Source organism: Megascapheus bottae, chromosome 16 (assembly GCF_031878675.1).
Source record: "Megascapheus bottae isolate mThoBot1 chromosome 16, mThoBot2.hap1, whole genome shotgun sequence".
Lineage (NCBI taxonomy): Eukaryota > Metazoa > Chordata > Mammalia > Rodentia > Geomyidae > Megascapheus > Megascapheus bottae.
Window position 1 is genome coordinate 13,401,932 of NC_143524.1, and position 284,773 is coordinate 13,686,704.

At 44.8% G+C, this 284,773-nt stretch overlaps 7 protein-coding genes, 1 long non-coding RNA gene and 1 other non-coding gene across 20 annotated transcripts; 3 read left to right on the forward strand and 6 right to left on the reverse strand.

Annotated features, from left to right (window-relative positions):
- Positions 1 to 4,589: 4,589 nt before the first annotated feature.
- Positions 4,590 to 162,631, forward strand: Phf21a (PHD finger protein 21A). 6 transcript variants are annotated; one of them, XM_090347834.1, is made up of 16 exons: positions 4,590 to 4,663; positions 8,860 to 8,892; positions 12,171 to 12,236; positions 113,230 to 113,427; positions 122,285 to 122,536; positions 124,230 to 124,319; positions 129,173 to 129,466; positions 139,390 to 139,488; positions 143,877 to 143,928; positions 144,623 to 144,702; positions 145,132 to 145,192; positions 147,851 to 147,873; positions 154,650 to 154,805; positions 156,332 to 156,407; positions 156,981 to 157,084; positions 158,124 to 162,631. In XM_090347834.1, exons 1-16 carry the CDS (start codon positions 4,610 to 4,612, stop codon positions 158,379 to 158,381), a joined length of 1,896 nt encoding a protein of 631 aa, XP_090203960.1. In that variant the 5' UTR covers positions 4,590 to 4,609; the 3' UTR covers positions 158,382 to 162,631. The 6 variants fall into 6 exon arrangements, with proteins under 6 accessions (XP_090203960.1, XP_090203957.1, XP_090203962.1 ...); XM_090347831.1 differs by lacking the exon at positions 147,851 to 147,873 and adding an exon at positions 147,945 to 148,108; XM_090347836.1 differs by having other exon boundaries at positions 124,233 to 124,319.
- LOC150052909 (uncharacterized) lies at positions 23,997 to 29,934 on the reverse strand. The gene is made up of 3 exons (XR_016538038.1): positions 29,883 to 29,934; positions 24,789 to 24,837; positions 23,997 to 24,147 (listed from the first exon to the last, which is right to left on the reverse strand). It is a non-coding gene; the product is annotated as an uncharacterized LOC150052909 (long non-coding RNA).
- LOC150052910 (U6 spliceosomal RNA) lies at positions 66,231 to 66,337 on the reverse strand. The gene has a single exon (XR_016538189.1). It is a non-coding gene; the product is annotated as a U6 spliceosomal RNA (small nuclear RNA).
- A 402-nt stretch (positions 162,632 to 163,033) lies between the features above and the next one.
- Large2 (LARGE xylosyl- and glucuronyltransferase 2) lies at positions 163,034 to 169,233 on the reverse strand. Its single transcript, XM_090348909.1, has 13 exons — positions 168,979 to 169,233; positions 168,606 to 168,688; positions 168,322 to 168,445; positions 167,971 to 168,142; positions 167,742 to 167,846; positions 166,479 to 166,591; positions 166,283 to 166,408; positions 166,054 to 166,209; positions 165,760 to 165,920; positions 164,783 to 165,061; positions 163,817 to 163,966; positions 163,523 to 163,718; positions 163,034 to 163,369 (listed from the first exon to the last, which is right to left on the reverse strand). Exons 1-13 carry the CDS (start codon positions 169,231 to 169,233, stop codon positions 163,160 to 163,162), a joined length of 2,130 nt encoding a protein of 709 aa, XP_090205035.1. The 3' UTR covers positions 163,034 to 163,159.
- A 4,102-nt stretch (positions 169,234 to 173,335) lies between these two features.
- On the forward strand, positions 173,336 to 179,973 carry Pex16 (peroxisomal biogenesis factor 16). Of its 2 annotated transcripts, none has more exons than XM_090347837.1 (11): positions 173,336 to 174,029; positions 174,198 to 174,233; positions 174,817 to 174,893; positions 175,155 to 175,288; positions 175,421 to 175,521; positions 176,351 to 176,431; positions 176,560 to 176,712; positions 176,820 to 176,892; positions 177,062 to 177,181; positions 179,404 to 179,468; positions 179,789 to 179,973. In XM_090347837.1, exons 1-11 carry the CDS (start codon positions 173,918 to 173,920, stop codon positions 179,845 to 179,847), a joined length of 1,011 nt encoding a protein of 336 aa, XP_090203963.1. In that variant the 5' UTR covers positions 173,336 to 173,917; the 3' UTR covers positions 179,848 to 179,973. The 2 variants fall into 2 exon arrangements, with proteins under 2 accessions (XP_090203963.1, XP_090203964.1); XM_090347838.1 differs by having other exon boundaries at positions 173,339 to 173,955.
- Positions 179,974 to 183,120: 3,147 nt separating this feature from the next.
- Positions 183,121 to 183,811, forward strand: Frey1 (Frey regulator of sperm-oocyte fusion 1). The gene is made up of 3 exons (XM_090347844.1): positions 183,121 to 183,258; positions 183,414 to 183,487; positions 183,660 to 183,811. The coding sequence occupies exons 1-3, from the start codon at positions 183,155 to 183,157 to the stop codon at positions 183,779 to 183,781; spliced, it is 300 nt and encodes a 99-aa protein (XP_090203970.1). The 5' UTR covers positions 183,121 to 183,154; the 3' UTR covers positions 183,782 to 183,811.
- Positions 183,812 to 183,883: 72 nt separating this feature from the next.
- Mapk8ip1 (mitogen-activated protein kinase 8 interacting protein 1) lies at positions 183,884 to 202,347 on the reverse strand. Of its 4 annotated transcripts, none has more exons than XM_090347840.1 (12): positions 202,192 to 202,347; positions 192,479 to 192,584; positions 190,569 to 190,871; positions 188,969 to 189,050; positions 187,783 to 188,595; positions 187,586 to 187,679; positions 187,033 to 187,205; positions 185,557 to 185,666; positions 185,261 to 185,377; positions 185,028 to 185,098; positions 184,850 to 184,948; positions 183,884 to 184,575 (listed from the first exon to the last, which is right to left on the reverse strand). In XM_090347840.1, exons 1-12 carry the CDS (start codon positions 202,290 to 202,292, stop codon positions 184,503 to 184,505), a joined length of 2,142 nt encoding a protein of 713 aa, XP_090203966.1. In that variant the 5' UTR covers positions 202,293 to 202,347; the 3' UTR covers positions 183,884 to 184,502. The 4 variants fall into 4 exon arrangements, with proteins under 4 accessions (XP_090203966.1, XP_090203967.1, XP_090203968.1 ...); XM_090347841.1 differs by having other exon boundaries at positions 187,586 to 187,661; positions 202,192 to 202,346; XM_090347842.1 differs by lacking the exon at positions 202,192 to 202,347 and adding an exon at positions 193,880 to 193,973.
- Positions 202,348 to 204,227: 1,880 nt separating this feature from the next.
- On the reverse strand, positions 204,228 to 235,723 carry Cry2 (cryptochrome circadian regulator 2). Of its 2 annotated transcripts, none has more exons than XM_090347845.1 (12): positions 235,515 to 235,723; positions 225,708 to 225,816; positions 223,867 to 224,009; positions 221,918 to 222,102; positions 221,256 to 221,344; positions 216,254 to 216,394; positions 215,187 to 215,498; positions 214,836 to 214,987; positions 214,513 to 214,715; positions 214,139 to 214,231; positions 213,649 to 213,790; positions 204,228 to 206,336 (listed from the first exon to the last, which is right to left on the reverse strand). In XM_090347845.1, exons 1-11 carry the CDS (start codon positions 235,721 to 235,723, stop codon positions 213,651 to 213,653), a joined length of 1,776 nt encoding a protein of 591 aa, XP_090203971.1. In that variant the 3' UTR covers positions 204,228 to 206,336; positions 213,649 to 213,650. The 2 variants fall into 2 exon arrangements, with proteins under 2 accessions (XP_090203971.1, XP_090203972.1); XM_090347846.1 differs by having other exon boundaries at positions 213,611 to 213,790.
- A 10,047-nt stretch (positions 235,724 to 245,770) lies between these two features.
- On the reverse strand, positions 245,771 to 252,687 carry Slc35c1 (solute carrier family 35 member C1). Of its 2 annotated transcripts, XM_090347849.1 has the most exons (3): positions 252,545 to 252,687; positions 250,418 to 250,944; positions 245,771 to 247,220 (listed from the first exon to the last, which is right to left on the reverse strand). In XM_090347849.1, exons 2-3 carry the CDS (start codon positions 250,911 to 250,913, stop codon positions 246,661 to 246,663), a joined length of 1,056 nt encoding a protein of 351 aa, XP_090203975.1. In that variant the 5' UTR covers positions 250,914 to 250,944; positions 252,545 to 252,687; the 3' UTR covers positions 245,771 to 246,660. The 2 variants fall into 2 exon arrangements, with proteins under 2 accessions (XP_090203975.1, XP_090203973.1); XM_090347847.1 differs by lacking the exon at positions 252,545 to 252,687 and having other exon boundaries at positions 250,418 to 251,024.
- Positions 252,688 to 284,773: the final 32,086 nt, after the last annotated feature.

Below are 284,773 nucleotides of genomic sequence, written 5' to 3' on the forward strand. Positions count from 1 at the left end.
TATTGTAAATTTTCTGCTTGCTTGTTAAGCCCTATATAAGCCCACCCCCAAATCCAATCCCTCACACAACTTCCTAACCTACTGACAGTAAAGTTCAGCCTATTCCCTTTCAGTTCTCCTCCATTTTTCTAACCCGCAGAGTAGCTCCAGAAGCTAAGGAAGCTGAGGTTAACTGCATGTTGAGATTAGGCTTGAGTGAGGCAGAAGGACAATGCCCTGCCACAACCCCAGAAGCAACTGTCCAGGTCTAAACACCACAAAGCCCCTGGCTCAGTGCTGCGAGTCCTGTATGTATTCCTTTCATAAAAAATGAGAATGTGTTCTCTTCCTCCCAAACCACACAAATATACAAGGGAAAGATAGACTGAATAAACAAGAAACATCATCTAATGATTATGAAACAGCATGACTATTTAACTGAATACTTTAGAAAAGATCTAACCAACTCTGGTGACTTTTAAAAATATTATTATCATAAAGATGCTGTACAGAGGGGTTACAGTTGCATAAGTCAAGTCAAGAGTACATTTCTGTTTAGAAAGTATCACCCCTTCCCTTGTGTTTCCCAGTTTTCCCCTCCTGTCTCCACCTACAAGTTGTATAGTTCATTTTCAACATAGTGTCTAGTGAGTACCACTGCTCTCTGGTGACTTTTGTTAATAACTGTCACCCTAGGCATTGAGCATAGCAACTGTGAAGATTGAATAGATGGTTAGCACTGTTCTCTGCAGAACAGTTCCCACTGGCCGGTGGAGAGTCACCAAAGAAATTCCACCCTACAAGGAAATCAGGATGTTGAAAACTTGTTAAATGATAAGAAAACACCATTAACTTTTAATGTCAGTTTTGATATTAATAATGGTTTCAATTAATACTGTTAAAATAATTTTATTATTTTTAGCATCCATGGTAATTTTTAGCACTTAATTAATAATCAAATATATTTTATCTTGCTTTATGTTAGATAGTAAGAAATTGAAATCTGGTATTACCCATGGGACAAGATATAAGAATATATGAATTGATTCTGACTACTTTTTCCTATTTAAAGTATTAAACCTTCTTTAGCTGAATTTGGCCTGAATCTTCTCTATTCAGGAGGATGAGAAATGGAAAATCAAGGTTTCAAGGCCAGCCCAGGGAGAAAAGTTCACCAGACTCTTGTCTCCAAAATAACCAGCAAAAACTCAGAGCTGGATGTGGGGCTTAAGTGGTAGAATGCTAACCTAGCAAGCTTGGAGCCCTGAGTTCAAAATCCACCTCCCACCTCCCTGTATTGCCTACATACATAAATAAAAAGCAGAGAATTTTTTCACCAAATACATTTATGATATACAGAACTGAATAATGTCAATTTCTAGGGACAATCTGTGAATGCATTGTCGTGGGCTTACTTCTAAAGTAACTGTTGATTGATCAGTCATATTTTTATTGGAAAAGGGTTTGTATTAGTTTGGTAACAGCAAAACATTTCTTAGTAAAATCAGAGTTACAGCTTTCTTATACATTTTTTGAAATTATAACAAAAGACTTAGAAGTCACATATGTCCAAGTAAAACTACTTGGAAAAATAGAAACTCTTTTCTTAGAAAATGTATGAATAGAAATATATCATATATATTATGTTGAGAAATATTTGGTTTTTGAGGATGTTTGTTTATATATGTTTTGTTATTTGAAGGTGAGAAGCCACTGGATACCCCAGTGGTTTGGTGTGTACAGCCTTGAATTGAAGACTGTGAACTTTGGCATGTTGTTGCAGACAAGTGCCCTCACTGATGGTAGCTTTTAGATGATAGAAGGCATTGTACTTGAAATGACTATTTTGTCAGTTTATATTCACCTTGCAGTCATGAATTGATTGTCTTTAACTTATCAGGATTGTTCAAAATATAATAAATCATCTTTTACAAATAAAAAATATTTTTATCCCATAAGTTGCCCCCAAATTTCATGCAGATAATGGCTAAGTTAAGATTCTCCAAGTTCCCCCCCTCCTACCCCATTTGTTTTGTTTTTGTTACTGCTACTAGGCCTTGAACTTAGGGTCTAGGCACTGTCTTTTGTCTTTTTAGTAATTAATTAAACGTAAGAGCCTTAAGGCCTTTTCTACTCAGGCTGGCTTTGAACTAGGATCCTCAGATCTCAGCCTTCTGAGTAGCTAGTATTATAGGCATGAGCCACTGACATCTGGTACTCCCGAGTTTGTTTGTTTGTTTGTTTTTAAGTATTTAGCATGTGTTTGTCTTGTCTTTGAAACTATAAATGTATGTTTATAATTTCTTCCTTTAATTAGATACTAGTCTCTTAAAATTCTTAACCAAAAAGAGACTTTTCTGAGAAATGGATTTTGAATGAATGAATCAAAGTTTTTCTGTATCATTTTAATCTTTCAATTTTATTTTGAAATAAACTGGGTAATTGGCATTTAAAGTCCCATGCCAAATAAAACTTCCTGTCTTTGTATATCTCTGATAAGCAGACAATAATCTGATGGGGAAGTAAAAGCTGTCAGCTCCTCAGGTTAAACTCTGGCTTTGCCTTTTCTTTTTGTAAGCATTTCTTAAGCATTTTTAGTATCAGCATTTTCTAATGCCTTATCAATTAAAAGGCATATATTTTTATGGAAAAGTTTCATGGAAAATAGATATCCCACAAAGAAGAAAGTAAGTAACCCGTAATGTTTTTAAAATTAATTTATTTTGGCACTCAGGGCATGGGTGCTGCCCCTGAGCTATGTTGCTCAAAGCTGACCCTTTGTCACAGTAGTGACAGCTACTGTTTGTAATCTGCAAGTAGTTTCTAGAATTCATGTGAGTTCTGTGAGCTATGGTATTATGTGTTACCATGAAAAAAATAAAATAGGCTTTTCTGCTTTTGAAAATATTCTGCTTTTGAAAGTATTCTTTCAAGACAGGTACTAGGGGCTCACTTCTATAATCCTAGCTACTCAGGAAGCTGAGATCTAAGGATCATGGTTTGAAGCTAGCATGCATAGGAAAGTCCAGGAGACTCTTTATCTCTAATCAACCACCCCAAGTCTCCCAACCAAACAAAAAACAAAAATGCTGGAAGTGGAGCCATGTGTTATCCATTTTGTTAAATGACAATGCAGTAATGATGGGCAAAGGGTAGGAAGGTGACACTGTGTTGTCACATTTATGGTCACAAATTTAGGCTTTTTATGTGATCCCATGTGAAATTGTACATAGTTTCAAAGAGATGTCTCAGCAAGTTTGAAAAGAAGATGATATTCATGGTACAGATGAAAGCAAATTTTATTATTAGACCACCTTAAATGTACTCAGTAGATATATTCTTTAATATCTGTCAGAACTCTGTAGCTCACACACTGACATAGTATTTGTTTTAAATACTGTATACTTACTGGGCCGGAAGTGTAGCCTAGTAGTAAGAGTGCTTGTCTAGCATTCATGAAGTCCTGAATTCTATTCCTTGGTACCACATACACAGAAAAAGCTGCAAGTGGTGCTGTGGCTCAAGTGGTAAAACACTATCCTTGGGAAAGCTCAAGTTCAGGCCCTGAGTTCAAGCCCCAGGACCAACAAAAAATAATAATAATTAGATACTATACTTACATAGTATTTGTGTTAAATATTAACTTGTTAAATGTAAACTTTTTTGTGTGTGCTGGTCCAGGCCCTGTCCCTGACTTTTTTGCTCAAGGCTAGGGCTCTACTAGTTAAGCTACATCTTCACTTCTGGCTTTTTGGTGGTTAGTGGTAAGAGTGACATTGACCTCATCTATCAAGGGTTGCTTCAAATCCTGATCTTCAAATCTCAGCCTTCTGAATAGCTAGCCCTCGCTAAAGTTTAAGCATGTAAATCATATCAGTGTTCCCCCTTGTTTTGGTTTATTTTAAAAACAGAGTAAAATGAAAGTCTTCAGATGATTTCTAACTTTTGAGAGGCCCTAAACTCTTGTATACTGTGGGATTTAAACAATGAACGCTTTATTATGTTGTTTTGTATGTCTTTCCTAAGTGCAGCATGTTCAGGATGCTGACAGTCTCTCTGCCTTCTAGTGCTTGTTCACGCTGTCCTCAACATGTAGAATGTAACAACAGTGCCCAGCACACAGTGGCTGTCTGGATGTTTTCATGACTGTGCCTTTTTGCTTTTGTTTCTGTTTTTTCATTTATTTAAAGTGTTCTATGCAGGGATGCTCGAAGAATAAAACACTGAGAGTAGTGATATGGTGGGGGGAATAGGGGAGAATGAAGGAAGGGGTGACATTGACCACGAACATTGTCCTTATAACCTGACGTATAGAATTGTAACCCCCTTCTACAACTACTTATGAATAATAATATTAATAATAATAATAATGACTCAAGAATTTTTGGTAGTGAATTTTGTGTGTGTGGGAGGAAGCTTTTTAGGGATTTGGAGTTATTTTGTTCTGTGTTAGAAACTTTAATTTTTTTAACTTATTTTATTTAGCATGTATTTTCTTTATTTTCAGCATAATGATCTCCAACATTTTTTGGTCTCCACAGCTGCAGCGACAAGAGGAGCTTGTTATTTTAAACAGAGGCTGAAGAAACTATAGAACTAGCAGACATAGAGAAAGTGGAGAAAGTAGAGGATGGAGTTGCAGACTCTACAGGAGGCTCTTAAAGTGGAAATTCAGGTTCACCAGGTATGCTGAATTACTGGCAAAGATTAGTAAACAGGCTCATTTCTGGTTTCCAGTCCAGTTTTGAAATCATCTTTAGCCATTTATTCAAGAGCACTGTCATTTTCCTGTTATCACTAGTCAATGAATGCACTGTTACTATTTTCCAGAACATCAGCTGGTGAGCTGGTGGCTCACTCCTGTAACCCTAGCTACTTAGGAGGCTGACATCTGAGGATGGAAGTTCAAAGCTAGCCGGTCATTAAAGTTTGAGAGACTATTATCTCCAATGAACCATCAGAAAACCAGAAGTGGTGCTGTGGCTCAAAGTGGTAGAGTGCCAGTCTTGAGCTGAAGAGCTCAGGGACAACGCCCAGGCCCAGAGTTTAAGCCAGTGATCAACAACAAACAAAAACAACAAAAAGAAACTTTAATAAATAAAATATTCTTGATTTTCTTTTCAGAGAAGAGATAAAAATACAATTTTTTTTTCATATCCTCAAGTGATAGGAAAACAACAACTCTTTTCTTTATATTTGAAGGATGTTGTTGATGTGATATAACTTGATTTTTAAAAATAATGAAACACATTTAACTGAACTACTACAGATATTTTTATATTTTTACTCATCACATGACTCAGCTTTATGAGTTAATTCCAATCTTTGGTAAAGAAAATCTGACTGCCAAGTAGTTTGTTTGCATACATGAAAACTGAATAGTATTAACTGTTAAAATTGTTTACAAAGGGGGAGAATAAAGGAGAACAGCAGAGGGATTGAGATCAATTAGAATACATGTATGCATATACAGAAATGTCACAGTGAAACTCTTCCTGGTACACTTAATGCATGCTAACAACAACAAAAAGACAAATCTGATTGTTTTCTTAGATGTTGGTCATGGGACTTGAACTCATGGCCTAGGAGCTATCCCTGAGCTTTTTGGTTCAAGGCTAGTGGACTACTACTTTGAACCACAGGGTCACTTCCAGTTTTCTGGTGGTTAATTGGAGATAAGAGTTTCATAAACTTAGCTGCCCAGGCTGGGAGATTTCAGTGGTGTGAGCCACTGGTGCTGGACTTCTGCTCTGCTTTTTATGGATAAACCAGCCACAGAAGAGTACATTATAAAACAGGTAGTGGGGCTGGGAGTTTTGCCTGTGGTAGAGTGCTTGCCTAGCATGCACAAAGGCCAGGGTTCGATTCCTTGGTACCACATACATAGAAAAAAGCCGGAAATGGTACTGAGGCTCAAGTGGTAGAGCGCTAGCCTTGAGAAAGTCCAAGGACCGTGCTCAGGTCCTGAGCTCAAGCCTAGGACTGGCAAAACCCGCCCCTGCAAAAATGGGTAGTGGACTGGATTTTGCCTATTGGCTGTTGGTTGCTTATGTTTGACAAAAAGTTTGCCATGAGAAATTGCTATGGTCTTGTAGTAGAAAGTAACTTGGGGAAAACCATGTTAGCCTGAAATCTCTAGAAATTTTTATCGTCTTATAGGTAGGTTTCCATCTTGTCATGTCTTTTCTATTCCTGAATATATAAAATGTTACTTATGTATAAAAGTTGCTTTATGGCCGGGAGTTTGGCCTAGTGGTTGAGTGCTTGCCTAGCATGCACGAAGACCCAGGTTCGATTCCTCGGTACCACATACATAGAAAAAAGCCGGAAGTGGTGCTGAAGCTCAAGTGGTAGAGCTCTAGCCTTGAGAAAGTCCAAGGACAGTGCTCAGGCCCTGACCTCAAGCCTAGGACTGGCCAAAAAAAAAAGTTGCTTTATTTACTTCTGCTAGAGGAGAAAGTGAGTGTGATTCTGAGTAAGTTCTTAAAATCCAGTGTCAGAAGAAAAGCCTTTTCAGCTTCAAAATATTAATCTTAGTGAGTAGACAGTTTTCTGGTAATCATATCACAAAGTACAATTAGGCTTATGTAAAGTATGGCTAGATTTGAAAATATATATATAAAAAAACCTTCCATGGAACTCTTGGATTAAGTTTGATTACACTTTTTTTTTTTTTGCCAGTCCTGGGCTTGAGCTCAGGGCCTAAACACTGTCCTTGGATTTTTCTCAAGGCTAGAACTCTATCACTTGAGCCTCTCACTACTTCTGGCTTTTTCTAAGTATGTGGTACCAAGGAATCTAACCCAGGTCTTCGAGCATGCTAGGCAAGCATTCTACCACTAGGCCAAACTCCCGGCCCTAAGTTTGATTATACTTATACAGATTAAGAGTAGGCCATTGTAGATCCTTCACTGTCAAATGTGAAGTAAAATTTACTGATACACACTTTATGTATTTGGAGGTCATCTGAATGTGTGTTAGCTCCAGGTAGAAGGGCTTTTTTCCAGTTAGAATAAATGTCAGAAGTCATTCTCTATAGATAATATATTTTATTCAAGAGAGATTTCTTATATTATTACAACATATTCACTCATCTTCACATTAGTTTCATATCACATGGTGTATCAAAAACACCAAATTTGAGTTGAGGTTTTTCAGGACTGTTAGAGAATGCATGGTAATAACAAGCTTTGTTAGCCAACTGCTTCTACTAAGTTGTATAGACAAAAGTAAATTGAAGACACAAGCATTTGGTAAAGCATAGCAATTATGGGCCTTTTATTGTTTGTGGCATAGTATTTTAATTGATAGCATATCTCTTAAGGAGCAATAACAACTTGAGACTTTTTAAATTTAATAAATTAAAAAAGATGAACACATTATATTTTATTATATATTTTAGAAATATTTTATAGCTAAATAATTTAAGAATATCTTGACACGCAAAGAGAGTAACAGATGTTTTCATGAGTGGAAATTTTTTACTACCATGTTGTTTGTATTTCTTTATCCTTCCAATTATTTCATCCATGGTTATTGTTTTTACCCATTAGGCTAGGTCAAATTACATTCATTTTTATTATTTGTTGGGCCTCTGGTTTCTTTTTGTATGTATACGGGTGCTGGTCTAGGGGCTTGAATTCTGAGTGTAATCCCTGAGGTTGTTTGTGCTCAAGGCTAGTGCTCTACCACTTTGAGCCGCAATGCTATTCCTGACTTTTTAGCAGTTAAGTGGAGATAAGAGTCTCATGGACTTTCCTGCCTGGGCTGCATTGAGCCTCAGACCTTAGCCTCCTGAGAAGCAAAAATTTCAGGCATGAGCTATTGGCACCTCACAGGGCTTCTGATTTCTTTGTAAAGTATTTCTCATTGGGAATTGTGATACACTTTTCTTTCCTGGAGAAATACAGTTTTGCACTGTTTCTCCACTTTCTTGTTCTCAAACACTATCTGTGGTCCACCAAACATATCCTTCCTTGTGTCCCTGCTGCCCTGAGAATGAACAAACTAACATCTGATACTTGACTCCACCAAACCAACATGCTTACCAAGTCTTGACTGTGTGGCGATGCAACTTTGTTCCATGTCTTGTTTGGGACTTTAGATGTGACAGGACTTAAAATGGATTTTTGGTTTTTGGTTCATATAACTTACTTTAATTGCTTTTCAAAAGTCACTATTTCCTATCCTGTCTCTGCATTTAAAAGTCAGGTTCTTCTTTATTTCAAATACGAAATAATAGTTTGATTATTTTATTTATGAAAAGGAACACTTAGAGGCTAGGAATTTGGCCTAGTGGTAGGGTGCTTGCCTAGCATGCACAAAGCCCTGGGTTCGATTTCTCAGTAACACATATACAGAAAAGGCTGGAAGTGGTGCTGTGGCTCAAGTGGTAGAGTGTTAGCCTTGGGAAAGCCCAAGGATATTTCCCAGGCCCTGAGTTCAAGCCCCAGAACTAGGGGGATGGGAAGTTGGGCTCAGAGGCTCATACCTATATCCATAGCTAGTCAGAAGGCTGAGATCTGAGAATCGATGGTCAAAGCCAACCCTGGTACTAAAAAGTACATGAGACTCTTATCTCCAATTAACACCAGAAAACTGGATGTGGCACTGTGCTCAAGGGGTAGCCTTGAGCTGAAGAGCTCGTGGACAGCACCCAGGCCCAGAGTTCAGGTCCCATGATTGATCAAAAAAAAAAAAAGTGCTTCATTAGCTTTATAATGCAGAAACTTTGTTCCAATTTGATTATGGTGGTTTATTTTATTTTATTTTTTGGGGGGGTAGGGAATCTAAAATCCTAAATTTGGGGATTCGAGTCTGATTAGTTATATGGAGTTAGTATGTGAGACTGATGGTTCTTTTTTTCTCTTTTATTACCAGAAACTGGTTGCTCAAATGAAGCAGGATCCACAGGTAAAACACTGTTCCTATTTACTTCATTTTTCAATTAAGATATGATGTTAAAATACAGATGGTATTTAAATTTCAAAAACTATTTTTCCCTAATAGCAAATATTTTTAGCACATTGGTGTTTATGTTTCATGGAATTAGGAAATCCAGTGTTCTCTTACAAGAAAGCTATCATTTCATCTTTGGTTACTATTATTTTACTTTCATGTTACTTGCTTTGAAAAAATTCAGAGTTAATAGTTTTAATGTAGTTTAAAATTCATTTCTGTAAATGCTGTTACTCAAAAATCAGAGTTTGTAAGTTTTAAATTTATTGAAAATGGCCCCAAACCATTACTAATCACTTGGAGTTTATAGAACTTTTACTATGTTTAGGGTTAGTGCAAGAGCTTGAACTCAGGCTTCTTGCTTGGTTTTCTAGCTCACAGATGCTGCTGTATGACTTTAGCCATGCCTCTACTCTGGCATTTTTGGTAGTTAATTAGAGATGGAGTCTGTCAGATTCTCAGTCTGGGCTGGTTTTTAATCAAGATCATCCAGGTCTCAGGCTTCTCAGTAGCCAAGATTGCAGCTGTGAGCCACCCTCAACTGGCTTAGAATAATTTTTTTTTTTTTTTTGCCAGTCCTGGAGCTTGAACTCAGGGCCTGAGCACTGTCCTTGGGTTTTCTCAAGGCTAGAGCTCTGCCACTTGAGCCACAGCACCACTTCCAAATTTTTCTATGTACGTAGTACTGAGGAATCAAACCTGGGTCTGCATGCATGCTAGGCAAGCACTCTACCATTAGGCCAAATAATTTTTATTTTATGTAGAATAATCCATAAAATGTTAGGTTTAATTTTTTTCATAGGAATTTTAGACACTGGCATATTAGACTCTATTTTTAGAGGGAAATTCTTAAAAGTGACCTTACCTGCCAGAGATTTGTATTTATTATTCAGGCAATATCTCTTTTACAAGTTTTATATACATATATATATATGTATATATATATATATATATATATATATATATATATATATATATGCTCTACCACTTTGAGCCACAGTGTCACTTCTAATTTTCTGGTTAATTAGAGATAAGAGGCTCACGGACTTTTGTGCCCAGGCTGGCTTTGAACTGAGATCCTTAGATCTCAGCCTCCTGAGTAGCTAGGATTACAGGCATGAGCCACTGGTGCCCCCTGGCAGACATATCATTTCATAAAGTGAAATAAATTCCTAAAATATGGTACCAAGGTAGGTTGTCTTTTGGAAGTGGGAGATTACAAATTTAGGGCTTAGTAGTCTAGTGTGTGTGTGTGTGTGTGTGTGTGTGTGTGTGTGTGTGTGTGTGTATGTATGTGTGTGTGTATGTTAACACTATTCATTGATTCTGAGAGCTAACACTTGTAGCACACATTTATTCTTGTTTGACAGTCCCAACTTCCAGAAGAAACTTTTTTCTTTTTATAACATATTTACAATTTATAGTGAAGTTAGGGCAGTTAACTCCCTTCCTTGTTAAACTAATGTATGCTAATAAAAATTGAGTTTATGGAACTGAGAGGTGAGAGACCTTACATTAATAGATTCCATCCTATCTAATGTAACCTCCGTTATCAACAGCTGGAGTAATCCTAGATATAGTTGGAAATCATGTAAGACCACAAATTTAACTAGAAAGATCTGAGGGTAGTAACTTGTTAGACAGCATTATAGATGATCTCAGGGATGCCTGTGCCAAATACACATACACACAAAGCCAAAATGGAGGAAATCTGAAACTTAAAGAAGAGGGAACTGGGTGCCAGTAGCTCATACTTGTAATCCTAGCTTCTCAGGAGGCTGAGATCTGAGGATGATGGATCAACGCCAGCCCAGGCAGCAGAGTCCGTGAGACTCATCTCCATTTGACTAAAAGCTAGAAATTACCTAAGTCAAAAAGCTGGAAATGGCAGATGGCTCAGATGATGGAGTATTAAGTAAGCTTTGTGCACAAAGTGTCTCAGAGACAGAGCCCAGGCCCGAGTTCAAGTCCCAAGACTGGCCAAAGGAAAAAAAAAAGAGGAGGATGTGTGACCTAATTTAATAGAAGACCAGGCAGGGTAAATTAAAGGAATCATGTATGAATGGGAAAAAAAGCAAAGCAGTCTGTCATGAACTGGTGTTGGTAATTAGGTAGTAGGCTTTCATCCTATCGCAAGCACTTTAAAACTTTGCACTGTTCTCCTAGAGTAAAAACAAGCATGTTCAATGTGTCTCATCTAAAACAGTTCTTATATTCTTTTTGATTCCTAGAATTAGAGAACTGAGAGAGGATCCTGTAGTCAGTTTGTTAAAAGGCAGCTACAGTACTGACAGCTTTTCAAATCTAGGCTAAAATAATACACGTGCTTTACTAAATAAGGGCGAGGACAGTAGAGGAAAACCTCTTACCTTCGTTGATAATGCTGCCCAGGACACTCCATGGGCTTACTTACATCCTCCGTTTTCCTGTTTTGGTCTGATTAAGCGGAGCTTTAGGTTTTCTGTCAACTGATAATTTATATCAAGTAACAGTACTTTACTGAAAAGGTACTATTAGAGTACAAAGTTTTAAAATATAAACTTCCTGTGGTTTAAAATAGTTACAAAAAGCCAGGCATTGGTGGCTCATGCTTGTAATCCTAGGTATCCAGGAGCAGATATCTGAGAATCATGGTTCAAAGCCAGCCTGGTCAGTGAGACACTTACCTCCAGTTAGCCTGAAAAAAAAAAAAGCCTAAAGTCTAGGGGTGGTTCAAGTGCCAGCCTCAGGCCCTGCGGTCAAGCCCAGAACTAGTATGGGTATCTGTGTGGGCATGTTCTCTCGTGTGCACGCATGCACACATACATGCACATACAAACACACAAAATAGTTGCAAAGGGGCCGGGAGTTTGGCCTAGTGGTAGAGTGCTTGCCTTGGATGCACCAAGATCTGGGTTTGATTCCTTGGTACCACATACATAGAAAATCCGGAAGTGGTGCTGATGTGGCTCAAGTGGCAGAGTGCTAGCCTTGAGGAAAAAGGCCAAGGACAGTGCTCAGACCCTGAAACCCCAGGACTGGCAAACAAACAAACAAACAACGCCCCCCTCTATTCTGTGCTAGGATTTATTGCTCTAGGAGGAGATATGATTTCAATTTAATGCATGACAAAATTGATTGGCTGAACACTTATGATTGCTTCATCATTTGTAATACAGTATACATGTTCTTCTTGCTACTATTCTGTTAACAAATGAATATCTTTCTCACAGATATTTTTTCTTTCTAATCAGAATGCTGACTTAAAGAAACAGCTTCATGAACTCCAAGCCAAAATCACAGCTTTGAGTGAGAAACAGGTAGGGAAAGAGTGGGGGGAGCATATTTTTAACATTGTGTTCTAAAGATATGTCTGCTTGAGGCTTCTAAGAGAACTGCTATTTTTCCTCATGTGTGAAAATAAGTGTGGGCAGCCAGACTCAGTTTTAATTTTGCTTGAGCTCTGTTTATCTATTTTTATTTTTGGTTGAAATCAGTCTCTAGAGTATCCCATGAGTGTATGTTACAGGCAGATACCTAAAAGCAATGTGGCAGGCTGCTGTTAACTGTGTTAATTAAACTCTGTAGTTTACCCTTAGGGGAAAGGGGTAAGAAAGTTAGTGGGGAATACGTGGTAGAGAATCCTAGCTGCTGTATGTGTCTTGTTACCTGTTTTAAAGGCTTCAGCTGACATGTGGACAGACTCGGTGTTAAGTAGATCTTTAAATGTGGGACTCTCATTCTAAGTGTTGTAATTCTCTTGTATTAATCTTTAGTAGATATTAACTTATTATTTGAAAAATAAACTTGGATGAAAACTTGTTGCACATACGCTATTAAGGCAAGAGAAGAGCACCTAACTTTTTTCCAAGGGCACTTGGAAAGTATAATTGGAGGTTTTTGTTTGTTTGTTTTATGATGACTTCTATGTCAGTTCAGGCTGTTCCTGCCACCAGGTGGAGTTTAGCAATTGTTAGAGCTAGCTCTGTCCATGGTAATCTAATAAAACATTTGTTCTCTTGTTCTTCTCTACCAACTTTCCTCTAGTAAAAATGCATGTTTTGTAGGCTATGCATTGAATTCTCCCCTCTTCTCCTCCTCATTTGTCTATGGGTGAGAATGTTGAAGGGACACTGATTAAGATGCATTGTATTCATAAATAGTTTTGTTAAATGGCAGCTCCTTTGTACAACTAAAGATAAATAATAAAAAAGAATATTTTTTGCTAAGTAAACCAAAAGGACAAAGTGATTTTTAGTTACTGCTCCTGCTAATAAAACATCTTATTGAAGATTTTTGGTGAAATAGTCCTCAACAACTGATCCTATGTTGTTTTTAAAACTTGTGTTTAGTGAAATATTAGCTCATTAACTCATTATCAGCTAAACTAAGTTTGATTTTAGTGGACTGGAATAGTGATTTCTGATTGTGTCTGGATTGTGTGGTCATTTAAGAACTTTGTAGAATAGATAAATTATTTAGTTAATCTTCCTCCTAGCTGAATGGGCAAGTCTTATTAACTCCCTCCTCTTTCTTATTCCATCCTATCTTGTTTTTACTACAGACTGGAGGAATTTTAAACTAGGAATTGCCAGAATGAAAATTAGAGGAGATAGGATGGTGGAGAATGATTTGTGGGGAAAATGTAAACAGAGCTGTGTTAGTATGTGTGGCCCTGAGTGAAATTCAGTTCTCAACAATTCAAGTGATGTGTGTTAGGGAAAGTGTTTTAGCTTTAGAGTTCTGTTAGCACTAAGCCTCCTTATAGTTGCAGGATTAGTTTGACAAGATGCCAATGAATGAGTCACTTTTGCTGAAAAATTCACGTGTTCTAGCTGGGAAAGAAGTTAAGAGCTGATTAGTGGAAAGGGGTGGGAGATGCTGTCACAAAGTTAAAACAACTAAAGCCTACACTTGGGGGAAATGGGACAGCAGTTAAGGAGAACTAGTTCATTTCAAATGTTTTGTGCGAAAAGTAATGTAAAATTTTGGTTTATTTAATACCAAAATTGGAATCACTTTAACTCATGACCAATTTTTTAATTTAACTTTGTATTGTGAGAAAAGTTTTAATTATAAAAGAATGAAGAATAATGCCATTTCAGAATGCAAAACTATGAACTCTGTCATATGCGCTTCCATTCTTTTTCTGGGTACAGTACATTTTTCTATATCCATTTGAAAACTTAAATAGTAATTTGTATAAATATCACTGCGCTTTATTTAAGAAAAGTTACAGGAAGTTGAGCTATATGTCAAAGTGGTAGGGCGCTAGCCTTGAGTGAAAACACTCAGGGACATTTCCAAAGCCTTAAGTTTAAGTCCTACAAACTCAGCACACACACACACACACACACGCACGCACGCACGCACGCACGCACGCACGCACGCACGCAAATGCAGATAGTCACTAATTGTTACAGTAGACATTTTTAGTTTCTAGTCATTATTTCTGCCCCAGTCTGGCATTCCATCTCTTCCTTAAAACTAAGTAACTAGGTTGTAGACATAATTCAGTGTTTGAGAGTTAGCCTGTCATGCTTGAGGCCCTGGGCTCAATCCTTAGCAATACTGGTGGAGAGGAGAGCGGAGGTGGGAGTGGAGAGAGGGAGAGAAGACTATTTATGTAATGATGCTCCTTGTTTGGGAAAATATGGCCCTGGGGAAGCACCCTTATGGCTAAAATGTAGTGAATTTCATTCTGTTCTTTATCGAAAAACTCACATGCTTTCAAATCATAACTTGAGATTTCCAAATAGAAACTCTAGGGCAGATTTTTTTTTTTTTTGCCAGTCCTAGGGCTTGAACTCAAGACCTGGGCACTGTCCTTGAGCATTCTCAAGGCTAGCGCTCTACTACTTGAACCACAGCACCATTTCTAGCCTTTTCTGTATATGTGGTACCAAGGAATTGAACCCAGAGCTTTGTTCACGCTAAGGCAAGCTCTCTACTATGAGGCCAAACTCCCAGCCCCAGGGCAGCTTTTTTTTTTTTTTTTTTTTTTTTTGCCAGTCCTGGGCTTGAGCTCAGGGCCTGAGCACTGTCCTTGGAGTTTCTCAAGGCTAGAGCTCTACCACTTGAGCCTCAGCACCACTTCCAGCTTTTTTGTATGTATGTGGTACCAAGGAATCGAACCCGGGTCTTCGTGCATGCTAGGCAAGCACTTTAACCACTAGGCCAAACTCCCGGCCCCAGGGCAGCTTTTGAGGGCAGCTTCTTGACTTACAGGGCTTTGGTTTGTGATCGACAAAAAATCCTGAGATTTGATTGAATAAACTAATCGTATGTATTAAAACCAATGTTTAGTGACATAGAAATGTTCTCCTGATACTGTAAAGGCATACATACCTTCCCATATTATAATTCTGTTTTGGTTTTGATTTATGTATGTATATTTCCATATAGACATATACATGTGTATAAAATATAAAAGATTAGATGGTGATGATTTTATATGTAGTTTAATTTTTGTTATTTTTTTCTTTGTTCTGTATTTTCTGAATTTTTCAGTCTTTTTGTTTTTAAAATCATAAATAAGAAACATTACTAAAAAGAATTTAACAACAACCTCTTGTCTGTGCCAGCGATGGTTAACATGATGTTAACATGATATATGAACTATTCTAATCAAGAAATTCAAATGTAATAGGATAGGGAAGGGGGGAAAAACAAGATGAGAGGAGAGGGTGGAGGAGGGAAGTGGGGACAAAAACATGAAAAGGGGTATCAATGTTTGTGAAGTAATGCACCTTCTATCTGGCGAATATAATGTAACCCTTCTATTAATCAAAGTTAAAAAAAAAGAAATTCAACTGTTTAAACAGTAGTAATAGTAAAGGGCAGAAGTAACTATTAATTTCCTTTATAGAAATCATTATCATTCTGCACTTCCCCATTCCTTATATTTGGCAGACATATGTGTATGTGTGCTTTTCTTGTCAGAATGGAGATATTCTGATATTGGAGCCAAAATGCTTAGTTGATTTAGTGCTCTGTTTTGATTCTGAATTCTGGTAGGGGCAGTCTCTGTCCCTCTCCCTACAAATGTACTAGGTAGGAATGGGCTTCAGGGCCTTGAGCATGCTGGGCAAGTGCTGTAGAACTGCACTGGCCCATGAGGCAATTGAACATCTCAAAGTTTATTCCTTGTCCCTTAGGGGATTCAGGCCTAAGACACTGAAGTTGCATCTTTAGTTTTCCCCACCTAGTTTTCCATCCTCTTTGGCTTCACTGGGCAGGCTTTATTCACTGCTCAATTTTGTTACTTCCTCCAAGAAAGCCTCTCTGAAACTCTTCTCCAGTGAAGGTAATGTTCCATTTTCCTCCAGAGTTATGCCATTTAAGATTAGGTTTATCTGTGGCTACCTGAAAAACTCCAAATAAACATAGCTTCACCAAGGTGAAATTTCCCTCCTTTCTCTTCTGCAAACTCTGGATGTAGACTTGGGCTGATGAGAGTGGTTCCACAGTGTCAGTGATCCTGGACACCTCCTATTCTGTTGCTTTGCCATTCTCAGCATGACGCTTGCAGATCATAGTCTAAAATAGCCGCTCCATCTGGTAAGAAGAAAAAGCAACAAAGACTGAACCTTTCATTTTACTGGAAGTTGTTATGTGCCACTTCCAGTTAAATTCCCTTGGTTTGAACTTGGTTATATGATCTCAACTAGGAGAAACGAAGGCTGGGAAATGTGGTTTATTAATTAGTGGCACGGCCACCAATGGGACATAATGTTAATAATTAGTAGTTTCTGCTACAGTAGCATATCACAGGTTGCAGTTTAATATCCATATATTACTACTTTAAACTATGTGTTCCTTATTAGACTGTTAGTCTTAGGAAGCAGTGAACATGTTTATTTACTCCTTCATTCCTAATATAACATTTAGGACAATATTTAACAGGAAAATATTTAGCATGGGAGGATGTCTTAAATGATTTTATCTAATGGTCCTTTTTCTCTGCTTAGAGGTAACTCTTAGGCTGGGGTATGGTGGAAGTAAGAAAGCGTCTGCCTAGCAAGTAGGGAGTCCCTTGGTTAAACCTCAGTACCACTACTACTACTACCACTAAAAACAAACAAATGAGCAAAACCTGTCAGTATGTTCTTTCTTAAAAAAATATTTAAAAATACATCTTGCATACGTAATATGTTATGAACATTTTTTTTTTTTTTTTGCCAATCCTGGTGCTTGAACTCAGGGCCAGCCTGCACATTGTCCTTGGGCTTTCTCAAGGCTAAAGCTTTACCACTTGAGCCACAGCACCGTTTCCCCCTTTTTTCTATGTATGTGGTACCCAGGTCTTCGTGCATTCTAGGCAAGCACTCTACCACTAGGCCAAACTCCTAACCCTGTTATGAACATTTTTGAGTGCTCTTTGAAACATGGTTTTTAAAAACATCTTCAAATATTTGTCTGGTTGTATCTTAATTTTTAAAATGACTCCTTCGTATGGGATGGTAGTTTTTTTTTCAGGTTATTGCAGTTATAAATATTACTGTGATTAATATTCTTCTCTAAATGTTCCCTTTTCCTGATTGTCTTGGGATAAATTCTTAGGAGATTAGTAGGCACCTTTTTCAACCATTATCTTAACAAACCACTTTTGCAGAGTGGCTTACAATAATGACTATTTATTTTTCACACTTGTCTGTAGGTCACTTGAGGTTTTCTTGATCTAGGCTGGGACCCATCTGCTTCAGTTGTGGCTTGGCCAAGCTTGCCCTTAGGCTGTAGGTTTAGTTAGATTTACCCTAAATGTGTTCATTCTTGAGGCCTAGCATGAAGGGACAGAAGCTACCTGGGGCATACTCATTTCATGGTTTATCACTAGAGCATAAGATGTAGGCCAGATTACCAAGACATATTTTAAAATTCTACTAGCATCGGACTATTAACATCTCATTAGCCAAAAAAAGTCATGTGGCCATGCTTTGCAAAGCTACCTGATAAAGAGAAACCTGTAAAACAGAAACATTGAGAACAGTAATCTTCTGCTCACATTTGATCAAAAGGTGTAAATAAGACTTTTCCCTTATTAAAAATAAACATCAATCCCTTTTACTACATATTTCCAAATAGCTTTCAGAAAAGTCAGTTTCAGATTAATAGAATATATATGAGTGCCTAATTTTCTCCAAGAACACTTGGGGCAGGGATACTTTTTTTTTAATTTAGAAGATGAATTAATGTGGATTTGATGCTATTTGTTCATGGTATACATAGTTCATAATATTCCATGAAACTGCCTTTTGATTTTCTTTCACTCTTTTTTTTCTGATTCCTTTTTAGTGAGATAGACCCCTTTATATATTTTTGGATGTTTTCCTGTAAGTTTTCTTTTTGATGCTATGTTTAAGAATTACAGTCTTGGGGCTGGGAGTTTGGCCTAGTGGTAACAGTGCTTGCCTAGCATGCATGAAGACGCGGATTCGATTCCTCAGCACCCCACATACATAGAAAAAGCAAGAAGTGGTGCTGTGGCTCAAGTGGTAGGGTGCTAGCCTTGAGAAAGCCCAAGGACAATGCTCAGGCCCTGAGCTCAAGCCACAGGACTGGCAAAAAAAAAAAAAAAAAAGACTTGATTAAAAAAAAAAAATTACAGGGACCAGGAGTTTGGCCTAGTGGTTAAAGTGCGTGCCTAGCATGCATGAAGACCCGGGTTCGATTCCTCGGTACCACATACATAGAAAAAAGCCGGAAGTGGTGCTGAGGCTCAAGTGGTAGAGCTCTAGCCTTGAGAAAGTCCAAGGACAGTGCTCAGGCCCTGAGCTCAAGCCCAGGACTGGAAAAAAAAAATTACAGTCTTCCTGGGCACCAGTGGCTCATGCTTGTAGTCCTAACTGCTCTGGAGACTGAGATCTGAGGGTTGTGATTTGAAGCCAGCTTGGGCAGGAAAGTCTATGAGACTTATCTCCAATAAACTGCCCAAAAACCCAGAAATGGAGCTGTGGCTCAAATAGTAGAGCACTAACCTTGAGCAGAAGCACTCTATGACAGATAACACCCTGAGTTCAAGCCTCAGGACCAGCACCAAAAAAAAAAAAATATATAGTCTTTTTTTCTTACAGATTATTTTAACCTGAGTTAAATAAATACTTGGTTTAATAAATCTTGCCATTTGTAGAACCATTCCCAAATTTGAACATATTTAGTAAAATAGTGCTGAAGTCCTTGGGAGAGGTTTTTGTCCCTATGTAGAATAACATCATTTAAGCTATGTAGGTATATTAGTGAGCTTTGTATTACCATAGCAAAATACCTAAGGCAATTAACTTTATAAAGGAAAAAGACTTAGTTCAGTTATGGAGGTTTGAGTTCCAGAGCAAGTACTCTCCATGCTTTGGGCCTGTGGTAAGGGTAGCATACCATGGCATGACAGAGTTCACTGTTCACATCACCAACAGGAAGTGGAGAAAGAACACACACACACACACACACACACACACACACACACACAGTGCTCTTCTACAGAGTATCACCTAAATACCTCCATAGGCCCTTCCTCCTAAAGACCCATAGTATCTCCTAATAGGGCAACCCAAAACCCAGGCTTTTAATATAAAGGCCTCCGAGGAACATTATTCATTTTCACATCTAAGATTGAAGTTGTTACTTCCATATAGGGTGCCAGAAAATTAATCCCATAAACAGAGTTGTTTGGTTAAGTTTTCAGGTATTAAGTAATATAATATGCTGCCTTACTTATGGAATGTTTAGAAGTTAGTGAGTATGTATCATATACATCCAATTTGGGGGTAGTGATAGTTGTGCTGTATTTAAATGGACATTTATGTCGACCCATGCCTTTACTGGTTGTATTGACTTTGTTTTTTTCATATATTTTTATTGTAATTAATAGAAGGGTTACATTATATTTGCCAGATAGAAGGTGCATTACTTCACATACATTGATACCCTTTCTCATTTGTTTTATATATGACATGTATCTTCCATATAAAGTAATACTTTCCTAAGGAGCCAGAGTATTTCACATATAACTTATGGATTGCATCGTAAGAATTCAGCTGAAGTATAGACTTTGCATTGTAGCTGTGATTATGTCATTAATCAGACCAGAATTCAGGAATAGAATGAATCCAAATGACTATGAATTGTTCCTCAGACATGTATTATATAGTTGTGTTTTTTGTTTTTGGTTGGTCATGGGGCTTGACCTTGGTCATGGACGCTGTCCCTGAGCTTTTCTGCTCAAGGCTAGAGTTCTCTACTGTTCTAAGCCACAGCTCCACTTCTGGTTTTCTGGTAGTTAATTGGAGAGTCTCATGAACTTTTCTGCTTGGGCTGGTTTTGAACTATGGTCTTTAGATCTCAATGTCCTGAGTAGCCAGGATTACAGGAATGAGCCACCAGTGTGCAGCAAAATAATTACATTACCTTTAGCCTCATTGCCTTGGTGTATTCTAATATTCCAAACATGATGTACAACTGTGTAGACTATCCACAGCTTCGACCAGTAATCAGAATGTTATCTTCCTTGTTCACAGCCAAGTTGGTGTGATTTACTAGTGTGCCAGGAACTATGAGTATCTCTTATTTTCTCACAGGTCCTTTTTATTATGGGACATCTATTTTCCAATTGATCCAAATCTGAAGAGTTCCTCCTTCTGTATAATATTTATATGAAACCACTGTCCTTTTGTTGGTCCAGGTTACTGTCACTCATATGCATAGAACACCAGCTCCTTTTTCTTTGTATCAGAATATAGAAAACGAGGGATTTCAGATTTCTTCAGGGGAAATCTTGCTGGTTCTCTTTGGCCTGGAGAAGATGGAGGAAGGGCTCAGATGATATGGTTGTTGTTCCCAGTATTTGACTTTTGTCCTTGTTTTGGAGTATGATTATCTCTCTTGCCAAGTTATACTTAATTGGCCAAATATTTGATTATCTCTTTAAGGAAGAAAAGCTTGGTGAAGTAACTTACACCTCAGTAATGTTGTGCTGTGTAATTGTAGGGCATTCTACCTGAGTGTGGTGGAAGAAATCAAGTGTAGCAGCCTGCTTGCTGAAGTCTTGTGAGTTCATGATAATCATTTATTTGTTTGTAGTATTGGCAGATGGAATTCCATTTGAAATTCTTAACCCTCAACATTTAGCATTACAGGTCTCAGGACAACACTACTGGAATCTACTGTAGGTTTTTTTTTCCTTCTTTGCTCATCTCTTTTTTAGGTGAGAGTAGTTGCTTTAAGCTGTGAAAATCAGACCAGCACCCAAGCTGGTATAAGTTTTTTGTTTTTTGTTTTTTCTTCAAGCCTTGGTATCTGTCTTGATTGTTATATCGAATATGTCTGTATTTCAAAATGTTTAGGGGACTCTAGCACTTCAGAGAGCTTTAGTTTAATTTTTGGCTAATAGCTGCTATGTACAGCAGATGCTTTTTCTGAGCTGGTTTCCATTTGTAAATAAGCCATTATCTCTATTTTTTTTTAGAATCTTTTTCTTTTTTTCTAGGATCTTTGCTTTTTGAAGCTCTTTATTATTACCACAGTATGACTCCTGTTTATTTCACATACATTTATTAAGAGTGTAGCATCACCTATAATCATAGCTACTCAGGAGTCTGAGATCTGAGGATCGCAGTTCAAAGCCAGCCTGGACACTAAAGAACTTGAGACTCTTATCTCCAATTAACCACCACTGTGGCTTAAAGGGTAGGATGGTAGCCTTGTGCTGAAGAGCTCAGGAACAGCGCCCAGGCCCAGAGTTCATGCCCCACAACTGACAAAAAAGAGTGTTGCATGGTAGAAGACCTGGTACCGGGTCCAAGTACCTGGCCATTGCCTATGACTCACTCAAGCACATCAACACTGACACTTTTAGCAATTTATACCTCCTTTCTTTTGCATCCTTCTTTATCTTACCTACCCCATAAGTTCCTTGATGTCATCTAGGCTCTCTGGGCACACCATGCATAATCACCACCTTTGGAATTTTCCTGTTTGCTTGGTTCATTTTTTATTTTCCCTTTGAAGGCCCCTCTTGAGTAAGGTCTTCCAGAAAGTTTTCCTTAATTTCTTTCTACCCTCTAGGCAAAATTGGAGAGCCCTCTTATATATTCTGTATACCTGTGGTATAGATGCCTACTTGTTTGGCATAAATTGGTGCTTATTCCTATCACATTATGCTGAAATAATTTGTACAATACCAAAAGACAAGGACTGATGTTTTGTTCACACTTGAACTCATCAAGTCCAGCATAGTAAATAAGTAGAAGCATGTTCAGAATTAATTGATAATGCATTCAGAAAGCATTTTGGAGCCAAGGGTGTCCATACCTAAGGCATACGTTCATAGTCCAAGCCCTCTCCTTTGGTAAAGAGATCTCAATATTGTTTCCTGCTTCATTATTTTAAGGTGATTTAGTGAGGATTTAGTTTCAGAAAAGGAAAATGTGTGAGAAATAAAGTAAATGAGTTTGGGCCAGCAGCCTGGAAACTTTGTACATCTAGAAACTTGGTATTTCTCCAGCATTGCTGTATGACTTAATTCAGAAATCCCTTTACTGAAAAGGGAGGGGAGAGACATAAGAAAGAGTAACAGAGGGATGAATATGATCAAAATGCATTATATGCATGTATAGAAGAATTAATGAAAACCTTTATGATAATTAATATGCTAACTAAAACACCCAGTGGCTTCCATTATTCTGCCTCATGCCCATCTATGCTGAATGCATTCATATTTCATCTGCATTCATTACATAGTTTCTTGGTAATGTTCTATTATTTCTTCAACTTGGGGTGTTTTTCATCCTTAGTGTATACCTAGAGTCACCTTCTACCTTTCTGCCAGCAAAAGGTTCATTAGCAGGAAAGTATAGTACAAAATAGCCAAAAAATAAAATTTGAGAAAGTCATGTTGCATTAATAAATAGATACATAATAGGTGGATACATACATACGTACCTACATACATACACACATACATGCATACATACATACATAGATTATGGATTAGCATGTGGCTTATTTCTTTTTCTTCAATATCTTTTCCAAAGAACAAGAAAAACTCCAATTAGAAACCCTTATAGACTTTACATCTCATTCACCACAGTTCTGTTAACATGCCAGCATTTAGTTGTGGCAGGATGAGTGTGTTCAAGACTTGACTAATCAGAAAGCTGGAGCTCACATCTCAAGCAATTGTTGTTAGCAAGGAAACAGAAGGATAGGAAATAATGGATAGTGAAAAAAAGCAATCAATACTGTCTTTGTAATTTACTATATTAATATAAATTCAGTGTAGTATATAGCTGAAGATGACTGTGTGCTAAACATAACAAAGTTTTAATAATCATTAATGCTTGTTGATGGTGGATTTCTTCAAAAGTCTCTCTCTTTGCTACTCTAGCTAGCATCCTCTTTTTAAGGCAAGGAAAGTATAATTTACTGTTCTAAAAGCAACACATTGTTAGAAAGGCAGCCGGAAGTGGTGCTGAGGCTCAAGTGGTAGAGTTCTAGCCTTGAGAAAGTCCAAGGACAGTGCTCAGGCCCTGAGCTCAAGCCTAGGACTGGCAAAAAAAAAAATAAAATAAAATAGAAAGGCAAAAATATTACAGGCAATAATGTAATTTCAAATGTGAACTACACATTATTTTTGTTTACTTTTGTCTATAGTCTCTCATTATTGTTAGCATTGATAGGCCATTTGTTAATATTACTTTTTTCCTCTGTTTTTTAGGAGTGTCTTAGACTAGGACTTGAACCCAGTACTTGATGCTTTTGCTCATTGGCTTTATCAACTGAACCAGGCCTCCAGCCCCAAGAGTTGATTATCTCCTCTTCTCTTCTCTTCTCTTCTCTTCTCTTCTCTTCTCTTCTCTTCTCTTCTCTTCTCCCTTTCTCTCCTTTCCCCTCCCCTCCTCTCTCCTCTCCTCCCCTTTCAAAAAATAATACCTTTATATCTACATTTTCAAGAAACCCATAGTTTATCCAAACCCACATAGTTATTTTCAGATTTCTGTATTTTTAAATGCTGAACACTGTAACTAGCCAAATCATATCTTTTATTTATTTATTTCTTCCCAGCAGGTAGAAAGTAGTTTGCTCTTTAGTGTCTTTTGGTAGCTGGTTAGATGAGAGGCTGTTCTACGAAATTATCTTTTCAGAGGAAATGTTCCCCGGAGATGATTCGCGTCTTTCTCAGGAAGCCAGTGTTTGCGTGCATCAGTAGGGTTTAGGTAGCCTTCCTCAAACTAGCTCTGTCTGTAAGACAGCAATTATTAGTTTCTGTCAGTTAAGCTCCAAAACATGAAGCCCTAGAAATCTTCAACTAAAATGTATTTAGTTTGTCATCCTTTCATTCCCCCCTTCCCCTCTGGTCTCTGTCTCTGTCTCTGTCTCTGTCTCTGTCTCTGTCTCTGTCTCTGTCTCTGTCTCTGTCTCTCTCTCTGTCTCTGTCTCTGTCTCTCTCTCTCTCTCTCTCTCTCTCTCTCTCTCTCTCTCTCTCTCTCTCTCTCTCTCTCTCTCTCTCTCTCTCTCTCTCTCTCTCTCTCTCTCTCTCTCTCTCTCTCTCTCTCTCTCTCTCTCTCTCTCCTCTCCCCCCCCCCCCACTCCTGGAGCCTCAGCACCACTTTTGGCCTTTTTTTTTCCTATGTATGTGGTACCAAGGAATTGAACCCAGGTCTTTGTGCATGCTAGTCAAGCACTCTACCCCGAGGCCAAACTCCTGGCCCCCCTCTCTCTCTTTTACCATAACAGATTATATTGTTTTGACCAAGAAGGATACTAAAGCAACTAATCCTGAACTTACTTCTTGTAAACTTTGTGTGGTAATTACTAACCTGACTTTAGTACTTCTATAGCCTGTGGTAGCTATTGGGGAAAAAAAGTTAGCAGCATCTTACCTATGGAGCCAAGAAGCATGGAAGAACTAATTCTGAAAAGTTATAATACCTGAAAGAAAAGAATGTAGTGAAATTGGAGTTGTGTTAGCTGACAGGATTCAAAATTTGTTTTTCTGCCTGTGACATCTCATTTATTTGAATGTAGAAGTTTGTCATGTATTTGAGACAAGTTCCCTTAAGATTTTCAGCTAATCCATAGTTGGCTTTAATTAGGAATGAAATCACAGGTTTACTTTAGAAAAATCAATGCAACTTTTCCATGGAATGTTTATTTGATTAAAAAAAAAAAAACCTGGACTCAGCCAAGAGTGATGCCCACTTCTGTAATCCAGGCATTTGGGAGCTAGGGGCAGGAAGAGCTTGAGTTAGAGGTGAGTTTCACCTGTATTACAACCCTCTGTCTTAAAAGAGAGAAGATAAAGAGGAGGGGGAGGAAAGGGAGGCGAAGAGGGAGGAAGAGAAGAAGGAAGGAGAGAGGAGTAAGGAAAGAAGAAAAAGAGGAGGAGAAGGAGGAGGACGAGGAGGAAACATTGAAAAATCTGGAGCAAAATCACTTCCCAAATAAAAGTCTTAAATACAAGACCTAAAACTGCCAAATAAAGTCCAGGTAATAAAAAGTAACAGTTGGAAACCATGTATAAACATCTATCATAAAAACTTCCAAAGACAACACACTTGCTTCCTTCTTTCTATTTGTTCTGAGATAGGAGCTCATCAAATGAAATAGAGGTGCAGGTTATTAGAAGTACTGCTGTGGAGCTCATCTCTACTAACAGCAGGTACAGTCAAATAGACTACTTTATACTTCTGGTCACCCTTTCGCAACTTTCTTCCTCTAATCTTTACTTGGTTAATTGTCTTCTTTAGGTAGAAACTATTTTTCACTTGAGTGTGTCCTTCTGAAGACAAATGGATTCTTTTTCCAAAGATGGAAAGACTGCTATGCCTCTGGAAACAGGGCTCGGCAAACTGTGATCTGGCTTGTTACTTTTATAAATGAAGTTGTTGGAACACAGTCATACTTCATTTACACATAATCTCTAGCTGCTTTGTTGTGCTACAATGGTAGAGTTAACTAGTTTTAACAAAGACTTGTAAATACAGCTTTATAGTATTTCCTGATCCTTTTTAATGAAGTTTGCCAACCTTACTCTAGAGAGGTTTAACCAGAGGGGCATTCACCTCAGAGATATCAGGCACAGTGTAACAGTGGAAGGCATCAGTAAAGGCCTCCCAGAAAATGCCGTACTGGATATGGAAGAACCCCTTAGATCCATGCCAGACCCCCAGTTTTCAATTTATTTCTTAGTGCCTTATTTTTAAATTTCTAGCTTTTGTGTGTGTGTGTGTGTGTGTGTGTGTGTGTGTGTGGTGGGGGGGGGGCTTGAACTCTGGGCCAAGGCACTATCCCTGAGGTTTTCAGCTCAAGGCTAGTGCTCTTCAGCTCAAGGCTAGCTAGCACTCTACCACTTTAAATCACAGTGCCACTTCCTGTTTTCTGGTGGTTAATTGGAGATGAGTTTCACAGACTTCTGTGCCTGTGCTAGCTTTGAACCTCAGAGCTCATCCTCCTGAGTAGCTAGGATTATAGGCATGAGCCACCAGCACCCAGCTTTAGACATTTTTATTCTGGGTTTTCTATATTCCTCCTTTTAAAAACCTTCTGTACTTTTTAATGTAAAATAAATAGTATATTACAGGGGCGTTTAAGTTTTGGTAGTATAAAATCATTGTTATAATCAAATAATAAACACAGCTGTCATCTCTGAAACTTTTCTTGCATTCTTTGGTAATCTCTTTTTTTTCCTTTCTCCTAACCATGTCCCCAGGCAAACACTAATCTGCCTCTTATCAGTATAAATTACTGCACTTGTAGAATTTAACAAATGGACTTATTCAGGACGACTTGTTCTTTGGACTGTTTCCAGATTTTAGCTGTTTTAAGTAAAGCTACTGTAAATACTTATGCACAAGTTTTTTGTTTGGAAACATGCTTTTATTTCATAGGTCAGTACCTCATTATAGGTGGGTTGTATTGTAGGTATACTAACTTTTGAATAAAATTCAGGTCATGGTAGTGCATACCAGAATAATGAGATCAAGAGAATGAGATATGAGTATCATGTGCAACATTTGTATATGTAGCCTTATACAAGTATGAGCCAGGGTAGTTTAAGCACTTGAGAAGTAGAGGTGGGAAGATAGTGAGTTCTAGGCTAGCACTGGCTACCTAGTAAGACCTTGTCTTAGAGAGGGGGGGGAGAGAGGGGGAGAGAGAGAGAGGGAGAGACACAGAGAGAGACACAGAGAGACAGAGAGACACAGAGAGACACAGAGAGACAGAGCGAGAGCGCGATTGAGGTTGGGAGTGTGGCCTAGTGGTAGTGGTAGAGTACTTGCCTAGCATGCATGAAGCTCTGGGTTCAATTCCTCAGTACTACATACACAGAAAAAGCCAGAAGTAGTGCTGTGGCTCAAGTGGTAGTGCACTAGCTTTTAGAAAGCCCAAGGGCAGTGCCTAGGCCCTGAGTTCAAGCCCCAGGACTAGGAAGAGGGGGAGAGGCAGAGGGGTGGGGGGACAAAGCTGTCAAAATGTTTTCTAAAAGGGATTGTATCTTTTTACATCCACAGCAAGCATGTAAGAGGTATAATTGCTCCATATCCTTAGCACATCCTTCTTAAATATGAAAATAGCTGACAAAAAGCACAAGATATTAAATACATACCACTAACATGACATTCGGCTTTAACACAGACTTGGGAAGGACATGTAAAAATATAAATGAGCTGTGGGCTCATGTCTGTCATCCTGGCTTCTCAGGAGGCTTAGATCTGAGGATTGCAGTTTGAAGCCAGCTCAGGCAGAAAAGTCCATGAGACTCATCTCCAATAAACTACTCAGAAAAAGCCAGAAATGGTGCTGTGGCTCAAGTGGTAGAGCACTAAGCCTTGAGCATAAAGAGGCTCAAGGATGGCTCCCAGGCCCTGAGTTCAAGTCCCAGGACTAGCAAAACACAAACAAACATGCAGAACTATAAATGTAAATCCTCATGCCAGTATGAGAAGTTATTGCATCTATGGAATAAGTACATGATGTTAGAATTAAAAGAACAATGATAGAAGAATTCTTGGCTTAAAAAGAAAAATAGACTCATCTCAATAAATGGATGAAAGAGACAAGACAATGAATGGAAGAGAGAAAAAGTTTAAATGGATCCACCCTCAAGCTCCCATGCTTAGATTAATAGAAGTTCTGAGACAAGATAACACAGAGAATGGAGATGAGAAAATCATCCAATAACTAATGTACATAATTTTCCCACAGCTGGAGAACATATAATTCTAGAATCACTTTGAATGTACCATGAATGAAAAACACCCCATTTCAAGGGACCATCATTGTGAAACCTCACTTTCTGAGGTGGAGTGGGGATCAGACTTCTTAGCAACACAGGAAACTAGAAGTGATGGGAAACACCAGGTGCCAGTGGTTCACATCTGTAATCTTTGCTACTGAGGAGGTTTCCAACTCAGTCTGGACCAAAAAATCTGTGAAATTCCATCTCCAGAATAACCAACAAAAAGCTAAGCTGAAGGTATGGCTCAAGTGGTTAAAGTGTCAGGCTTAGTAAACAAGCTGAACAAGCCTGTACTGGCCCAAACCAAACCAAATCACCAACCAAACAAAAAAAAATCCCCACTTTGATAACTACTGATTTCCAAAATAAAATTATACCTCAACTATCTCTGGATTAAGCTTAGCGGTAGGAGAATATTTTTAGACACAGAAGTCACAAAACTTGCTTCCTATACACAGTTTTTTTTTTTTGAGGAAGCTGTTGAGAATTGCTGCATCAAAACAAATAGTAAAACAATAAAGAAGAAAAATGAGGAATCCAATATAAATCAAGTGATGATGAGAATTTGTTTGATGAGTCCAAAACCCAGATGACTGTTATACAAAAAGTTTAGCAAACAACTGGATGGGTTGGATAGGGGAATGGAAGAACTTAGTAAATATGGAGCAAAGAAGGGAAAAAAAGACTAATAAGTAGATTATATGTGATTTAAGCCATTATTACTGTATAGATTCTTTGGAGAGTATGGGGACAAATTAATGATAGGAACATAGAAAATGAAATGATGACAAAGCAAGGCAATTTTTAGTTACAGGAATAACAAAATGTGCAAAAGGATCAATGCAACTTGTAGTTGTCTTACCAATTAATGTTATTTATATAATTGTAATAATATAGGCTTTAAATATGAATTTAACAAAAATTGTGGTAAGGCTAATGGGATCAGTGGATAGGAGGAGAAACTGAAGAAATAAATTATACTTTTCTTTATTTTTGTGTCAGTACTAGGAATAACTCAGGGCCTTGTGCTATAACAGCCTTTTCCCTCAAGGTTGATGCTCACCACTTGAGCCAGTTTCCCTTCCGGCTTTTGCTGATTAATTGGAGATCAGAGTTTTGGGGTTTTTTTTGTCTAGTCTGGCTTCAAATCATGATCCCTGAATTGTAGCCTTCTGAGTAACTAGGATTACAGGTTTGAGCCCACAGGTACTTGGAAAATTTTCAGTTTTCTATAATAGAAATTCAGTAGCTAATGATTAAAATTTTCAAAATCACATGTATGTGTTCTATGTAATACATTATATATGAATTACATATGAATATATAACAATTCATAATACATGTGTATTACATATAATACATGTGAATTTATATATATTGTAAACATAGGAAATTATATATAGAAAATATTCTGTAATAGAAATTGAGTTGGTAATAATTAAAGTTTTAAAAGCCACATATGTGTATTATAATTACATATAATATAACTACATATATGTATGTACTATACATGTGTGATTATATAATAAACATACAGATGTATATATATGTACAAACATATAGATGAATATACACACACATGCCAGTTTAAGGTACCAAGCCCCCAAACTGAAAACCCCATGAGGTCAAGGATTTTGCCTGTGTAGTTCATTGAGATACTAAAGTACACTCTGAATTTTTTCAGTTCTAGTTAAGTATATAGAGTTCATTCTTTCCTAGGAATATGGGCACTTACATAATTACTGTAAATCTGAAGTCTGTCTGTGGTGCCTAGGCAAGAGATTGTCCTAGTAGGACAGTGTTAGGGAAGCTGTCACAAAAGAGCTGATGTGCAAGCTGCTGTTGCTTTATGACTAAGGAATAGCTCTAGGGCAGGAAGGGGTCAGGCAGCTGGGAGGCCTTGCAGACAGACAGAGCAGCACATACAGAGGCCAAGGAACAGGAAGTAGCAAGGCATACTCAGAGACTACAGGGAGTTAGATGATAGGACAGAGACTTTGTCACTTGAGATCAGTGAAACAGTTTGTGCAGTTGGGAAACAAAGCTGTTTGTATTATTGCTTTGATTATTTTTTTAATTCCAAATATTACATATTAGTCATAACAACAGTTCTATAGCACTTACTATTTATCAGGCAGGTACTTGTCTACCTGCTTTAAATTCATTTCTAGTAACCTAGGAGATAGGTTCTATTTATCCCATTTTGTGGATGACAAATTTAGTCAATTACCCAAGGTTGTAGGAGCCCGTAAGTTGTAGAGCAAGACACGAATCCATGCTTAGTATGGTTTCACATTGTTTTGAATTTCAAATAGCAGTGAAAAATACAAAATGTGCGTTTATCTAAAAGGATTAGTGGGTTTTAACTGGTTGAAAAGCAGTTTATTAGATTGCCAAGTAGGAGGGAGCAAGAGGAAGATCAGATGGCAGATTTAGGATAGGACTAAGCTCTGTCATAGGAACCTTTGAGAGCCATCTTCTTGATTACTAATGGACTTGAACTCAGGGCCTTAGAGTCAGCTTCTGTGCTCACAGCTGGTACTCTACCACTTGTACCATGCCTCCAACCCACTAATTTGCTCTTTTAACTTATATTTATGAAGTTCAATTACCATGAATCACTATAAATATTGGCCAAAAAGTCTTTCCACCTCCATAGATTGGCCTCCTTTGTTTCTTATCAATAGGTTAACTTCCAGATTAAAAACTATAGTATAGCCAAATGTGGTGGCTCAGGCCTGTAATCCTAGCTACTCAGGAGGCTGAGATTTGAGGATCGCAGTTCAAAGCCAGCAAGGGCACTAAAGTCCATGAGAGTCTTTATCTCCAGTTAACCAGCAGAAAACCAGAAGTGGCTCTGTGACTCAAGGGGTAGAACAGTAGCCTTGAGCTGAAGAGTCAGCCCCTAGGCCCAGAGTTCAAGTCCCATGACCGGAAATAAAAATATATAGTATAATGCAATTTTAATATGAATATAAGCTGGGCTGAAGGTATTTGTTCTACATTGTTGTTACTTGTGTGTTAGTCAGATGTTTTCATTGCTGTGACAAAATGACCTGACAAAATAATGTAAGGGAGAGGTTATTTGGTTCATAGTTTCAGAGGCTTCATTCCAAGCTCATATGATTCTGTTGTTTCTGGGCCTTTGATGAGACAGAAGGAACATCATAGGGGATGCATATAGCAGAAAAAAGCTGTACATCTCACAAGAGCAAAGAAGCAAATACAGGAGAAAGGACAAAATATATCTTTTCAGGACATGCTTCCTCCAACTAGGCCCCACCTCCCATTTCATCACTACCTCCCAATGATCCATCGTAGTATCTGTGAATTCCTCAAGGGACCCATCATTAGTTGTGTCAATGCTCTCACAATCTACTCACTTTCCAAGTCAATACCTGGCACCCGAGCCCCCAGTGCAAGCCTGAGAGGGAGAGTTCACATCCAAACAGAGTAGTTGATTTCCTCCTCTTTTTGTTTGTAGCTGTTGGAACTATTGGTAGTAATGGGACAGTCAATTCTTTCTTTTTATATACTTTCTGATTATAAAAGTCAGGCGTATGCATTTGGAAAATTCAACAAAGACAAAATTCAAATTTAGCTGCGATTTTCTATGTTTTAGATCCCCTGTATTCATATGTTTGGACATAAGAATTTGTACATAAATTTGATAATTCCCTAGAAGTTGTTGGATAAGAAGTAATTGCCTCTTCCATAATTTTGTGAAGCCTTGTTTGGTATGAATGGCTGAGTCTAACTACAGCTTTTGCATTTGTGGGTATTTGCTATCTTAGAGTATCTGAGAATGAAAGGATCATCTTTAGAGACTGGACTGGAACTTCTGTCTCTGTCTCTCTCTCTCTCTGCTCTCTCTCTCTGTCTCTCTCTTTCTCTGTCTCTCTCTGTCTTTCTCTCTCTCTGTCTGTCTCTCTGTCTGTCTCTCTGTCTGTCTCTCTGTCTCTCTCTCTCTGTCTCTCTCTCTGTCTCTCTCTCTCTCTCTCTCTCTCTGTCTCTGTCTCTCTCTCTCTCTCTCTCTCTCTCTCTCTCTCTCTCTCTCTCTCTCTCTCTCTCTCTCTCTCTCTCTGTGTGTATCTCTCTCTCTGTCTCTCTCTGTCTCTCTGTCTCTCTCTCTCTCTTTCTACACCTGCTTCACAGATGGGCCTTCTTTGTTCACATATCTAGCCACTGTAAATGTCCTGTTTGTAACTTCTATGTTCTAAAGACCATCTCAGACTCACTTGTTTATTCTCATCCTAGGTTTTGGAAAGAATATAATGGGCCTGGTTTGAACTTGGTGTCTTAAGCTTGTTCAGTCCACGTTGGGCAGGGGACCACTTCACTTACAGATATGTTTAGAAAATACCTATCAAAAAGTTATGACATAAGCAAATGTCTCAAATTTTCAAAAACCTTCTGTGTTATCTGATTACTTTCAAGAAAGATTGTGTCAACTTTTGGGACCAGTTATTTTGTTAAAGTCATATTATTTAATTGCTGAATGTAATGCTTACATTGAACCAAACGAGAAGCTTTAGTGATCAGTTCACTTGGCAAGTCTATATTGAGTACCACCTGGGTACCAGATGCCCTTCTCAATGCTGAGGACACGTCCTCTGTGTATGATGAAGGCCTTGCTCCTTGTACACTTCAGACTGACTTTCAAAACATGTTTAGTCTTAGATTTCATTTTACTCACAGTATAACACAATTAAGCTAAGCCATTATATAAAGGAAATTCCAGTAACATTTCCATTCTCTTGGATACTTTTTTTAATTTTCTTTTTTTACCTTTCCTTCCTTCCTTCCTTCCTTCCCTCCCTCCCTCCCTCCCTCCTTTCTCTCTCTCTCTCTCTCTCTCTCTCTCTCTCTCTCTCTCTCTCTCTCTCTCTCTCTCTCTCTCTCTCTCTCTCTCTTTCTTTTTTTTTGTGCTGGTCCTGGGTCTTGAACTCAGGGCCTGGGTTCTGTACTAAGATTTGTGTTCAGTGCTAAGATTTGTGTTCAGTGCTAAGATTTGTGTTCAGTGCTAATGTTCTCCTACTCGAGCTACTGTTTCATTATCATCTTTTCTGGTGGTTAATTGGAGATAACAGCCCCACAGGCTTTTCTATCCAGGCTGGCTTTGAATTGAGATCCTCAGACCTCAGCCTCCTGAGTAGCTAGGATTACAGATGGCATCCAGCCTCATTTTTTCCCCAAGTAAGTGACTAAGTCATGAGCCTATTGACAGTGAAACTTCCTTCCTCCTTAACCGTGTGTAGGGCAGAGGAAAACTGTAGGGCGGCATTCTGACTATGGCCCTCCCTTCACCTATAACAAGACTGTTATAGGTAAGATGTTAGGGGACTTGGACTGGGAGTGTGACCTAGTGTTAGAGTGCTTGCCTAGTATGCACAAAACCCTGGTACCACATACACAGGAAAAACAAAAAAGCTGGAAGTGATTCTGTGGCTCAAGTGGTAGAGCACTAGCATTGAGAAAGCCCAAGGGTAGTACTCAGGCCCTGAGTTCAAGCCCCAGGACTGGGGGGAAAAAAAGATGTTAAAGTTTTGAATCAGCTCAAGAAGCTTATAAAGCAAAACCTGGATATATAAGGCCATATAGTATGACGCTAAATGAAAGGACCTCCAGGATATAGAAACAAAAGCCATATAATGAGTGATTGTTGTCCTTAATGTACTATGTTATCTGTCATCTCTTTACTGTCCCTTGGCTATCTCATATTGTTACAGTATTTCACCTTGTTATCTGATATAGTGTATATATGCTTATTTGGTTATTTGAAATACGATAGGGAATGAGGGGGGGAACAAGATGAGGGGCAGGGTGGAGGGAGGGAAATGGGGACCAAGACATGAGAATCAATGTTTGTGAAGTCATGCACCTTCTATCTTATGAATATAATGTAACCCTTCTATTAATTACAATAAAACATATATGAAAAAAGATGTTAGTGGGTTCTCATACTCTCTAAGTTGGAAAAGTAACTGAGGAAAAGTCTTTGTGAAGTAAGAAAGAGCTATGTTTTCAATTCCCATCAAAAATAGATGAAGATATTGCAACCCTAGCTACTTAGAGGGCTGAGATCTGAGGATTGCAGCTCAAAGCCAGCTCATGAGACCCTTATCTTATTTTCTCCAATAAACTTCCAAAGAGTTGGAAGTGAAGCTAGTGGTAGTGTTAACTTCAAGTACAAAAGCTTAGAGACAGCACTGACAGACAATTCCCAAGCCCCTTCAAGCCTTGCACTGGTACACATGCATGTGTGCGCGCGCACACACACACACACACACACACACACACACACACACACAAACACACACACGATTAAGACTTCTTTCCTGCTAGAGCTTATTAACTGTTGGGTGGTTAGGTTAGCAGTTATAAGTTAACCACAACTTGGATATGTGTTAATGCAAGATTGAAATTTTAGAGGAGAAAAAATCCCTTATTGTTTTTACACTTTTTCTCCTCTTGATTCTACTGTCGTCTAGAAAGTCTGTGATGTATTTAAATTAAATGAGTGGGTAGTGCCTTCTTATGAGTCCTGATCTCAGTTTGGTAGATCCCCTTTTAGGTGAGCTGAGATTCCATCTAGAGCAGCCTACTGCCTGTTGGCACTTGTGAGATCCCTTGCTGTTCTTGGAGTTAGGGTTTTACTTACCTCAGCCTGAGTCATATTATGGATAGCAGTTAAGAGGTACCAATTCTCTGCCCCAACTCTGCCCCTCTTCAGAAGGTGAAACATAAAGGACAGATTTTCCTATGTAATGTTAAGAAATTCCATTGTGCTTTGCAATTCAAACTCAACCAAGATTCATTGGGAAAAATTAAACCCTGATGCTCTTGGCATCCATTATATGTATTGAATTAACATTCCTGTGCATCTAGAATGATAACTGAGACAAGTCACCAAAGTAAGTTTTTGTGTTCCGTAATTCAGTGAAAAATCCTGATTGAGAAAAGCTGGTAGGAAACTTTTCCCCAAAAAAACTAGGTACCCAGAGATGGTAGTGTGCATTGATATGGTAACTGCCAGTATGCTGTGGAGGGAAATAATAATGTCTGGGGCACAAAGAGCTCACTGGACAGCATCCAGTATAGGAAACTGTTCTGCTGTTTGTTTCCTTTAATATAGATACAATATGAATGGGAGAAACCACTCACTTTTCAGTTACACCCCCAACCCTTTGGGTTTTTATACATTATATTTAGAAAAAATAAAATTATTTATTTTTATAAGTCATGACATTTAATTCATTCTTAAGATGGATAAAAAAGCAACAATCTTCTCAATCTTATTTTTAACTTGTAAATAACATACCTGTTGTGTGGAACTGAACCCTAAGGAAGAAGACAGCACATAATTTATAAAAAATGTTATGATTTTTTTTTTTTTTGCCAGTTCTGGGCTTGAGCTCAGGGCCTGAGCACTGTCCTTGGACTTTCTCAAGGCTAGAACTCTACCACTTGAGCCTCAGCACCACTTCTGGCTTTTTCTATGTATGTGGTACCGAGGAATTGAACCCAGGTCTTTGTACATGCTAGGCAAGCACTCCACCACTAGGCCAAACTCCTGGCCCCAGTGCTGGAATTTTTTTAAAGCAGTACTGTGATTTGAACTCAAGGCTTGACATTTGCTATGTTGGCACTCACTTGAACCTCACCTCCAGCCTTACTTTTTGCTGGCAAACTTTTCTGCTTGAGCTAGCCTTGAAATTGTTATCCTCTATATCTCAGTCTCCTGAGAAACTAGGATTGCTGGCATATGCCACTGGCACATGCCTTTGATGCATAATTTCTTAAATTTTTTTTTCTTTAGGTAGGACAGAATTCTAAATATGAGGCACTAAATAGGGTATGTCTAGTTACTTAGGGTAAGGAGGAAAGCTACAAATTTATTTTAGAAAAATAATTTGCCAGGATGCAAATATAATAATAAAAATAATTTGCCAGGCCTTTGTGCATGCTAGGCACAAAGGAGTTTGATTCCTTGGTACCACATCCATAAAATATGCTGGAAGTGGTGCTGCAGCTCAAATGGTAGAGCTGTAGCCTTGAGAAAGCCCAAGGACAATGCGCAGACCCTGAGTTCAAGCCCCAGGACTGGCAAAATAAATTTTTAAAAAATGATAACTTACATGGAAACTTGTGTTATTGAGATGGCATCACATAAACTGTAAAGAAACAATCTTTTAAATTTCAAGGCTTTGTGTAAGAGCTGCGTTGTAGAGCCTCCTGGTGGCTGTGGTTCTTTGTCTCTAGTGTCCTCATCTGAAACACCTTCAGAATGGGAGCTGATGCCTAATTAGAAAACAAAACAAAACAAAACTATTTTTCTATTTGTCTGCATCTTTTTGAGGTATTTTCTATAGAAAATGTAAGTAAAATAATATGTTGAGCAGTTATATTTGGAATGGGTATGATAATTCACTTGTAAATGCCTCACAAGTAAATTAGGAAATCTAGACATCAGTTATTGGAGTGTTTTGTATTAAGACATTCCTTGTCTCCTGCTGTGTCTATACCCAGCAGTCTTGTGGCATTATAACAGATAGGTCTGTTGATGAATTATTGGGTCTCAGTGCACAGGACCTAGTGGTCAAGTGATAAACTGACTGCACTAGGGATTTGGAAAGTCAGTGGAAGGAAGATCAGTGGCTAGAATTTGTGTAATAGGAAAAGCAACATGGTCATTCGTTTTCTTTAGAATGTATTAATTGTACAAAGGGGTTTTACTGTGGCATTTCACATGTATACACAGTTGTGACTGACTGACTGGTTTACCTGTCACTCCCTCTGAACTTCACTTGTGCCCTGAATGTTGCTGTCTAAGGAGCTCACACACTTTTCCTGTCAGCTGCATAATAGTGCTATAGAGTGAACTGTTTGTTCCCAAACCCATTTATGTTGTTTGTTCTTGTTGTAATTACATAATGTCATTAGCTATTACTAAACCAGTGACCTAGCCAAAAAAAAAAGTTGTTTCTGTGAAAATAAGTCTAATGCTCTGGAAATAACTGATTTTTTATTAAAGAATTTATTAACGTTGATTTTTACATCATATTTTAAATGACAAGTTTGACAAATAAGTGTTCAAGGAGGGAATCTCTATTTACAATCACTAGGACTTAGTATTTAGAACTTAATCAAAATTATGCTAAGGGTTTGTATGTCATAGAAACATTAATTTATGATATAAAACTATATCTATAGAGTCATAGGTTTTTATGTCTATATAGTTATGTTTATAATTCCATTACCATTTCCATAGCATTGGGTATGCAGATATTGAGTCCTCGCTCTTGTACTCTTTGGATTTAATAGCCACATATTAAGGATACTATGTGCCTTTTGTTCCTTAGGTCTTGACTTGTCTCACTCAACATGATTCGCTCTAGATTCATCCACTTCCCTGTGAATGCCATTATTTTATCTTGTCTGTTGGCTATGTAGAATTCCATTGTGTTTATATACCACATTTTCTGTATCCATTCATCTGCAGTAGGGCATCTGGATTGTTTCCATCACCTGGCTATTGTGAGTAGTGCACAGATGAACCTCGCTGAGCAGGTGTCCTTATCATATCTTGGGTTATGATGTTCAGGATAGATGCCCAGAAGTGGCAAAAAAGTACTGCTTAGTTACATTTAGGTAAGACAACCATTAACAGGGCAGTATAAATTATTATCCAAAGGATTCTACATTCATAGTATCTCAAGGTGTCTTTAAATTCTTCCCATGTAGAGGGAGATTATCTGGCAAGAAAGGAATGAGCAAGTATGCAGGAATAGGTTTAAAGTACATTATATGCAGGCCCAAAGTTTTAATTATACTGATGTAGGAAAATGTTATAATGAGGCCCACTATTTTATACAATTATTATATATTAGCAGTTTTGTATCAGTTACAGGGGGAGTTCATTTTTGTATATCCAATCACATTTGCACTGTATTTCAATCAGTTTTACTCCCTCTGTCACACTCCTTTACCCTTCCCCAGTCTATAACATGCTAACATTTTTTAAGTTCTCATCATAATTGAAAAGTCAAAAATGGAAATGATAGAGAATGTATAATAGCTGTAAGCATAAGGCCTGATCATTTATACCACAAGGTTAGCAAGTAAAGGTTCACTTAAAGTAAAATGAAATGCTAATCAAAAATTTTTTTTTGTATGACTTTCTTATCTGGTTAAATACTGGTCCTAATCATTAATGATGAAGAGAGCTCCTGTTGAATTGCTTCAAGCTACTAAAACTGAAGTGTTGTGTTTCAGCATTTAAGTCATTGATTCAAACATATCCTAGATATTTATGTATTGTGTAATGTATGAGAACATTCCGCTCAACCTCCATGATAAACACAATTGACAGGGCATTTCTTCTTAAGGAGCTTAGCAGCTAAGGGCATGCTTGTAAAACAATTGTGACTTGAATCATAATATTTTAGCAGTAGTTGAGTAGTTAACCAATATAAAGTCTTTGTAACTCGACCAAAGAAAGGCATATTATCTATAATCTATTGGTTCTTAACCCTACTTTATATCCTAGAAAACACTGAAAAGCCTTTGAAAAAGGATGTATCTGGGCTGACGGTGTTTTAGACCAATCAAATCAGAGTTTGTAGAAGTAGGGCCCAAGTCTGTATACATGTAAGAATAGACAAAGCAGTTTTAGTTCAACTTGTTGGATATTACCCAAACTATAATCAATTTAACATCACATTTTTATTCCTGAATTATCTGGGGACAAATCAGTATAGTGTTAGTTTGTCAAAGTTAATGATTTATTTGATTTTTTGATAGAGGAGAAAAGATATAATTTATATGATCAATATCACATTAGTCTGGATTTTAGCTTTTCCTTTCAGAAAAATTTTTTAAGAATAATGAGTTAAATGAAATGTTTTTTAACTTTATAGTTAGAAGTGTGTTGACTATATCCTCACTCCTCTAGCAGGGTCAGAGATATTTTTGTGGGTCAGAAATCTTAAGAAAAACCTTTATGTATTCTGTTTGGTATATCAGTGTTTGGCTTATATGAAATACTGATTAAGGCTGGGAAATACTGAGCCATGGGATTCTTTTTACCAGTCATAGCATGTGGTTATCATTTTATAAATAATGAAAAATGACTGTTTAATGTCAAAGGTATTGACAACATCTTGAAGAAAAATCTCTGAAGGATGATTTCATTTGAACTTAGGCCTAGCAACTTTGAAGTTGAAAATGCAGCACATTCTCCACTTTCCCTCCTACCTCTCAAAAACTATAGTTGTGCTTTTCTTGCTCATTTATGTTTGCACATTACAGAAAAGAGAAGTTAATTTTTTAGCTTTATTTTTTATTAAAGAATTTATTATCATTGATTTTTACATCATATTTCAAATGTAATTTTGTTTTTAATGTATAGTCCTCATTGATATTTTGTAGATCAGGTTTATATACTATAGAAAAGTGTTTGAATGTCCATCAGAGATGTGACCTCTAGTGCTCTATGAAGTCAAGCATTTATTAGATCCATATAAAGTAGGGGCTTTGCCCAGCAGTCTACTGCTTGAACCTTACTTTCAGCTCTACAATATAATCTTAATTAGTTTAGTTTTGTTCTTAGAATAATTATGCTTTGGGATACATTATTTGAGGCATCTTGTACAGGAGTAGCTGCTTTTTATCCATAAGTTGCCTTCTTTCTTTTTGGTCTGTTGTGGGGCTTGAAGTCAGGGCCTGGATACTGTCCCTGAGCATTCACTCAAGGCTAGCATTCTACCACTTTGAGCCATAAGGTACCACTTCCAGGTTTCTGGTCATTAGTTGGAGAAAATAGTCTTACAGATTTTCCTGCCTGCACTGGCTTGGGACCATGATCCTCAAATCTCAGCCTCCTGAGTAGCTAGGATTATAAGTGTGAGGCACCAATGCCAGCTTGTGATTTGCCTTCATGCAAGAATCATTCCTTTGCTTCAAGTTCTAGCACCTGTACATGCATGCACTCCTGTACATTTTTGAAGAAAGAATTATTAAGTTTTATTTCCATAATCCCTTTGCTTATCCATCAAGGTAAAACTGGTAAGATGGATTATGGAGAAATGTCCAGGAATGTGGACAAGCATTATTACTGAAAGTAAAGGCAAACTGCTTAAAAATTTACTAGAGGATTAACTGCTTCGATAAAGATTTCAGAGACCTCACTGGGGCAAATGATGGGAAAACTGTGGAATGTTATCTTATCAGCATTAGCTGCTCTGAGCAATTTAGCCCCATGCATATCTTATTTCTTCTAGGTCTACCTTCTGTTTAGGTGGAATATCAATACCTCCTGTGTAGTGCTTAGCAGTTTTCAATTTTATAAAGTAAACAATCATGGCTCTTCCTTCTCCCTCCTCCTACCCCCAAGAGTTTAGAAAACTGATAATGTGATGCTGACTGGCTAGTGCAACTTTTCTGTTTTTCCAGTAATTCAAATTCAGGTCCAAGTTGTTGAAGCAAAAGGAATTTATTGGCTTATATAACTAGTAAGTTTATGGACCTCATCTCTAGCATGAATGGATTTAAATTACATTAGAAGATACTTTCTCCTTTTGGCCTTATTTGCATGTAGGTAATATCCTGTGCTGGCAGAGGTTGCTTCTGGCAGTTAGTCTTATAAGTTGCCATTTAAAAAAAATTGCCAGTCCTGGGCTTAACCTCAAGGCCTGATCACTGTCCTTGGGCTTTCTCAATGATAGAGCTCTGCCACTTGAGTCACAGCACCACTTTCAACTTTTTCTATGTATGTGGTACCAAGGAATCAAACCCAGAGCTTTGTGCATATTAGACAAGCACAAACTAGGCCAAACTCCCAGCCCATGAGTTGCCATTTTATCAACTCCGGTGAAAAGTAGAGGCCCATAAGGGCCTGCGTTTCCAGTTCATTCTGGAGCAAGATTTCCTTCTCTGTGGTAGAGAGCTAGAGTCCCGTCATGGGCAAGGCATTGACTGTTATGAATAACATATTATCCATTGCTGTTATCATAGGAGCCATCTTTAAAGATTACATTAGCTTTGGAGTTATACTAATAGTTTCAAATAGCTATGTGTAAAAAGATGTTCCATAGAAAATCTATTGTTGGATTGTTTTACATGTTCCGGTATTACAAGATGACCCTGATTTCTGGTTTTTATCCCATTTCATCCTCTCTTCCCTTGAATGCTTCTCCACTGTTCAGCTTCTTTCCTTCCTGAATCTTGGCCTAGGTCCATTGCTTTTTCTGGTCCTGCTTTTGTTTTGTTTTGTTTTTTTCCAGTCCTGGAGCTTGAACTCAGGGCCTGAGAGCTGTCTTTGGGCTTTCTCAAGGCTAGAGCTCTACCACTTGAGCCACAGCACCACTTCTGGCCTTTTCTGTGTATATGGTACTGAGGAATCGAACCCAGATATTCATGCATGCTAGGCAAACACTACCACTAGGCCAAATTCCCGGCCCCTCCTTTTGTAAAAATTGTTTCTTCCAGTATAGCAAAGCTTCTCAACAGTTCACTTCCTTCCTCATGCTGAAACATAGAGATCATTCTCTTCCTTCTGGGAAGGACTGCACAGTGAAAGTACATAGTGGAATGCTTGAGCATATCCAGTTTACAAGAATTCAGTTTTCCTTGTGTGAACAAGGGGCTTATATTTCTGAAGACCCAAGTCAGAGAGTACCCTGTCTCAGATTCCTTTGGGTAACTTCAACTTAAGTGTCTCTGGAGGCCTGACAAGCAGCGTAGACACTAGACGTGGAGGCTTGGGGCTTCCTGTAAACTCTTTTGTGTCCAAGATGCTAGGAGAATGGAGGCAGGAGGTGGTAGTAAATGCTCTGGTTTTCATTCTAACTGTCACCAGAATAAAAATGACCTAACTGTGTTTTGGGCCTCCAGGCAGCACTGAAATGACATGCCACCTGCTGACCTAATCCATTTCATTTCTGGTAGTAGGATAGTCAGAGAGCAATTTGCTCAATTTGCAATTGACTATTTACTCTTTAAAGCAGCAATGATTAGATCTAGTGTAAGAAATCATACACTTTATTTATCATGAATTAAAACTTCAAAGGTGGAAAAGTTATCCTTTTTGAAAAAGAAGTCACTTAGATGTGGTATATTTTACCTAGGATACTAAGGATGCTTTTAAAAAGCTACTTTCTGCTGCTCTTCTCTAGGAAGGAGTACAATCTGCTGATGAAATTTGAGATAACAGAAGTGTTTTTCTGCAGCAGCTGAATGAAGCAGAGAACTAGGAGATGGCTATATTTATCTTTAGGTAAATTTTGCAATTTACCAGGGAAAAAAACCTGTATAGCATACAAGCAGATTAACTCCTGTTAATCCAGCAGCTGCCTGTCTGGCAAACAGAGAGAGGATGTGTACAGCTGCAGTCCTGTGCCTGTACCCTGTGCTGGCTGTACTTCCTTTGTCTCAAACTCTTCCAAGGTCCACATATGCTCCGGGGTTCCTGCCTCTTCCTTCGTGTGTGTGTGTGTGTGTGTGTGTGTGTGTGTGTGTGTGTGTGTGTAATATATATGAATATATGAATAATTCCCATTCTTTCTCTTCTTCATCAGAATGAAGTACTGTAATTAAAGCTTGGGAATTGTTTCAGGAGCTTGGACTCTGGTCTTGAACATTGTGTTTAATAGCTATAGATAGACTATAGTTGATGAATTAGATTTATAGAAGCAACTGCCTTATTCTCCTCCAAGGTCCTTATATCAATAAGTAACATGCTGGCAGAATTAAGGTGTCCACTTCTAGTTCTGCCTTCTTATTTCTCCTTGCTTGCGTCCTGCGCTTTGGCAGCTATGGAATTTACCTCCCTGCATGGGCTGCACAGAAGTCAGCTCTCCTGCTCTCCCCAACATGCTCACAGTCAGCAGAACAGGGAAATCACACTGATCAGCACACCACTCAGTTGATCAAAGGAAGCCAGCCACTTTCCTTCAACAAGACCCAGCGGTATCAGTCACTAGGCCTTCTCCTGCCGGGAGCAAGGCTGCTGGAACACTGCTGGCAACATTAGTCTGTGTGTAAGAAGCTGCATGTTCACTTAGACTTGCCCTTGGCCTAGGCCAAAACAAGAGGTGATGGGGAGAAAAATGTCCCAATAGGCAGTGTCTTTCCTTTCTAAATCTGGTGTGAAACACTTTTTTCCCTAATGGCAGTTCCTAACTCTGCTGGGGAAAAGACGACAATTTTCTTTTAATTGCATAAGAGCAGAGCCCCTCAGCAAATTGAACATGTGGTAACTACATGAAATATATGACAGAATATGGTACTACTTTGATTGAGTTAATCACAGGTCTATAATTATTACCTGATCTCTTGATTTAGTTGCTCCTTACTGTAGTTGTTTTGTAGTGAACTTCCAGGTCTCAATGCTAATTTGCCCGTTAGAGGCAGCAGTTTGCCATTCATGGCTCTTTTGAGTTTGCAAATCCCTTCCTTGTAAGCAGTTGGCATTTCAGTACAGTTTGCAATATGGAACATAGAAGGGACCCCCTGAGTAGGACAGTGGCTGCTCTTTGTCACTTGCAGCTGTGTTTGCAAGGGAGCATGCTGGCAGCCAGGAAGGAGAATGCTGTGACAGGTGGGGAGAGCAGAAGCAGAAATGTGCTTTCCTTTCTCTTACCCTCTTCTCCCCCCCAACTCTTCCCCACCCCACCCCTTTCTACCTGACCTTCTGTTTTTCTTCTCTTCCCCTTTTAGAAGCCATCTGTTTCTCTCTACCCGTTCTATCTGGCTTGCAGATGTCACAGCACAGGAATACTCTGTGTTACTAGCCTGCCTTTGACCTGTACTCAAAGTAGGTGTTTCAACTGGTCTCAGCCTGATGCACTAAAGGGAAAGATGAAGACTACACATAGAAAATTTTATGAATTTGATATAGTAGTTCTAGAGATTCAAGAGGACACGTGTCTTACTCCCTGGGCCTGAGAAATGAATGGTAAGAGACACTTAAAAGGCTCGACAAATTCCCTGTTATTTTCTGGTAGACACAGGCGCACAATGTAAAAAGCTGTTTACATTCTCTTGTGCTAGGGTTGGGTTTAAGCAAGGTGGTAGAAGAGGAGGAAAATGCTCTGCGAGTAACTTCCTTTCTAAAACTTGATGTAGTAGTGAGTATAGAAGTATAAATGTCACTGACACGGGCTGTCACTCTGCAGAACCAGTCCAGTTATTCACCAGGCAGCACCCCGCTAAGGATTTTCCTTCTGTGGTCTTCTTTCAGTTATCTTCCTAGACATTGCTGGTAGGAATGTAACATGACATAGCCATTTGGAAAACAGTCTGGCAATTTCTTAAAATGTTAAACATAGAATTACCATGATTTACTTTGGGGTATGTACCAAAGAGAAATGAAAACGTGTGTTCAACCCAAAACACCTACGTGTATTATTTATGGTGGCACAGAAAGAAAACAACCTCATTAACCAATGAATGGTTAAATAAAATGTGGCATATCTAAGCATTGGAATATATTATTTGGTAATTTTAAAATATGAAGTTGTTAAGCCACCCAGCTCATGCCTGAAAATCCTAGCTACTCAGGAGGCTATGATCTGAGGATCATGGTTCAAAGCCAGCCTGAGTACTAAAGTCTGTGAGACTCTTATCTCCAATTAACCACCAGAAAACCAGAAGTGGTGCTGTGACTCAAGGGGTAAGGTGGTAGCCTTGAGCTGAAGAGCTCAGGGACAGTGCCCAGGCCCAGAGTTCAAGTCCGATGACAGACAAAAAAAAAATCATAGCGATAAAAAGTTGATTTAATGGCTGTCTAGGGTTGGGGAACTTGTGTAAGTGTAGGAGTGAATGCTAATATGCTTACATTTGGGGGATGATGAAAATATTCGAAAATTAACTATTGATATGATTGCACAACTGCAAATATTCTAAAACCTGTTGAATTATATACTTAAAATGGGCGAATTGTATCTCAGTAATGGTATTTCAGAAATACTACTTGATCTTTCATTTAATCTGCGAGCACTGACTCTCTTTTCTAAGGGAGCAGTGATGAGAACTGGATACTCAAGAAGAACACCGAACGCATGGGATAATAACTCACTTGTAGTGTGCCATCGTTTACCCAGCTTCACATGCTTGATCTAACTGTGTAGAAAACAACACACTTGGGGAGGGGGGAAGAGAATTCTCAAGATTGCAAGCCAAATGACACAAACACTGATTGCTAGCCATTGCCCTCTGGTATGGTTACCTGAGTGGTTCTCTCATTTCCTGACTATGGCAAGGAGAGTCACTCAGTTTTTTTGTTTTTTCCTGTTGCTTCTTTATCTAGAAAGTGGGGAGAACAATAGTCACCTCAAAAGTCATTTACCTTGGGGCCGGGAGTTTGGCCTAGAGGTAGAGTGCTTGCCTAGCATGCACGAAGATCTAGGTTTGATTCCTCGGTACCACGTATACAGAAAAAAGCCGGAAGTGGTGCTGAGGCTCAAGTGGTAGAGCTCTAACCTTGAGAAAGTCCAAGGACAGTGCTCAGACCCTGAGTTGAAGGCCCAGAACACTCAAAAAAAAAAAAAAAGTCATGTACCTTTTTTGTTTGTTTTTTTATGGTGTGTTTTTGTTTTTGTTTTGCCAATCCTAGGCTTGAACTCAGGGCCTGAGCAGTGTCCTTGGGCTTTCTCAAGGCTAGAGCTCTACCACTTGAGCCTCAGCACAATTACCGGCTTTTTTCTATGTTTGTAGTACCGAAGAACTGAACCCAGGTCTTCGTGCATGGTAGGCAAGCCCTCTACCACTAGGCCAAACTCCCGGCCCCTTACCTTCTTTTTTGTACGTGTTCAAAATGTGTCCCATCTCAGGAGCACAGAATAAGGACTAATAAAAGACAGTTATAAAAAACACCTTGCCACATTGTAAGAATGCTTCACAAGAAACCATCAAGAATTGTTTTTCTTTCTACTCTGTGGTTCAGCCCTACAGCCTCAGCAGGTTGTAATAATCTACTTCTATCATCTTTCTCTGAAGAGTGCAGAGCACTTTAACAAACATTAACAAATTAATTCTCCCTACATCCCTGAGAGATATGTAAGGAACTGGTAGCATAGGAGTGACTCACCTGCTGCTTTTAACTTAATCTGTACTAAAATACCAGGTCCTCATTTACTCATTTCCAGAGATATTTAACTGATCAATTACATCTATTATCTATGAGTTTATCACTTGCTAAACATGGGGAAGAGGCTGAGCTAGTACTTCCTAGCCACTTTAGTCTAAACTTTATCAAGGGGGAAAGCTGTTTACTTTGACCTGGCCATTTCATCTTTATCAATGCTAGAAAATACTTTGAAACTCCTGAATATGCACTTTTGACTGGAACATTCCCTCTGGGGAGCAGTGCCAACTATGGGGCCTGCTGTGTAGAGAGAAGATATCTGTGATGAGTGTTCAGAATCGACTCTCTTTTGTCCAGACACTCCTCTGAGTGAAGGCAGACTTCCTTCCAAGCCACTGGGTTTTACGGTGTGTGTGCATGTAGCAGCTCGTTGACCATCTGGATTGTAGCCTAGATCTTCACACCACCCTCATCACTTAATATTACTTTTGTCCTGTGGCCTAGCCCTATTACCAACCCTTTGATAGAGAATATCAATAAGAAGGACAGATAAAATGATTAGAGGCCTAAGATTAGAACTCCTACTATCCCACTAGAAAGCAGATGAAGCCAGAGTTAAACACCAGCAGGTATGAAACGCTTGTCTGGTTTAAAAACAAAAACAAAAGGCCACGCTGGTTTCTTGCTGTGGCTATTCTAGCATGTGTATTTGTTTGTTTGTTTATTTATTGCTTTGGGTTTATTTTCGTTTTGCTGTTTGTCTTTTGCCATTTTGCTCTCATCTCCAGAAGTGGGTTTCCCTCTCATATTGGTCTCGTGTGCTACCCCATAGGCGAGAGGGCCCAAGTGCCATTGGCACTGTCCTGTGTACAGTTAATTAAACCGCCTGCTGTGGCCCTGGATTGCTGCTGCTGCTGTGCACTGATGTGTGTGAATTGAGGGAAAGCACATGGACAGAAGCTCAGGCACACTCCCGGAAACAAACCCTGAAAATAGCAAAAGATGGAGTTGGGGTAAAGCCTTCAGCTTTTAAATAAGCTTGGTAATCTAGCTAGCTGAATGCCAGAGCTCACAAAGCTGAGAATTGCATTTCTGAAGATAAGACAGCGCTTTTTGTGTTTTTATCTTTTCCTTCCCAAATGTATGGAGTTTTAATATGGTGTTTTATCTCTGTAAGCAAGCAAACAGAGCCAGTGGTGAACTCATGGGCTGCTGGGTCCAAATTTTCTCCTTATTTCTCTGGTGACCACATCCCAAGCAGCTCACACCTGTTCCAGAGTCGTCTTCAACTAAGACATATGGCTGCACTTTACTTTGCACACGGTGCTGAGGGCTGGGAGTACATACAGGACAAGTCAAGTCATTTATATGGTCTAGAGGGTAGTATGACCCTTTTTCATTTATCTATATGCTTTGTAATACTTCAGATCTGCGTAATTCTGTTTACTAGGATTAACCCCCCGCCTCCCAAAAAAATGCTTATTCAAGAGACTGAATTTAAAAAAAAAAAATGCTGCTTGCCTTCTTGGGTAAAAGAGAGCAAGTAATTAGGCTGGAGTAATGGTGGAATTGTTCAAACATACCAGCTGGTGAATCAGACAAGCACTCTGTTCTTCCTCTGTCTACCCCAACTGCCTACAGCCAGTCTGGACCATGTATTTTCATGTAAAACCCATCAGCCAGGAAGTAGCTTTTTCAGCCCCTCTTTTGTGCTAGTATCTATTTCAGTGACATGCGCTCACGTTTGTGATCTTTAGTAGGGAGAAAGAAACGCGTAGCAGGACAGGATACTGCATAATAAGAGTTAGAATGTGGTGGAGGTGATGAGAAGAAAGTCTTGAAAATCCATTTCTAGAAACTGTACTTAGCCAAAATATTGGAGGAACTTTTTTTTAATTTAAATTTTATTTATTATTATTATTTTATTTTTTTCTTTTTACCAGTCCTGGGGCTCAAATTCAGGGCCTCTACACTGTCCTTGGATACCTTTTGCTCAAGGCTCTGCCCCAGTGCCACTTCCTGCTTTTTCTATGTATGTGGTACTGAGGAATTGAACCCAGAGCTTCATGCTTGGTAGGTGAGCACTCTACCACTAGGCTATACTCCTGGCCCTGATTGGAGGAACTTCAAGTCAAGGATGACCTGAGTTGAGACAGGGGTGAGAATGGATATGATATTAAGCACAGAAACCTTGGTGTATGCTTGAATTTTTCATGAATGCCTTGGTAAACAAGTGCCTGGTTTGGCTGCATATGTTTATAATCTTAGCAACCTGGGAGATGGAGATAGGAGGATCGACATTCAAGGTGAACCTGGAGAAGAGTTAATGGGACCCTATATCAGAAAATGATCTGAGCAGGTATACTAGTTCACACTGTAATCCCAGATATTCAGGAAGAAGTGATTGGAGAAATTGTAGTTTGAGACATCTCAGCAAACAAGTTGGGTATGGTGGGATGCCTGTATAATTCCAGCTTCTTAGGAGGTTAGCCCTGGCAAAAAAGCACATGTGACCCTACCTGAGAAAGAACTAAAAGCGCAAAAAAAAAAAAAAAAAGGCCTAGAACCTGGCTCAAGTGATAGAGCTCCTTTTTATCAAGTACAATTGCAAGTTCAGACCCAGTATAATCCCCCACTCAAATATATATATCGTATGTATATAATATATATTATATAGAGAACCCTGTAACAAACTGGGTGCATTGACACATGACTACAATTCCAGCTACTCTTGTAGAGATAGAAGGATTGATGGCATCTAAGGCTTATGGCAAATGTGTAAGATCCTATCTGGAAGGGAAAAGGACAAGGGCAATGGCTTAAATGGCTCATCTAGGAAACTGAAGCCCTGAGTACCTTCAAAAAGAAAAATAAAAGATAAAAAATGGTAAATAAGAATAGATTTTATAGTTAGGTCAGAGAGGCATGCTTTTACATATCACTACACTATCCCTGTCCGCAACTAGAGCTCTATCATTTGGATGGAATTCTTTTGAAGAGAGGAGTGTCATTGGCCTATTTTTTGTTGTTACTGTTCTTTTTGAAGGGACAGCTTGGGGATGTAATTTCAGGAACTTTTCTGCCCAGGGTGGCTTCAGGTCTCAAGGTCTCAGCCTCCTGAGTAGCTAGGATTACAGACATGAGCCCCTGGGGGAGGTACCATATATATATATAATATTTAATTTTTTTAAGTTTATTTTTGCCAGTCCTGAGGCTTGTACTCAGGGCCTGACCACTGTCCTTGGGCTTTCTCAAGACTAGAGCTCCACCACTTGAGCACAGCACCATTTCCAGCTTTTTCTATGTATATGGTACTAAGGAATTGAACATAAATCTTTGTGCATGCTAGGCAAGCACTCTACCATTAGGCCAAATTCTCATCCCCCTTATATTCTTTTTAATGCAAAGAATTATGTCAATAATCTTACAGTTAAGAGATGTCGGGAATGTAGTTAAGGAAGGAAAGAGCATTTTCCATAAATGAAGTCTTGTCTAATTATGAAATCTTCAATTTACTTAAAAGTAAACATATTGAGGAGTAAGCAGGTTTTTTTTTTTTTTTTTTTTTTTTTTGCCAGTCCTGGGCTTGAGCTCAGGGCCTGAGCACTGTCCTTGGACTTTCTCAAGGCTAGAACTCTACCACTTGAGCCTCAGCACCACTTCCGGCTTTTTTCCTATATGTGGTACCAAGGAATCGAACCCGGGTCTTCATGCATGCTAGGCAAGCACTTTAACCACTAGGCCAAACTCCTGGCTCCAGTAAGCAGTTTTAATATCAAAAAATTTGAATAGCTATTGTAGAAGCAACATTGACTTATAACTTGCTTCCTAATCTGGAGTCATTTGGGAGGATGAGAATAATCCTACATTTACTTCTGTTGAAGTTGTACACACCGTGTCTTAGAAAAGCTGTTTGTGCAGGGCGCAGTGGCTCACACCTGTAATCCTAGCTACTCTGGGGGCTGAGATCTGAGGATCAAGGTTCAAAGCCAGCCCAGGCACAAAAGAACCTGAGACTCTTATCTCCAATTAACTTCTAGAAAATGAGGGGTGGGGCTTGGCTCAAGGTAGGGTGGTATCCTTAAGCTGTTCAAGATCAAGTTAAGCTGTTAAGATCAAGTTCAAGCCCCATGACTACCAAAAAAAGGAAAAAAAAAATCTGTTTGTTTGGACAATAAAATATGAGAGGTTCTAGGGAGGATAAGGAGAGGAGAGGACAGGTCAGAGGCCAAATGTTCTTTGTCATGTAAATATTGGAATTTCTGTTTAAAGTTAAAATTATAGATTAGAGTATGATCAGATGTACCTAAAATTAATGAATTTTACCACAATAGAAATTATCTAAAATTTCTTATGCTTTTAAGGAATGGTTTGGCTTAATAATGTATTCTCAGTCAAACCTAAAGGTGTCATTACTGAATTGTAGTTTGTTTTCCAGTATCTTGGGTTGTGTTTCTGTTAGCTGTCTCATTTACACAATAGTGCTTAGACTGAAACTTGATTCTGCTCAGTTCTACTCATTATGATGGGATTACTGTATTCTCATGTGTAGTACACCTCTAATGCATTGATCAGATGATGAGGGTAAAATCTTAGTTTCTGCCCAATATAAGTCCCCAAGAGTGTAATTTAAAGCAGGCACTGTGGTCCCCTTGTACCCCTTCTCCCCTCGCATCCACATGTGGGCCTCCAAAGCTGAAAAGCAGCCAGGCAGTTGGGAGGCTGCTCTCCTGAGAAAGCCAGCCTCCTTTCTGCGCTGCTGTGTGACAGCATTGCTGGCCAGCCCTGCGTCAAGACGCGCATGCTGCAGCCAGGGTGAAATGTTTGCTCCTTGACTTCTGTGCCTGATTTAAATATTCAAACTTCACCAGAAGAGAAAAAGCTGCTGACTTCTAAAATTGGGTCAGTTTTTTCTTTTCTTTTTTTTTTTAAATAATGGCCCTTTTGGCACTTTGTAATGTGTTAATACTGCCTTAGAGAGAGGAATCGTTTGGCAGAGTTCATCTTTATCACTTTAGAGCCAAAGCTCTACTAGGCCGGTGGAAGGAGAGAGCACTGCAGATGATAATAACTCATAGACTAGGATATGGACTTTAGTTAAGCCTTTCTGTTTCTGCATATAGAGCATTGTGTTAACCATAAAGGACTAGTTTCATGTGTACACGGTGGAGCTCAGATGCATGGCATTTCATGATGGACTCTACATTTGCATAAATGTGTTTAGTTTTTTTTTCTGTTTGGACATACTTTCAGAAGCAGCCTTTGAGAAGAATAAAGTCATTGTTTAGTTTTGAATCTTATTCCCACACCCTTCATGTCAGCTTGGTGACCTCTTTAAAAGTACTCTACATGATAGGATTTCTTACATCTGCCTAAAGAACCTCAGAGACATATAAACATGACCTGCCATTTAAAAAAAAATTTCCTCCAGAATTACATTTGTATACTTTTTCAGAAAGGAAGAACAGGAGAGGTGAGGAAAAAAAGAGGATGATTGTAATAATTAGGAGATAGAAGGTGGAGGAAGACCTGGAGGTCTAGTTACCCTGAGTCTTATCAGGCTCCCACAACGAAGCACCTTACACTGGGTAGTTCATAAAGGAAGAAAGTCACTGCTTGAAACTGTGAGTCCTGTTCTCTAGGGTCACAGAGTGTGAAATTTTAAGGAATTCTGGATCCTATCTTCATTATAAGACACAGAATCCTCCTGTAAGAAAACTATCTACTAATGAACTATTTATGGATTAGATATTATCTTATTGACTACATTTGGATGGTTCATGGGAGAAAAAAAAAGGCATGATGGCTCAGGGGAAGGCTGTATAGGTAAACTGATTCATCAAAGGAATTATGACACTATTCTTTGAACTTTTCAAAACCTTTTATAATAGACTTATACAAATGAGAGTGGGGCTGGGAGTTTGGCTTAGTGATAGAGTGCTTGCATAGCATGCAGGAAGACCGGCGTTCAGTTCCTTGGTAGCACATACATAGAAAAAGCTGGAAGTGGTGCTGTGGCTCAAGTGGTAGAGCTCTAGCTTTGGGAAAAAAACCCAAGGACAGTGCTCCGGCCCTGAGTTCATGCCCCGGGACTGGCCAAAAAGAAAAGAGAATGCCTCCTACTTTATTGTAAATGAGTCTTCATATATCAGGTATTCTCATAAATCAAAAACTTGAGCAGGACCTGTACCGTTGGGATCATGGTATCCATTCTTCCCGTAAAGAGATCATGATAACCTGGGAAAGAAGCAAGTAGTATTGCCCGGCCTAGCTGTAATTAGAACTGAAGTAAAGAAACTTCTGGCTTTCAGATTAACCCCTTGGTTCCTAATCCCAACATAAATTTAGACCAGGAGGCTGAAAAAAAATCAATTTTTTTCATTGGGTTGTTTACTGTGCAACAAACTACTTGAGAGAAATAACCACCACGGCACTCAAATCATTGGTGACAGGAATTTCATTGCATGTTGCAAAAATATTTCTGTCTCATTTATTAATGTCTCTTGACTTTCTTTTCTAGACACATTACTGTGTATTCTAAAAAGTATTTGTGTATATTGAGATAATTCGGTTTTTAAAAAGTTTTGCTTGTATATTTGAAACTCAGGGATGCTAAGGGAAGGATGGTATGTTAGACTTTTGTAGCTTCTTTTTTTAGAACAAAAAAGCAGTACACATATTTCCTGTGCTTGCTATATTATCATCCATGAAATGTCAGTGAGGGAGATCTACTGATTGTACTGGCATATCCATATCTGAGCCTTATGCCAACCTCAGAGCTACTCTAGCTAGATCAGAACCATTAATAGTGTGTGTGTGTGTGTGTGTGTGTGTGTGTGTGTCTGTGTGTCTGTCTGTCTGTCTGTCTGTGTGTCTGTGTGTCTGTGTGCACTCTCCTATTCTGAGCTCTCAGGGTGTAGTTCTAAGAGTAAAGAGAATGGGAGGGGGTTGCTGTTCCTGGATATTTGCTATTTAAATAATCAATGCATGAAAATCAGAGCTAGAAGGAAAAGATTACAATTTAACCATATACAGAGTCATCTGCTCTCCAACAGAATATGCAGTATGCAATTTTGTGTAAGGTACTAAACATTGAACCATGAGAAATGTTTATTACCAGCAGACCTCTTAATATAGTCCTTGAGCGCATACATTATTCTCAATATGCTAGACTATTATTTGCTACCCTAGTTTTCTAGAACATCATTATTTTCCTCTGTCATTTTAGATTGTTCATACCCTTACCCATTTCCTCCTTCTTGAAAGCACTATGTAGATACTGTATCTTCTACTTATCATTAGGTTGCTAAACTACTCTGTAATTAATGAATTCTTTTAAAAAAAGATTATTATGGATATTCACTATATTTTCCTTTCCTTTTTCCTTTTTTTTTTTTTTTTTAAATACTACCAATAGGCCAGGAGTTTGGCCTAGTGGTAGAGTGCTTGCCTAGTATGCATGAAGACCCGGGTTCAGTTTCTTGGTATCACATACATAGAAAAAGCTGGAAGTGGTGCCATGGCTCAAGTAGTAGAGCTCTAGCTCCACTACTCTATCCGCTGAGGATAGTGTTCAGGCCCTGAGTTCAAGCCCCACAGCTAGAAAAAAAAGTACCACCATTAGTATCATCACTATAGTGTAAATGTTCTTTCTAATTTTCTTCCATTTTCCCCTGAGCTAGGACCACTGTGTTTAATGAAACTCTACTTCCTATGTGACTCATGTCTCATTCTATCTCTAAAATATGGAAGTATCCAGGTGGTGGTAGCTCACCCCTAAAATCCTAACTACTCAGAAGGCTGAGATCTGAGGATGGCAATTCAAAGCCAGATCTGGCAGGAAAGTCTGTGAGATTCTTTTGTGTGTGTGTGTGTGTGTGTGTGTGTGTGTGTGTGTGTGTGTGTGTGCGCCAGTCCTGGGCTTGAGCTCAGGGCCTGAGCACTGTCCTTGGACTTTCTCAAGGCTAGAGCTCTACCACTTGAACCTCAGCACCACTTCTGGCTTTTTTTCTATGTATGTGGTACTGAAGATTTGAACCCTAGTCTTCGTGCATACTAGGCAAGACTCTACCACTAGGCCAAACTCCCAGCCCAAGTCTGCGAGATTCTTATCTCCAGTTTAACCACAAACAAGCTGGAAGTAGAGCTGTGACTCAAGTGGTAGAGTGCTAGTCTTAAGCAAAAAAAAAAAAAAAAAAAAGCTGAGGGACAGTTCCTGTGCCCTGAATTCCAGCCTCAGGACTGGTACTCACCCCATCCCCCCAAAAAACCCCGCAACAAAGTAGAATGAAAAACACTTGGGATTACTGCCAAAGGTTGTGCAGAAGAAAGCACACCTTGTAACCTGGCAAGTGACAGGGTTTTTGTTTTTTTAGAAGCTAGCACAAAGAGATGTGGAAGGTTATAAGAGGACCAATCTCTTCCCCTAGTCCAGATACTATATGTATCAAATAGAGAAAATTCATTTAATGTTTTATTTCGTGGATGTGTTGCTTGGATGTCTTGGTAAGATGCAAAAAACTAAAAGATTGTTAAGCATTCAGTTTTTTTCATGCAGATATTTTTAATCATAGGAAAATTTCTGTTTACTTCCTCTGACTTTAGTCAAGGACTCTGGAAAGCTGCAGATCATGCAGTTTTGACTCAGATTCTGATAGTGATCTGTACTTTGAGTTTGCTCTTTATAATATTGACCTTTTGTTTTTACAACTCAGAAAGGTGAAGTGAAAGACTGAATTAAGTTCAGATCCATAACTGAGCCTGTGCATCTCCTGATTTTTTATGCTCTTGCTGATTGGTATGAAGAACATGAGTGTACAGGGTAAAGAACTCTAGGTTTATGTTAGACTTCCCCTGCACTGACACCTGCAAGCTTCCTGAGCATTAATATTATGATAAAGATGGCAGTGCACTGCCTTACTGTACTTAACACCTCTTCTCTGACTTCCCAGTACATTGACTATGTCAGATCAAAACTTTCTGAACTGCTATGCCTCATTTACATTTGACTTTGCTAAATCTTTATTTGTAACTATAAGCAGATAAGAAAAAATAACTAAGCTATATGAAAAGATTCAGCATATTGAACATGAGCCATAAAGCTAAATAATTAAAACCTATTACCAATCAATCTTCTATTAAAACAGCTAATGCAAGAAAACAGGAGATAACTTTTTAAGTTGTGAAACAAGGTCTTGCTTTATAGCCTAGGCTAGCCTTAAACTCAGAATTTTCCTGTTTCAGCCTCCTCAGTGCTGGAATTATAGTGATATGCCACCACCTCCAATTTTAATGTTTTTATTATTATTATGGGAGATTTGACTTCCATAAAACAAAAGCAGGCTATTCTCATTAGCCTAAGAAGGCCTATTATTCCCTATAGAGCTTCCCCATCTTTATTTCTGGTGGTCCAATAGCCACTTTGTGTTCCTTGCTGTTGCTTGAACATGTCAGACCTGCTCCCACTTAGGTTTTTGTAACGCTGTTCTCTCTACCTGGAAAGTCCATGATCCTAACTAAGCTCTGTTAAGAGCCTAGAACAGTATCTGGCACATGATAGATACTTAACCAAAAAATTGTTTTGCTGGGAGGTTGAGGGGGAGGGAGCTGAGAAGCAGAATTCAGTGGTAGAACACTGGTTTCTTGTGTGGAAAGCCCTGGGTTATAGCCTCAGCATTCCCCTCGTCCTCCTCTCCTCCCCAAAAAAGACAGAAAAAAGTAAGGTAAAATAGTATGAATATGGCCAAATGTGATGATACATGTCTGTAGTTCCAGTTGATAAGCAGTAGAAGTAGGAGACCATGGTTTAAGGACAGCCAGGACAAAATCACAAGATTCTGTCTGACACACCAAAAGGTCTGGGACTATATCTTAAGTGGTAGAGCATTTTGCTTAGCAGATATGAGGGTCTGAGTTCAATCTCCAGTGCTGCCCCCACCAAAACTAAAAAAGGATATACACACACACACACACACACACACACACACACACACACACACACACTCATTAGAGGGGGGTAGATAACTGAATGAACTTAACAAGAAAGTGAGTTAATAAATTAGAAGAAACTTAAGAAATTCTCCTGTGGTAGCAAGAAGAAAATAAATGTCAGATTAGAATGAAGAGCTTTACTGTCTATATAATAAGAGATTCAAAAGAAAAGTGAAAAGGAAGTTACAGAAGGAAAAATTCAGAGCTCAAAAAAAACCCCTCAGATCTTGAGATAAAGCTCTTATATGTGTCACGCAGGATTATTTTGGGGAAACGAGACTTATGGCTAAAAATTTTAAGTCTCAAGAGAAAATCCCATAAAATATCACTAGTCAATAACAACTAAAGCAATTTGCTTATGAAAAACATGGAGAATCAGATTGTTACTGTATTTCTCACCATTAACTCCTAATGGTTAAAGATAATGGAACTTTGTATAATCTGAAGATACAAGATTGTGGCACTATGGATTTAAGAAGGAATCATTTTGGGGTGAGGATAAATGAAACACTTTTTTTTTTTTTTTTTTTTGCCAGTCCTGGGCTTGAGCTCAGGGCCTGAGCACTGTCCTTGGACTTTCTCAAGGTTAGAGCTCTACCACTTGAGCCTCAGCACCACTTCCGGCTTTCTTCTATGTATGTGGTACTGAGGAATAGAACCTAGGTCTTCATGCATGCTAGGCAAGCACTCTACTACTAGGCCAAACTCTCAGCCCATCAAAAGTCAATTTTTTGAAAAGATCAAAAAACTTAATATACTAACCAAGAGAAGATTATTCTGGATAGTTCAACTAGTGCACATCACATGGCAAGGACATGAAAAAAGAAACGACAAAAATCATAGATGTATGTAGTCCATGTTTGCAGTGAGAAGGTTATATACTTGCAAAAGCCAGGAAATCAATGCATATTATTACAACCGATGATGGCCAGGTAGCATACAAGGTTTCCTTTAATGAGCAGTAGCCTGTGAGGAAAGAGTAGCTGTAAAGGAATGTCCAGTCACTGGGACAAGACATGGAGCTCAGTGGTAAAGCAATTGTTTTCCAGGTTCCTGTCTCAGCAAGGAAGTTTCCTGGGCAAAGAAAGAATAGTCCCATCACAAAAGCTGGAAATAAACCTAGGATGTGTGTGCTACCTGCAACTTCACCTTGTGAGTGAGGGTGGGGGGTGTGTGGAGACAGACACGCACACATGCATGCATGCATGCACACCATTCCTAGCTCTTGAACTCAAGCTTGAGTATTGTGACAGGGTTTTGTTTTTGGGTTGTTTTTTTTTTTTTTTTCCGTACGGCTTAGCACTTAAGCCATAGCTTGAATTCTGGCTTTTTTCTTTCCTTCCTTTATTCCTTCCTTCCTTTTCTTTTTTTTCTCTCTCTGTCTTTCTCTGCCTCTTCTTCCCCCCCCTCTCTTTCTTTCTTTCTGATTAATTGGAGATAAAAAGTTTCACAGAGTTTTCTGCTTGGGCTGGCTTTGAACCATGATCCTTAGATCTCAGCTTTCTGAGTAGTTAGGATGATGCTAGGCACCTGACTAGCAACTTTACCTTTTCTTAAAGACATAAAGGATTTGGAATAAATGAAGCTCTTTAACTTCTTTCTGCGAGGAAAGAGTCAACATTTAGAAGTTAATTCTTTTGAAATCTATAAATTTACTACAATTCCATCAGAATCCCAGTGGATACTTTGGGGAACTTCTTAAGTTCAGACAAATATAACCAAGAAAGGGCCAGGAGTTTAGCCTAGTGGTAGAGTACTTGCCTAGCATGCACGAGGACCAGGGTTTGATTCCTTGGTACCACATACATAGAAAAAAAAAACAGATATGGTGCTGTGGCTCAAGTGATAGAGCTCTAGCCTTGAGAAAGCCAAAGGACAGTGCACAAGCCCTGAGTGTAACCAATTAAACTTTGAAAAAGAATAAAGGGGAGCATGGTATTTCTGGCCACACTTGTAATTCAACTGCCCCAGAGCAACTTGACTTTTATGTTCCAAACACTCTTCAACTGTGTGTCCTGACAAGTGTGGACTAGAGATACAACTAAGTAGCAGAGTGCTTGCCTAATACACACAAGGCCTTGAATTCAACCTCTAGCACCACACTCACACAACACACACACACACACACACACACACACACACACACACACCTTACAAATGGATACTTACATAAGCAGTAAAATTATAGCGAACAAGCATGAAAAAAATTCAAAATAGAATTGCATTCTAGGCAGGAAAGGAATGCCCATGGAGAGAGGTAGCTCAGAGCTTTTCTAAGAAGATGTCGATGTTAGCCTACTCATTAGAGATAAATATTTGTAAATTTATAGACACAAGGACATTTATTTATATAACGTACAAGTATATTATGTATATATGCATATATTATATTTGTACATAATACAAATAGATACCCTATTTATACATAATGTACTTTTAAATAAGTCATTACCTATATTAAAATCACTAGTGACCAGTAAATATGAAGAAGTGTTCAGTTTCACTAGTCAAAGAAGGAAAGTTGGAAGAATGTTTCCTTTTGCCTATAAAAGTAATAAAAAAATATTTTAAGGTATTGATGCTGTACTTGGAAGGGGCAGTCTTCACGTTAATGATGACACAATGAAGGCTTTTGGATTTAATAAATCCTATTTATAATTTTTGCAGATTTTTTAAAATTTAATTTTGTGGAGCTAGGAGTTTGGCCTAGTGGTAGAGTGCTTGCCTAGCAAAGACCCAGGTTCTATTCCTCGGTACCACAGACATAGAAAAAGCCGGAAGTGGTGCTGAGGCTCAAGTGGTAGAACATTAGCCTTAAGAAAGCCCAAGGACAGTGCTCAGGCCCTGAGTCTAAGCCCCAAACTGGCAAAAACAAACCCCCCCAAAAAACAAAACAAAAAATTTTATTTTGTTTTAAAGTTGATATGCAGAGAGGTTACAGTTATATAAGTAAGGTAATGAATATATATTCTTGTTGAACATTGTTACCCCCTCCCAATAAATTCTTATTCTACGGAATAAGAACCTACTTTTTAATTTATTTTTGTTTGTTTGTTTATTTATTCATTTGTCAACCCTGGGGCTTATATTCAAAACCTGGGTACGTGTGTGCCTGGACAATTTTTTCTCTCAAGGCTAGAGCTCTCCCACTTTGAGCTTCAGTGCCACTTCCAGCTTTCTGGTGGTTAAATATAAGTAAGAGTCTCCTGGACTTTCCTGCTCAGGCTGGCTTTGGACTGTGATTCTCAGATCTCATCCTCTTGAGTAGCTAGGTTAAGTAGTTAGGATTACATGGGTAAGCCACCAGGGGCCAGCTACCTACTAATTCAGCAGCTTCTAGAATTTATTCTCAGAAAAGATTCTGATAAGTAAATGAAGGCATTTATAAGAATGTTCCTTGCAACCTTTTAAAAATTGTGGTGGACTGGAGAGAGTGAAGGGAGAGGTGAAATTGTCCAAAAAGAAATGTGGTTTTTACTTGACTTATATGACTGTAACCCCTCTGCATATCACCTTTATAAAAACAATTTTAAAACATTTTAAAATTACAATGGGAAATTGAAAAAAAAGCTATTGTAGCCCTTGGCTTAAAAAAAAAGTCCCATTCATGAGCATACTTAAGAAACCTAGGCAAAAAAGTTAGCAAGTCCCTGTTTCAAGAAACAAACTGAGTGTGGTAATCCCAACTACTGAAGAGGCAGTTCTTGGTCCTCGGCTGTCTCCAGGCAAAAGTGTAAGACCTTCTCTAAACTAAAATAAAATTCCTGGTGGATGGCTCAAGCAGTAGAGGAACCTCTGACTACAACCTCAGTCACACAAAAAAATGGACGAGATGGAAGAAGTGAAGGAAAGAAGGAAGAAGAGAGGAAAGAAGAGAGAAGAGGAGAAAGGGAGTGATTCATATATGGTCTGGTCATTATATAAAGTTAGAAAAACAGCTGGGCACTGGTAGCTTATAACTGTAATTTTAGATACTCAGGAGGCTGAGATCTAGGATTATGGTTCACAGCCAGCCAAAGCAGAAAAATGTGTAAGATTCTTACCTACAACTAACCACCAAACCATAAGTAGAGCTGTAACTCAAGTGGTAAGAGTGCTAGCTTTGAGGGGGGGAAAAAGAAACCTCATGGACAATACCCAAGCCTTGAGTTCAAGCCTCAGGACTGCATTCCCTTAAAAAAGAAGAAGAGGAGGAGCAGGAGAAGGAGGCGGAGGAGGAAGAGGAAGAAGGAGGAAGAAGAAAAGAAGAACAAGAAGATGAAGACAAGGAAAGAAAAATCATTACTGGGATATTTCTTATGCCTATAATGCTACTTATACCTCATGAGGCTGAAATGATTAAAAGGTGTGTAGTTTAAGTATAGCCAGGGTAGACAATTGTAGAAATCTTTTCTGGATGGAGAGCTAGATGCGGTGGCAGGAACCTGTTACCATTGCTGCAATGGGAAACCTCAAATAAGCAGATCATGGCTTAGACTCTTGCCCAGACAAGTGTGGAAACCTGTCTGCACAGCATGTGTCTCGGCAGTATAGTGCCTGCCTAGCAAGCACAAGGCCTTAGTTCAAACCCCAGTTCTGCCTTCCTTCCCCAAAGTAGAAGTACGTCAGAAAGAATAATATTAAAAGAAAAGGGCGGGGCCTGGAGTTTGGCCTAGTGGTAGAGTGCTTGCCTAGCATGCACGAAGACCTGGGTTCAATTCCTTGGTACCCCACATACATAGCAAAAAGCCGGGAGTGGTGCTGAGGCTCAAGTGGTAGAGCTCTAGCCTTGAGAAAGCCCAAGGACAGTGCTCAAGCCCTGAGCCCAAGCCCAGGACTGGCAAAAAAAAAAAAAGGGCTGGAATATGACTCATAGAATGTATGCTTAGCACATGAGATACTCTAGCAACAACAAAAAATTAAATGAAATTATATTTATAATCAAGATAATATAAGAATATTCCAGTTTCCCTTATGAAATAAGCATCATTTGGGGATTTTGTGTAGCAGAGTTGATCCTAAGAATTCTGGATGCTGCTTACTGACTTACTGAAGACTTACAGAAGTCAAGATCTATTACATCCCATTTCAAGAAATTCTTAGAGATTGGACAAATTATCTATCTATCTGGTATATACCATTTTGGCCACTCCACCATTCTCTTTTTTGTAGTAGCTATTTTCAAGATAGAATCTCTCTGTATCTCTGAGTTCTTCCTGGACTGAGATGTTCCTATTTGTGCTTCCCTACACAAATCCTGTTGGTGCCTCATTCACTGTATCTCCAGATGCCTCCAGCCATCGATTGAGATAGAGTCACAAAATTTGGTTTTTTAGAAGTTCCTGGCTACCTTTGAACTAGCATGATACTCTGATTTCCAAGTAGCTAGGAATTTCCTTCCTTTTCTTCATTTCTTCAATTCCTCCTTTCTTCTTCCTTCCTTCTTTGACGCTTTCCTTTCCTCCTTCCCTCTTCACCTCTACTCCTGCTCTTGATTCTTACTCTCTCCTACTGTCTCACATATATCTTAAGCAGATGCTGTACTGAGTGATAGTTCAGCCCTGAACAGTTCTGTTTTTATTTTTATTATGATTTTTCTAAAGGTCTAAAGACCTGAATCAAGTGGTAAAGTACATGCCTAGCGAAGTATAAGGCCCTGGTTTCAAACCCCCATGCAGTCTAATATCAGAGAGGTGCGGGGAAGAAGGGAAGTAAAAGCAGCACTTAAGATCTGGGCTATCAGTGAACAAAGTTATGTTTTTATTTGGGTGTAGAAGAGAAGAGAAAGATGTCATAGGGAGGGAATTAGGTTACTAAGTGACCCAATTTAATCTAGGACCTTGAACCTGCTGCTGGCTTTCATCAAGCATTCATGTCTTAACCCAACTTCCTAAGTCTCTGAGTGTCACATTGTTCCAGCTTTTGAATGCAGTGTTAACAAAATCTCTGCAAATCAATCCCAAACAATTTCAAATGCTATTTGGTCTTATATGCAAGACTAGAGGAAAAGCATCCTGACCACATGCTTTTCATTTGACATGCTTCAGAAGATAGAATCCACCAGGCATTGTGAACTGCATATACTTTATTATTACTGTAAACTATTCAGAAAGACAGTGACTTTATTTTGTATGTATGAATAATTATGTCAAATCCTGACAGAACCTCACCTCCTGTGGCCTGGGCCTGTCTTCAGATTTCATGCTGCAGGCTCCAGTTTCTGTTCTTCCTCTTTGTCAGCACATGGCTTTGGAGACCACCAGGTCCAGAGAAGTTCACTAAGAAAGTGATATAATCAATTAGAATTACGTTTTTTTAAACAGTAATGTATCAGTTTATGAAAAGGAGGAAATAGAGGGTAGGCATGGGGTTCCAATCATATCATTGTTGTTTAAGGGGTAAGAAAGCGATTTGTGACACAGGAAAAGAAGCAGGCACCTTGGGAAAAAGAGATTGGAATCAAGAATTATAGAAGAGTGCTGCATGCGTAGCTCACACCTGTAATCCTAGCTACTCAGGAGGCTAAGATCTGAGGATCATGGTTCAAAGCCAGCTGGGGCACAAAAGGACCTTACCTCCAATTAACCTCTAGAAAACAGGAAGTGGGGCTTGGCTCAAGGGTAGGGTGGTAACCATCAGCTGAATCCTCAGGGACAGTGCCCAGGCCCAAAGTTCAAACCCCATGACCCCCCCACACACAAAAATTATACATGAGCTTGCTGTTAGATTCAGATAGCAAACTAATGATGGAAAACAATGGAAAATTAGTGGTGGCTACCATAGGCAGAGAAAAGCAATAACCAAGCATGCAGTATGAAGAAGCAGAAAGGTATGACACACAGGCAGGGCACTGTGGCTCATGTGTATAATCCTAGTGTTCAGCAGGCTGAGGCCTGAGGATCTCACTTCAATGTCACCTTTGGCAGAAAAGTCCTTGGGACTTATCTCCAGTTAACCAGCAAAAAAGCTGAAGCAGCATTGTGGCTCAAGTGGTAGAGCCACAGTCTTGAGCAGAAAATCTCAGGGGACAGAGTCCAAGCCCTGAGTTCAGGCCACAGGACTGACACACATGTGCGCACACATGCACACACACACACACACACACACACACACACACACACACATATTGTATACCTTAAATGCACACAATGAAATTTACTTTTTAAGGCGTAAACTAAAGAAAAGTAGCTTATATATTTCATTCTGGAAAAAAGAATCCCACTTCCTGTAATGTATCTTTTCAGATTATTTGAAAAACAATGCTCATAACCTCTTTAAACCATGAACAGTTTTAACAAAATGAATACCCTGAAGCTGAAATGTGTCTTGTCTGAAGGGAGTGAGGACTAAAGGAGGGGTGCTGAAAGAAGAGGAATGGTGGGTGAATATAATCAGAATATTCTACCCACACATATGAAAAAATTGAACTAGGAAACTTTAGGAGATGGGTTGGGAAGAGAATGGTGGAGTGACATTCATTGATCAAGACACATCATATGCATAAATGGACATCTTAAATCGAAACTCCTTTGTACAACTTTGGCAATAATAGAGTATAAATTAAAAACCAAAACCAAAAAAAAAAAAACCTGATGCTAGTATTGAAATCAGGTTTCAGTGCCCATTAGTTCAGAGAACAGTTCTTGATTGTATTGTTAGACAAGTGTTAAAATCCTAAAATCATGTGGCTAGAAAAAAAAAAGATCAGGCAGCATCCTCACATAATTAAAGAAGCATTCTTGATTGGAAAGGGAAAAGCTTATAGAGGAAGAATTTTTTTAATTGTTTTGACACCCACTTAAAGAAATCAGAGAATAAAAGCCAAAAAATATATCTTGGTCAGTCTCTGGGTAGCTCTTTTCAGACTGGAATTCTAAACCTGCAGTACTTTTTAATGTGTTAGCAAGACATTCTTCAAATAAAGTCAGCAGTCTCCTCTATTGTTTAGTATTTATTCCTTGTCCCCAAACTAATGAATAGCAACCAACTGTATTACTCATGTATAGCAGGGCTTTCTTTGTACAGAAAGTAGTGAATGAACTTCCAGTTTTTAAGAATAAACTTCCATGAAAAGGACAATTATCAAATCAAATTAGAAATACCATCAAAAGAATAAATCTTTGAAAATACTTTCATAAAGAGAAGAGTATTTTATCTCCCCCATTCCCTAATTTAGGGATTCAGTTGTTTTCTTTGCCTTTGTTGCTGTTTTTACTATGTAACATCAGAATGGGTGAGGTAGAATAGCTGAATTTGTGTGTGTGTGTGTGTGTGTGTGTGTGCCACCAGTCCTGAGGCTTGAATTCAGGGCCAGGGCACTGTTCCTTTGTGTTCAAGGTTTAACATTCTACCACTTGAGCCGTTGTGCCATTTCCAGGTTTTTTTTCTTTTTTCTTTTTCTTTTTTTTCATATATTTTTATTGTAATTAATAGAAGGGTTACATTATATTTGCCAGATAGAAGGTGCATTAATTCACATACATTGATACCCTTTCTCATATCTTGGTCCCTATTTCCCTCCCCCCCATGCCCACCCCTCATCTTGTTTTCCCCCCTTCCCTATCCAATTTCAAATAACCAAATACAAATATATCTAATATATCAGATAACAAAGTGAGATACTGTAACAATCTAAGATAAACAAGGGACAGCAAAAGAGATGAGAGAGGGGCTGGGAGTTTGGTCTAGTGGTAGAGTGCTTGTCTAGCATGCACGAAGACCCGGGTTCAATTCCTTGGTACCACATACATAGCAAAAAGCCGGAACTGGTGCTGTGGCTCAAGTGGTAGAGTGCTAGCCTTGAGAAAGTCCAAGGACAGTGTTCAGGCCGTGAGCCCAAGCCCAGGACTGGCAAAAAAAAAGAGAGAGAGATGAGAGATAACACAGTACATTAAGGACAACAATCACTCATTATATGGCTTTTGTTTCTATATCCTAGAGGTCCTTTCATTTAGCATCATACTGTATGGCCTTATGTATCTAGGTTTTACTCTATTGCAAATCTCTGCCATGAGAGCCCAAGGTTTCTACTCATTAGAACAAATGAGGGAAATCATTGAGCCTATATTCCTTTGAGTCTGGCTTACTTCACTTAATATGATTTTTTCTAAATCTTTCCATTTCCTAACAACGGGGGCGACGTCATTGTTTCTGAGAATGGCGTAGAATTCCATTGTGTACAAATATCACATCTTGTTGATCCACTCATCAACTGAGGGACATCTGGGTTGGTTCCATATCTTTGCTATGGTAAATAGTGCTGCAATGAACATCATTGTGCTAGTGGATTTAGTATGTCCTTGTTTCTGGACAATTGGGTAAATGCCAAGTAGTAGAATTGCTGGGTCATAGGGGGACTCTGTGTTTAGTCTTTTGAGGAAGTGCCATACTGCTTTCCATAGTGGTTGAACGAGTTTGCACTCCTACCAATAGTGTAGTAGTGATCCCTCCTGGCCACATCCCCTCCAGCATCTGTTGTTATTAGTTTTCTTGATCCTGGCCATTCTAACTGGAGTGAGGTGGAATCTTAGAGTTCTTTTGATTTGCATTTCTTTTATGACCAGAGATGTTGGCTAGTCTTGGGGCTCGAACGCAGGGCCTGACACTGTTCTTGGCCACTTTTTCCTCAAGGCTAAGCAACCTGCCATTTGAGCCATAGTGCTGCTTTCAGCTTTTTTCTGTGTATGTTGTTCTGGGGAATGAAACCCAGGGCTTTGTACATGCTAGACAAGCATTCTACCACTAGGCTACACTCCCAGTTTTGTTGTTGTTTTGTTTTATTTTTGTTTTTAATGAGTGGTTAATTGGAGATAAGAGTCTTAAGGGGACTTTTCTGTCCAGGCTGGCTTTGAACTGTGATCCTCAGATCTTAGCTTTCTGAATAGCTAGGATTACAGTAAGGCGTGAGCCACCAGTGCCTAGCAACCAGTTGCTTTTAATTTGGGTTGACTGTTGAAAATAATGTAGAATTTAAATTTTTTTTTAATTTAATTTTATTGTAAGGGTGATGTACAGAGGGGTTACAGTTACAAAAATATGGAATGCTTCACGAATTTGTATGTCATCCTTGAGCAGGAACCATGGTAATCTTCTTTGTATCATTCCAATTTTAGTATATGTGCTGCCAAAGCGAGCACAATAATGTAGGACTTATTACTAGATTTTTTAGAATATGTAACAGTGAATACAGTTTTAAATTTTAAACTTAAACTTTAGATAAGTCTGTTTTCAGGAGAGTTACTAAGTTTGACAACTAGAGAAGGATATTTTGTTTAGGCAAAATTCGATGAGGCAAACTACAACTCAAGTAATGGTTAGTTACCCTTTGTAAATTAATCTGTGCAAGGATATATGGAAAAATTTAAACATACAAAAAAAATTGACCAAAGATTTTTGGGACAAGTCACCACTGACTGTCATAACAGCTTTGACTGTTTCACGGGTTATATTTTGTTTTGAAAAGTGAAGGTGAATTTGTGAAGCATGCTTGCCTCCATTGCTAGATCCTTGGCTCACTTGGAGACCCTCTAGGCATCACCTAACAGTCTGCAGTCACCCCTGTTCATGTCCTCCTTCCAGGTGTAGTGAGATGCAGCACAGCAAAAGAAAGTGTGAAATACCTTAGATGACAAGCTTTAAAGTGGAGAGGACTATTTTAATAGTAGGCTTTAAAATGAGAATTACAACTAAACTAGAAGGCCTTAGTGTATAAGGAGGGAAAAACAATGTGGTAGGTAGTGTAATTAATATTTTAATTATGAAAATTGTATATGTATAGTAAGGGCTTCTACCAACTCAACAAAGCAAAAAATCAGTTGTAAACTGACCACTGAACTGTTAGCATTTTGATATATAGTGTGTATTACTTTCATAGAAATTAATGTGTGATTGCTCCAAAAGATCCAAGACTTCCCCAGGACAACTGTGTGTGCATGTACTTGAAAATTGAAATAATTTTGCATTCTGACACCAAGCAAGATCTTTGGAAAGTTGAAGTTTGGAGAAAAATAAAGAATACTAATGAAGCTGGGGTGCTGGTGGCTAAGGCCTATTATCCTTACTACTCGGGAGACTGAGATCTGAGGATTGAGATTTGAAGCTAGCCTTTCCAGGAAAGTCTGGGAGACTCTTTATTTCCAATTAGCCACCAGAAAGCTAGGAGTGACACTGTGGCTCAAAGTGGTAGAGGGCTAGCTTTGAGTAAAAAGCTCAGGGACAGCGCCCTAGGTCCTGAGTTCAAACCTCACAACTGAAAAAAAAAATACTAATGAAGTTTTTGGAAAAGACAACATTTTCAGATCCATTTTTGTTGCAACTTCTTAGACTCACATTTCAAAATGTCTTAGACATTTCTGAGATTAGTTAGCTACCTGCCTGTTAAATAACTTCAGCAGTAGTAAATGTTATTCTCTTTGTATTATTGCTAACGTGAAATGCATTCTTTACTGACAAATACAGAAAAGGTTAGTTTACACTGCTTTTCCTCAGCATGATAAAGGTAGTTACATGTCTGAAATAACAAAATAAAAATGCATTTATAGGCTGGGAGTTTGGCCTAGTGGTTAAAGTGCTTGCCTAGCATGCATGAAGACCCGGGTTCGATTCCTTGGTACCACATACATACAAAAAAGCCAGAAGTGGTGCTGAGGCTCAAGTGGTAGAGCTCTAGCCTTGAGAAAGTCCAAGGACAGTGCTCAGGCCCTGAGCTCAAGCCCAGGATTGGCAAAAAAACAAAAACAAAACAAAAAAAAACACCAAAAATGCATTTATATCCCTCTCTCACTCTTTCTTTCTTTCTTTCTTTCTTTCTTTCTTTCTTTCTTTCTTTCTTTCTTTCTTTCTCAACTCAGACACTTGCTAGACGAGTATTCTATCACTTGAGCTGTGCACTCAGTTCTTTTTACATTGGTTATTTTTCATGTATGTTTTTGCATAACTGGTCTGCTTTGGACCATGATATTTCTTCCTCCACTATCTGAACAGCTAGAATTACAAATGTAAGCAATGTGCCTCCCCTCCTCTCCCACTCCCCTCTTCCTCTCCTCTTTTTCTCTCTCTGCCTCTCTTTTGTAGATGCAGTCTTGCTATATACCCCAGGCTGGCTTCAATCTCATGATTTTTCCCCTTCCTTAAGAATGCTGGGATTATAGATGTGTACCGCCACACCTAGCTTCCAAAATAAGACTTTTTAATGTAGTTATTACAAATAAGAGCAAAACGTTGGTTACTTTGCTTATGAAGCATTTTATCAGTATGAAATATATACTGAGAACTGAATGAAGAAAAGGGATCATTCTTTAAAAGTACTTCCTGAATACTGAGCTCTGGAAAAGTAGCTTTTCCATAGAGGAACAAAGGCTGTCAGTTCTCCTGTGATGAAGGGTGAATAGAGAATGTCTTTAGCACTTGAGTATTTTCAAGATCTCAAGCAGTACATTTAGTTGATTGGTTTGCTTCATTTTTGAGAAAGAGTTGTATGCATTAAAGACTTAATCAAATTGCATTGTATTTTGTGTGTTTCCTGTGCAGGCGTCTGCATTCAGGTGTAGGTATTACTGTTTTCCTAGCCCAGAAAGGGCAGGGTGCTCAGTTGCCTTTATAAAGGCAATTTCTTGGTTGACTGCGATTGAGTGTAGAATTATAATACTGAGGCTTAATTTATAACAGAAAATGCAAGAGTGCAAACCTGCTAAACCCCTTCCACATGTATAAATAAGGTAAACAATGACAGGTTAGCATGGAATATTGTTTGATGTGAATCATCTTAAAAACAGATTTTCTTGGCCTGTGCATGCTGTACCTGTTAGCTGAGAAAACTTGTAGAAATCAGCGCATCATCTTTGAAATGTAATAAAATCAGAGAGAGAGAGAGAGAAAAAAAAAGAGTGATGTGAGACAGCTGTGCTTGGATTGGCAGCCTATTTATAATCTGGGAGGCCGTAGCAAGATTGCTGGCGTGTGCCGTGCTCACACACATCAGATAGGAACGATGATTCGCCTGTGCAGTGTGCATGCGCCTGAGTCTGTGCACGTGTGTTTCTGCTCTCAGACTTTTAATTTTTCAGCCAAGGATTCCTTTTCCTGCATAGCAATGGAGCATGCTCACAAAGGCAGATTTTCTCAGTTCCAAACACTCTGCAGTCTCTCCACAGGACCTTGGGGCATTCTGGGGTGCTCAGGGAAGACCTTTGGCGGGCCAGGCATTTAAAGATGTAAGGCCTTCTCAGCATTCTCGGCAAGGCTGCCTCTACTGAGCAAGTCATGTGGGACAGAATGTCGCATTTCAGTACCTTTTGGCTATCTGTGCACGTTAGACAATAACGATTGCCAAGCCAACGTGTCTCAGGTTTTTTAATTACGGATTTAAATGCCCACAGGAGCTCTGCTCATATGTTAATTCCACTGTTTGACTTTAAAGGATTTTTTTTTTCATTTTCTAATTTAGATTATAAAAGGCAATCAGCCATTCAATATGGAGACAGTTTACCACATAAACTTGTTTCAGGGGCAAGCAGGGTAGAGAAAAGGTAGCTAAATCTCTTCCACATTTTTACTCTGACACGGGAATAAAACCTCCTCACTGCTCTCCCTTAGGTTTATTTTAAATGACCCCAAACTGGTGAGTTCATAGATATGACCTTGACACCTGTTTTCAGAGTATGGTGAAGCATGGCATTGCTGCTTTAATACCTCACATCTCACATCTCCTGTGCTGTGTCAGCTCTCAGGTACCTGATGCAAAGTATCACGTCACAGGTTGTCTGCCATTGAATTTTCCACGCTGGGCGGTCTCCCCCTAGGGCATATTTTACCACATAAACACAGCCTGTGCACTGTGCTTTGGTGATTTCAGAGCACTCTAATGGAATTTTAATTTTCAACACTGAGAATTTCAAGGCCAGATATAACACAGTTTAGAGTGTTCTGGTATTTTGGTTTATCCTTAACCTAGATTCCTCACATAAATGATGAATCAGAAAGTTAGCTTCCTCTGTTGTCCCATAAGAGACATAGAAAAAACAGGATATACTTAGATAGCTTATGAGGTATGAACTGGGATTTTCTTTTGTGTAAAAGACATTGGAAAAATATGAGTCTGATCTGTAGCTAATAGTATTGCATACTGTTGTTTTCTGATTTTTTTCCTTCAGGATTTTATTTTGAAAAATTTCAAACACATAGTAAAAGTTGCAAGAACCTAATAATGAACACCCAAATAATTGTCTAATATCTGTGCTTGCTTGTTCAAACATCTAATCACAAATCCATCTTTAGTTTAGTTTTGTTTTGTTTATTCCACTGTTGATCCTGAAGTTTAGGGTCTTTGCTCCTAACCTGCTCTTTAGAGCCCAACCACCATTTGTTTATTTGTTTACAAAAATAAGAACAAAGGGTATCTTTACTGTAACATTTCCAAATGATTAAGAGAAAAATTGTAGATGGGTGCCTGTGGCTCACCCTTTTAATCCTAGCTACTCAGAAAATCTGAGCATCTGAGGATTGCAATTCAAAGTGAATCTGGGCAGAAAAATCCACGAGACTCTTACCTCTAATTAACTACCAAAAAGCCAGAGTGGAGCTGTGTCTCAAGTGGTACAGTGCCAACTTTGAGCAGAAATGCTCAGAGCCAGTGCCCATACCCTAAGCTTTAAGACTCAAGATGGACACACACACACACACACACACACACACGCACGCACGCACGCATGCACGCACGCACGCACATACATACATACACACTCACACAAAGTTGAATGGAGGGAGGTGGGACAGAAGGGAGACTTAAATAGAGTTCATATTTGGAGAATTTAGATAAAGGTGTATAGGACATCTCTGCTGTGACACCTTTCTTTTAGCTTGAAATTAGGTCACAATCAGTTTTTTAAAATGGGAGTTTGGCCTAGTGTTATAGTGCTTGCCTAGTACGTACAAAGACCTGGGTTCGATTCCTCGTAGTACATACATAGGAAAAATCCGGAAGTGGTGCTGTGGCTCAAGTGGTAGAGCTCTAGCCTTGAGAAAGCCTAAGGACAGTGCTCAGGCCCTGAGCTCAAGCCCAGGACTGGCAAAAAAAAATGATAATAATAGAACAAAACAAATTAAAATATTTTCAGGTAGAGCATCATTCCTCAGATAAAAGGATACAAATGATTCAGTTTTTGTTATTTGTTATCTTTATAAACTTACTAGATTATTTGTGGAAGGTTAAGACTTGATGCTAGGAAAGGAAGATAGGGCAGAATCTGCATTATCAACAGCTTAGACTTTTACCTAAAATTCAATCAAAATAGTCGCCTTATTGGTCCCATCTGTTTGAATGGGACACAGTAATTGAGCAAGAACAACCTCAGTGATAAGGCATGGGAAGATGCCAATTTTTTTTCTTTTATGTTTAGTGTAATACTATACCCTGTTGTGAGATGGAGTGAGACCCTTTTTAAAATAAAATTTAGTCATGTATCCAACACAATTTTCATAATTATTTGTCTTTTAACTCCTTGTGGATAGCCAGTGAATACTTTCTTTCATAAAGTTTCAAGCACAGCATTACACAGCTGGTAAATAATGCCTTCCTCCATTTTGTGCAACTGTAATAGGATGTAATAGAAGAAATTTATGTGGCGGGTGGTTCTGGAGGCTGGGTAGTCCCAGATCAAGGGGTTTTCTGCTGAGGCCTCCTTGAGAGTATCATCTGGGAGGAGTGGAGGGGAGAAAATACAAGTATACCAGACAGAAGGAAGAGATCCAAAGGATTTTTTTTTTTTAATGAAGAACCCACTCCTGAATAAGTGCATGAATCCATTCATAACGGTAGAGCCCTGCCACACAGCCACAACAATATTAATAATAATAATAATAAACATGCCATAATACTGTTCTCAAGTAGCTTCCTACGAGAGATTATTTATTGGAAAGATGTTCACTTTTAAGAAAGATGACTTTATAAAGTAGAAAAAAGACATCATTATGGCAGAGAAAATAGAAATTAAAGAATCATCAGAAGAGAAGATTTTGGTGTAGTGAAAGACCCCAAGTCTTAAGTAATTAAAGAATAGAGGAAAAGCTAGAAAGGGATCTAAAGTAGATGGTTACATCAGAGAGAAACTTAATACTAATTGAAAAGCAATGACAAGCATTGTTTTAATGAAAGAAAAACAATATTGTTTAATAACAAGTGGCAACCAACAGAAAACACGTTTATGTTAGAAAAGAAACTACAAACAAAAAATAAAGGAAGGAAAAGAAGCAGGGCAAAAAGGAGAGAAGGTAGGAAATTTCCAATAGCCTAAGTGTGTGAGTAGGAGAATTAGGAAAACCAGAGAAAATAATAATTTAATGGGAAGTAGGTTTGTGTCTAGATAAGTCTCTGGTAATGGTAAGAAAGAGGAGAAAGCAGGCCCAGCAGCCTAGTTTTCCCAGTAGATGTAAAATCATAAAGTTTGGAGACAACTGCATACGCTGTCTTATCTTCTCCTTGCCCCCGGTCAGTTGCAACTAAGCCAACATTTCCCACAGTGTGTTTCTTTGAGCACATGTGTTATATAACATTTTATATTTAAAAAATTAACAAATGCTACATACTGTGACTTTTCAGTGATTCTTAACATGTTAGTATCCAAAGAATAAAATTCCATGGTCCACATAAGTACAATTACCTTGGTATTTGGGACTCTTAACCTCTTCTAGAACATGCCTTTTCATATCTCAAGGGGCCCCAGAATTTATGTTATAAGAAAAGTCAGACCTTTAGGCCAATTAAAAAAAAAAAAAAAAAGGGAAGAATTGTTGACAGCTATCTCTGCCTCACTTTCCCATACATGTTGTTTTCTATTCCTGTGGTGTTTTTTATTCCCCTCCAAAGTGAATTATTCTGCCTCTCATCAGGAATTCCCAACATGTGAATTGAAAGAAAATAAAGGTCTCTGTCTTTTAACTGCCTCCTGTGACACCTCTGTGACGCTTGGCCCAGTGTGAGCACTTGCACAGATTCATAATACTTGATGGAAATGGCATTGTGTACTTGTTAATAGCTTTATAATTTGGCAGTTCTTTTTAAAAGTCCATCTAGTAATCCCTTTCATATATTTGAAATGCTTAAGTAAGGTTCTTCTTTTCAACCGGACTTACGGCTTTAGCAGCACAAAACAGACCATCTAGAGGTAAATGGAACCAAAGAGGGTGATCTTTTCTATGCTAGATCATCACATAGTATTAGACAGACTCAGGGAGTAGAAAAGTAGAAATGAGGACCAGTTATGCCCAGGACCTTTCCCTGCCCCCACCGTCAATCTGTAAAAGACATGGCATGGCAGTAACACACATACATGGTTAAGGTTCCCACCACTGCCTAGGTACGAGGTGCCTTCCCCGGCACGAGGTGTCTTCCTCTGCTACTGCTTGAGGGCCTATTGAGCGGTGTCAGAGCAGGCTCTCCTGTTCCTTCATGGCAGTGCCTGTGAAAAATTGGTTTGCTTCAGGATTCTGGCAGTCACTTCTCAGAATGCTAGTATTATCCTCAAATGTATCTTGGGATCTTACTTTCTAACCCAAGAAGTGTGAATGAAATGCCATGTCTCAGAATGCAAACAGGGAACAACAACAAAAAAAGACACCATGATGCCACGAAGCTGGAACCAGATCCAAGAAAAACTAATCATACCCCTAGCCAGAGTATTTTTGAGTGGCAGGGTTGCCCATTTACTGGCTGTCAAAAACCAGGATAAATAAAATGGAGTGGTGAAATGTCTGCCTTCCTGAGAGTATCTTTGCCTTTCAGAGTTGGCCCTAAGTTCCTATCATTTAGGTCAAGTAGTCTCTTCAAAATGACAGCCAAAAGGAGGGAGTTCAAATGTGGAAAACAGTGACGTGCCCTTAACGAAACATGATTTGAGATGGTTGTGGTTATGAGAAACCTCAAAAGTCAACAAGCTCTGGCTTCCCTGCTTTTCCAGTTTGATGATCCCATCCATCCTAGGAGATAGAACAAACAAATATAGAGTGTGTCACTTGTGTATTCACTTTGTATTTCTAGAACTCCCTGCCATTTAACCCTCAAGCAGAAACTCAGAAACACAAGAGCCAGCCAAATCTTAACCAGAGACTAATGGGACTAAATTTCATCAATAAAATTGGAACAAAGTCTAATCACTTAAGTTAATACAAAAGTAGGGTTGGAGGGCCGGGAGTTTTGCCTAGTGGTTAAAGTGCTTGCCTAGCATGCATGAAGACCCGGGTTCGATTCCTCGGTACCACATATATAGAAAAAAGCCGGAAGTGGTGCTGAGGCTCAAGTGGTAGAGCTCTAGCCTTGAGAAAATCCAAGGACAGTGCTCAGGCCCTGAGCTCAAGCCCAGGACTGGCAAAAAAAAAAAAAAAAAAAAAAAAAAAAAGTAGGGTTGGAGCTTGACAAAATTTGTTGAGTGAACAATGCAATTTTTAGCATCCATAATGCTAGCCCAAGAACTTGGTCCTTATTTTGAGCAGACTTTATCTACATTGATTGTATCTATGTGCTGTACGGGCCTAGCTCAGTTCTTCTGTGTTACATTCTTGGTAAATCTAGGTCTCATATGAAAAAAAATTGCTTCATTTGATGTTATACTTATTCTGATATAACTTTGTCAGAAAAATCAGATTTTAAGTTCATCAGAGACTACCGTATTTAAAAAAATGAAATTCTGGGGCCAGGAGTTTGGCCTAGCGGTAGAGTACTGGCCTAGCTGTAGAATGCTTGCCTAGCATTCACAAAGACCTGGGTTCAATTTCTTGGTACCACAAACATAGAAGAAGCTGGAAGTGGTGCTGTGGCTCAAGTGGTAGAACTCTAACCCTGAGGAAGCCCAGGGACAGTGCTCAGGCCCAGGACTGGTAAAAAAGAAAAAGGATGAAATTATTCTCCCCTGTCTTGTGGAAAGTATTAAAAAGAAGTTTCTTCTTTTCCTCCTCAGTGGAAAAAGCAAAAACTAGTTAAATGGGAAATTATCATCCATAAAAATATAAAAATGGAGTCTGTGGAGTTTTAAAGGCCCAAATGTTTAAAAAGAAAATTTATAAAAGGAGATTAGGCTTCCAGAAGGGAAGAGGCTTATACATTTTGTCCCTCTCTTACCCCTTTCTCCTCTCCCCTCCCCTCTTCCCCCCCCTCTTTTATGTCACTGTTTTAGTTTTGACCAAAGAAGTTTTTCTTTGAACAGTATTTTATCTCTTTACAGGATTTGTGTGTTCTTGTTCTTTATGGTGGTTTTGTCATAAGAAATCATGCACAGGTTGCTTTCCTCCAAGGTGTTATTTTAGAATTTGGTGCTGTGCTTCAGGGGGGGCAAATCACAGTGTGCAATACCCAGCGCCACTGAGTGGGTCGTCACCATCTGCTTATACCTGCATTCATTCAGTACAATGGATCAGGATTTGTTTGTTTTTTCATCAATGGTTTGGTTTTCTTGACTTAAAAAGTTGAGGGGGGGCAGGATTTTGCCTAGTGGTAGAGTGCTTGCCTAGCATGCATGAAGACCTGGGTTCCATTCCTCAGTACCACATACACAGACAAAGCTGCAAGTGGTGCTGTGGCTCAAGTGGTAGAACACTAGCCTTGAGGAGAGCCCAAGGACAGTGCTCAGGCCCTGAGTTCAGTCCCCAAACTGGCAAAATAAAAAGGGAGGGAGAGGGGGTGGGAGGGGGAAGGGGGAGGGGTTTTCTTGACTTAAAAAAGTTGGGGGGAGGGCAGGATTTTGGCCTAGTGGTAGAGTGTTTGCCTAACATGTACAAAGACCCGGGTTTGAGTCCTCTATACCACATACATAGAAAAAAAGCCAGAAGTGGTGCCATGGCTGCTGTGGCTCAAGTGGTAAAGGGCCTTGAGAAAACCCAAGGACAGTGCTCAGGCCCTGAGCTCAAGCCCAGGACTGGCAAAAAAAAAAATGTAAAACAGCCTTGGGTGTGTCAATAACAGGAGTCTGTGCATGTGATAGATACTTTTAATTATATGGAATCCTGTCCATAAAAACTGAGGCAAAAAGGTTAGTGGGATGATTTAAAGGACATTTGAATGTAAATTATGTACAGATAACTACTTCAGGATATCTGTTACTCTAAATTATTAGGAAATAAAGTTCTTAGATTTTTTTTTCAGTTTTAAGAATATTTCTTTTTTGTTTTCCCTTAATGGATTTACATAACTGACCATATATAGCAGGGATAGTAACAGTATACATTCTACAGAAAATGGTGCTGAGTTTGAGCCTAAACCTTTGGGATGCCCAACCGATAGATTGCAAGGATGTTCTGTAGAAGTGCATTTTAGTGCTTTTATAAGGACACTTTTGAGGCATGACACATATTTTTAGAGCCCTCCAACTAGTTAAGTGTAATGAATTTAGCCAAAGTAATAAGCTTTCTTTTTATAATAAATAATAAAATTTCTTGAGATTACAAAGTTGAAGAGGCAAAAGCACAATTGCAGTGTGAACTGCTGAGTGCATTGCGCTCTGCTGGTTGATACTGTGCCATTCACTTTTTCCATTGCTCTGACAAACAACTGCAGGGGGAAATGTTTTCTATAGCTCACAGCTTCAGAGGTTTCAGTCCATAATCCTTAGCTTCACTGAATCAGAGCCCAGGGTAAAGCATGTGGCAGAATTCACTTGCCTAATGGCAGGCAGAAAACTGAGAGAGAAAATGGCACTGGGAACCAGGTGTGACCTTCAGAGCCATAACCCCGTGACCTACTTTCTCCAGCTAGACCACCACCTGCCAAAACAACACTACCAGCTGGGCCCAAATGGTCAGCGGATGGACCCATGGGGTACATCTCATACTCAGCTATTCAAACCACAACTTACAGTCTTGTCTGTTGAACACTGGTTTGTTCCTAAGGTGAAGAGAGTTTTTTGTATCCATCTGCACATGTATTAATAGTTCATAGGGACAATCCACTTGCATGTTGATTCATGTTATCTTTATTGCTTTTATAGAAATTGGAAAGGGAATATAATGATGAGCAAAGATAATGATCTCCTTCCCAGTTTTTGTTTTATTTTGTTTACATTTTTATATGACACAATGCAGAGAGTGCTTCTGGGTCAGGAATTTCTGCTTAGCAAATAGTTTCATGGAGCACCAGACAGTGTCCTGTCCTTAGCAGGAAGAGAACACAAGTGTTGTTTGCAAAGAATAGTTTGTGGCCTGGTTAACTTTTTACCTATTTTTTATTATCTCATTCTGAATGCTTTAACATATCTCACACATGATAAGATAGCATGTACAGCCTTTAAAAATTAACAGATGCACTGTGTGTGTGTGTGTGTGTGTGTGTGTGTGTGTGTGTGTGTGTGTGTGCGTGCGCGCGCCAGTCCTGAATACTGAACTCAGAGCCTGAGCACTATCCTTGGGCTTTCCTCAAGGCTAGTGATTTATCACGTGAGCCACCACACCACTTCTATGTATGGGGCTTTTCCCTGTATGTAGTACTGAGGAACTGAACCCGGGTCTTCATGCATGCTAGGCAAGCACTTTACCACTAGGCCAAACTCCCAGCCCCAAATGCACATTTTATGTACTTTAAAATGTTATTATATTTTTTCTTTTTCAATACATATTTAACTTCACTTTTGTTTAGTTGTATATTTTGTTTACTTGTATGTATGTTTGCAGGAGATTGAACCCAGCACCTCACACATTCTAGGCAGTACCACTGAGCTACACTACAAGTCCTGTATTTTATTTTTATAGGCACTGTGACAATTTACTGTTGAAATATTTCAGTGTTCATCTTCACTATAGTCATAGTGAAGGTATTACACTCCAGAAACTGAAGCAATGCTGTTCGTTAATAGAATAGTTCTTAAACTACCATAGAAAATGATCCAAAGTATTTCCAAGGCAATGCTGACTGACAGTTCTGGAAACTACAATAAAATCAGTTACTACATGAAAAAAATTTAAAAACTCATCATAAGCTGGCTGCTTACTACAGCTCATGCCGATAATCCTAGCTACTTAGGAGACTGAGACTTAAGGATCACAGTTAGAAGCCACTCCTGACAGAAAAATCCATGAGTCTTTATTTCCAATTTATCAGCAAAAAGCCAGAAGCGGTGGAGATGTTGTTCAAGTGGTAGAGCAATAACCCCAAATGAAAAAAAACTGACTGATGTGAGGACTTGAGTTTAAACCCCACCAGTGGCAGCCAAATAAACAGTCAAAGAAGAAACCAACAATAAAACTAGCACATAACAAAGAACAAGGCCCACCTATTATTATATTCTACATATGTAAAAGTACTTTGTAAAGTTTTTGTAAAGATTTCTACATGTTTTATCTCAGTTTTTGTACTTACCTCACCACAGGTAGGTAACAATTTTCAGATCAGCATCAATCCGGACTTCACTTTTGGGTAGCACCAACCTAATGTCAGAATTTCCCTAGTGGGTCACTATTATATTTTTTAGAATGAGGCTTTGTATTTTTAATCCCAGATCCAGACAAAAGTCACTCATTGAATTTGTTACTATTTCTCTTTGATCTTCAATCTACAATAGTTTCCTGGTGTTGTCTTGGGGGGAATTGTTATTTCTTAACATTTTTTAAGAGCTCAGCCCAATTATAGTGGTTAACACCCTGCAATTTGTATTTTTCTAGTTGTTTTATTATAATAAAGCTAACATTTTTAGTAAGAGCATATTATTGTCCCTCTGTCACATCAAATTGACCTGCCCCAGTATTAGTGATGATAAGTTTGATCATTGGGCGAGGTAGTTTTTATTTAGTATGGTTTTTAGGTGTTGTAGGTCTAATCGAATCATCTAATGATTCTGTTCAGTTTAACCTATGTCTGTGTGAGAACTTTGGACTACATTCTCAAGTTACTAGTGGGATTGTTGAGGAGACAGATGAAAAAACTACAAACTGCAGTATAAAATAGATTATGGTGTATACCATTGTAGAGGTATAAGCAGGGTGCTTTGTAGATGTAGAAAAGAGATTAATTTGGGTTAGGGAAGGATGTGTATAAGAAATGGTATTTGGGAAGGGAGAGGAGGGAGAATGACAGAGGGGGTGATTATGATCAAGATGTATTGTATTCATAGATGGACTTGTTAAAATGAAACCCTTTTATACAACTAATTGATGCTAAAAAAGGAAATGGTGTTTGATCTGGGACTTGAAGAAAAGGTAAGGTTTAGACAGGAGAGGTGTTTAGTAGAACAGAAGGAATTGCTTAAGTGAGAATACAGAGGTAGGAAAAGGCATTTCACAGTCTGGAAGTAGCAGTTAATTCCAAGTATTTGAAGAAATGGCTGTACAGGGAGGTGAAAGACAGTTGAGAGCCTTACATCCCTTACCTATGAGTTTAGACTTTATTTCATAGGTACTAGGGAGAAGATACTGGGAAAATTTTCAGTAGAGAAAATGGCCTGGTGAGATTTCTTTTTGAGGAAGATTATTCTACCAGCAAAATGATCCATCTTTCTTACAAGGGATGATAACAGATAGGAAGATGCTCTAAATGGCCCTAGTATGAGGCCTACTTTACCAGGGTGGGACGGAAGTATAGGACCATGCCAAGATGGATTAGCTATGGAGAATAAGAGAGAAGACAATGTGGCTACACTTAAGATTCTCAGATTGAGCTACTGGGAAACCATTTAGATAGAAAGGAACTGCAAAACAGGGAGATGGTATGCAGGCTGCATTGAGCTGTTGGTGGAACATTATGCTAGAAATACTGATCTTACAATTAAAATCGTGTGTGTGGAATTGCAGGAGAAAGCCAATGTTGGAAATCCAGATCTGTTGACCTACTATATTGTAGGCACTGTGGTAGGTACTTTCTGTCTTATCTCACAATTCTGTGTGTTATAAACTATTTATTACAGAATGAGTATCCTTGATTCAAAAGCCGGAAATCTGAAACACTCAAATAATCTGACATTTGAATAGCAACCTAGTAGTATATGGAACATTTTGGATTTTGGGATGTTCAGATTGGGGATGCTCAACCCCTGAAAAAAACTATTGTAATATTCCAAAATCCAGAAGATTTAATTTTTTTGTGTGGGTCATGGGGCTTGAACTAGGCCTGGGCAGTGTCCCTGAGCTCTTCATCTCAAGGCTACCACACTACCCTTGAGCCGAGCTCCATTTCCCATTTTCTAGAGGTTAACTGGAGATGAGTCTCAGGTCCTTTTGTGCCTGGGCTGGCTTTGAACCTTGATCCTCAGATCTCAGCCTCTTGAGTAGCTAGGATTACAGGCGTGAGCCACCGCACTTGGCTGAAATTTCAAATGCCTCCTGTCCTAAGCATTTTGGTAAGGGATCCACATTAATTAATTTGCATACACCATACACCTAGTCAGAAGGTCGTGTACTGTTGGAGATTCATGAAGGAGGTTAATTGCCATGTGGAGACTATTGAAAGGCCCTTATATATAAAATGGTCTGAGCTTTCAGTGCCCTAGAAAAGAAAATATAGACAGGAGAATGCTTGTACAAGGAGGCTAGAAAGGCAAAGAATTGAATAGTTGTGAGGGAAATTGGTAGATGATCACACTAGGGTGTATAAAGGGGAGGGTAAAGATGGCAGGAACTCAATCAGAGCCTGAGTCATAAATAGTGATGGGCACCTGAGAAGTGAAGGTTGTCAAGGTCAAAAGGACAAAGGGTCTCTGATGAGAGAGAAATAATAGAAGGGATTTACCATGGGTCCCAGGTTAACAGGAGATAATGTGACTGGCCTTCTAGAAGTCTAGCAAAAATGAAGGACCCTAAGTATGCAACTTGATTCTAACTCTTGTGCATAAAGTTTTCAATTTGATATCATAAAAGTCTTCTTTTAAATTTTATTTTATTTTTTAGTGATCCTAGGTTTGAGCTCAAAGTCGTGCACTTTTCTTGTTTGAGTCATACCTCTCCAGAACTTTTGGCTTATTTTTTTAGGGCTCATGTTTTTGTTTTTTGTTTTTTGTTTTGTTTTTGCTGGGGGCTAGTCTCTCTTTTGCCAGCAGCTTCCCCCCACCCCCCAACATAGCTGGGACCATAGATGCGTCCTTGCTCAGTTTGTTGGTTGAGATAAACTTGTGCTAACTTTTTTTCCCAGATGGACTTGAAGCCTGATCCTTCTGATAGCTACCTCCCCCATAGCTGGGATTATGAGTATACCCACCTGGTACCCCCTTTGTTTTGGTATGTTGTATATATGTTTCTAAAATAAAAATAAGCCAAGACTTGAAAGTGATTTCTTAAATCTTTGCCATCAGTTAATAAAATGTGCTCTAAGGCTGGGGAGGTATTTCATTGATTTGGTGCTTGGTATTCCCAGCACCTAAAATACAAAATAAGACTGCTCTAAACTGTTTATACTCAATTCATGGACATTTACATATTTTGCTTTAAGAAGATACTGTTGGTTAAATACATACATTGCTTGAACTACAGTCTCTATAGGAGTCAGAGAAAGGACTTGTACTGAACCTCATGAATTTAGTAAGAAAAAGTGGTGTTTGCTGTCATGTGGAAGATGTCTTGAACTCCTATAATTCTAGAGCTAGAAGGTGTATTAGAAATGGCAGATTTTATTTCAACAATTGATTTGTGAAACTCTTACAAATATTGTACCACTTTCCCAGTGGAGAAGTAAAGTTAGCAATTAAAACAGTTGATTCTTGTCTTCCAGGAGTTCAAAATCTGGAAGGAGGATCAAAGGGCTCAGAACAGAACTATCACTTAGATTTGGGGGGGCACTCTGCTGAGCTGTGTGTGTGTGTGTGTGTGTGTGTGTGTGTGTGTGTGTGTGTGTGTAAGAGGAAACTAGCGAGCCGGGAGTATGGCCTAGTGGTAGCGTGCTTGCCTAGACCCGGGTTCGATTCCTGGGTACCACATACATAGAAAAAAGCTGGAAGTGGTGCTGAGGCTCAAGTGGTAGAGCTCTAGCCTTGAGGAAAGTCCAAGGACAGTGATCAGGCCTTGAGCTCAAGCCCAGGACTGGCAAAAAAAAAAAAAAAAAAAAAAAGAGGAAACTAGCATGCTTATTTATTAGGAGAAGGAGTTAGTAAAGAAATAAAGAAATATATAGTAGTATTCACTTTCTGGTTACTCACATACTCACATTACTCTAGTGCCCCCAGCAGTTTAGTCTAACAATCAGCTAATTATTATCCTTTCACTGGGCCTGGGAGAGGCAGACAAAAGAGGACAGGGAATATACAAAATAAAAAGGGGAAAGAAAGTTTCAAGCCTGCACTAATTTTGGTTTCTCTTGCTTCTCCAAGGCAGAGCTTTGTACACTGGTTTAGAAAATCTGCTGTTTCTTCCAAAGTAGTATGATGAATTACCAAAAAAATGAGACTCCAAAAATCAAACTGGAAAGCCAAGTATAATTTTGAGTTGTACACACCTCTGTTCCTATCAGTATTCTTTTCTGTGCAGCAGAAAGGAATGCAGACAGTAGAGTCAGGCAGCAAAGGTTTGGCTCTTGGTTTTGCCATTTACCTATTTACAGTTTCTGACAAATTTCCAACTCCATAGGAGCTTCATTTTATCCTTCTGCAAAGTAAATATCTTCCTAGGATTGTTACAAGGTACAAGTAACAATGTATTTAAAAGAAAGGGCTTTCTAAACTATATATGTCAGTTGCATTTACAGAATGCTGACAGTTTAAAATACTTGTATACCTTGGACTACTACTATGTCTGGTCCCAGGTGGCTTAATCATTGAATTATTAAACCTCCATCTTTGATTATTTCTTAGAGATGCTTAGGAGACTGCTTTATTAGTATAAGCTAGGAGGAAACTTTGGGTTTTTTTGTCTTTTAAAGATTGTTTCTACAATTAATTTTAACCTAACATTATCCCCCACCCCCATTAATGTTAAGGTAATATTAAGTGGCTAAATACATGTTGCTTAGACTTCTCAACATTGTTTTTTTTTCCTGGATTAGAAGTATTAATAATCTTTGATTAGAAGCTAAATAAATTGGAATATTTAATAAAATATAAATAGTAAGTACTATAACAACTTGCTATATTGTAAATAACAATGTGAGATAAACATTAATGGGTTGAGATGTTCAGCTACTTGGTGTAATAGGACTTTATAGGCAGGTAGAGTCAAGAAGTGTTTCACCCAGTTAGACACAAGTTAGTTAGATGCTCACATCTGTAATCCTAGCTACTCAGGATCATGGTTTGAAGCCAGCCCAGGGAGGACAGTCCATGAGACTCCTGTCTCCAATTCCCCAATGTGACTCAAGTGTAGAATGCCATTCTTAAGCCAGGAGCAGTGCCCAGGCTCTTGAGTTCATACCCCAGAACCAGGACACCTGCCCTTCCAAAAAGAGATGTGGAGTAAATATTAGTTAGATGAACCATGAAATGAGAATCAAGGTAAAGAAGAATATTAGACTAGAAATAACATTTGTTTTTCCTTATCTGCCTTCAAACCAGTTCCTGGGACTCAGAGGTGTGACTTGTCCAGCAGCACCAGCTTTCCTTTCTTTCTTTTTCTTTCTTTTTTAATTTTTTCGTATATTTTTATTGTAATTATCCCTCCCTCCCTCCCTCTCTTCCTCCCTCCCTCCCTCCCTTCCTCCCTCCCTCCCTTCCTCCCTTCCTCCCTCTCTCTCTTTCTTTCTTTCTCTCTTTCTTTCTTTCTTTCTTTCTTTCGTTCGTTCGTTTCTTTGCCAGTTTAGCGCCTGAGCACTGTCTTTGGGCTTTCTCAAGGCTAGAGCTCTACCATTTGAGCCACAGCACTTATCTATGTATGTGTATCTTGCTTTTTCTGTGTATGGACCAAGGAACTGAAGCCCCATCTTCGTGCATTCTAGACAAGCACTCTACCACTGGGCCAAACTCCGGGCCCTAAGCACCAGGTTTTCATATTCCAGATTCAGCTCCATCTTTCCCATAGCTGGTTGCTTCTCTTCCTTCCCTAGATATTCAGGCAGGTTGAGCATTCTGTTCAGCCAACCAAGGCAGGGACTTATTTCTTCTGTCTTCGACTTCTGGCCTATGGTGGCTTTCAGGCTGCTGTCCCATCTTTAATGAAACAGATCTGGGTCATAATGAGACGTATGTCACCTGGTTCCTAACTCCTTCAGGAAAACAAAAAAGGAACTATGGTCCAATTTACCTCATCTTCTCAGCCCTGTCAGTATATGGCCCATAGCACCCAAATATGTTCACAGCGCTGTACTCTCTATTCCTTTTAATAAAGATGTACATAGAGAAAAGACCTTTCCATGAAGATCTCATAGATGTCATTAAATTGTCTGGGATTATCATCTGAATGTTATACTTTACTCAAGTGTGTGAACAAACAAGTACACATTGTAGAAGACGGTGCTGAGATGTTAAAGTTAACCTTTTCAGATAGATGGAACTGGGATATAGCTCAGAGGCAGAACGTTTGCCTGGCATGTGCAATGCTTTGGGTTCAATCCCTAGCGCTGAGGCAGCAGGGATAGGGATCAGGAACAGATCCAGATAAGAACTAAGTTACTGTTCACCTATGGAGTAGGCATCCCTGTGGAAATTTCTTTTCTTCCTGGGACCATGATAATCCCAAGAAATGCCAAGAGTAGAAGAAAAAGCAGGTACATGTTAGAAATGTAAACAGTAGCCAGGTACTAGTGGCTCATGCCTATAATCCTAGGAGGCTGAGAACGAGGTTGGAGGTTAGAAACTAGCCCAGGCAGGAGAGTCTGTAAGACACTTATCAATAATTAATCATAGGAAAAGCCAAAAATGCAGCTGTGGCTCAAGTAGTAGAATGCTCCTGAGCAAAAGGAACTCAGAAACCAGGTGTGGTGGCTCATACCTATAATCCTAGCTACTCAGGAGGCTGAAATCTGTGGATCAAGGTTCAAAGCCAGCTGAGGCACAAAAGGACCTGTGACTTTTATCTCTGATTAACCCCTAGAAAATGGGAAGTGGGATTTGGCCTAAGGTAGGGTGGTAACCATGAGCTGAAGAGCTCAGGGACAACACCCAGGCCCAGAGTTCAAATCCCACAACAACCCCCCCCCCCAAAAAAATGGACATGTCTTTTCTTTCACTTCATTCTTATATGGAAGATCCATGTCTTTCTCATCAATTTTGGCTTAAATTGATATAACTCAGAATCGTGCTAGCAGATTATTTTTAATATGAATAAAATTGACAGAAAAACTGTAATAAAAAAATGGCTGCATTGGGGCCTGGAGTTTGGTCTAGTGGTAGAATGCTTGCTTAACATGCACAAATACCTAGGTTCAATTCCTCGGTACCACATATATAGAAAAAAGCCAGAAGTGGTGCTGAAGCTCAAGTGGTAGAACTCTAGCCTTGAGAAAGTCCAAAGGACAGTGATCAGGCCCTGAGCTCAAGCCCAGGACTGGCCAAAAAAAAAAGGTTGTTTCTTAGCTCTTGAGCTATGCCCGGGCTCCTTGAAAGCCAGGCCCTTTCACCATCATTTTGAATAGTTGGGCACATAGTAGGTATGCAGTGATTGTTGGTAAATGGGATATTTACATATTGTGGTTGGAATAAAGGTTACTTTCTCTTTGAATCACTCTGCTTTTCAGTGGTTTTTGTGTGTGTGTGTGTGTGTGTGTGTGTCATAGGGAATCATCTATAAAACGATCTTGTTTTAAAGATTAGGAATCTGTCTATGTGCTGGTACTAACACTTGTAACCCTAGTTACACAGAAGGCTGAGATCTGAAGGCTGAGTTTTGAAGCCAACCAAGGCAAGAAAGTCCATGAATGAGACAGTTAATCCCCCAAAAAGCCAGAAGTGGAGCTGTGGTTCAGTGGCAGAGTGCCAGCCATGGGCCCAAAAAGCTAAGGATAGGGGCCGGGAATTTGGCCTAGTGGTAGAGTGCTTGCCTAGCATGCGCGAAGGCCCGGGTTCGATTCCTCAGTACCACATACATAGAAAAAAGCTGGAAGTGGTGTTGTGGCTCAAGTGATAGAGCACTAGCCTTGAGAAAAGTCTGAGGACAGTGCTCAGGTCCTGAGCTCAAGCCCCACGACTGGCAAAAAAAAAAAAAAAAAAAGCTGAGGCCAGCACTCAGACCCTGAGTTCAAACCCCTGTAACCAGCATACATAAAACAATAGCATTGATATATTGAATTTATTTGTATTTGGATATTTGAATTTTGATAGGGAAGGAGGGAAAACCAAGACGGGTGGGGGGTGTTGGGGGGGAGGGAAACGGGTACCAAGACATGTGAAAGGGTATCAATGTATGTGAATTAATGCACCTTCTATCTGGCAAATATCATGTAACCCTTTTACTAATTACAATAAAAAAAATTAAAAATAAAATAAAATAAAACAATAGCATGAGCCTGGGATGGTAGCACATGCCTATCATCTTCATACTCAGGTGGTAGAGGCAGTAGGAATGCAGAGTTCCAAGCCAGTCTGTATGATGTAGTGAGAACCTATCTCAAAACAGCAAGACTTTAACCTAAATATAGAAACCAAACCCCAAAACTTAGTGAAGTGTCTGGTAGTGACTAGGCACCTGAAAAAACAAATACAGAGTAGCTTTTGTTTTTGTTATTTAAAGCTTTAAACTTTTTATCATATCTTACGTTGTGACATTTCCATGCGTGTAAACAATATATCCCAATCATCCTTACTCTGTCACTCTCCTTATCCCATTCTCCTTCCTTAAAAAAAAAATGCAGCAGTGGCCGGGAGTTTGGCCTAGTGGTAAGAGTGCTTGCCTAGCATGCATAAAGAGTATGCATATACCTAGAAAAGGCCAGACATGGTGCTATGGCTCAAGTGGTAGAGCACTAGGTCTTGGGAAAGCCCAAGGACAGTGCTCAGGCCCTGAGTTCAAGCCTCAGGAATGGCAAAAAAAAAAAAAAGTCCAACAGGTTTTCTATTTTCATACATGCAAGTAAGCTATGTGACCATATTCATCCTCTTTCATCTTTCTGCTTATGCTTACCCCCACATCCAAGTTTTGCTTACCTGTCACTGTTTTCATGCGTATTAGTTACACCAAGGGGTTTCATTATAATATGTGATATACCTAGATTATGTTTTACTCATAACAACTTCTATTGCTTTCTTCTGTACTCCTATTTCACTGAGATTCTTCAAGCTGTTTTCTTAATTGTGTTGTATTTGGAAACTGCTTCCTCATTATTTAAAATCTTTATTGACTTTGGCTGGGAGTTTGGCCTAGTGGTAGAGTGCTTGCTAGCATGCACGAAGACCTGGGTTCCATTCCTCGGTACCACTTATATAGAAAAAAGCTGGAAGTGGTGCTGTAGCTCAAGTGGTAGAACTCTAGCCTTGAGAAAGTCCAAGGATGGTGCTCAGACCCTGAGTTCAAGGCCTAGGACTGGCCAAAAAAAAAGAAAAAGAAAAAGAAAAAAATGTATTGGGGCCAGGAATTTGACCTAGTGGTAGAGTGCTTGCCTAGCATGCATGAAGACCGACCGGGGTTCAATTCCTTGGTACTATCCACACAGAAACAAGCCAGAAGTGGTGCTGTGGCTTGAGTGGTAGAGCTCTACCCTTGGGAACACCCAAGGACAGTGCTCAGGCCCTGACTCAAGCCCAGGGCTGGCAAAAAAAATCTTTATTGACTTGCTCTGAATGAGTGTTTCTGAGCTCATTGAAATACATATCATTTGAAAGCTTTCTACTTTATGCACTTGCAGAAAAAGAATGGAAATATTGTACCCTTCTAAGTGAAGATTGCCTTAAAATATTTTGGCTCCCTTTTTTTTGGGAGGTGAGTTTGTCATTTAACATAGTTCCCTAAGTCATTCAAGTGTATTTTAAAATAAGATACCTGACCAGTTAAAAATCTTGTAGTCATGTATTGGAAACTAGGTTCAACTAAAATCTCACTGATCCCACTAGATGGCGTTAATTCATTAAGTGATAACTTTATCCCGTAGCTTAGGCAGACAGTGCCTGTCTGATTTTGCGTATCTTAAAGAGGGTGGCAGTACAATCTTAGACTTCTTGATATTTCTATGGAATGATTTGGGAGGGTTTTGAGAAAATTTAGGAAGATCAGAAGGTATATTTATTTATTCACTAGAAAACTTCAATAAGAAGGCAGGAGTTTGGCCTAGTGGTAGAGTGCTTGCCTAGCATGCATGAAGACCCGGGTTTGATTCTTTGGTACCACATACATAGAAAAAGCCAGAAATGATGCTGTGGCTCAAGTGTCAGTGTGCTAGCCTTGAGGAAAATGCCCACGGACAATGCTCAGGCCCTGAGCTCAAGCCCCAGGACTGGCAAAAAAAAAAAAAAAAAAAAAAAAAAAAAAAAAAAAAACCTTCAATAAGCTATGGTAGGTAGGTGTACTGTTTGGTATTAATTCTGGCTTTGGCTTAACCTTTGCACTACTGATATCTGTAGCTGAAGGATCGTGGATCTCCTGTTTTCTCATGGCTTGTTGCCCTATTGTCATCATTCTTGTTTGAATCTTTGGAAACACTGGAAGAGAAGCAGACACATCTTAAAGTGAGAACTTATAACATTTCATTTTAAAAGCATTTGGTTCTTATTCACAGGAACTAGATTAACAGTGACCCACATTAGTTTGTTCTGGTTCTTTAGTCATAAATGTAAAATAAAACTGAATATTTCAGTTCTTTAATTCTCTCTTGTCTGAATTTAAATGATTAGTTACCTATAATAACTCCCATTTTATATTAGATCAGTCCATTGTCAGAGTTTAAAACTACAGTTTTTAGGCGCTAAAGCTATTTTACTTGTGAGTACTTTGCCATTATTAATAGTTCTGAAGTGGATTTATTTTAAAAGAAATGATGGTAAATACATTTAATATTCAAAAAAGTCTTCACATTTCATGAGAAGTGGGTTTTTAATTAATTAATTAATTTTTGCTGCATACTGGTGACTGATACTTGTAATCCTAGCTACTTAAGAGACATATCTGAATGCTTAAGATTTGAAGCCAGCGTGGGCAGAAAAGTTGTGAGAAAACCCAGCAAAAAGCTGGTAGAGTTCCAGTCAAGCACACAAACCAAACAAGCACAAGGCTGTTAGTTCAAACCCTAGCACTGTCCAAAAAAAAATGTGTGTGTTTTCTTTATGACCAGATTCATACAACTTGAGTAAGTTGTTTCAGAATTTTGATAAGATGATCCATCCTGAGCTATCATGGGTTAATTGTGCTACAAATGTTATTCTTTATTTATCCTGATAGTAAGTGAATGTTTGACTGTTATTTGTGTTGAACAGTTCTGATTCTAAGAAGATTGCCAAAAACAAACCTGGCCTTTTGTCACAGTCACAGTAACTTGGTTTGTATGGGCAAGCAGGGAGATCTAAATATGGTTCCGATTCACCAAAAATATCTTTTTTTTTTTTTTTTTTTTTTTTTGCCAGTCCTGGGCTTGGGCTCAGGGCTTGAGCACTGTCCTTGGACTTTCTCAAGGCTAGATAGAGCTCTACCACTTGAGCCTAGCACCACTTCCAGCTTTTTGCTATGTATGTGGGGTACCGAGAAATCGAACCTGGGTCTTCATGCATGCTAGGCAAGCACTCTACCACTAGGCCAAACTCCCGGCCCCTCACCAAAAATATCTTAAATGAAGGTTTTGTTTTTTTCTTCTACCTTAGAAAGTTTCAGCCAAGTTAGGTGCTGCTGGTTCATGCCTGTAAATCTAGGTATTCAGGAGACAGATCTGAGGATCACAGTTCGAAGCCAGCCTGGGAAGGAAAGTCTATGAGACTCTACCTACAATTATCTACCAAAAAACCAGACATGGAGCTGTTGCTCAAGTGGCAGGGCACTAGCCTTGAGCAAAAAAAAAAAATCTCAGGGCCATTACCCAGGCCCTGAGTTCAAACCCCAGGACTGGCCAAAAGAAGCTATCTCACCTTGTGTTATTTGATTTTAATGAAAAAAACAGAGATGAATAATTTGATTTCTTAACAGTATGTGTAATTGGATGACTTTTTAAACTTATTTTACTTTAAAATTAGAACATCAAAATTATGCATATTTGGGGCTTACTGTGTATGCTATTTAAATAATATGTATAATAAACCTACCTCTTTTTTTTTCCAACCTGTTCTGGGGTTTGAACTCCAATTTTCACACTTGCACTTAGCTGGCTTCTCAAGGATAGTTCTCTGACCATTGAACTATGCCTCTGCCCAGCATTCTGCTGGTTAATTGGTAGCAGAGTCTTCAGGACTTTTCTGCCTTAGCTTCAAATCATAATCTTTCCAGATCTCAGCCTTCTAAGTAGCTAGTATGACTTGCCTGAGGCAAGTAATGTATTTATTGTATACTGTTTTGATGAAACATGGTCAATAATAATAATAAACGTAAAAAGAATTTTAATTCCTACACACATTCTTCATCTGAGTAGAGCTCAGTCCATCTCACATTATCTCCAGTTACGTTGAAATCATTGTGTGATCTGCTGAGTGTTTCCCTGCCCCTAATGTTGTGAAAACATCCCCAACCAAAGCACTGGTACCCCCAAAACAAAGTAAAAGTTAATGTGCTTAATTAAATGATAAAGTGAACATTTTAGACTTGTTAAAGGTTGGCAGATTTTTAGTGAAAGTCCGATAGTATTATGGGAAAAATGATTCAAGCATTGGCAGTTCAGGATTGTCCCGAGCCACCTGCATTTGTCTTCAGTGGGAGTCCCCTTGGCGCCATATACCCACAGATAGAAGGGTCTCCTGCACAGGGTGTAATGTTCAAATTAGAACAAACATAACTATCTACTGAAAGAATCATTCATCCTTTCCTTATGATTACCATATTCAAATTTTTCTTCTAGCTGTTTTGAAATTGAGTGTATTATCTTTGGCCATAGTCACTCTACCTTGCAAAATAATACAGAACTTATTTCTCCTAACTGTAATTTAGTATTTACCCAGCAAACTGGCCCCACGTGTCTTACTCCCCGATTCTTCACAGCTTCTCAACACGTTTTACATAAAAAAAATAAGAAAAATAAAGATTTTATTCATTAGTATATCTTTTTAAATTTTTTTAGGAAACCAACTGTAATTTTGAAGCAGAGATTCTTAAATTACACTTTTTCTAAAAATATTGCTTCCAGCTGAAACTCAATATATAGGAGCATTTTTGTTCTGGAAATGATACATATTTTCATAAAGATATATTTCTAAAGGGAAACAGCACTTGGGCTTCTGAAGTTGGGAACCTTTCCAAAATAGTCTGTGGTTGCCTGAATGATGAATATTAGGTTGCCACACTCAAAAAAGGAAATCCTAGCATGGGAAAAACAATTGATTAAGGCAAATATCCACAAAGTCTAATGAAGCTCTTAAATATACTTGTATGGGCCTTCATGCAAAATTAAATCCTGACTGTAGTGTGCTGAGCCGGGCTCAGTCTTCCATCTTTGCTGCAGTTCTGCATACTTAAATTCACCAAAAGTACCTGTCATCCTCCGAGTGAGAATGGCAGCCTTGAAAATGCCATCATAATACGAGGTTGCAGGGTGTTTTAAAAATCAAGTTTTGGGCTGGGAGTTTGGCCTAGAGGTAGAGTGCTTGCCTAGCATGCACAAAGCCCGGTTTCAATTCCTTGGTACCACATACACAGGAAAAAGCTGAAAGTGGTGCCGTGGCTCAAGTGGAAGAGCACTAGCCTTGAGCAAAAAGTGTCCAAGGTCATTGCCCAAGCTCTGAGTTCAAGCCCCAGGACTGGCCAATACACACACACACACACACACACACACACACACACACGCACGCACGCACGCACGCACACATATATAATACTTTATATATAAATATATGTCAACTTTAGTATTTTTTTTTCTGCCAGTCCTGGGGCTTGACCTCAGGTCCTGGCACTGTCCATGAACTTCTATTGCTCAAGGTAATCATTCTACCACTTGAGCCACAGTGCCACTTCTGACTTTTTTCGTTTCTGTTTCCCTGAGGAATCGAAGCCAGGGCTTCATGCATGCTAGGCAGGCACTCTACCACTAAGCCACATTCCCAGCCTCTAGTCCTATTTTTGCAATTTCAAGGTTTCTAAAAATAATTTTAAATGGTTTTGTGCAATAACATTTGAAGAAAAGAGAAAGTCACAGAAGCAAACTTACCTGTAATGCAGGTCTTAAAGAGCTGAAAATCATAGTATACAACCTTGAATGAAATTTCTGTAGCAGATACAAATTTACTCAATTCATTTTATTTGAATTCATTTAATGTGAGCTTTCTTTTAGGTTTTAAAAAATGCCATCTCTAAACTCTACTTAATGTTGAAAACATTGGATGTTTTGTCCTCTTTTGGGAACTTGTATTTTCTATTACAAATAAGGAATCTAGCTCTGGGGAAGCAGGAACTTGAATAAATATGTAATCCACAAGCTCTGTATAGGAGATCCTGGAATGAGTAGAAGGGAAAGTCTCTCTAAGATGAGTCCAAAATTCATGTATTTATTTTTGTACACTTATTGTACACTACAGGGAAAGAATCCCTATAGTCCTCTCCAGTGGTGAAATCTATCAGCTCAATCAGTTCCCTTGCTAACTTTTAATATAAGGCATTCCCCCCCTCAAATAAAGAGGTTATAGGTGAATGCCTTCCTTCCCCATCAAAGAAATAGTGTTTGTTTCCTTTGCCAGTCCTGGAGCTCAAATTCAAAGCCTGGAAACTGTCCTTGAGTTTTTTCACTCAGTGCTAGCACTCTACCATTTGTAGTGTGCCACAGCTCCACTTCCAGCTGTTTTTTGGTGATTCACTGGTGTTAAGAGTCTCATGGACTTTCCTTCCCAGGCTGCCATGTTTTAAAATAGAAAGAGATGTGGTAGGATTAGTAAAGGATGGAGAACTAATACATTTCTTTTGTTTTTTTCTTTTTTCTGTTTTTGTTAGTCATGGAGCTTGAACTCTGGATCTGGCTGCTGTGCTGTCCCTGAGCATTTTTTGTTTCTACCTCTTGGAGCTACAGCTCCATTTCTGGCTTTCTGGTGGTTAATTGGAGCTAAGAGTCTCATGGACTCTCCTTCCCAGGCTGGCTTTGAACTGCATTCCTTAGATCTCAGCCTCCTGAGCAGCTAGGATTACAGTGCTGAGAGCTAATAAATTTCACAAGTTGTACTAAATACAAATTACAAGTGTGTTTCTTTTTGAAGTATTGGCCATTCTGTAATTATTTGAGGACAGTATACTTTACTTAGGAAGGACAGATAAAGAAACAAATCATAAGGCCGGAGCAAAGGAAAAAGTTACTTAAATGAGCTCAACTAAAACCCAGACTAGTATGCCAGATTGTAATGATTTAAATCACTAATGAAATTCTTGTTATTTTGGAGGGATTTTTTTAAACATTAAGTGAGGTAGTAATTTTCCAGCAGTCAAATTTTAATGAAAGTATTTAGTCATGTAAATTGGAGCTTTAGTTTTATCTATTAGTTTTACCATTTATTTGCTTTAACTAAAAATAGTCACTCTTTTCTTTATATTTTCTCATGAAACCCTTCAGAAACACTTCTAGAAATGGCATCATTTTGCCATAAGTATTTTGTTTTCTCCCCTATCTAGTTTTTATGAAGTAGTGCTAACTCTGCCTTAATTTGATTTGGCATTCCTGCAATTGAACATTTGTAAGTATCTTGTATTATGGCCCATCTGGGTTGTCATAGAAACCAAAGACCTCCATCCTCTTCCCTCTAGTTAAAAATGGAATGCAAACAGGGCTTCAAAGTGACGTTTTTCTAGTACGAGTGACAGCCCTGTGAAGTGCAGAACAGAAAGGTTTCTTATTGGTTTTATTCTCCCATGGCCTATCATACCAGTTAACTCTGATATGTACAGCTTTTCTCTTGAAAAATCTGGCAAGATACTAATGGAATTTTTTGAAATGTAAGCATCAGAAAGAGAAAGAAAACAAAACAAAACGTAGTTAATCCCTTTTCTATTCTTACAAAAATACAGCATTAACCAGCATTGTTTTTGTTTTCTTCTTTATGCTGTTAGTTGGTCCCCATGGCAGAAGTACCAATTAGTCACTCCAGGTTAGGCTTCCATTATTATTAGTTGTTATTTGTTATTTATTTCCCAGGTAAAATGAATGTGGCTTTATCTTATATGATTTACAATTAACACATGGCCATGATTTGTTAGAATATAAATTTGTTGGCCTGGTGATTTCTATGATCTATCATTGGACTTAATGGCAGAACATCTCTCTTTTGCAATGGGGCCTGGCTATGTAGCCCATCCTAGCTGTGAATTGGAGATGCTTCTATCTCAGTCTCCTGAGATCTAGGATTAGAGTTGTGGATCATATTAGAATACCTTATGGCCCTACTTCCATTCACCCTCATTAGCAGTTGCAAAATGTTTGTTTACCTTGATGGTTTTTAGGTTTTAGATACATTCCCCTCAGCTTCTCTATTATAACCACACATAGCTTTAATTTGTTTCTCCTTAGTTTCCTGTGATGTTTCTGCTTTTGAAACAGTTATGCTAATAAATGCCAGTGGATTCTTTAAGTTGTGTTAACGAAGTATCTGCTTTATAATTAGGATTTGTTTGATCTACTGATGTGGAATTACTCAAAGTTTACAATGTCAAATTCTTATTTTAACTGGTACCAAACAGAAAATGTCATTAGACATCTCTGAATGTGAAACAGTGGAAATTGACATGTACAAGTATATATCAGAAAAGAACTGTATGAGAAGGATTAGACTAAAATCATCAGTAGATTAAAGCACTTTTGCTGGGGTTTTGGTCAGTTTTCGATCTCTGCTACTTTTCGAAAGACAAACATGAAATGAACAACATGCACGGTTTGACATTTTTTTATAATTGTGTACTCACTTGTTAGTTTCATATTTCAGCTACCTAATGGTCATTTTTAGCACTGAATTTACAAGTGTCATAAGTAATCTCATATTGTGAAGAGAGAGAACTTGCAAGTTCCAGTAGCTATAGCTAAGAGGTAGGAGTTGGCTCTTGTATCTGAAGGTGAGAGAATGTATTTTCTAAGTAACACTGTGTTCCTTGGCATATAGTATAGAATTGTGAATAATTTATTTTCATAGCATAGTGTGGGAAATGATGTAGCAGTTTCTTCATCCTAAATATGTTGTTTTCTCTTTTAGTTTGCTGTCTTTCTTTTTAACTTTACTGATGCTTTTTTTTTTTACGCTTTTTTTGTGAGTCATGGGGCTTGAACTCAGCCTGGGCAGTGTCCCTGAGCTCTTCAGTTCAAAGCTACCGCCCTACCCTTGAGCCAAGCCCCACTTCTCCTTTTCTAGAGTTTAATTGAAGATAAGAGTCTCAGGTCCTTTTGTGCCCGAGCTGGCTTTGAACCTTGATCCTCAGATCTCAGCCTCCTGAGTAGCTAGGATTACAAGTGTGAGCCACTGTGCCTGGCTACTGATGCTTTTTTTTTTTTTATTGTTTCATTTTTTTTGTACAAGTATCAAGCAATTGAAAGGGTTAACATTAACCACAAGCTTACAATTTAAAACTTAGACTCCCTCCCAGGTCATTATTTTCATTTATCAATGTCTGCTTACTAAGACTAGAAATGCTGCTAGCTATTGAGTAGATGTCATCGTGCCTTCAGTCTTGCAGAAGGTTAGGAGCATCCCCTTGCACAGTGACAAGGATCAGCTTTAGGGGCAAGGTGAAAATGCTTCTGAATTTTGGAGACTGGAGTGGTTTGGACAGAATGACACAGGATAGATTTCTCACTCTTTAAGATGTAGTGATTCTCATGAACTCCGAAGTCCTTTGTCGTCACTGAGGAAATAAGATGGTATTTGGCCCTTTGAAATCTGTTTTTAGTTGTATTGCTATATACGGTATCCACATACTGCTTCCTCTTCCAACCACCAGTCCAGTAACTCCTTCTAAATTGTACATTTTTGTCCTCTATGGATTGATTTTTAGAATTTCTTTTGCAAAATAAGCTTGTGTTTTCAAGTGCCTTTGTTGGAAACAAAATGGATTTATTCTGTGTTTTATTTTTGGTTTTCTTAAATGTAAAGAAAACAGTACAGTGGTTCTCTATACATACTTTTTCATTTGAGTACTTGTTCATTTACCTGCTTTAAGACCTAAAATCAAACAGTAGCCTGGGTGTTTATTCCATTTTTCCAAGTAATTTTGAATTATTATAAATAGTCCATAGTTTTTTTTGTTTTCTTTTGTTTTGTGGTACTGAGGATTGAACCTAGACTCCGCAGGTTGTCCCTTGATACATATGTTGTCCCTTGAGACATATCATATGTCCTATCCCTGCTTTGAGCTTTAGAGACATAGCCCATATTTTTTTTAAAGACTCATTCAACATGTACATTCCCTCAGATTTGACCTTGTCTTCTGTGACTTGTTCCCTCTATTTATTCCTTTCTTCTCTGTTTACATAGTTTTTGCTTGTTTTTGTAATAAGAAGTACAATAGTTCTTTTGTGGGTACAGCTTCTGTCTCCTGACATACATTTAATAGCCTTCCTAAAGAAAAAGCGTATAAACTTTTTCTTGTAATATTATTCAACCACATGTAAATGTGTTATGAATAATAAGCCTGTTCATCACATATCGTCTCCTAACCTGATTCTGACCACTGCTCTATTCATGATTTTAGCATCCTTTCAAAATTAAGATGAGAGAGTGATTAGCAAAGTGCATGCAAAACGCAAGCAAATTGATAGTTGTGGATGATTCAAAGGGTATTCTGAGAACCTTCCATAATACTGCATTAAATCTGTGTGCTAATGACACCGATGGGAACCAGCTATGAATAAGTTACCAATCTTTAAAACAAAGACAACCAGAGTGGTTGTATTTGCAGTTCATCGTCTTGTCCTCTGGGATTCCATAATCTTTTTAGCCTCTCCACAGTAGTTCATGTATATGCCAGGGTAGCAACTGATTGCTGCTGATCCTACTAAAATGTTTTGATAGGAGTGAAACTGTGCTTCATCCTCCCTCATAGTCTCAGTGTTCAGAGATGACCTGTTTGTACGTAGGCCTGCGGTGTATCATTTCTTTTGTACAGGAGCAGTAGAATAAGGTCTGCCTCTAGTTGATTGAAGTGGTAGTTTTAGATTCTGATAAGAGGACCTATGGCTGGTGAGGGAGGTTGAAATTGCAGAATGAGTTTGCAGCGTGAGGCAGGTCTGCCCAGCAGCAGGTTGATTTGTACGGTGAGACAAGCAGCACACATAAACAGATGGTCCAACAATGAGTCAAAGCAACACATCCGGACCAGGTAGATTGGCTTTCACCAGATTCTTAACATGGTTGTAGAGAGTGGAATTTTAATCCTTCGGCCACTTGAAAGGCTAGAAACAAGCATTTCGGGGGGGGGGGGGGATCTATTTATTGAGAAGTGAAAACCCTGCATTGTTAGGCAGAGGAGAAATCCCATTGTCACTGGATGTGAATACTGAAGAAAGCAGTGCTTTGAGGGGCTGGTTCGTATAGACATGAGCTGGCTTTATCTTTCAGTACATGCTCATTCACTCAGTGCCATTTGGCTAAGTCCCCAACATGTAATGCCCAACAAGAAAGTATTAAGGTGATATCTTAGGCAGGAGCCTAAGCCTAAGAGGTATAAGCCTCTTCATTACAAATGGGCATTTTATATGTGGGTTAAGGAAAACATTTTCTTTCTTAAAGGATATCAGAAGGATCACAGTTCTAGGCTATTCCAGGCAAAACATTAGTTAGACCCCCATTTCAACAAACAAGCCAGCTGTAGTGGCTCCTATCTGTAATCTCAGCCAAGTAGCATAACAGGAAGAAGGATTACAGTCTAATACAAGACCTAGGAGAAAAAGGGCAAGGCCCTATTTGAAAATGTCTAAAGCCAAAAAGTACTGGAACTATGGCTCAAGTGATAGAGCACAGTCTAGAGTTCACGCCCTAATACCATCACCAAAAAGCAAGAAAAAACAAAAATTAAAAAAAAAGAGATAGTATGGTAGTACATGTCATTAAGAATAATCTAGTAGTAGCTGGATGGTGGCTCACGCCTGTAATCTTGGCTACTCAGGAGGATGAGATCTGAGGATCGAGGTTCAAAGCCAGCCTGAGTACTAAAGTCTGTGAGAATCTTACCTCCAATTAATCACCAGAAAATGGGAAGTGGTGCTATATCTCAAGCAGTAGGGCAGTAGCCTTGAGCTGAAGAGCTCAGGGACAATGCCCCGGTCCAGAGTTCGAGTCCCATGACCCCTCCCCCCCAAAAAAAATCTATTAGTGTAAGTTGTAATGGTACTAAGCAAAGGAAAAATATCCATGGAAGAGTCTTAGTTTTGTGCATCAAACACAGGAAAAGGGAAGGCTATATTGGATTCTCAGATCTAATCATCCATCTTTGAAATATAAATATAAGTCAGCGTTTTTCTGCCAAATATTTTTAGAAGTACTACATCTCACTAATTTTCAAAAACAAGATCTTATGATAATTTTAAATTTCTGTGTTTTAAATATGGCATTTGGTAAGTGAGAATGTACCACTTGAGTTCCTTTAATTTTCGGATTATCAGATACTATACATCATAAACATCTTCAGAACATTTGTGCCCAAAGAAAGTAAGTTAATAGTGCATTGTTTTCCTTCTATTACTATGGTTAGAAATGCACCTAGCAACACAAGCCATCATGGGGAAAGCCTTATTCTGAGGTGCAGGGAGGGCTGTAAATGCCATTGGTTAAGGCAGAGATATAAATATAGCTACCTTTTGTTTCCTGAATAATTGGTATCCTATTCAAGATTAATTGTGCCAGCACCTACTTCCCAAAGTGGCTTTCATTTTATCTGCTGAAGCATGTTCACCTAACCTTTGCTTGTGATAGACACACACTAATCTCCCTGTGTGTCTAGGGAAGTCATGTTCCTGCCACTGCATTAAAAACTATTATTTACAAGAAAGGCCTGTTTTGGTCACTCTCTGTCTTTCTCTGTACTTCTCTCATTCTCCTTTCCTCCCTCCCTCCCTTCCTTCCTTCCTTCCTTCCTTCCTTCTATCCTTTCTTTCTTCCTTCCTTCCTTCTCTTCCTCCTCTCTCTGCCTATTGCTCCTCCTTTTCTCTTCTGAAAAAGGGACATCATTTACTTGGCCATTGTCAAGAAAAGATACAGACTGAGTACTAGTTCTTCGTCAATCTATTTTCTAAGTGACTTACAGAGCAATAAAGAGAAATACTTCAACAAGTAAAATTACCTTCAGAACACATAGTTTGTAGATGCCAGCATCATCTAATTGTAAGCCACAGTATGCTGGGGTTGTGTCGCTCTAGTATAACAACTACTGTGCTCAGTATTTCTTACAGGATGCTGCATTATCAAAGGTTAAAATAATAGTAAGTTGAGTGTCAGGTGGTTAATGCTGTATAGATACCACCAGAAGATTTTCAAATCACATATGGTTGAATAAGGTCCTATAGTTTGGTTACTGGATTCCAACCTTATGCTTTGGGTTTGTTTCTGTCTATACATGTATGATTGAACTGGGTATGTGTACTGGTGAGTAACAGAGCTACATTCCACTTCTGCTTAAGTGTGCAGTATTAAAGCATTCCTTTTGTTGCATGTGCTGGTTGTGCAGACTGTAGAGCCTTATCAAATGCAGCCAGTTGGTGCTGCTGGTATGAAAGCACAGGGGAGCTCTCATGTGGAAGGTTAATGGAGTGTAATTATAAAGAAAAATGAACTGCTGAGCCACTCTATCTCCCTCTACCTGCACCAAGAGTGACAAGTGCTCTGATCTTTTGTAAACCCTGGAGCAGAGGTTTAACTATCTAAAATTATGACAGTATAACTGTCACACAAATAAACATCCTATGACGTATAGGGTGGAGGTCTGCACCCTATAAAGGAAGGATTCCTCCCTGTTCACGGGAGCCTTAGTTCAGAAAGGAACATCTTCAATAACCAAGAAAAGCTGCTTGCGACACACTAGACTTTTGTGTCACTTCTTCTTTTCTACACCATGTGTTCCATTTTCCTTCCTAAAGATTCCCCTCCCCCTCGTTAGTAGAAATCCAGCAGCCTACAGTAGACTTATTTACTGTATCTCTCAGACAGCATATAATCCTGCTTTTTCCTCAAGTAAGGACATCACACTTGCCCTGATGGCCAGCCATCCTTAAACCAATAGGTTTTTTTGTTGTTTCCTGTGTTTATGGTGGTTTATTTCTATTTTTATGGTGCTGGAGATCAAATCCCAGGTCCTTGAGCATGGTAGGTATGTGTTCTACCATTGAGCTACACTGCTATTCTCCCAATCCTGGATTCTTCTAAAGGGGATGGGAATAATCATCTGTTGTCATTTTGAGCATTTAAGCTAAGAAGCCTGTAGAAAGCTCAGGTACCATCTGGAGAATGAGGTCCTTCTCCCAGGGATCTCCATATAGCACTGAAATTATACACAAGATGGAGCTCAAGATAGAGTTACATCCTTTACATCCTTATGTCCTTCGATTAAGAATATCACAGGACATATTTAAAGGAAATCTTGGAGGGGCGGGGCAAAGACTGCGAAGGACCAGTTACCAATGTCACATTTGCTGATGTGTGTTGCTAAGTTCTCCTGCTATTCGGCCATCTGAAGGGCGAGTAAAGCAGAGCTGAGTTGACTTTGTGTTTTTGCCAGTTCAGCACAGAGTTGGAATAAGGTGCCACTGAATGCTGCCACAACAACAAAACCCCTGACATCTTGTTCTTACAGAGCCTAAAACACAACCACTTTGGGTGAGGCTGTACACTGCCTACTGAGATAAGTAAATTCAGCATCCTGTATGTTAAGCCTGTGGAGGCTAAGCAGAAGTGATGGCTGTGTCACTTGCACAGCAGTCCTACCGGCTGAGCCCTTGTCTTGCACAATCGTGGAAGAGGGGAAACAGGGTTTCTAGCAGTAGTTCTGAAAGCATGGAGGCTGATTTAAAACCTCTCTGTGAGGTATCTGATGTTATTACCCCATCCGCTTTGCATATTGACTTTGATCATCTGTGCTCTATGTTTTGAAAAAAAATTGCAATATAGTGGGAGTTTTTTGTTTTCTTTGTTTCTTTGTGCTAGAGCTGGGGCTTGAACCCAGGGCCTGGGCACTATTCTCCTTCAGTTTTTTTGTTTGTAGCCAGCACTCTGCCACTTAAGCCACAGCTCCATTTCTAGCTTTTTAGTGGTTGATTAGAAATAAGAGTTTCATGGACTTTTCTGTCTGGGCTGGCTTTACAAGTGTATAATTCTGCAAAACATATAACTACTTACTAAAAATTGTGTTAGTAGGGAAGTATTTGTGGTAAATAGTACCATCATTTTTCATTTGGAGTTCACCAGGTAGAATTTTGAAAAATGATTAAGCCATCCACGTGTTTAGAACATGAATCTTCCCCACCCCATCATGTAAATTAAATGATTTTGAAAACCCCAAATGCTCTGAGGAAAGAAGGGGAAATAGTTGGATATTAGTTTTAAGTGTCTGGTTGAATTCCAAGTCTGATGATTGCACCTTGTTTACTGTAATTCTCTGGACGGCTTCAACAAAGTATTCATTTTCCAGACTTTTCTTGTATGGTTGCTTTCTCCAGCCCTAGAGACAGCAAGGTTCAATAGAAAAGGAACTTGACTGCCATTCGTCCTTATGTTGGTTTTACGTGAGGAGAGGTGAAATTATCTTCCAGGTGCTTAGGGCTGTTTTAATAAAGTGGGCATAATAATGGAGCATATAATCACCAAAGTTTTCATTCTTACATTTATATTTTGTATATAGTTGTCTCTTTCCTTCTATCCACATATTCTCATTACTGTTGATAACTTGCTTTTTATATTTGTATTTGTGTACTAATCATTATGGTAAAATTACAATTAACCCAGAGACCATTTGAGTTTTCTAGTTTCTGAAAGCCTTTCTGACTTACCTCTGATTGTGAAAATTTTTCTATGTAATGTGTAATTCCATTATATACATCCTAGTAACTATAATTCCATGAGGGTAATTACTGTCCAGGATTGAAAGTTGGTGGCCCCTTCATTTTACCTAAAAGCAAAGGACTCAAAAAAAAGAATTGTTAAGGGACTGGGAGTTTGGCTTAATGGTAGAGTGCTTGCGTAGCATGCATGAAGACCTGGGTTCGATTCCTTGGTACTAGATACATAGGAAAGCTGGAAGTGGTGCTGTGGTTCAAGTGGTAGAGTGCTAGCCTTGAGAAAGCCCAAGGACAGAGCTCGGGCCCCAGCAAAAAAGAAAGAAAGAAAGAGAGAGAGAGAGAGAGAGAGAGAGAGGGAGGGAGGGAGGGAGGGAGGAAGGAAGGAAGGAAGGAAGGAAGGAAGGAAGGAAGGAAGGAAGGAAAAGGAAAGAAAAGAAAGGAAGGAGAGAACTGTTAAAAGCAACTTATTTAGTAGTACATTTAGAAAGGCAGTTCCTAGCTGGGCATTGGTGACTCACACCTATAATCTTAGCTGAGGAGGCTGAGATCTGAGGATCATGGTTCAAAGCCAGCCCAGGCAAGAAAATCCATGAAATTCTTATGTCCAATTAACTATTCAAATTCCAGAAATAATGCTGTAGCTTAAAGTGGTAGATTTCTAGCCTTGAACACAAAAGCTCAGGGACAGCACCCAGGCCCTGAGTTCAAGCCCCAGGAAGAACACACACACACACACACACACGCCAGTTTCATTCTAGTTGACCTTAGTCAGTTGCTTCCTATTATACACCTGGCCTGCTCATTCATATATGTTACCTGTCTAGTAATCATCAAATTACTATTCAGGCAAAATGTTGTCATTTGCTTACACATTGATTAACCACCATTGAATGACCTTTTTTTGTGTGTTTGTACCAGTCTTGAATTCAGGGCCTAGCCACTGTCCCTGAGCTTTTTGTACAAGGTTAGTACATTATACGTTGAGCCACAGCTCTGCTTCCAGCCATTTGGGTACTTAATTGGAGATAAGATTCTCCTAGACTCCTGAGTATCTAGGATTACAAGTGTGAGCTACCAGCACTTGGGAGAATGATTCTTTAGTGACTTAGCTTCTGTGTTTGTCATGATCATCACTGTGAGTGTTCTGCGTACAATACTATAGAGAAAAAAAGATAAACAATCACTGGGTTGCAGTCTTGTCATTCAGAGACATAGAATCTTAACTGTTGAGATTGTTAGAGACTGGGCAGCAAACCTGTGACTAAATTTGCTAAATAACTTGTTCATCATGAATGTTGCTTAGTGACAGATAAGAGACTAGAATGTAGATTTCTTTTGACCCTATACGTTATTTCTACTATACAACAGTGTCTCTATTTGTTTCCTAAAAGCAGAATTGACCATGATAGAATGCTTAGCCAACATGTATGAGGCCCAGGATTCAATCCCCAATGCCACAATAAATTTATAAGGAATGAATGAAGAGTAGAAGAGAAAAGCACATGTGTTTATTCATTAAGAGATTATTTATGCATGCCTTCTATATTGTTGAATCTCTCTTTTTAATAAAACTTCTGGCATGAGCAATTTAAAACAGAACAGCCACCTTACTCTGAAATTCTGAAGAATGAGTTAGGGTCCCTCTTACTTGTGATACAGAAACTTGGGGTAAATACAGAGTTGTGCAGATCATCTTGTGTCACATGTTCTGGAAGATGCATCCACTAGAGGCTAACCATCTGTCATTTCAGCACCCTACAGAGGTGATGGAAGGAATTGCAGGCTCTGAATTGTTTTATGTAGGTCTTGTTAGAAGTAAAGTGAGGGCTGGGAATGTGGCTAGGTGGTAGAGTAGTTTCCTAGTGTGCATGAAGCCCTGTGTTCAATACCTCAGTACCACAGCTGGAAGCGATGCTGTGGCTCCAAGTGACATAGTTCTAGCCTTGAGCAAAAGGAGTTCAGGTACAGCACCCAGACTCTGAGTTCCAGCCTTGGGACCTGCACACACATGATCTATTACAATCCCTCTTCCAACATCTGACTTTCTGAATTGCATTTGTGTAAACAGATGGGCTCCTTTATCTCACATAGCTGCCAAGACTTGCAACAGGCAAATAACCTATTTGATATAAGCAGGGTTCCATAAAATGATAGCAGGTTTATTGTTTTGTTTTGTTTTGTTTTGCTCCTCCCTTTCCCCTCTCCATTTTAGGATCTTCATGACACTAAAATTGTATTTTCATATCCAACTTGTAAGGGTCAGCTACTGTGCAGCCATCTTCAATCACAATTCTGCTGTGAGGAAAACTACAGCAGCTTCGGGGCAGAGGAATGAGAGAATTTCTGCAGTATATGAGACAACCCTGATGCTGCCAGAGATCCCTGAGTGCTGGATGACAGGCTGGGGTGTGTGCAGCAGCTTTCTGCAAACATAGTTATAGAAGGACTTGCATCTTGCTGAACTGGAGCTTAATTCACAAACTAATAGCTCCCATATCATAGCTGATTGGGGCACAGACATAGTGAGTCTGCTACTTTTTTATGTTAACAAGCACCTAAATTGTTCATTTCATCAGCTGTCTTTGTTATTGCAACTCAGGTCTTTGCTGGACCAGTTTGCATTTAAATTGAAGATCTATTTTATGCATTCAGAATTATGAACTACCATAGAGGTATTCTAGACTCTAGAGCCAGACACTGTGGTTCTTGCCTATTATCCTAGCTACTAAGGAGACTAAGATCTGAGGATCTTGATTCAAAGGAAGCAGAGGCAGACAAATCTGAATTTTATCTCCAATTAACCAGGAGAGGCTGGAAGTGGAAGTATGACACAAGTGGTAGTGTGCCAACAGTGAGCCAAAGAAGCTGAACAAGATTACAAGGTTCTGGGCTCAAACCCCACTGCCAACAAAAGGGGGAAAAAAGGGAGAGAAGTAGAGGAGAAAATCTGGGGTCTATATGGAACTCTATACAAGAATATATCCTATAATATGTTCGGTTTCTGAGATTAAAAAAAAAAGGACAGGTAATATTCCCCTTAATGGTGTGGTGTGTTTTAAATTTCTTTTTATTTTTTTTAAATTCTCAAAACAAAAGCCATAAAGTCAAGGGTAGTTCTTAGTACTAACATTAAAATGTTAAATTCTCAAAACAAGAAAGCCATAAAGTCAAGGGTAGTTCTTAGTACTAACATTAAAATGTTTGATTGGATATTTAAAAATTAAGTGATTGAAATATAATTGACATTGGAAATCAAAGTAGCTAATTAGCTGTTGCTCTGAAGTTAGAATTCATATCATTGATTATCATCCCTCATCGTCACACAACCCTTGACAGTTTCTTAAGCACTCCCTGTGTTTAGTTCATTTGATCCTGAACATTTTTCTGAAGCAAAGAGGACAATACGTATACCTGTAAAAAAGCTTAAATATAGAAACCTTAAATGTGCCATGTGTTTTCTGACTTTGGCCTCCTTGGTCTTTTATTATAGAGAAATATATTTTAACAACCACCATTTTGAGGATGCAGTGTTCCTTTATAGTCTGCCTGTTCTGTTTGGCCCCAGCATGCTTGTCTTTATTTATTAAGGTGCTGGGGATCAAACCAGAGCTTTCTACTCACTAGGCAAATGCTCTATTCCTAAACTATATCCCTAGTAACTCCAGCATCTCATGTGCTATGCTATGGGATTTGTAATTCTCCGAGGGTCACATCTTTATTGAGTATCACATCTATACCTCTTCCTGTTTGTTACAAATTAAAGGCAGCCTCCAACTTCCTAGAAGAGCCCCTTGACAAAGACAGAGCTTGACTATCGAACTGTTAACAATGTTTTACAGTCATACGTATCAAATCAAGTGAGAAAGCAGGGCTGTGTTTACTTGTTTAGAGTATGAATGAACTAAACAAGAAATATGCAAACTGCATTTCAATCAGGCTAGTAAATAAAGAATGTAATCCCCTATAGAGATGGAATATAAATCCCTTTGATATGGATGAAAAGTCTAATCTCCTGTGGAGATAAGATGTGAAAGCCATTGATATAAATTCCAGTGTGTGTGTGTGTGTGTGTGTGTGTATGTGTATGTGTATGTGTGTGTGTCTCACTCATGCATGTGTTGCCAATGTGTACATTGAAAGAAGAGCAAACCTCCCAAAATTTTGTTCTTAAAAAAGTAAACTGAAGAGGCTGGAAGTTTGGCCTAGTGGTAGAGTGCTTGCCTAGCATGCATGAAGACCCAGGTTCAATTCCTCAGTACCACATACATAGAAAAAAGCCAGAAGTGGTGCTGAGGCTCAAGTGGTAGAGCTCTAGCCTTGAGAAAGTCCAAGGACAGTGCTCAGGCCCTGAGCTCAACCCCAGGACTGGCAAAAAAAAAAAAGTAAACTGAAGTCTATCTGATCAATACTATAAAATGTATTCTACCAGCTGTTAAACATCTATGCAGAGAATTTTGAACTTGATTGGAAAAAGCTCTGGTAATGCAAACTGTTGCTGTTCCTTAGTAGTAGTGTAAAAATTTCTGATACATTGCAAAAATAATTGTCTCTAAATCTCAAAACAAAAACAGCATATGCAACTCACCCTAATCAAGGGTAAGGAACCTTTTTTCTGCCAAGAGTTATTTGAGTATTTATAATATTTATTCTCAGGTCATAAAAAATTATCAATATGGGCAGATAGGCATAGGGAGCTGAGAAGAAGCAGATATATAGTATATATAATATGTAATATAACAATATATTATTATATGTTATAATAATATATCTTAGCCCATCGTGTGTGTGTGTGTGTGTGTGTGTGTGTGTGTGTGTGTGTGTGTGTGTGTTCCCATCCCTAATATGAGACAGTTGTTGTAGATAATTATCTTTGTCAAAGTCAGGTAGGGTAAGCCAGGTATAGTAATGCAAGTCTATAATCCCGACTACTCTGGAGGGAAAGATTGAAAAGCATTGTTATTTGAGGATAGCCTGTGCAAAAGTTAGAAGGTACCTTCTCAGCCAATAAGCTGGAAATGGTTGTACATGCCTATAATTGCAGCTGCTTGTGAAGCAAAATCAGCCAACTCTAGGGAAAAAAAAAAATAGAAACTCCAGAAAAAAAAGTAATTCCAGCGAAAAAGGGATGGGAGCCAGTAGCTCATACCTGTAATCCTAGCTACTCAGGAGGCTGAAATCTGAGCATCATGGTTTAAAACCAGTAGATGCAGAAAAGCCCATATCACTCTTATCTACAATTAAGTATTCAAAAAAAAAAAGCTAAAAATGTAGCGGTTTCCAGTGTCTCTTGCCTATAATCCTGACTACTCAGGAGCCAGAGAGCTGAGGCTGAGAGTTGGAAGCCAGCTCATGCAGGAAAGTCAGTGAACCTCTTATCTCCAATAAACTACTCAGAAAAAGCCAGAAATAGTGTTGTGGCTCAAGCAAGAGTGCTAGCCTTGAGTACAAAGAGGCTAAGGGACAGGGCCCAGGTCCTGAGTTCAAGCCCAGGACCATTAAAAAAAAAAAAGTTAAAAATGAACAAGAACTCTTTATCTAACCCTAACTTAATCTTAGTGAGTTTGGGAAATACCTAGTTTCTTATAAGATGAAAAAATGCAATTTGTTTTCACCAAGAGTATTTTGATACCTGCTCACCAATATCCCTTCCTCTTTTTTTTTTTTTTTTGTCAGTCCTGGGCTTGAGCTCAGGGCCTGAGCACTGTCCTTGGGTTTTTTCTCAAGGCTAGAGCTCTACCACTTGAGCCTCAGCACCTCTTCCGGCTTTTTTTTTTTTCTATGTATGTGGTACCGAGGAATCGAACCTGGGTCTTCAGCATGCTAGACAAGCACTTTAACCACTAGGCCAAACTCCCGCCCCTATCCCTTCCTCTTACATTAAAATTTCCCTTAAAATATTCTCCAGTAACTTCACTGCATGGTCTCCCATTGAATTACACTACTGCATTAAGTAAGGAGTTCATAGCTACTTTTCCTGAGGTGCTGAGAACTAACCTCAGGGCCTTAGAGTGCTAAGCAAGCACTGTACCGTGGAGCCTATTGACAACACAAGATTGGTGGCTGGATTAAGGGAAGGCTAAGACTCCCCCTACATTTCTGCCTCTTTATTGACCATGAGCATGGATCTTGGTTGGAGCTATTGACTTGAGAAACCAGCATAAACCTATATTCTGCTGTAATGGACCTCTTCTATATTTTCCTTCCAGATCGGTCTCAGTGTCATTTGAGCATGTTGATAGTGTTGCTGAATGTCGCAATATTGATCACTGTGACTACCTGACTTGGAAACTGTGACTTGAAGTGTCAGCGACTCTGTGAACTCTTCTGCCTGAACAAGCCCCAGTGAAGCCCAGTGATGCGAATGTCAAGAGAATCTGGGCTCCGTGCTAGTTACAGGCGAGGCTGTGGAGCCCTTCTTGACAGATGGATTGGAGGGGGTGGGACTAACCCTTCTGGGTGCCCGCCTCATTGGCCTAATATTTATAGGAAATACAGTAAAGAAAGAAAATAGGTCTCTCTCTCTGTCTCTCTCTCTCTCTGTCTCTGTCTCTGTCTCTCTCTCTCTCTGTCTCTCTCTCTCTCTCTTTCTCTCTCTCTCTCCCTCTTTTTTTTTTGGGGGGGGGGGTCATGGGGCTTGAACTCAGCATGGGTGCTGTCCCTAAGCTCTGCAGCTCAAGGCTACCACCCTACCCTGGAGCCAAGTCCCTCTTCCTGTTTTCTGGAAGTTAGATGGAGATTAGTGTCTCTGGTATTTTTGTGCCTGAGCTGGTTTTGAACTTTGATCCTCAGATCTCAGCCTCCTAAGTAGCTAGGATTATAGGCGTGAGATACTGCACTGGCTAAGTTACTTTTTCTCCCTCCCTTTTACATTTATTCCCCTCTCTACCTCCATCACCTTCAGTTTTTTTCTTTACTTTTAATTCCTTTAAATTTATTTGGAAATGGCAAATGGCATTTCTGAAATTCAGCCTTTTCGAAAAACTTCAGGATATTATTCTAAGGGTAAATTAGCTACATCAAAGATCTCTTCTTAAATGTGAATGCCATTGAACATATACCGTATTGTTTACTTAAGTATAACCTTTATTAATGACCAACAGAAGTCATCAGTGAAAGAAAGTTCTCCCTCCTGGGAGACCAGAAGATGCTCTATGTTCCAGCTTCAGTCCACTTAGCTAGAATGTATGAAATGCTCTGACAGTCTTCTCACCTTGCAACCCAGAACTGGTGCTGACCTAGATCTGGTCTCTCTGAAGTGTTCTGAGTGTCGTGTTTGCCAGAGCAAGACTGAACTAGCCATGACAGGACTGTGGGCCTGAGAAAGCTGCCTGTGGACATACATAGCACCTCTCCTTTCCTAGCCAGTCCCTATACCCAAAGAGCACATGTTCCCATTGCTTAGCTCCTGCATCCTACAGCTTGATTCTTAACAGCTTCCACGAGCAACCATAGAGGTTCATGATGGGGCCGGGCCGGTGGCATGTGGTATTCTAATACAGCTGGTGAACACAGCAAACAATGAGATTCCATGCTTTTCAGAGTAGCACACCTGGAAATTCCAGAGATATCTTCTAAAGAAAACTTGACCAACTCATGAGTTCTGACCAGTGTCCAATCTACACAGCCTTTTCCTGATTTTCATAGCCACTTCACTCAAAGATTGATGTAAATTTGTAATAGTTGGGTCTTCCTCCTCCCCCCCCCCCCCCCCGCCCCAAGCTTCCAAGACTTTGTTTGAGGCCTAGGGAGGAACAGTTGTGAGTGCAGTGTGACTCACTTGACTCCCACCCTCTGCTCTGCCTCTGATCCTGATTGGTGGGCGCCTGCTGGAGCCATATGGCTGAAGAGTACTCTCATCGTGCCCTTCTCCCTTCTCCCTCGCCAGTGCCTGCTGTTGTGGATAATGCTGCCATGGCCCGGGCGTGGCCTTTCATTCTAGTTTACTCCAGTTAGACATTAAGCAGTAGCACACCATGGCTGTAGAGGAGAAAAACACGCTGTCCTTGTGTGCCTGGTACAGTAATTACTCAGTTTCCTGTGCTCCTGTGCTGGCTTTGTTCAGCGGTAGTTTGGGGGATGGCTTTTGTTTGGTTTTGTTTTCTTCCTCTTGTCAGGTGTCACATTTGTGTTGTATTATTGCTTCCTGGTTTCTTTCCTCGGTTTTTTTTGTTTTGTTTTGTTTTTGTAAGAATTCTTGGAGCTGCTGTGTCTGCTGATGCTGCACATTAGCCAGCTCGCTCATGTATTGCTGCCTGATGGAGAGGAGGACCGAAAACAACTTGAAATGATTATTTCATTTTAAACATCTAAACGTTCTGGCAGGCACCAAGCAATAAAGTCTACAAGGGAGACTCAAAATTATCTTCAGCACACTGTCACTTCCCCTCCTTGTAAATGCAGTGCTTCAATTTCCCTGCCAGTTACACTTAAGAGATGAGCACACAAAAGTTCATTTCCAGAAGTATTTGATCTTTTTAATTTATGTTCTTATTATTTTGTGGATGGCTTCTACAGAGACTGACTCCTGTATCCATGAAACAAAAAACAACAGCAAAACTTATTCAAAGAAGCAGGATATATAATCTATAGCAGGATTGTTGCCACCCAAAATTGGCCTTTATATGATATTTTCATTGTCTAAAACGAATCAGTAACAACATAAAAATCTCTCAAGAAGGTATTTTATATTGACTTCAAGTTTTTAAAAATCCATTTTTCCAGCATTATAATGTTCAAACATGTTAAGAGTTGGATTCTTTAGAGAATAAGAGAGGTGAGGTTGATTGGAACCTTTGTAGGAAATGACAATTAATCTGGCTGATACGGCTTCCCTAGCTTTTCAAGCTTTCTACTAAGCTCAGCTAGCACTGAACTTCTTTTCCTCCATCTACAATCTGTTACAGAAATAGCAATCTTGTTATCAAAAATAGTGTACCACAGCAGAAGTCACTAGGAAGGGATGTGCAGGCACTGGGGATAGCCCCCAGCACCTCAGAAAAGGAAGATAACATTACAGCAATGAAGGAATCAAAAAATATATCTGGGCGCGGTGGCTCACACCTGTAATCCTAGCTACTCAGGAGGCTGAGATCTGAGGATCACGGTTCAAAGCCGGCCTGGGCACTAAAGTCCGTGAGACTCTTCTCGCCAATTAACCACTAGAAAACTGGAAGTGGCCTTGTGGCTCAAGGGGTAGGGCAGTAGCCTTTAGCTGAAGTACTCAGGGGCAGTGTTTGGCTGTGAACAAGTCCAAATTCAAGAAACTTGAATTATAAATTTCTATACCACATAGCTAATTTTTTGCCTAAATAAATATACACATCTATAGATTCCCAGCAAAGTTCTTCTGAAGAGGTACACATTTTAGGAAATGGAGCTGCGGTTCACTCCAACCTTGAGTGAAAAGGCTAAAGGACAGTGCTAAGGCCCTGAGTTCAAGCCCTATTACTGGCAGAAGCAGGGGGTGGGGAGTTTATGATGTTTGGTTGTTAGATGTGCGCATTCACATGCACACATGTATGTATTTGTGTACATCATGTGCATGTGTGTATAGGACTTGGACTCAGGACCTGGGCACTGTCTCTGAGGCCTGGATCCATGAACTTTTATAGTCACAGCTCCACTTCCAGCTTTTTTTGGTGTTTAATTGGAGTTAAGAGTCTCATGGAGGGGCCGGGAGTTTGGCCTAGTGGTAGAGTGCTTGCCTAGCATGCACGAAGACCCGGGTTCAATTCCTCGGTACCACATACATAGAAAAAAGCCAGAAATGGTGCTGAGGCTCAAGTGGTAGAGCACTAACCTTGAGAAAGTCCAAGGACATTGCTCAGGCCCTGAGCTCAAGCCCATGATTGGCAAAAAAAAAAAAAGAGTCTCATGGACATTTCCTGCCAAGGCTAGCTTCGAATCATGTTCCTCAGAAGTTGGCTTCCTGAGAAGCTAGGATTACAAGTATGAGCCACAGCGTTTGGCCATGATCTTTGTTGTTTATATTGCATGTTGCTGATATCATGGTTTTCTTTTTAAAAATCTATTTAATATTTTATACTGGGTTAGCTATGTGCTGTGTCTATGTTATCAGATGTAAAAAATAATAGTTATCAATAATGTTCCGATTTCATTATTCTGAATTTTTTACTTTGCATTATTTGTAGTTGTATTTAAAGATGGGTGTGTGTGTATACACACAAATACATGTATGCTTACCCAGATATGTACTCATTTGGTGCTCATAACTGTAGTGATACCTCATGATACTATTGTCAATCACTCTGTAGACCAGCTCATTGAGATACAGGTAGGACATCTTCACAACCTTATAGCTGAGAAGAAAGGCAACTAAGTTTATAATTCAGTTGTGCATTTGCTACTGTGCTTACTGCTGTAACTCTTCTCTTTTGGACTAGTGTGCTAAACTTACAATCAATAACTTTGATCTGAGTATGGTGATGTGTCCTGTGATTGCCAGCTCCCAGAAACTTGAGCGAGTTCATGGCCAGAGTGGTGTCCATAGAGAGAGAGACTCTGTCTCAGAAAAGAAAAGATTTTTGAGCTCTACTTCACCTTTTTCATTTGTGTGCCTCAGTTTCCCTTTACATATAAAGCACTTTTTATGTTTTTGTACTGCCCTAGGGCTTGAACTCAAGGCTTGGGTGCTTTCCTAGAGCTTTTTAGCTTAAGGCTAGCACCCTAGCATCTGAGCCACATCTCCACGTCTGATTTACTGTTTATTTTATTTTATTTTATTTTTTGGGTCATGGGGCTTTAACTCGGCCTGGGTGCTGTCCCTAACCTCTTCAGCTCAAGGCTACTGCCCTACCCTTGAGCCAAGCCCCACTTCCTGTTTTCTAGAGGTTAATTAGAGATAAGAGTCTTAGGTCCTTTTGTGCCCTGGCTGGCTTTGAGCCTTGATCCTCAGATCTCAGCCTCCTGAGTAGCTAGAATTACAGGCATGAGCCACCACACCCTGCTATACTATTAATTTGATATGAATGGTGAAGTTTGATAAGTTCTTTAAAATTCTCAAATATATAACCTTCTAAACTTTCAATGCAACAAGTTTTTGATGAAGCTAGTTATAAGAAGATACTACATGATTACAAATGCTGACTATTTCCATATCCTGATTTTTTTTTTTTCATTTGCTAGAAAAGAGTAGTTGAACAACTACGGAAGAACCTGATAGTAAAGCAAGAACAACCAGACAAGTTCCAAATACAGCCATTGCCACAATCTGAAAATAAACTAACAACAGCACAGCAGCAACCACTACAGCAACTACAGCAGTACCACCACCACCACGCCCAGCAGTCAGCTGCACCCTCTCCTACCTTGACTGCTTCACAGGTAAAAGTGTGGCTGGCGCCTGAAGACTGTCATTGCACTACACTGATGTGTTACTGGATCCTGTGTCAGGTATCCTAAGCTCCACTAGCACTAAACAAAACTTTCCTAGTTACTTCTTGTGACTGTAACTGGAATAAGACCTAGTTGGAATTCACTATCAGGAGAAACAAAACTTAAATAATTTCTTACCTGTCCAAAAAGTGAAGAAAGGTAGTCAATGATAAAGAAATATAACTTCTCCTGTATTGACTGAATGAAATTTTAGTTTGCGTGTCTGGAAGGGTTCACTTGTTTGTGTTCTAAAAGTCAGTGTGGGCCAACCACTTCTGGAATTTTTACTCTGGAGTTCCTAGCAATTACACATGGAACTATTTGGGACTGATATCCTTGGAACCAGGTGGGAAGAAACTTTCCCAAGGGCACTGTTTTTATTATTCATAAAAAAAACCCTTCATTTTAAGCCTATATTTGCGAAATTGTGAATGTGCACTAATACACTGATGGAAATCGTTAACAAGAACTACTTGTAAAAACTAGAATAAAATGGAAGCTTCATAATGTTCTAACCTGACATAACAGCTTATAAAGTAGCTGGTGAGGGCATAGACTCCCAAAGGATGCACATGGAGATGACGTCCACTGAAGAAATCTGCTAGTCTCCACATGCTTACATGCATTGTAGATATACCTTTAAAGGGACTCATTCAGGTCCTTGAAATCACATGCCCTGTTCACACTATTGTAGGCTGTGGATCCCTCCCTGCATATAGATAGATAGATAGATAGATAGATAGATAGATAGATAGATAGATAGATAGATAGATAGATACACAAACACTTTTCATATACTTCCTTTTGCCAGGCCAGCACCAGGATTTGAACCCAGAGCCTCGCACATACTCAGTTTGCTTCTTTTTGTTCCCTTCCACCAGAGCTACCCCTCTAGCCTAGCTTTTGGTGGGTTATTTTAGAGATGGAGTCTTTTGGACATTTCTGCCTAGACTAGCTTCAATTACCATCCTCCAGATCTCAGCCTCCAAAGAAGCTAGGATTATAAATATTAGCCATGAGTGCCAAGAAATACACCACATTTTATATGTGTCCAGAGCTTTGGGATCTTCTGAAAACAAATCATGTACTTCTCCCACTCTCCAACACTGAGTATATATGTATGTGTGTGTATATTATATATGTGTGTGTGTGAGCATATCTAATGTATATTGTACACATATGTATACATGTATATAGTATGCGGGGGATATGCACACACATACATGCCTATAAACCAAGCTACTTGAGAGGCAGAAAGAATATAGTTTGTGGCCAGCCTGAGCAAAAAGTTGATGTGAGGTATCATCTGAACCAACAAGCTGGACATGGTAGTGCACAGCTACGTGGGAAGCATAGATAGGGGATTACAATCTGAGGCTAATCTGGGCAAAAATTAAAGACCTTATCTAAAAAGTTAAGCCCAGGCCGGGAGTTTGGCCTAGTGGTTAAAGTGCTTGCCTAGCATGCACGAAGACCCAGGTTCGATTCCTTGGTACCACATATATAGAAAAAGCCGGAAGTGGTGCTGAGGCTCAAGTGGTAGAGTTCTAGCCTTGAGAAAGTCCAAGGACAGTGCTCAGGCCCTGAGCTCAAGCCCAGGACTGGCAAAAAAAAAAAAAGTTAAGCCCAAAAGAGCTGGCTAGGATGTGGCTCAAGTTATAGAGAACCTACCTAACAAATAATTGAGGCCAAGTTCAAACACCACTTCCCTTACCTCCCCACCCACGAAAAAAAAATTCTCCTGCCCCAGACCAGCATTGCTTCTATAGGATTACTTTTGTTAGTTTTAAACAAAAATGGGTTAGGTTATTCTCTTCCAAAATACAATGGGATCAAAAAATGTAGACATGGAAGGCGTGTAGGCATAGGCGCTCTCTGTTACATTGATAGCCCATGTTACACAAATAGGAATTGTTATTAAAATACATAAAATCTATACAATAGCTCTTCCCTTTGTGGTCATGCAAGTTCTGTGTTGCTTAGGGGTGGTGTACAGAGAGGGGCCTAGACTAGCCAAAGCAGTTTTATATAGCATCACTCGATCTGATAACCTACTTGACATTAACCTATTAACCTTTGTCTTACATTGCTTTGTTTAATGCAAAGGTTTAATGTTAAGTTCCAAAGGTCCTCCAGGCTTTTGCTGTTTGACAATAAACTATCATTCAGTATACAGGGCTGGTAAATGCTGGCTGTATGCTGGATTCTGGTAGAGGAAGAATGACAGTCCTTACCAAGGATCTGGTATAAAGTAACTATACAATTTTCATTCATTCTCTTAAGTACTTACTGAATCTCTATTATGTTTACAAATAAGCTATGTTCACAAGTAAGATTGCTTCTGTCTTGTTGGTGGTGGTGGTGGTGGTAGTCATTTGGCTTAAACTGTAGGCCTGGACACTGTCCCTGAGCTCTTCAGCTCAAGACTACCACCCTACCCCTTGAGCCACATTTTCTAGAGATTAATTGGAGATAACAGTTTCAGGGCTTTAAAGTGCCTGGGTTGGCTTTGTACCTTGATCCTCAGATCTCATCCTCCTGAGTAGCTGTGATTACAGGCGTGAGCCACCTCTTTGCTTCTGTTTTTCCTAGAGACTATTATCTCCAATTAACACTAGAAAATAGGAAGTGGGGCTGTGGCTCAAGGGGTAGGGCAGTAGCCTTGAGCTGAAGAGCTGGGGCCCAGAGTTCAAAGCCCCATGACAAAAAAAAAAAAAAAAAAAGTTAGAGTACTGTGTGTGGTGGCCCATTTCCAAAATCTCAGCTACTCAAGAGGCAAAGAACAGAAAGATCAAGGTTTCAGGCCAGTCCTAGGCAAAAAGTTAGTGAGATCTTATCTCAAACAATTAGCTATGTGTGGTAGTAAACTCCTTGTAATCCAAGTTTTGTGGGAGACATAGATAGAAAGATAGGAGGACAAGGCTAGGCAAAAATGCAAAGGCCTTACCTAAAGAAGAAGCAAAAAAAGGGCTGGAGGCATGGCTCAAGTGGTAGAGTACCTGCCCAACAAGCACCAGGCCTAGAGTTTAAACCCCTAGTATTGTGCCCCCTCTAAAAAACAAAAAAACCTTAGAGAGGAAAAAGCAAATGACTAACAAAAGCAAAATAGAAATACCAGGAGAGTGTAAAAAATACCAGAAAGGGACCAGAAGTGTAGCCTAGTGGTAGAGTGTTCACCTAGCATGCTTCTGAAGTTCTGGGTTCGATTCTTCAGTACCACATACACAGAAAAAGCTGGAAGTAGTACTGTGGCTCAGGTGGCAGAGCGCTAACCTTGAGTGAAAAGTGTCCAGGGACAGGGCTCAGGCCCACAGTTCAAGCCCCAGGACTGGCAACACACACACACACACACACACACACACACACACACACACACACACACACACACACAGAAAATGGGTCAGTTTTGATCAGAGGGATCATAAAGTTTCTGAGTAAGCACAAATATAGAAAGGTTGCAGTCCAGGTCAGTTCTGGCATAAAACAAGTACCTATCTCAAGAATAACCAATGTACCGAGTGGCTGGCAGAATGGGTCAAGCTGTAGAGCACCAGCCGAGCAAGCTGAGATCTTGAGTTCAAAGCCCAGTACTGAGGAAAAGAAAGTGAGAGAGGGAAGGAAGGAAGGAAGGAAGGAAGGAAGGAAGGAAGGAAGGAAGGAAGGAAGGAAAGAAGGAAGGAAGAAAGAAAGAAAGACAGAGAGAGAGAGGGAGGGAGGGAGGACATTTGCAAATCCGGCCTGAATAGTGCAGCTTGTTCTTTGAGCATTCATAAAACTGAAGCAAGGCTAGGATCATGGCCTAGGGGTAGAGTGCTTGCCTAGCATGCACAAAGACCTGGGTTCAATTCTTCAGTACTACATACACAGAAAAAGCCGGAAGTGGTGCTATGGCTTAAGTGATAGAGCATTAGCTTTGAGAAAGCCCAAGGACCGTGATCAGGCCTTGAGTTCAAGCCCCAGGACTGGCAAAAACAAAGCAAAACAAAACAAAAAACCTGAGGCAAGAGGATCATAGGTTCAAGGCCAGCTACAAACCATAAAGTAAGACATTGTCTCAGAAACAGAGCAAACAAGCTAGGCGCCAGTCGTTCATGCCTTTATTTCTAGCTATTCAGAAGACTGATATCTGATGATCATGACTTGAGGTTAACCCAGTAAGGAAAGTCTAAGATAGATATCGGTCAATTAGCCAGCAAAAAGACTGTACTGGAGGAGAAGCTCAGGGTGATAGGGTTCCAGCCCTGAATGAAAAAGCTGAAGAAGGGAACAAGGCCTGAATTAAAGCCTCAGTACTAGCACCAAAACAAAGAAAGAAAAAAAAATAAGAAAACATGAAAAGATTAAACTGTTGAAGTATAGCTTAAGTGGAAGTGTGAATTGTAAGAAAGCCAAACAAGAGCATGAGGCCCCGAATTGAAGCCCTAGTACTTGCACATACATCCGAAAAAGAAAACAATAATGGCAACAACAACAAAAATGCATGCCTGGCCGGGCACAGTGGTCACACCTGTAATCCTAATTACCCAGGAGACTGAGATCTGAGGATCTCCATTCAAAGCCAGCCCAGGCACTAAAAAGTCTGTGAGACTCTTATCTCCAATTAATCACCAGAAAACCAGAAGTGGCTCTGTGGCCCAAGGGGCAGGGCGGTAGCCTTGAGCTGAAGAGCTCAGGGACAGCACTTAGGCCCAGAGTTCAAGTCCCACAACCAACAAAATAAAAAAAAAACATGCCTTGGGAATAGCAGGTAGACTGTTGGTGAAGTACGGGGTCCATCCATGAACAGACAGGCAAAAAGGTAGAGCCAGAAGAGAAACACCAAACATTGGGGTGTTTTGTCAGGCCTAGGGAAGTAATTAAAGGATCATAAGAGTAAACAGAGAGGTTTTATATGTTTGTGTTTGTACACATATAAGTATATATCAAATATAATATATGCATGGATATATAATACGTAATCAGAAAGAAATACTTAAATACTGAGCCGTTAGAGTGGACAGGGAGAGATGGTAGGAGAGAAAAGTTTTGGTTTTTTTCTTTTTCCAAGTTAAGTGATTAGCATATACCACAATCCAGAAAAGACCAAGAAGTATTTTTGGGGAAAGGGTAAGCCCAATTCCCTTTACCAGGTTAGCTCCAGTTGAAGAAAAAGTGACAATGAAAAAGTAGAACCTGCAAGTTCAGGCATACCCTTCAACCTCCCTTCACCACTCTTTATGTATGTGTGTGCTGGTCCTGGGGCTTAAACTCAGAGCATCGGTGATGTCCCCAAGCTTTTGTGCTCAAGGCTAATACTTCACCATTTGAGCAACAGCTCCACTTCATGCTTTTTTTGGTGCTTAATTGGAGATAAGTGTCTCACAGAGGGACCCAGAGTTTGGCCTAGTGGTAGAGTGCTTGCCTAACATGTACATAGATTCAGGTTCAATTTCTCGGTATCACATACATAGAAAAAGCCAGAAATGATGCTGAGAAAGCCCAAGGCCCTGAGTTCAAGCACCAGCAAAAAGAAAAAAGAAAATCTCACAGATTTGTTCAGGCTGACTTTGAACTGTTATCCTCAGGGCTCAGCTTCCTGAGTAGCCAGGATTACAGGCATGAGCCACTAGACCCAGTTACAGCTCTCTCATGTTTTAATGATAAAATGCAAAACACAGAATTACAATTTAAGAGTGCAGTTAATAATAATTGTTTGTTTGTTTGTTTAAAAAAAACCCTCAAAGAGATAAAAGGAGGGAGAGCTCTGTTTGTACCTGTTTGAGTGCCTGACAGTGACCTTCCACTCAAAATGAAGCAAACAATGTAAAATAGATATGTGGGTTAATTAGAGCTTGTGGTAATAATCCTCTAAGTTCAGATTTGTACATTGGCGTTTATCTGTTTTAAATATTTTGCAGGTTAATGACAATAGCACTGTAACAATAAATAAATAAAAAGATATTGCTACTAGTGTTACTTGCACTGTATTTCTGGACTAACTTGTAGCCCGTACAATTTAAATTAGTCAAATTGAAGAACTTTATAAAACCATGAAGTAGCTCGCTCCCACATCATGAAGATGGTCAGACTTGGACAGCATAAACTAAAAGAGAATAATTACAGCTTCCATAAAAATAATTTTCTTCGTTGTGGAACACTCATTCTCTCCACTTTCCCTTCCTGGCACAACAGTTCAGACATTTGCATTAGGCTTACATCTTGATTCCCTTTTTATCTAACCTTAACAAACCATTTGTTTTATTTTCCCTGATATTGAGAATAGAAGAAGCACCAGACCAGGAGTGAAAATTGCAATAAACCAACATAGGAGCAGTAAACAACAAATATGTCCTTCGAGAAGTTTTCACTGAAGCACTCAGTACTAGACCCTGTGCCTGTACATCATTCAGAATTGTATAGATAATAGAATATTAGTTGGGAAATCAGGCACAGCCTAAGTGCTTGCAAATAAAATAAAAATGCTTACTTATAAGGTGTGAACATGTTTGTCATGTCCACACCTATTGTCATGTTTCAGTGTTATTTAAGCATTGTGGTAACAGTAAGGTAACTTTCAGGGTTATTCAGTATTTCTAGAATAATCATTTATGATTTGTTAAAATATCAATAATAATGTTACCTGAACAAAGGTTATTTAAAGGAAACATACATTGCCTGTTTTAAAGCAATAACAATGGAGTAAATAAGATCAAAGAACTTGGGGGCATATATGGAAATGTCATGATGAAACATCCTGCTATATACAATTTAATATATGCCAATTAAGAAAAGAAAGCAACAACAAAAAAAAACTGTCACAAAATGCAGAACTGTTTTTAAAATCTGTATCATTGATTCTGCTGACCAGAGCTTTACTTCCATAACCTGGTAAAATAGCATTGAATGCATACCACTTCAAAAGCTCTTTGTATTAAACATTTTAAATTAAGGCTTTTATCAAACTATGTTAAAAGTAAATAAACAAACACATCACTGACATTAGGTCTATGGAGGTAGCCCAGTGGTAGAGTGCTTGCCTAGCATGCTTAAGGCCCTAGGTATTTGATTCCCAGCATTGCAGAGAAAGAGAGGAGAAAGAAAAGAAAAAGAGAAAAGCTGTCAGGCACTGGTGGCTCACATCTGTAATCCTAATTACTTAAGAGGCTGAGATCTGGGGATTATGGTTCGAAGCTAAGCCTGAGCAGGAGAGTCCATGGGACTCTTATCTCCAGTTAACCACCGGAAAACTGGAAATGGAACTGTGGCTCAAAGTAGGAGAACACTAGCTTTGAGCAAAAAAGTTAAGAGAGAGGCCGGGAGTTTGGCCTAGAGGTAGAGTGCTTGCCTAGCATGTACAAAGACCCAGTCCGATTCCTTGGTACCACATACACAGAAAAAAAAAAGCTGGAAGTGGTGCTCTGGTTCAAGTGGTAGTGCTCTAGCCTCAAGAATAAGTCCAAGGACAGTGCTTAGGCCCTGAGTTCAAGCCCCAAGACTGGCAAAAAAAAAAGTTAAGAGATAGTGCTCAGGCCTTGAATTCAAGCCCTATGACCAACCAAATATATATATATATATATATATATATATATATGTATAATATTTACGACAGTACTAAGATTAAACTTTAGGCCTCATGCTTGTTGGGTGGGCATGCTACCAACTGAGCCATACCTGCAGCCATATTTCCTGCAAGTTATTGTGAGTCTCTGACTTTTCTGTCTAGGATGTCTTCAAATTACTGTCCTCCTGATTATAGTCTCTTAACTGGGAAAACAAGTGTGAGCCACCAGTACTCACTTTCTAATGTTTAATTTAAATAGTCACATGTGGCTAGTAGCTACCAACTTATATGGTGTAAATACAGAATAAGAGCAGCAGGAGGAGGAGTATGAAAACCAGTGCATTGGCCCAGATAAATGTACCTGTTCCTGAACCATGTGCATTTTGTGACTTGTAGCACCAGCTAGATATGTGTGCCATGTAGTGTTTCTGCTCTCTTGCTTTGTCACTGACACTTGTAATTATTCTAGTCAAAAGTCTAGGAAAATGCAGCTTCAAAGCTGCAGTGGCACTTAAGAGAGCATCAGTCAGGTCCTCTCACTTCAGCTCAGCCTCTGATCTCTACAGCTTTTTGAAACTCAGGTGTTTGTTTCCATCTTGTCATGTTCCACTGAATCTTTGATCACTTCAGCAGCAGGTCTTCAGAGAAAGGATTACAGTGACTTATATCCCTTTGCTATCAAGAGCTGGTGCTCCCTACGCTACTTGGCTAATATGGTTCATTAGCTGGTGCTTGGGATTTACCACCTCTGAGGCAACACATGCACTAATCCTCATGCCAGTTTCTCTCCTGCCCCCTCCAGCCTCTGTGGCACAAGAAGCAGATCGCTGTAATTACTTGAACGCTTTGTTCATACTGGTGAGGTTGTAGTATTTTGGATAGAAATAATATGTACCTCATTGATTTGCAACTTGCAGGAAAATGGATTGATTTCTGGCAAAGAATTAGAAAAAATTAACATACTCATATTCTGTATCTGTAGATCAATTCCATTCCTTGTTGAAAACCCTGTGCTTCTATTAACTTTTAGAGTCATTAAAAAGTATTTGCCCATTTATAAGTGACACTAACTGGAGAACTCTAGCAAACTAGAGATTGCCTTTCTCCATAGTAAGAATTGTGCTCAGTGTACATGAAAGAAGTGTTATATAGAAAAACTTGATTGGTTCTGAGAATTATTGCTTGGTTTTCTTTTGGAGTTCAGCAATCTGTTGTTCAGTAGGATCACATTTCGGTGTCCTAATACCTGTTCTCCATATTTCCTAGAAGACTGTAACTACAGCTTCTATGATTACCACAAAGACACTACCTCTCGTCTTGAAAGCAGCAACTGCGACCATGCCTGCCTCTGTTGTGGGCCAGAGACCTACCATTGCTATGGTGACCGCCATCAACAGTCAGAAGGCTGTGCTCGGCACTGATGTGCAGAACACACCAGTCAACCTCCAGACGTCTAGTAAGGTCACTGGGCCTGGGGCAGAGGCTGTCCAAATTGTGGCAAAAAACACAGTCACTCTGGTAAGCCCGCAGCTGCTACTCATGCATGCACACACAAAAGGGTTCAGGTTATGCATTTGTAGACAGTGTTCAGTTAGCTCCTGCTAGATTGCACAGCTGCTATCACTCTCTCACTTATCAAATGCCTGTGTGGGCCTGACAGGAAGTGTAGAATCCCTAGTGCCTGCTCAGTTGGTTACTGAGGCATCCTGACACCAGGGACCACATTTAGTGCACTGCCTGTGGTCAGGGTGTGACTTTGTTTGGGAAGGAAAATGTCCTTCAGAGAAGTACATGTGGTTTCATTTCTCTTTCCCTCCTTCCTGTCCACTGTCCTCCCTGAGGAACTTGGGCATTTAAACTTTCTTGTGCTGTATTGATGCTTTGGGGAAAAGTCTCTGCTTCATTCTTGTAGTTCACTATGCCTTTCAACTGAAAGCAGCCAGGATGTACTGGGAGTTGGTTGGAGCATGCTTTTAAAATACTGAAGAAATTCACATAGTAATGCATTAGTTGGGGAAGTGGTAAAAACAGAACAAAAGCCTAAAAGTTGGATCTTTTGGAGGAAATGTTTGGACAAGTATTGTTCATGAGATTTCTAGGATAATGTCATTTAGCAACTGATATTTTTAGATCGTGAGGGGACTATTCCAAAATTTTGAGGTAAAATCAAAGCTAGGAGCTGGGTGCTGGTGGCTCATGCCTGTAATCCTCAGGAGGCTGAGATCTGAGGATAATAGTTCAAAGCCAGCCCAGGCAGGAAAATCCGTGAGACTCTTATCTCCAATTAACCACCAGAAAACCTGAAGTGGAGCTGTGGCTCAAAGTGGTAGAGTGCTAGCCTTGAGGGAAAAAGCTCAGAGGCAATGCCCCAGCCCTGAGTTCAAGCCTCACAACTTACAAAAAAGTTAAAAGTAGGAGTTCTTGGAGTTTATTGAATGACAATGACAAGAAAAATAGAGAGCAATGAGCAAAACTCCACCACTTATCCAGGGGTCCTTAGAGAAGCAACCAGGTCACTTAGCTGGATGTTAGAAATTAAGGATGAAGCTCTTACCTCAGGAAAAAGCCTATCTGGCCAGGCAGCTAGATCGATATTCCTTTGGGTCCAGTTCTTATTTTTAAGATATGTAAGTGCATGCTTTCTTGAGTATAGAGGAAACAGTCTACAATTGCTGAGCCTGCTATGCTCTACATGTCTCATGTGAGGAAACACAGGCTCAGTGGGTTCCTTTGTTTGTTTTTATTTTGATTTTTTGATTTTGTTGTTTTGTTTTTGTGGGTCATGGGACTTGCATTTGGCCTGGATGCTGTCCCTGAGCTCTTCAGCTCAAGGCTACCACCCTACCCTTGAGCCAAGCCCCACTTCCCATTTTCTAGAGGTTAATTGGAGATAAAAGTATCAGGTCCTTTTGTGCCCGGGGTGGCTTTGAACCTTGATCCTCAGATCTCAGCTTCCTGAATAGCTAGGTTTACAGGCCTGAGCCACTGAGCCCAGCTTGGTGGGTTCCTTTCTTGGGATAAAGCATATGGGTGGGAAAGTAAGAAGCTTTTTAGTGCAGCTTTAATTCAGAGGTCAATTCAACAAAGAAAGCTTGTAGAAAATATTGTCTGATCTCGGGTATAGAAGATGAAAATACTTGAAGACTGCCTAACTTTAATATCAAACCATGACCCTTGTTCCTCTGGATTATTTATCTTTTTCATTTTTTAGCAGGTTCAGGCAACACCTCCTCAGCCCATCAAAGTACCACAGTTTATCCCCCCTCCTAGACTCACTCCACGTCCAAACTTTCTTCCCCAGGTAAGTAAACCCACGAGCAGTCCAGTGGTGGGATAGGGAGAACAGAAAACCTTCCGGGCCCTTTCTAAACAGCCTGTAAGCAGGTTTATTGATTTAGTTGTATTCAGATTGCATTTAACTAAAAATCCCTCCACCAGTTTCTCCCCACAATGAACCTAATGTCATGGTTTGTTAGCCATGATCCAATGCAGGTAGCAAGGCAAAAAGTGAAGGAAGAAAAAACTTCTCTTATTAAAGCAACTAAGAACTGGGCACTGATGGCTCACACCTGTTATTCTAACCAGCCACTATTGGAAGCCAGCCTGGGAAGGAAATTTTGTGAGATTTCTATCTCTACTTAACCACCAAAAAGGGGAAGGGTAGCTGAGGCTCAAATGGTAGAGCACCATCCTTAAGCATAAAAGCTCAGGAAGAGTGCTCAAACCCTGAGATCGAGCTCCAGGACTGGCACCCAAAAGTAATTAAGGTATTACATTACTGATATGCTAGAAATATGCTTGGCATTAGAAAAAGAGCACAGTTATAACCGTGTATTAGAAAAAGAAGTAACACCAAACAGACCAATGCAGAGTCTTGCTTACAAGGTTGGGAAAAGGATATCACTGACTCTCTACCCAGGCCCAGCCACCCTCCCCGCTCAACTTCTCCTGAGAGTGTTCTTTCCATTCCCTAGACGGACCCTCATTCTCTCGAGGTAGATGGTCTGGGCCTTGAGAATTGTTGACTTGCCTAGGACAAAGGCTGAGGGCTAATGGAGGCCCTTGGTTGGGGGCAAAGTGAAGAGAAAGGAGTTTTGTGATAGCAGCATAAGTGATTTACAAATTGCTTCTGGGGAGAGATTGGATAGTACTAATAGGAGGTAAGGTGATTCAGTCACTGATCATATAAATTTTTAATAATAAATACCTTATGAACAAACACTGTACTGAGCTACTGTTCTTAAGACATCAGAGATCTTCAGAGGCATTTAGGTGGTGACAGTACTGATGATGGGGAATACAGGGTAGCACGAGAGTACATGGAAGGACACCCAGCCCACCCCTCAGAGACTGAAATCTATAAAATTAGCCTGACAGAGTTTTAGAGGAAGAATGAAAGGTTTTTAAGCTGAAAGTGATGCAAAAGTGTATTCACGTCTAGAGTGGAGAACAGCAGGAAGGTTCTCAGAACTAAGGAGACTTGCTGTGGCAGAGCACAGAGGGCTGGCAGCCTTGCCTGGGCTAGAGTAGAGATGAAGCTGTAGATCCTTGCAGACTATGGCCCTATCCTAGCAGTATTAGGTGTCCATTAAAGAATTTGAAAGCAAGCCTGGGAACTGGTGGCTCACATCTGTAATCCTAACTCCTGAGGAGGCTGAGATCTGAGGATTGGGGTTCGAAGCCAGTCTGTGAGACTCTTCTCTCCAATTAAAGCACCAAAAAATCTGGAAGTAGTGCTGTTGCTCAAATGGTAGAGTATTAGCCTTGAGCAAAAGAAGCTCAGGGACAGCACCCAGGCCCATATTTCAAGCATGTGGCGGCGGGGGGGGGGGGAGGGGGGTGGAGAGGGAATAAAAAGAATTTGTAAGCAAGCTTGACATGATCAGGCTTTAGAAAATTCTCTCTTGGCACTGTACAGAGAAAAGATTAGAGATTAGAATAGAGATTATAAATAATGTTGGTAGGAAGAACAGTTAGAACACTGTCAATGATGATAATAACTAATGTTTAGAGAACCTTGCTGTGTACAAAGTCTTATGCTAGGTACTCTATGTGGGTTGTCTTTTCTAATTCTCAGAACAGCTCCCATGTAAGTAGTCATTGCTCTTTTTTTCTTTTCTTTTTTCAAAAAGGAGTGGGTCATAACCTCTTAGTAAGCTGTGAAATCATTTCAATGTGTTGATAGCCCATGTTTTGCATTTTATTCCATGCTTTTTGTTTATAGAGATCTAAATTTATACCCGTATGATAACAATGTAAAAGTGAATTTCCTACCACTAAGCACCCACCACAAAGTCATTTTAAGTTAAGATAAACTTTCAGATATACAAGACTATGGCAGACCATGATTAAGAGCAGTCTACTTGGAAATGATAGAGGACATCAGACATTTTTCTGCACTGGGACTTCCTAGAACAGCTGTCCTTTCCCGAGATACCTCAGAATCAAGAATTGAGATGTAGAACCACATTAACAGAAAAAATTGGAAGTAACGCTTTGGCTTAAGTGATAGAGTGCTAGCCTTGAGCAAGAAGAAACTCAGGACAGTGTGTAGGTCCTGAGTTCCTTGACTGGGAAAGAAAGAAAAGAAGAAAAAAAAAAGAGCAAGCTGGGCAAAGTGGCTCATGCCTGTAATCCTAGCTACTCAGGAGCCTGAGATCTAAGGATCAAGGTTCAAAACCGGGCACTAAAGTCTGTGAGACTCTTATCTCCAGTTAACCACCAGAAAACCGGAAGTGGCACTGTGGCTCAAGGGGTAGGGCTATAGTCTTGAGCTGAAGAGCTCAGGAACAACACCCAGACCCAGAGTTCAAGCCCAACCAAAAAGACCAACCAAAAAGAAGGAAGGAAAGAAGGGAGAAAGGAAGGAAAGGAAGGAGAGAGAGGAACAGAGGTGGGGGAGAAGAAAGGAAGGAAGGGAGGGAGGGAGGGAGGAAAGAAGGAAGGAAAGAAGAAAGAAAGAAAGAAAGAAAGAGGGAGACAGTGTTGTTTTTGTGAACTCAGGGGCTGGATGCTGTCCCTTAGCTTTTTCACTCAAAGCTGACACTTGTTAATTGGATCTCAGATCTCAGCCTCTTGAGTAGCTAGGATTACAGATGTGAGCCTATGACACTTGGCTAAAACTTGAGGTCTTTATTCAGGATGGTGGAGAGCTACTCCAACAAAGAAATCTTGTGCTCATACAAGCCAGTTTATCACGTACCATTTCCATAATTATGTCATTCAAGACCCCATTATGGACAAGCTCAAGTTACAAGAGTCTCCCTTCTAGGAAAACCAAAGTATTTTGTTCTAAACATATTTATAGTCACATACCAGATTCTATTCAGTGACCTCCTAATCAGTCAGCAGGAGGTGTCTGGTAACATAGTTGCTTTCTCACTGTTACTGAACTTCTGAAGGAACAAATGTAGAGAGTCACTTAAGAGTTGCACTCTCATGCTTAAGAGGAAAAGAATTTACCTATAAAATAAACTTCAAAGTTTAAAAAACACTGGCTTAGAAAGATGAGATATGTTGCATAAGTATTAGACAAGGATTTATACCAGGGTAAAGCTGGCTTCATACTTTTAAACACAATTTTGGCTTCTTTTTTTCCCCGCAAGGGCTGTTGCTAGTCAGATACTCTATTGCTGAGCCATGATTATAGTTCTCCTCCGCACCCAGTTCCTACCTGGTCAGTACATGCCTTAGACTGTGTTTGTGTTTTCCACAGTAGTTGTAATGATAGTCAATACTATACCATTTCCAGCTTCTTCCTGTGAGATGGAGTCTCATGGCCCTTTATTTATTTATTTTTTTAAGTTGTGCTGGCCTGGAACCTCAGTCCTCACTATCTCAATGTCCCACATAGCTAGATTGACAGGCATGTGCCACCATGCCCAACTACTGGTTAAGACGGCATCTCATGGGACTGAGAATTTGGCCTAGTGGTAGAGTGCTTGCCTAGCATGCACGAAGACCCAGGTTCGATTCCTCAGTATCACATACATAGAAAAAGCCAGAAATGGTGCTGTGGCTCAAGTGGTAGAGCTCTAGCCTTGAGAAAGCCCAAGGTCAGTGCTTAGGCCCTGAGTTCAAGCCCTAGAACTAGCAAAAAAAGAAAAGAAAAGAAAGAAGGGATCTCATGCACTTTTCTGCCTGGGCTGCCTTGAACCACAATCCTCCCAGTCTCAGACTCTTAAGTAGCAAGGATTAGAGTCATGAGCCATTATCTGGGCATTTTAGATTTTAAATCACTGTTTCAGTGAGCCAGAAATAAGCCAGGGTAGTGACAGTGAAGATGGAAAGAAATAATAGCTTTGAAAGGTATTGAGAAAGAAGAAACAGAGAAGAAATAGGCAATAATGATTCTGAAGCCAAATATGGTGTCTTACTCCTGAAATGTTAGTATTCGTGAGGCTGAGGCTACACATTGAGTCATGAAGCTAACCTGTGCTATGTAGAGAGACAGTCTCTCCATCCCTTCAAGAAATTATTTTGAAGGTTTATCAAGAAATGGCCATTTATGGAGGCGATTAAAGGAGAAGCTGAGAGAGCAAGAAATTGATCCCTGGGAGACATAATGAATTTGAATGCCTCATGAGAGGTCCAAGTAGTAATGTCTAGTTTAATATGATTCTTCACTTCAGGAAGTGTCTCTGATCCAAAGATAAAAGGGAAAGCTACAGCACAGAGATGGGAAGTGAGGCCTCAGGCTGGCCAAGAGCTTCTAGGAAGAGCTAGGACACTGGGAAGAAGAGGAGTTTCAGAACATGGTCCTGAGAAATATAAGTGGTTTGTAGAGAAGTAACCCCACAAAGGAGACGGAGAGTAATCAAGAGGGCCAGAAATGTATGTGAACTGAAGCTTTGGACAAGCAGAAATTCAGCAGTATTATTTTCATACTGGCACAAGTTCTGGGTGGGACCGCTGATCCCAGCCTGTAGAGGCTAGCCTGGCATACCAGAGGAACTGAGGGTATCGAATCAGAAGTACCACATTCTAGGACAGCATTTGCATCCTCTTAGGAACTGGAGAGTCTTTTGTAAGATACATCCTGAGATCTGTAAGTACCATGTCACGTATTTGGTGTGGAAGATTTGGCATGGTTTAGACTGATAGGACTTGAGAAGTTTCTGTAAGTAATACAATAATTATTCTCTTTCCCCATAGGTTCGACCCAAGCCTGTGGCTCAGAATAACATTCCTATCGCCCCAGCACCTCCTCCCATGCTTGCAGCTCCTCAACTTATCCAGAGGCCTGTCATGCTGACCAAGTTTACCCCCACAACCCTCCCCACATCCCAGAATTCCATCCACCCTGTCCGTGTCGTCAATGGGCAGACCGCAACCATAGCCAAAACGTTCCCCATGGCCCAGCTCACCAGCATTGTGATAGCTACTCCAGGGACCAGACTCGCTGGACCTCAAACTGTACAGCTTAGCAAGCCAAGCCTTGAAAAACAGGTACGGGCAAAGTATGCACCTGCTGTGGGCAGTAGCCTTGCCCTGAAGCAAAGGCTGCTGAGCCATCTCTCATTACACCTTTTCAAGGGCTCTTCATCTAGGCATCTTTGTCAATATCCTGCTGCTTATTGTATGCTGTTTCATTCGCATGTAAAAGAGGCCATGCTTAACTGAAGAAAGTTGGATTGCTTTTCCACCATTCATTCCCCTTACAGATGGGCTTCATATTCTTGTGTGAGTGAGCTCCCCCTGCTGGTTCTGATGCAGAAATTCACAGGAGGGATCTGCTGCCTCAGTGAGGAAGCAAAGATGTAGTAAACAGAAAACGCCATATTAGTTTCAGCCCAATAAAAATCCAGATGAGGAGATGACCATGACAGTAAGGACAACTAAACTAAACAGAGAATGGATCTCACTTTCAATATTTTTCTCTATTATTGCTCGTAGTGTGTACCCAAGCAAACTAATCAGAATTTCCAAAAATCACCCTTTTAATTCTGGAAGAAGCAGGCTGCTTAGCTCACATATTGGAACCTTTTGGTTTTGTTTTCCTAAATCAACTTTATCTCAAATTATTGAGACTAGAAATAGCAGAACTTCCATAAGAACCTTAAAGGTATTATGACAGCTCTCTTAAAAACCAAATCAAATCAAGGCTTTATACATAGTCATGAAAAACAGAAGACCAGTAACACGAAAGAAAACTTTTGCAAAGAAAAGCATCCTCTTTATAGACAGTTGCTTTAAAAAGTCATTGACCTGTTTCTCATTGCTCAGGCCTGACCTCTCATTTCTGTGAAAACAGCCTCTGGGGATCCTTGTCTTCCAATTGTGGATGGCAGACCAAGATGCCAAGAGGGCAGCAACATGTCCAGGGATAAAAAGCTTCTTAATGTCTTAGCCTCCTTGAACTAGGAGCCTAGGGCATATACAGCACCAGGCCTTGAACCCAGGCAGCTCATCACATGGCAGACCTTGTGCTCAGAAAAGAAACTACCAGCATCTTGTTTTTCAGAAACATAAGAAATTGCGTAGCCGAGTGCTGGTGGCCCACACATAAAATCCTAGCTAATCACCAGGCTAAGATCTGAGGCTCGAGGTTCCAGGCTAGCCTGGGTAGACAAATAGATAAGACTCTTATCTCTAGTTAGCCAATAAAAGGCCAGAACTGGAAGCATGACTTAAAATAATAGCACTAACCATGAGCAGAAAAATCTAAGGGCTCGAGGCTCTGAGTTCAAGCCCTGGTACCAGCACAAAAGGAAAAAAAAGAAAGAAAAAAGTGCCTGTCACTATTCAAACAGAGATAGGGAACCACAAAAAGTACTCTTAGAAATGTTCAGAAATCGGGGCCAGGAGTTTGGCCTAGTGGTAGAGTGCTTGTCTAGCATGCATGAAGACCTGGGTTCAATTCCTCGTTACATAGGAAAAAGCCAGAAGTGGTGCTGTGGCTCAAGTGGTAGAGCTCTAGCCTTGAGAAAACCCAAGGATAGTGCTCAGGCCCTGAGCCCAAGCCCAGGACTTGCCAAAAAAAGAAGAAGGAGAAGGAGAAAAAGAAGAAAAAAGAAATGTTTAGAGATCAGGGGTGTCACATGTTTTAGATCAGAATTTTTTAGACCTACCGGCAACAGAATTTTTTTTTTGGCCAGTCCTTGGGCTTTCTCAAGGCTAACACTCTTCTACTTGAATCACAGCACCACTTCTGGCTTCTTCTGTGTATGTGGTACCAGGGAATCAAACCCAGGGTTTCGTGCATGCTGGGAAAGCACTCTACCACTAGGCCATGCTCCTGGCCCAGACCTTTATATTAATATATTGAAAGTCAAATTCTCAAATGAGAGATTTAGGAGGAACAAGTTTGGAAGAACCTGTGTCCTGGGCTGGCTCTCAGAGAACACCTGAGGAACCTTAGCACTTCACAGAGTTATGTTTGCATTGTCCTATAGTATTTTTTTTCATTCTTATTATAAAAGTAATGTATAGAATCTAGTAGAGTCTTAAGTGTGCAATAATACCATTATATTAAAAACATGTATGTACTTTTTAGTTTAAAAGTACTTTGTTGCCTGGTGGGTGGGGGAAGAACTGGGCATGGGTGGCTCACGCCTGTAATCCTAACCATTCAGGAGGCTGAGATTTAGGATTGCGGTTCAAAGCCAGCCCAGGCAAGAAAGTCCTTGAGACTCTTATGTCCAATTAACCACCAGAAAATCAGAAGGGGCACTGTGGCTCAAAGTGGTAAAGTGCTACCTTGAGTGAAAAGGGACAGAGCCCAGGCTCTGAATTCAAGCCCCACCACCAACCAAAAAAAGAAAGACTGCCAACCAGTCTTCAGTAAGTGGTGATCTCTTTCGCTAGTGGAGGGCCTTGCCTTGATGACGTTAGCTGCTAACAGTTACATTAGTGGGTGCTAAAGATTGGAGAGTTAGGGTGACTGTCAGTTTCCTTAAGACAACAATTAAGTTGGCTATATCTGCTGACCTCTTTCCATGAAAGACATTGTATCATGTGATGCTATTTTTTTTTGCCAGTCCTGGGCTTGAGCTGAGGGTCTGAGCACTGTCCTTGGACTTTTTCAAGGCTAGAGCTCTACCACTTGAGCCTCAGCACCACTTCCGGCTTTTTTCTATATGTGGTACCAAGGAATTGAACCCGGGTCTTCATGCATGCTAGGCAAGCACTTTAACCATTAGGCCAAACTCCCGGCCCATGTGATGCTGTTTTGATAGCATTCTACCTATAATAGAGCTTCTTCATAATTGGAGTCTTTTCAATTTCTTAAACCCTGCTGCTCTTTTTCAACAAACTGTATTTAACCTAAATGTTTCGTTGTCATTTTGACAATGTCCCTAGCATCTTTGCTGGGGTAGATTCCAACACTTTCTTCCCCTTATCTATAAAAAGAAGCTTCTCATCACAAGATTGCAGTACTTCAGTCACCTTCAGGTTCTACTTCTAACTCTAGCCCTCTTCCTGTTCTGCACCACTTCCGCAGTGACCTCCTCGAAGAACCTGAACTCCTCAAACCTATCTAAAGGTTGCAATCATACCAGAATTCTGTTATTGACAGTTTACCTCCTCCCATGAATCATGAATGTTCTTAACGACATCTAGATTGGTGAAGCCTTTCCAGAAGGTTTTTATTCACTTTGCCAAGGTCCATTATATATTGGTTCCTCCTTGCTCTATGGGCTGCAGGATGGGTGCGGGGTCAGCAGGTGAAACAACACAGGGCTCTTTATATGAGGCCCTTGGAGCTCTGGGCTGAGCAGGAGTACTGCCACTGGGCAGCAGTTATGTTGAAAGGAATCTTTTCATCTGCATAGTGGGTCTCAACAGTGACTAAAGATCCTTAGGAACCTCTCGGTAGACAGATGAGCCATCATCTGGCTGTTGTTGCACTGCTCCAGCATGGAGAGAGTGGGTTTAGGGTGATTCTTAAGGGTCCTAGGACTCTCTGGATGATAAATGACCTTTGGCCTAGCAAGAGGCAGCCTATCCCTCAAAGCTCTGGAACCAGGCCCTGACTTCTCTTCTCCAGTCCTAGCTGTAATGGATGACATTTTCTAAAGGCCTAGGCGGCATCTTCCTTCAGAAGGCTGTGTCATCCACACTGTGAACCTGTTGTTTGGAAGGTCACCTGCCATTGGCATTGGCTTAGCTACATCCTCAGAAAACCTGATGATCAGCACGGCCTGTGCCATCTTGCATTTTTTTTTTTTTTTTTTTTTTTTGCCAGTCCTGGGCTTGAGCTCAGGGCCTGAGCACTGTCCTTGGACTTTCTCAAGGCTAGAGCTCTACCACTTGAGCCTCAGCATCACTTCCGGCTTTTTTCTATGTATGTGGTACCAAGGAATCGAACCTGGGTCTTCATGCATGCTAGGCAAGCACTTTAACCACTAGGCCAAACTCCCGGCCCACCATCTTGCACTTTTATAAGACAGAGATGGGTTTGGGTTTTTTGTTGTTGGTGGTGGTGGTGTTTGTTTTTCCTGTTCTGGGAACTCACACGCAGGGCCTCACTCATGCTACGTAAGAGTTCTACCATTGACTTATATCCCTCCCTGAGAAAGCTTTCTTTGTTAAACCTTGTTAATTGAAGTTTAAGAAATTATAGGCTCACAGGCTGGGATGTAGCTCAGTGGCAAAGCACTTTCCTAGCAAGTGCAACATTCTGGGTTCATTCCCTATACCCCCCAAAAAAAATTTTTTTTAAAGTTTAAAAATAAAAAGAAATTACAGTCTCATCCCTGTAACTCGAATTACTCAGGAGGCTGAGATCTGAGGATCGTAGTTTGAATCCAGCCTGGGTAAGAAAGTACAAGAAGGTCTTAACTCCAATTAACTTGCAAAAAGGAGGATATGAATTGGGAGTGGTGGCTCATGCCTGTAACTAGCTACTTAGGAGGCTGAGATCTGAGGATCAAGGTTCAAAGCCATCCCGGGTACATAAGAACCTGAGACTCTTATTTCCAGTTAACTCCTAGAAAACAAAAAGTGAGGCTTGGCTCAAGGGTAGAACAGTAGCCTTGAGCTGAAGAGTTCAGGGACAAACAAATAAAAAAAAAAAAAGAGGATATGGGAGAGTAAAGACTTTGAAAAGGGTTGATGCTAATTCTTCCTTAATGATTCTTGGGTTATTTTATTTTATTTTTGTGCCAGTCCTGGGGCTTGAACTCAGGGTCTGGGCACTGTCCCTGAACTTCTTTTGCTCATAATTAATGCTCTACCATTTGAGTCAGAGCTTCACTTCTGGCTTTTTGAAGTAGTTTATTAGAGGTAGAGTTTTATGGACTTTTCTGTTCTGGCTGGCTTTGAACCACAGTCCTCAGATCACAGCATCCTGAGTTGCTAGGATTATAGGCCTTAATGGGTTTTTTTTGGGGGGGGTGTTTTTGTTTTTGTTTTTTTGCCAGTCCTGGGCTTGAGCTCAGGGCCTGAGCACTGTCCTTGGACTTTCTCAAGACCAGAGCTCTACCACTTGAGCCTCAGCACCATTTCCTATGTATGTGGTACCGAGAACTTGAACCCGGGTCTTTGTGCATGCTAGGCAAGCACTCTACCACTAGGCCAAACTCCCAGCCCCGCCTTAATGGTTTTATAGAACTGATTATCTATGTGACGTAGTACTTTAGTTTTTGGTGATGACATTGATTCTTGTTATAAGGCAATGTAGATTTTTCTTCCTCATCTTGGATCAGTTACAATAACATGAGTGTATCTAGTTATTTTTCCCATTTCTCTTGGGGTTTTTTGTTGTTGTTGTTGTTTGTTGTTTATTTTTGGTTTTTTGTCGATTGTGGGGCTTGAACTCTGGTCCTGGGCCCTATACTTGAGCTATTCAGCTCAAGGCTATCACTCTACCATGTTCAGCCACAACACCACTTCTGGTTTTCTGGTGGTTAATTGGCGATAAGAGTCTCACTGACTTTCATACCTGGGCTGGCTTTGAACCATGATCCTTAGATCTCAGCCTCCTGAGCAGCTCGGGTTACAGGTGTGAGCCATCAGTGCCTAGCTTATTTCTCTTGTTTTTAAATTTATTAGTAAATTAATTATTCTCTGAAAACCCTGTTTTTGCTACTGTATGATGAGCAGTGCTCTTTCATTTTTTAATTTGTTATTGTATCTTCTTTCTTTTTAGTCTAAATAATTTATAACTTTTGTTGACTTGTCTTTCAAGGAATCAACTTTTAGTTTAATAGATTCTATTGTTCTTCTGTATTTCAGTTAACTTTAGTATTTATAATTTTCTTCCTCCACTCTTTTTGGGCTTATTTTGTCTTTCCTTCTTTCTTTCTTCCTTCCTTCCTTCCTTCCTTCCTTCCTTCCTTCCTTCCTTCCTTCTTTCCTTCCTTCCTTCCTTCCATCCTTCCTTTCCTTTCCTTTCTTTTCCTTTCCTTCCTTCTTTCTATCTTTCTTTTTTCTTTTCCTTTTTTGTCCCAGAGCTTGAACTCAGGGCCTGCTGAGTGCCACCCCTGAATCTTTCATTCAAGACTAGTGTTGTACCACTTTGAGCCACAGCACCACTTCCAGTTTTCTGGTGGCTAATTGAAGTTAAGAGTCTCACAGACATGTATGCTTGGGCTGGCTTTAAACTACAATCCTCGATCTCAGCCTCCCGAGTAGCTAGGATTATAGGTATGAACCACCAGTGCCTAGCTTGGTTCTTTTTTTTTTTGATTCATAAATAATTAAGTTAGGTTAATGACTTGATGTCTTTGGTTATACTGTTATCTATAAATTTCTACCTTTTTCTTACTGTGGCACCTCAGTGCTGGCTCATGTGTGGTATTTTTGTTTGCATTCATCTCAAAGTATTTTCAAGTGTTCCTAGTGATTTCTTCTTTAATCCATTGGTTATATCTATTTTGTATAATATCCACATACTTGTGGGTTTTCTTGTTTTTCCTTCTGTTACTGATTTCTAGCTTCTGTAGACTTTTTGTATGATTTCTGGGCTTTTTAGTTTATTATTTATTTTAGATCCTAAAAAAATGACTCATCTTAAAGAATGTTCAATGCGCACTTAAGAAAAATGCATATACTATTACTGAGTGTAGTGTTCTTTCGATGTCTGTGAGGTCCAATTGGTTTCTAGGGTTGCTTATTAATCTTTATCTGCATGTGACTTCTATTATGTAAAGTAGGACATTGAAATCATCCTTACTGTGGAACAATCTATTTCTCTCCTCACATCTGCTGTGCTTCATAGGTTTGGGAACTCTGTGGTTGGTGCACATATGCTATCATTATTGTATCTTCTTTCCACATTCACTCTTTTGTCCCTCTCTAATGGCTGTTTGTTTCTTGTTAAGGATTTTGACCTGTAGTCAATTTTGTCTGACATTCATCCCTGCAGTTTCTTCACCCATTCACTTTCACTACTCTTTTTTTTTTTTTTTTTTTTTTTTTCTGCCAGTCCTGGGCTTGAGCTCAGGGCCTGAGCACTGTCCTTGGACTTTCTCAAGGCTAGAGCTCTACCACTTGAGCCTCAGCACCACTTCCGGCTTTTTTCTATGTATGTGGTACCAAGGAATTGAACCCGGGTCCTCATGAATGCTAGGCAAGCACTTTAACCACTAGGCCAAACTCCCGGCCCTTCACTTTCACTACTCTTATATTTCCCGTCCTAAATGAACTTCAGGAGACATCCAGATGTTGGATCATGTATTTTATCCATTCTGCTGTTCCCTGTCTTATAGTGGTGAGTTTAATTTGGTTAGCTTTGAAGTGATTCTTGAAAGAAGGACTTAGGCCATTTTAGCTGTTTGTTTACTCTATATCTTATGTATTTATTCCCCTCTCCTCACATAGTGTTTTACATTTTTCTTAGTATACTATTGCCATGTTTTCATTTTTTTCCTTTCATATGTTTCTTAAATTATTTTCTTAATGTCACTGAGGATCACACTTAATCATAAGTTAGCTGGGCGTTTTTGACTTATGCCTGTAATCGTAGTGATCTCAGTAGGCTAAGATCTGAGGATCACAGTTTGAAGCCAGCCCAGGCAGAAAAGTCCATGAAACTTTTCTTTAGAAAAAACTGGAAGTGGCGCTGTAGCTCAAGTGGTAGAGTACTAGAGTGCTTGGGGACAGCACCCAGGCCCTGAGTTCAAACCCCAGGAATAGCCAAAACAAACAAACAAAAACAACAAAAAAGTAACAGCACTGTGATTTCAGTAACATTAATAAAGTGTTCCTGAACAGCTCTGTTTCTCATTTTGACATCACAAATTGCATCTTTATTTGTTGTATGCCTTCTATTGTAGATGTAAAGTTATCGTTTTGTGCATTTGTCTTTTGTATAAGAAACACAACGAACAGTTGCAAATCAAAACTTCCATACTACTGCCTCTTACATTTGCCTGTGTAATGGCGTTTCCTGGAGTTCTTATTTCTTCATTTGGCTTCAAGTTACTAATAACTTTTATTCCAACATGAAGGACTCCTTTTAGCAATTCTTTGAAGGCAGGTACTCAAGTACTACATGTCCTCAGCTTTTGTTTCTCTGAGGATATATTTATTTCTGCCTCATTTTTGAAGAATAGTTTTTGCAGGTGATAGAATTTTATTATTATGTTTTTTTTTTCTCATCTCTTTGAATGTGCTATTCTACTGCTTTCTGATCTGCAGCTAAGCTGGGTGGTGTTTAACTCAGAGTCTCTCACTTGTGTGCAGTCAAACAATTGACTGGGACTGGAGCAAAGTAGTTTACTTCCAAGCTCAGTCACATGGATCGAAACAGGCCTAGATCTTTTGCTTGCGGGCTATAGGCAAGAGGCTTAGTTCTTTACTGCTTGAGTCTCTCATAGTGATGCTAAAACTGAAGCACAGGGCTTTTCCCAGAATAAAGAGACCAATATGAGAAAGGCCACCCCCCGGCATTTAAGGACTGTTTTGGTTTTATTTGTTGGGATTTAGAGCCTTCAGATAGAAAGATGGGCCGACAGCTCTCTTTCCAGGGCTTCGCCACCAATGCTTCCTCCATATTAGGCTGCTGCTCCCGCAGCTGTGGTATAGAACAGCAAACTCTGTGGTGGACCTTCTTGGTGGTCTGTTCTGCAGTCAATGAGACGTGAAAGTAAGCTTTCTGTGTATTCAGAGCCTTTAAAATGTCACTGTGGACTGCCCTCTCATTAGAGGCTTGTTTTGTGGAGAAACTGTATTCTTTTCACTTAAGTTAAAAACCTGCAAAAGGAGCAGGAGGAAAGAGCAGAAGAGAGGAAAGAGAAATAGGAATAATTTTCTTTATAGATCCTATTCCTCCCTCAAGATCAATACCTGTTTACTGAGTATCTGCAAGCGTGAAATACTATGCTAGATATAAAAGGGCGAAAAAAATCAAGGGGTATGTGAAACAGTTCCCATTCTCAAGTGGCTTATAGTATACAGGAGACATGTGACAGGACGGGGTGTGGGGGAGGTTGGGAATCATGTCCCAGAACTGGTGGTTATTGAAGTACTAAGAGTCCTCCTAGCATCCTCGTGTATAATGTGGGAAGCAGGAGGAGACAATGGAAATGGCTAGGAAGAAAGTGAAGGTTTTGTCATTATGATTTTCAGGTCTAGTAAAACAGTTCACAGCATTAGGATTTTTGAGGACTTGGTACCCAGTTAGTAGTTGAGTCTTACCCTTGACCCTGCCCATCATTAATCAGATGGTCTCATTTAATTACTTAGATTAGAATGTGAAAAGGCTATACACAGATTTTTCCATTTTAAAGTCGTTTCAGTATGTATAGAGCTTCATAAAATGAGCTGGCCATTGGGTCATGGTAGGAAAGCAAGTAAGCCCAGTCTACCAATATACTAGCCGCTACTTGTGTTTATAATAGTACTGTAAGTGGTGTAAGCAGATGCTGCTAGAAAGGGCTGGAAAGAATCAGGACTTTAGCCTCTTTAGTCCTTTTTTGGCAGTCATGGGACTGCTCTCACAATATAGGCAGATTTTAAATAGCTCAAGGAGGGGTAAATCCACAGCCCTGCTAGATTGCAACTACAGTTCATCAAAAGTGAAGCATGTGGATCTTTTCAATGTCTGGCCATTAAGCATGGCACTGATTAGAGCTTGGCCTGTGTAATGACGGTGTGCTTACTTCTAGGAAGTTACCCTGTACCCTGCAGTGCACTGGACGGAAATGAGCCATGTGCACGGGAACTGTACCATGGATTTTTTTGTGTATAATTTACAGACAGTTGTCATGTTTAGGTTGCTCTTTACCCCGGTTATGCCATCTGATGTCTGCAGCAGGGGGCTCACATTTGGCTCCCCAACACAATGCATGATACATACTCCTCTTATATGTCCCGTGCCCAAGTGTGTTCTTTTCTTTCTTCCTGATCGTAGTTCAACCACTATTTGCTTTCACTGCTTTAGTAAAAAGTGAGTTCTGACTTCTCATTTAATTTTTCTCTCCTAGACAGTTAAATCTCACACAGAAACAGATGAGAAACAAACAGAGAGCCGTACCATCACCCCACCTGCTGCACCCAAACCAAAACGGGAAGAGAACCCTCAGGTAGGCCGAGCCTTCGAGAGGCCTGGCTCAGTCTGTGATGTGGAGTTTGCTCTTGGCTCTTTTGTTTTGTTTTTATTGCATTTCATACTTTTTGCCACTTGTGTCACTCCCCTGGTCCTTTTGTTTACAGTTTGTTTTTTGTTTTTTTTTTTTTGGTAGAGCCCTTGTGTTTTTGCCTAGGACTAGCCTTGGACCATGGTCCTCTGACCTTAGTCTCCCCAGGTAGCTGGGATTATAGACATGTACCACCATGCCCGCAAGATATCATCTGCTCTCTGAATTGCTTGATTCCACTGTTGTTGGGCCAGATACAGCAGCTCACACCATAATTCTCGCTACTCAAGTGGGGATCGGGAGTATCTCGATTCAAAGCCATCTCAGGCAAGAAGTTTGTGAGACCTCCTATCTCAACAAATAACTGGTCATGGTGGTATCTACTTGTTCACCCCAGTTACAGTCTAAGCTGGTCAGACAAAAAATTCAAGACTGTCTAAACCCAGAATAACACAAAGAAAAATGAGCTGGGGCATGGTTCAAGTGATACAATACCTACCTAGCAATTTCGAGGTCCCAACTTCAGCTTCCAGGACCACCAAACAGGCAAAAAACAAACAAACAAGAATTATCTAATATTATTATTAATCAGATTAGTCCAGAATGGATTTAAGTGTGCAGGCCTGAAGGTTGGTGACTAGAACATTATAAGTACTTCAGTGTGTCAAAGGAAAAGTTTTGAAATGACGTTCATGTACATCTTACACATTTGAAATGTAAGATTAATGATCATTTTTCCAGATACTCTATTGTATTCCTAATGATTACATTCCTGATGTTTGTCTCAGACATTTGTAAGATATCTAATTCACTCAGCTAATCTGTTTGCATATTGATTGTACTTGTTAAATGGACAGTTTTTTTTTTTTGGCCCATCCTGGGGCATGAACTCTGGGCCTGAGCACTGTTCAGCACTGGGTTTCTTTTTCTCAAGGCTAGCATTCTACCATTTGGGCCATAGCGCAACTTCCAGCTTTTTTTGTGATTAATTGAGAGAAAAGAGTCTCATGGATTTACCTGAAGCCCCAGCTGGCTTCAAACTGTGATCCTTAGATCTTAGCCTCCTGAGTAGCTAGAATTACAAATATGAGCCACCAGTGCCTGGTAAATGTACAGTTTTGTTATTACCATTTTGTTGTATTAGAACCTCAAACAAATTGAATTAGTAGCTCAAAAGTAGCTCATTGAAACATAAAGGGGAGATAAAAATGCTGATACCTATATTATCATTGGACTAAAATTATAAGCATAAGTCGGGTGCAGTGGCTCACACCTATAATCCTAGCTACTCAGGAGGCTGAGATCTGAGGACCGAGGTTCAAAGCCAGCCCAGGCACAAAAGGACCTGAGACTCTTTATCTCCAATTAACCCCTAGAAAACAGAGAGTGGGGCTTGGCTCAAGGGTAGGGTCATAGCCTTGAGCTGAAGAGCTCAGGGACAGTACCCAGGCCAATTTCAAGCCCAAGGTACACACACACATACACACACACACATACACACACAATTATAAGCATAGAGGCCAGGAGTGTGGGCTAGTGATAGAGTGTTTGCCTATCATGCACGAAGCCCTGTGTTCAATTCCTCAGTACCACATACACAGAAAGTTGTGCTGTGGCTCAAGAGGCAGAGCAATAACATTAAGTGAAAATTGTCTAAGGACAGTGCATATGCCCTGAGTTCAAGCCTTAGGACCGGCAAAATAAAATAAAATAGAAATTATAAGCATAAATAGAAAGCAACACTGATACAAATATAGAATTTGACTCTTATCTGTATGTCTGTAGACAAGAGAACAGTTTAGTGTGGCGCTTTTGAACAAGCATCTGTGAAAGAATAATGTGGACAGGTAATATAATAATGAATATCTGATAGTTGGATTTTATTAAACCAGTAATCCATTTCCCTGTATCTTCTGTGTATTCTTTGTAATGAAACCATGTCTGATAGTGTCATGAAGCCATCAAAGCCTCATAACAATTTTTTTCAAGAAAGTAATGATTTATTGAGCCAGTTGAGGTTTTTCTAAAAATATCAAGTACAGTTTTTTCTGATATAAAATGTATGAATTTTTAATTTTATCTTTAAAGAACAGATCAAAACTTAAACCTGAAATAAGTATTAGTTATACAAAATGCTATAAAAACTTGTAAAACTATCCACATAATTAATGAGAAGTACTACTCTAGGTGAAGAAAAATAAAGCAAATTATTAACAAAATTTCCTTTTTTAAAGAAACTGAAGGGGCCAGGAGTTTGGCCTGGTGGTAGAGTGCTTGCCTAGCATGCACAAAGACCTGGACTTGATTCTTCAGTACCACATACATAGAAAAGCCGGAAGTGGTGCTGAGGCTCAAGTGGCAGGGCCCTAGCCTTAAGGAACAAACGCTAGGGCAGTGCTCAAACCCTGAGCACCTGAGTCCTGAGGCTTGAAAGAGTTCAAGCCTCAGTCCTGGAAGGTATCTCATGTCAGTATCAAATGATATGTATGCGGACAAGTGGGAGCCATCTATTCTAATTGAACAGAACCACCGATGTACAGAGAATGAGTTAGCTCCTGCCATATATGTGTTGTGTATGAGGCAAAACCTCTTGGAGGCATGGTTTAAGTGATAGAGCACCATGGGTTGGGAGCAGAGCCTTATGATAATGTGTTCAACTAGCATGCAAGAAGTCCCGGGCTTCATTCCTCAGTATCACATACACAGCAAAGACGCAAAATGGAGCTGTGGCTCAAGTGGTAGAGCATTATCCTTGAGCAAAAAGTGTCCAAGGACAGTGCCTAAGTTCAACCCCCAAAACTGGAGAGAGAGAGAGAGAGAGAGAGAGAGAGAGAGAGAGAGAGAGAGAGAGAGAGAGAGAGAGAGAGAGAGAGAGAGAGAGAGATGAGCATGAAAGCCAAATGAGTGAGGTCCTAAGTTCAAAACTCTAGTACTGACACAAAAAGGGATGAGGGACAGTTATTTAAGTTTTGTCGAGCTTTGTTTTTGTTTTTGTTTTTTTCCTGTGCTGAGTATTGAACTAAGGACCTTGTGCGTTCTAGTGATTGTATTTTTATCATAAGAAAAAAATCAAAGCCATATTTAGAACTCTGAAGGTGCACTGGGTGCCAGTAGCTCACATCTAGCTACCCAGGCAACTTTAGAGGATCTCAGTTTGAGGCCAGCCCAGGCAAAAAGCTCAAAGGAACCTTGCTCAACCCAGAGCTGGGTGTGTGGCTTGTGCCCATCATCCCCGCTAGTGGAAAACGGAGCTTAGGGGATTTTGGTTTGAGGCAAGCCGTGTGCAGAAAAAGTCCCCAAGACTCGGTTTAAACAGAGGAAGTTTGGTGTGATGGTGCCAGCTATCATCCTAGTATTTGGGAAGCTAAAGTGGGATTGCAAGTTCTAAGCCAGCCTGGCTATCTATAGTGAGATCTGTCTCAAAAGAGTGATTTTAAAAGATCAAAATGTAGTATTCATGACTATTGACTCTTAACAATTTTGATGATGTTCTTTATTCATTGGAAAAGAAGTGTGATGTATTTGACATATTTAGAAACCATGTGCAAATGAAGACCTCAAACAAACAAAGGGAAGAATAGAAATCAATGCATTGCCCCTTTCAACTTGAAGTATCTTAACATTTTTTTAAGTATGAAATCGTATCTTTAGGGTTTCTCTGAGGGAAGTCACTCAAGATGATTTTTTTCCCCAGTCCTAGGGCTTGAACTCAGGGCCTGAGCACTGTCCTTGGGTTTTTTCAATACTAGAGCTCTATCACATAAGCCACAGTACCACTTCCAGCTTTTTCTATGTATGTGGTTCTGAGGAATCAAAGCTGGGTCTTCATGCATGCTAGGCAAACATGCTACCACTAGGCCAAACTCCCAGCCCAAGATGATTTTTTTGTGTGTATCCTGGTTCTGGGAGTTGAACTTAGAGCCTTGGCATTGTCTCAAGGCTGCTGCTTTACCACTTAAGCCCCAGCTCCATTTCTGACTCTTTGGTAGTTAATTGAAGATATGTGTCTTAAGGATTTTTCTGCCTGGGCTGGCTTCGAACTATGATTCTCCTATCTCAGCCTCCTGAGTAGCTCAAGATGATTGGTGTCCAGCTTGAGATGATCTTTGACATTGAAAAACTGGAAGCTGCAGGTTTCACTCATTCTTTTTGACCTGATAGACCAAAGGGCCCCAGAGTACTCACAGTGGATGCCACCTGCTCCTGCTTCCTCAAAATTCAGCTTCTGTCAAGTTGTTAACTCACTAGGCAAGCTTTCCCCAATGTAACCAGGAACTTTTGATGGGCTTTGTGAGAATGTGCACTGAAGTACTTCTTTTGTTTTCCTGGCACAGAAACTTGCCTTCATGGTGTCTCTAGGGCTGGTAACGCATGACCATCTAGAAGGTAAGATATTCTCGGTACTGCCTTCCTTCTGGCCCATAGCTTTGTTCCTGAAAGTGGTGTTTGAATGAATTCCTAGAATAGAACATTGGAACCCAAATAGAGTATGCTTCAACTGGTGTGGACTTTATTCCTTTAGAGGAAAAAGTGCCTTCTCTCTGTATAATGTTCAAGCCCTCTCCTTCCTAGCTTCAGTCATGCTCCTGTACTGGGAAAACCTCCCCAGCTGTCTGAAATAAAGTGGCTGGTGTTCACTGTAGATGTCTCGTTCACTGTCGGCTCGAAGAGCGAGTACGCCTCTGAAAAATCCTCATCTTATTTTCTAGTCACTCTGGGTTACCAGAATCTTAAGTTAGAAAGCTGCGCCTGCCCCTTGTTACTTAATTCAAAAATGGTGACCTTTGGTTAATAGTCTAAGGAGAAAGTTCATCCAGACCTCTGGACACAGCAGTTGAAAAACAAGTCAGGTTAGCTTGCTTTGAAGCATGGTTTGCTTCAAAGTGCTCAGTTTCAGAGGGCCACACAAAGGAATGCAGGCCTGCTTTCCTAGAGGTGAGGGTAGGTGGTCCGACATATCTTCTCCAGATCTTGCCTGGTTCCTGGTTTGTTAGAGGAAATCCAATACAAAAAAACATGAAGTTCAGATGTTTAGGTTCTCCACAACCATCTTCTGATCCAAGCCTTTTCTCTCTCCAAGAAATCCAAAGCAAGAGGCAAGAACGAAAAAGAAGAACAACAGCAAATCCAGTCTACAGTGGAGCAGTCTTTGAGCCAGAGGTACTCCAGGCCACGCCTGCCCTCTCCCTCATGATTGCCCTTTGCTTGTAACTTTCTCAGTCCCTCCCATCCAAAAGCCAGCAGAGGCAACCCCCTCCTTGTGCCTGGCCAGCCCTGAAATTTTAGAACTTGATCTGCTCATTCTAATATTTTTATCATTTACTACTTGACCCTTAGGTCTTTTTCCCTAAGTCTGAGCAGATACCTACCAAATATTTTTATTTCTCCTAACTTCCCAATACTGTCATGTGTAGTAGAGGCAAGCATCCCTGGAATATTCTCTGAGTGCCAAGTATACATAATAAACCCCATTAGCACTGAGACCTTGACATGCTTAGCCCTAACTCGTTGGCATGAGGCAGGTATTGTGCAATGTTAGTGATGACCCTGCTGTTCATCTAGTCCTCTTTCCTTCTTCAACCCTCAAAGCGGAAGAAGAGCGCAGTCACATACCTAAACAGCACAATGCATCCTGGGACCCGGAAGAGAGGTGAGTGTCTTTTACTTTCTTTTTTTGTTTGGTTCTGTTTTGTTTTTAATCTCTGTCTTGCTATTGCTTTTGCCTTGGGTTTCTTTTCCTTCCCTCCTCCCATCACTCTAGGATCTGGCTTCTTTATGCTTTGAAAATAGTTCTGTTGTAGTTTTCTGGAAATGAGGAAAAGAGAGAGTTCTTGCTAAGGCTGTGAATGAGGAATCAAAAGCTGATGTTCCTGGTTCCCAGGCTGAGCTGCTTCACAGAGATGGTTTAGCACAGTGTTTCAGCCCCAAGCCCCCCAGGCCATCCAGAATAGCTCAGTGCAGATCGCTGGCTGGAAGGAAGGTTTAGCATCCTGAAACAGCCGAGCACTGCTGTTGCCAAGGTGTTCTTAATAGCTTCTCGGCCATCCTGCTGTGCGTCTCAGCCATCCTGCTGCCAGCGAGGCTAAAATGTGACCAAGTTTCTGTGAACTACACATTTTCCAGGAAGGAGAAAACTTAGAATCTTTGAGAAGAGCACATCTCCAGCTAAGGAAGCATAGGGCTGTGTCAAACAGGCTCCCCAAAGCAGGGACTCCTACTCCTAAAGAGCTCTGGTCCCGGGCCGGGAGTTTGGTCTAGTGGTAGAGTGCCTGCCTAGCATGCACAAAGACCCAGGTTCGATTCCTCGGTACCACATACATAGAAAAAGGCTGGAAGTGGTGCTATGGCTCAAGCTCAGGCCCTGGGCTCAAGCCCAGGACTGGCAAGAAAAAAAAAAGAGCTCTGGTCCCATCTTCCGGAGTCTTCCATTTTAACCTAAGGACAGGAAAAGGCAGCAGTACTCTGTCTCACTGTGCAGGTCTAAGTTTGTTTTAATAGCTCAGGATTTGAGCTCATAAACAAGATACTGAAATTGTTCTTTGATGTCAGAAACACATCCCAAGGTCTGTTTTTTCCACATAATAATGTGTGCCTGAATTATAGGTCCAGGCCTGAAAGGTTGCAGAGTAAGTGGTGTAATGTGTATATGCACAAACCATCTTGGCACTGTTAGAAGCATAGGAGGTCACCCTGCCAACACCTTTGCCTTAGCCAGGACCATAACTGCCCCCTACTCCCACTCTAATGTTTCATCTGTGCTCGCTTTCAAGTAGCCAAAACAAGATAGATGGCAAATCCTAAGTTACGGCTTTATTTTGATTCCTGGACCATAATAAATAGTGCTATAAATTATTTTTGTTGTTTTGCATTCGGCTATTTTTCAGAGGCCACTAGGCCAGTTCTCAGATAGGAAGCCATTGGCAGAGGCCACAATTAATTGGCCTTCTAGTGGGCAGTAACTGCTAAGAAGCCATGGTTATGTGAGTTAGAAAGACCTTGATATCTCTCACCAAGGTCAGAAGTGAAAAGCTGGTATCTACAATGCTAGGCTGAATCTCCTTTAGCTAAATGAAGAGCATTGAGCTTTACCCCACCCAGCACTAAATTCTCTACTTTTAAAAGACAAACCAGTAAGACCTACCTTTGTACTGTAGACAGTATCAATTTAACACATGCCTGTGTCCTGACAGAATCATGACTCTTACGCATGATTTTAAGATCATCTGGAACCAACAAAGCCATGACTCCCCTACACCATTCACCAAGGCGTGTAGGCAGTTTTAGTTCTCTCTGTTCACCCCTTACTCTTGTACTGGACTTGTACTTATGATCACTCACAACTTAGAAACTGTAACCCTACTCTTAGAAGAACAGGACCCTGACTCAGATATGTGGTGAAAGTGGCTTCCCTAGACTTTCTGGGGCTCATTTATAGATTGCTTGTAGATGAGGTTTGCCTCAAAGTACTTTGCCTCAGTCAGGCCTCTCAGTCAAGAATGTTCTTGGCAGGGCCTTTGCCTTTTAGAACAACCCCAGTTCTCAGAGAAGAGAGATAGCTCTCAAACCACTGGAGATGGTAACTAGGCTAGAAATGCTTAAAATCATTGTTTAGCCAATACCCTATGTTATTATTATGTTTCAGTACTGCAGAGCCTCGCCCTCAGTGCCCATAACTGCAAGGAGAGGGAACAACTAACTGGAGTTTTTCCTCCTTGCTTTGCCTTCTTCTGTACTAATCAGCGGTTAAGAAGGACCAGGATGCAGGCAGGAGAGAAACAGAAAAGCAGAAATGCTAAATGTATTCATTTGTAGGAAACTGAGATTCCTTAATATTATTATAAAAATGAGTGTTGTGGGCCAGGAGTTTAGCCTAGTATTAGAGTGCTTGCCTAGGGAAAGCCAGAAGTGGTGCTGTGGCTCAAGTGGTAAGGTTCTAGCCTTGAGAAAAAAAAACCCTGAGCTCAAGCCTAGGACTAGCAAAAAATAAAAATGAGTAAACAATAAACAAAAGACATGGACAAAATCAATTCTGTTTTGGTTTTGGCTCCCACTGGGCTTTCACATCTTGATTCCCTGCACTAGAAATCTCAAGGGGTAATAGTCCAGGAACAGCACCACAGTGTGCCCTGAGCGAGGTCCCTGTGCACCAGCCCGCATGTTCTGTCCCTCTCCGAGGCTCTCTTCTCTTCCCTTCTTTTGGGACTCATGTAGTTGTTTCTAATGACATTTAAATCTTTGCTTCTGTTCTTTCCTTTGGGACTGTTGTATTAACTTTCTGTCTGCTACCTCACTTCCTTTTCCATGCTAGCCAATGAGGAACACTGGCCAAAGGTATGTAAGATCGTTTTCCCCTTCTCTTCCCCTCCCTATTTTCCCTTTTGTTCCCTTTTCTTGGTGTATAGGTCGTCCTCCAAAATACAATGCAGTGCTGGGGTTTGGAGCCCTTACCCCAACATCCCCCCCATCCAGTCATCCCGACTCCCCTGAAAATGAAAAGACAGAGACCACATTCACTTTCCCTGCACCCGTGCAGCCTGTGTCCCTGCCCAGCCCCACCTCCACAGACGTAAGTAACTGGGGGAAACTACTCTTTTTTCTGAGAGCTCACATTGGGAAACTGTTGTCCTGTGTTGTCTCCGTGCCAACGTGCACCTTCTTGACTAGCACTAGAACAGGAGCTAGCCCCACAGAGCCTCCTGCGTGCCATGCCACGTAGCTTTAACCCGGAGTGTCAGGACTGCCCTGTCCTGAAATGTCAACTACTGTAACTCCCAGTCAGAAGCTGAGTCTGATTTGCTGTGGATGAGTTCTGAGAAGAGAGACAGAGTGAGGAAGCACTTCATGAGATTGAGAGTTGTCTGTCTTCAGTGAGTTGCGGTCAGGGACTTGAACATAGCCTGTTCCCCTAGCAGCCCTTGTTTACTGCTTCAGGGACAATTCTAGAACTGCGAAGTGTTCTGTAGAGCAACTTTATTAGTCAGAAACAACTTCCTAAAGGAATCAGATACTTACCAATCCTCTAACCAGAAGCTTTAAGTATGTGAACTTGTGCTCTGATTTGTTAAATGAGCATTTACAAAGCAGTCAGTTTAGGATGGTTATTGAGACTGGAGATACAGCAAGGAACAAAACCAGTCCCTTGCCTTCAAGAACCTCATATTCTGTGGATGTGTAATCTTCCAAGCAGTGATTATGCTGCTTGTTCCACTGTGAAAACAATTGGAACAGATAAGGCATAAAAAAACGTAAGGTTGGGCTGAGAGTTTGGCCTAGTGGTAGAGTGCTTGCCTAGCATGCACGAAGACCCGGGTTCCATTCCTCGGTACTACATACATAGAAAAAAGCCGGAAGTGGTGCTAAAGCTCAGGTGGTAGAGCTCTAGCCTTGAGAAAGTCCAAGGACAGTGCTCAAGCCCTGAGCTCAAGCCCAGGACTGGCCAAAAAAAAAAAAAATGTAAGGTTGCTCAGGAGGCTGAGATCGGAGGATCACGGTTCAACGCCAACCCGGGCAGAAAAGCCCATGAAACTCTTATCTCCAGTTAGTCACCAAAACTCCACAAATGGAGCTGTAGCTCAAGTAGAGTGCCAGCCATGAACAAAAAAGTCAGAGCTTGAGATCCTATGTTCAAGCCCCACTGCTGGCATGCATAGATAGATAGATAGATAGATAGATAGATAGATAGATAGATAGATAGATAGATAGATAGATAAAGAGCTTGCTGTCTTGGAGGAAGGAACTAGTAGAGAACAACAGCAGTGCAGTGGGTGTGGTTGTGTGTGGGTGTGGGTGTGTCATGTTAAAAGAGCAGCACCAAGGATAGAAAAGTTGGAGCAGAGCAAGAGGATCAGAGCAGTGGGAGGTACGATTGCAGAGGTGGCAGGGCTGCTCGTACAGGGCTTGTGGCTTTTATTCAAAAGAAAATGGGAGACCACCGGAGTGTTTGAGTAGAGGTATAACCTAAAGTTTCACTTAACCCACCCCCCCCAATGAATTTTATTTTGAATTTTTTAAACCTATAGAAAAATTACAATAATGAACAACTATATACTCTTCACCTAGCTTTGCCATATTTATTTCTCACCTACACACATCCATACGCACACACACATACATACACACTTATTTTTGTGATGAGCTAGTTAAGTTTTACATTTTATAAATCTTTACCCCAAAATATTTGTGAGTATATCTCCTAAGAATAAAAGTATTCTGGGCGGGCGCTGGTGGCTCATGCCTGTAATCGGAGCTACTCAGGAAGCTGAAATCTGAGGATCACAGTTCAAAGCCAAGCCAGGCACTAAAGTCTATGAGACTCTTATCTCCAATTAACCACCAGAAAACCATAACTGGTGCTGTGGCTCAAGTGGTAGAGAGGTAGCCTTGAGCTGAAGAGCTCAGGGACAGCACCCGGGCCCAGAGTTCAAGCCCCACAACCAACAAAAACAAAGTATTCTTTTATGTTGCCACCATGTATTTATCAAATTGAGGGTATTTGATATCGACAAGATCTTAGAATATGATGTAAAGGGTAGATTCAGATTCTCCAATTGTCCCAGTAATTGCCTCAGAGACATAGTTCTCTGCTCCAGATCCAGTCCAGTTACTGTAATGGTGTTATCTGTTAGTCTCCTTTATTCTGAAACAGTCTTTTGTCTTTCACCACACTGGTACTTTTAAAGACTGGCTAGTTGCTCTGTAGAGTGCTTCTCTATGTGGACCATGACTTTCCATAGATGTCAGATTAAAGCATACATTTCTGGGGAACAGTGAATAAGTGATGATGGGGCCTTCTAATCACATCCCAACCTGAGACACATGATGTCAGTCTCCCAGTGTTGGTGATGTTAACTTTCCTGTCTTGAGGTCATCGCCCTCATGTGTTCACTCTTAGAGGTCTGCATTCCCCATGTCTGGGAACAGCTCTGAGTCTGTCTAGCTGAATACCAGTTTCCCTCCAGACTCTGTGATGTGATTTTATCTCTTGAATGTTTCTTGTCTACATTATAATCTTAAGGTGTTTGTGGAACCAAACTTAATTTTGGAAGGAACACTGTGTTGAAATGTGGAGAGGCCTCAGGGATGGTGGGATGGGAAGGGGAAGGCCAGTTAGAAGGCTGCTGCAGGTGCCCACACCTCATGAGGTGGGCGAGGTTGAGATAGAGGAATCAGGTCAGGTCCGCATGTAACTGGAAGGGCAGCAGAACTTAATGTGGGGTATGAGATAAAGAAAACAGTACATGACCTAAACTACTAAAATGATATAGCTGCCACTTACCAGTGGCTCACATCTGTAATCGTACTCAGGAGGCTGAGATCTGAGCATCAAAGTTCAAATCCAGCCCAGGCAGGAAAGTTAATTAATCACCAAAAGCTAGAAGTATGGCTCAAGTGGTAGAGCACCAGCCTTGAGCAAAAAAAAAGCTAAGGGATAGTGCTCAGGCCGTGATTTCAAGCCTTTACCTCAGTGCACACACACATACACACACACACACACACACACACACACACACACACACACACACACACACACACACACAGAGTTGCCATTTGTGAGAGGAATACATTTGAGAAGAGAACCCAAGGCTTTCATTTCCACATGTCCCTGTTCTTCTGTGACTTACAGAGGCTGTTGTTAACCTTCAAGGAAAAGCCTCCTTGAACATGAAGGTTCTCATTGCTAATAGCTCTCCAAGAGAGCACTGTGTAAACATTCTGAGTTAAAATTACAGAGGCAGCAAGAAGTATTACCTTTGGCCTGGAGTTTGGCCTAAAGGTAGAGTCTTGCCTCACATGCACAAAGACCTGGGTCTGATTCCTCGATATCACATACATAGAAAGAAAAAAAAAAAGCTGGAAGTAGTGCTGTGGCTCAAGTGGTAGAGCTCTAGCCTTGAGAAAGTCCAAGGACAGTGCTCAGGTCCTGAGCTCAAGCCCAGGACTGCCAAAAAAAACAAAAAGTGTTACCTTTGGAAAGGTCACAGAAGGTTCTCTCTTCTTTGCACATAGATGGTAGCCACTGACTCATCCTGGCTGAAAAGGTTGAACATTCGAGCCAACTTTCCTAACCATTTTTGCCATTAGTAATGTTCATTATATACAGGTTTTGTAAACATCCAGTTAATGATCACCAGATGCCCTTGTCAGAGCCTTTGTTTGCTGGCCTCTAAGCTGTGCTGTCTTTCCCCAGTCTTAGAATTGCTGAAAGGACCTCAGCTTGTTGGCTTCTTGGTGGAGCACTCTGTGAACCATGCACAGGTGCTAGGTTGGGTCACTTGGTGACTCTGTAGTTCTGCCCTCGAGTCTCTCCCTAACTATGTTGCTTTAGTGTTGTTTTCTGCTTGAGAGGCTCTGTGGTTTTCTTTAGAAACTAGGCCTAAAGGAACCAAATCACAAAATAAAAGCTTCTGCCAGGTTTCATCTTAAAATGCAAACACTTTGGAAATACGTTCAGTTCAACCCAATTGAATAGATTTTTTTTTTAAAGATAATTGACTTCTACTTCTGCAGTATCCTAACAGCAGCAGTGATTAAAATCAACACATAAGAGTTCTGTATGTTTGCTGCCGGGTAGCATAAGCCTCAACAACATTAATTAAACAATAACAGTTGAGAGCCAAGCATTTCCTGGGGATCAATAACCATCTCACAGGACTTAGTAATACAAGACCCAGCCAGACACTAATTCTCAGGATGTACCTTGTTGCTGCTATCATCATTTTTATGAGAAGGGAAGCTCTGTTGACATAATTATAAAAATTTTTAGCACACAATGAAGTTGCAGTTGACAGAGCCAGCATGGGTCCTGAAAGTACATCCTCACTTCCTAGCAAGGAACCGCAGGCCCAGCCATCTCTGGCTTACCATTTCCTTATGATAGTAATTGGATCTGCTATCCAAGCTAAGCCTTTGGACCTAGATAGAGCCTTCATGAGATTTCCTTCCCTCTCTTTAGAACTTACTGTACATGAATGAAATAGCTTGGCATTTTATATTCATTTTTATTGGTCATCAGTTCTCAAAATATGATCTGCAGTCCCTGAGATTCTTTCAAGGGGGCGATAAAATCAAAATGATTGTCATAATGGTTCCAAAAATACCATTTGCCATTTTCAAGCTCAATCTCTCAATATAGGACAGTGAAGTTTTCCAGATAGTACATTATATGGATAGTACATTATATATAATGGAATATGAACTTGTGTATTCTTTAGTTTAAAATTTTTATCAGTATACTATTTCTGTAACTTTCTATGATTCTGTAATTATTTCAGAGTCAAATGTTTAGCTGAGCACTGGTAGCTCACACTTGTAATCCTAGCTGCTCAGGAAGCTGAGATCTGAGGATTGCTGTTTGAAGCCAGCCTGGGCAGGAAAGTCCATGAGACTCTTATCTCCAATACACTACCCCAAAAAAGCCAGCAGTGGCGCTGTGGCTCAAGAGGCAGAGCATAGCCTTGAGCAAAAGAACCTCAGAGACAGGGCTCTGGCCCGTGCCCCAATACAATTGGGGGGAAGGAGAGTTAAATTCTAATACAGTGATTGTCACTAGATGTAATTCACATAGCCAAAAACTCTCTGGGGTCCTTGGAATTTTAAGAATCCTGATAGGAGCTGTGTATAGGATATGTAAACAGGACAGGGAACTTTCTGTCCTGTTGAGACTCCTCTTCACTTTCTCCACTTTCTCCACATCTTCATGTTCTTCTCCTGGGGGTAAAAGCACATCAACGCACCAGCCCAGCCAGTGCTCAGCACCACACCTGCTCCCCTCCCTTGCTTTACCTTGGGGAGCTTTATCTGCAGCTTCTGTGAAATAGTCCTAAAGTCTTATGTCATATATAATCTTGGGGCTAAGGTTCTAATCCTTCAGAGGAGAAAGGTTCCTTTCAACCTAATTTTAAAATAGAGGAAATCACTGTTGACCCAGAGGTGAAACCCCTTTCAGGGGAATGGGAGTTGATCCTTTAGGCTACCTTCTTGTGTAATAGTTTTGCACATGTACCAAGCATCTTTTTACTGTCCAGAGGTAGCAGTTTCTTATTTAAAAAAAAATTAAAATCTGTCCAAACAATGGACCTTAGAGCCTTTCTTCTTAGCTACCAGGGTGCATAGCAAATTAGAGCACACATCCTTTCCTTTAGACAGAAATTGCATGTCTGGAAGATGTGTTTCTCATAGTGGTGTGATAGTGGAGAGATGCCCTTATTCACTGCTTCTGTACAGTTCTCAGTCCAGCCTTTTGCAGAAAATCTCAGAATCCTAAAGCCACCCCGGCCTTGTCCCCTCTGTCTTCTTTTCCTCATGTCCTAGCATCTGGGCCTGGTGCCTCATTAAGAACTTTTTTCCCCCTGTGTTCTCCTCTCTACATTTTAAGTAGATCTGCTCTCTTCTCCAGCAGTTTTAACTGAGTGTTAAACTATCACAAAGGTAGTGGGCAGAGTGGACAGGGCAGCTTGTCACCTTCCATCTGGTAGAATATTTTTGAGGGAAGAATAAAGCCTTCCAGAATGGAATGGCCCATTGAACAGCAAATGCCAAATACTGGTTTTAAGAGAACATTGTAAGCTGTTGCCTTGGCTTCTTAAATCCTTCATGTTAGAAAGCTTGTATAAATCAGATTTGTTCCTGATTCAGTCTTTTCCCATTTGGCTTTTTTTTTCCTGAGTGAACAAGGAATTCAGTAGATCTTTTCTTCTTATCTTTCTTTCTTCGTCCAATGTCCCCTTCCCTCAACAAAAGATGGCTAAGTGAGGAGGCTAAATGTTTGTAATCACAATATTGTAAGACATTCTGATGAATGGGTCTCCCTTGCCTGTAGAAGTTCTGGTCTGTTGGTTGGGCTCTTACCAAAACTATCAGGTACACAGCTAAACTGGACAACTACAGAGCTTGAAAGAATGTAAAGCTCCCCACAGGGAAACCTCAGCTGTGTGGAACAGGAGGGGGCTTGAGCCATTGGCAGTTCCTGCTTTGCTTAAACACTTAATGTGTTGGAAGACCAAGTCACTGTGCTTGCCCTAAAGCATGTCTATGCATCTAAAATGTACATGTTAACGCTACACCTTTTCCCTTTATCCTTTTTCTTACCTTTCGTCTCAATTTCATAGGGTGATATCCATGAGGATTTTTGCAGCGTTTGCAGAAAAAGTGGCCAGTTGTTGATGTGTGACACGTGTTCCCGTGTGTATCATCTGGACTGCTTAGACCCACCTCTCAAAACAATTCCCAAGGGCATGTGGATCTGTCCCAGATGTCAGGACCAGGTACTGTGGCTTGAGCCAGATGGGGAGGGGCCCAAGAGGAGACAGGCAGTCCATAGAAATTTCTTGCCTGGGGGCATGAAGCCTTCATTCCCTTACAGGTTCCCCATCCTATAGGCCAAGGTAGAGATAAGCACACTTATCCTTATACCTCAGACAATTTATCCTCTTCCTAAAAGTCTAGATGCAAAAGTTCCTTCTGCCTCATTCTATAAAAATGGTACAAACTCATTCTCTGAGCATTCTTTTATTTTGGTTTTGACTTTTTTTTGAGACAGGATTTTATTATATAGCCCAGACTAATCTAGACCTCATTATTCAGCCCATGATGGCCTTGAACTTGGAATCTTCCTGCCTCAATCTCTTTGAGATTGGAGATTACAGGCACGAACCATCACACCCTGTTCAGGATATGCAACTATTCTTCCAGAATAAAATCCTTAAAAGAAAGTATCCAGTTGGTTAATTCAAATAACCACCATTTTAAACTCTATATTCTTATCACATTCAGAAAACTATCAAGGTGCTGGCTGTATTTCACAGACTTCAAAGGCCATGGGTATTCATAATTGTCTTAGTTTCCTCCCTCTTCTCTGGTTCCTGGTCTCATTTCCTCAGATATTCATACATCTTTACATCTTCATAAAAGGCTTTATTATAAGCTGTGTCTAGTCTTTAGGAAGAAGGTGAGGAAGTATAATCAATAAACCCCATAGCCTGGCAAACAGTGGGATCCAGCTCAGCTCCTTAAAAAACAAAATCCCTGATTTGGAAGAATTCTAGTTTTCACCTGTATTTATTATTACAATGCTGGGGATCAAACACAGGGCCTTGCATAGGCCAGACACGAGTGCTCTACCTCTGAGCTACATCCCTAGCCCAGGCTTTGTGACATAAAGGTCTTTCTGTGTTCCTAAGCTGACCTCATACACACAGAATCCTCTGCCTCAGCCTCCTAAGCACTGGAATTACAGGTGTGCACATAGACCAGACTATTTCTCACTTTCAGCCTCAGTCTTCATTCTTACTGTCTCCAGTATTAACAAACGCCCTCTCTGACTGTTTTCCTGATGCTGCTGCTGCTTTGGGATCCTCCAAAAATCTTTTACATAGGACTGGGATTATACTTTGGGACTTGGAACTGACACTTGAATTGCTTGGTCAAGATGCCCTTAGAGGTAGTAGAAGACTAAAATGAGATGGGCAGCCTTGTCAGGTCAAGGACAATACTGCCTATAGTCGCTGATGTTGTGCAGATGTGCAGCTCTCAGGCTGAGTAGGGCATCCGCCTTCTATGAGGAGGCAGAAATGCTCACCCAGCTCCCAGCCCAGACACAAGCAGCTCGAGTCTTTCTGCCTCTGAACTTCACTCTCCACACCCATCCATGTAGCCAAGAAGCAATAGAACAGGGTCTTGCTGTGCTGCTTCCCAGAAACCCTTCCTGGATTTTGTCTTTGGTGCTTGCTGTTACCTGGAGAATGTATGTCTGAACCTCCTTCTCAAGTTAAAATCTTGAAATCCTTTTCAGATGCTGAAGAAGGAAGAAGCAATCCCATGGCCTGGAACCTTAGCAATTGTCCATTCCTATATTGCCTACAAAGCAGGTAAAGGATTACCCACATCCTTTTTTTTTAACCCACATTTTTTGGTAGGCCCATCTTTTTTTGCTAGTCCTGGGGCTTGAATTCAGGGCCTGAACTTCCACAAGGCTAGAGTTCTACCAGTTGAGCTACAACACCACTTTTCGTGTTGTATATATGTGGTACCAACCAAAGAATTGAACCCAGATCTTCGTGAATGCTAGGCAAGCACTCTACTATGAGGCCAAACACCCAGCCCAAGGCCTGTCTTCTTAAAGGGAATAATTGGAAAGCAATATTTCTGCAAGGGCATAGTAAAGCTAAAAATTAAAGGCTTTCACTGAATGGTCAGGAATATGTACTTCTTTGTAAATAAAGCCAAGAAGTGTGGTACCAAATGTATGTGACTGTGAGCCCAAGCCATAGTGAGTCTGCTCACCTTGACATAAACCAGGACGGTCTCTGACACAGGCTCTGTGCCGTGATGTCATGACTCAGGAGGGTTTGTGGAAAATATCTTTGGCAAACATTCTGTGCACAGTGGCCTTTTCAAAGAATTTGTTAAGAATTGTTCTTTTTTTGTTTCCTTTTTCCCAGCAAAAGAAGAAGAGAAACAGAAGTTACTTAAGTGGAGTTCAGATTTAAAACAGGAACGGGAACAGTTAGAGCAGAAAGTGAAACAGCTCAGTAATTCTATAAGTGTAAGTATACTACCTCCTGCTGTAGTCGTGGCTCTAGACCCCTTCTGCATCCCTCAGAGCACACAGGGACCCAGGGCCACTTATGATCACAGTGTTTATTAGCCTGAACAACTAGAGCAGGTGCTGTTTCCCTTCCAGTGAGAGGACAGCTTTCAAGAACAGTGGCTAGATATCTTAGTGAGGCCCTGCGCATCTTCCTGTCTTTAATCTAGCAGATTCCTAGTCTCCAGGCTGAAGGAATGAAGTAGCAGGTGCAGCAAGGGAGGACCCTGCTCAGTACTCCTGACAGTGTTCTAGAGGAATGTGGAGCCTCATCTGAGCCTGGGCACACAAGGCCGGGGCCCTCTTATCACTTGTGCTCCAGGGTCTTTTCCTTCTTTGCCGAGCTCTTCTGCAGCATGCTCACTGCCACCCCTGTTTTCCTGACCAGTGAGGGGAAGAAGGGTTTCTAGAGAAGTGTCAGTAGGGTTGCCTAGCCTTGCCTTTCATGTGTGTAGCACAGGGAGACAGGTTTAAGTCACCCTTGTAGGAGTACGGTAGTCTCAACTCTTACAGGCAGCAGGCGGTACACAGAGTTGGCAGTGAAGCTGTCTGCTCAGCTGCTTCCCTCACAACACTGCTGTGACAGAGGCTGAACGTGTCTTCTCTGTCTAAAGCAAGAAACCAGGAACTGCGGGAGGCCAATGCCCCGGACGGCTCAGGCCATCCTGGTGGCATGTCGCACCACCCCAGCACCTGTCCACGCTGGGTGCAGAGCAGCTGTGGAAAAGCGTTTTCATTTATTTATTTATTTATTTAATGGCTTTTATTCCGTAGCATTAATGGTAGTGATGCAAACTTGTTTTGAAATGCTGGTTTCAGTAGAGTGGGCTTTGAGTCTACTGGCCCACTTCCCTTGCTTTGTTCCTTCGGTAGTAGCTACCTGCTCCAGGCAGAACAGGGCCCATTCTAGGGGCTGGCCACAGGGGTGTTTTAGGGCCTGGCTTCTCTCCTCTGGGGCCGAGGAGAGTCAGGGTCCCTGCCTTCTCATTTGCTACAGAAATGCATGGAAATGAAGAACACCATCCTAGCCCGGCAGAAGGAAATGCGTAATTCCCTGGAGAAGGTAAAACAGCTGATTCGTCTCATCCACGGCATCGACCTCTCCAAACCTGTAGACTCTGAGGCCACTGTGGGGACCATCTCCAATGGCCCGGACTGCACCCCCCCTGCCAATGCCGCCTCCTCCACGCCGGCCCCTTCCCCCTCCTCCCAGAGCTGCACAGCAAACTGTAACCAGGGGGAAGAGACTAAATAACAGCCCTGGAGAGAAGCCACGGGATCCCGGCGGCGAGGAGAGCAAAACGCTGAAGACTCTAGAAAAATCAAAGCTGGATTTCTTCTGGAAAGTACGGAATTCTTTTGGTTCTTTGGTTCCAGAGAGAGAGAAGATGCTTGTGCCAGGTGGCACCCGAGTTTGCCAATTGATCCTTCTTATTCTGTGTGTACATGCAAAGATTGGACCATGTTACATGAAATAGTGCCAGCTGGAGGTTCTTTGCCAGCACCATGCCAAGTGAAATAATATATTTACTCTCTCTATTATACACCAGTGTGTGCCTGCAGCGGCCTCCACAGCCACGATGGGTTTGTTTTTGTTTGGTTGGGTGGGGAGCAGGGACGGGCGGAGGGAGGAGAGCAGGTTTCAGATCCTTATTTGTTTAGGAAGAGAAGACAAGTCCAAAGAGTGTGTGGGCTTTCCTGTCTCTAAACTTTCACTTCTATAAAACCAAAAACGGAAATCAAGATTTAACCAACCCCAGTACCCACTGGAGGGAAGGGGCGGGCCGGGAGGGAGCCGGGGTGGGAGAGTGTATCACATAGCAGTATTTGATTTTGTCCGGAGGGGGCCAAGGGCCAGGAGAGGTGGACACCAAGAACAGCCACTGGCTTCCTTCTCCCAGCTCTGCCCCCGCCTCGGGTGCCACTTCCCTGCAGAGGCCTCAGGCAGCCCCTGGACCCTGCGTGGTGCATCGCTCCTCTCCGGTGATTGCTATTCCTCCCTCTCTGAAGGAAAGGTGGCAAAGCCAGGCCCTGCTGGCCTTGCCAAAGCAGGGAAGAAGGGGTTGTGCATGTGCAGTCCAGGGAGGGAAAAAGGTGGATCAGTGATTTTACTTGAAAACAAGCTCCATCCCTTTTCTATATTTATAAGAAGAGAAGATTCTGAGCGAAGCAGCACGAGACCCAGGAGTGTGTGAATTGAATGGAGACATTTCTTTTCCTCTTATGTTTTTTTTTTTATTTTCATTTTTGTTCTTGTTTTCCTTAAGCAAAGTTTTATTTTGTTGTTTATTTTACTTTTTTTGGTAACAAAAACTAAAATAAGGAATAGAAAAGCTGTTTTTCAGGCTGACAGTCCAATTAAGGGTAGTCGAGACCTTGCATGGTAGAATAGGAATCATAGTGTCAGTGCAATCCAGTGAGTCTTTGTGAGTCCTTGTGTCATCGTTCGGGCACTGTTTTTTTATGCAAGGGCAAAAAAAAAAAAATCTTTGTATCTGGGGGAAAAAAAAACAACTACTTTTTTTTTTAATTAAAAAGGAAAATAAAAGATATTGAGGTCTTCCTAATGTTACTTAAATGAAGATCAAGGTAAGAAACATTGTACAAAAAAAATTACGAAAGTGCTATTTGTTTCCTAAAAACAGTGATTTCTATTAAAAAGGTGTCAGAACTGGAGAAAATGCCGTGTAGTTATAATTTTTTAGCACAGAACCTGCTGAACATGATGCCGTTTTGCTGTGTTTGTGTCTCTAGACTGGTGAGCCAGTCTTCACAAGGGGCCCAGGCTCTCCCTGCCTCCCCTTCTCAGAATAGACGGCGCTGTGTGCTTGGCAAAGGGATCTTGTCTCCTGTTTTTGAAGCCCAGATGAAGTGTGCATGGTGTCAGGGCCCTGCCGTGGTCTCCTCAGATTTTGCTAGAGCAAAGGCCGGTGCCTAAATAAGATCCTTTTCCTTTGGTGCTGCTCTCGGTCTTTCAGCCACCAGCATTACGAGTGCCTGGGGCGCCTCTGAGGGGATTGGCCCGAGAGGCTCCAGGCTCATCATGTGAGCCCCTGGCTTTGAGGAGGGCCTCAGAACAGAGGAGAGAGATGTCTTGTGGATGAAGTGTCTCTAAGAGTCTGGTGGCCTCCCAGTTTGCCTTGCCTTTGAAGAGAGACATGCAGAACTCTAGCCACTTTCTCTGCCTGCTGGCCCCAGGCATCCAGGAAGGAACTTACCTGCTCCATCGCCCACTCACATGCTTCCTGTGTGATCCTGGGCTAGAATCCCTGTGCTTGCCTTGGCTTCACCTGTCGCAGCCTTTCCTTCCATCTTAGAAAGCTAGAGTTTGATCATCTGTCATCTCTCCAGTCATGCTGTAGGAAGTGGACAGGCGAGATGTATGCTCTTGTGCAAGACCATGGTCCCTTCCCCATCCCTGACTAAATAGCAGTGGTCAGGACTTGGAACCCTGGCTAGGATCAGGAGCAGCATCTCTCCTGAGCCCTCCCCCCATCTCCTCCCCAAGGATTGTATTGGCCAGGGTTCGACAGTATGGAGAAAGGCCCCTTAGTATCTCCTTTACCCAGTTAGGCTCAGAGGGGTGGGAACAGACCCCTCTGTGGGAAGTGCCACAAGGAAGTGCTTAGAGTATGCCAGCTCCCCTGTACCATCTGCTTCATCCATCTTCGCATCGTATCAGAAGAAAGCATTCTGTTGGGCTGCACAGGCCTGGATGTGAGGCCCTGGCTACAGGTTGGCTAAGGGAAACAGAGGCAAGCCCCCTATTCTCGTTGAGAAACCAAGGTGCTATGTCTAGTCAGGGAGCTTGGAGATGCCAGGACTCGTTGGCGGAATGGTTGGCAGAAGATCAGAGACCCCGCAGCAGGCTCCCCCGTTGGGACTTGTCTGGGCCTATGGGGTGGGGCTTGTCACACAATACCTGTCTTTGCTAGGAGATTGGGAAGCCATCATTAGTAAGCCTTTGCCCCAGAAGATCTACAAGTAATTAACCAGTTTTCCTGCCTGCTGCTTTGCACAGTGTCACGTATGTTCTTCCTAAAGGTCAGACAGGAAGGAACTGCTCTGAGTCAGCTGGGGTGGGGTAGAGAATGCAGTCTGCTCTGGCCTCCATTCCTGCTTCAAATTCCACAGCAGAAACAGTCCTGCTGAGAAGAGCTCCTCATCATCCACCCAGACCCTGCAGGTACCTGAGACCCGCCCCCCTCACCTCCCATCCCACCCTGCTGCCCTCACTCCCTTCCCTTCCCCTGCCCAAGATCCAGCTGCTCTAATGCCACCTTAGTTGACCACAGCTGGCTTAGAATCCCCTTAAGAAAGGACCCTGCGCTTGGAGTTTCCTTATCAGTCCCAGAGCAGGCCTAAACCCTGGAGGCAGTGAGGTCATGGCTGCTAGCCCCCTCCTTTTGCATTCTTGGCCTGCAGGTGTGTTTTCTTTGCTGGAGCCTGCCAGGTCATGTCTCACCTGGCTGGGCAGCATCCACTTCTTATTTCTTCCTTCCTAGTTAGGCCCTTCAGGGCAAGCCTGCTGGTCTGGGACTGTCCCTGGCTAGCCTGACTTGTGTGGGGCCTGTCTCTAGCTCTTGCAATAAGGCTGCCAGCTGGACCTCTGTGAGGGTCCAGTTTTCCTGCAGGGCTGCCTCTCCATTCTCTTGTTCGTTGGCAGGCAGCGAGAAGAGTGCATACACATCCAGCACCCAGAGTGCTGCTTCTAGCTTGCCCATCTCTTCACATTCCATCCCTGGGACCATTCCAGCTACATACACACTCGCAGTCTTTCCCTTCAAGCCTTGCTTGGGTGGAGTTGTCCTTACTTTCCTCAAGGGCTGAATTTAAGAAACTTATTCCCCACCGGGAGCAGGAAGCTTCTAGCGGATTATAGGATGGTGACCAGGGGATGAATTTCTCAAATCCCATGGCTTCTGTTGGAGGCAGGCAACTTTTACTCTGGGTAAAAATGTGTGGGTCTTACCCCCACTCCTCAGCAGGGTACCCTTGGCAGGAAATAAGAACCCCATTCTCACTGTTGTCAGCTCTTCTCCAAAAAAAAGTATAGGGTGGCCCTGGGAAGACTTTTGCCTTCCCCCTGGAATGAAGGCAAGGAAGCTGAGGCCACCCCTCCAGACAGCCGGGGTGAGACGCTTAGTAGCTCTCTAGAGGGAGGCACACATGCGAATCCTACCTGGCACCCCTCCCCCAAGTGTTTCCTGAGGCCTCTACCTGCTGCAGCAGCCTTGGCCCCTGCACCTCTCTCCAATATCCTTGGCTCTCAGCCCAAGGTGAGCTGTGGGCAGGAGGACAGGAGGGCAGGACGGGCAGACAGAGGTCAGCAGGCTCCGAGCAGAGGAGAGAATCAGCCAGACTCCAGTCCTGTCTCTTGTTCATGCCCTTTGTGATTTCAGTCTCGGTAGAACTTGTATTTGGAGTTTTGTGCTTCAAAGTTTTTGTTTTTGTTTGGTTTTTGTTTTAAGGGGGTGGGGGTGGGGATACAGAGCAGCTGATCAATTTGTATTTATTTATTTTAACATTTTACTAAATAAAGCCAAATAAAGTCTCTCCGCCTCATGGTATTGGCTAGGGGGCAGGGGATGGTGGGCAAGACACTCTAGTTCCAGCCTTTGCCCTCTGGGCCCTGGCTGCCTGTGAGTGGGGCCCCAGCTAGGATTGGCCCTCGAGGACCCAGGCCAGGCAAGTCTCCCACTGGAGCATTGCCCAGCCCCCCTGATCTCCTCGGGTCTTAGCCCAGATTCCCCAAAGCAAGAGGAGTACAAAGAGAGATTTGAACATCTTTAATTATGAAAAAGGGATACACAATGATGGTGGCGCAGCAGCCCCAAACCAGCTGGGGCAAGAGGAGGGGCTAGGACAGCAGCAGCGGGAGGACTCCCGCACAGTGCTCCTCCCAGCCTGACCCACAGACCTTAAATAATTTAAATAGCAGACAGGGAAGGGAAGGTGGTGGGTGGAGCGGCCTGAGGCAAGGCCCCAGGGCCCGGGGAACCCATTCCTAGGAGGTCTGGGGCCCAGGGCGGCTCAGGCCAGGCTCTGGGGCTGCTTCAGGGCAGTGAGGTATTTGAGAGCAGAGGCCCCGTAGCTGCGGGACAGGTCCTGATGGAACTCCTCTTTGAGAGCCTGCAGGCATGCTCGGTAGTCTGGGCTGGAGCGGAAGCGGGAGAGGTCAAGGCTTGGAGCATGGGGCAGGTGGATGGTGAAGGCCTCAGGAAGCACCAGGAGCTCATATTCCTACAGGGGCAATAGGGACAGAGGGCAGAGCTGGGCTGGGGGAGGCTGCCAAGGCAATGGCACACAGAGGCAGAGGGCGGGGCATCCCCTGCAGAGTTCAGCTGGAAGCAGGCACGAGAAGGCGCCTCCTCACCTGGGCATCGCCCTTCTCACCTGGGCATCCAGCTCCATGATGTGGGCCACCTTGTTCCAGCCAAAGCCCACAAAGCGTGGGTCGTAGCGGGGACAGTCACGCGGCACCACCACATAAGGCTCATAGTCGGCTGCCCATTGCACGCGGTAGGGCGCCTGGGCCTCCCGCCAGCGGGCATAGTCTGTAGGCGCGTGGCCCCTGGGCCACTCGTGGTACCTGTGCAGCAGAAGTGGGTGGAGGCCCAGCTGACGCTTGTGGCCTATGGGGGTGGGAGCCATGGTGAGGACACCAGGCAGACCCATGGCCTCTCTTACCTGAAGGTGTAGAGGGCCCCCGTGTCCAGCAGGTCCAGCAGCTCCGCCTTGGAGCTGGGGAAGCTGAAGCGGTAGCGCAGGGTCTCAAAAGCTGGCACCACCAGAGCTGCCTTCCGCCTGCTGCCCAGCTCCAGCTGCTCTATGGAGGTCCTGAGGAAGAGCACATGAATCCATATCCGGCACACCCCAGCTACAGGGCTTGGCCAGGGTCCCCCTGGCTTGGCCATGTGTGATACAACAGCCCAGAGACAATCTACTAACACACCTATTTTACAAAACACAGCACTCTATTAAGGAGCAATGGCAGCTGGGCACTGGTGGCTCACACCTAGCTAGTGAAGAGGCTGAGATCTGAGGATTATGGTTCAAAGCCAGCCAAGGCAGAAAATCTGTTGAGACTTTATTTATTTTTTTTTTTTGCCAGTCCTGGGCTTGAGCTCAGGGCCTGAACACTGTCCTTGGACTTTCTCAAGGCTAGAGCTCTAGCACTTGAGCCTCAGCACCACTTCTGGCTTTTTTCTATGTATGTGGTACTGAGGAATCGAACCGGAGTCTTCGTGGATGCTAGGCAAGCACTCTACCAGTAGGTCAAACTCCTGGCCCCTCTGTGAGACTCTTATCTCCAATTAACCACCAAAAAGCCAGAAGTGAGTTTGGCCTAGTGGTAGAATGCTTGCCAAGCACCCATGAAGACCCGGGTTCAATTCCTCAGTACCACAGACATAGAAAAAAAGCCAGAAGTGGTACTGAGGCTCAAGTGGTAGAGCACTAGCTGAACACAAAGCTCAGGGACAGCACCCAAGCTCAAAGCTCAAATCCCAGGAAATGTGCACACACACACACACACACACACACACACACACACACACAGGAGCAGTGGCACAGCAACTTTGACTGCAACTGGTACCCCAAAACCCTGACAGCACCCACCCCAAATCTTGTTCTCCTCATGTCCTCCAGGCCTACCTGAGGTAGTCATAGAGGGAGTAGGCGGGCAGAAAGTCAATGTCACTGAGGAACACATAAGGCGTGAGGGCCTGGGCTAAGGCCACGTTCCGGAGCTGGTTGACTGGGTAGAGGAGCCCGTCCCGGTATACCACATGATAAGCCACATCTTGCCGAGCAGAAAGCACCGGGGAGGTCTCCACAAAATGCAAGAACTGCTGGGCCTCTGCGTCTGTCAGGTACAAGGCCAGACTCATGGGGCCTGACCAGTGCCTGCATAGGACTTCCAGCATCTGCAGCCTGGGGGGACGGGACAGTTAGCACAGCTCTGCCCTTTCTGGCATGGGGCCCAGAGAAGGTGGGAAAACCTCCCCAGAGTTATTTGCTAGGGTCCTCCCAATCCCCCCACACCCAACCCAAGGGACTGAGCACCTTTTAACTCCTGGAATCAGTCTCACTCAACTTTCACAACCACCCCACTAGGATGGGAAAACTAGGAACCGACGATGTTAAGACTTATTGCTGGCTTATGTCTATAAATCCTAGCTACTCATGAGGCTGAGATCTGAGGACGGTGGTTCAAAGGTAGCCTGAACAGGAAAAGGACATTTCTCTCCAGTTAATTACCAAAAAAGCCAGAAATGGCACTGTGGCTCAAAGTGGTAGAACACTAGCCTTGAGCACAAAAGCCCAGGGAGAATGTCCAGGCCTTGAGTTCAAGTCCCAGAACGAGCGAGCAAGCGAGCGTGCGTGCACGCACACACACACACACACACACACACACGCACACACACACCTCCTGGGTTGCATGGCTACAGGGGCAGTTTTAGATTATTAGAATAGCTTCAAAAGCTCAACCTTTTTGCACCATATCCAATGTTTCTAAGTTCTGAGAGTTTCCAGAGACCACCTACTCACTATCATAGCCCCACAAAACCCCCTGCTCCGGAATTCCTGGTCCCATCCACGCCAAGCTAAGCTGTCCGTGTTCCCCTCACCGGTCCATGGAGAGCTGGGCCACCAGGGTGACATCATGAGGCCGGGGAGGTGGCGGCTCATGGGGCAGGAAGGTAATGTGGACTCGGTGCACAGCGAGCTGCTGCTGCTGGAACTCAAAGCAGGGGTCTTCCTCATTGAGTTGGGCCAAGGCCTGTTGCACCTGAGGGGGAGGAGGGCGGGCAGAGAGAAGACCACCGGGGCTGGAGCAGAACATCACGGCCTCCAGCTAAGGCTGAGGCTCACCAGAACAGAGAGGGCCAGGACTGTCTTGAAGCAAAGGGAGCAAAACTCACCTGCTCAGCCCCAGGTGGGGCCTGGCTGGGGCACCCAAAGAGCTCCCTCCGCAGCAGCTTCCCATCATACCCCAGGAAGGTCAAGTACAAGTTGCGGAAGACATCGGCATGCTTGTTCTTTACTCGAAGCTTCTTTGGGGAATTCCAGTGGATCACCTGGGCCCCCGAGTGTGTAAGTAGAGATGAGGGCAGCGTGTCCACCCTTGTCCTCCATTCCCTCCCCATTCACCTTGAGGTCAGCGGCCTCCGAATAGCATCGCTCGGCCAGTGTGTGGTCCGACAGTTGCACATTCCAGACACAGGGCAGGGGCCTCACCAGCCCCGGGTGCTCCTTAATGACAGCATTGAAGATGTCCTGGGCAGAGACAGCCATCATATGTCAATCCCTAGTCTGCCCCCTGGGCCCCACAAAGGTTCCTACGGACCTGGTCAGCCAGAGAGGTGGCAGGCAGGGTGAGGAGCACCCGCCTCGCTGTCAGCTTCCACATCTGCTCCCAGCCAACCTGCCGGAGCCGGTCCAGCCGCAGCAGAATCACACCTGCCAACAGGGAGAGGTTGCCATGCCCACCAGGGACAACTGGCTATGGGGGCTGGGGGCCTTAAGGTGTCTGTGAAATGACTTTTGTTTGCTTGTGAAGTATAGGACCTTGTGTATGACAAGTAAATCTACTGCTACTAAACTTTAAAGCATTTCAAAAACCAGTGCCTGGAGGGAAAAAAAAAAACCACCTGGGGGCAAGGGGGGGAGGGGCAGGGGCTGGTGGCTCATGATTGTAATCCTAGCTACTCAGAAAGCAGAGATCTGAGGATCATGGTTCAAAGCCAACCTGGCCAGGAAAGTCCTTGAGACTTGTGTCTCAACCACCACAAAAGCAGAAGTGATGCTGTGAATGAACCTGGTAAAGCGCCAGCCTTGAGCTAAAGAGCTCAGAGACAGTACCTGGTTCAACAAATCAGGAAACAACCCAGGCTGGCCAGAAACCTACAGTCTTCCTGTCTCAGCCACCTGAGTAGCTGGCTGGCTGTTGCTCAGTTGTGTGCCACATAATAACATTTTGGTCAATGACAGATCCCATTTGTAACAGTGGTCCCACATTACAATGAAGTTAAAGATTCTGAACACCTGGTATTTATACTGAACATCTGATGTGATTAGATAGTTATTATTTTGTAACAGTAGCCTACAGTAATTATTCTTTGTAGAGTAACTGCCTCTAGTTACTACAGGGAGAGGCTTTGCCACAAAGCTCAGACTTGTACTAGACTAGTCCATCTAGGTGTGTGTAAATATTCTGTGATATTTGGGTAAAGGCAAAATTGCCTAATGATGCATTCCTGAAAATGTGTCCCCATGGCTCAAACATAACTACCAAGTAACTACCTTTAACGGGGGGTAGGGGGAAGAGCTGCATACTGTACAGTTTACAGAGTCCTCTGTATTGACCTTTTCAACTTTCTATCAAGACTTTTTAATTCTCCCTATATAAGGCATAGAAAAATGGAGTCAGACGGACTTCAGCAAGTTGGCCACACAGCCAAGGTTTGGGTTTTTTTTTTTTTTCTTCTGCTTTTTCTTCTGGTTTTCATCACTGTGTTTTCCAAGCATCATTCTTCCTAGAACTCTGTGCCCTGCCCAGCCCCTGGGGCCCAGCAACCTACCCCACCTGCCTCCCCCTCCACAGCCCCACCTGTGTTAAATCCCCGGCCCAAGGCAGGCCAGGGCCTGTGGTTCTTCCAGAGGTTGCCCAGGTACCAGTCGCTCTGGTTCTCCACGAGACCGATCACCTGCTTGTCTGGGAGGGGAGGCCATGAGGGAGTGGGCCCTGGGCTTGGGGATAGACCCCACGGGGCCTGGAGACAAGGGGGACTTGGGGAACAAGGGAGAGGGTCGGCCAGGGCTGAGTCCAGGCCTCTCACCGGCGAAGTGAGCGAAGAGCGCCCACAGCTCCGCGATGTCTGACGCAAAGGTGACATCTGTGTCCAGGACAATGACTTGCGCCAGGCTGGAAGGCAGAGCCAGGGGCAGCACGAGTTTCATTAGCCCGTAGAGGCCGGAGTAATGCTTGTTAGGGATCCAGGAGATGTGGGGCTGTGGGTAGGAAGGGCAAGGCTTGAGTAGGAACCCAAACATACAGAGTGGGATGCAGGGGTGGACCCCAAAAGGGTGAAGGGGTGAGGTGATGGAGACTGTCCTCCCCCACCCCCTACTGCAGGAGGAAGGAAGGAGGGGCAAGCCTGGACGTGGTGCTGCAGAGGCGGGGCACCTGCCTTGAGCTCCTCAGCATCATAGAAGCTGACCAGGACGGAGGGCACCATCCACGTGCGGAACAGTGTTCCCAGAATGTTCCTGGCCACAGCATCGGTCACCAAGTGGAGGTGCAGTGGGTTTCTCCTGGAGGATGGGCAGGGAGGAAGCCTGAGGGGCCCCTACATCAAGCTTTCCCCAAAAGTTTATCCACATCCAGCTCAGGATGCTTCCCAGGTCACCCCTAGAGGGAGGGGGGGCACCGTCCCCAGGCCAGGGGCGCTGCTCCACTGACACCGGGCTGTACCTGTAGAAGAGCAAGGACTTCATCAGAGTGACCACATCTCGGCTGGAGTTATGCCCCGCACACACGATGGCCACATGCAACACCTGGGGAAGGGACTCCAGGTTGGCGACCGATCTCGGCATCAACCAGACGGCTGGGCGCGCCAGGCCTTCGGCCACGCGGCTGCACCTGGCATCCGATCTAGGAAAACTATGGGGGGGGGGCGCCGTGCCGGCACTTCGCAAGCAGGGAAACTGAGGCCAGGAGCAGAGGAGACCCACGCTCCAGGCGTCCCCAGCTGGCTGTCCAGCGCTCAGTCAGAAGCAAGGTGTCCGTCCAGCTGTCCGGGTCCGGAGCCCGGGGACGGCAGCCGCCAGGGACCGCGCGCACCTACCTCGCACTTGGGCGGCAGCGGCGGCTGCGGGGCGCAGGCGGAGCGGTTGTAGCCCCCGTGTCCCGCCGACGGCTCTCCACGCAGCTGCCCGTCGAGAGGGACACGTGGCGTGAGCAGGCAGCGGGCGCAGCCCGGCTCGCGGCGCTCGCGCTCGGGGTCCCCGCCGGACAGGAAGGGCCCGAGCAGCAGCGTCAGCCCCAGCAGCAGCAGCAGCGCGGCGGCCCCCAGCGCCCGGGGGCGCCCTCGGGGCAGCATGGCCGTGGAGGGGCGCTCAGGGCGGAGCGCCACCCCGGGCCGCCGGCTCCATCGCAGACTCTGCGGACCAAGGGCGCGGCGCGGAGGGTCAGCCCGGGACTGCGGAGACTCGACGGCTGCCCGCCCGCCCGTCCTCCCCGCGCGGAGTCGCCGCCCTCACCTGCTGCAGCGGCTGCCGGGCCCAGCCCCGCGGTTCCGGCCGCGGGCCCCGGGTGCGGGGAGCCCCGGAGAGGCGCGGGCGGCCCCGCCCCCAACCTGGGCTCAGGTTTCACCTCCGCTTGGTTGAGCCGAAGGGGCGGGGAGACCCCCGGGCCCGGCCCCGCCCCGGCCCCGCACTCGACGGCCCGGCGGTTCCCCCAGCGAACCTCGATCCCCCTTTCCCACCCAAACGCGGAGAGGGGCGGGCGCAGCTCCCCAGGAAGGGCCCCCGCCGCCACCTGCCCGGAGTCCACCCCCTCCTCCGGGACCCCATCTCCTCCCCCTAAGGGGAGGGGCCGGTGACCCGGGACTCAGGATCACACGGAGATCGGAATGTCGGGGCCCTGGGGGTCAGGCTGGGGGGACACCTGCCCGGGGACAGGAGGCGGGGCCTGGCGAGACCTGCCCCGGAGTGGCCAAACACCTGGAGCCGCCCCGTTCCTCCCCCAGCCTCCATGCAGGTGGCCGGGCCAGCCGGGCGGCGGCAGCCTGGCTCCACCACACAAAGCGTCCTTTTGAAAGCCACCTCCCGCCCGTGCGCCCCGGGAGGGGCCTGGCCGCAGCCGCCGCCGCGGGGACCAGGCCGGCCATCCCCCACCTTTGTTTGGAGGGTCGTGATTGAGCCTGGCGCCACGGCCCGGACCTCCTCCCTAGCCTTCTCTGTCCGCCCCACAGCAGGCCCCAGCCTGGAGGCTGGCCCTGGTAGGGCACTGGAGAGCCCTAGGACTCTAGGCCAGAGTCCTGGCCCTCGGGACTGGAGAGCCAGAAGAGCTACGGTTGGTTTGAGCGCTTACTACGAGCCAGGCCCCGTGCTAAAGGTCTGACCAGGCATCCCGGGACACCCGCTGGATTCTCTGCCGGGAGCTTGGTAGCAGAACACCTTCGGGCCCCTTCCAGTGTCAGCCCCTCTCCCCTAACCTCCCCCAGGCTGTTTTCTCCTGGAGCTTTCTCTTTCTTGAGTCTCCTGACCCAGGACTTGACCTTGCCCTTTCTTTTGCTGTTATGCAAATCCTCGCCACACATTCCTTTGTTTTCTTCCGAACTCGAGTGGTGGAGGTTAGCCTACTTGGTGTCTGTTTCCCTCCATGCATACCGGCTGCAGCGAGGACTGGGGGCTAGTCTGTCCCGCCTAGGGCTGAGTCCCCAGTGCCTCACATTCCGAGTGCTTGGTATGTGTGGAAAGTGGGTGGGAAAGGGACTCTGCTCTCCAAGAGCTCTACTAAAGCCTCCCAGCAGATTTGGGAAGGAACTCAACCGAGGCCATTTAGTCCTACACCCAGCTGCTTTGGAAAAGGAGTCCAGCCAGAAGCTGTCTCCTCCTCTCCCTCCCAGTGGCCAGGATGCCTTTGGAGGCCAGGATAATGGTTGCCATGGAGACTGATGGTGGCTCCTTGTACTTCTGGGATTGAGGAGAGAGTGGCATGCAGGGGCTACTCCTGCATCTAGAACTTTGAATTCCAGTTCCTTATCCTCATTTACAGCCTGCAGCTGGGGTGGAGGTAGTGGCTTGATTCCTTCCCCAAGGCCATCCACAGAGAAAGGGAGCTATCTTTTATGGAGGTTAAATGTAAAGAAGCTTGTGGGGCTTGCTGGCTTGGCCTAACCCTGAGGAAGTCTTTTAATGAGACCAGCCTACAGATCTGTCAGTCACTCACAATGCTGGCTCTGTCAACCTCACCACTGGGGAAATAGAGCCCTGAGGTGTCTGGTGGACCTCCAAGGAGCAGTTCTAGGGGTGAGCATATGAAAGAGGGCTGATCCTCTGGTGCCTAGACTATGTTTGGCCCAGCTCTGCCCAAGGCTTTTCTTCATGACCCATCTGGGGCCTCTTCCCTGGACTTCACATGTCCCCATAGATACCTGTTGAACTGGTCTTTCTCTCTCCCCCTGTGACTTGAGACACAAGGAGTGAAGATTTATCTCAACTTGCCCAGAGGCCTTTCCAAACCAGCCTGGTAGCCAAGTCCAGGCAAGGATCCAGCCAGGAAAAACTGTGCTGCAGTGCCTCTTTGGTTAATCAGGCTCAAGATCTAGAAGGTTAATTCAGGCAACTATATTGCTGCAACCTGGCTGGACTTTCGTGTTGGCCTCCCTAAAGAGGAAGGAAAAGAATCACGACTCTAGCACTCTGTCCTAGGGGACCAGGACCAGAAATAATCCTCCAGGACTTTTTCCCCCTAGAGCACAAGATTGCCAGACCTTGCCAGTGCTGATCAAACTTGGGCACCCCCCCTCCCACTTTCTCCATAGCTGAAGAAGGGACTGCAGGACTGAGCAAAGGGGAATACGTGCATTAAGATCTTGAGGATGAAGGAAGACCAAAACCACACACATTGCTACTCCATCTACTGAGTCCAGGTCCTAGATCAAAGTGCTCCCACGCTTCAAAACCAGGAGCTTCAACATGCCACAGCTCTTGCTGTGTTCTAGGAAGTAATCTAGATGGCACTGCCATCTGCCCTTTTGGTCAGTGCCTTACAACTCTTTCACCCACTTGGGTCTCTGATTGCCCATCTATGAACAAAAGTTCTGGAGGGTGAGTGTGGCTCCCTGGGGTATGGAGAACTAGATTCCCCATTGTCACCTATCTACATGTTCAGGTCCTGTGTCCTGTGTCCTGTCTCCTGGCTTTTCTCCTATCAGCATGGCATCCCATGCTCCATCAGAGCGGAATTGGCTTACTGGTACTGTATCTGTTGTTTCTGTCGTCTCTGGCCTGCTTCCTGAGTGTATGGAGTGTGTTTTCTGGCTGCTGGCCTTTGAGCGAATCCACCATGCAATCATTGGACTTTCAATAAAGACTCCAAGATTAGAACTGGCAAAGAGTGGCTTCTGTATATTCTGTAAATTCTCCCCTCACAACATTCTCTCTCTTCTGAGGATACCTCTCCCGGAGTATTCATGGGCAGCTCCAATTTCCTTCCTCATATGGAGGAAAAACTAAGAAGATGTGGAAGAATTGCAGCCAGTTGCTAAGTTTAAACACTTTGGCCTTGGGGCCAGGAGTTTGGCCTAGTAGTTAAAGTGCTTGCCTAGCATGCATGAAGACCCGGGTTCGATTCCTTGGTACCACATACATAGAAAAAAGCCAGAAGTGGTGCTGAGGCTCAAGTGGTAGAGCTCTATCCTTGAGAAAGTCCAAGAACAGTGCTCAGGCCCTGCGCTCAAGCCCAGGACTGGCAAAAAAACAAAAACAAAAACAAAAAAAACCCACCTTGGCCTTGTGTCACACTAAATTCAAATCATGAAAAAAACGTTCTTTTTATTTTTTTTCTTTTAATATAATTGGATGAAATAAGTTTCACTATAGCATTTTCATACATGCATCCCACATACTGACTGGGTGTCCTTCCACACACCTTCCTTTCTCTGGAGCTATCTGTTGAAGAAGAGGTAAAAGCATTACAATTCCCAGAGTACCAACCATAAATCTGTGGGTCGCGTCCCCAAAGGCGCAGACAGGCCACGCCCCTCTCCCTACAGCCAATCAGCCGCCTTTCTCCCCACCCCCTCTTCATCTGGCTGAGGCTCTGCTACCACCCCTTGCTGGGAGAATGCAAGGTTTGAGTCGGGATCCCCGGGACTTTCCCCCTCCCTGGCGGGGCTGCTGCGGGCCAGGAGACGCTTCCTAGTGCCAGAAAGCACCCTGAGATTCGCCCTGTGTTTTAGGGACCAAGATCGCTTTCAATTATTTTTTTTTCAGATGGGGAAACCTGAGGTCCAGGGAAGGGGAGCTTCTATCCAAAGTCTCCCGTAGCAGAAAGCAGAACCTGGAGCCAGTTTTCTCCGCGGAGGAGGGCGTCCAGGTTCGCGCTGGGGGTGGAGGGGAGGCAGAGGGGATGCAGTCCATGAGATCAGGAACCAAAGCCACCGCACTAAGTCAGTCTTTTTGGGGGGGAGGGGGTGCGGCTGCACAGGGAGATCTGCCTCTTGTGGAGGGACCGAAGAGGGCAACTGGCCAGACGCGCATCTGCTGGAACAGCTTGCTTTAGACGCCTCCCCAGGTCTGACCGAAGCTCCTTCCCAAGTGCTCCCTTCCGAGGTCCTGTAGAAGCCGGCCCTCCCGATCGATCCTCTCGGCGATCTATCAGAAAGCCTCGGAGCTTGGGCTACCTTCTCTGGAATGAACTGCTCGGACTGACGCCGAGCTGCACTAGAGCTAGACTGCGCAGGCGCAAGGGCAGCCAACCAAGAAGGCGGGGGAGTCAATCCCCCGGCGTGGGGCGGAGGGTGTCCTTAGCCAATGACTCGAAAGGAGTGGGGAGGGCGGGTCCACCCGCTGTGGCGGAGCTCCGACTAGGAGGTGACTCAAGAGATGGGTGAAGGGTGGTTCAAAGGTTCAGCTCGTCGCCACGGTCCTCCGGGCCAGCGGAAGTGAAGCCATTGGGAGGCGGGTCTAGGACAGGAAGCAGGAAGGAGGGCACAGGAAGCAGGGCCGCACCGCCGGTCGTATTCTGGATCTGAGTCTGTCGGTGCCGAGTGCAGGATGGAGAAGCTGCGGCTTTTAGGCCTCCGCTACCAGGAGTACGTGACCCGTCACCCGGCCGCCACAGCCCAACTGGAGACGGCAGTGCGGGGCCTCAGTTACCTGCTGGCAGGTGCCTCCCTGACCTTTGACCCCTTCCTCCGGGCCCTGACCTGTGACCCCAGAGACCTTCCACGCGTCTCAGGGTAGCGATCCGCTGACTTGAGAAGTTCTGTCCGGGTTCCCGCAGGGCGTAGGGCGGGGCAAACGCTCACCGGTGGCTTCTGTGCTTTCCCTGCAGGTCGCTTCTCCGATTCGCACGAGCTGTCAGAGCTGGGTGAGACGGGCTCTGGGGTGGGGTGAGGCGGGGGGCGCCGGAGCCGGGGAGGGGTCCGGAGGACGTGATCACAGGGGCCGGAGGTCCTGGGCTGCCCACCGCAGGTCACCGTAGTATGACCGGCTCAGAGAGAGCGTGCTGTCCACTCTCTAGGGCCCTCTGTGTTCCCGCAGTTGGGAAACACCTTATGCGTTGAGTCGAGCCCCTCTCCTTCCTACAGTTTTAAGGTGGGCCCTGTTGTCTCCTCATCAACAGTGAGATGTGACACAGACTTTCAGGGACCAGCTGTAGAGGTGGTGGCACCACACACATATGGCTGTTTGGAACAGCCACCGTACTGGCTACCAGGGCAAGGGTGGGTTTGTCACTGAGATGAGCACATCCCTTATTGGTTCAGCTCAACTGTCCACACCATGTTGTACTGGCCAGTGTGGGGAACCGGGCAGAGGGAAGAGGGTATTTCCACATCGCCTGTGGGTAGCTGATCATGGCAGGTGACAGATGAACCCTGAATCTCTGGGGAGAAGGTGATAGGAATGTAGGCCAAAGAGCCAGCCTCTGAAAGCTGCACTCTAACCCTCAGTGTACTCTGCCTCTAACCTGCTTGTCCTGCTCAACGATGGGATCCTACGGAAGGAGCTTCGGAAAAAGTTGCCTGTGGTGAGAATTCCTCCGGGAGCTGAGGGTGGGAATGCAAGGGGATTCAGGAATGGAATCATAATGATCAGCATATACGTGTGACGTGTGATAAATCTCAGAGTGTGGCACATGTTAACATCCGGTGCTAGCATCCTTATCTTGGATGGCCAGAGTGTGTCCCAGGCCACCCTAGCCTGTTAGTGATAGAGTTGGTAGTTGAACTCAGGCCTTAGGCTTGGGACTAGGGGAGCTCCCTGACCTGTTGGCCTGGGCCTCTTGCAGTCGCTGTCCCAGCAGAAGCTGCTGACATGGCTGAGCGTACTGGAGTGCGTGGAGGTGTTCATGGAGATGGGGGCCGCCAAGGTGTGGGGCCAAGTGGGCCGTTGGCTGGTCATTGCCCTCATCCAGTTGGCCAAGTAGGTCGGGCTGTGGAGGGCAGGACTTGGGTGGGGTGGCCCAGGCCAGCTATGAGGATGATGTTCAGCAGAGCAGCCCTGCCACCCGCTTGCTAGCCACCTCCCCCAGCCCTGCCATACTCCCCAACCCAGGGCTGTCCTTCGGATGTTCCTGCTGATCTGGTTCAAGGCTGGCCTCCAGACCTCACCCCCCATTGTTCCACTGGACAGGGAGACCCAGGCACAGCCCCCGGGTAAGCTGCTTTCCTGCTCTGGAATGGAACCGGGCATGGGACTTCATTTGCTCATTTAGAGTGAGCCAACATGAATATGGCATTTTGCATTTGTAGAGCACATCTTGGTTTCATCACCCTATCATCTACAGAAGAGAAAAAAGATTAGGTTGGGGGCAGAATCGGCACTTGAACTTGGGACTTTGTTTTCTATGTACATGTGGGTACATGTGTTGTGTCAGGGATGGAACCCAGGGCCTCATGCATGCTAGGCAAGTATTCTGTAACTGCACTCCAGCCCTGAACTTAGGACTTCGGGTGTCTGTGTCCTTATTTTTTCTTGTGGACTGAGGAGGGGACAGACTATGAGCAGGAGGTAAGCAAGCCTGCCACCCTCATCTCTAGATACAGCATTGAGAGGCAGGCACCTGGCAGGCTCTGTCTTTTTAGAGCTTTGTGACACCTGTCATCCTCCCGTCTCTCCATCTTGATTAGGCAGAGTGTGGTTATTTCTTGTGGTCATGTTGCAGCCAAAGGGCTGAGGGGATGTGATGCCAGCGGTGTGTAGACTGTGAATATGGCTGGGCTGGATCTTGCATAGGTACTTGGGAGCAAGGACTGGGTTCCTGGCTGACTCTGGCCGACTTTACCAGAGAGAGCTTCAGAATGTCCCCCTGGTAGAGAGGCCACATGCTGAACCACAACCCTGGCTCCAGATTTCTCGGCTCAGCTGCAGCCTTAACTCACACTCTCCACTTAGCTCTGAACAGCCATCATACCGTGTTGTTTGCAGGCTGTGCTCCTAACACGCCCTGTTGACGAATTGCCCTCTGTCTGTCTGTCCCACTAGATGACGACCATGGCCCGGGCAGCCAGGAGCAGTCCTATGTGGGGAAGCGGTCAAACCGAGTGGTGCGAACCCTCCAGAACAGTAAGTGGAGGATGTAGCTGGACTGGGCACCTCGACACCGAGGTCAGTGTGACCCTGAGGGACTGGCTTCGTCTGTACCCATCTCACCCTGCCCCAGCCTGACTGGCTCATCTGCCCTGGTGTTCTAGCTCCGTCTCTGCACTCAAGGCATTGGGGAGCTCCCCAGCAGCGGGAGGGACGGCAGCAGAAGCAGCAGCAGGAGCTGAATGTCCCCCCAACACCCTTGGGGCTCCAGGAGACCATTGCAGAGTCCTTGTATATCAGCCGACCCCTGCTGCACTGTATCCTTAGCCCTGCCTGTGGTCGGCTCCTCAAGCTTGGGGTGAGGTGGGGGTGCGGGCTGGCCCTCAGCCTGTGCTGGAGACATCCTTGACACCTTGGCCGTCAGTGCTCAGCCTGGGCCTGTGGGGACAGCAGTCATGGAAACCCTGGCTGCTGTCTGGTGTTGTGGATGTGACTAGGTGAGCCTGGGCCTTCCCAGGGACTCAGTTCCCCGCACAGGGCTTCATGCTGCAGGCCTGGATGTGCCATGGCCTCTGCTTGTCCTTTGACTCCTTTGTGGCTCCCAGGGTGCAGCAGCTCTCCTGGGCGCAGGTAGTGCCTGGCCCTGATCGTGGCCTTTCCCCACAGCCTGAGCCTCCTGAGTGACAGGAAGGGCCTGACCCGGAGGGAGCGGCTAGAGCTGCGGCGCAGGACCATTGCGCTGCTCTACTACCTGCTGCGCTCCCCATTCTACGACCGCTTCTCTGAGTAAGAAGCCAGTGGGGGAGGGTGGTGCAGGACTGGGTCCTGCCTGCTGCCTGCCCCTCGTCCCTTCCTCTCCTTCCCTTCCCTCCCTGTCCAGGCTTCACTGAGTGCCCACAGTGTGTCATCCAGGAAGCAGTCAGCAGTGGGGCTGTGTGAACTTGTTGACACACAGGGCAGGGGTGAGCACTGAAGAGAGGCCCTCATTATTGGTAGCTGTTGGTGGCAGGTATGGGCTCTCCACCAGCTGGCTTATTTCCACCCCTTCCAGCCAATGAGTGTGGATTATTCCTTCTCAGCCCAGGGAACCAAGCATTGGAAGGGCAAAACAACAGAGACATGCCAGCTAGCCAGTGTGGGTCCCAAGTCCACGTTCTCTCTGGGAACAGAGGTGGTTCCTAGGCTGCATGCCTTCTACTTTGGCTCACTCTCCTGCCAACCTGACCAGCCTGGCACCTTCAGAGCACTGGCCCCAAACCTGGAAGGGTCTATTCTGGTAAAGAAAGGGAGATGGCATGCTCTCTGCAGGAGCAATCTCCTCTCCCTATCTGTGGCCGGCCCCCACAGTTGTCTGTGGGGCCAGCCTGCCCTCTGGGTGCCTGGCTCTGGGCCACCAGTGTGGGAGTATTGCTGCCTCTGTAACACAGGGATGGGATGGTGAGAGCCTCCACCTTGGGGTGGTTGTGGGGTAAGTGACTGATTTGTGTGGCCACGCTCAGTACATGGTAAACTCTTGATAAATGGGAGATGTCCTTTTTGTTGGCCTTGCTAAGGGCCAAATCCAGCACCTTACACTAACACAGGTCTACTCTAACACAGTCTAGTAGCGAATGTTCTGCTACTGAACTACATCTCAGCCTTTAAATGTTATGTCTTTAGTCTATGTTATTTTTTTTTTAAATATTTCCCTTGACATCATGATCCTCCTACCCTTAGCTCCCCTACGGGAATCCTTCTCCCTCTCTCCAGGACTGGGGCTAGGCTGGCACGCATGGAAACCTCTGAGACATGGCTCCAGTCATATTTTTCACTGGTTATCTTTTAGGACAGGATCTCGCTTCCCACCTGGGCATATACCTGACCCTCTGTCTCCCTGCTTTTAGGCTTCCCATCATCAATGGGATCACAGGCGTGTGCCACACCCGGTTCCCCTCTGTGGAGATGGAGTCTGGCTAGCCTGGCACCATGATCCTCCCAATCTCAGTCTCCCACTTAGCATGGGATGACAAGCGCCATGCCACTTCACCTAGCTCTGGTTAAGAAGGGGTTTCTGTGTGTTCTGACCTCTAATATCAATATCCTGTTCTAGCCTCCCAGGTAGCTAGGATGACAGAGGTGTTCAACCAGCACTGAGCTGAAACCCTCATCTCTTAAAATCCAGGCCTCAAGTGGCAGCTCATGCCTGTAATCCTAGCTACTCAGGTCACTGAGATCTGAGGATTAAGGTTCAAAGCCAGCCTGGCACAAAAGGACCTGAGACTCTTTTTTTTTTTTTTTTTTTGCCAGTCCTGGGCTTGAGCTCAGGGCCTGAGCACTGTCCTTGGACTTTCTCAAGGCTAGAGCTCTACTACTTGATCCTCAGCACCACTTCTGGCTTTTTTCTATATGTGGTACTGAGGATTCGAACCCGGGTCTTCATGCATGCTAGGCAAGCACTTTAACCACTAGGTCAAACTCTCGGTCCAGGACCTGAGACTCTTATCTCCATTTAACCTCTAGAAAAATGGGAAGTGGGGCTTGGCTCAAGGGTAGGGTAGTAGCCTTGAGCTGAAGAGCTCACAGACAGCACCCAGGCCCAGAAGCAGGGAGATAGCCTTGAGCCAAAGAGCTCTGGGACAGCTCCCAGACCAAGTTTAAGCCCCATGACCGACCCTGGTGGGGGAGTGGGGGGTGGTAAGGACGACAGATCCGGGCCTCACCTTCCTGGCCCCTGACTGCTCTCAGCTCAGGCTTGTGAGGTTTCTGTATGGCTCAACCTTTCTGTCAAACAGGTAGGGCTGGCTTTTCTCCCTTAGAACCCACTGGCAGGTGGCCTGGGTGCTGAGTACATAGAGCCTTCAGCATCTGGGGTACAGCCTGGGGAAGGCAGAGCAGAATCCCTTGAAGGTCTTGCTGTCTATACCTCCTCTCCTCTGAATGCACTCCCTTCAGTTAGTCAGCAGACTTTTTAGCTCATTTGCAGGGAGCCATGCCTCTCCTCAGCCAGCTCCTTGTGTCTCACCCTCCAGGGCCAAGATCTTCTTCCTGCTGCAGCTGCTGGCAGACCACGTCCCTGGCATTGGCCTCGTGGCAAGTAAGCATGGTTGGAGTGTCACTGACAGCAGATGGCACGTGTGGTCCCATCTTCCTGTTTGCTCTGTCTTCTTGTAATTTGATTCTTAGTGCAGTCAGGGCAATTTCAGTGTCATTGGTGGGCAGATGACAGCTTGGGACCTGAGACAGTGTAGCCTGTGGATGTGGGGGATTATTAGGCCATTTTGTTGGCCTGGCAACCTTCCTCCTGGCTTGGCTAGAGGACTGTGCGAGCTGGAGGCCGGCTGCAAGAAGCAGCTGGACTGGTAGGGCAGAGCAGGTCCAGCCTCGGCCCTAACTTGTTCGTTACTCTCATTGCAGGACCACTCATGGATTATTTACCTAACTGGCAGAAGATTTATTTCTACAGTTGGGGCTGACAAGACATCCAGGGAGTGGGGTTCTGGGGGTTCAGGATGGCATGTTTGACTACTCCTGGCAGGGCTTCAGCCCTGCAGTCCCCCAGGCCCCTCTTCCTTAATAAAACTGACTCTGGCAGTGCCCAAGTATGTGGCTTCTCCATGCCCACCAGCCAGCACCTCCTCTGCCCCGAGGCTCCGGTCTCCACCAGCATTCCTCTCTGTGGCCACGCTGTCCTCAATGGAGACACTGCAGCATGCGCCTTACTGGGCCAAGAAGCCTCCACCACGTCCAGCCTGATTCAGGCCACAAGGCTGGATTTAGTCTAAAGAATATAGGCAGCCACTGCCCAGCATGCCTTCTCACCAGGGCCACTGCTTGCCCTTCCCCTGCTGGCCATGCTGTGTGGCCTCCAGCCTATGGTGGGTCTGGGGCAGATTGGGGAATAGAGCTCTTTTCCCATGGGGGAGGCCAGCACGCATCTACAGCTCTTGGGTTGAGGGAAGGGAGGGGAGGAGGAGAGCTCAGGCTGAGGGAGAGCCAGGCAAGCTCAGCCACCCTGCTGGCTCCTCCCTGCAGAAGGAAAAGGGCCTTGGCCAGCTGTAGGCCTGAATTTGCTCTCCACTCCTTGGCTGTCCTGTGGTAGGCCTAGCCTCTCTTTTGAGGGCTTCCGGGCGGCAGCAGCCACCCAGGCCTTGTCAAATGCCAGGCTAGAGGGCTACCCTGGGAGCCGCCAGCTGCATCCTGAGGTGCCTCCCCAAGTGCCTCTGAGAAGGGCCACCCTGCCACAGGGTGGTGAACACTTGTGATCCCAGCCCTTGGCAGAGACTGAAAGACGACCTGAGCAGGTACCACTCAGGCAGTGGATGAGCAGGAGGAATGGTCAGTGGGCCTGTCATCTTTGGCCCATTTTGACACTTGTAGCTTGCTCAGTGGTAGGCTCTCTGTCAAGCCTGTGGAGGCAGAAGCACCTAGGGCCTAGAGCCCTGTCCATAGCTGCCCTGACGAGGAGCTGCCCGCCAGCATGAACTGCATTGGAGCCCTGATGCCATGTGGATGGCCCTGCTGGCAGAGGGCATCACAGCACATACTCCTAGAGTGACAACTGCCACAAAGCCTACAGCAGAGTGGCCTTATTTTTTGATACTTGCGGTACTTAGACCCAGGGCCTCATATTTGCTGGGCACTGGCTCCAACAGCCTCCCCTGCTGCAGTCCACCTTTTATTAATAGAGGAGGCTAGTGAGATGCTGCATGAGCACAGAAGGGGGCAGGGCCACAGCTGATGGCCCAGGAGAAGGATAGGGCCAGAGGTGCCCCATGCCCAGGCAAGGAACCTGGCCTTGGTGTGGGCAGTGGGAAAGGGGCTGCCCTTCAGCCTGTGGAGAATGCCTGCATGGGCAGCAGTGGGTGCCATGACTTGTACCACAGAGGAGGTGGGGTCAAGGCAGGGGCAGTGGGGATGGGGAGAGGGGGAGCCTGGGTAGTTCCGGGGCTAGAAAGACAGCATATAGAAGGCAAGAAAGATGAGGGCTTGTGGAGTTAGGTCCATGAACCAGTTCCAGGTTCCTGCCCCTGGTTGGGGACCTTTTGGGAAGGAGTTGCCTTCAGGTTGTGAAAGGGGCCTGGGGAAGCTAGTATGTGGCTCAGGCCTCTGGAAAGAGGGCATGTCACTTGTCTCCCTCAGGGGCGACGTGGGGCCAGAAGCCAGGGTTGAGAACCACTTTTTCTGGGCTATGAATAAGCCTAGAGCAGCTGCTTAGGTTGCTCTTTCAGAAGCAACTCAGTTCCCTAGGCCAGACTCTGGGGCTGGCTCTCAGATCCCCATGCAACCCGAGGCAGTGGACAAGGAATTTGTTTCACAGCTTCCATGGCTGGATGTGAACCAGCATGCCAGGCTGGGTTGCAGTCAGGACTGTCTAGTGGAGAAGAGGCAGGTAGAGGTGCAGGCCTCACCTAAGGCCTATGGAGGAGCTGTGCCCAATGCCCTCACGCTGTGCAAGTGCTAAGCACCCCATCATACTGCCCTCTTCTACTCACACCCCTAAGCTTTGACCCTCCTAGAATCCTTTATTCAGCCCCAAGGGTCAGGGGCTCAACAGAGCTGTTGAGCTTTGGGATCTGCCCGTCCTAGCAACAGTAAGAGCCTGACAAAGGCCCTTGCCCCATGCACTCCAGGCGGGCCAGAGCTACGGGACCCACTCTAGCTTGTGGCTGCATGCCCTTCTTCCCAGGACAGATGCCAGCAGGGGAGTGCTGTGTGGCAATGGAGTTTGGGGTGCTGAAGAGTCTGTTGAACCCTCTGTTGAGAGTTTTCTATGGGCCACACCTGGGTACTTAATGTCCCTAACATCATAAAGAAGGAAACAGGCACAGGGATGAAGCTGTCAGTTAGCAAGGTCTATGTCCTCAGTCTCTTTTGTTGGTCGTGGGGCTTGGACTAGGCCTAGGCGTTGTCCCTGAGCTCTTCAAGGCTACTGCCCTACCTTGGGACCTGGAAGTTGTCCCTGACCTCTTCAGCTCAAGGCTTCCACCCTCTCCCTTGAGCCACAGCACCACTCTGTTTTCTAGTGGTTAACTGGAGATAAGTCTCAGGTTCTTTAGTGCCTGGGCTGGCTTTGAAACACAATCCTCAGATCTCAGCCTCCTGAGTAGCTAGAATTGTAGGCATGAACCACCAAGCCCAAACTGTCCTCAGTCCTTAATGACTTAAAGGTTTGGTAGTTTGATCTAAGTAATCAGTCCTTAATGACTTAATGGTTTGGTAGAGTTTGATCTAAGTTAAGTGCAAGATTGAGTTCAAATCTCAACACTTATTTAAAGAGAAAGACACACACACAGGGCTGGGGGCACAGTGCTTGCCTAGCTAGTACAAAGCCCCAAATCCAAACTACTCTCCTCCAGAAAAAAAAAAAATTGCTTTAATATCTTCTGCCCATCACACCAAATAAGACAAAACATGTATTAGACATGAGTTTTTTTTTTTTTTTTTTTTGCCAGTTCTGGGCTTGGGCTCAGGGCCTGAGCACTGTCCCTGGATTTTCTCAAGGCTCGGCCTCTATCACTTGAGCCACGGCACCACTTCTGGTTTTATTGCCACGTATGTGGTACCGAGGAATCGAACCCGGATCTTCGTGCATGCTAGGCAAGCACTCTACCACTAGGCCAAACTCCCTGCCCAGACATGAGATTTTTGACACTGTCCCAAAGCAGATGGTGTCACCGGGCCCTGGAACTAACGTCCTTTGTGAGGTGGAATGGGAGTTGGCCATGAGTTCTGTCCTGACAGGGGGAGGGGCGGGAGAGGCCAGAGCAGGGACGTGTGGAGATGGTTCTTGCCATGCTGGGGGCTTTGTACCCCAGGGCTGGGCTCAGTCTCTTCCTCTTTTACCTCATCCTGGCAGCCACACTCCTTCACCCCCAGCCACTGAGGTAGGCCTCAGTTCTGCCCTCCCTGGAAGGGGGCAGTTGCTATCCTCGGGCTGGGAGCTTGCCAGGTCCCCCACTCTGGGTCACCCATCCTGTGTTTACAGGAAGGTCACAGTGGTCTTTGGGGCCACAGCTGAGTACCCCAATGTCTCCCACAGGTCCCAGCGGTCTGTTCCAGAGGAATTTTCAGTCCCCCTTGAGCTCTCTCAGCCATTTTCTAACCTGGTGGATGGTAGGATTCCTCTTCCCCCTCTTGCTCCTGCTCCCATGGGGGCGGTGCCCAGGGACCCCGGGCCCATCCCCCAACCCCATCACTGGCAGCCTTTTCAGAGCTGCCCAGAGTCCCGTCCTATACCAGTAGCTCCTATTCCCTCCACCTACCCCCGCCTCTTCTCTCTTCATAGACTATGGGATCCGACCCAAGCACCCATGGCCACGGGGCCCTCGACCTCTCCTCTCCCAGGCCCAGCAACGCAAGCGGGATGGGCCAGACATGGCTGAGTACTACTACGATGCGCATGTGTGACGGGCGCCCTAGATAAAACTATTCTGTGTAGCAGCGGCTCAACTCTCCTAGCTCTCGTAACAGGCACCCTGGGAGGGGTCCAGAAAGACACACCAGCTATGCTCCAGACAGGAAATGGCACTTTTAATAGTTGTGGCCGAGTGACAAGACCATGGCGGGAGGCCTTCTCTCCCAGCAGCTCCCTCCTTCCTAGGGACTGCCAGGTCTGCTGGGGCCTACGTGCTGGGGTGGTGGCGGTGGGACTACCCACAGGTCCCACCGAGGACAGCAGGGAGGGACCTCATCACCACCGTTGCCATTTCCTTACTAGAAAGTACTCGGGAGGTGGCTGGGCTCAGCCTGAGCTCAGAGCTCCTGGTATGGAGATTGGGGACAGGGGCAGGTGGCACTTGCAGGTGGCATGGGCATCATCAAGGCAAGGAGCCAAGAGCCAGAGCCCCTAGCAGGGAAGTAAGGCCCAGGACAGGGTGGATCCTCTGCTCCCAGAATGCATTCCTTCACAGCCAGGGCCACCCTCCCCCCAAGGCCTGTCCCCTCCCAATCCCCGGGCAGCCTGAGCTGGCCTCCATAGATGAATCTAACCCCATATATTACAATAAACTGCATCTGTCTCTCCTGTAACCCCTGCCCTCTACCCTGGGCCAATGGATCCCACCTTCCCATCCCATCAGCAGCAGCTGTCCTGGCTCTAGCCTGGGGCGCGCAGAGGGTGGCAGCACTGCTACTCCAGGTAGATATCTTCCGTGGGGCACGTGTATTCCACAAACTGCTTGTAGAACTGCTGGAACGCGCGTCTGGAAGGCAGGGGGCACATGCTGTCACCAGGAGCCTCGCCCAGGCAGGACAGGAACCCAACCTGTGACTGGGGTCTTCAAGCAGGAATTTCAGGGCCCCAAGGCTCTGGTTTCTGGCCCAGAAGCTAGGGGCAGAATGCCAGGCACCGGGTTTCTCGGAAGCCTCCCTCCAGGCTCTGCACTGGGGCTGGACTGAGTGGTGATGCTGGAAGACGCTCTAGGGCTGTAGTCAGGGTGAGCTCTGGGTTGGGCTTGGCAAGACACGTATACATACCCCACAGACTCTGCCAGGGCTTTGGTGGAGTCTTCAGACACAAAGACATGGCAGGCAAATCGGTGGTCGGCAGGGTGTTTGGTGATGAACCCAAAGTACCTGTGAGAAGACAGGTGTCTGTGAGGCAGGGGCTCAGGCTCGGGGCCCGCTCAGGATAATGGGCCACATTCCTACTTACTTGTTGTTCTTTGGATGGTATCCACAGAAAGAGATGTTTTTTAGATGGAAAAAGTGGCTACATTTATTCCCCTATAGGACAGAGAAGAAAGGCCAGGTCATGAATCCTGCAGGGGGAGGGGCAGGAATACACACATGTACACACATGTACACACACACACACACACACACACCATGGCAACTCTCCTGTGGGGGCTGGGGCTCCAGGGAGAAAGAAGGGTAAGGGGGAGTCACCTGGGCCTCCAGAGCATCCTCTGCCTTCACCCCTATCTTCACACCCCGCACACTGATCTCAAGGACACAGCTGGAGGGAGGGTTAAAGTGCACGGTGAGGCGGCGGGTGGTAGCAATCTGCCAGAGAAGGACAGGGCCACATCAGGGCACTGTCTGTGCCTCCATCAGCAATTCCTGTCCAACAGCCTGGGCCTGAGGCTTCCATAGTCTCTGTGTGATCTTTTCTCCCCAGACAGGATAAAGTAAGTGCCAGTCAGCACCCCACTGGGAGAGAAGAAAGGAGTGGGACTAGATACCTTTTGCATAGCAGCACAGAGGACATCATTGCCCTTGTGATAGGGAACCTGGACAGAGCCCAGGAACTTCACCCGGAACTGGTCCACCCAGTCGCTGTTCTTGGCCAGGGCTGGAAAGAAAACATGAGGTTCAGCAGAGCAAGCAGAACAGGCTCAGAAGCAAGCCACAGAAGGAGGTGAGGGGGGCTGGGAGTTTGGCCTAGTGGTTAAAGTGCTTGCCTAGCATGCATGAAGACCCGGGTTCGATTCCTCGGTACCCCACATACATAGAAAAAAAGCTGGAAGTGGTGCTGAGGCTCAAGTGGTAGAGCTCTAGCCTTGAGAAAATCCAAGGACAGTGCTCAGGCCCTGAGCTCAAGACCAGGACTGGCAAAAAAAAAAAAAAAAAAAAAGGAGGTGAGGGACGAGGAGGTGAGGGATGAGGAGGAACTCGGCCAGCAGAGGGTGCTATGGTGCCCAGATGTGTCAATATGGCTGGGTTCTGTGTGTATGCACGTGCGTGCAAGACCTGGGACTTGAACCCATGGCCTGGGCACTGTCCCTAAACTTTGTTTTTTCTTTTGGGGGGGTGAAAGTTCTGGGGCTTAAACTCAGGGCTTGGGCCCTGTCCTTGGGCTTTCTCAAGGCTAGCACTGTACCACTTGGGCCACACTACCACTTCCCGCTTTTTCTGTGTATGTGGTACTGAGGAATCAGTGGTAGGCAGGCACTCTACCTACCATTAGGCCACACTCCTGGCTCCTGTCACTAAACATTTTTTTTTTTGGCCAGTTGTGGGGCTTGAACTCAGGGCCTGAGCACTGTCCTTGGACATTTCTCAAGGCTAGAGCTCTACCACTTGAGCCACAGCACCACTTCCAGCTTTTTACTATGTATGTGGTACCAAGGAATTGAACCTGGGTCTTTGTGCAATGTAGGCAAGCACTCTACCACTAGGCCAAACTCCTGGCCATGTCTCTAAACTTTGGTGCTCAAAGTTAGCACTCTGCCACTTTGAGCCACAGCTCTATTTCAATAGTAGTTAACTGTAGATAAGAGTTACATGGATTTTTCTGTCCAGGCTGGTTTGAACAGTGATCCTCAGATCTTAGCCTCCTGAGTAGCTAAGATTACAGGAGTGGGCCACTGGTGCCCAGCTGAGTCTCACTTTTGTTGTTGTTTGCCAGTCCTGGGGCTTGAACTCAGGGCCTGGGCTCTGTCCTTGAACACGTTTTGCTCAAGGCTAGTGCTCTACTACTTGAACCACAGCACCACTTTTGGATTTTTCTGTGTATCCAGGGCTTCATGCATGCCAGGCAAGTACTCTACCACTAGGCTACCAGCCCGAGTCTCACTTTTCCCAATTCAATCTCCTCTGCTTGTGCCACATCCTCCAGACTGCCAAGGTCTGGAGTACATGTTGCTATGGCAGCAAGTCAGGCAGGCCTGATGTATCAGGTGAGGGGCCAGGGATGCCGGGTTGGGGCAGATCATTACCTGCCATGTGCTCGGGCTCCTTGGTGACCTCGATGGCATAGTAGGCAGGAAAGACGCCTCGGGCACCAGTGCGCATGTTATAGGCCTCGTACCAGTAGTCTTCAGCCTGCAGTTCCACCAGCAGAGGGTCATCCACTTCTAGTTCAAGTTCATCTTCATGCCGGGGCACGAACCTGTCCCCAGTGAGGGCAAGTAAGGAATTCCTCACTATGGTCGGTCCAGCTAGGCCTACTCTGGGGCTGAGTGGCCATGGTGGCATCATTAGTTCAATTAATATTTGCATGTTGGTTCCTAGAGACTCATGCCATCCAGGTATGCAACTATAGCTTAGGAAACAAAGGCCAAGAACCAAGACCCTGAAAAACAGAGGTCATGGGGAGGCAAGCACCCACTAGAGGGGAGTTGGGGTACAGGTTCTGGGTGTGGGTAACCTTCCTCGACACCTCAGCACTAGATCTCGTGCTCTGGTACTGTCCTCCTGCGTGCGAGTGGACACCAATGCTGGGGCCCTTGGGGGTCATGTACTGTGACCCAGGCAAGGTGTGGCCCTCACCTGAAAATGGCCCGATGTGTTTGCTCCTGTTCTTCCCCGTTGATGACGCAGGAGAACAGCCCGAAGGACTCTGCGCCTGCAGGTGAGGGACAGACTAGACTTGGTGTCAAGGTGTAGGGGTGGCTAAAGAATGCTCTTGGGAATGCCCCATTTGGGCTGTGCCCAGGCCAGGCCCCCCCGCCTTCTGGCTCACTCACTGGAGGAGCGAGAGCGGCCACTCATGAAGACGTTCAGAAACTTCTTAGAGAAGTGGACATCGGGCTCATCAGGTGTGGAGTCCTCAGAGAGGCAGGCGGGGGGCCGGGGGCGGGGGGCCTCCTCATACTCCTCCCCGATGGCCGACTCATAGGGCGAGGAGGCGGAGGCACAGTTGTCATAGACTGTGGCTGAATCGCTCTCGTCACTGTAGTCTCCAAAGCATGGCCGTAGGCTCACCAGCTCCAGCTGGGCGTGCTCGTCCACCACTAGGGTGTACTTGACCGAGTCGTAGGACAGGGCGCTGGTATCGGAGCTCAGCGAAGCCCTCGGAGGCGGGGGCGGCTCCCCCAGGCTCCCTCGCCAGCCTCCACCTGGTGGCTCTGCCCGCTCCGGGGAGGACAGGCAGTCGAAGCCCTCATCCTCCTCACTAATGGAGGGATGGGGCCGCCCTGCTGCTGAAGGGTAAGCCGCAGGGTCTGGATCAGAGCTGATCGACATTCGACTCTCAGCCGGCGGCAAAAAGGAGGCGTTGGGCTCGGCAGGGTCTGGGGGCCTCTGTACCGGGGTCAGGTAGATCTCCTCGGTGGCCTCTAGCCTCACATCCGCCTGGTAGTGGATTCGGTCTCGATGTGAGTGGCCCCGGCTACCAGGTGCTGCAGCAGGGGGGCCACCTGGAGGTGCCATCTGGGTGGCAGCGGTGCGGCGACAAGGGCTGTCGGTGGAGGTACCTCGATCCTTGGTGGGGGCAGGGCTGCTCTGGGGTGGCAGCTCGTCACTCAGGCAGATATGTTCATGTGGGGGTGTCTGTTCCCCTGGAGGGCAGGTGAGTCAAAGCTGAGGGAAGCACCCCTCCCCTCCCCCTGAGACCCCTCTCCACTCCCAATTTGATCACACACAGCCAGAACAGCCTCTTCTGGCAGGCTCTGGGGCTGGCCTCAGCCATAAATGGGCACAATAAGACAGGATGATGGCAACTGCTGGATCTGCTCTTGGCAGTGACCTGAGCTAGGGCCAAGCAAGGTCCAGCTTGGGGAAAGGGTTGTGTGCATGTGTGCATGTGTGTGTGTTGGGATGATGGTACTGAGGCTTGAACTCAATGCTTCACACACTTGCTTGGCTTTTTCCACTCAAGCCTGGTGCTCAAGCCTCAGCCATACCTCCACCAGGAAAAGTGTCTTGACTCACCTGTTTTCAGGGGAGAGGATGATCTAGACACCCGATCCTGCCAACTGTGCTTTTTGCCTAGAGAATTATTATTCAGTGTGTCCTGTGCAGAGAACAAAAGGCCCTTGTGAAGTGGTCAGCAGTGCCCGGCACAGAGAGGCCCTGGCCCTGCCCCCATCTGGCTACCCATAGGTCATCCCCAGGCTGTGTGCTGCTCTCGGCCTGCCTCCCCCTGCCAAGGGTCTCACTTCCAACCCACCTCAGGCAAGCAGGCAGGAGCTTAGCAAGTCACTGTTCTTGTTCATAGGCCTGCTGGCTCTAGAGGGCCCTCCCTTCTGGTTTGGGGATGTTAGCCAACCCCCAGGGAGCTGTTCTTATCAGCCTGAGCCCAGTGGGGATGGTTGTGTGTGGAGGAGTAGAGGAGGTGGGAGAGAGAAGAAGGAGCTTTCTGGAGGCAGTAAGGCCCAACACCCCCCACAGACGCTGTACATGTCAGACACTCAAAACCAGCCTGAGTGGAGAACAGGGTGAGACCCTGCCCAGGAGCAAGAGGAAGGGCTTTTCCTAGCAGCTGGCCTGGGGACCTGGGATGAATCATCTGAATGATGACTCCATAACACTCCCCACACACACCCCAGTCACATGTGACAGAGGAATGACAGATGTAATCAGCAGCCCTCATTCCTGGATCTCCAGGACTTCCTGGCCCACATTCACGGCACCCTGGTACCCTTCCACAGTGCCCACACACGTCCCTCCACCCCCCCCCCACTCCCACACAACTTGGGATTCCTCTCCTAGAAACACCCTCCAAAGCCCTCACATTCATGAGATGGGCTGCCAAAAGCCAGGCCAGAGGATCCTGGGAAAGGGACCAATCCCTTCCCTGCTGGCCAGGCGGCACCAGCAGCTCCACTTCGCCAAGCTCCTTGCATCTCCCTACTCTGCTGACTGGGCCTGGAAGACAAAGGGCCACAGCTGCTCCGCCTCAATTCAACTTTCCTTGGCACCCAGCCACCCACCAGGGGCCACCCAGGCCCCCAACTCAACCAAGCAGCTCCATCCTTCATCTCGCCTTTAGCCTTCTAGAATTCTCAGCTGCCTGGTTGCTGCCTATAAGCTTCCATTACCGCCCCCCCACAAGTTTGCTCCTGACCTGTTTCTGTCCTACTGCCGCCAGGAGCCCTATACCTACAAGGGAGGCCCCCGGCAATGTCCCAAGTGCCCAATTCGTTCGTTCCAACCCCCCAAAGCCTTGTTCTCCCCTTCCCACCCCCTACCTCTCTCTTAATTCCAGCCCTTCCACCGACCCTGGCGACCCCTTCATTCCCTCCATGGCTCTCAAGGCTCCACGCGCAGATGGCTGGATTCGGCCCTTCCCAAGACAGATGTACTTGCACCTTGAGCCCCCACGCCTACAGGAAGGCCTTCCCTTCCTGCCCTGATGAGTGGAAGGCTAGTTCCTGGCGCAGGGCACCCGCAAGTCCTTCCTGGCGCTGCCCAGACCTGGTGGGCCGGATCTGGCCCAGGACGCGCCCCCTCCTCCCACGAAGCCCGCCCAAAGGCACCGCCCCCTCCGCTCCGCCCCCCCCCGCCCCCTTTCCCGCTTCCGGCGCCTCACCTGAGACCGGGGCACCTGCGGGAAGAGGTTGAGCGTGGTGGGCCGCTTGGGCCGGTACGTGTCACCGCTGCCTGTGCCCTGGCCTTGGCCCTGGCCGCGAGGCGCCGACTCCTGACCTGACTCGGCCTGAGGCGGCCCTGCTCCCGATCGCCGCGATGCATGCTCTTCATCTTCATCCTCCTCGTCGTCCTCCGCGCCGGGAGTGTCGCCCGCCGCGTCGATCAGGTCCATCTGCAGCATCTCTGCCTGCAACCGGCTCCCCGCGCCACCGCCACCCGCAGACAGCAGCCCGGAGCGCGGGGGCTGCGCGGCGCAGACGGAGGGGCGTCAGGGGGCGGAGCCACGCCGGGGAGGGGCAGGGCTGAGGCCCTGGCGCCCCGCCCCTTCCGGGCGAGTCCATTCCGCGGCCGTGGGGGGAGCAGGGACGAAGGACGGCTCCCATGCTCCCCTACGAGGCAGTACTGGGCCGCTCCCCCACCCCCGCCGCCGGTGCCATTGACGATCCGCACCTCGCGGCTCCCACGGCCCCCCCCTTGACTCCTGGTACCCTCCCGTTTCCTTGGCAACAGCCGATGACCTCACCCGGGTTGTAAGCCGAGCCCAGAGTGAAATCACCGCTGTTGCCATGGGGACGCCAGGGTCGCCAAGGAGGTTCGCGTCCCATAAGAGATGAGGGACGATTATTTGAAGAGGCCTTTTGAGGAAAACCGAGTCCCAGGCGGGAGGGGGAGGCGGCGGAGGCCGCAGTGCGGATCCCAGGAGGCCACAGCAGCCGGAAGAGGGGCGCCAAGGAGGAGGGGCAGGCGGCCGGCCTGGGCTCACCCCCACCTCGTCCCCAGCACCCTGCCTAGCCACCCCGCACCCCCAGACCTTCCCTTGGCTAGTCTGCCTGCCTAGTCCTGCACGCTTGCTAGTCCCAGTTCTGCGCCAACAGCCTGGCACCTTGGACAGATCCCCAAACCTTTCTTCTTTTATTGCTTACCTGTCACAAGGCTGCTGCCCAGCCCAGCTCGCCAAGGAGGCAAGGACAGGCCCAATGTATATGGAATCCTACTCCCTACTCCTGCCTGCACTTCCCCTCCTCTGCCACCTTTATTAAGGCCCTTGGTAGCTACTGACTGAGCATCCTGGCTAATTGCAGGAAACTCTCTTGAAGGCTTTACTTGGGGAGAGGGCGATGTCAGAGTCCAGAGCCTCTGCCTCCATCCCTTCCCGGCGGGTTAGGGTACAGGAACTAGAGCATCATCCTCACCCTTTAGCTTCCTCTTCCTTGACAGAGCCTCCAGACATCATTCGGGGAGATGTTCTGAGTTCTAAAACCTGGCCCTGTGCAGGGACTAGCCACCTGGCCCCTTCTTACTGATCTAAAGATTGCAGGAACCCCCCCACCCACCCAGCACTGGTACGCAGGGAAACAAGTGTTGGAGATCTCAGGGAAACATTTAGACCTTTAGGGACTAGAGAATTCCATCTTCCCTGTGCCAAGACCACGGCACCCAAAGCAGCCACAACACTAGCCCAACCCCTCAGCAGAGGCAGGGTGGCCAGGAGGCCAAGCAGCGTAGCCATCGCATGCTGCAGTGGCTGCTGGCAGCCATCAGAGCTCTTCCAAAAGTGCCTCGGCTCCTTTCCTGCCCCCAGAGCACTGCAGATTCCACCGGACTCCACCCTGTGCAGCCTCAGTCCTCTGCCAGGCTTCTCCTGAAAGGGTTTCCCTTGACTGACCCTGTCCCACATCTGAACAACTCCTGTCCTCTCTCCACATGGGCAATTTAGTCCTGGCAAGGCAGATAAAAAATAATGCTGACCAAGTAGCCAAGCACTATACTGGATATTTCCTGTGTGTTACTTTACATATGAGGATGCTCTCACATCCCAATTAACCCCCTTTCTACCCCCAGAATTCTTACCCGGAGAGACAGTGTGTCTTTGCACTGCAGGCTGATGCCACACTCATCGGTGATCTCTGAGAGGTCCTCATCCTCAAACTCCTCCAGGCTGATGTCATGGGTGAGCCTGGTGGGAACAGGAATGAATACCAGAGTTACAACCAGGGCTTGCGAAGTCTGCTGCCATCTCAGATCATCCCAAAGGGTGAGAGTGGGCCCACCTGCACCGATGAAGGGGAAGCAGCAGGCAGAGGAAGGATTTGGGCTGAGATGGGAACTCCAGGTTCCTCCAGCTCCTCCCAGCTGGAAGCCATCCATGCTTTTGCCAACCAGAAGGCAGTTCTAAAAGGCCCAACTGCTCAGAGCCTCAGCTCTGCCAGAGAAATGCCTCCCAGGGCCAGGGCAGGTGCCAAGGCCAGTTCTCTGCAGAGAGTCAGAGGTGAGATGAGACTCAGAGCTGCCTGGAAGCCAGGCACTGGTGGCTCGTGCCTGAAATTCTAGCTATTCAGGAGGCTGAGATCTGAGAGCATGGTTTGAAGCCAGTCCAGGTCTGTGAGGCTGAGACTCCTATCACCAATTAACCAGCAAAAAGAGAAAAAGAAACAAAGAAAAAAGGCTGGAAATGGACCTGTGCCTCAAGTGGTAGAGCAATAGCCTTGAAAAGTCTCAGGGACAGTGCCCAGGCCCTGAGTTCAAGCCCCAGACCGGCACCAAAAACAACAAGAAAGGCTGCCTAGAGTGAGAGGGTGATGTGCTGTGCTGTGCAGTCCACACTACCGAGACCCAAAGTGCTGCAGGCAGGCACAACAGCCTCTGGGCATGGCCTGTGTCCCCACCCAGGAAAAAACAACAAAACCCCCAAGCTGTTGAGTTCTGGGAGCAGCAAGGGGAATGAATCTGGGTAGACCCATTGAAGGGGATACAGTGCCGTACTCCTCGTTTGTCCCCTGACCAGTCTTCTTGTCTGGTATAAGGACCAGTTCAGGGTTAGAGGCCCAGCCTGAGGCTGGAAGCCCTGGGAGACAAACCAGACAGAGCATCTGGGCACCAGTATACCATAACACTAACTGGCACTCCCGGGGCTCCAGGCCAGCCTGTGTGCCCACCTTGGAGTAGAGGACTAGCCCAGCCACCGTGGTGCCACCCACTCACCCTAACTCTTGCTTTCTGCCTAGTTTGGGGTCAATAGGACATTGGGGGAGAATGCCTAAGCAAAGGTATTCCCAAAGACAACCTGGAGAGAGCAGACACCAAGAAGGAAACCCTCAGGCCCAAGGTCATTCAGGAGGTGTGGTGGCCCAGCTCAGCCAGGGGTAATGCACGACCATCAAACTCCTGCCTTTCCGCACTCAGGCCGAGACCCGGAGCTCAATGGAGCTTCCCCTCCCCTTGCCCAGCCCCCAGCCACTCCAGTCCTCCTACCAGTGCTCCCACTGATCTTCCAACCAGCTGTCATTGTCTGGGCTCGAATCCATCTTCAGTACCAGCTGCATGGAGAGCCCTGCCCAGCTGGGGGGCTGTGGGGTCCCAGGGCTGCCCTCTCATGCCCAGAGGGGTAGGGGGGGCCAGGGCTTAAGTCAGGGCTGGGGCCTCTGGCCTTCACAGCTTGGGCCTGCCTTTCTGCATCCTGCCCGATGCTGCAGAAGCCTGGGGAGCTCATTAAAAATAGATGGGCCGGAGAGCAGGGAGCAGCTGCCGACCCGAGCCTAGGCCCAGCTTCTCCTGGCCCAGCCCTCAGCTGCAGCCGCTTCCTCCCTCGGTCCCCGTTGCTCTGCAACGACGTCTCCGCCTCTCCCCCACTGGGATCAGGTTACAGCAATCAATGCCACTGTCTCCACCTGCCCTTCCAATGCCCCTGTCAGAGCTGGGGTGAGCCCCCTCTGGCCCAAGCTTATCAGCAGATGGCAGAAATCTGGGATGTTTTCCCCCCCAAAGCCAGCCCCTGATCTGCGTTAAAGGGCCAGCGTCACCCTGCCAGGTAGAAGATGGAAGGGCTTCTGATGAGGACTGCATCCACACAGCCACAGGTTTAGCTCCACACCTCATAGGGTGAGAGGCCAGGGGAGGTAAGATGAGGGGATCAAGACAGCTCCTGGCTGGCTGGTGTGTTCATGTCACTATTTTCAGTAGTGCATAAAGACAGGTGGGCTGGGGTTGGGGGCCGTAGCCCAGAAACCAGAGCCCCCAGCATCAGTCCAGCCAGGCTAAGATAATGTTTCAGCCCTGGGATGAAAACCAATGGCTACACTAGTAAGTGCTGCCTGGAAGGACACTGGCAAGGCCAGTGGTACAAGAGACATGGGGTGCTCAGCCAGTAGCCAGGAGTCTCAAGTCAGCCCTAGAGGTGCCCTCTGGCTCCCTCTGCTCTGCCTCTGACCTCCCAGACATCCCACAGGCCTGCCTGCCTCAGCTTCCACATACCAGCATGTGTCTACTCTTGGGCTTGTGTTTGGCTGTGCAATCTCCTGTTTACTGCTCTGCATCCTCACGGTGGCCATTGTTCCTCCCCAGTTCCTAACCCAAAGCTTGAATGCAGCACACGGCAGGCCAAAAGAATGCTCCAGAAGCCCTCTTATGCAGCTGGGGTCACCTTCTGCCTGGGTGCAAGGGAGTACAAGGTGGGACCCAATGGGACCAGGTCTCCATCATGGATACCCCACCCCTCTCCCCACTACTCCAAAGGTAAATGGGGTTTGCATCTCCCACTGTGTACCCAGAAGGTGATCAATATATGTCCTCTCCTCCTGCTCTCCCTCCTTCCCTCCAAATTCCTGCCTGGACTGGCTGGTTCTGGAGAGCATCCTGCATACACTCGGTGCTCAATATATGCTTGTCTGATGTAAAGGACAGCATCTGAAACACTGGAAGTGTCTCTGTGCAGCTCTGCCCCTGTTCAGGCCTCTTATTTGCATAACAACAGGGAAGGGGCAGAGCCAGTGGAATCATCCTTTACTAAGAGGGAATTGGAATCACTGGGCAGTGATGGGAAGAAGACAGCCTGCGCTGGGTGCCTGGCTCCCAGAGTCCTAGGGGGCTCTGTCTGCTCCCTACCCAAAGGATAGCCCTTATCTAGGACCCAATACTCCTATGTCAGGCCTGGAAGCAAATCCTGTCATTTCCAAGCCATGCCTGCCTGGCCTCAAACTTGCTGCTGTGTGTCTCCTTACCACCTTGGAGGAGGGAGCTGAGCCACCCATTTCACAGATAAGGAGCACTAAGGCTTGGGAGCTTTGGCCTCTATTGGCCATCTATAGGAAGAGATGGGCATTTCCTGCCTGCCACCTCAGGATGCTGAGTGGATAAACAGAACAGAGTAGCTGGATTGCAAAGGCTGGATGAGGAAGGCCCCTTGGCCGGTCACCCCTTGCTCAAGGCCTTGCACTTTTGTCCTCTTCTCTAGGCATCCAGTCAGAACCTGCAAACCTTTCCTGGGAGGAAGGACTTTGGTCTCTCTGGGTTCACAAGCTAACTGTGGAAAAGGAAGATGGAGGCAGGCAGAGTTGGGGGAAAGAGGAAAGGGAGGACAGAAAGGAATCAGGTCCCTTCCTGACCTTGCCTAGTGCATCTTCTTAGAAGCCTAAGCCTCAAGCCGAATTCCTGGAGGCTACTCAGCAGAACCACAGCCCAGGGAGGTCTCAGTCCCCTTCCTTCTCTCTCCTGTACCAATCAATCAGAACTCCGTGCTAGGCCAGGTTAACATTTGGTGGCTCCTGTGTCACGAGGTTGGTCTCTGGTGACCACCTTGATCTTTGACCTCCTTTGATCATCCAGGCCTCTCCTCCTGCATGAACCTTCCTTCTTCTCACCCTGGGATTCAAGCTCTGGACTCAGTGTCCCATACTCCCCAGCCCATACTGCGCCAGGCTCTCCTCCGGAGCCAAGCCTTTTCTAATTGACTGTTTCAAGACTGAGCATGGAGATCACGTGAGGTAAGGGCCAGGTGAAGGGTGGCACTTTTGCTGAGTGAGACCAGAGGGAGCCAGGTGGGTGGCTGTCGAGAAATCACTCTTGAGCCTTGGAGTGCTGGCTGTGCTGTATGAAGGGAGAAAGCCAGCGGAGTGACTGGTGTCCCAGCCATGTGCCAGAGGCCACCTAGTCTATCTGTGCCACTAAAGCCCTCTAAGCAGGACTAGGTCCCAGCAAGTCCCCTCCCCCCTCTCTAGTTTCCTGTCTGCCAAAGGGTCCACAGCAACTCTGACCCCACAGCCCAGGCCAATCCTGGATGGCTGCTGGCTCACTTGGTTCTCTTGGTGGTAGCTCTAGGGTGGCTGTAGCTTGTCCTTTGAGTTATATGACCCCTATATTGGTCTCCTCTGAGAAGTAGCTGGCCCACAAAAGTGGGATCATTCCTCTCTCCATCAGCATGTTCTGAATATGCTTAATGAATGTTGAATGATGAACTTGGGAGTATCCTGGGCCTTTTTGGATTTCTGACTTGCAAATCTCTTAAGCTAGTCCTCATTTGGACTCAACTCCTGTGTCCTTCCCCATTGGGTAGAGTCTGGGGTTGGCTGTCTGGGCCTCTAGGAAGATGGTCTTGGCTGCAGTTGTGGGTGGGGGTGAGCCAGGCCTAGACTTGCTCTCAGAACCCTCACATCCCCACTGCCGGCTCAGGGTGCACACTGGGTTCAGGCTGGGTTTGTCCTGGGGGTCTGGAATCATCTACCAGACCAAGAGCACACTGGTATCCTCTCCAGGAAGCGAATCGAGCCCAAGACATGAATCCCAAATGACAGCTCTCCCTCGGGGGTGGAAAGTGCTCGAGTTAAACACTGCTGTGCACACAGAACTCTGGGAAGCAATGATTTGACTCTGGGGTGACTATGCTGGAGGTAAGTGGTGCCCTTACACACCAGGCATGTGAGGCCCTTGAGTGGGGGCTGTGGAGACCCTCAGGAGAGGGGCATTAGCCATCTTATGGCATGCTGGTGGTATGAATGTTGATGGTGGCAACTGGTACACTGGGTAAAATGGCAAAACATGTGACCTGCAGCTTCACCAGGGCACAGGGCATGCGGGGAGGAACACACATGTGCACGTGTAGTTGTGGACCCCCAATTGTGTGACATGGCAGAATCTGGGGAGATTTCTTTTCCTTTGCTCTCAAGGATAGACTTAGGGTATTGGCCCCCACCAAGCCCACACTGGGCTCCCCATCCTACGTGGAGGCTGCTGCCCTCCCCGCAGCTGCAGTTCTGTTTCCCTGCATCCCGGTCTCCTCGCTGCCCAGTAGCCCATAGCTGTCCCCCACCTGACTCCTTACCAGTCCCCACTGCTTGAGAGTGACAAGGCCAGTATCCTAACACAGCCTACAAGTTCCTGTGTGGCCTTGCCCATGATGCCCTACTGGTCGGGGGTCACCCTTCCTGCCTGTTCCTGTTCTCTCTCTCTCTCTTTTTTTTTGTGCTAGTCTTGGGTCATGAACTCAGGGCCTAGGTGTTGCCCTTAAACTTCTATGCTCAAGGTTAGTGCTCTACTACTTGAGCCACAGGGCCACTTCCAGCATTTTCTGAATAGTTTATTGGAGATAAAAGTCTCATGACTTTTCTGCCTGAGCTGGCCTTGGATCTGCAATGATCATGTCTCAGCCTCCTGTGTAGCTAGATTATAGGTGTGAGCCACTGGCGCCTGGCTTTTTTATTTTTAAATTAGAGATAAGGGTCTCATAGACACTTTCTTGCCCAAGCTGGCTTCAAACAGCAATCCTCAGATCTCAGCCTCCTGAGTAGCTAGCATTATAGGTATGAGCCACAGATACCTGGCCCTCGGGTCCTTCTTACATGCTATGGCCCGCTCCTTTGGCAAGCTTTACTTGGCCTCCTGTGGTTGCCCTGAGTGGACAGATCCTTCACAACTATCCAGTCTATCTGCTCCACACCATCCCTTGTGTGGGGGGTCATGCCACCTGATGGCTATGTGTTCCCCTAGGGAACCTGACCAAGGGCAAACATTGATGAGCAAAGAGCAACCAAGTGTGTCAAACCTGATACAGCTAAACAAGAAGGTCCTGCACCAAACTGGTCCCAATAGCATAACATCTTCATCTCTTATCCCTGAGAGAGTGTGACAGAACAGAGTCTGGGCTCCATCCCAGCCTTATCACTAACTTGTGTTCCTGGTGAAACCTTTGGCTCATTCAAGTTTGAGGTGGGTTGGTTGCAGAACTAAGGATAGAACACAGTTCCTGTCTCACACATACTAGGCAAGTGCTCTGCCAGTGAGTTACATCTGGGCCCCAATGAGCTGATTTCTAAGGTCTCTGCCATCCACAACTCCCTTCCATATACCCAGGTCAGACATCTCACTGAACCCCCACGAATACCAGTTCCAATAGGAACTGGTCTTCTCATACAGCATGGCTGGCCCCTTCACCTCGATTCCATTCACCCCAGTGCCACTGTACCATTATGTACATTTCTAAATTTCCCTTTCTAGAGTTTTCTTTATAATGAACATATTTTGCAATCATTTTTGTTGTTCTTGTTTGTGTGCGTGTGTGTGTTTGCCGGTACTGGGGCTTGAACTCAGGGCTAGGGCACTGTCCTTAAGCTATTTCTACTCAAGGCTGCTGCTCTCCCATGTAAGTCACACCTCCATTTCCAGCTTTTAAAAATATTAGTTGCTTTATTGTTATAAAGGTGATGTACAGAGGGATTATAATTACAAGAGTCTTAAGGAGTACATTTGCTTTCATACAGGGTCTTCCCTTCCCTCACTCTCTCCCAGTCCCTCTTGCTTTAATTTCTAAAATTCATTTCATCATTTTGCAAGTTACACAAGTAACCTATACACATGCTCACTATAAGAATAAGAAGCCACATAATTCAGAAGTATGTCAAATGAGAGCGGGGAGTCCCTCACCCCACATGCAGCTATGACCACTGGTAACCACATGGGCGTTTTCAGTAATCAGAAAATCAAGCTGCACATAGTTATTGAAGCCAACTACCAACAGATGCTCCAGTCATTCCTCTCATCACCCCACCACGGAGGCTCCTCCAACAGTCCAGGGCTCTGTCTTTGAGGAGCTGCTCTGCAATTAGACTGCTTAGGTTGAAATCCTTGCTTTGCCACTTGTCCTAACATCTCTAGCCCTCAGTTTCTTTCTCTAGAAAGCATGGATGATAAAGTATGATAAGGTCCTATTTTTGTGTTTCCGTGTGTGTGTGTGTGTGTGTGTGTTGGTTTTCATTGGCTGTGGGACTTGAACTCAGGGCTTGAGTACTGAGCTTTTTCTTTCAAGGCTAGTGCTCTATATCCTTGAGCCACAGCTGCACTTCTAGTTTCTGGTAGTTAATTGGACATGAGTCTCATGGACTTTTCTTGCCTGGGCTGACTTTGAACTGTGATTCTCAGATCTCAGCCTCCTGGGTAGCTAGGATTACAGGCGTGAGCCACTGGTACCTAGCTTCATGCTTCTTATTGTTAAATGATCCTATGGGCTGAGTGATGATGCCACACTTATGGTGTGGATCCTTGTGTCTTCTAGAAACTGACAGCTGTACCAGGGCATGGGGTGTGTGTGCATGTGTGTATATTCACTTGTGCACACTCACACACAGTCACTCACGCACTGAAACACTAACACATGTTGTATCATCTGAGTCTTAGAACTACCCTGAGCAGGGACTCGGGAGCTAAAGCTAGTGTAATGAAGAATAAAAAGACTACTCAGAGAGGTTAAGCACTTGATTTTGGGGGCAGATAACTAAAAACGATGGGCAGGGATTTAAACCCAGGCCAGTCAGATCCACACCTTTACCAAGGAACCCCATGACAATACAAGCACATAGGGCTCTGTGGAGCTGGGCCAGGGGCTGTGAGGCAAGAAAAGAGAAAGGGCAACCGGGGGCTGCTGAAGCAACCCATGCAGGCCAGTAACACTGGCCCTTATTATTCCCACAGCCAGGCCTTGGTGCCATGGAGGGTGGCCCACGCCTCAGCTGTTTGGTCTGTTGCCTGTCTCACCCTGCCAGGCACAGAGCTGACCATATCGTCTCTGTGTAGTACCCCTGTCTCAGATCCTCTCAGTAAGCCTACATGATAACTGCCTAGTAGGGGCAGCTGGGAAGTAGGTGGGTGTAGTGACTCCTCTGGGCCTGAAGTAGGGCTGGTGGGAGAGAGGACTGAGCAAGCATAGACCAGATTCCAGTCCAGACCCAGCTGAACTTTCTCCAGGCTCTCAGGCAAGCAGCTGCCTTCTCCAGTCTCCTCTGACTCATCTCTACAATGGGCTGGCCTCTGAATACCCTGAGGTGCATATCCCTGGGAAGGTTGAGTGAGGAGGCCCTGGAGAACTCTATAAGCTGTCTAGACATCAGCTAGCAGAGAGCTGTTAGCAACTTGATGGGCATATCTCCTCAATATTAAGGAGCCCACTTAACAGATGGGACTGGTGAGGACAAAATGTGTGACTGGGTCACACATGGAGGTGCAAAGATTTGAACTCAAGTTCCCCCTCCCATCCCCTCCTTTTATGCCAGTCCTGGGGCTTGAACTCAGGACCTGGGCACTGTCCCTGTGCTTCTTTGGCTTAAGGCTAGTACTCTACCACTTGAACCATAGCATCACCTTTGGCCTTTTCTGTTTATGTGGTACTGAGTAATGGAAGGCAGAGCTTCATGCACGCTAAGACAAGCATTCTGTCACTAAGCCACATTCCCAGCCCTTAATCCAAGTCCTTGATGGTACACCCGGGGTAGTCTCAAGCACTGTGGAGAAGCCAAACATACCTGCAGCTTCCTTCCATCCCCTCCTTTGGTGTCACAGGTTGGCCCAGGGTCTCAGAGGAGGTTTCTGGGCCTGATGATGCCATCAGAGACCCTCAGAGGTCCCTGCTCAGATGAGGGCCTGGAAGCCAGCGACCCCCAGATCACAGTAGAGTCTGGTGCCAGAACCCAGCTGGGGATGGGCTGGGGCTCTGGCCCCAGGGGAGGGGAAGGCGCCAGCTTGGGGAAATAGTGGGTACATCTCTGATTCCTTCTCTTGAGCTCTGTCTGGGGTCAGTGACACACCTCTCCACTCTCACCTATGGGGTGGGGACTGAATCATGGGCAGGTCATCTCCTTCCCACCACCTGTCTCTAAAGTCCACCTGGCTTAACACCAGATAGGTAGCGGGGACGAAGGGGCATCCAGGTCAGGGTCTTGAGTAGTTACCGCAGCAGGGCCCCTCCCCCAACATCCTTGGCTACCACAGACTTCCTGCCTCCTCCATTCCCTGCTCTAGGCTGAGCCTCCCCTACCTGCCTGAGACACACCTGACCAGGTGGGCACTGCCCCAATTCACGGAGGATCCTGGCCATGAGGGCCTCCAGCCAGGCAAGGCTGCGGGAGGGACTTGGGGTGTCGCTGGGACCCCGGGCCACCCGTCAGCCCCCACCTCTGGTGGACCACCTTCAGCAGGGACACGGGGGAGCCAGGGCGGGCTGGCTGGCCTTCCTGCCGGTCCCGGGACGCCCCCCCCCCCGGGCCCCAGACCAAGCTGAAGCGGGGGCGTTGGGGAGGCGGCCCCCGAGTGGCTGCGGACCCCGACTCTGCTGCGCCCTGACTCTGAGGCGGCTGCGGGTCCGGACCAGGGGCTGGGGCGGCCGGAAGGACTGACGGTCCTGAGGACAGATCCCCATCCCCGGGCTGCGGGCTGGGTCCGGAGACCCCGAGGTCTGGGTCGGGGAGGGGCAGCGCGGGTAGAGGTGCGGGCCGGAGGGCGGGGCGCACGCGGCCGGGGAGTCTCACCTGAAATTGGGGGGCGACGCGATGTGCAGCCCCAAGAACGGGGAGGCGGCGGACGGGGACGCGGCCCCCCCGCCCAGGCCGCCGCTCTCTCGCTCCGCCATTCCTGGGCGCAGCCCTGGCCATCCGGGCGGAGCGCGGCGCGGGAGGCGGCGGCGGCGGTGGCGGCGGCGGCGCGGGAGGTGGGGGCGCGGCGAGGAAGCCGCCGCCGCCGCCGCGGGGCCGGGGCTGGGGCCGGGGCGGGCGCGGCTCCGGTGCGCACGCGGCTCGCGAGCCCGACGAGTGGGCCCCCGTGCGCGCCCCCGGCCGGCCGGGGTCTCGTGGCCCCGCCCCGTCGCGCCTGGCTCCGCCCCCGGCGCTCTCCGAGGTGCTGAAGCCCCCTCCCCCGCCCTAAATCCAGTCCAGACTCGGCCCCCTCCCCCAGCCCCCCGCAAAGACCCGGGTCCTGGGCATGGGCTTGGCCTGGAGCGGAGTAACTCTGGGGACCCTGGCCCCCCAAGTCCGTCCTTCCTCTCCACAGGAGAAACAAAGAAGGTGGGAGAGGAACAGAAAGGGGAGCGGGTGAGAGCAGACAGGTGTGGAGGGGTGGTGCGAAGTCTGGCTAGGTGGGTGGAGAGGCAGTGGTGCCTTGCCAGTGACCTCACAGCTCTAAGGTTCAGCGCACCCATCTGTGAAATGGGGACAACCATGAATCCTCCTCTGACTGGGGGGGGATGGAATTTAATAGAAATAGGGGCTGAGTAGGCCAGCTCCTCTGCCTCACCTGTCTCATTCCTGTCCCTTTGAGAGCTGCTGTCCTGCCCCAAGATGAGTCCCCTTTACCCCAAAACAGCTACTCATGGCTGAGTCCAGCCCTCGGCTTCTCAACCCTTGACGCCTCCTTCCCCAAGCCAGGGCTTTCTGTGCTGTTCTCATGTAGCACCTCAACCTTGTTTTCTGTGGGGCACACCTTTTACACCCACACACCTGGAGCTGGCTTCTTGCCTCCTGCCACACTCCTGGTTCCTTCTGTTCCCTCCATCCCTGGTGCTGGGGTGTGGTTTCCTCCTGGTCTCTCCTTCAAAACCCTAAGTCCCAGGTCAGGCTCTCACCAGCCAAACCTCACACACAAGGCACGGCAGGGTGAAAAGGCCATCGTTCACAGCTGTGTAGTCCAGCTTGCAAATCTCGACCTTTCCCACCATGGAGTAGACCACAGGGGGATGGGGGGTCCTGCCCTGGAGTAAGCAATCCCCTGCTCCAGCCCCAAGAACAAAAGGTGGTGACAACCTCTTTTTCTCTCTGCCGTTGGGGCCAAAGGGGTGGTGTGGCACTTCACTTTCTGCTGTTTTGGTTCAAGCATTTCATACTAGGCCCTCCCAGGAACCATCGGCTACTGTGGTGCCTGCCTTTTCCTTCCAAGAAAGCAGTCATGCCTAATTAACATGGCTAATGAGAATGGCTGCTTATGTCAGTTCAGAAGCGCCCTTAGGAGTCGGGGGGGGGGGGTCTGGGTAGGACAGAACCTTATGCTCCCAAGTTCAACAAAAATCACATGAAATGTCTTCAGAAAGAAGTGGAGCACCAGTCCAGGTTTTGGTGGGGGGATCAGCACACACTTCAGAGCCCAGGAGTTGAGTCAAGTCCTCCTCTTCCTCTCTCTGTGTAGGGCCAATCGGGGGTTTTGAATGTCTTTGGCTATGCCAGGATCCCTTTCCCAGCAGGACAGCCCATGCATGTGGCACTCTAGCCAGATGGCCTCAGGTGTGGCTGTGGCAGATGTGGACTCTGTGGCCTAGAGGATCTACATGTCCCTCTCCACCCCGCTGCATGCAGTGGCTGCAGAGGGTGAAGGGTGGGTGGTAGACCCAGCCCAGTGTGTTCGGTACTATTTTCCAAAATGGAGCTGCTTCACTGGAAGCTGGCCTGAATTATCTCTCCAAGGAGGAAGAGGCTTCCAGCTCCAGCAGAAGCAAGCTGATCTGGCTAGAAAGATCACTCAGGTTCAGCCTTACCAGCCCCTAGACCCGATTCCCACGAGATTGACAACACAGCTTAACTCAGACAGGATCAGACGTTTATAAAACAAGTGAATATTCATACACAAACTGTGGGAGAAACACCTTCGCAGCAGTAGAAAAAAATCTATAAAGTGCATTTTTTTCTGCGACCATCTCTTCCCCATGCTGGCCCTTGGAGCAGGATTTGGCAGCTTCAGAGCCACTTGGGCTAGAAAGGAGGCATGAAGGTGTGCCCTCTGCACACCTTGCCCATGGCTCTGGAGCAGGACTGCTTTGTCCCACTGCAAGCCGTCCTGGGCACAAGCCAGCACTCCAGCCATAGTGGAGGGTGGGGGTACTCTTGCCAACTTGCTTGTTAGAGAAGTGTCATCATCAAATAGACAGGAAAGGTGTCCCAGTGGTCAAAGGCGCTGCTCAGTCAGAACAATGTCAGGCTGACCTTTCATGCTCACTCCTCTCCCACTGACAAGACTCCACCACCATGCTCTGAAAACATCCCACCACCCATGTTTGTTTCCCCACATGGCCTTAGGACATACTAGGTGAGGTGACAAACACAACAGTTGGACTCTAAAAGCAGGTCTCTGCTGAAGAACCTAGGGACATCTCAGGAAGAACCCTGATGATATATGCTGCACAGCTGGAGGGGTCAGGAGTCTGATCCCCAGGATCTGGCTAAGGACAGATGATAAAGAGGGCCAGGGGAGTGGACAGCTCTGAGGCTAGGAAAGGTCACACGGGAGGTAGAGGAAAAGGCCCAGAGGCCAGCTTAATGTTAGATGTGAGAACAATCTAAACAGGAATTAGCTTTTGAGCTTTATGGGTGCACACACACATGCACACATACATACATACATACGTACGTACGTACGTACATACAAACATACACATACACAGAGTGGCTCAAGTGCAGGCCACAGGGGTCGAAGGAAGACTTGCTCTGGTTGACTACAGTCCTTTTCATGATTGCTTTCTCCACATGGGCCTGTGGCAGTGGGAGGTAGAGGCGGGAGGACTGGCCCTCCTGGAATGCAAGGCTTGGCTTCTCTGGCCAAACCTCCCACTGCTGCTTCAGGAGAGAGGGTGTGCTGGACATACTCTCTTCTGCCAACTGCCCCTGGCAGCACCCACCCCTCAGTCCCTCTGCCTGAGTCCTTGGCTACTGGACTGGACAGCTGACAAAGCAGCCCGGGTGCTGAGCAGTCTGGGGCAGGCCCTGGAAGCCTACAGAACAAAGCCTGGCCCTTTCCTGGCTGGTGTCAGCTGTCCATGTTTGGGTACTGTGGTGCCTTGGAGTGTGGCCAAAGGAGCCAGGGGGCCATAGGCCATTAGGACCTGGTCTTCTCCAGGCAAAGGTCCCCACTCTGACTCTACCCTTTGCACCTTCTGGCTAGATGGAGACTAGTTCAAGGCTTCCGGGAAAGGAACAGTGAGAGTTGAGATTCTGCTTCTCTCCATAGGTTCGAAGCCTGAAAAGGTGGGTGTGCCATCTTGGGTCTCTCTTCTGTACTGGCACAGGCATGCCAGGTATCTGGGTACATGTTGTAGAATGGAGAAAACTTCCCAGCTCTGTCTACAGCCTCATACTTATTCCAGATGCCCAAGGAAGAGTCTGTGGAGCCAGGGGCAGAGGTTTAGAATAAGACGACAGGGAAGGCGGTTAACTTGGGAATAATCTGCCTACTACAGCACACGCAGCTTCCCAGTGTCAGAATGGGACTCAGTGGATGCTTCTATAATCTCACACTTTGGACAGAGCCCCAAATCTAGTCCTCTGGCTCTTCAGTGGAATGTGAGGATGGGAGCAGATGCCAGGTCCTATTGCCTTGTCCTATTCGGACAGGGGAGTTTTCAGGGCAGGTCTTGACTGAAGGTTAGCGCCATGGTTTCTGGCCTTGTGTCTGTAGGCTGAGAAGCAATATCCATGGGGAGGCATGCTCCAGATACGCCCCAGCCCAGGCAGTACTCAGGATCATGAGAGTGTAAACAGAGGCATGCACACGTACACAGCACACCACTCCTTCCTCCGCACACATGCACACACACGCTTGCGCTCTCCGTCAGTGATCGGCTTCTCTGTAGGTTGCACTGTGGCTGCAGTGGCTGCTTGGGCACCCAGGCTTTGCTCACGGAGCTAGGGCTCAGAAGCTGGAAGAGAAAACAAGTGCAAAGAAGAAACATTCAGGAGAATGCTCAGTTGCCCAGAGACAGGAGCTCCCCTGCTGCTTCTCTGGGGACACTCTGGGTAGGGCTCAGGCCGTGCTGCCTGGGCCATGGTTCTTGGGAACAGGTAGTTGCATCTGTACAGTGTAAGCATCAGACTAGCTCCCTGCAACAAACCACCAGGGGCGACTGCAGCAGGGGAGGAGAGCGCTATGTGACAATCTCTTAAAGCCTTGGCTGACACTTGCTCCTATGACAGAATACATCAGCTGCTTCCAGAGATGGAGAATCAACAGAAGCCAGCCCTGAGAAAGTTTAGATTCAGCAGCTAAACACCTTTCCTTCCTTCCCTCCCTCCCTTGCTTCCTATCTTTCTTTCTTTTGTTGTGGAGTTTGAACTCAGAGCCTGGCGGCTGTCCCTGAACCTCTTTGCGCTTAAGGCTAGCACTCCACCACTTGAGTCACAGTTCCACCTCCAGTTTTAGTGGGTAACTTGAGATAAGAGTCTCACAGGGGCTTTGCTACTCAACTGGTTTTGAATCGTGCTCCTTAGATCTAAGCCTCCTGAATAGCTAGGATAATAGGTGTGAGCCATAGGTGCCCGGCAGTGAGCCAATTTCTATGTACAGATAAAAGAAACCCAGCACAAAGTCAGCAGATTGGGGGAGAGGATAAGAAGGTGGGCAGACACCAGGATGATTCATTTTAGAGGTGTATTAAGATCCTGAATCTGGGACCTCATTGGTGAGAAAAGATTCTGAGACTGGCTTGCTCGTGGTAAGGAGGCTTCATGTGCCTGAGCCTGCAGAGCTACACAGGGCTCCACTCCAAGTCTGTAGAGCCAGAATGCTGGTGACATGGGGCAGACAATTCTCACAGACTTACTGAGCCTCCTGGAGGTCGGTGCCCTACAATGCTGCTATGGCAGACTCACGTCCTCCTCCATATGTGCAAGACCTAGCCCCAGTACTTCAGAACGTGAAAACGAAGAAATGAGGATGACCCCTAATCCAGTACAAAGGGGAGACATAGACCCAGACAGAAGCGAGGAAACTATGTGAAGACACAGTGTGAAGGCCATCCACAAGACAAACGGAGACCCCGTGAGTTTGAACTCTGCCCTTCTGAGATGTACATTTGTGCTGTGCAAGCTGAGGTACTTGGTTAAGGCAGCTACCATAGACAAATAGAATTCACAGTTCATAAACCCTGAAGACATGGCCTCCATTTTTAGGTAAGAAGAGAAGCAACTTTACCGAAATAAACACATTCACATTTAAGTGGCAGAGCAAAGACAGGGGTCCCAGGTCTTTCTAATTCCTAAACCTGTGGTGCTATTGCTTCTGTAAACCAGTAAGAATCTCTAGATACACTAGTCCTTATTACAATTATTAGAAGATATAAAAAAAGAAACAACACGGTGGCACAAAGACTAATTTTTAAGCAACAGAAATAGACATTAAAATGTTACAACAACAACAAAAATGTTCTTAAAAGTCCTGTAAGCGTGGATACCGGGTGCCAGTGACTCATACTTATAATCCTAGCTACTCAAGAGGCTCAGATCTGAGGATCGCAGTTCAAAGCCAGCCTGGGCATGACAGTCTGTAAGACTCTTATTTCCATTAACACCAGAAAACCACAAGTGGTTGGCTGTGTCTCAAAATGATAGAGTGCTTTCCTTGACCAAAAAAGCTTAGGGACAGTGCCTTGAGTTCAAGCCCCAGGACTGGTGTGCAGGCACACACACATGTATACATGTGTATACACACACACACACACACACACACACACACACACACACACACACACACACGCAGTACCATGCCTCCTACATTAGCCTTCTAGCAATGCAATCCTTTTAAAGCCATATGCTAAATCTGAAGCAGACTTGGATGCAAATTTTCTTAGGAGCTGGGTGAAATGGACAGTCAAAGTAAAAGTGAGTACCTAAATGGATCAGCTCTGAATGCCTCATTTTAAAAATTGAGTATTACTGGGGCCAGAAGTTTGGCCTAGTGGTAGAATGCTTGCCTAGCATGCACAAAGACCCGGGTTAGAGTCCTCAGTACCACATACATAGAAAAAAGCTGAAAGTGGTGCTGAGGCTCAAGTGGTAGAGCTCTAGCCTTGAGAAAGTCCAAGGACAGTGCTCAGGCCCTGAGCTCAAGCCCAGGGCTGGGAAAAAAAAATAAAAATAAAAAATTGAGTATTACTACTTTCAGCCATTTTCCCCTTTTTGCAAGTCCTGTAATACTTAGTCATATTTTCACTACAAATAAACATACTTGTTAGTGTGCTAAATCACACAATGAGTATGTGTTCTATGCAGAGAGCTGGCCCTGTTAAACCACAGGCAAGTGCTCTCAGAAACACAGTGACCTCCTGTTGGAGCCTTTACCACGCTGAGTCTTCCAGCTCTACTTGCCTCTGTCTTTAGAACTCAGAGGAGGCAAAGGCTGCTTGCGGATCATTCCTGAGCACAGGGGCTTGTGCTCAGGAATCTCTTCAGAAGTGTTACAGACAGGTGGAAAGAGCAGTCTGTGAAGACTGTAGTTATGGGCATGGGGATATGGCATTGGAGTTATTTACATGGATATGTACACGTACGTACACGCACACACGTGCACGCGTGCACGCGCGCACGCGCACGCACACACACACACACACACACTTATACACACATCTTGCTTTCTTCTAGCTTTTTGAAATATAAAGTATATAACTGCCTATAGGCCAACCAGAACCTCTTTCTTCTGCTTATAACCTAAGTCTGTTTGTCAATCTCTTCCTGTCTCACCCTCACCCTGCAATTTCCCCCAGCTTCTCTGATCAACTTTTTTACAACATTCCTTATGTAAGTGAGACCATGAGGCATTTTGTCTTTCTGGGCCTGGCCTATTTCACTTAACAGGATGCTTTCCTGTTGTTGTGGACTGCAGGAGTGCATTCTTTGTTATGGCTAAATAGCACTCCACTGTGGTCATGTGCATGTTCTGGGGGAGAGGCTCTATCTTCCAAAGGCAGGAAACCCACAAAGAGTGTGGAACCAACGTCTCAATTCTGGGGAGTGGGGGATTGAGGAGCAGCCAGGTGGAGGGCATGAGACCTTGGGTAGGCTCTGGAGAGCAGGTGGTATGGGCGGACCTCAGATAAGCCCTCGTCACTCAAGCCTCTCCATGGGCTCAGAGTCACTATCAGAGAACGCAGGGGTTTAGGAGAACCAGTTTGTCTTTGTCTACAAAGCAAGTCAAAGGCTGGTTCAACTGATCAGCAAGTAACGAACAGTGTTTCTCTTCTCAACCTAGGGCAGGTGTCTGCAGAGAAAGAGGCTAGAGAAATCAAATGAGCCTTGCAGGAAAATGACAGTAACACCAAATGCAAAGGAAGGCATCCAGGGCGATGACATGGAGGGAAAATCAGCTCATAAAATGGGCACTGAGGGCGGGGAGTGTGGCCTAGTGTTAAGAGTGCTTGCCTAGCATGCACAAAGACTGTGGTTTGATTCCTCGGTACCACATACATAGAAAAAAGCTGGGAGTGGTGCTGTGGCTCAAGTGGCAGAGCCCTAGCCTTGAGAAATCCCAAGGACAGTGGTCAGGCCCTGAGTTCAAGCCCCAGGACTGGCAAAAGAAATATATATATATATATATATATATATATATATATATAAAATAAAATGGGCACGTACAAAAGAGCTTCTTTGTTGTCCTATCTCCACCTGTCATGTAAAGAGGCAGCTAGAAAGAATCAAGGAAGCTCGTGACTGCCTTCCTCTGCTCCCAGGGTTAGGACAGTCTCCGGGTACCATTGCCCTCACAGCCCTTCCCATTCCTTAGATGCTACCAAGAGGTGACAATTGACCACTGTTCTTTCTCAGGACCCCAGCCTGAGAGGCCTGTGCATAACTGCACACATGAGCTTATGCGACAGGATCCACACAGCAGGAGAAGTGGGAGGGCTGCAGGACGTGCGGCCTCTCAGTGCTTCCCCCTCCCTAGCATGGCAGAGTATGCGAAAGGCAGGGGTCCAGTGACTAGCTTCCAAACTAGCCCTGGGGAAGCCCAGAGCCGAGTGGTGCTTCCTAGACTGTCCTGTTGCTCTCAGCTCAGTCTTGTGCCTCCAACTACACCCTTCCCTTCCTGCAACAAAGAGCGCCTTAGTAACTTGTATTCAGGGCTGGGGGACACTGAGCTTTTCCTTCTCAATTTCAGGTCAGGAATGGAGATGGACAACTTAGGGGGAGTCTCGCAGCCAAAGGAGCAGGAGTTGGGTGTAGACTTGGGCCTGAGTGTACAGCACAGAGGTCAGGCTCTTTTCTGTATGCCAGGCTGCCTCCACTCCATGTTTTTTTTTTTTTTTTTTTTTTTTTTTTGCCAGTCCTGGGCTTGGGCTCAGGGCCTGAGCACTGTCCTTGGACTTTCTCAAGGCTAGAGCTCTACCACTTGAACCTCAGCACCACTTCTGGTTTTTTTCTATGTATGTGGTACCGAGGAATCGAACCCGGGTCTTCATGCATGCTAGGCAAGCACTTTAACCGCTAGGCCAAACTCCCGGCCCTCCACTCCATGTTAAATAGACTGGCAGGGCCTGTCACATGCCAGGAGGAAAGGGACAACTAAACAAATGTCAGAGTGACAATAAAGTCAGGTCTGGGCAAACCAGGGAGTTTGGGAAAGGGGCTCCTCAGCCATGAATCTTCTACACCCAACGGGGCTTCTCTCCATGGGTCACTATGTACCTGCAAAAGGGCAGATGGAACATGTGCGCTTTCCTTCCATGATAAAATCACTGGACCAATGAGGGCCAGCTGCACAATTGAAGGCCAACGGAATCCTGGGCAGTCAGCAATTCTGGGGATCACAGGAACAGCTGACCGCAGAGCTATTTAGAATCTGGTCTGTTTTCAGTTTAGTGAACACTGTAAAACCAAACTAGATGCAGAATGTTCACTGGTATGGACTGGAGGTGAGTATTAAATCAGGACACCTGATATATATTTCTACAGTACCAGTTTCAACTAGAAATGACTATCCTGTTTAGCATCATGAGCCAGAAGTCTTGGACTTCCAGAATCACAAAGCCATAGAATGCAGAGCTAAGAGACCTCAAGAACCCAGGGTGCCTCCAACCTCTCAAAAAGTCACAGGACTCAGTAGGGCAGGAGAGAGGAGGCAGGGCAGCATGAAGTTCCACAACTTCTGCTGCAGAGCCTCAGGGACAGGGGGCCTATCACTGACTGAATATGCACACAGAAGCCCACACAAGACAACACTGAGAGCCGAGAGCTGCACTTTACTTCTGATGACAGCACTGGGACTTGAATGCAGAACCTTAAGCTCTTATTTGGCTTTTTTGCTCAAACATGGTACTCTACTACTTGAACCACAAACTTCATTTCTGTGGGGTTTTTTTTTCCTAGTTAATTGCAGATAAAAGTCTCCTGGAATTTTCTGTCCAGAACAGCTCTGATCAAGGATCCTCAGATCTCTGCCTCCTGAGTAGCTAAGATTACAGGTGTGAGCCATCAGCACCCAACTCATATCATGTTTTGTTTTCTACTTCCTGTTCCTCAGACATCTGCTGACAACAATTTGGTGCCATTAGCTATAAGCAATCTTCACTCGTGCATCTAACATCTCTGTTTTTTGATTGGACTTGAAATCAGAGCACTGGCTGTCAAGTTCCAGATTTATATTAATGGCCTTCTACTTGGTATCACAGAGCAAAGAGAGAGTAGCTATCTACAGCTCCCAGGGATAAGACAGCACAATCTGTCCACTGGCAGTCCACGGTACTCAAAAGGGTAACCCTGGTGAAAGAAACCATCTCATAGAAAAAAGCTCTTCCTACCTACTGATGCAGGCACGGCATGTAAGGAGCAGCTTGACGCAATGACTCAGACAGGACAGCAGTCCACATTTTCCCAGAAAGAGGCTTTATGAAAAGACCTTTCCTCTGTCAGTGAAGGAAGACATAGGTTTGTTTTTCCTCCCTTTTTTTTTAAAATGACATTCAAGAGCCTTCTAGAAAAGATGTAGACAGTCCCTGTCGGGGAAGTGCGAAGCTGCAGCTGTGGTGTGGGAAAGGTGTCATGGAGGAGTGGATGTAAAAGGTACAGCTAGCTAATGGGAGGATGGGCCTCTCGTCTTCAGTGGCTGAGCCTGTTCCCACATTCAGAATCTCAGTGCTGCCCTCCAGTGGCCACCTACATAACAGCCTGCAGGCGAATGCAGACTGCCCCGCCCTCCATCCTCCTTAGCCACAGATACACATCCTGTCATCTAACTTCTTTCTGTTGGATCTGATCACCCTAGTAAGAAAGCACCAAAACCCAAACCAAACAAACAAAACCCACCTGTTTCTTCTCTTTGGCTGGCCAACAAATCAAATGGTTTTGAACTCTGAATTTCCTTTTATGCTTTAGAAGGTATAAAAATCAGTATGAGGGCCGGGAGTTTGGCCTAGTGGTTAAAGTGCTTGCCTAGCATGCATGAAGACCTGGGTTCGATTCCTCGGTACCACATACATATAAAAAAGCTGGAAGTGGTGCTGAGGCTCAAGTGGTAGAGCTCTAGCCTTGAGAAAACCCAAGGACAGTGCTCAGGCCCTGAGCTCAAGCCCAGGACTGGCAAAAAAAAACAAAAAAAAAAACAAAAAAAACCAAACAAACAAAAAAATCAGTATGATACATTTTTCTGTTTTGGCTCTACCAAGGTCTGAGATGCTCAGATGTGCTCTACTACTGAAACTTTTTTTTTTTTTTGGTCAGTCTTGGGGCTTGAACTTTGGGCCTGGATGCTGTCCATGAGCTTTTTTACACAAAGCTAGTGTTCTACCATTTTGGGCTACAGCTCTACTCCTAATTTTCTGGTAGTTAATTGGAGATAAGATTCTCACAGATTTTGCTGCCTGGGCCAGCTTCAAACCATGATCCTCAGATCTTAGCCTCCTGAGCAGGTAGGATTACAGGCATGATCCACTAGCGCCCAGCTACCAAGCCCTTTTTTTTTATTAGCTTTTCTTTTGAGACAGAATCATGCTAAGTTTCCTGGGCTAGCCTTAAATGTGTAATCTTACCTCTGCCTCCCTAGTAGTTGGCATTGCAGGCATGTACCCTTATGCTTGGCAGAATGGTAGACTTTCTGAGTTGAAATCCTAAGCATCAGGAAGCCCCCACCAGATTCTAACCTAGTTTGTTGCTTTAGACCCCAGTGACAAGCAGCAGTCACCCTCACCATGCCCCCTCTTTCTCCCACCTTCCTTCCTGAGGAGCACTCTAGCTGCTGCCACTCACGCTCAGGAGTCCTTGCTTGGCTGCTCTGGGGCTGGCGCCTCTGCCACCCTGGCCCGTTTGCTGAGTTCTTCACCAGGCGGCTCCTCAGCTGCTTCCAGCTTGCGTTTGGGGGAAGCTGGACCGCTGGGAAGTGGTCTGGGGCCTGTGGAGAGGCATGGTGAAGGGTCACCCATGGGAGATACAGGCAAGGGACCCCACACTCTGCAATGACGGTTCTTTGGGGAAAGTGAGTCTGGAGCAAGCTGCTTCTTAGACCTGCCCCGGCCTTCCTTTCCCCACTAACTTCTGGGAACCATTTTCACTCAAGGCCTTGTTATCCAAAATGAACTTACTCGGTTTCCTCAGTATCTTTTGCCCCATGGGAAAGAAGCTTCACTCTGCATGTTACCCATTTTGGCCTCAGTCCGGAATAACTCCACTGGTGACAAGGGCCACAGAAGGTCACAGAAGGCCACGGAGGCTGTGGGCCAGATGTTGCTACTCTACTCACCTGTGCTGCTGATGCTCCCAGCCTGGCTTGAGCTTGGCTCAGCTACAGGGTGGCTGAGGTCTTCCACACAGGAAGGGACAGATGCCAGCAGACCTAGGGGGAGATGGGTATAGTCAGACTGCAGCCCTGCAGGACTACAGAGGGTTGCAGGGCATGAGGAACAAAGGAACAGGGAGTGTAGAATCATGGCAGACTGTGTCTCTTCCACGATCCCACAACTCCTCAGGGAAACTCAATTGAGCCCAGCCTCATGTCCTATGTCAACTTCTCTGCCTGGAAGACCACATTCATTCTCCCTTTGCAAATACCCCCAAAAGCATCATCTATCCCTCCATTCTTCACATGCTGCTGGGAGAAGAGCAATGGCTCCTTACAGAGTCCCCGGTATCGTGACAGCTGCTGGTAGATCTGCTTCATCCGCTCGATGTTGAGCCGGCTGGTCTCGGCATGGTTGACAATGGGTCGTGGGTAGTCCACACCAATGACGCACTTGGCTGCCTTCTGAATCGACTCAGGGGCATTCCAGGGCTCATAGATGTATCGAGAGGGGAAGCCTTTCAATTTAGGCAGATAGCGCCTGAAACACACATGTAGATACCTCTCAGCATACCTTGACCCTCTCCCAAAGGCCTAGGGCAGCCTAGACTAGGAGGAGGCCAGAGGGGTCAGGAGCCAGAGAGTCTGGCCTGCACCTCACCTGATGTAGTCCCCACTGGGGTCCGTACGGCGGCCGAAGCCCACAGGGCAGTAGCAGTGGAAGAACTGTTGGAAGAAAGCGCTGCAGGACAGCCACATCCAGCTGCCGGCGTTCACGCTAAAGTCCGCGTCCAGCAGCAGCTCATCAAACACCTGAGGGGAGGGGGAACAGCCAGCCTCCTTGGGAGCCTGCTGCTATGGTTCTTCCCAAGTCACTGCAGCATCCCAAGGAGCCCAACTCCCATGCAGAAGGCCAGCTACTGAGGATGCCCAGGGGTCCCACCCCCTCCTCCAGCCCTTTGCTGGACTCAATCACAGGGTACAGGAAAACTTCCACTCAGAGAGCACTCACCCGAACCCCACTCTCCCAGCTGACCCAGAGATCCCCGCGGGTGAGGAAACAGGCCACAGCGTGCCTGGCCAGGTGGTGGATCCAGCCCTCCTGCCTCAGTTGGGTCATGATGGCGTCAATCCAAGGGAAGCCTGTTTTGCCCTCGGCCCACTTGGCCAGGGCCTCAGGGTTGCGGTCCCAGGGGATCTGGATGCAGATGGGGTTCCCCTCCATGCGGTCAAACCTGGGGTTGTTAGTGGCCGCTGTGTAGAAGAACTCTCGCCATAGAAGTTGCCCAAACAGGGACAGGGGAGGTGTGCTGTTCCGCTTCACCTGAGAGGTGGGCACAGTACAGCTCTTAACACTGTGCCAACCAGGTCTCTCCTGCAGAAAAAATCTGGAGACCCCCAAACATGGTGGTGCCAGAGGAACTACCCTGTATGGGTGTGCCTACAGGACAATGCCCGTTGCTGGGTGCCTGTGGCTCACATCTATGATCCTAGCTACTCAGGAGGCTGAGATGTGAGGACTGGGGTTCAAAGCCAGCCTGGGCAGGGTAAGTCTGTGAGACTCCAATGAACCACTAGAAAACTGAAAGTGGAGTTGTGGCACAAAGTGGTAAAGCACTAGCCTTGAGAAGAAATGCTCAGGGACAACGCCCAGGCCCTAAGTACAGTTTCTACAACTGACAGGAAAAAAAAAATCAGCTAAGAAATCCCCAAGGCTGACCTGCTGTCCTCTCTCCTGGGAATCCATAACACCAGGTCATTTGTCTTTTGTCTGCATGGCCTGGCCCAGCATGCAACCCTTCTATTATTGTTGAGCAACTGTCATACATGGTCTCCTTTAAGTACTGTGAGGAATGTGTTTCTCACCCTCTTCTAAGACAGCAGAAAATCTGGGTTTGTTTAGCTCAGTGACTCTGTGTGCTGGGTTTTCCTCCTTCAAAATCAACTCTTTTCCATCTTTGGACCAAGCACCTAAAGTACCCACCCACAACCCAATATTCTTTTCAGGGTAATTGGCAGGATCTAGTACATGTATGTGTCTGCAATTATGGGTGGCTGTGTCCTTCTCATGCTCCTCACCTTTTTATACAGGTCCCACAGGCGGTAGTAGAAGAGGCGGCAGGAGAGGCAGCCGAAGCGCAGGTAGGGGCTGAGACCTGTAGGGCTGGCCAGCAGAGAGTTGGCATTCATCCGGGGTCTCTCATAGTTGGCAACCCAGGCCTGCAATGGGTAAGGAAGGTGACAAAAACAAAAGGCGCATATGTTACAAGGGGGTATGGCGGGGGGAACAAACCATGGATCCTGGGTGCTTGAGTGTTTTCCTGAAGACAAGGAACAGAAAGGTATAGAGCTCACTGGCTCCTTCTGGTAGCAAAGGCAGACATGGAACTGCTACCAGGGCAAAAAAGAAGTGCATGGCTCTTCTCCTGACTCTGCCAGGGAAATGAGCTTTGGCCCCTCAGCCACTTACCTATTAAATAAGAAGAGAGCTTCCTATCTCTGGGACTTAAATGAAAGAACTGTTAGCATAGACAAATCTCTAAAATTATATAGAAGAAAAAAAAATCTCCCTAGCTTAGCTCTCATCAGCAGCAGCCCCAAGGCTGTTGAGGCATCCCAGACACCCTGCAAGTCTTTGCCATTGTTCAATAACAGCCAGAGAAGGCAGGAACTCACAACCTATTTCTGGACCAAAAAAGAGACATTCACTTCTGGGGCAGCTTGTCATAGAGTATGATCAGGCATGTTTTTTTTTTTTTTAAATCATCATCAGCTATTGGCATAATGCTTTACTTTCCTGACCTTCCCCATCATATGCTCTCATTCCATCTCCACTGTGCCCTGGGAAGCAGCCACATTCCAAAGGCTCCTGTGCTCTCTTGTGGTTCCTGAGACAGGAGGCGATTGTAAGAAACAGGGCCGCAGGGCCTAGCTTCTGACTCCAATTCTAGTCTCCCACATATGGCTAATATCTATTTTCTCATCCTCCCTTCTCCATACTCTCCCGAGACTTCTACCCACCCTTTCCATGACTGACCTTCCTTCCTATGGTAAGGAAATCAAGTGGGAAAACACCTCAACTTTAGGCCAGGGAATCTGCAAGCTCTCCTGACTCCTCCCCTCCCCTCCTGGGGCCATCCCAGGGCCAAGGCCTCTCCTAGGCTTTGAGCCCTCCTCTCTTCCTTTCTTGCAGTTTCCACATTCAGAATGATGTCATGTCTCCTCTGCAAACCAAACTAAACCAACCAACCATTAAAACAAGCACTTGTGGTATGCTGTGGGACTCTACACAATGCCTGGTTTCCTACTTCACAGCCAACTTATGTCCATTTCCCCGCTCCTACCTCTGCTTTCCAGCCCACCTGGCTTCTACCTCCACCATTCGAACTCACTGGTGACCATAGGCCCCCAGAGACCCTCATGTACAGGTATTCACTGTCCTGGTATTTGTGGAGCTCTCAGTAGCACTAGATCTTGCTCTCACTCCCCCATCTCATTTCTCTATTCTCATTTCTCCTGGGTGTCTTTCACCTCACTAGTATCTGGCGATGCCTATCCCAGGCTCCACTGCTCTGCTCACTTCTTCAGTGTTGGAGGTGCGCTCTTCCCTAGATCCTTTGGTCTTATAGGTCCCAAAACCATCTCATGGCAGACAGTCGCCATGTCTGTAGATCTAGTCTAGATGGTCCATCAAGATGCCTTGTGTAAACACTCTTTTCTTTAAACCCACACTTCCAGTGGCTTCCCTTATTCAGAAAAAGCACCTTCTACTGACCAAATGTTGCTCTAATATATGTTTTTATTTCTCATTCTCAACCGCAACCAATCTAGTTTAATTAAGGTCATATCTACACTGGACAACAACAGTGACAACAGTGGCAGCTTTGCACTGCTCTCGCTCTGCCTTATCTGAGCCCCCATTAGTCCACTCTCCACACTGGGACCAGAGTATTCATGGGATTGAGTCCCATATCCATTTGCCTTTTTTACTGGTACTGGTGCTTGAACTCAGGGCCTTAGATTTTTCATTCAATGCTAGTGGCTCTACTGCTTGAGCCATGCCCTCCACTTCTAGCTTTTTGCTAGTTGACTGGAGATAAGTCTCAGGGACTTTCCTTTCTGGGCTGGCTTTGAACCCTGATCCCCAGATCTCAGCCCCTTGTACAGTGAGCATTACAGGCTTGATCCACAAGGGCTCAGCTTAATATCTCTCCTCACTTTCTTTTTTGTTGGTAGTGAGGCTTGAACTCTATAACTGGGCACTGTCCTTGAACTCTACAACTCAAGGCTAGCACTTACTACTGAGCCACAGTACCACTTCCAGGTTTCTGGTGGTTAACTGGAGATAAGAGCCTCGTAGATTTTCATGCCTAGGCTGGCTGTGAACCTTGATCCTCAGATCTCAGCCTCCTGAGTAGGTAGGATTACAGACGTGAGCTACACCAGCACCCGGCAATTTTTCTAATTTTGCAAAGCATGCTGAGAAGACACAGCTTTTGCGGGGGAGGCAGTACTGGGGTTTGAACTCAGGGCCTGGACACTGTCTCTGAGCTTTTTTTTGCTTAACGCTAATATTCTACCACTTGAGCTACAGAGCCACTTCTGGCTTTAATTTCCTCTTTTTCCTCTATTTATATGGTACTGAGGAATTGAATCCAGGCTTCATGCACTCTACCACTAAGCCACATTCCCCAAAAAGACACATCTTTATTCTTCTAGTTCTTTACATTTTTTAGGTAGCTGCTTTTTCCACACCCTGGTGTACTCTGAGCACCAGTTTAGGTTTTGCCACTTCGAAAAAAAAACCCAAGGCTGGGAGTTTGGCCTAGTGGTAGAGTGCTTGCCTAGTATGCACGAAACCCGAGTTCAATTCCTCGGTACCACATACATAGAAAAAAGCCAGAAGTGGTGCTGAGGCTCAAGTGGTAGAGCTCTAGCCTTGAGAAAGTCCAAGGACAGTGCTCAGGCCCTGAGCTCAAGCCCAGGACTGGCAAAAAAACAAAAACAAAAACAAAAACCCAAAAAAGAAAAAAAAAAACAAAACGTTCACATGCTATTTAAGTTCCTTGGAAGCTACATCCAGTTGACTGGATTTATCAGGAATCCCAGGTTGGATTTTGCAGACTCCTGATGCCATTTAACACAACCTCCATCCTGTGTATTAGCTACAAACTGGTTGACTGGTACTAGGGACTACAGTGGGCTTAGGTTTGATCTTTTGGGAAGTTTAAAAGGAACACAATACCTGTGTCTATTTATGGCATTAGTGGCATCGCTGGGGCTTCTCTCTTTTCTCAGGGCACTCACTTACTTCTGAATAGCTAGGATTATAGGCGTGAACCACTGGTAAATGGTTCCATAGGCTAATTCTTTGTCATACCCATCTTTGTCCCCTTGACCCAACTTTTTTTTCTTCAGTACCTGGCTTTGAAGTTCAGGACAGTGTGTTTGCTAAATAGTGTTATACCACTTAAGTCCTTAGCTTGATCACAGGTTGGGCCCAAGAATTCCTGGGTACAGTTTCTTTTTTCTTTTCTTTTTTTTTTTTTTTTTTTATGGGTTATGGGTCTTGAACTTGGCCTAGGCACTGTCCCTGAGCTCTTCAGATCAAGGCTACTGTCCTACCCCTGGGCCTGGGCGTTGTCCCTACCACCCTATCCTTGGGTCAAGCTCCACTTCCAGTATTCTAGGTTAGTTGGAGATAAGAGTCTCAGGTTCTTTTTGTGCCTGGGCTGGCTCTGAACCTTGACCCTCAGATCTCAGCCTCCTGAGTAGCTAGGGTTATAGGCATGAGCCACCACGCCCGGCCAGTTTTTGTTTTTGTTCTTGGGGACCGAATCCAGGGTCTTGACCATGCTACGCTTACATGTTGTGAAGCTGCATCTTCAGGCAGATGAGAAAGCTGGTCCCCTCATTGTCTTTGGATGTTTGGATGCTGAACCTCAGCTTTTGGCCTCAGCTAATCAAAACATCTAAATGGGAACAGCAAGGCTTGCTGGGCTCGAGGAGGCTGAGACTATTAGCACAGCTGTCAGTTCTGGCTAGGTACCTTCAAGGCTGGGAAAATATTCCTCCCAAGCAGGCCTGCCTTGACCTTCTTGCTCCTGTGTAATCATTTGGCTGCTGGGCAAAATGTCTTGCCATATGAGTAGGAATAGAAAAAGGCTCAGTTGCCAAGGTAGATGTAGGAGCAGGAAAAAGGGGCTGGAGAAGCTGCTCTGCTCTGCTAGTCACAGGGTGATGAGAGCCTGTGATTGCTGAAGACTACTTCTGGGGCCTCAGGATCTTTTTCTCTCGCCAACTCCCACTGCTCTGGAAGGTGAGTTATTTGCTCTATGGGATAAAGCAAATGGAAATCAAAGCTCTGAAGGAGACCCAGCAAAACCTGGGGGACAGGGACATATAATAATCATTAACACTTTATCAACTAGGAATCTTTTTTTTTTTGGTTGGTCATGGGACTTGAAACTCTGGACTCTGGTGCTGTTCCTGAGCTCTTCAGCTCAAGGCTGCTGCTCTACCACCTTAGCCACAGCACCACTTCCAGTTTTCTAGTGGTTAACTGGAGATAAGAGTCTCATGGACTTTCATTCCTAGGCTGGCTTTGAACGGCGATCCTTAGATCTCAGCCTCCTGAATAGCTAGGATTATAGATGTGAGCCACCAGCACCCAGCCCAGGAAACTTTTTGTAAGGGGAGCTGACTCTCCTTACAAAGGCAAGATGGTCCAAACTCTGCAATCATATAGAACTATGTCTCACTGCTACCTACCTGCTGTGTGACCGCAGGCAAGTTACTTAATTTCCCTAAGCCTCAATTTCATAATCAGTAATACTGCCTTGTAGAGATATAAGAAGACTAATGGAGAAAATGCTAGCAGGCTTTGATCCTAGGCACAGCTCAAGGACCAGCACAAGGTAAGGACTCTCAGTGGTCGTGGCTGGGCTATTTTTCCCACTGGGAGGAGTCGTCGCTTTTCACTAGCGATGCTCTCAGGAGGCATCGAGGAACATGGATCTAACATAAACCTGCTGCATGGGTACAGCATCTGCAGTTCTGTGGCTTGGAAATGGGGCCATACCTTCCGTTCCAAGTGTTTATCCAAACGGGCCAGAGCTTCTGTCTCTCCTCCTTGCCAGACAGCTGGGCCAAGTCCTTCAGTGGGGAACCCTGCAAGAGGAGCAGCAGGTCACAGAGCTGAAGGTCTTGTCCTTGGAACTGAGAAAACACTCCACTTTTAGGATCTTCTAGGTCATTGTGGTTCTTTCTCCACTGTCGCCAGTTTCTTCTTCTTTCCCTTACCTCCATCCCACTTCTCCTCATGGCAGGCCACTGAGAACCTGCCTGGTTCAGATTCGCTGGTAGTAACTATGGTTTTCAAGTGGGAAAAGCTGGGTTCAGATAAAAAGATGGGAGGAGTGGGGAGAAGCAGAGGAAGGGTGGAGCCATCCTGGTATTGAGAAGCCCCTAGATACCCCAGTACCAGACAGTCCCTCTACTGTCTAAAGGTGTGACTTAGAGACAGATTATAGACATATGAACTGCAAGACTGAAAGAACATACGGCAAAATTAATTGTGATTGTCTTGGGAGATGGATATTAGTGATATTAGTTCACCTCTGCTGCTCTGGATTTCCTGAACTTTCTATAATAAAAGGTATCACTTTGACAAAGAAGTTGGATGTTCTGTACTGGAAGCTGAGAGCTTGAGGAAAGGGGGGAGGGGAGGGGGGGAGCACACACCCAGCTCCTCCAGGGAGGGCACGCCGTAAGTGTCATCATGGTTCTCCTGGATCTCAGCCCTGCAGCTCTCCATCTGCTGGCTGGTCACCGAGCCCACCGGCTTCTTGGGTAGCTCCATGCGGCTGATGATGGCCTGAAAGCGCTTGTAGGTGAGGGGAGGCTTCTGCCCGTTCAGCTCAATGATCCTGGGGAGTCCAAAGCATACTGGGGTCACTTGTAAAGCCCTCTCCTGTGAGTCCTAGGGTTCACAGAGCCCAGACTTCCAAGCTTTGATGGTTTCCTCTTCTGCCTTCACAGGTCCCACCCCCAAGGGAAAGGAGGGGACAAGGGAGGGAAAACAAAGCCTGGAGAGCTGGAGCAGTGGAATGGAGCAAGGCAGGGCCAAAGCCAGGACACCAACTTCCCTGATGTCCTCATGCACCTTAAGGCAGAAGCTGACTGTACCTTTCTTGTCACAGAGACGCCCCACTGGACTTTTAGGTACCTGGCCTATCTGACCCTACGTGGGATGTTGGAGGAAGTTCTTTAAACGCTGACAATGTTCCGTTCTTAGAAGATCATGTTCCTGTTAGCCCTACTTAGAATAGAGAGGTAGTACCCAGTGGATGGTCCTAACTCAGAGAATGGGGCTAGGGTAAATAGTCAACAACTAAGCCTCAGAAGGTTTTTGCAGTATGCAAAGTACTTTTCATGAGCAGGAGAATGTCACTGCACTCAGGCAAGAATGGAAGTTTAAAGGTGAAGAAGAGCCAAGTGCTGGTGGCTCACACCCATGATCCCAGACAGGAGACTGCGATATGAGGATCTCAGTTCAAAGTGAGCCGGGGCAGGAAAAGTTGGTGAGACTCTTATCTCCAATTAACCACCAGAAAACCAGAAGTGGAGTGTTAGCCTTGAGCAAAAAAGCTGAGGGACAGCACCCAGGTCCTGAGTTCAAGCCCCTGGACTGACCAACAACAACAAAAAAGGTGGGGGAGGGTAGATAAAGAAGATAAAGTAGCTATTCATAGAATGATAAACTGGAATAGCTGCAGCCAGACTCCGGGGGCTCTTATTGGCCAAAAAATGGCTTACGCAAGGCCCAGCTAACTGGGAAGTTCTCTCCCCCAGTCTATTAGCAGAGACAGAGGCTGGCAGCTGCCTTTGCAGTCCCTCCCCTCCTCCAGCACGTGGCAGGAGGAAAAGCTCCACACCAAGCCTCTCCTTCTAAGGCCCAGGCTCACGTGCACAGCTGTGTGATCCGTTCTCCTGGCAGCCAGCCCTGGGTTGGGAGAGCAGGGCAGGGCAGGGAGCAGTAATGGCTGCTGGGTTAGGAGCAGCAGCAATAGCAGAAGAAAGATGACAGATCCAGTGGGAAAGGGGAAGAAAAGGTTCCTCCTGTGTTCTGAAAGCACAGAGGCCCAACCATCAGGGAAGCAGGCTTCTCTGGGTGAACAGCTAGCTGGCAGGGGAGCCCTGATCAGCATCAGAACGTATGGCCTGGAAACCCAGATATCCAGGGAAGCTCCAGTTGGGAAATGGGGCCTATAACAGATGGGGTCCACTGAGGTCAGACAGAGGGCAGCTCTCAGAGCAGGGACAGGAGGAGCCACCCTCAATTCAGAAGTCGGAGAAAACAGGCCAGAGGAGTTACAGGTTGACAGGAAGTCAACTGTTTTCTGAGTCTTCATTCCTAGGGCACCCAGGTCATAGAATGGCAGAGGGAGCAGGAGGTGCTACGGGCAACAGCGGGTCTACGAAGATCTTGAGAGAATCCTAACAAGCTTCTCTGTCACTCATAAGCAGGTAAGCTCTTTGTGACTTGTTCTTCAAAGCCTAACTCTGGACCACTTACCTCCAGCTTCTAGAGAATGCCACACTTCATGAGCCAGGCAGCCTTATCTGGTCAACCGGAGCCCCAAGTCAACAATTCTACAATGGGCAACCTAAGCCTAGATCCTGCCTCTTACCTGTCCAGGTCATAGAGGGTATGGGAGTTTTCAGTCACCACCTCCACACCAGCCTCCTTGGCCATCTTCATAATGGCTGCATCCCGTTCTTTCCCAAAGGGTTCCGAGTCATATTCAAAGGTCAAGCGGGTCACCCCCCATTCCTGTGGGGAGGGAATTTGTTACATTCGTGTTTGGGGAGGAAGGGGGATGCTGGGCGTGCAGTCCCTTCCCGAGAGTGAACATAATGACGACAGAACAAATTAGGAACAACAGCCAGAACTAGAGAGCGATGAGGAGGGCAGCCAGTGAGGTGAGGCCATAAGTGGAGTCAGGAGGGAGGCCCTGGATATCCACTGTACCCTGAGGTGGGAGAATGCAAAGGGCAGCTATAAATACAACCCTCCTGAGGGAGCCCCAGGCCCAGAAACAGCAGTGACTCATAGCAGAGATAGGATGGCCACCTCCTCCCAGCTCTGCAAACCTCTCCCAGGGCTTCTCACAACCTGCAAACTTGTGGCCTAGTTTTTCTGGCGGCCCTGTGCTATGTGAAGTGTCTTAGTGGTTTCCACAGCAACACTCCTGAGGCCAGCAGCAAACAGAGCTAATAGGCCCCGGCACTCAGGGCTGGGGAAGGAGCGTTCCTTAGTCCAGAGGTCAGAGAACACAGAGCAACTGCAGTTGGAGAAGGGAAGTCTTTTCTTCTAAGTCTTCAGTTACTTCTGGAAGGAATTTCCCCGTCTCCTAGCAACACTAAGAGAAAGTTGGCCCCGTGAAAGGCTGTAAGACAACCCACAGAAAGCCTACCATTTGTAACTAGCAAGAAGAAAAAGATTTTAACAAGTTGAATTAGATCTTCTATGGGTCTGCTTGGAATTTTCAATATGCTTTTCTTTTTCTTTCTTTTTAAAATTTTTATTCGTGGGGCTTAACTCTGGGCCTGGGCACTGTCCCTGAGCTCTTCAGCCCAAGGCTACTGTTCTATCCCTTGAGCCACAGTGCCACTTCCGTTTTTTTCTAGTGGTTAACTGGAGATAAGAGTCTGATGGCCTATAGTGCCTGGGCTGGCTTTGAACTGTGATCCGCAGATCTCAGCCTCCTGAGTACCTAGGATTATAGGCGTGAGCCATGGTGCCTGGCTGCTTTCATTTTTGTCAGTCATAGGGCTTGTATTCAGGGCCTGCGCAATGTCCCTGAGTGCTTTCACTCAAGGCTAATGCTCTACTGCTTTGAGCCACAGCTCCACTTCTGGCTAACTGGAGAAAGGAGTCTTACAGCCTTTCCTGCCTGGGCTGGTTTTGAGCCCTGATCCTTAGATTTCAGCCTCCTGAGTAGTTAAGATTACAGGCAGGAGCCACCAGTGCCAGTTTACAACATCCTCTTTAAAAAAGCTGGCCCCCAAATAACACAAATAGAAGCCTACCTGGAGTCAAATGAAGATTTTATTAGTCATTCCTTTACACAGGCTGGCTTTTTTTCCCCCCCCAAATAAGCATAGTAAAGTGAAGTGGGAAACACCCCTTACTAAACAGGAAACCCCACCCTCAAAGTCCTGGCTAGAAGGAGCCCTCATAAACTTTACTAGCTTAAGCCAATCTAAGGAGGCCTGAGGCAGTCAGCATGGAATAACTTTACCACATTGCCTGTCTGCAACTTTCCAACAAGACACTGGCTTCACAACATTTCTTCCCTTTCTGGTGGCAAGCTGACTGGCTTGCTTTTGCTTCCCACTTCTTCAGCAGCCGCAGTAGCCAGACCAGTGGTAACATTTCCATTTCCTCGGTCACCATAAAATCTCCCTCAGCCTGAGTATAACCTCAGAGTGTGGGTCTCGTTGCCTCCACTATGCCCTGCAAACTCACCTTGAACAGCCTTGGGAACACATCAGCTGGCTGTCCCCGGACGACAAACAGGCGGGAGTTCAGTTTCCTTAAGCTTGTGTCCAGATCTTCCAGAGACTGCAGGAGGAACCTGCAGAGTCCACACAGGTCTCATCAGTCATAGAGAATAAAGAGGCACTGCTTCCTAGCCAAGCAGGGAGAAATGGACTTGCTGTCCACAGTGAATAAATGGTATGGTGAGGAGGCCTGGGTTCTGGGCCAGCACAATCTGGGTAGAAATTCTTCTCGCTATGTGATTTTAGGCAGAGACTTAACCTCTTTAGGCCTGTTTTTCTCATCTGTAATATGGAATTAACATCAAAGCCTATGGAATTGCTAAAATGCCAGTCATACAATTGCTAAGGAAGGAAAAGCAGAGGTTTGAAAAAATACTCAGCATACAGCCTGGCACACAGAAGTCAGAGGCAAACATGAGCTGTAGCCACAGCTGTGTTTCCGTCTTTCTTTTTTCCTGCCAATCCTGGGACTTGAATTCAGGGCCTATGCACTGTCCCAGAGCTTCTTTTGCTCAAGGCTAGCACTCTACTCCTTGAGCCACAATGCCACTTCTGGCTTTTTCTGATTATGTGGTACTAAGGAATCCACCCCAGGGGCTTCATGCATGTCAGGCATGACATGCCCACCAGGCTTGTCTAACACTAGGCCACCTTTCCAGCCCCACAGCCCCCCCCCCCTTTCTCTCTCTCTCTTTCTGCCAGTCCTGGGCTTGAGCTCAGGGCCTGAGTACTATCCTTAAACTTTCTCAAGGCTAGAGCTCTACCACTTGAGCCACTTCCTGCTTTTTTTCTATGTATATGGTACCGAGGAATCGAACTGGGTCTTTATGCATGCTAGGCAAGCACTCTACCCTACTAGGCCAAACTTCCGGCCCCCCATAGCTGTGTTTCTAAGTAATTAGACATAAGCTCTCATTTCCTGGAGCCTCAGGTACTGTACCCGGCTGGCACCACATCATTGTGAGAACTAGAGGAGGAAAGGCGACATGCCCGCTATGGACTGTGCACAGAAGCAGTAAGGAACACCACCAATCTCATCCCACAACCAACTGGCTTTTCTGCCTTTGTGATTTGGGCTACACATCTGTTTAATGAGCCCCCCACCTGCCTAAGGTGAGTTCTAGGGTACCATCCCTGTGTTTCAAGGTGGTTTCTTCCCTACTACTCTAGTAGCCAGGCTCGTATCCAGTCAGGGACAAGGGCCTTGGAAGATGCTTCTGGACATACCTACAATGCAGGTCGGGGAAGGAGAGAGTACAGACTCAGGAGAAGGGTAACCAGGGGAAAGACACAGCTTTGCTAAAATCTTACTTTGAACTTAAATAAACATGTTAACATGGTAACTATTCATGTGGTTCAAAATTCCAGTGATAAAAGGGTACACAGCAAGGTGTCCTCTATTCTTTCCTCCTCAGAGGCAACCAAGGTCATCAATTTCACTGTGCATCTGCCATGCTCTATTTTTTTTTGGGGGGGTGGTGCCAGTCCTGGGGCTTGAATTCAACTCCTGGTTGCTGTCCCTAAGCTCTTCTGCTTACAGCTAGGACTCTACCATTTTGAACCACAGGTCTATTTTCAGCTTTTCTGGTGGTCAACTGGAGAAAAAGAATGTTATGGACTTTCCTCAGATCTCAGCTTTCTGAGTAGCTAAAATTGCAGGATTGAGCCACTGGTACCCAGCTCTGTTACGTGTTTATTTGTTTGTTTTGCCAGTCCTGGGGTTTGAACTCAGGACCTAGGTACTGTCCTTGGGTTTTCTCAAGGCTAGCACTCTACCTCCTGAGCCATAGTACTACTTCCGGCTTTTTCTGTGTATGTGGTACCAAGGAATCCAACCCAGGGCTTTGTGTATGTAGTCGAGCACTCTACCATTAGGCCATACTCCAGGCCCTCTGCTTTGCTTTTTAAGTGCATTTCCTCACTTAATTGTTTTTTTGGGTTGTTTTTTTTTTTGGCCAGTCCTGGGGTTTGAGCTCAGTCCTTGGACTTTCTCAAGGCTAGAACTCTATCACTTGAGCCACAGCACCATTTCTGGCATTTTTTCTATGAATGTGGTACCAAGGAATTGAACCCAGGTCTCTGTGCATGCTAGCCAAGCACAAACTTCCTGCCCTTCCTCATTTAATTCTATCAATATATTCTGAAAGAAGGCAAACTATCTCCATATGTATGTGTGTGTATATATATATATATATATATATATATATATATATTATTTTTTGCCAGTCCTGGGCTTGAGCTCAGGGCCTGAGCACTGTCCTTGGACTTTCTCAAGGCTAGAGCTCTACCACTTGAGCCTCAGCACCACTTCTGGCTTTTTTCTATGTATGTGGTACTGAGGAATCCAACTTGGGTCTTCATGCATGCTAAGCAAGCACTCTACCACTAGGCCAAACTCTCAGCCCACTATCTCCATATTTTTATAGATGAAGAAACTGAGAAAGAAAAAAGGAATTTACTTAAAAGAGACAAAGCTGGCATAAGAACCTATGAGGGTCAGACCTGGAAACCCAGGCTTTTTTCCATCTCCATGTACCACTTCTACAAACTCTAGTGGCATGCCAGCACTGCTCTAGGGCTGAGACTACAGCTCTGACGGGCACGGCTCACACAGGTGGCCCACCACATTTTCATTTCCTTCAAGATTGGAGCTGTCCCTGCCATGATTCCCTCAAAGAGCCTGCTCCCCACCCCACTGCCTCTGTTCCTCATTCCCAGCACCCTTTCTTCCTATCAACAGTAAGGAGGTACTGCATTTTGTTTTGGGCACAATGAGGTTCACTGCCTCCTCTGCAGCATGTCGCATTCCCTGACTGCAGGAAGCAGCATGTGCTCCCAGGCTGCCAACAGTGCCAGCCCCCACGGCTGACGTACACAACAGAACACCATGTGGCAGGCCCACATTCCAGCAGCTGGGTGTGGGGGAGGGTGGAGGGGGGGGTGGAGAGGGGGCCCTGGGCCCAGCCCAGTACACTGTGTTAGCAAAAGAGAATGCAGGGAGCTTGTGAAGGGCGGGATTGGGAGACTGACAGGTTGAAAGCTGCTGTGAGTAAACCAAAAGCTCTGCCTGCATGAATTTGTTTTTGAAAAGCTGACAGGCTCTGAATGCTGCATGATCTGCACACACCACACTTACACTGGCCTCCCCTGTGCCTCAATGATCTTCCCCAAAGGAAACAAAGATAGACTCTTACTAATAATCCCAGCCTTCTGAAATCACCTGACACCTGGCCCTGCTGATACAGCAACTAAGATAAGTGACAATAAAATGCCACAGCACTATGACAGAGGGCTCTCCATCCCAGAAATGTCCCCCAGTGTGCATTTCAGTGTGTATGTGTGTGGGGGGGAGGGGGTTGTCTCTTTTCTCACAGTCTACAAGGCTGCACAAGAGTTCCATGTCTAGTCATAACTAAGGCTGAAATGAAATCTAGGTTCTAGAACGTTGCAATCTTCCTTCTATAGAACTCTATTTTTAGGCCTCATTTACTGAACGTAGAATTTCTGTTGGTATTTTAAAATACAGATCTGAAAGCCGGGTGGAGTGACTCACGCTTGTAATCCTAGCTACTCAGGAGGCTGAGATCTTAGGATCGGAGTTCAAAGCCAGCCTGGGCACTAAAGAAGTGAGACTCTTATTCCCAATTAAACACTAGAAAATGGGAAGTGGGGTTGTGACTCAAAGGGTAGGGTGGTAGCCTTGAGCTGAAGAGCACAGGGACAGTACCCACGCCCAGAGTTCAAGCCCTATGACACACACACACACACACACAAATATCTATATCTATATCTATCTATCTATCTGTCTGTCTGTCTGTCTGTCTATCTACTTATCTACCTATCTACGATCTGAGAGGCTTTCTCTTTGACTGGAGACCTCTATGGCTAAGGCAGGAAGCTCAATCCAGCAACAAGCAATGCTAATGATAATAATGGCAATAATTCACATTTAAGGCACATTCACAGAGAACCAGACACTCATCCACTCATCTTCTTGTTTTACAAAGTTACCTCTTTTCTCTCTTCCTTCCTTCCTTTCTTCCTTCCTTCTTTCCTTCCTTCCTTCCTTCTTTCCCTTTCGCTCTCTTTCTTTCTTGCTTGCTTGCTTTTGGGTGCCCGTCCTAGGGCTTGAACTCAGGGCCTGGACATTGACCCTGAGCTTTGTTGCTCAAGGTTAATACTCTACCACTTGAGCCACAGCTCCACTTCTGGCTGTTCTGGTGCCTAATTAGAGATAAGAGTCTTGTGGACTTCCCTACCCAGGCTGGCTTCAAACTGCGACCATCAGTTCTCAGCCTCTCCAGTAACTGGATGACAGGCAGGAGCCAATGGTGCCCATACTTCATTTTTTCTGGAAGCAGCCCTATGAAACGGGTGCTATTATTCTCATTCTACGGATGCAGAGGTTAAGTACTCACTGGCATCACTTATCTATTAACTGGCCAGAATTCAAACCTAGGGCAGATATCAGTGTGTGGATTCTTTGCTACGAGGATCTGCGGCTTCTGAGTAGTAAGTAGTGAAGTGGTGTTGCCACCCCGGGCCTCAGGAGTTAGGGAGTGGTACCAGGTGAGCCCAACTCAAAGGCCAATCAACATCTCTGCTGCCAGTTCTTTTCTCCTTGGAGTGTGATCTGAGCCTCAGCATGGTGCTGTGGGCTGTGGGCTGTGAATCACCCAGGAGCTTGCTGGAATGCAGAATCCCAGACCTCCATCACAAGAACCTGAAGTTTAGCATGGTTGCCTGGACTGCTCTGGAAAATACCTTGTTTCTTTCACATCTGTTTTAGTTGAGCATGCATGCATGCATGCCTCCCCTGCCCTGCCCCACCATGAGCCCCATCTTGGTTTCTGCCTTTTCTTTGGGCTCGTCTAACTTCCCTCCAGAGTCAAATGCTGCAGGGTTGCTCCAGGCAACAGTGCTCAGCATACCCTGCTAGCCATAGGACAGAGATCTGAGAAGGCCTCACGGACAGTGTCAGTCTCCAGACAGCCTGAGAATGAGAGGCATCACTCCAGCATCACATTTCAAGCCTACCAGTAACACTGCTGCACAGCACCTGAACTGAACAGACCTGCTACTGGGGCAGGCACAGGCATTCAACCCTCAAAGAGAAAGAAACCCCCTAGGCCTTCCTCTATCCTCCCTTAAGCCTCTACCACACATAGCCAGGTCTTCTGCACTCGCGTGCAAGACACTCCAAAAGAAAACAGCCTGGGTATTGGTGGGGAGTGGAGAGGCCTGGCACCTCACCCTTAGCAGCTCTAAGCTGAGCTCACAAGGCCAAAATTCAGGCCGCGTGGTCCTATGTGAACAGTTAAAGCTCACCCTTTGGATGGGACAACAAGTGCAATGGGATTGCATTATGTAAGGCCCACAGAGCCAGAGGCAGATTTCCAAAAACACAGAAAGGGTTCTGTAATTCAGGAACTCCATAAGGCTAGCCCTTTAAAATAAAATAATAATAATAAAAAAGCAGATCTTCTGGTTGCATTCTTATGCCTAGGGAATACCTATTTGAGGGGCAGCAGATTCTCTGTTGTGAAATGTTTTATTTGTTATTAATGAGAAGAGGAAGAATGACAGTGAATTCTTCTTTTGGGTCCTGATCATCCTTGACCAAGTTCTTCTGCTTCAAGCCAAGGTTACCTGACCATAGTGGTGATACCATTAGCTGGCATAGAGTGGCAACATAGGATATTAATAGAAGTTAACTTCTAAGTAATTAAGAGAGCTTAAGTTCCATGAAAAAGTCATTCACAATGTGTTGCATGGGATCACTTTCTAAGTTTCATTCAGATGAAAACACATTTTTCTTTTCCTTCCTTCCTTGCTTTCTTTTTTTGTTGGTCATGGGGTTTGGACTCCAGGCCTGGGCATTGTCCTTGAGCTTTTCAGAAAAGCTCAAGGCTACCGCCATACCCCTGGAGCTACAGAACCACTTCCAGTTTTCTAGTGGTTAATTGGACATAATAGTCTCACGGCCGTTAGTGTCCAGGCTGGCTTTGAACCGTGATCCTCAAATCTCAGCCTCCTGAGTAGCTAGGATTAAAGGCATGAGTCACTGCGCCTGGCTAAAACACATTTTTCTAATTTCAAAGAAAAACATAAAGGTTTTCTTCCCTCTTGAGCAAATGGAGCTATCCCTGGCTGTAGAATACTATAGTGCCCTGCTTGGGTATCACAGTGAATAGCTGGGAGAAATGCAAATTTCCCCATCAAGAGACTGGAGTCCTTCTAGTCGACCAAGTTCCAAGGAAGCCTTGCCCCTTTCCAGCAGTGTTTAGCTCCCAGCATTTGGGGAGAGGCACACTCAGGATTTCCCAGTTTACCTCATTTACCACTTCTGAGAGAAATGAGCTAAGAGAGAACATATTTTGTTTTACTAATGCCCTCTGTCCTGGAAATTCCTGCAAGAGGTGCAATATAGAGCTAGGAACCAACAAAGATTGTTGGAGAATGGTTGCAAGCATTTGTCTAGCTTGATATAGGGAGAGAAAGGAAACTAAAAGCTACAAGGGACCAGACACAGTGGCTCATGCCTGTAATCCTAGCTACTCATGAGGCTGAGATCTGAGGATCATGGTTCAAAGCCAGCCCTGGAACTAAAGTCCATGAGACTCTTATCTCCAATTAACCACTAGAAAACCAGAAGTGATGCTGTGGCTCAAGGGATAGGGCGGTAGCCTTGAGCTGAAGAGCTCAGGGACAACGCCTGGGCCCAGAGTTCAAGTCCCATGACCAGAAAAAAAAAAAGCTGCAAAGGCCTCTTTTTGAGTATCCACTTTAAAATCTAGAGGTTGCTTGCATCTTTCCTTTGTTTCAGTTCTTGCTGCCTGACCTCCTTCCAGATGTGGCAAGAATGGGCCAGGAGCGCATGGGGGAAAAGGCAGAGTGCTTAGCCAGCTGATAGCTGAAAACCATTCTTGGGGTTCAGAGCTATAATTAGTCCATGAATGTTCCTCTATTACCAAGGAAGGAGAATGCTAGCCTTTATGCCAATAAATGCCAAAAGAGGCTTTTAGACAATGCCAACCATATTATTTTATTGATGATTCCATCTGCAAAAAAAAAAAAAGAAAGAAACAAAAAACACAAGAACAACCTCACTGTGCCACAGTTAGTGTAGGATGCTTGGGAGGGTTACAGAGATGACAGATTTTGATTCCCCTCACTTCTGGAAGATGGATCCCCACCTCCCTAGAGAAGCTGTTTCAGCCATTAGCTGGTGGCACAAGTAAAAATTCTCCAGACCACTCCCAGGATCCAGAATAGTCACAGAATATTACATATATTGTAGTTACACAGGGTGCAGCTGGCTGGAGCCCTTACTCTCCACCCACAGCCAGCCCTGTGCACAAAGCAGCAGGCAATTCTGCTCTTAATACACCTGGGGGCAGAAGAACAGAGGCAGGCGGGATGAGTCTGTGGCCAGGCCTAGGAGCAATCCCCATATTCCACCTATTTTGTGTTATTTCACCTCTTTCTCCTGAATGCCAAAGCCAACAAGACTTCCTGCCAGGATGCTGTGGCCACATACTTCCAGGTTGCTAGGCTTGGCTTAGCTCAGTAGCTCCCTAGACCAGTGCTTCCGAAGCTCAGCAGCAAGGAGCCCAGAACAGAACCACTCAATCAGAAATGCGGGAGGGGCCTGTGTGTCTTCTCAAGATCCTTAGGTGATTCCCTGGGCAGGGAGGTGGAGGCACCCATTTTACTTTCTCCTGCTGCATTATGGTTGTTTACATGTTCTCTCTTCAGTAAAATGCAGGTTCTGGATCTGGAATACTGACATGCAAGTGCTTTATCACTGCGGCACCTACAGCAGTGCTTGGCACATACTAGGCTCTCACTAAATAATCACCCCTCCACTATTTGCATTCCAACACAGCCTTGGACTTCAGGGATTTAATCCAGGCACCTGAACTGTCACCATTCCTTGTTTCTTCTTTGCTCTCCAAAGCACAACTGCAGAAAGGTGACCCATAAAAGTCCAGAAACACCTTGATCCTAGTAAATTGGAGTCTAATGAGCAAGCATTTTTGTTGTTGATTTGGACTCTCCTCTATCACAAAGGAACAGGCAATCCCTATGCAATGCTCCCCCAAGCCCAATAAAAGCAGCACCTTCATGACAAAGCAGACAGCTGATAGCCACATTCTATTGGCTCTGTTTACACTGGCACCCTGCCACCAAGAGAGGGACAAAGTCTGAGACCTGGTTTAATGTCCACACTGAGATGGTCATTTGAGACTGTCAACCCCAACCTCCAATCTATAGAAACTGGAGCAAGGCAGCCACAGAGCAGCCTGAAAACTGTGTGGGTAGCCTCTGTCTAGGGCTATCTTTAGTTGTTCCCTCTACAGAAAGGTGGCAGGAGGGGGCATTTAATAGACCTGCTGCTAGGAGCGCTCACTTTCCTGGCAGGGTACACACTGTGGAAACGAATGGCATGTTGAGAGGCACTGTATCCTGGGAATCAGCCTGCCCATCTGTGCAACAAGACTGAGAGCAAACAGCCCTCAGAACAATGCAAACAAACCAGGCACTACTGCTGAGCCTTTGAGAGTGATGGGTACATGATGTATCCAGACTCTGTGCTTCTGAATATTGGTTACAGAGAGAACACACCAACAGCCAATCTATTCCATCTTTCCATGAATTACTTCCTGGGAGTCAGGAAGAGAGGAGCCTCTGCTATCATGGCATTCCTGCTCCTTACCCTGACCACACAGTTTATGAAAACCTAAGCTACAATGGCCTCATCATCCTTTAAAAATCATCTAACGAGGGGCCAGGAGTGTGGCCTAATGGTAGAGTGCCTGCCCAGCATGCATGAAGCCCTGGGTTCAATTCCTCGGTACCACTCAGAGAAAAAGCTGGAAGTGGCAATATGGCTGAAGGGTAGAGTATTAGCCAGACTTACAAAATGTACATCACCTTTATAATAACAATTAAAAAAAATTATCGCATGAGAATAAAGAGAAAAGGGGGAGGGGCATGGGACATTTTGGCTTCCTTTAAAATTTTCCTATGGGGAGTAATATTGGAAGGGGGTGACATCGATAAAATGCATTGTATTCATAAATTGACTTGTTGAACTGAACCCCCTGGTACAATTATTTAAAATAATAAAAGTTTTCAGGTAAAGTCCAAGCTGCTGAAGAGATTGTCTACAATGGGTTATGGATTGTTCAAGTACTGCAACCCAAAGATGCTCTAGGAGGGGAGGGGAGAGGAGTGTGGGGGGGAGGGAATTACCTAATGCTAAGCCAGACACCCCCAGAAGCATGGGTGGGAGGGGAGGGAAGCCACGGCGAGGGAAAAGGTGGATCTAAACAGATCAGGGGTGACCTTCAGGGGCCCAGCAATGAATTTCCGATTGGGAGCCATCCCCTCCCCTCACACCTGGCCCTCCCCAAGCACGTCCGTCAAGAGCCCAAGATCAGGGGATTCCCCATTCTGTCCCGCCCCTGGCGGGCTGCAAGTCCTAGCGCTCGTCGACTTCACATCTGCCAGGCTTGGGAGGTCCGCACACCGGATCGCGCTGTCGGAACACCGAGATCTCCGGCCCCGGCGAGTGGAGGGGACAGAAAACGCGGGGCGAGGGAGGCCTGGTCCACCGCGGGCGGGCGCCAGGGCCGTGACTAACCATTTCCTGGTCTCTGCCCCGCCCCCCCGAGTCTGGTGTACGAGGCGCGGGGCTGCCCCTCCTCCGCACCCTCCCCACTTCCCGCCGCCCCTCCCCGGCCACCGACCTCACGGGTCTCCTCACCTCCACCGGTTGATCCCCACCGACGAGGAGGCCGCGAACCACGGGTCGAGGATATAAACGCAGCGCACGCAGCGAGCCCCGCGCACGGCTGCCAGCAGCGCCGGGTTGTCGTGGAGCCTCAAGCCTTTACGGAACCAGTGCACCGACGACGCGCCATCCGCTGCGCTCGGTGGCGCCGGGACCGCCGCTGTCACCACCGCAGCCGCCATCGCCGTCCAGACTGCGCCGGGCCGCCGCCGCTCCGCTCTTGTCGGCGCCTCGAGCCCCGCCCACAACCCGCCCAGTGACCTATGACGCCGCCACTCCTCCACATAGCCCCGCCTCCAGGGTGCCGTAGACCCTCTCTCATTGGCTGAGGGTCTCCAGCCCGGTGATTGGCCCAATGGCTCCGGCTCCGGCTCCGCCCACTCACGTTCCCACCATGTGTCCCCAGGCCGGGTTTTGCTGGGGCCGAGTGACGCAGGCGGGCGCTCTCGGGCGCTCTCGGCGTGGGCAGAGGCTGGGGACGGCGGATCCCTTACACGCATCCTGCTCGGAGCCTGGAGTCAGCTGGGCAGGGTTGCTGTGACTGCAGCCAATGACTTAGAGAACTGACAGTCTGCGTTCTGTATCTTCCCCTCCCCCATGGTTGTCGGCAGCCACCCACTCAGCCTGCGCTTCACTAAGCCCATTTTATATGCCAGAGAACAGGATGGTTTCTTAACCTGCCTTGTGAACGAAAGTAGTTTCATTCACAAACCCCAGTGAGATTGCCAACTAATGATTTCACTCCTCATATCATAAAACGAATAGGAGGATCCCACACAGATTCTTCTGATTCCAAAGCCTCTGTTTTTTTTTTTTCATTTAGATGCTGGTGGCTTACACCTGTTATCCTAACTAGTCAGGAGACTGAAATCTCAGGGTCATGGTTTCAAGTCAGCCCGGGCAGGAGAAAGTTCATGGGACTTGTATCTGCAATTAACCAGCAAACACCCCAAAATGGCTCCAGTCTTGAGTGAAAAAGCTATCCAAGAGTGTAGGGCCCTGAGTGCAAAGCCCTGAGTTCAAGCCCTAGTATCAACATACACACACAGATACATATACATACAGGCTTGCATTTGCTGGGCACAGGTAGCTTACACCTGTAATTCTAGTTACTCAGGAGGCTGAAATCTGAGGACCATGGTTCAAAGCCATCCGGACAGGAAAGTCCATGAGACCCTGGTCTCCAATGAACTACCCAAAAGCCAGAAATGGAGATATAGTTCCAAGTAGCAAGCTGCTAACCTTAAACGAAAAAGCTCAGGGACAGTACCTAGGCCCTGAGTTTAAATCACAGGGCTGCCATACACACAAACTAAGTTTGCATTTGCTGTAACCCTCTATGTGCGCTAAGATCCTCAGCATTTTACAAGTGGCAGGGTTTAAGGAAGACAGGCATGTCCTTATTTACTAGTGCATCAGAAGATTTGCAAGCTGGTATGAAATGTGGAGGTGGGGATGGGTAATTAAAAAATCAGGTGAGTTTGCTTTCCACCTGTGATTAGTGACTTAATGGCACTTTTGTGCAAAAGCTCTGGGCTGAATTCCACATGAATTGAAGAAACAAGGGTGGGTACTATTACCCTACCTCTTTTCTCCATTCTTCTGGAGTTTAGCACAGGGCTTGCTGATTGACTGATTGAATGTTCATTTTAGCAGCAAGGTGTCAAGGATTTTGGCAGCAGTGCTGGCCTTACTGAGTAGAAGACAATCTCTTTCAACTGACCCAATGTTGATTCCATATTTACAATTCTTTCAGGACTTGGGAATGAGCAATGAAGGGATTTATAGTCAGCAAGTTAGTGGCATTAATTGACACCCCTCTAAATCAAGCGTCAGTGGCAATCCTAGGCTTTCTGTCCCTTCCTGGGCTGTGTACAGCTGTTCCCTTAGCACAGGTCACATGGCCTACCCCAATCCCTTCCTAACTTCTAGTAATCCTGTGTCATTGCTCAGTGTGTGTGTCACCATCTGGGCCCATCTCATTTTGTAAACCTCTGCACCCCATGTGCTTCATTGTTCATCTGTCCCATGAGATTATAAACTTGGTATTAGATAATTCCTTCCATTCTCCCTCAGCACAGGGACCATGGCTTATTTACACTTGTTTTATTCAAGGTCCAGCCCAGAGCTTGGCACCTAACACTGAAAGATTATTTGAATGAAAGAGACCAGAGTTTCTGATTGCCAGGGACTCTAAGGTCTAGCTCAGTCCCTACACCTAAGCTTATTTTTGAATCGGAAGTAGAATGAATCAATGCCATCTCCCTTTATTTTCTTTTGAAGTACTATAATTTCTCTTCTTCTACTTCTTTTTGCTCTGCAAGGTGTACACCTGCTAAGGAGCAAATATAGAGCAGGGTCTCAAATTCATATGCTTTCTGCTGTATGACCTTGGGTAAGGAGTTAACTCCTTCCTTCCTTCCTTCTTCTTTCCTTCTCCAATTTTGCTCTCTTGTATGTAATACCTAGCCCTAATCGTACACATGCAATTTGTAGTACCATAAATGACTGAGTGATTAAAAGGCTGTACTTATCTTTTTATGTCCTCAAAATTACACCACTAATAAAGAACTAAGACAAGCAGTCAGTCTCCCCAAACCTCATCAGTTAGTGGTTTCCTGTCCCCACGTTAGCGTCTGAACTTGGTCTGCATCAAAACAAACAGCCCTCCTGCTCTGGAGCCTCACATGCTGAGCACATTTCATATTGCTGTGTGTTGTCTTTGTTCTGCCTGCTTATCACTAAGCAGATAAAGATGAATTCATTCATTGAATGCTGATTGTTTAGGCTTAGTAGCATTGTAACACTAAAGAAGCCGGAAGTGAATCTAGCACCAGATAGAATACTGCTGTGCAAAATCCACTTTGGGATTTGACCCTTTAAAAAGATTAGAAGAAATATGGAAGTCAAATATTGATTATTGTTGAAAGAGTTGAAACCATCAGGTACTACGGTGTTATCCCCCTGCTCCCTTCCCTCCCCCCCTCTTTCCTCCCTTCCTTCCCCGTGCTGTCACTATGTAGCCCAAGCTGGCCAGGACTGTGATTCTCCCATGTCAGCCTCCAGAGTGCTGGGATTACAGGTATGAAGTAGCTTTGGCTTGTGCTATTTCTCTTTGAGGAAAATCAGAACTGGTGACTTCATATTTACAAGCACCTCTGAAAAGAGGTTGTCATGAGAATTTCTACTACAGGTAGAAGGAAACAACTCACATTAGACAGTGAAAGGCCCAAGGAAGGATTATGGATGAGACAGATAAGCCAGGAAGTGGATAGGGACTTTCTTCCCTAAAGAAGACAGGTAAGTCCCATTTTGTCGTGTGTGTGTGTGTGTGTGTGTGTGTGTGTGTGTGTGTGTGTGTGTGTGTGAAGGTCCTGGATCAGTCAACCTTCTGCATTGGTCTGGCTTGTGCTTTGTAGACATTTGATGAGTGAGGTAGTGTTGTGCAGAGGGCCTTCCCTTGCCAGGGTCAGCTACCCGCGCCCTCTGGTGGTGACACAGGGAAGCGGCAGCTCCAGTGCAGTCCTTTGTGCAGGGCCCAGGTCGGTTTCCCAAGTCTACACCCAAAGCCTGCTTTGGCTTAAACATGTGTTTCTTTTGAATTATTCAGATTGAGAAGCTTTTTGAAAGCATGGGCTGTATCATTCTCCGAAATAAGGGTGAGAATAAGGAGTACAGGTATAGATAGAATTGGAATAAGACGGAATTCAGACTGCAGAAATCTGAGCATCTCACTCATGACAAATATGTCTTTGTAGAGAGAAGGGGAAAGTTAGCAATAGGTCATTCAGATTTCCCAATGTAAAAAATGTAAGATTTGGCTCCATCTCCCACCTACACACAAGTCAGAGCCAGGCACGGTATTTGCTTAATGTGAAAGATAAATAGCATAGGTGAATTTCTTCATCACCTTAAGTGCAAAGATTTCTCATCCCAAACATGAAAAGATAGTCACAAAGAAAACACTGATAAGTTGTATTAGGATTAAGAGTATTTGTTTTTTTTTATTTAAAGAATTTATTAACATTGATTTTTACATCATATTTCAAATGACATATTTAACAAACAAGTATTCCAAAAGGGAATCTCTACATACAATCACTGGCACTTAGATTTTAGTACATAATTAAAATTAGGCTGAGGGTTTATATGTCATAGATACATATTAATCTACTTAATAAAACATTATGTCTATAGAGTCATAGGTTTTTATGTTTATGCGGTTGTGTTTATATTTCTAATACCATGTCCATAGCATTGGGTACACAAATATTGAGTCCTCGCTCTTGTACTGTTTGGATCTAATAGCCACCTGTTAAGGATACCATGCACCTTTTGTTAGCATATTTGTTATTTAAAAAATCAGTAAGAAGGTGAAAAGTAAACTTCAAGCTGGAAGAAAATACTTGTAACAGTAATAATTTCTTTTTTCTATCTTTTTTTTCTCCCCGAAACTGTGGTTTGAACTTGAGGCCTTGCACTCGCTGGGTTTGATTGTTCATGACTAGTGCTTTACCACTTGAGCTATGTCTCCAATTTTGGCTTTCTACTAGGTCATTTAGAGATGGGACTTTTCTGCCTGAGCTAAGTTTGAACTATGATTCTCAGATCTCAGTCTCCCAAGTAGCTAGGATTGCAGGCATGAGCCACCAGTGCCAGATAGGTACAAATTGAGAATCCAGTGCTTTATGGATGGTACACATAAAAACCAAGTTTGCTTCTAGCACATACTGAATGGGCAGATGTCGTTAAAAAGTTTAAAGAGTTGGTAGAGTAATTAAGGGCTAAAGCCCCAAGAGAACTTCTTGCAGTGGAGGACATTGATTGCTGGCTTGGTGACCTGAGATCAGACAGCAGAAAAATGTATGTTTGTTTCAAAACCTCAGTCCCAGAGAATAGAATGTCTCTTCTCCATTCTTCCTAGGTCTGCACAGTCTTAGCTGGGGAGTGGAGGAGGAAATAAAGGAATAGACCTGATAGGAAAGAGTTTCAGGTCTGCAGCTCAGCAGGTCTTACCTGATTGGTCAGTTGTCCTATGCTTTATGTGCATAGGAACAACCAATCAGAGTGTAGCATAGGGTATTATACACCCCTCCATTCATAAATAGAGACCATTAGCAGAGCACCAGCCTTTCATTGAGAAACTACTAAGTAAAGTGCTTTGCATTCACCCTGTTGTCCGTGGACTTTATTCATTGAACAGCAAAAGAAATCTGTGCTCATGTGCATGAGAAGATGTACAGGAATGGTCACAGGAGTATTAACGAAATTTTTAAACCAGAAGCAACTCAAATGTCCATACAAGTAAACTATACAGACAAATGATGGTAGAGCTAAGCAAAGGACCACTACACAGCAGTAAAAACGAACAACGTATAGGCATAGGTGGCGACATGGATGAGTCTAATGAAAGATGCCAGAAAACATTTATATACACATACATTCACCATGTAAAGTTAATAACCACCAAGTTAATGTGCAGTGTAAATAACCAAAAAAGAAACAGCTCTTGTCATCCTCTAATTGACCATGTTAGAGCATATGACTCAGAGGCAGTAAGGAGGATCCGTGTTTTGTGTGACCGTTGTCATTCTCCATTCCTGGACAATTTTTTTTTTTTTTGCCAGTCCTGGGCTTGAGCTCAGGGCCTGAGCACTGTCCTTGGACTTTCTCAAGGCTAGAGCTCTACCACTTGAGCCTCAGCACCACTTCTGGCTTTTTTCTATGTATGTGGTACCGAGGAATCGAACCTGGGTCTTCATGCATGCTAGGCAAGCACTTTAACCACTAGGCCAAACTCCCAGCCCTCCTGGACAATTTTTATCACCCTATCTAGAGTAACTCTGTATCCACTGACCTAGCCGTGCTCAATACTGGTCCTGCCGCTAGGAGTTTGCCAGGTCTAGATCACCCACACAAGTGGGATTATGGAATATTTGTTCGTTGGGGTCTGATTCTTCCACTTAGCATGTAGCATGCGCCAGCACTTCATTCTTTCTGGGGCTGGGTAATAAAGTGACACGTGGATCTCATGGTGTAATGCCTACACTGCACGACCACCACCAAGAAGACCACCGAGAGCCAGACGTTCCGCAATGCAAAAGCAAGGCTTTATTCAGGTGAGCTGCAGCGTGGGGCCTCGTCTACACCCAGACCCAGCGGAGCTTAGGAGGAAGCCCCGAGCTGAAATTTTACAGGCCTTATAAAGGCAAAGACCACAGATTTACAGCAACTAGGTGTTTGAGTAAGATAAGGTAGGGGTTAGGGACATTCCAGGGCAGCTGGTTGAGTCCTAATTAGCTGTCTTGAGGGTAGTTTTATGGCTTAGAAAACAAATGCTGCCCCTGGAATTTACCGAAATTGGTTAATTTTAACACAGACAGGTCAGTTCCTGTTTCTTTAATTCTGTTTCTTTAATTTATGTGTGCTTTTAGGTCACTCATAGTTTATATAAACAGCAAGATGGTTACTGCCTCAGAAAGGGGGCCGCTTTTTGGCTCCTCAATGGAATACAATGGCAATTCCCAGGGTTATAAAAAAAAAGTCCCTGTCACTTCCTGGTGTCATAGCCGGTGATGCTGGTGAAATCCAATGTGGTGTGTGGCCAGGCAAGGAAAACCTCAGCACATGCCTCCCTGCACAGTGGGTAGCACAGAACAGTATGCCTTTTTAATCGTTATTTGGGAATGTACTCCTCCTGTTTTCAAAAAAAATATTCTTTTTTTTTTTTTTTAAAGGAGGCTTACTCTTGAATAGTCTCTGCACAACAGCCCCCTCCCCCCACCCATTTGTGTTTATCAGTGGCTTTTCATGGCATTGAGGTAAGTCAACAGCTGGGTGCTGGTGGCTCAGACCAAATTATCCTAGCCCAGCCGGGGATGCGGTGGGGGGGGGGGTTGGTGGGAGCTGAGATCTCAGGATCATGATTCAAAGCCAGCCTGAGCTGAAAGTCTGTGAGAATTTTCTCTTCAACTAAGCACCAAAACACCGGAAGTTGAGCTGTGGCTCAAGTGGTTGAGTGCCAGCCTTGAGAAGAAATGCTCAGGGGCAGTGCCCAGGCCTTGAATTTAAGCCCTACAGCTAGGGTGTGCGTGCACACACACACACACAAAGCTGAATCAAGGGACTGCTGTCCTATGCTATCTAACATTGGGTAAATGCTCAATGGCAAAGTGGTCTTCTACTGCCCCTCCCTCCCTCCCTTCCCCTCTCCCTCCCTCCTTCCTTCTCTCCCCCCTCCCTTCTGCTTGCAAATTGATTGAAGTATAATTAGGAAATATACATTTCATAAACTATATAGTGTGGTTTTGATTTATGAGCATGTTGTGAAATGATTACCACATCTACCCAATTAACCTACACATCACCTCATCTAGTTACCTTTTTTATTTGTGGTAGGAATATTTAAGATCTACTCTCTTAGCAATTTACAAGCACAGTATTATTAACTCCAATCCTCATGCAATAGCTTTTCAAATTAAAGCACCTCCCTAAGTCTAGATTTGCTTCTATTTGACAGGGTTTGGGCTGAGCTCTGAAGAGGTAGTAGGTATAATAGGTAGAAGGAACAGCATGCACAAAGGTCCTGGGGTGGGGCATTAAGGAACTGAAGATTAAAGTGCTAAGTGACATAAGCCCTGGGTCAGGTACCCTGTTTCCTGGAATCTTTCTGTTCACCTATCCCTCATAACAACAAAATGGCTACAGCAGATCCATTAACCCCCATCAAACTCTCCTTTGCAAGGGAAAAGAATCTTCAGGAACAATATGCCAGGCTACCTCCTCTTATTACTCATCCGCCAGAATTACATACATGCCCTTGCTTAGACCAGTAAGAAAGGATTACTGACAGGATTTAGACCAATCACAAGCCATCCTGGGGCTGGGGCGTAAATATAATCTAAGTACATTTTCTGCAGGTATGGAAATGCCACGAGGAAAACCTTTACTGCATACATTTCCATGTATACACCAACTAAAAACCAGAAACAGAGTAAATGACCCTGTGGGTTGACAGGGCCTGACATCAAGGAGGCAAGAGGTCATCTGATGCCTAAACAGGATGGGAGCTCTCTGACCAGGAAGAGGGAGTTCTGGGTAAACAGCCAGCTGTGGCTACACAGTGCAGAACCCACTTTCTGTGCCATTGTACCTGCTAGTCACATGATCTGAGCCCCTGATGATCTAGGAGGAAATCGATGGGCTAGAATTCACTTACCTTCTCTAAACTATGAAGTCCTCTGAAAATATTTCTAGTAATGTCGAAGGGCAGAGGTGGGCATGGTAGTACATGCCTATGATCCCAGCATACAAGAGGTTGAGGCAGGAGGCCTGTGATTTTTGTTGTTGTTGGTCTTAGGGCTTGCACTGAAGGCCTGGGTGCTGCACCTGAGTTCTTTTTGCTCAGGGTTAGCATTCTAATACTTTGAACCACAGCTGCACTCTGGTGTTCTGGTAGTTAATTGGAGATAGGTACCTCAATGACTTTCCTGCCCCACCTAGCTTTGAATGGTGATCCTCAGATCTCAGTCTCTTGAGCAGCTAGGATTGTAGGTATGAGCTATCAGGGCCCAAAGAGGTTTGTGATAATTTAAGACCAGTCTGGGCTTCACAGTAAGATCCTGTCTCAACATACCAACAAAACAAGCACCAGAAAACCTTGCTATTATTATTGTTCTTACACTGAGATTGTCCCATGGGGCAAAAGCAAAACAAAGAGCTGGTGACATTGCCCAGAAGCCCAACCCACAGAGCCAGCCAGTAATTGTTAGTTACACCAAGTGTTGAGAGGACATGAATGTAAGGTTTTGTTTTTTTTTCTTTTTTTTCCAGTCCTGGCTTGAACTCAGGGCCTGAGCACTTTCCTTGGGCTTTCTTAAGGCTAGAGCTCTACCACTTGAACCACAGCACCACTTTCAGCTTTTTCTATGTATGTGATACCAAGGAATTGAACCCAGGTCTTCATGCATGCTAGGCAAGCACTCTACCAGGAGGCCAAACTCCTGGCCCCGAATGTAAGTTTTTAAAACAAAGTCCAGAAGAAAACCACAACTCCGCACACCCCATTTTCTTTTGCACTTGAGCTCCACTTTTTGGGAACACCCCAGTGAGCAAGCGCTTCCTGGGCTGCAGCCCTAGCATATCCTCCTCTAGGAACTGGGGAGGTTTACCTGAGAGTGGGGTGCGCTGGCTGGAGGCTGGTGAACTCCTGCTATGATGGCCACAAGACTCTGGCTTCCTGAATGGTCTCTGATCTTGAAGCTCCCCAAGACACCCCACTTCCCTTCCAACAATGCCATCCCATTTACGTAGGCTGAAGTGTGACTTATCTTCTGCTGTGTAACAAAGCACTCCAAACACTAGGGGCTTGAAACAAGGATTCGTGCTTTTCCTGGCTGTGACAGGCTGGGGGGGTGGTCTTGTTTGCCCAGTAGGGGTGGTGGGCATGGTGTTGGCTCCACACCCCCTGGGTTCCTCGTTGGTATCCTGTTTTCTACTAGCTTGAACAAGGTCCAGGGTTGGCCCTGACTCCAGGCTGAGGCTTTACAGGAACAAAACCTAGCCCAGCTCCTGGTAGACAGCTGGTCCTCTAAAGGAGGCTGGGGGGGTAGTCAGGTGGAAGACTGAAGCCCCTTTCTGGATCCCATGAGCCCCTCTGAGCTGTGCCCTCCTGTGTAAGATGGGGGAAGGGGCCAGCAATGGACAGTACTCAGCACTGGGTCTGAGACAGCCAGTACCATGATGCATCTTAATTGACCCTTGCAGGTAGCCGGGGCCTGGAAAGGATGGGACAAGCTTTCCCACAGGGTCCCATGATTCAGCACACACACACACACACACACACACGATGTCTTGCTCAGGCTTTTATTAAATCACACACAGTTCAGCCATCTGGCCATACCAACTTCATTAGATCACAAAGGCAGGAGAGGTGCCACTGGCCCCAGTTTGTTTTCTTTTTAAAATTACCTCCTACAAGATAGGAGGTAAAAATGGTCAACCGGAGGGACAGGGGAGTGAAAGACACTCTGAGACCAAAAGGGTGAGATGGGGTGGGGGCGTCCCACGGTCTGAATACTTGTGGCTCCCCAAAACTCAGGTTAGAAGTTCTTGCCCACAAGGAAGTAGAACCTTTAGGGGGACTAGATGGGTGGGTGGAGAAACCCTGGCCACTAGAATTAGTTTGTGCTCTCATCAAAGAAGGACACAGAGAAGGCTAGATGTCCTCAACTTGAACTTGGGGCCTCAGGAACTTAAGCAGGGGAGAGGCAGGTCCCCTGAGTGCAGCCTCAAGGGAGGAGGTATGTGTTGATCCCTTTCTAGGGGGAGGTGGCTTAGGACCAGGGGTGTGGGGGCAGGGGGTGGCGGTGGGGTGGGGAAAACACATTTGAAGTAGAGGCTCTGAGCCCAGTCCTCCAACACCATCTGCCCACCCAAGGATGGAGGCTTTGGGAGAGGCAACTGGGAGAAGTGAAAAGAAGCACGCTCAGGCTGTCAGCTGAGCCAGGGAGCTGTGCCAGGGGTGGGCAGAGGGCAGGCAGTATCACCCCCTCCTGCTCCCAAGGGGCAAAGGAGCCGGTCAGGACAATCTAGGCCCAAGAACTAGGAAAGCTCAATGACCCTTTTTATCCTATAAAACATGTGTGGTCCCCATGTGCTAAAGCTACAGATACGGGGTACAGCGGGTGAGCCTTTTCTCACAGTCCTCCCTATCCCAGCCTCCTTGGAGGGTTGGGGGAGTGCCAGGGGAGATCATGGCTTTAGCTGACCCTTCTGCTGATCTTGGCAAAGGCTGCTACCCTTCCTCTCCCTGCCTGCCCTCCAAGGGCTGCCTGTTTTTACAGGGCCCTGGAGACACTGGGATTTCCCAGTTTCCTTCCATTGGCTATGGTGGGGTCACCCCAACTCCCCTGAGTATCAAGAAGAATACCCCTGAAGGCTGCATCCTGTCCCATCCCTGGAGGTAGGCTGGCCTAGGAGGGGTAGTTATTGCTCTGGGGTGAGCCAGACGTGGGATAAGTCCATAGGTCTGCCAGTGTTCCAACAGGACTGGGGGCCTCCTCTGGGGCCCCCAGACTCTGATCCCACCTGAGTTCATTCCCAGGGTTCCCAAAAGAGCTCATACCCCTACAGGACTTTTCTCATCTTCTTTGGGGCTGGGGTCCTCTTGAGTCTTCTTCATCTCCCAGCCCCTGACCCAGGTGTAGGCAGAGGAGCCACCCAGCACCATCAGATTGCTCGTCCACCACAAGAAGCTCTTGGTTTCTTCATAGTAGAGCACAGCCAGGACTGTTTGGGCGCAGGCCTTGGCCGTGCCAGACACATTGTGGGTCAGGGGACTGGTGAACTTGATCTGTAGTCCTGTGACGTAGCCGATGGCGAAGCCAAACAAGCCACCCAGTGTCATCATGCCCCAGAAGTGGGCGCTGTCCAGCTGGGCAAAGTCTCGGAGGGTCTGGAGCTCCCCAAGGAGCAGCAGCAGGGGCAGGAAGAGCACGCAAGCATTGACATTGTTGTAGAAGGTCAGACGCCAGATGCTGCTGTCCACAGCTGGGAGAACCTTCTTGGTGTAGATGGCGTTGAGTGAGACGCAGAGGCTGGCTAGCACGCCAAAGATGGTGCCCCTCAGAGACAGGGTGCCCTCAGCTCCTTCCTGGTCCACACCTAGCCAGAAGCCCCCTGTAGCAGGAGAGATGTGGGAGAGGGAGAAGGAGTGAGAGGGTACAAGGGACAGGGACTCATTTATTGTTGTGCCAGTCTTGGGTCTTGAACTTAGGGCCTTCGTGCTGTCCTTGAGCTTTTTTGCCCAAGGCTGGCGCCCCACTACTTGAGCCACAGCGCCACTTCTGGCTTTTTTTGGTGCTTAGTTGGAGGTAAGAGTCTCATGGACTTCCCTGCCAGAGCTGGCTTCAGACCATGATCCTCAGATCTCAGGCTCCTGAGGAGCTAGGATTACAGGTGCGAGCCATGGTAATGGTGGCACGGGCTGAGAGGGACACATTTTGACACCAAAGTTCACAGATTGTGCAGTTGCTTCCCCCATGCCATCCTCTGTAACCACATCCCAGGTCTCCATATTTCTTTGCTCCCGACAAGACATAGGGGCTAGGGACCTCCATCCTTTATCTAGTGGAGCAGGGCTGGGGGGCAGGGGAGGGTCGGGTTGGGGGAGGAGGGAACTGTTAACTTCTTTCATTATAACTGTAATCACTGTAACTAGGACTGCAAAATAGAAGGCTATGTCTGCCTGGGACTCTGGGCAATAACTGCACTGTACAGGTCAAGGGCTGCTGGATGGTGATGGTGACATTGGCTAACCTTGGCTATCCCTCCCTAGATGTCATCTTGGGAACATTCAATTCGAATGGCTCCTGGCCTGAAGTGGCCTGGGACCTGGGATAGTCTATGATTCTGCTCTTGGGTTGCTCAGCATTTCTGTGGTTTCCCATGGTGCACTGGCACGTCTCCACTCCCTGGGCCCTACATGCTGGCGTCCTGTGCCCGTGTCAGCCCTCTGTTTACCCTGGGATGACCACCTGTCCCCGCTGTTTCTCATCAGGCTCTGTGTCTACACCAGAAAACCCTCCTTCTTTCCAGAATGTTCTATGGTATCTCTACAGCCCTGTCTATTCCAGTGTAACTGTCATGGCCACCACACACCATCACCATGGAGTATAGGGGCTGAGCACGCCCCATTCCAGACCTGTAACCTGGGAGCCTGGCACAGAGCCTGGCAGGAGCTGAGCCACTTCACTGTTTAACAAAGGAATGGAAGTTGTGATGGAGGTGCATGTAACTATAAAAAAAAGCTAAGAATCGCCAGGAGTGTGGCCTAGTGGTAGAGTGCTTGCCTAGCGTGCATGAAGCCCTGGGTTTGATTCCTCTGTACCACATACCCAGAAAAAGCTGGAAGTGGAGCTGTAGCTCTAGTGGCTGAACACTAGCCTTGAGCAAAGCAGCTCAGGGACATTGCCTTGGCCCTGACTGGGGGTGGGGGGATAGGGGAGAAAAGAACTAAGAATCAAACATAGTAGTGTATACCTGTAATCCTAGCTGCATCATCACTTGTGCCCAGGAGTTCTGGGCCAGCCTGGGCAATAAAGTAAGACCTCATCTAAGAACCAGGAGCAAAGAACCAGGAGCACTGTCTACGCTAGACACAGAGGCATCTCCCTCTGTCTTGGAAGAGCTTCAACTCAGCAGGGACTCACAGCCCCCACCTGCTTAAGCAGAGACTCTTCTTATCCCCAGCTACCTGCTGGTTACCCTTTGAATGCAGAATCAGGACCAGACCTCAAGGATTCAGTCCCTTCCTCTCCCTTCCCCTCCATTCACACTGGAGGAAAGAAGTGCAGAGACTGGCCAGGTCTGGGGACTGCAGAAACCCTGCTTCCTGGCCCCGAACAGGCAGGCCACCATGGCTGGCCCTGTCCCCTGAAACTAACTCCCCATCAGCTTCTTGGGTTACTCTGGGGACTGACTTCACATTCTCCCATAGAGAGGACACCTCACTGTTTGCCTGGCAGAGCTGGTGGGACTAAAGTGTGATCCTGGGGTACTTGAGAGAGCACAGAGGACATGAGGAGAGGGTCTCAGGTCCCAGCTGGGGGGAGGTGAAGGTGGAGAGGGGTTCTGCAGTGAGGAGCTCCTTTCTTTCCACAACCATTCTTAGATCGAGCAGCTGGTCAACCAGGGGAACTATTTTCTAGGACAGACAGTGTGGCTGGGCCCCAACCCCACCCCACAATCAGGACACCCAGCCTGGGACTGCAACACCAGACAACAGTATATAGGCCAAATCAGACAAGCTGTGGTACAGGCTAAAACCTGAGCAGGTGCAGAAAAAGAACCCATTTCTAGGAGGCAGAGCCCAGTAGGCTACCCAGGGAGCAAGGCGCTAACCCAGAGGCCCCAACCCAGTGAATGACCAATAGGATATCTGAGGTGGTAGAAGAGTTCTATAACACCCCCTAGCCATGTGTGGCTATCGAGCACTGAAAATGTGGTCAGAAGAACAATTTAATTTCAGCAAAAATGTATCAACCTAGCTCTAATAGCCAATGTACAAAAATGGAGTAGAATGGTTAGAAGCACAGACCTGGGAGCTGGCCCATATGGGTTTGCATTCTAGCTTACTTTCTAACTGTGTGGCTCTGAACAGTGAGTATAACCTCTCTGAGCCTCAGCTGGTTTGTAAGGAGATGATCATTAAGTGCCACCACCCAGAGGACTTTTGGGTAAAGAAAGGAGAAGCTAAGGTGGAATGGAAATGATGAGCACAATGCCCCCTCCCCCACAATTATTTTCTGATGATTAAATCTGGTTAGAAAGTCAAAATATAGGTGTTGAGGAGTGCCAGTGGCTCATGGCTATAATCCTAGCTACTCATGAGACAGCAATATGGAGGATTGTGGTTTGAGGCCAGCTTGGGTAGAAAAGTTCACCAGAGTCCATCTCTAAAATAAGCAGCAATTAGCAGGACTTGGGTTTGTGTGTGTGTGTGTGTGTGTGTGTGTGTGTGTGTGTGTGACTCAAGTGCTAGAGTCTAGCAAGGAAGGCCCTTAGAGACCCCCAAGTTCAAATGCCAGTACTGTCCCACAAGTACAAAAACACACAAACAAAAAAACCCCCAAAAGCTAAAAACGGTGAGTTGTCCTGATCAAGGTCAGAGGTTGACCATAAAGATGCATTAGGCTCTGTCTACACAGCCAGACTGCATCCAGGCCCCTAGCTCTGCTAGTTATTAGCTGTGTGATTCTGGACAAGTTATTTCACCTCTCTGCCTGGTTCCCCCTCCTGTAGATGTATTGGAAAGTTAGCTGCCTTACTATGGGTGCAGCCGCCCGTCCCCTGGTCGGCCCCTGCTGGCCCCTTACCGATGATGACCCCGCAGGTGAGCAGGGCGTAGAAGGAAGTGGGCTGCTTGAGGAGCAGGTAGGAGAGCAGCACGTTGAAGACGGTGGTGAGCGAGCGGCCCACGTTGTAGAAGGCCACGCCCACGTGCTTGAGGCACAGGTTGTTGAAGGTGATCATGGCGATGAAGACCACCGACAGGGGCAGGACGCTGCGGGCCACCCGGAGGTCCAGGTGCAGGGTCGGGAAGTCCAGCGTCCCGGGGCAGCAGGCGGCCAGCGTGCTGAGGCCTTTGCACAGCAGCGCGGTCACCAGGCACTGGTAGAAGGTGACGAAGATCGGGGTGTCCAGTCGCAGGGAGGGGCTGTCCAGCAGGTACTTGTTGAGGAACACCATGGAGATGGACGTGAGCCAGTAGAGGGTCACCACCAGCGCGATCTGCAGAGCTCTCAGCAGGAAGGGCTTCTCCCCGCTGCCCTGCGCCTCGTCCGCGGGGTCCGAGGCCCCGGTCAGCGCCATGTGCAGGATCCGGGACCGCTTCAGGGGGGCCCTGTTCATGGTGGCAGAACGGTCGGGGGGGTCACTAGGATCCCTCTGCCAGCCCGGCCCCAGGTGTCACACGGGAGCGGGGGGGGGGGCGCAACCCAAGGCCGGGGGGGGGGCCCTTCCTCTGGGATGGAGCTGTGGCCTGGGGGACCCCCGGGGTGCAGCTCCACGCTCCCCCCCCCCGAGGTGACCAGGGCCAGCCAAGGCTGTGGCCGGGACCCAGCTGCCCGGAGATGGGAGGGGAGGGGTCGCAGGGAGAGAGGTGGGGGAAGGGAGAGGCGGGGCGGGGTGCGGGCACCGGGCGGAAGCGGGGGCCGCGGGGCGGGGGCGAGGGAGGGCGGCCGCGAGGCTCTGGGAGGAGAGGCGCCCGGGGTCACGCGGCCGAGCAGCCCGGGCGGGCGCGCGCTCCGGTTCGGCCCGCCGAGCTCCGGACGTCCGAGGCTCCCCCCGGGGGGCGGGGCCGGGCCGCACTTCCTGACGCGCCCCGCCCCGTCTTAAAGGGCCCGCGCGCCCGGCTTCGCGCCTACAGCCACGGTTCCCGGGGCCCTCGCCGCTCGCCGGCCGGGCTCGGTGTGCCTGGCGGGCTCCGGCTTTCTAGCTCTGGTGCCCACTGGTGGCGAGGGGGACCCTGGCCAGCCAGGGGAGGTCTTCTTGGGTGCCAGGGCCTCGCCCTCTTCCTGGAAGGGCGTCCGACCTCAGCATCGGCTCCGCACGCCTCTCCACTGCCCTGGGCTCCTTCCAGGTCCACGTTCCCGAGCTCCCGGGATCCGGAGAGCGCTCCGGAGGACCCGGGCACCGCCCTCGTTCCCGGGGATCCCCTAAACGAGGCTCGTGCCCCTCCCCGAGCCCAGGCCCGCGTCCAGACCTCATTCCCAGAGCCCGTTTTCCAGACCCGGTTTCCCGCCGCCTCCAGGGCCCTCCCCGGAGCCTGAGACCCGCGGCCGCGCTCCCGGAGGCCGCGTCGCCTCTTCCAGACCCGAGTCCGCCCTGGCGGCCGGATCCGAGCTTTGCGCGCGCCCCTCAGCCGCCGGATCCTGCCCGGGGGCCCTGCCCTGTCCCCCGAAAAATACCGACTCTCTGCGCCTGTTGGGCGTCCGGGCCGCAGGTACCGGGTCTGCAGGCGTCCGGGCCGCAGGTGTCCGGTCCGCCCGTGTCCGGCTCGCCGCGCCCCGGACACCGCCCCGTTGCACCTGCCGCGCCCTGGACCGCTTCCTCCTCCCGGTTCCCCGGGCCCCGAGGCCCGCTGGCCACGTCAGCCCTGGGGCGGCGGGACACATTCCGGCGGTGGGAGAAGGCCCCTTCCTCTTTCCAAGGGCATCCCCGCCCCCTTCCCACGCGCGCCTGGCACTTCGGGGGTTCACTTACCGCCGCTGCCACGTCCCAGAACCCGGCCGCATCCCGGGGCCGCTGGCTCCGATCTGAGCTTGGAGGAGGACCGGCGGGGTACGGCCGGCCGGTAGCAGCGGGAACCACCCCCTCCCCACCCCCCGCCCAGGTGCCAGGCCTGCCTGGGGGCTCGGGCGCCGGCCGCGCGGGCTGACCCTCGGGTTCCTGCCCGACGTTGGCAGCCCCCTCCCCGCCTCTGCCGCCCCCTCCCGCCTCACCTCTGCCGTCCCGGTTCTCTTCCTTGTCAAACCGAGTCAGCGCACTCGGTTCTGGGGCTTCTTGCCAAACCTGTGGCCTGCGTGGCTCGGTGGAGGAACTGGCCTCAAATACCATTGGGTTAGTACTGTTGGTGAAAAGACACAGCGACAGCACGCCTAGCTGCGGCTCTGATGGCGAGGCGGCCTCCGCTGCACGGGGAGCAGAGTTCTAGCCTGGCGTGGTCAGGGAGGAGCTGGGAAAATGGAGCATCAGGAAGGGTTCAAGCGAGTTATCTTACCGATATCTCCTGTTTGGGAGAACATTGAATCTGTTTGGGGATCCCACTGCTTCCTTAAACTTTCTGTTCGATTATGGCATTTAGTTTTATGGCTGCTTGGCAGGTGGTATGACTCTCCCTGAGCAAATGAATGAAGCAGGGGTTTTTAATTAAGATTTTATTGGGACTTTATATCTGATAGGCTTCTTATGCCATGAAGAAGTGGTCACAATCAGTGACTATGTTCAAAGTGGATGGTAGAGAGAAACATCTAGAAGAGAGTTGTTCATTATTATTATTATTACTGTTATTATTATTATTATTTGCTAGTCCTTGAACTCAGTCCTTGGGCTTTCCTCAAGGCTAGTGCTCAAACACTTGAGCCACAGCACCACTTCTGGCTTTTTCTATGTATGTGGAACTGAGGAATTGAACCCTGCTCTTTGAGAATACTGGGCAAGCACTCTACCACTAGGCCAAAACTCCTGGCCAGAAATAATTAATTTCTATATTTACCATTTTGGTGAAAATCTTTTCCTGCTTTTTCACCATTGTTTGCTTTCTTTGGTGTGACTGGTTGGATCTGGCACCTTGGAACCCCAGAATTCCATGCTTCTGGCCTTCAACCTCAAATATAAATGACCAATACATGGTACAAGATAAGCAAAGTGCTGAAGTTGGGCACAGGTCATGGGAATTCACTGTGAGAGTTTCTTTATGTTGGTGTACATTTGCACATTTTCATAATTTAAAGAATCTATATGGTGTACTTAAATACACGCCTGTCCTTAAATACACAACAGTCCTTGCTGGCCAGTGGGGAAGTGGGAGGACTTTGGAGAGAAGCCCCTGTCCTGACCTTGCCTTGGGGATGCTGGTACTCCTCCCTTCCTCCTCCAGAGGCAGGACTTCCTTCTTCCTGACAGAGTGTACTCCCATCTGGAAGCTGCCATCTGCTCACCATGGAATAAAGGAAGACTGACAGGATCCGTTGGTCTCTTGAACCCCACTTGGAGAATCTTTACATTTGCAAGATGGTGAGATTTTGTTTGTTAAAAGACATGCTTGCCACCAGATAGTCCATCAAAACAGATACTTTTCATGATGAACAGGGAAACCGTGGCTCTGAGAGGCCCTGGCTGGTTATCTGAAAGGCACATTGGAGGACTACTACTGGGTGCTGGTGCTTCACGTCTGTAATTGTAACCACTCAGAAACTGAGAGCTGAGAATCGTGGCAGAAAAGACTCTTCTCCCTCTAACCACTAACAACTGAAAGTGGAGCCATGGCTCAAGTGGTAGAGTGCCAGTGATAAGTGAAAAGGCCTAGGGACAGGCCCAGGAGTTTGGCCTAGTGGTAGAGTGCTTGCCTAGCAGGCGCGAGGACCCGGGTTGGATTCCTCGGTACCACATACATAGAAAAAATCCAGAAATGGTGCTGTGGCTCAAGTGGTAGAGCTCTAGCCTTGAGAAAATCCAAGGAAATGCCCAGGCTTTGAGTTCAAGGCCCAGGACTGGCAAAGCAAACAAACAAACAAATGCCAGGGACAGCAATGAGGCCCTGAATTCAAGCCCTAGTCCTGGCACTGGTGGATACACATGTCCACTCCCCCCCACCCCCTTCAAGTTATTTTCTAATTGTGCCGCCCTCTTGGTCCTGAGGGAAGAGAAATAAACTTGGCAGACCATCCTGGGAGAGTCAGCACTGGATGTGTGGAGCATCCTGCTTTGCCTGCCACAATGCTAAGCACGTTTCCATCTGCAGTCTCTCTGCTTACACTGAACCTGAATTTCTACCATTAGCATCACTACCTTGGACTCAGATTGTAACAGGCCAGCTCAGCAAGTTTCCCAGACTTAATCCTCCGTGTTTCATGAGAGGGTGAGAGGGAGCGGGAAATGGGGTTCAAAGGTCCAAGGTCTTGGGAGTCCTGTACTTTGTACAAAATCTTTGCATTTGAATTCTTCCTTAGCAAATGTGAATTGCTTCAACTGTTCTTAGAGGGTGAGGTTACAGTGTTTGTGAAGGGTAATTAAGCTGGCGTGCAGACGGATGAGAGGTAGAACAAAAGGTCCTTAGTGTGAGCAGAGAAGCAGGAAGCTGAAGTGGTGGCCTGATTCATGGGTGTAACTTTTGAGAGCTTATGATGTTAGCTGGTGACCATTTCTGCCACATGCTGTGAACAGATCAAAGAGTGGATCTGAACCTGCAGGGCTGTGGAGCTCCTGGGCACAGGCAGAAGTTGGCAGTCACACCTGACTGCCCTGTGTGGCAGACACTGCCAGTTGCCTACCTAGATCCTTTCTCCTACTCCTCCCAAATCATCAGATTGTCACGTGTGTCTTGATGGTTTAGCAGGAGCCTCTCCTATGTGTAGATGAGCCAGTGTTCGGATCATGCAGGAGGAAGGTCGTGTAGCTCAGCTTCCTCCTCACGGTGACAAATCCTTGACAGAAACGAGGGAGGAAGGATGTACTTTGGTTCTCAATTTCATCATTTTAAGTTTTTATCATAGTGGGGTCAGTAAAAGCCACTCACATCACACAAGCCAGGAAAGCTGAGAGAAAGCAATCCAGGGCTACAGCTTATCCCTGCTTTATTCTGCTGCAGCCCCTTCGTATTAGGTGGTGCTGTGCACACTCATTGTAGAGCTTTTCCCCTAACTTAATCCTGTCTGGAAATGCCCTCACAGACAGATCCAGAGATGTGCTTTACCAGTCACATGAAATCTGTCTGCCTGCCTCATTTCTTCCCTCCCTTCTTTTTTCCTTCCCCCCTCCTTTTTTTTTTTTTTTCCAGTCCTGGGCTTGAGCTCAAGGCCTGAGCATTGTCCTTGGACTTTTCAAGGCTAGAGCTCTACCACTTGAGCCTCAGCACCACTTCTGGCTTTTTGCTATGTATGTGGGGTACTGAGGAATCGAACCTGGGTCTTCGTGCATGCTAGGCAAGCACTCTACCACTAGGCCAAACTCCCGGCCCCTGTCCTTGGACTTTTCAAGGCTAGAGCTCTACCACTTGAGCCTCAGCACCACTTCGGCTTTTTTTTTTTTCTATGTATGTGGTACCGAGGAATTGAACGCGGGTCTTCATGCATGCTAGGCAAGCACTCTACCGCTAAGCCAAACTCCCAGCCCCTTCTTTTACATTTTTATACATTTTATTGTTATTGTTATGGTTACATCAGATAAAAAGCACACTTCTTTTTTGGGGGGGGAGTGGGTCATGGGGCTTGAACTCTGGCCTGGGCACTGACCCTGAGCTCTTCAGCTCAAGGCGATCACCCTACCCATGAGCCACAGCCCTACTTCCCATTTTATAGCGATTAATTGAAGGTAAGAGTCTCACATTTTGTATTGCCAGGGATGGCTTTGAACCATGATCCTGAGATCTCAGCCTCCTAAGCAGCTAGGATTACAGATGTGAGCCACCTCATCCAGCCAAACAGCACAATTCTTAAAAGTTTTTTTTGTAAAGGGGATGTATAGAGAGGTTACAGTTACATGAGTCAGATAGCGAGTATATTTCTTTTTGAATGGTGTCACCTCTTCCCTCGTTTCTCTCAGCTTTTCCCTCTTGCCATTGTCCCCCACAAGTCACAGAGTTGATTTCCAATATAATGTTTAGTGGGTTCACTGCTGAATTGGTTCAGCCTTTGACCCACCGTTTCTGTGCTTCTCCCTCCCTTCCCCCAAAATACATTTCTTTCTGAACAGTGCCACCCCATTGTTCACTCTTTCACATTATACATTTTAATTATTTACTTTTTGTTATTATAAAGGTGATATACCCAGGGATTACCATTACATGAGTCAGTTAATGAAATCTATTTTCTTTGGTACAATGTCTTCTGTTCCTTATTTTCTCACAGTCCCTCCCTCCCATCTCCACCCACGAGTTGAGTAGTTCACGCTCTTCTGTGTCTAGTGAGCTTTATGGAGACACTTTTTCACCTCTTTTCCCTTGAAGATATACATTTGAACGTACCATACGTATACAGAATGGAGTTTTACACAGCCATTAGAATAAAATGTCATTTGCTGGGAAATGGATGGAACTAGAACAAATCATGTTAAGTGAGGTAAGCTGGGTTCTAAGAGACAAATGGCACATGTTCTCTTTGTTCTGCAGAAATTAGACCTAAAATCTACTGGGATACAATACATCATACAGGACTCTAGATACTCACACACAGACCAAAAGAGGATATTTTTAGGAGAGGAACATGAAGACATACTGCTTAAGTGCGTCTTAATATTTATATAAAATAATATACATAGTGAAAGGAACTCTAAGACATGGAAACAAGACCTTTTTTTTTAGTTTTTAAATTTTGATGATTCTGTCTTCCTTCTTTCCTTCCTTCCTTCCTCTATCCCTCCCTTCTTCCTTCCCTCCCTTCCTTGTCTTCACTGAATCAACATTCTCCTGGGACAATTCAGCACTGGGATTGGATGGACAGTAAGACTGGGACAGCAATGTAGGATTCATTTATTGGGAGCTGAACAGAAGGTGGGTGGAGAATTTCAAATCCAGGACCCACTTTCCAGACAAGATTCAGGAGTGGGAGACACAAGGTTAGGATGGACAAAGCATGAGTTGTATGGTCAGGGACAAGGGGTTGTTGGTAAAACAGAAGTCCCAACATGGAGGAAGGAATTGTGGGCAAGACTGGGCAAGGTGTAGAGATTGAGCCCTGAGCTGGCTCTTCTTCAGAAGCAACCATCAGCACCTCTGGGGATAGTGCTCATTCCAGCCAGGGCACCTGGGCTTCACCTAGCCTTTGGAGAATCAAATAATTGATTGTCCATTTAGATGTCCATTTTTTTGCCAGTCCTGGGGCTGGAACTCAGGCCCTGGGCACTATTCTTGGGCTTTCTCAAGGCTAGAGCTCTACCATTTGAGCCACAGCACCACTTCTGGCTTTTTTTTTTTTTCCATGTATGTGGTTCTGAGGAATTGAACCTAGGGTGAGCACTCTATTACTAGACCATGTTCCTGGCCCATAAGCACTAATTTTTTTTTTGTCAGATGTGGAACTTGAACTGTGGGCCAGGGTGCTGTCCCTGAGCTCTCTAGCTCAAGGCTACCACCCTATCCCTGGAGCCACAGAGCCACTTCCAGTTTTCAGGTGACTAATTGGAGATAAGAGTCTCATGGACTTGAGTGCCTGGGCTGGCTTTGAACCGCAATCCTCAGATCTCAACCTCCTGAATAGGTAGGATTACAGGTGTGAGCCATTGTGTCAGCTTAAACACTCATTTTCAAACATAGGAAAGTATTTTAGAAGTCACTTTTGCTGAAAACTTTCTTTTATGCTTTTATGTTCAAATTATTCAATCAGCTGGTGAACACATGTATTTGTCATTCCAGAGTAAATTGGCACAATAATTAAATAGAACAGAAAGCTGTTAATTTGATGTGCAAAAGTAATTGTCAAGTTTCAAATATTTAAATAAATAGGAAAATTGTTCATATGAAAATTAGGATATTAACTAGATAACTTTAGGAAGAATATTTTATTATTTTAGAACCAATGAACATTTATATGCATTTAAATAAGAATGGTAGACAGGGTAATAGAGATTCAAATTATCTTTTACAATTTCAGTCTTATAGAATTGTTTGGCAGAATAGCATTTTTAACATTAAAGAAAATAATTTAATTCCACTTAGGCCATCAGTATCTCAAGGAAGCATTTATTTGGGAACTTTTCAGATCATCAGTGTCAATTAAAACAACAACAAAAAAATGTCTGTTTTGCTACCCCAGCATTTCACAAGGAAGAAAAAAACTTCTGAAATCAACATACAATGGAAACCAGCCCAAACCGACTTGCATTCAGATATGACATAAGATTAGAAGTCTGAGGGATAAAAATTTGTTGAAAATGCAGTGGTCAGAGCCGGGTGCCAGTGGCTCACACTTGTAATCGCAGCCCCTCAGGAGCCTGAGATCTGAGAATCACAATTTGAAGCCAGCAGGGACAAGAAAGTCCTGTGATTTCTTTTGGTCATGGGGCTTGAACTCTGGGCCTGGGCACTGTCCTTGAGCTCTTCCAACTTGAGCCACAGTGCTACTTCCAATTTTCTGGTGCTTAATTGGAGATAAAAGTCTCATGGACTTTCATGAACAGGCTGGCTTTGAACTGTGATCCTTAGATCTCAGCCTCCTGAATAGCTAGGATTACAGTGTGAGCCACCAGCCCCTGGCCTGTAATTTTTTTTTTCCCTAATGTAGCATTAGGATCTCACATTTATGAACTCATTTTATCTTAATTATTTCCTTACCATTTAAACTTAATTGCTTCTCACCTCTAAATATAGCCACATTAGTCATTAGGGCGTCTCCATATGCATTCGGAGGGACACATTCAGTTTATAACACTAGTTCTGTCATGATGGCTCTATCCTACTTTCAAGAATGGATAGAGTGGGCTGGGAATGTGGCTTAGTGGTAGAGTGCTTGCCTAGCATGCATGCAGCCCTGGGTTCAATTCCTCAGTACTACAGAAACAGAAAAAGCTGGGAGTGCTGTTGTGGCTCAAGTGATAGAGTGCTAGCTTTGTGCAAAAAGAAGCTCAGGGACAGTGTTCAGTACCTGAGTTCAAGCCCCAGGACTGTCAAAAAAATGGATAGAGTAACTGGACATAAGATCAATGAGGAAACTGGGTGCCTGGCTACTTGAAATAAAGTGATGAAGATGATTGCAGGTCAAGGCTGGCTTAGGCAAAACAGACTTGTGAAGCCCTGTTTCAGCCAATATGACTGTCATCTTAGCTGGGAGACTGATATTGGGAAGATTGTGCTTTTTGTGGGCAAAAAAGAAAAGTTTGTGAGATCCCTTTCTTTTTTTGCCAGTTGTGGGGCTTGAACTCAGGGCCTGAGCACTGTCCTTGGACTTTCTCAAGGCTAGAGCTCTACCACTTGAGCCACAGCACCACTTCCACCTTTCTTCTATGTATGTGGTACTGAGGAATTGAACCCGGGTCTTCGTGCATGCTAGGCAAGCACTCTACCACTAGGCCAAACTCCTGGCCCCAATGAGACCCTTATCTTAATAGAAAAAAGTTGGTATGCGGTATATTTGCTGTCACCACAGCTATGGTGGGAAGTGTAAATAAGAGGACTGTAGGATGACATGGATAGGAAGTGAGATTGTGTTTTAGAAATAACCAGCACCAAAGGTCTGGAGGTATGGCTCAAGTGGTAGAGTGCCTACCTATCAAGTGGTAAAGTCCCAAGCTCCAACCACAGTACTGGCAGAATAGAAGGGAGAAAATGGAGGTCTTCAGTTCTATCCATGTAGTATACCTGCCTGCCTTGTGTGAAGGTTTTATCTAACAACCACACAGTATACATCCTTCTCAAGCACACATCGAGTATTCTGCAGGACAGAGCCAAGGATAAGGCCACGAGAGAAGTTTTTCCAACCAAACTAGAATAACTGATAATAGAAAGAAAACTAAAAATGCAGTTTGTGCAAGTTAAGTATCAGATTCTTTTTTGATGGAACTGAAGATTGAATTCAGGGCCTTGCATTTGCTTAGCAGGTAATTTACCACTTGAACCATGTCTTTAGTCCTTTTGGCTTACTTTTGTTGGTCATGGGGCCTGAACTCAGGGCCAGTATGCTGTCTCTGAGGTTTTGTTCTCAAGGGTAGTGCTATACCACTTTAAGCCACAGTACCACTCCTGGTTTTTTGGTGGCTAATCGGAGATGAGAATCTCATGGACTTTCCTGCCCAGGCTGGCTTTGAACCATGATCCTCAGATCTCAGCCTAATAAGTGGCTAGGATTATAGGTGTGTGCCACCAGTGCCTAGATGTTTTGGCTTTGTTGTTAGTAAGATCGGGTCTCACATTCTTATACTTTCTCTGCAATTGAGATTCTCCTACCTTTACTTCTTGAGTATCTGGGATTTTATGGTATATATACACCATAAAATATTAAATCTCTTTATTGTTAAGGTGTTGTACAGAGGGTTACAGTTACATAAGTAAGGTAATGAGTACATTTCTTTTTCTTTTTTTTTTTTGCCAGTCCTGGGTCTTGAACTCAGCCTGAGCACTGTCCTAGGGCTTTCTCAAGGCTAGAGCTCTATCACTTGAGCCATAGCACCACTTCCAGCTTTTTCTATGTATGTGGTTCCAAGAAATTGAACTTGGGTCTTTGTGAATGCCAGGCAAGCACTCTTACCACTAGGCCAAACTCCTGGCCTATGCCTGGTGTATATATATATATATTTTTTTTTTATTAAAGAATTTATTAAAATTGATCTTTATACCATATTTCAAGTGATATATTTAACAAACAAGTATTCAAGAAGGGAATCTCTATACACAATCACTGGCACTTAGATTTTAGAATATAATCAAAATCAGGCTGAGGGTTTGTATGTCATAGATACATATTAATCTATGTAATAAAACATTATGTCTATAAAGTCATAGATTTTTATGGCTATGTAGTTGTGTTTATATTTCTAATACCTTGTCCATAGCATTGGGTATGCAAATATTAAGTCATTGCTCTTGTACTGTTTGGATCTAATAGCCACATATTAAGGATACCATGTGCCTTTTGTTCCTTTGGTCTTGACTTGTCTCACTCAACATGATTCACTCTAGATTCATCTACTTCCCTGCAAATGACATTATTTTATCTTGTCTGTTGGCTATGTAGAATTCCATTGTATATATATATATATATATATATATATATATATATATATATACCACATTTTCTGTATCCATTCATCTGCAGTAGGGCATCTGGATTGTTTCCATCACCTGGCTATTGTGAATAGTGCAGAGATGAACATAGCTGAGCAGGTGTCCTTATCATATCTTGGGTTATGATGTTCAGGGTAGATGCCCAGGAGTGGTATGGTGGGATCGTAGGGAAGGTCTTTTTTCAGTTCTTTAAGAAACCTCCACACTGTTTTCCAGAGTGGCAGAACTTGCTTACAATCCCACCAGCAGTGCAGTAGGGTTCCTTTTTCTCCGCAACCCCACCAACAACTGTCATTGTCTGAGTTCAAAATCTTGGCCATTCTTGTTGGGGTAAGGTGGTATCTTAGGGTTGTTTTTATTTGCATTTCCTTTATGACCATGGATGATGAACATTTCTCATATGCTTTTCTGCCATTTTAACCTCTTCTTTTGATAAGTCTCTCTTTAGTTCCCTTGCCCATTTAGTGAATGGTTTGTTGGGTTTGGAGGGATTAGTTTCTTAAGTTCCCCGTAGATACTGGATATTTAGCATTTGTTTGATGTATTATTGGTAAATATCTTTTCCCAATTGGTTGGCTGTCTTTCTACGTTAGTAGTTATGCTTTTATCTATGCAGAACCTTTTTATTTTTAGGTAGTCCCATTTATCGAGTCTCTCTCCAATCTGTTGTAACCCTGGGATTCTGTTCAGGAATTTTTTACCTGTGCCTATGAGTTCCAGTGTCTCTCCAACTCTATTGTGTAGCAGTTTCAAGGTTTCCGGTCTGACATTGAGGTTTTTGATCCATTTTGAGTTAATGCTTGTGCATGGAGAGAGGCTAGGGTCGATTTTTAGTTTTCTGCATGTAGCTGCCCAGTTTTGCCAGCACCAATTATTGAATAGACTGTGTTTGTTCCACTGTATATCCTTGACTCCCTTGTCAAATACAAGTTGACTATAGGTATGTGGTTCTATTTCTGGGTCTTCTATTCTGTTCCATTGATCTTCAGTCTATTTTTATGCCAATATCATGCTGTTTTTGTTATTATGGCTCTATAGTAGAGTCTGGTATTGTAATACCACCTGCACTGCTCTTTTTGCCTAGAATTGTTTTGGCTATTCTAGGTCTTTTCTTGTTCCATATGAACCTTTGGATTATATCTTCTATTTCAGTAAAGAATGTCTTTGGGATTTTGATGGAGATTGCATTGAATTTGTTTATCAGTTTTGGCAGTATAGCCATTTTCACTATGTTGGTTCTCCCTACCCAGGAGCATGGCATATCTTTCCATTTCCTGGTGTCCTCTTTAATTTCTTTCATTAGGCTTTTATAGTTTTCATTAAATAATTCCTTTACATCTTTGGTTAATTCCTAAATATTTTATTCTTTTGGGGGCTATTGCGAATGGAATAATTTTCTTGATTTGGCCTTCTGTTTGTGTATTGTTGGTGTACAAGAAGGCTACTGACTTCTGATGGTTAATTTTGTATCCTGCCACTTTGTTAAAGTGGTTTATTAATTCTAGGAGTTTGGGAGTGGAGCTTGTTGGGTCACTCAAGTAGAGGATCATGTCATCTGCGAATAGGGACAGTTTAATTTCTTCTTTCCCTATGTGGATCCCTTTGATGTCCTTTTTTTGCCTTATTGCTCTGGCTAAGGGTTCCAGCACTATATTGAAAAGAAGTGGAGAGAGTAGACATCCCTGTCTAGTTCCTGATTTTAAGGTAAATGGTTCCAGTCTTTCTCCATTTAGTATAATACCTGGTATATTTTTGAGATAAAGTCTCATTAACTTTTTGCCTGGGCTGGCCTTTAACCAAGATCCTCCTTTGCTTCCCGAACAGCTAAGAGTACTCTGGAATAGTATGCCCTTTAGCAACCAGTGGGCACAGAAGAAATCTTACGTGAAATTAGAGATACTTTGATGTGAATGAAAGAAAATATCATACCAAAACTTGCAAGATGCAGTAAAAAGCGGTGTTACAAAGGAAATTCATAGCTGCAACTAGGAATGTAAATGGGTGCAGCTTTTTGAAGAAAAAAAAAGCCTGGCAATTCCTAGGCTCTACCAACCTTACTCTTAGCTTTCTACTGCAAAGAAATGATTGCATGCGAACACAGAAACTTGAACATAAATTGTCATAATAGCTAAAATGTGTTTAATTGTAATGTGTCTCACAGACTTTTGTACCTCAGCTGGCTTCAAACCACAATTCTTAGATCTCAGCTTCCTGAGTTGTTATAATTACATGTGTGAACCACCAATGCCTGGCTAATTCTGTCAGTTTCACTTTATGCAAATTTTCACTTCCCTAAAGATTCCATGTTCTAGGTAGTTTTTCTTGCCGCCGCCTCCTCCTCCTCCTTCTCCTCCTCCTTTTTTGTCAGTTGTGGAGTTTGAACTCTGGGCCTTGAACTCCTTGAGCTTTTTGTTCAAACTAGCACTGTATCAGTTTGAGCTGCAACTACACTTTCCAATTTTCTTGTGGTTAATTGGAGAGTAAAAGTCTCACAGACTTGCCTGCACAGGTTGGCCTTAAACCATGACCCTCAGGTAAAAAATTATCTTGCTGGGCACTAGTGGGCTCGTATCTGTCATCCTAGCTACTCAGGAGGCTGAGATCTGAGGACTGCAATTCAAAGCCAGCCCAGGCAAGAAAGTCTGTGAGACTCTTATCTCCAATGAACCACCAGAAGATTGGATGGGGCGCTGTGCCTCAAGCAGTAGAGCACTAGCCTTGACTGAAGAGCTCAAGTCTCTCCTTTCTGGGGCTAAACACAAGCAGGGAAGCCCATCCAGGGCTCCCCACCCTCCCGAATCTAAACTCTGCTTACAGCTCCAGTGAGGTTTGCAAGGTAGAAATGCTCGTGTGTGCTGGAAATAATGCACACACTCCTTGTTAAAATGCCGCTGGCCCCTGGGTGCTAATGGCTCACGCCTATAATTCTAGCTACTGAGGAGGCTGGAGATCTGAGGATCACAGTTCAAAGCCAGCTCAGGTAGGAAAGTCTGAGAGACTTGTACTCCAATGAAGCACCAAAAAGCAGGATATAGAGCTGTGGTTCAAGTAGTAGAGGGCTAACTAAGGGACAGAACCCAGGCCTTGAGTTTAAACCCTAGTATCTACACACACACATACACACACACACACACACACACATACACACACACACACACACCTCCCAAACCCAGCCAGCCATCTGGGGACTATAAACTTATTATTTCTATGGTGGCCTGTGGCCACGGGCTTGAAACACATGCATTCTTTTTTTCCCTTTTTTTTTTTGCCAGTCCTGGAGCTTGAACTCAGAGCCTGGATATTGTCCCTGAGCTTCTTATGTACTTGAACCACAGTGCACTCCTGGATTATTCTGTTTATGCAGCAGAGGATGTGAACCCAGGGCTGCATGCATGCACGTAAGCACTTTGCCACTAAGCCACATTCCCAGTCCGACACATGCATTCTTACATGTGGCAAGGTTGTGTCTGCTGTGGCGTCACCTCTGTAAGTTCTTATAGAGGAATTTGGACCGTGGGGAGACACTTTCTCAACATTTATGGCGATTGCAACTATAAATCTCTCACCAGTGTCCTGTAACAATGCCACTTGAAGCCATGGGGCTGCGGCATGCCCTAGAACCATCAGTAACAGGGAGAAGAAAGTGAGATGTGGTCAGGTGGTAAAGAAAGTCAGCCCACCCCACAAAGTGCTGTTCATTGACAAGAGATCTGCCATAAAATAGGGGAGATAATGCTGGCATTTTTTTTTAAAGTGCATTAAAATAAAAGTCCTGCAGAGCAGGGGGTGACACAGGGGTGTCAGATTGGAAGGCTGACTGGAGAATGCAGGTGCAATGCCCCATGTCGCCACTAGAGGGAAGCACAAACACAGGCCTGAGGCCCTTTGTGCAGAGTCTGGTATATTGGCCTGGTCCCTGGGTTCCAGTTTCTGTGGGTGCTGGCCATACAAGGGTGAATGGGACAACTCCTAAAGGAGACAAAATCAACAGGCTGATGAATGCACAAGTGGCAGTTCTGAGTAGTGGTAAGGGTTGAGGTAAATAACTTTTACTCGTGGGTATCATTAGAGGGGTTCAGAGAGACCTGTGAGGGGGGCAGTTGTGGAGAGAAACAGCAGCAAGCTAAAACCTGGATGTAGATGGATACAAGGGCTCTGGGTAGGGTGGTGGGAGGAGACTGGGTTAGCCCCTTACATAAGGAAAGCAAGGAACAGAGAAAGAAAGTGCTTACTCAGGATCCCAGAACCAGAAAATTAGGGACGGTGTCAGGGGAAGGGACCTTTCTTAGCCCTGGTTTTTCTCCATCCTACCTACCTAGCTACTATCTAACAGGTGGTGACAATGAGTCTCCCTCATTCCCCCTTTCAGACGTAATTTCTGTGGGGTGGAGGCTCCAGCTGGCCCCCCTACCCCCTGGCTTTCCCAAGTGTGGGAAGGCCAGGGCAGACCTCCCAGAAAGGCCCTATTCTGGGCCCTAGTCTGAGCATCAGCGGGCCAGGACCTGGGACCTTTAGAGCGCCATCGCCCTCGTGTGGCCATTTGTGGTATCACATGCTCAGCGGCAAAGGCTGGATTCTAAGGTATCAGCGAGCCAGCGCGTGTCCTCGTCCGAGTGTGCTTTACTAGCGTGTGCATGCACGCACGCCATCTGGGTGTGCACCATCTGTGTGGGTGTGCTCATCTGGGAGTGTATACTGCGTCTGTGCCTGTGTTTATAGACACACACACAGATGTGCCCTGGGCCAGTAGGCCTCTATGCCTGCAGCTGTGTATTTTGCTCTGTGTCTATGTGTGTGCACCTGTCCGTCCAGCTGTGTGTTCTGGCAGTTGGGACAGGAAAGATGAGCTGAGTGATGCTTAGTGGGGCTCATGAGTCCACCCATTCACCTTTTGGAAAGCGGACTTCTTCGTACCTCTTACTTGCATTGACGGCTGGTGACCACGGTGGTGCAGTGTTGTTGTGAAATGGCCTCTGAAGGACACAGGGTTTCCTGAAGGCTGTGTGGAGCACCAGACCAGTGCCAGCCAAAGCAAAGCATGTGAAGCAAGTGCCCTGTTCCTGCAGACCCATTCTCTCTCTCTCTCTCTCTCTCTCTCTCTCTCTCTCTCTCTCTCTCTCTCTCTCTCTCTCTCTCTCTCTCTTTTTAACCAGTCCTGGGCTTAAGCTCAGGGCCTGAGCACTGTCCTTGGATTTTTCTCAAGGCTAGAGCTCTACCACTTGAGCCTCAGCACCACTTCTGGCTTTTTCTAAGTATGTGGTACTAAGGAATCGAACCCAGGTTTTCGTGTATGCTAGGCAAACACTCTACCACTAGGCCAAACTCCCGGCCCAGGCCCATTCTCTTATATGGATTATGGGCTGATCCTTTAAGCCAAAACTGGGCAGAATTTACTGCCCCCTATGAGAAAGGTTGTCTTTTCTATCAAGGTGGGTTGATTAAAAGTTCCTGCTTTGGGTTGGATGCTGGTGGCTCATGCCTGGAATCCCGGCCACTCAGGAGGCTGAGATTGGAGGGTTGTAGTGAAAGACAGCCTGAGCAGGAATGTCTGTGAGACTCTTATCTCCAATTAGCCACCAGAAAATTGGAAGTATTATTGTGGCTCAATGTGATAGAGAAGTAGCCTTGAGCAAAAAAGTTAGACAGTATAGGCCGGGAGTTTGGCCTAGTGGTTAAAGTGCTTGCCTAGCATGCATGAAGACCCGGGTTTGATTCCTCAGTACCACATACATAGAAAAAAGCCAGAAGTGGTGCTGAGGCTCAAGTGGTAGAGCTCTAGCCTTGAGAAAGTCCAAGGACAGTGCTCAGGCCCTGAGCTCAAGCCCACGACTGGCAAAAAAAAAAAAAAAAAAGTTAGACAATGTCTAGGCCCTGAGTTTAAGCCCAATGATCAGGAAAAGAAATAAACATGTTTTGGCCTAGTAGCTTGGCTCTTGTTGATTATTTTGCTAAGACAGTATCAGCAAGTCCACAAAGGAAAAGAGGATTTGCTTTGGGATAGCATTTTTGAAATGTAAGGTTTTGTCTTAACTGGTTTTCCCAAGATGGAATTAAGACAAGCCTCAGAAGACACACCTCACGTTGTTCAAGAAACAGTAGAGGCCTATGGGCTGTGCCTCCAATCATATAATATTTATCAAAATGAATGTCAGGAAATGGAAACAAGAGGTTTTTTTTCTTTGTGGCTGTTTTTTTTCTTTTCTTTTTGTTCATTTATCTGGAAGGACAAAGCGAGAACAAATGCAGCAGTGATACTCACTAGACACTATTTTAAAAATCAATTATACATCTTTTGGGTGGGATCGGAGGGAAAAACTGGGAGGGACAGGGGAGGGGTGACTTTTTTTTTTTTGCCAGTCCTGGTCTTGAGCTCAGGGCCTGAGCACTGTCCTTGGACTTTCTCAAGGCTAGAGCTCTACCACTTGAGCCTCAGCACCACTTCCGGCTTTTTGCTATGTATGTGGTACCGAGGAATCGAACCCGGGTCTTCGTGAATGCTAGGCAAACACTCTACCACTAGGCCAAACTCCCGGCCCGAGGGGTGACATTTTTTTTTAAAAATATTTTTTATTGTAATTAATAAAAGGGTTACATGATATTTGCTATTTGCCAGATGGGGTGACATTTTTTAAAAAGAAATATATTCTTTACCTGGCTTATGTAACAATAACCCTTCTGTATATCACCTTTATAATAATAAAAATCCAAATTATCTACTTCTGGAGCTGGGAGTTTAGCCCAGTAGTAGAGTGCTTGCCTAGCACGCATGAAGACCTAGCTTCATAGAAAAAGCTGGGAGTGGTGCTGTGGCTCAAGTGGCAGAGCTCTAACCTTAAGAAAGCCCAAGGACAGTGCTCAGACTCTGAGTTCAAGCCCTATGACTGGCCAAAAAATAAAATACAAATTACATACTTCTGAGAAATATAAAAGAGTTAGCAGGGGTGTAGGTATGTTTTGAGATTGCTTGTATACTTTTAATCTTTTTAATGATCACCATATATAAATATATATTTCCTCTTCAAATTAATCAATTGTGAACAGATTGTGAATTTGAGCTCAGCCAATCTGAGCAGAGAGGTGGGCCTGTTGTGTTTGGGATTAAAAAGGGAGAAACCAGCCAGTTTGCCTGCTAGCCAGATCTTGGCTGATTGTATACCTTTTACAGAAGTAAACTTTGCTTTGCTGAGTTCCTTTCAAGTTGGTGTCTTTACACCCCTGTGCGCCATCCCAACACCTTAACACTTAAAAAAAATTATTATACAGGTGATGTACAGAGGTTTACTGTCAGGTAAGTCAGGTAATGAGTACGTTTCTTTTTGGACATGTCATCCCTTCCCTTGCGCTCTCCCAGTTTTCCCCTCCCACCCCCATCCACAAGTTGTATATAGTTCATTTTCAACACAGCGTCAACAAACGTACCACTGCTACATGTATTCACCCCTTGTACACCCCAACATCGTGAGCCATTAGTAACACCTCATTTTATAGATAAAGTCACTGAGGCTCAGACAGGGAAATAGTAAAAATAATGATGTAATTCACACCTGTAATCGTAGCTACTCAGGAGGCTGAGTTCTGAGGATCAAGGTTCAAAGCCAGTGAGCCTGGGCAAGGAAGTGTGACAGTCTTATCTCCAACCAACCACCAGAACTGGAGCTGCTCCTCAAATGGTAGAGCATCAGCACGGAGGGAAAAAAAGCTAAAGGGCATAGTACCCAGGCTCCAGTTCAAGCCCTAGTACCAGCACACACACACACACACACACACACACACACACACACACACATACACACACACACCCCACTAACACTCCACAGCTATGTAAGCAAGGATCATGGTTTGAAAACTACCATCAGTTTCTTCTTTACGATGCTCTATTTGTCTAGTAGGGTTTCTTTTCTTCGTTTACCTGTTTCTGCTTTCTTTCTGCAGCTAGGCTTCTTTCAAAAAGGACTTAGTATCTTTTGTAGTACTGGTTTAGTAGTCGCAAATTCCTATCGCTTTTGTGGATCGTAGCAGGTTTTGGTTTCTCCCTCCATGATGCACAGTGGTCTGCATTTGACGATGGAATTATGCCTTCCAGGACCCCTTGCAATGACAGTTTGTGTTGAGGAATTTGTAGTTATTCTAATTGGCTTGCCATTGTATGTGTCTGTCTCCTTTGCTGCCTTCAGTCTGTGAGTGTTTAACTGTGTGTCTGGGGGAGTTTCTTCTCTCATCTTGCCTGTTGGGTGTTCTGTGAGCCTCTTCTGTGTGGATGACACTTTTTCTGGAGGTCAGGAAAGTTTTGTTGGTATTATTTTATTGTACAGATTCTCAGTGCCTATACACTCTCCAGCCAAGAGAGTGTACAAGTCCAAGAGTCTTGTAAATTCCACTCAGATGTTCTCAGTGTGTTTTCAGCATTTTTTTTTTTTGTGGGTCCTGGGGCTTGAACTAGGCCTGGGCACTGTCCCTGAGCTCTTCAGCTCAAGGCTACCACCCTACCCTTGAGCCAAGCCCCACTTCCCATTTTCTAGAGTTTATTTAGAGATAAGAGTCTTAAGTCCTTTTGTGCCTGGGCTGGGTTTGAACCTTGATCCTCAGATCTCAGCCTCCTGAGTAGCTAGGATGACAGGCCTGAGCCACTGCACTCGGCTGTTTTCAGTATCTTTGATTTAGTTCTTTGACTTTATCTTCAACTCCTGATGCTCTCTTTCCCCTTCCCTTTCTTTTTTCCCTTTCCCTTTCCTCTCTCCCTCCTGCCCTTTTCTTTCTCCTCTCTCTCTCTTTCCTTCTTTGTTTGTTTCTCACTTTCTCTCTTTCTCCCTTTCTTTCTTTCTTTCTTTCTTTCTTTCTTTCTTTCTTTCTTTCTTTCTTTCTTTCTTTTCTTTCTCTCTCTCTCTCTCTCTCTCTCTCTCTCTCTCTCTCTCTCTCTCTCTCTCTCTCTCTCTCTCTTCTTTCTTTCTTTCTTGTCATGGGGCTTGAACTTGGCCTGGGCTTTCTCTGTCCCTGAGCTTTTCAACTCAAGTCTATCACCCTACCTTGAGCCAAGCCCCACTTCCCCTTTTCTAGAGCTTAATTGGAGATAAGAGTCTCAGGTCCTTTTGTGCCTGGGCTGGGTTTGAACCTTGATCCTCAGATCTCAGCCTCCAGAGTAGCTAGGATGACAGGTGTGAGCCACCAGGCCTGGCCTGACGCCCTCTTTTCAACTTGTTCTTTTCTCTTGGCTAAGTTCCCAATTGAGATTTTTTTTCTTTCAATTTAGGCATTGAGCTCTTCCTTTCCAGAATTTCAATTTGATTCCCCTCCGTAAGATTTCCACATGTTTATTGAATTCCTCTGTCTTATTCGGCATCACCTTCTTTATTCACTCAGCAGTTGAATTCTCAGTTGGGTCCTTTTTGAATCTGTTCAGCGACTTCATCACCTCCTTAATATCACTGATTTGTTTGAATTTTTTTCCTCATCACCATCCTGTAAGTCCTTTATCCTAGAGTTGATGGTTTTTGAGGGCCAGCTTCATACTTGCCTTGATTATTCATAGATGTAGTGATTTTGTTTTGCTGTGATTGATTTACACACTTGGAGCTAAAGTGAGGGTAGAGATTTCCATCTTCTATCCTTTTGGTTGATGTTATTTAGATTATTTAGGACTGGGTAATGGCTGAGTTGGGGTGTATTTTCCTGTTACTAAATTGTAGGAGAATGACTCTGCTGTCACACAATCAATTTCATTGCTCAGGACACTGCACTAATCTCCACTCAGGGCCAGGAAGCTTGGCTTCAAAAGCTATTGTAGTTGATAAACTACTACTAAATTTTGAAGTCATTTTTAGATGTTCAGAAAAGTTGATAAAATGTCACAGTGAGTTCCTTTGCTTCACTTTCTCAAACATGAATGTTTATCAGCAGATGGTTAAAACTAAGAAACGAATGGGTCTGATGCCATTCAGGAATCTACAGGCTTTGCTCTGATTTGCCAGATTTCTATTAATAAATGTTTTTCTGTTCTGGGATCCCATCCAGGATTCGCATGGCATTGACCTGTCAGATCTTCTTAGTCCCTGCCATTTTGGATGGTTCCTCAGCAACTTGGTCATTTTTTGAAGGTCATTCCCATGACCTTGACCCTCAGGAAGATATTTATCTTATACAATATTCCTCAGTTGAAGTTTCTCTACTGTTTCATCATGAGAAGGTTGACACAGTGCATTTAGGTATAAATATCTAGCCCCCCAAAACACATCATTCTTGGAGGACATCCAGAGACTAGTTATCTTGCATCTTGGTGATGTTGCCTTAGGCTATGATGGTGGCATCTCACTGCTAATGTACTCTTTTCCTTGGTGGGATGTGCTTTGAAGCACTCTAGTTTACATGGGTTGTTTTCACCAAGCCATTCTTCTCAGAGCCCCTGGTCCATGGGCTGTGCACAGCTCTCCTCTTCTTTCTCCTAGCAGATACAATGCTGTGTGCCCATTCCTCTGTATGGCCAGGCCATGGCTGCTACTGTGCCATTCTCAATTGCTGGGTGCTCTCTACTCACTTTCCCCCAACTGCAAATAGTGTGGCAAGGACTTTGCTTCTATGTGTTGCTACTTTATTCTGGGAGATTTTTTTATGATAACTATGGTCCTCAAATGAGTGTGGACATTAAAAAAAAGATATTTCCAAATTGCTTCTTTGTGAGCGTGCCAGGTAACAATATTATCCAGTAAGTGAATTTCATCCACCCGTCTATCTACTCATCCATCCATCAATTCATCCACCATCCATCTATCCATCCATCATCCATCCATCCATCTATCCATCCACTCATCCATTATCCATCCATCCATTCATCTATTCATTCATCAACTATCCATCTGTTCATCTGTCATTCATCTATCCATCTACACTTCTACCTATCCATCATCCATCATCCATTCATCCATCCATCCATTCACTTATCCATCTATCCATCCACCTATTGACTATTCATTTATCCATCCACACATCCATAATCCATCTATCCATTTACCCATCTGTCATCCATCTAGTCATCCACTCATCCATCCATTCATCGTTCATTCATCCATACATCCACTCATCCACTCATCCACCCATCTATCTATCTCCCTGAGATAGCTGGTGAGAAGTGAAGGTTTCCAGCTGAATGTGGTAATATACACCTGTGATCCCAGAATTCTGGAGGGCTAAGGTAGGAAAAATGTGAGTTTGAGGCCAGCCTCAAAATGCAAATTTTCTGCTTGTATTGACATTGATTCTGACACTATGGATTTGGGGTGTCATGTAGGAAGCTTGACTGGTACTAGGGTTTGAACTCCAGGCATTACATTTTATTTGGCTTTTTTTTTGCTCATGACTGGTACTTTACCACTTAAACCACGCCTCCACTTCCAGGTTCTTGCTATTTTGCTAGTTCATTGGATGTCACTTTTGCTTTTTTTTTTTTTTGCCAGTCCTGGTGCTTGATTTCAGGGCTTGAGCACTGTCCTTGGGCTTTTTCCTCAAGGCTAGAACTCTACCACTTGAGCCACAGCTTTTGTATGTATGTGGCACAGGAATCAAACCTGGGTCTTCATGCATTCTAGGCAAGCACTCTACCACTAAGCCAAACTCCTGGCCCCCAAATAATTTTTTTTCTTTTTTTGGCCAGTCCTGGGGCTTGAACTGTCCCTTCACACTGTCCCTGAGCTTCTTTTGCTCAAGGCTAGAGCTCTACTACTTGAGCTGAAGTGCCTCTTCCAGTCTTTTCTGCTAGTTAATTGGAGATAAGAGCACCACAGACTTTCTTGCTTGGGCTGGTTTTGAATCATGATCCTTAAATCTCAGCCTCCTTAATAGCGAGGATTATAGATGTGAGCCACCGATGTCCCGTGAAACCCCACTTTAAACAGTTACAGAAAGCAAGAGCTGCTGTGAGCTAGTGTGTGTGTGTGTGTGTGTATGTGTGTGAATCAGGGTGTGCACTTGCTGGCTCAGCCTTCACTCATTCCCTAACGCTGATGGTGCACAGGTCGTGTGCCTTGGGAGTGCAAGGGAAGGAATGCAGCCAGGCCCAGTGCTCAGGGCTCACAGTCCAGTGAGCATGTCTGATGGTCGCTGGGACTGGAGTTTTAGAGGTTGCCGACTGTTGCCAATGGTTGGCACCCAGAGCAGTTGTTGTTTGCCTGGGCAGTGCTTGTCCATTTTCTTAAACATTGAGCCAACATACACAATCAGGGAGATTTTTATGTAATAATTTAAATCCTGGCAGCCCATAAAAAGTCAGAACATCTAGAAGACCTGGGCATATGTTGCTATATGACAGGCTGCCGAAGGGTCGGGTAGGCCTGTGCCTGCTCAGTTTTCCTCAGACCTTGCCAGTCCCCGTTATATTCTACCCACCCTCTCATTTGCCAGCTGCATCTGTCCTGAGAACTCTAATTAATTAATTCATTAATTAATTTAGTGCTGGTCCTGGGGCTTGAACTCAGGGCCTGAGATTTTCAGCTCCATTTCTAGCTTTTTTTGTTGTTGTTTATTTTATCACAGATGACGGTCTCATAGAGTTTCTTGCTTGGGCTGGCTTTAAACCACACTCCTCAAATCTCAGCCTCCTGAGTAGTTGAGATTACAGGCAGTGAGCTACTGGTACCCACCATAACCTGTGGACTCGCGCTGTCCCTTAGTTGTCTTCCCAGACTTTCTCTGTCTCCTTTCCCTTGGTGAGGTGTATTCCCCCACACCAAGGGATAAAGGATGATATGGGAAAACATTGACTCTAGGTTCTAGTGTTTGTTTCCTCATCAGTGGCCTTTACCGGGGGCGGAGGGGCGGGGAAGGGGGTCAGGTGAGCTCTCTGTTCTGTATCTTTAGTCTTCCATCTACGAAACAGTAGGGGTTCTGCTGCAGATATACAGACCTGTGCAGGGGCAGCTCTCTCCCTACTGGGGAGAGTGGATAGTGGGGACTTCCTGCAGTGTAGAAGTGAGTGAACTTATCTCATTCTGGGCTTCAGGTTTAGGAAATCACAGACCTAAGACAGAGTCTCCCAAATCTGCCTCCAATAACATGCAGGAAGCCAGAACTGGATGGCAGGAGCTCTGTCTCAATCTCCTGGTCTGGCCAGGAAGAGGGAAGTCTTTCCTGGTTCCCTGCAAATAGCCATTCCCCAGGCTGCCACAGTGAGGGTACACAGTAGATGTTCATTAAATGTAAACGATTATTCCTAAAATGATTCCCCCTCTCTGCAGTTACTTATTCAGCAACAGAAAAGCAAGGTCAGGCTAAGCAGGGTTTCAAAGGAACTCAGGAACAGAGATAAGGGCCTTGGAAAAGGCTAAAAATCATCTTCTAGGTCTAGAGAAGGGAATGCAAATCACAGCAACTATTGCATATTTATTAGCAGCCCTCCTCTGGAAGTCTGGATGTGGCCCTGGGGGACAATTTGGAGGGAGATCACTGAATTCTGGGAAGTTCTAGGTCAGAGCTAGGGAGGGGAGTGGAGAGTTGCCTGAGAACGAGTGTATGTGTGTATGGGGGGAGGGTATGGGGAGGAAGGCAAGAGGGGTAGGGGAGGAGGGTGGAGGGGGTGGATGGGACAAGAGGGAAGGAAGAGGGGAGGGATGAGGAGGGCAGTGAGTAGAGTAAGAGCTCTCAGGCTGGAAGGATGGCTGGCATGGGGAAAGAGAAGCCTGAGACCAGGACTTGAACTTGAGACCTGATGCTCTGTATCACTGGCAGCCACTCCACAGACTCTACCATGCCTCTAGCTCCAGAGGGGGCCGTTTGAGGAAGGTCCCAGGAGCTGTGAGAGGCGGTAAGTGACTGTAGGTGGAAGGCTGTTGCCAGGCACAGGGCTGGCCTGCAGTCTAGTGCCTCAGACTTTCTGAAGGCTCTGCCACTCACTCCTTGGCCTTTCCTGTAGCTTCCACAGTGTGGCTGACTTCCATTTGGATGACTAGTTTCTAAGCCTTAGTTTCCCCTCTGTAAAGTGGGGTCACCACAGGTTGTCTCTTAACGAGCTCTGGTTCCCCTGCTCTGCTCTGGGATTGAGAAAAGGCCTTTAGCCTGGATCTGTCTTGTGGCCTCAGGGTTAGTCACTGTCTTGCCCCTCCAGGGAGACCAGGAGATCTCTGGGGAGGGTGGCTTGCTGAGAGTGTGTGGAGGTATCTCTCCTCACCCCCTCTGGCTCAGTCACCCCTGCTCCTCTGCCGTTCCTTCCCCTTTCCCAGGTCCAGGGCTGTCCCTGTTTGAGGGAGATTATGCAGTGTTGACATTGGAATATGAATTAGGCAAGAGCAACAGCCAAATATTGGAATTAGGAAAAGCAAGAGGCCAGGCCTGGATCCAAGAATGACTGGGACATCTGTGTCTTGGCGTTCCAAGACCTGCCACCCACCTGGAAACCAGGCCTGGCTCCTGAGCCACAGAGAGTTTGGCTGCAGCCAGGGCTGTAGCTCTGGGTCCATCCCTTGACCCCCAAAATTGCCTTGTTTAGCTTGCTCTGTGCTCAAGCCCAGAAGGGGAGACTGGCAGACGCTGCCCTGGGCTGTGCTGTGTCTGTGTTGAGGGGTTTGTGTCCTGATGGGTCAGGCAATGTTTGCTAAAAGCCTGGTTGTACAGAGACATATTCTGTAGACTGCTCAGGAGTTCTCTGTAAAATGGGGTTCTGTGGCTATGTGCTTGAGAAATATATTAGACAGCATTGTTGCAGGATTCCTCAGGGTCTTTAAGTGACTCACAAGGCATGGTGATTTATCATGGTAGCTTATCAAACTTTCCCAATTTGGCAGGCAACCCTTTTTCTATGAGCTATCATTTTTTGGGGGGTAGGGGTGGGGAGCTAGTGGGAATAGATTTGACCCAGGCTAGCTACCACTGGTACCTCCGTGTCTCCTGGGGTTTAGTGTGTGACCCTCAGATGCTTCTGGCATCTATGGGGGAGTTGGGCCCCTCCAGGGCTGTTTCTTCTTGGCTTTGGAGGTTCAGGCAGAGGATATGGTGGGGAGGACTGGGTAGGAGAACATTGCCAGTCTGAGAGATGCATGGATCTCAGAGATGGTTGTTATTGGGGCTACCATATTGAGATCAGGGGAGTGCTTCCTTTCTTCTCCAATAAGAGGGCCATGTGCAAAGTGGGTGATGCTGAGCTGGTCACAGTGGCAAGGCAGGTCCAGCTTGCTGCGTGGTGGGATGGCAGGCAAGCATTACATACCAGGCCACTGATTGCTAAGGCCAGTGGCTCTGACTACCACTGCACAAGGGCCTGTGTGATACAGGACATCAAAGATCAGCTCTGGGGGCAGTGGCAGGTGGCCCTTCTCAGGATCCCTGCACCTCAGAGCTGGTCCTGTCCCCTGCTCCTTCCTGCAAGCCAGCCATACAGTCTGTTCCCATCTGATCTGAGTCCTCCCCTTCCTCCTCTCTTGGCTTGTAGGATCTTGGGGGGTGGAGGCAGAGCCTCAGCTTTGCTCTCTGTTTATGGGAGCTGCGGGAATCAAAGATGACAAGGTCCAGGAAGCATTTTCTTAAGGAAAAATCTTCCAAGTCCTAAGCCCACTGGCTGGGGTCTCTCACTTGTGTCTGGGCCTCAGTCTCCCCATTTGTAAGCCAAGAATCCTCTCAATGATGGAATGTAAGTGTATGATTTTGAAAGTATCCCCAACGTCTGCCTGTTCTCCTTTAGGAAATAAGTTCCCATGATTCCCTCTCCTCTGGACTGCCTTCAGTGAATCTTGTCTCCAATCTCTCAAAGGATTCCAGCAGCTTCTAGCGGCACTCTTGTCTCTGCTACCTTCTGCTTCTTTGCCCGAGAGATCTGTTAGGTGTTTTCCTTTCTGATTTCTAACTTAGGGGTGCTTCCAGCTTCCCCTGAGGAAAGCCGGGGCCATCTCTCTACCCACAGACTTCTCTAATACACACAATCTTCGTACATCCCAGACTGTGCTGCCTTGTCCTTGGGAAATTTTTCATCAAGCTGCAAGGTCTAAGCTTTCTCTTTTTCCTGCTTCTTAGAGCTCCTGGTAAAAATGCCTGGAGTTTTCCTGCAATGTGTTAGAACCAGCAAGGAGCCACTTTTTGCCTCCATAAGTCATTCTGCCTCTTCTTAAATATTGACTGTTGTCTTTTTGTTCTTTTTGGTGTGGTACTGGGACTTGAACTTAGGGCCTTCCACTCTCATTTGGCATTTTCACTTAAGATTGGCACTCTACCACCTGAGCTGCAGCTCCGCTTCTGGCTTTTTGCTGATTCATTGGAGACAAGAGTCTCATGGATTTTTTTTTTCTCTACCCAGGCTGGCTTTCAACTCAAATCTTCATATCTCAGCCTATTAAGTAGCTAGGATTACAGGCATGAGCCACTGGTGTAGTGAAAATGTTTTCTTTAAACCATAAAAACAATCCTTTCTCTTGTACTATGTCCAGATGGTTCAGAAGTAGGAGTGTCCTTATCTCTTATTTCAGCAGGGTCAGCCCCGCTCTCTGCCTCAGGTCCCACATTCCTCTACTGTGAGTTTGAGTCTGTAATGGTGCCCATACTTGGGTCACAGCAAAGCTTATTTACCTGGCTGCGGTCCTGGGACATTTACGTTCTTTCCATTCTCTTTCTCCCTCTCTCTTTTATGCCAGTCCTGGAGCTTGAAAACAGGGCCTGGGCATGATCCCTGAGCTTATTTTGCTCAAGGCTAACTTGAGCCACTTTTGCCTTTTTCTGTTTATGTGGTACTGAGGAATGGAACTCAGGGCTTCATGCATGCTAGGCAAGCACTTGACCACTAAGCCACACTCCCAGCCCCCTTTCTATCCTTTCCTGCTACAAATATGACTGCAGGCAGAATCTTAGGAATGGGATTGCTGGCTCACAGGGCATGTACTCTTCAGATTATAAATAAAGCTGCCATGCTGTCTTCAGCAAAGATTGAACTTCTGGGCATGGGAGCAGATGCTGTAACCCCAGCACTTGGGGCTGAGGAAGGAGGATTATAAGTTTGAAGCCAGCTTGGTTTACATTGTGAGACTCTATGGCAAAAAGTATTATCAAGAGATCTTTAGTGGATACTGCCTGTCTTTGGAAAATAACAAGTTGTTTCCATTCTCTAACCCCCATGGCTGTCTTGCAAGAATGTGGAAATGTGAGGGAAATGGGGACAAAAACATGAGAAGGGGTAGCAATGTTTGTTAAGTAATGCTCCTTCTATCTGGCAAATATAATGTAACCTTTCTATTAATTACAATAAAAATATATTAAAAAGAATATGGGAATGTTTATTTTTCTCCCTTGAAAACACAGTTTAGAAATAAAAAAAATTTGAAGGTATTAGGAATTGAACCCAGGGTTTTGCTCCACCGCTTGAGTTACACCCTCATCCATTTGTTTTAGTTTGTTTTCCAAGCAGATCTTTATGCTTTTGCCCGGGACAGACGTTTGCCTCTGGAGTAGCTGGGTTACAGGAAGGCATGACCTTGCCCAGATTGTGTTTGAGATAAAGTCTCAAGGATGGCCTTAACTGGTGATCCTCCTTTCTCTGTCTCCTGAGTAGCTGGGGCCAAGGTCTAGATTTCATTGATCAACATGCTCCTGGCACATAGTAAACGCTTGCTGAGTGCCCCTGAGTTTGGACAAACTCAACCATCTATTTTCCCCAGAAAAAAATCCTCCTAGCCCTGAAAAAGTAATCTTTGAAATCAACATAGAGGCTTGGGGGGAGGGGTGGAATCTTGGCCTGCCATGTATCCAATGTCCCATGCAGCTCCCTGAGTGGCAGAGAATCTTGAAGTCTGGGTGCTTTCCTTTGTTGAGTGTGAGTGTGTGTGTGTGAGTGTGTGTGTGTGTGTGTGATTTTTTTTTTTTTTTGTCTTCAAAGCTGGCCTGGAGCATCTGGGTTGTCATGGCAGCCAGGCCTTCTCTTCCCTTCCCTCCATCTTGGGAACTCTGGTTACCATAACAACCCCTGGGCCCACTCTCCTTTTCCTAGCTCTGTCAAGGGGGCCTCCGCTTCCCTGTGTGTGGGGGGGATCTGCTATGCTCAGGTCTGCGACAAATCTGACATCTCTTGGGGGCAATGCACCTAGGACCCTCTGGAAAGGACATGTGCATCTGGATCATGGCTGCTATGGGAGGGGGTCACTGTTGGCCCATGGATAGGGGATTGAGAGAGGATGTGTGGAGTTCAGGGGCTGTGGGGCTGTGTGGTTGAGCAGCTTTCCCCCATGCAACTCTCTTTAGGTACTAAAACATTTGTACATTTGTCACGGCACTACTGATGGGGATCTCAGGGTTCTCAGCCTAGCAGTGGAAGGGGGCCCTGCCAGGAGCCCCCAAGAATCCCCTGATGTCCTCAGAGCATGAGAGAATAAGCCTGAGGCAAGAGACTCAGGCCCTCATGAGCTGCATGGAAGGGTCTGTGGCCAAAAGAAAGAAGGACCTTGGAGGATTGTACTGATGTCTGGAAAGTTGTGTCTAGGGAGAAAGCAGCAGCACTGGATACTGACCGTGATGGAGCAATGCCAACATGAGCGTCTTAAGAGGCTGGAAATTTGGAGGAATACTCTAGAAATGCGAATATAGTTTCCCCACATCTGCTGCCTCCCCTGTGAATAGTCCCGCTTCCTTTCCTGTGCTCCCACCCAGAAACTTGAACTCCCAACTAGTCCCTGCTGTCTTCAGAACCCGTTCTCACCAGTCCAGGTGCTGTGGCTTCTCCTGTATGCCTCACTCCTTTTATGGCTATGATGCCTTTGAGTTCACCCTCACCTATTTGACACTCAGAAACCACAGCCATATACCCCAGGGGCTTTGCAAGATGGCAGAAGAGAGAGTTCCACTCCGGCTCTTCTCCTGAAAACTACACAGAGACCAGGAGAAGCAGTACAGTGTAACTAGGAGCAGAAACCTGAACTGTGTCCTTGAGGGAACTTGGGGAGCTCTGCACTCCTCAATCTCACCTGTGGAGGGAGAGAGAGTGGCCAGAGGAGGGAGCTCAGACCTCTGCACTTATGGAGTGCAGTGGCAGAGAAGGCACTGGAAGGAAGAGCACCAGCTCTGGAAGGTCGGAGGTGAGAGGGGAGAGAGGTCTGAGCTGCCTCGGGAGGTGGGATGTAGACAGGTCCTGAAGGAAGGAGGTAGTTTGTAAGTTTGTGTAAGGAGTAGATCACAGACCTAAGTCCCTGTCTCCATCTTGAGTGGCTGGGTGATGGCCCATCACCCAGAATGTTGAGTGAGGGCTGGGAATGTTGCTTAGTGGTAGAGTGCTTGCCTAACATACATGAAGTCCTGGATTTGATTCCTCCATACCACATCAATAGAAAGCCAAGTCAGGATACTGAGAGTACAGAAAGCTTTAATTAATTAATTATTATTATTATTATTTGCCAGTCCTGGGTTTGAACTCAGGGCCTGAGCACTGTCCTTGGGCTTTCCTCAAGGCTAGAGCTCTACCACTTGAGCCTCAACACCACTTCCAGCTTTTTTCAATGTATGTGGTATGAAGGAATCGAACCCGGGTCTTTGTGCATGCTAGGCAAGCACTCTACCACTAGGCCAAATTCCTGGCCCACAGACAAACTTTATATCTGTATTCCACAAGCAGATCAGAGAGGGCTTAAAGATGAGTTGAGATGATTTAGGGGTAGGAGAGACTTGCAGGGCAGGGGTAGCAGTGAAAGTACAAGTGTCATTGTAGATTCTAACCATATTCTGAGGGATTGAGGAAAGGGGAAGCTTTGAAAGGCAAAAATGAAGAGAATTACATACTGTATTTTGAAAATGATAATCCTTGGCTACAGGATGACAACAAGGGTGGTGTCCATCTAAAGTTGAACATACCCTGGGCAGATGTCCTCACAGAAATAAATGAACATGTATGCATACGTATTTGTAGCGTGTGTGTGTGTGTGTGTGTGTGTGTGTGTGTGTGTGTGTGTGTAAGGTTGTCCTCTGGGCAGGCTTGCAGTTCGGTCAGAGTCTTCTGTGACTAGTTCTTGTATCTAGCTTAGGATCCTGACAGCCCCTCCATCATAAACTCCATCATTGGAACTTGACCAAGGTGACTCCATTTTGGTTCTGACAATGTATACAGCATCAGCCTTCTTTCGCAATGGCATCTTTGGGAGTTTGAAGACAAGGAAACAATGCCTTTCAGAATCTGGATTGAAAGTCTGTGAGACTCTTGTCTGCAATGAACTATCAGAAAGCCAGAAGTGAAGCTGAGGTTTAAATGGTAGCATACTAGCCTGAGCAAAAGAAGCCCAGGGACAGCATCCAGGCCCAGAGTTCAAGACCCAGGACTAGCAAAACCAAACCAAACCAACCAAAACAAGACAGGGAATTAAGAAAGAAGTCAGAACCAGAAATGGGGAGCCTGGCACTGGAGAGAAGAGAGCAAACAGGGAATTCTTTGGTAGTGTCTCCAAGAACCACAGGGGATCAGCTGTACCTTGCTCCAAGGAGCAACCTGACCAGTGCAGCAGGAAGTCAGAAGGCTCTTGGGGGCAGAGGAGGGGTGAGGGCATTTGTCCTCAGGAAAATAAATGAGCCTGGCAAATTATCTGACAGGTTTGGTCATGTGGAAAATTAGACTGAGGGCATGGGAAGCTTACATCAATTGTCCAAAAAACAAACAAACCAAAGTTGATGAAAAAATGAAGTCATAATTATGAGGGGGGGAAAAAAGAAAACAACAAAGCAAAGACATAGGGCCAAAGCAGTGATCTTCAGCTAGCCACAGGGATAAAATATACCTACATTGTCTTACAAGTAACAAAGGTTCTATGCTGGGGTATGAGGGGGTAGGCATGGGGGGAAATGTCATACTAAGGTGTGATCTCAAGGTCAGGGGATGATTCAAGAGGAAGTTCAAGAGAAACAGGCAGATAAACACCAGAAGCAGCAGCTTCACAGCCGGGGGGGGGGGGTTGGGGGGAGAGAGAGGAGTAATTGGGAGAGAGTGGGGGATTCAAGCCCCCATCCCTACAATAGGCCCCCTCTTTCCAGGGGTTCCACATTTACGGTTCAACCTACCATTGGTGGGAAATTTTTTGAAAAATAAAATATATCTCTCCTGAACATGTGCAGTTTTGTTTTATCTTGTCATTGCTCCCTAAATAATACAATATAGCCATTATTTGCATAGCATTTACATTGTATTGCATATAATAAGTAATTTTGAGATGACTTGAAGTATGCAGGAGGATGTAGGTTATATGCAAATATGACATCACTTTCTTTAAGGAACGTGTCTTTGGATTTGGGCATTTGTAGGGGGCCCCATCCTCCAGGCATACTGGAGGAAGACTTAGGTGGGCTGGGTGCCTGTGGCTGAGATCTGTGGATGTAGGTTTGAAACCAGTCAGGGCAGGAAAATCTGTGACTCTTATCTCTAATTAATCACGGGAAACAGGAAGGGTTGCCGTGGCCCAAGTGGCAGAGCACTAGACTTGACACCAGGCTCTGAGTTCAAGCCCTATGACTGGCCATAAAAAAAAAGAAAGAAAAGAAAAGAAAAAAAGATGCTTTGATCAAAATGGAACGGAGTTTTGGAACATAGATGGGGCTCATGCTCCAAGCAGGGAGGACTTTGGTGGAGTCCCCAAGTAGCTGTCCTTATCCCTCCGTGAGTTACCGGGAGTACTGGGAGAACAGTGAATTTGAAGGGATTAAGAAAACAATGCCTTCTGTAGTGGTTGACCTGGAAAAGTAAACATCAAGTACTGTTTGCCTGGCTACTACCCCAGGTTGTAGTTTCCATGGTCAAGGTTGGCTGGGCTTGGTCAGGATCATAGGCTAATCCTCTAGAATGGGATTTAGAGACAGGTACACTTGGCTTCTAACACTCCACTGTTCTCTAGCTGTGAGCCTGAGGCAAATAACCTAATCTCCTGGAACCTCTGAACTTACCTACAGGGAAAATAATTACAGGAAAAAACAACAATTAAAAAAAAAAAACCAACATAGTCAGGTGCTCATGGCTCACCCCCCGTAATCCTAGCTACTCAGGAGGCTGAGACCTGAGGATGGAGGTTGGAAGCCAGTGTGAACAGGAAAGTCTGTGAGACTCTTACCTACAGTTAAACACCAAAAGCAGCCAGAAGTGGAGCTGTGGCTCAGGTGGTGGAATACTAATCTTAAGTGAAAACAAAACAAAACCCCTGTGGAACAGCACCCAGGTCTTGAGTTCAGGCCCTAGGACCTGAATACAATACCATACAATACAATACCAAACCAAACTGAAGAATACTTGCTAGTGTTGATATCAAGAATCAGAAAATCTAAGGTAAGGCCTGGAACACACATAGGTGCTAGTTAAATGGTAGATCACTTATTTTTTAAGTCAAAAGAGAATCAGGGACAGTAGCTCTTCCCTTAAGTTTCTTAAGTTTCTCTCTCCCTCCCTCCCTCTCCCTCCCTCCTTTCCCCTCCCACTGTCTGACCCCCCCCCCCCCCCCCCCCCGTCTTCTAGAACTGTCTGGAAGCCTCCATATCTCTATATCTCCTGGACATCAGTCTCTGCGGGTATCCTGCCTATTAACAAAGGGGTTCATAGCACCCACACATTTTTAGGGCTGAGCTACTCCTTTTGGGGCTCTGTGCTGAGATGGTTTTAGTGGCCTTGTTTCTAAACAAAAATTATTTAGGTGGGAACAGACTCAACTTGAGGTTTCCATGATTTTCACACGACCTCTAAATACCCCAGATTTGCAGTTTCTTCCTTTCGTTAATGAAAAACTGGATCATCTTGCAAAACCCCAGCAATTTAATTTGATGCTGTTGCTCTGCAAGTCTCCCAGCTACCCTCCCTCTCTCCACCGCCCCCAGCCCTGGGCCTCCATCCCTGGTTCTCCTCGTGGGAACTGTGCTCAGTCAGCAAGCCCCAGCTCAGGCAGTCTCCTTTTTCAGCCCAATTCTTCTCCCCTGGCTTTTCTTTCACTTTATGCTTTTATCATCTAACAATCTCCAGTGACTAAAGTGGCCTGGAGTCCATCTCTCTGGGGGTCATTTTCTTTGCGCTCACCCTGTTGTGTTCCAGGCTCTTCATGGACTTCTCTTTTAACTCTCCAAGACATTTCTGGATGGATCTGCCTTGACTCCGGCTCATCTTTAAGATCCACTGCCTGTCCTGACTCCTGTCTTGGAAATCTTTGTATTTTAGTGAGTCATGGGGCTTGAACTCAGGGCCTGGCACTGTCTCTGAGCTCTTTTGTTCAAGGCTAGTGCTCTACCACTTTAAGCCACAATTCCACTTCTGGTTTTCTGGTGGTCAATTGGAGATAAA

Coding starts and splice junctions, on each gene's coding strand:
- Phf21a (XM_090347831.1), top strand. CDS start 4,610: ATGGAGTTGCAGACTCTACAGGAGGCTCTTAAAGTGGAAATTCAGGTT. Junction 4,664..8,859: donor TGGAAATTCAGGTTCACCAG/GTATGCTGAATT, acceptor TTTTATTACCAG/AAACTGGTTGCTCAAATGAA. Junction 144,703..145,131: donor GAGCAGTCTTTGAGCCAGAG/GTACTCCAGGCC, acceptor CAACCCTCAAAG/CGGAAGAAGAGCGCAGTCAC.
- Large2 (XM_090348909.1), bottom strand. CDS start 169,233: ATGCTGCCCCGAGGGCGCCCCCGGGCGCTGGGGGCCGCCGCGCTGCTG. Junction 168,689..168,978: donor CGCTGCCGCCCAAGTGCGAG/GTAGGTGCGCGC, acceptor TCCCTTCCCCAG/GTGTTGCATGTGGCCATCGT. Junction 166,592..167,741: donor GGGCCGGGGATTTAACACAG/GTGGGGCTGTGG, acceptor CCCTGTTGGCAG/GTGTGATTCTGCTGCGGCTG.
- Pex16 (XM_090347837.1), top strand. CDS start 173,918: ATGGAGAAGCTGCGGCTTTTAGGCCTCCGCTACCAGGAGTACGTGACC. Junction 175,522..176,350: donor GACCCAGGCACAGCCCCCGG/GTAAGCTGCTTT, acceptor CTGTCCCACTAG/ATGACGACCATGGCCCGGGC. Junction 177,182..179,403: donor TTCTACGACCGCTTCTCTGA/GTAAGAAGCCAG, acceptor CTCACCCTCCAG/GGCCAAGATCTTCTTCCTGC.
- Frey1 (XM_090347844.1), top strand. CDS start 183,155: ATGGTTCTTGCCATGCTGGGGGCTTTGTACCCCAGGGCTGGGCTCAGT. Junction 183,259..183,413: donor CTTCACCCCCAGCCACTGAG/GTAGGCCTCAGT, acceptor TGTCTCCCACAG/GTCCCAGCGGTCTGTTCCAG. Junction 183,488..183,659: donor ATTTTCTAACCTGGTGGATG/GTAGGATTCCTC, acceptor CTCTCTTCATAG/ACTATGGGATCCGACCCAAG.
- Mapk8ip1 (XM_090347840.1), bottom strand. CDS start 202,292: ATGGCGGAGCGAGAGAGCGGCGGCCTGGGCGGGGGGGCCGCGTCCCCG. Junction 190,872..192,478: donor AAGACACACTGTCTCTCCGG/GTAAGAATTCTG, acceptor TGCGCCGCGCAG/CCCCCGCGCTCCGGGCTGCT. Junction 184,949..185,027: donor TACCATCCAAAGAACAACAA/GTAAGTAGGAAT, acceptor GTCTTCTCACAG/GTACTTTGGGTTCATCACCA.
- Cry2 (XM_090347845.1), bottom strand. CDS start 235,723: ATGGCGGCTGCGGTGGTGACAGCGGCGGTCCCGGCGCCACCGAGCGCA. Junction 214,232..214,512: donor GTCACGATACCGGGGACTCT/GTAAGGAGCCAT, acceptor ATCTCCCCCTAG/GTCTGCTGGCATCTGTCCCT. Junction 213,791..214,138: donor TGGGAGCATCAGCAGCACAG/GTGAGTAGAGTA, acceptor GCCTCTCCACAG/GCCCCAGACCACTTCCCAGC.
- Slc35c1 (XM_090347847.1), bottom strand. CDS start 250,952: ATGAACAGGGCCCCCCTGAAGCGGTCCCGGATCCTGCACATGGCGCTG. Junction 247,221..250,417: donor CACCTGCGGGGTCATCATCG/GTAAGGGGCCAG, acceptor CTCCTGCTACAG/GGGGCTTCTGGCTAGGTGTG.